Source organism: Ambystoma mexicanum, chromosome 1p (assembly GCF_040938575.1).
Source record: "Ambystoma mexicanum isolate Mex_15411 chromosome 1p, UKY_AmexF1_1, whole genome shotgun sequence".
NCBI lineage: Eukaryota > Metazoa > Chordata > Amphibia > Caudata > Ambystomatidae > Ambystoma > Ambystoma mexicanum.
Genome location: NC_090921.1, coordinates 24646213 through 24864452, shown reverse-complemented (window position 1 = coordinate 24864452; position 218240 = coordinate 24646213). Strand labels below are relative to the sequence as shown.

General features: G+C 47.2%; 1 protein-coding gene across 5 annotated transcripts; it reads right to left on the bottom strand.

Annotated features, from left to right (window-relative positions):
- Positions 1-87568: 87568 nt before the first annotated feature.
- LOC138564559 (zinc finger protein 419-like) lies at positions 87569-197593 on the bottom strand. Of its 5 annotated transcripts, none has more exons than XM_069642922.1 (8): positions 197399-197578; positions 171310-171436; positions 127194-127304; positions 121990-122058; positions 112303-112413; positions 110047-110145; positions 108229-108356; positions 87569-88777 (listed from the first exon to the last, which is right to left on the bottom strand). In XM_069642922.1, exons 1-8 carry the CDS (start codon positions 197420-197422, stop codon positions 88763-88765), a joined length of 684 nt encoding a protein of 227 aa, XP_069499023.1. In that variant the 5' UTR covers positions 197423-197578; the 3' UTR covers positions 87569-88762. The 5 variants fall into 5 exon arrangements, with proteins under 5 accessions (XP_069499023.1, XP_069499024.1, XP_069499021.1 ...); XM_069642923.1 differs by having other exon boundaries at positions 121990-122055; XM_069642920.1 differs by lacking the exon at positions 108229-108356 and having other exon boundaries at positions 121990-122055; positions 197399-197593.
- Positions 197594-218240: the final 20647 nt, after the last annotated feature.

Below are 218240 nucleotides of genomic sequence, written 5' to 3'. Positions count from 1 at the left end.
ATACAGTGCCCCATGCCAGACACTTGCTACCTCTGCTATTCTTGTGCTTTTCCTCCTACAGTGCCCCATGCCAGACACTTGCTACCTCTGCTATTCTTGTGCTTTTCCTCCTCACACTACTCATACAGTGCCCCATGCCAGACACTTGCTACCTCTGCTATTCTTGTGCTTTTCCTCCTACAGTGCCCCATGTCAGACACTTGCTACCTCTGCTATTCCTGTGCTTTTCCTCCTCACACTACCCCTACAGTGCCCCATGTCAGACACTTGCTACCTCTGCTATTCCTGTGCTTTTCCTCCTCACACTACTCCTACAGTGCCCAATGCCAGATACTTGCTACCTCTCTCTGCTATTCCTGTGCTTTTCCTCCTCACACTACTCCTACAGTGCCCCATGCCAGACACTTGCTACCTCTGCTATTCTTGTGCTTTTCCTCCTACAGTGCCCCATGTCAGACACTTCATACCTCTGCTATTCCTGTGCTTTTCCTCCTCACACTACCCCTACAGTGCCCCATGTCAGACACTTGCTACCTCTGCTATTCCTGTGCTTTTCCTCCTCACACTACTCCTACAGTGCCCCATGCCAGACACTTGCTACCTCTCTCTGCTATTCCTGTGCTTTTCCTCCTCACACTACTCCTACAGTGCCCCATGTCAGACACTTGATACCTCTGCTTTCCTTCTCACACTACTCCTACAGTGCCCCATGTCAGACACTTGCTACCTCTGCTATTCTTGTGCTTTTCCTCCTCACACTACCCCTACAGTGCCCCATGTCAGACACTTGCTACCTCTGCTATTCTTTTGCTTTTCCGCCTCACACTACTACAGTGCCCCATGCCAGACACTTGCTACCTCTGCTATTCTTGTGCTTTTCCTCCTCACACTACTCATACAGTGCCCCATGCCAGACACTTGATACCTCTGCTATTCCTGTGCTTTTCCTCCTCACACTACTCCTACAGTGCCCCATGCCAGACACTTGCTACCTCTGCTATTCTTGTGCTTTTCCTCCTCACACTACTCCTACAGTGCCCCATGTCAGACACTTGATACCTCTGCTTTCCTCCTCACACTACTCCTACAGTGCCCCATGTCAGACACTTGCTACCTCTGCTATTCCTGTGCTTTTCCTCCTCACACTACTCCTACAGTGCCCCATGTCAGACACTTGCCACCTGTGCTGTCATCCACACTACTTATCCAGTGCTCCTGTGTGGGGACTTGGTATCCCTGATATCGTTTGCACTGCTCACAAGTTGCGCTGTGCTCAGAAACGTTTATACCTTGTAGTTCCTCAGACATCAATCAACTTGATACTTCCGCTAATTCACACACTGTGTATCCAGTGTTGTGTGCAGTCACCTGATACCTCAGCTGTTACTCACGCTGCTCATCCAGTATCCCTGCTAGTCTTCACTCTGCTCTTGCAGTGCACCTCTATCCTGACAACTCTGTACCCCCTGCTTTTCTCATACTGTTCATCTGATAATTGATATCTCTGCTGTTAAGCACTCTGCTCACCCAGTGCATCCATGTCCAGACACTTGGTACTGCTGCTATCTCTTTCACTCCTCACAGGTTCCCCTGTGCCCAGAAATACCCCTGATTAGCATTGCACTGCTCACCACTGCCCCGCCTACAGCTATACACTTAAAAGCCCTGCTATTCCATGCACTTCTCATCCAGTGCCTTTGTGGCCAGACACTTGATACTCCCATGTTTTCCCACACTGCCTATCCAGTGCTGCTATGTCCAGATGCTGGATACCCCAGCTGTTACTCACACTGCTCATCCAGCGCTACTATGTCCAGATGCTGGATACCCCAGCTGTTTCTTACACTGCTCACCCAGTGCTACTATGTCCAGATGCTAGATACCCCAGCTGTTACTCACACTGTTCATCCAGTGCTACGATGTTCAGATGCTAGATACCTCAGCTGTTGCTCACACTCCTCATCCAGTGCTACTATGTCCAGACTCTGGATACCCCAGCTGTTACTCGCACTGCTCATCCAGTGCTACTATGTCCAGACTCTGGATACCCCAGCTGTTACTCGCACTGCTCATCCAGTGCTACTATGTCCAGACGCTGGATACCCCAACTGGTCATCACACTGCTCTTCCAGTGCTACTGTGTCCAGATGCTGGATACACCAGCTGTTGCTCACACTGCTCATCCGGTGCTACTATGTCCAGACGCTCACACTTCTCATCCAGTGCTACTATGTCCAGACGCTGGATACCCCAGCTGGTCATCACACTGCTTATCCAGTGCTACTATGTCCAGACTCTGGATACCCCAGCTGTTGTTCGCACTGCTAGAGTACTACTATGTCCAAATGCTGGATACCCCAGCTGTTGCTCACACTGCTTATCCAGTGCTACTATGTCCAGATGCTGGATACCCCAGCTGTTACTCGCACTGCTCGAGTACTACTATGTCCAGATGCTGGATACCCCAGCTGTTGCTCACACTGCTTATCCAGTGCTACTATGTCCAGACTCTGGATACCCCAGCTGTTACTCACACTGCTCATCCAGTGCTAATATGTCCAGATGCTGGATACCCCATCTGGTCGTCACACTGCTCATCCAGTGCTACTCTGTCCATTTGCTGGATACCCCAGCTGTTGTTCACACTGCTCATCCAGTGCTACTCTGTCCAGATGCTGGATACCCCAGGTGTTGCTCACACTGCTCATCCAGTGCTACTATGTCCAGATGCTGGATACCCCAGCTGGTCATCACACTGCTCTTCCAGTGCTATGTCCAGATGCTGGATACCCCAGCTGTTTCTCACACTGCTCATCCAGTGCTACTCTGTCCAGACACTGGATAACCCAGCTGTTGCTCACACTGCTCATCCAGTGCTACTATGTCCAGACATTGGATACCCCAGCTGTTGCTCACACTGCTCATCCAGTGCTACTATGTCCAGACGCTGGATACCCCAGCTGGTCATCACACAGCTCTTCCAGTGCTACTATGTCCAGATGCTGGATACACCAGCTGTTGCTCACACTGCTCATCCAGTGCTACTCCGTCCAGACGCTGTATACCCCAGCTGTTGCTCACACTGCTTATCCAGTGCTACTATGTCCAGACTCTGGATACCCCAGCTGTTACTTGCACTGCTCACCCAGTGCTACTATGTCCAGACGTAGATACCCCAGCTGTTACTCACACTGGTCATCCAGTGTTACTATGTCCAGATGCTGGAGACCCCAGCTGTTACTCGCACTGCTCGAGTACTACTATGTCCAGATGCTGGATACCCCAGCTGTTACTCACACTGCTCATCCAGTGCTACTATGTCCAGATGTTGGATACCCCAGCTGGTCGTCACACTGCTCATCCAGTGCTACTCTGTCCAGATGCTGTATAACCCAGCTGTTGCTCACACTGCTCATCTAGTGTTACTATGTCCAGACGTTGGATACCCCAACTGTTGCTCACACTGCTCATCCAGTGCTACCATGTCCAGACGCTGGCTACCCCAGCTGTTGCTCACACTGCTCATCCGGTGCTACCATGTCCAGATGCTGGATACCACAGCTGGTCATCACACTGCTTTTCCAGTGCTACTATGTCCCGATGCTTGCTACACCAGCTGTTGCTCACACTGCTCATCCAGTGCTACTCCGTCCAGATGCTGGATACCCCAGCTGTTACTGGCGCTGCTCGAGTACTACTATGTCCTGACGCTGGATACCCCAGCTGTTGCTCACACTGCGCAGCCAGTGCTACTATGTCCAGACGCTGGATACCCCAGCTGGTCATCACACTGCTTTTCCAGTGCTACTATGTCCAACCGCTGGATACACCACCTGGTGCTTACACTGCTCATCCAGTGCTACTCCATCCAGATGCTGGATACCCCAGCTGTTACTCGCACTGCTCGAGTACTATGTCCTGACGCCCGATACCCCAGCTGTTGCTTACACTGCTCTTCCAGTGCTACTATGTCCAGATGCTGGATACCCCACTTGCTGCTCACACTGCTCATCCAGTGCCCAGATGCTGGATACCCCACTTGGTCATCACACTGCTCATCCAGTGCTACTATGTCCAGATGCTGGATACCCCAGCTGTTGCTCACACTGCTCTTCCAGTGCTACAATGTCCAGATGCTGGACCCCAGCTGGTTGTCACACTGCTCATCCAGTTCTTCTCCGTCCAGATGCTGGATACCCCAGCTGTTACTCCACTGCTCATCCAGTGTCCAGATGCTGGATACCCCACTTGGTCATCACACTGCTCATCCAGTGCCCAGATGCTGGATACCCCACTTGGTCATCACACTGCTCATCCAGTGCCCAGATGCTGGATACCCCACTTGGTCATCACACTGCTCGTCCAGTGTCCAGATGCTGGATACCCCACTTGGTCATCACACTGCTCGTCCAGTGCCCAGATGCTGGATACCCCACTTGGTCATCACACTGCTCATCCAGTGTCCAGATGCTGGATACCCCACTTGGTCATCACACTGCTCATCCAGTGCCCAGATGCTGGATACCCCAATTGGTCATCACACTGCTCATCCAGTGTCCAGTTGCTGGATAACCCACTTGGTCATCACACTGCTCATCCAGTGCTACGCCGTCCAGACGCTGGATACCCCATTTGGTCATCACACTGCTCATCCAGTGCCCAGATGCTGGATACCCCACTTGGTCATCACACTGCTCATCCAGTGTCCAGATGCTGGATACCCCACTTGGTCATCACACTGCTCATCCAGTGCCCAGATGCTGGCTACCCCACTTGGTCATCACACTGCTCATCCAGTGTCCAGATGCTGGATACCCCACTTGGTCATCACACTGCTCATCCAGTGTCCAGTTGCTGGATACCCCACCTGGTCATCACACTGCTCATCCAGTGCTACGCCGTCCAGATGCTGGATACCCCACTTGGTCATCACACTGCTTATCCAGTGCTACGCCGTCCAGACTCTAGATACCCCACTTGGTCATCACACTGCTCATCCAGTGCTACGCCGTCCAGATGCTGGATACCCCACTTGGTCATCACACTGCTTATCCAGTGCTACGCCGTCCAGACGCTAGATACCCCACTTGGTCATCACACTGCTCATCCAGTGCTACGCCGTCCAGACGCTGGATACCCCACTTGGTCATCACACTGCTCATCCAGTGCCCAGATGCTGGATACTCCACTTGGTCATCACACTGCTCATCCAGTGCCCAGATGCTGGATACCCCACTTGGTCATCACACTGCTCATCCAGTGCCCAGATGCTGGATATCCCACTTGGTCATCACACTGCTCATCCAGTGCCCAGATGCTGGATATCCCACTTGGTCATCACACTGCTCATCCAGTGCCCAGATGCTGGATACCCCACTTGGTCATCACACTGCTCATCCAGTGCCCAGATGCTGGATACCCCACTTGGTCATCACACTGCTCATCCAGTGCCCAGATGCTGGATACCCCACTTGGTCATCACACTGCTCATCCAGTGCCCAGATGCTGGATACCCCACTTGGTCATGACACTGCTCATCCAGTGCCCAGATGCTGGATACCCCACTTGGTCATCACACTGCTCATCCAGTGTCCAGTTGCTGGATACCCCACTTGGTCATCACACTGCTCATCCAGTGCTACGCCATCCAGGTGCTGGATACCCCACTTGGTCATCACACTGCTCATCCAGTGCCCAGATGCTGGATACCCCACTTGGTCATCACACTGCTCATCCAGTGTCCAGTTGCTGGATACCCCACTTGGTCATCACACTGCTCATCCAGTGTCCAGCTGCTGGATACCCCACTTGGTCATCACACTGCTCATCCAGTGCCCAGATGCTGGATACCCCACTTGGTCATCGCACTGCTCATCCAGTGTCCAGATGCTGGATACCCCACTTGGTCATCACACTGCTCATCCAGTGCTACGCCTAGCAAGGGAAAGGAAGGAACTACGGTTGGGCTCCCAGATCATCGGGATCTTCCCCAACTTCTCCACGGAGGTGCAACAAGAGAGACGTCATGCTCGGGGAATGAAACATCCAAGATGCCATATTATTCCCGCCACGCCTTCACCGTCCTGGATGAGACAGTGATCAACCCTGCTGACGATATGATGGAAAATGACTAAACGAGGAGCACGCCCTATCTAAAATGTTCTATCGTTGAGTCCCATTATCCTACTGGCCATGAGTTGATAGTGGCATGAGCAAATGTTGACCGCACACTATACGTAACGATATGTGGTGTTACATCACAGATCCTACATTTTTTGGCTGTATGGCAGCAGCGTGTCCCTCTGCGGCTGCAATAGTTGTCCTGGAGGTGCTAGCATACACGGGCCCCAGTTGGAGCCGTGAAGCGGGTGTGCCAAGTTGGGGACGGCTCACCGGTTACAGGGCTGTGGGAGGGGGAATTTACACTCCTTGTTGGGTAGGGGCAGTGAGGGAGGGGGGTGGATTGGTTGGGGAATGCAATGTTAAAAATGGTAGAGGTGAGATGGCACTGCACATATCAGATGAGCAACATGGTGACATAGCTGGGATGTACCCTGAAAAGATGATATGGCAATAAAACGAATGACATGGAATGTTCGTGGTATAGGTAATTTCACAAAGGCCCGTAGAATCATTGCATACGCTCAGAGACATGGAGTAAAGATACTCCTGCTGCAGGAAACCCATGCCACGAGTCGTCTAGCACCCTCCTAGGGATTAAACAGATTCTACACCACCTTCTCCACACAAGCAAGGGGAGTGTTAACACTAATCCATTAGTCGGTTAAATTTACACTGAAAAAGAGCTATATAGACCCTGAGGTCAGATGCATCATTTTGCACTGCACAATAGCGAACGGGGAATACTTAGTAGTGAACACGTACAGACCCAATGTAGATACCCCAGAGTTTTACGATACAGTAGTGTCCATCCTCATGGGATATGTTGGGGTACGGATCACAGACACCAACGGACTGCGAGAGGGCAGGAGCCCCCCCCCCCCCACATTTACGTTGCGCTCCAGGAGGAATCAACTTCTGCCAAGAAGTGCCCCACTACTTGCAGCGCCATACGTTGGGTCGCTGACCCCATCCCCATCCCCATCGCCCCTCCAGCTGATCCAGTGAGCCAGTCGAGCCAGCAGCAGGAGCTTCCAATTGGCCCCCGCACAACGTTACCCTACCGCAGCGAAACCGGAAGACACAAGCCGTGTGGTCCCGCAGGAAAAGGCCCACGGGATAAGGCTCTGAGTGTGTCCTTGCCTGGCACTACTGGCCAGGTATCGCTGCCCCTTTGAACTCAAACTTTGCACCAACTGTAATTCGTCCCCAAAGAGTGCCCCTTAACTACTCTCACATCCAAATAAACAAAAGACTAACGGCCCACTCCAACCAACTCCCCCAGGACTTCAAACCACCTATGCTGCACCAGCCATCAAGGCGGTAAGACCAGACCTATAATCTGCCTACATTTTTTTTACTTATGAACCAACCCCATCCATGTATGCAATGTGAAGTAACCCGCTCAGCTTACTTTCACAACAGTAGTACTTGCTGCACCGTCTATTATTTAGTAGTACTGTGATGCGCTTCTATGCTTCATTGTTACAGTGCCCTTACCTTGCTGCATCAACATGTATTGTCTAACTACTCCTATCCTCATCTAGTCACTTCAATGCCTAATGCCTGCAACCTTATAGCAAAGCTGTGATCTTGTCCTCTTATTGCTGTACATGTTTGCCCACGCTTGCCTCAACATGCTAGTATCTGTGCTTGGGTCAATGTACTAACCGCTCCACTCTGAATGTGCCCTACAACACCTACCCTAGTGACACTACACTCCCCCCCCCCACACACACCTGCAACCCCTTTAGGCACCCTTGAACTATTAACGCCCACACCCGCCCTCACACACTAGAATGCCATAAAACATGGAGACCACCACTCCCACCAATCTCCCATACATCCCCCCCTACACCGTTCCTGCCATCATTCTACACTCCAGCCAACCCACAACACACAGCCCCCCACACAATAACTACCTTACCCCCCCCAGACCCACTGTGACCACAAGAACCGTCCTCCACAGCACCATCACATCCACCACACGCGCCAGATCACTTAACACTAGAAACAGGCTCCTCGGGTTACGCTCACGCAATGCCCACCTTACCACCCTGCCCAAGCCCACAGTCATCCCTCCTCTCCCAGCCTCGACCAACACCACCTCGCCCCACATATAGCCCACCAACAGCACCAAAATTACAACCACGCCTGCAACATTTAATACTCAACACCAACCCCGACATCCCTACACTGCAAACACCACCCCCTCACCGAAAAATAAAACTCCAAACAAGCTGAACCGCCTCACCTACAATGCGCACTCGACAATGCCAGATCCCTCCCAGCACATGCCACAGAAAACTATGACCTCATAACCAATCTCAATCTAGATATCCAGGCCATCACCGAATCCTGGCTCCATCAAGCTGCTGGTCCAGCCATCTCTATAGCACTCCCACATGGATATTCTATCTACAGACAAGACCGAGCACTAACCAAAGTCAAAGATGACCTGACCATTAGAGAATCTGTCTCAAACCTTGGGGAGAACACTGACTGCCTCACAGTTAAGATCACCACCTCATGCACCTCCTAAGTGACACCCTCAAAGCATCTACTAAAAGACTTCTCCTAGGCCCCTTAACCTGGGCCTCAACGATCCCAAAGACAAGCCAGCCAAAGCCTTATCACAAGCTATTCTTGAGCTCGGGTTTCAGCAAAGAAACCTCACACCCCCACATTGCAAAGACTGCACCTTTGACTGGGTAGCTGACCACAACTGTAAAATAGATCTTAGCTCCAACACTGCCCTCCCCTGGTCTGACCACCACCTCATCCATTTCTTCATTCCCACATGCACTGACACACCTAAACACCCTTCACCCTTCCCACAAGCATTAGCCAGAAGTGTCCGAAACCTTACCAAAGAAAACATTCTCCCTTTCCTAGACATACCGCCCCTCCAGCTCCCCACCTCTTCAGACCCTAGCATATTCGCAGTTACATACAACTCCATCATGAAATCGGCCATTGAAACCATAGCTCCCCTCCAGATCAAAAAAGCCAAAACAATAAAACACAACAACACCTGGTTCACTACTGAACTCAAGGAACTCCGAACACAAAAACGGAGAGCACTAAAGAACTGGCAAGCTTCCCCTCAAATCCATTGCCACCAGCTACAAAAAAGCCATACAAACCTCCAAATCCTCCTCCTACAACAATAGAATCACCAACGCCACATCCGAGTCCAAAGAACTCTTCACCATCTATCAAGAATTCTCCAGCCCAGCCACTTAATCCCTAGAAATCACCAAAGATGTAGCATGGTGCACCAGTGTGCAAACAGCCATAATAAGTAAAATCGAACTCTTGCAGGGCACGATCATGGAACATCACAAAAACCTCTACAAACACATCGATCTCACATCCTGCCCGGAAAGCAAGACTAATCCAAGAAAAATAAAACCATTCTCCTTCAGGGAAGTCACTATACCGGAAGTAATAGAAATAGTCAAAAAAATCAAACCCTCCAATTGCAAAGGCGATGCGTGTCCGGCTAAACTAGTCAAAGAATGCTCCGAAACTTTAACCACATTCCTCAAAACCTTCATCAATGCCTCCTTTAACTGGAACACAGTCCCCGACTGCCTAAAAGAAGCTTGGGTACGTCTGCTACTGAAGAAACCCACACTAGATCCTGAAATTGCCACCAACTACAGGCCTATCACCACCGTACCGTTTCTGATCAAGATTCTGGACAAGGTGGCTTACACACAAATACCTAGGATCTTTTTAGACAATAAGGAGTTTTTACTACAGTGGAGCTACATTGGAAATAAATGTGGCAGGGATTGGGTGATCCTAATAATTGATACCGCCAAACAGACTACAGAAAAAATAGCTATAGACCTAATAAAATTGGAGGAAGAAATTAAAAAAATTGTCCCTATTGATCAATATAAAAAACGATTGGATGAATTGTTGAGCGAGATGAAAACATTTAAAGAAGATCTAACAAAAGAACGGATTAGGCGCTTAAAAAAAGATATACAACATTTCACTCATGAGAAAGCCTTCCCGTTTGTCCAGGAGAACTACTTCACTAAAGAACAGGAGGAACAAGTACAAAAGCAGGGTAACACTAAAAGACGAGTTAGGTTCAGAGGAACCTCCTATAGCTCCAGTGAAGAGAGCACAGGGGAAGGCAATAACGCAGGAAGAAGGGGACGAGCTCCAAATAACAACAGAGGTAGGAGGGGCTTTAGGACAGGAGGCGGTATGAGAAGGATTAGCAATAGAGGAAACCCGATCGGACAACATTTTTTAGAACAGGACCAACAGGAATGGGATCCAGATCAACGAGTAATGACTCGCAGTATGAAGACATTGTGGTGAATTTATCCGATTATGAATTGACCCCAGACGAAACACAGGCTTTGAATAAAGGCCTAGGGTTTGTGACTACCAACATACATAACCAATTTAAATTCCGAGAGGAGTTCTCGGATTTTATGAGAAAGATCCATTTAAAGCAATTTTTTGATGACAAAATTGATAATAGTGAACTAGATAGTGGTCTGCACAGGAAATCTGACTTCTGCCCCCCAATACAAACACAAACGGCCGAAGCCAGAGTTTTTGAAAGCAGGGTGATGCAAGAAGTCGCTATGCTAGAAGAAAAAACTAAAAAAGAGAAAACGTTCAATAACTGTACCCGGACAGAGAAAGCCACCCTGAAGACATTGCTATTTAATGATTCCATCATTATCCGAAAAGCGGATAAAGGTGGGGCCACGGTGGTTTTGAATAAAAAAGATTATGTAGGTGAATGTATGAACCAACTGGGTGACAATAACAACTACCTAAAACTAGAAGGAAATCCAACACAAAAACTTGAAAGATTGATTCAACAGAAAGTGACAAAAGCGGAAGAAAGAAGATGGATAACAAAAAAAGAGGCGGCTTTCCTAATAGTGGATAAACCAAGGATTCCACAATTCTACATACTCCCAAAAATACATAAATCCCTGATTAGACCACCAGGGAGACCAATAGTGTCGGGGTGCGATTCAATCTTGGAGCCATTATCCAAATTTGTGGACCATTTTATGCAACCAATGGTCAGGGAAATGACTTCCTTTGTGAAAGATACCACACAGATCATAAAAGACATTGAAGGCAGACCATTTGATAATACCACCGAAATTTTGATGAGTCTAGATGTGATAGCCCTCTATACGAACATACCACAGAGAGCATCACTTGAAGTGCTAGAAGAAAGACTACTGAGAGAAACAATAAACACCAACACCCCAGTATCCTTCATCATGTGGTGTGCTGAAATGGCACTGACGGAAAGTTACTTTCATTTTAATGGTTGTTTTTATAAACAAATACAGGGTACAGCCATGGGTGCCACATTGGCACCGAGCATTGCAAACCTCTATATGGAGGCCTTTGAAATACAATGCATTTACAATGATACCAATCCATATAAAAAGAACATATTGTTATGGAAAAGATATATAGATGATGTACTGATCATTTGGAAAGGAGAAGAAAATGTTGTAAGTATGTTTTTCGATTGGATTAACTTACAAAACCAACACCTAAAGTTTACTGTAAACTCAAGTAAGGTAGAGATTAATTATCTCGATGTTACTATCAAAGTGGACCCACTGATGGGAGAACTTTATGTGAAACCTTATAAAAAATCTACTGACCGCAATGCCCTGTTACATTATACAAGTTTTCACCCAATCCACACACGCGATAACCTACCTTTCGGTCAGTTTCTACGGCTAAAAAAGAATAGCACTAACAATGCAGACTTTAGAGAGGGAGCTCAGGAACTGAGAACTAAGTTACACAAAAGAGGCTACCCGAAAAAGCTGACAAGAATGGCCATGAAACGAGCAGATAACATTAACAGGGAGGCAATTCTCGAACAAAACCCTAGAGAGAAAAATAAGGAAAACCTAGTGTTTGTTAACACTTACAGTAATCTCTCGAATAGAATCCAAAAAATCATCCATCGGAATTGGGGTATCCTAGAAAAAGGGAAAGTACCATTACAAAGACCACTGATGGCATTTCGAAAAAGTAGGACAATAAAAGATCAGATCATGCGAAACGACATCACTAAACAGATTAAACCACAACCAACTCTAACAGAAACATGGGGGATGCGAGCACCAGAGGGACACTATCCGTGTGGATCCTGTGCTTGTTGTCAACAAACCAAAATAACCATGGAAATAGACTTAGGTCTTAAAAGTCCATGGAAACAAAAAGTCCTGACAAATTGCAACTCTTGTTTCGTTGTCTATGTGATCTGGTGCCCCTGTAAAAAGATATATATAGGGAAGACGGAAAGAAAAATCAAAATCCGTATTACAGAACACAAAAGCTGCATAAAAAATAAAGTACATTCTGCCCCTCTAGTTGGACACTTTATAGAGATGATACACAAACCGGAAGATTTGAGATGGTCAATAGTCTATCTAGTGAGGCCAACGAATGATATAAATCTTGACAGAAGGAAGTTAGCCCAAAAAGAAAAAGAACTGATTTTTCTAACTAAAAGTGTAGAATTAGGCTTGAATGAGAAAACAGAATGACAACCCACTCGTTTCCAGACGAAGACATAGGATCAGGCAAGTAGCTTGAGGTATAATTGAGTAAACAACATGATGTTGATGACTTTGAAAAAAATGGCTGAAACTAGTTCTGTATAAAAATTCCATTATGGATATGTTAATTTGTATCCAAAAACCACGTCGAAATGGATGGTTCAGTTTTAGATTAACCATTTACTAAAATCTATAACTATGTGGACAAATAAAATTTAGATTAATATATAAGCATGAGAAACCTGTGAGGAGATCACGACAGACTTAGGTGTTTGTCCGCGTGGTGTTCCGCGGGGTTGTATCGTGCAGGTCTGGTCGAGTGGTGGAGCCATCAAGTAGGCTTACTGGGGGCCGAAGGCAGGAAAAGACAACTTGGGAATAAATACTAAAGAGAGTTAACGGCGTTGCGCCTTAGAATCACGTGACAATGAGGTCACATGGCAGGTCGTACAAAATAAAAAGAGATGATGGACAACACAAAAGAAAGTAGTTGAAAAACGAAGAAAGAAAGAGACGCCAACGGCGGGGCAAACAGTTGATGTGCTAAAGAGGATCCAAATTTCGAGCTCTGGAAAGAGCAAGATGAAAAAAGAGAATACGACGGTAAGAGAGGGTCAATGAATAGAACAAGTCGTATTGTACTAAATGACACGAATACTTAAAAATTAAAGTACCGTGCCCGTTGTGTTTTTCTATTTTAGAAAAATACAAGTGGATGACCTCCATCACCAGTAACGTTGAAATACTTGATCCGGTCCGGCAAACAATAATATGTGACCGGTGTACACAATCACTAGGTCAGTATGAAAAGTATGGTAACAACTCGATCTATGTGACAGTAACCACAGATAAAAATGGGTAAATATCAGATTGTTAATAATTAATTTTTCCAGAGTAGGGGCAGATTTAATTGGTCCCTGAGAGGTAGAAGCTGTTGAACATTCCCTTCGAGACATCAGACTTTTCTGGCAAAGTGGACACAGAAGTCGAGGGCAAAAAGAAATAAAAAACGAGTGAAATAAAGGTAATGCATTAAGATAGGTTTTAGACATCTAACAATGCATGATATATGTATAGTATTAGTCTACATGTAGTTATGAATGACAATACAAGATCGACCTATAATTAATTGTTTGCATGGAGCAAGCCATAAGTATAGACATTGTCAATTGATTGATCTCACTAAAGGATGTTATAGGATTTACCAACAAGTGATCACACATGTGAACCCTGCACCCAGCAAGATAGACAGATGAAGTCAGAATAGATGTGGAGATAGAGTTAGTATAAACAACTTCTCCTTTCTGCCGTTACTAAATGCAGAATGTTGTACGTATTAAAAATGTCAACCTGGATAAGTTCGAGCATTAATATTCGACTATCCCATACTTGCTTCCCATAGCGATCCGCCTGAAGGTTGGACTCTAAGAAAAGACTAAAGGGACCTCATTGACAGTTGATCCCAGAGAAATTACCAACAAGAAGACAAACATAACTGTACATGTCAATGGAATGTGGTAGAATTTTTACCCCTGAAGAATTTCCTTGTGAATAGCGTGAAAGTGTGAAAGGAATGAAACATGTCGGGTACGGTATGAATGCAGTATGAAAGTGAGCATGGGTGAATGAATACAAAGTAAAAATTTTATGGACTGGGATTCACTCCTCTATGAAAGAGGTGATTAAACTACAGATCCTAATGAAATTATCATCTTTTTAAAATGTTTAATAATTGAATACTACAGGATATTGAATGTGCATAGCCAAATTGAGATTTATTGAAAAATTGTTTGTCTAAAAATAACTTGAGAAAGTTTGCAAAAAAATACTTTTTATATTTGTAGATGTGATAAAGCAAAAAATGTAATTGATGAAATGCTATTAAAGAAATAACTATTTTTGATATAAATTGGTGTAGTACATGAGAATTTATCAACTATTAATCAGATGTATAAAAAAGAAAAATCACGAAAGGATTTGGGGAAGCAAGCGACCCGGTGAACATGGTGTATTGTGAAACTAAAGTTTTGGTAGAGGGCTGGTCACAAGTGGTCGTTAAAAATCACCTCTGGTCTCTCTAAGTTAGTTGTGTGTTACACACAAATACAACAATACCTTGAAGAAAACAAAATATTAGGCAAAAGGCAATCAGGATTCCGTCCCGGCCATGGAACAGATCGAATGCATCAGGGATGCACAAGGTACCCTGCAATGGACAGACCAGCAGGTAATTGAGGTTTTCTCCAAGTTCTACACCGACTTGTACACACCACACCAAGCACACAACATACATGACATACGTGAGCTACTCGATCACATCCCTATGACGTATATCGCCAATCAACCAGGAGTCAACTTGATATCCCAAGCACACTAGATGAAATAGTCAAATCTATAACTGACCTACCGAAGGGTAAGGCCCCTGGCCCAGACGGACTCACTTCAGAATTTTATCAAGAGCATATAGTGCTCCTTGCGCCAAAACTGCTGGAAGTTTGGACCGAATCACTTCGTGAGTCCATTCTCCCTCCTTCCCTATATGAAGCGACCATAACTGTCCTTCTAAAACCCGGTAAGCCCATCGATGAATGCGGATCCTACAGGCCCCTGTTGCTCCTGAATATAGATACAAAAATATTCACCAAAACAATAGCAAACAGATTTCTGCCAATCGTGCCGCATCTGGTACATGAGGACCAGGGAGGGTTTGTTCCTGGGAGATCGACAGCCCTCACCATCAGAAGGCTCTTTAACGTAATGTCCAGAATGGACCAAAATGTAAAGGCTGAGGCGGTCACGCTAGATGCCCAAAAAGCCTTTGACATGGTTTCATGGCAGTACATGTGGGAAGTCCTGAGGAAAATGGGTGTGGGACCAAACATGAATAAATATATCAAACTACCGTACACATGCCCCACAGCGAGAGTTCTGATCAATTCCCTAACTTCAACATCTTTGGCATTTCTCAGGGGCACCCGACAGGGCTGCCCGTTCTCCCCCATCCTTTCCGCATTGGTCATTGAACCTATGGCGGACTACATCAGAGTGCGGCATTCCCGTAGGGGAATGCGCCTAAAGGATACCCCTGAGATATTATCGCTATACGCGGATGATGTATTGCTATACATCAGAAATCTAGACACCATTTTAAGGGACGTGACTCGGATAGTCACCTTCTCCGGCTTCACAATCAACTGCTCTAAATCTGAGATATTCGCGCTCACCAGAACAACCCAACAACCCACATGCGAATATCCCCTCTGGTGGTCACCAGAGGGAATCCGGTATCTAGGGGTCCATGCTAGATCAACCTTGCTAACTGATAACCATACTGCTACTGCAATGCACATTGAATCCAAAATAATGAGAGAGCACTCCATCCCACTCTCGCTAGCCGGGAAATTGTCATTGGTGAGATGATTCTGGCCCCTAAACTTCTCCAAATGTTTGCGAACGTACCACCAATACTTTGACCGATTACATAAGGCATGCGCACAGTTTCTATGGCATGCTGGACGGTTCACAAAAAATGGGTACACATAACTCTGGCATATGAGAGAGGAGGCTTCACCGTCCTCAATCTGAAACTATATTAGATTGCAGCACAAATACGTCTGATCCACCTCACGTTAAATTGGAATAAATTGCCGTGGCCGAACTGAATACTATGTCGTTAATCCTACATCGCACCTACGTGGACGACTCCCCATCAGACCCCATTGCGACCACTTTGCTAGCATGGGATCGGCTACTACGTCCAATGTCAGATCTGTACCCTTACTATAAATGGCTTCCCATCTGGGGATTTCCTGGGCTCGAACCCACACACGACAGACTCCTCTCTCAGCACTGGCAGACGTGGGATACCAAGTGCTGACCAACTTGTTCCCCGAGGGACAGTTCATTACTCCACAAACATGGCAACCTGGACACTAAGGGTCGGCACTGGAAATGTTACAATATTTCAGACTCTGTGCTGCTGTCCGTGCCATGTGGTTGTGTTTTCCATGCCACCCCCACCCCCGATACACTTGAAATACATTACATAGCTAACTCAAGCAGTGCCCGCAGGGTGGTCTCTTCTCAGTATAAGATGCTATTAGCAAAATCCCCAGACCAGCCCTCCATAGCACGAAACGATTGGGCTAATGAGCTTGGCATCGAGATCTCAGATGACCTGTGGAAGAAAATGTGCTCTCACACACGTAAGGTTTCCCTTAACTTCAGGTTGTGCTGCATTCAATACAAACTACTGAATAGACTATACTAGACCCCCCCATAAACGTACTAAGTTCAACCGAAACCTGATACACACCTGACCAAGATGCCATGCAGAGACGGCTGACTACATACACATGTTTTGGACGTGTGGCAAACTTTCAGGCTTCTTGGGAGAGATCTTACGGGCACTCTCGGACATAGTAGGTGCCACAGTGGACCCTGACCCATCTGGTGTGCTGTTTGGGATGTGGAACAATGCCAGTGTCAAGAAAATGGCTACTTTTATGAATATACATTGTATGGTCGCTAACAAATGTATCCTTCAGTGTTGGAAACGCTCCCCCCCCTCACCGACCTTTAAAATGTGGTTGAATGCACTTACTTGGATTTAGACCTGCGAGGAGGAGTACATAAACTCCCTCTCGATGCAATCTCGCCCGTAAAATGTATGGACTGAATTCTGTAGTTATCTTATTAGGCAAAACGAAAGTGTCCTGTGCTCGCCTGTACCTGCGCACCCACAGGGTTAACCTAGAACACGTGGTGATTTTGAAATGCTGCACTATGCAACAATACACTTCAGTGTGCCTTCTACCAATGTGAAATGAGAACTGTGTCTATACAACTATATCGCAAAATGTTACTGAATGTGTGTGCTGTAATCGTCTGCCAATAAATAAAAGTAAAAAAATAAAAGAACTAAGTGGGAATAATAGGCCTATTCTCCTGCAGATGTCAAATCCAATAGAACCTTTTGTGGCTACTGTGGGGTTTTAGGCCCTACCACTTTGTTTCTGAAACCTTCCGGTTCCCTAATTAGTTTCAATTGAGTTACATCCCACTGCTGATACCATATATGAGGAAGGCATGATATCGAGCAGTAGACACAGACACAATGGATACACGTTTCAAAAACCTTTATTTACACTTTGATTGGGACGGTAGAATTCCTAACTGGCCCGAAATCTAAAATGGGAGTAATCTCAACCTTTAAACAATAGCAAATACGTCCAAGTCAGTCTGGTCAAAATGAAAAGGGCTACAGTAAGAAAACTAACCTTTCCCTACTTCATAGAATAACAAAATGTGTTAAGGGGATTACAAAATGAAAATAGTGTCTCAAAAGGAAATGTCAGAATAGCTTCAGCACCAACTCCCATCCCCAGGTTCAACCCCACAGGGTCTAGAGAGTCTCTCAAAAACCAGAGTGGATGGCACAGTTCTGTCAGTCTTGCACACTTTGGCTTACTGGTACAATTCAACAATTCAATCTTAGGCTTTCAACTTCTGGTATTTCAATCACATCTGTAGGCTATGCCGCCTTTCCATAAATACTAAGTTCATATATTGTCAATTTCTTACAGTTCTGCACAGGCTTCCATCTGCCGGGCTCGAGCCTGTCTCTCCTTCGTGGGAGTTACCTTCTCCACGTTTTATTCCATATATCTTACCACTGACCACTTTGACCTCTCTTTCAACAATCCTTCAATTCACAATTTTCTCTTGCAGCAAAAATGCCTCCTGGTACTTGTAGTTCCCATTCTCTTTCACTTGCCTTCTTTGCCTTTTTCCAAAGTTCTTTTATTTCACTTTTGCCCTCTTGACATTTTTCACAGTTGACAAATGTCACTTTCCTCTTATTCAACTTTCTTTCCTTATCATGGTTTCCTTTGATCTCCACTTGCAAGATCTTTCAAAATTCCTAACATTTCACAGAGACTTTCAAATGAGCGACTTCATATTGCAGGACTACTCTGATACTTTGTATCCTTGTCTTTCAACAATTGTTCTCTTCATCAGTGTTTTATCGGCACACGCGCAACCTTCTACTTTCAAATTATAGTCACTTTCCCTTTAACATCAACCAGACTTTTGTTTCCCTCGATAACTCACTGGCTATGTTAATTGGATTTATTTAATCTCTTTCTTGCAACTCAAGGCCGGTACCATTGCCTCTTCTGCTCCTCCCCAACTCTACCGTTCTCCCGGGAGGGCTTTCCTCTGCTCGCTCGGCTTTGCTCTTTGAACGCTCACAGCCTCCCGAAAATGGAAATCTTGCCTGGCTTTCTTTTGATCCTCTCCACTGTTGATCAGCCTGTTGGCCTTCCAACTTCCACAGCATGGCTCGCATCAGCCTCGGAAGAGCTGTTCCATCTCGTACCCAGCCTCGTTCAAAGTGTGCCTGTGCATTCCATTTCGTCTTCACAGGAAGTGCTAATAAGTGGCAGGTGTACTAGAGTTACGTGCCTGACTTTGCCTGGCTTCATTACAGAGACAGGGCCAATGCAAGTTAGCGAGGTAATCCTTCTAACCTCCTTCCCCTTCTTCCTTGTTGCAGTACTTTTGTCAAGGTAAAGTGGGGTGGAATTATGGGAGTTGTAATTTCCCATAAAATAAGCAGGTATAGGGGTTAGATGGGGTTGTGAAAAAAGGGGGATAGCATGTCTACCATTTGGTGCTTCTCTCCCCACTCCCTGAGGACCCTCCTACCCAGGTGATCCTCCCTTGAGTGTCCACCCTCAGGGTCGTGATGCAAACGCGATGGCCTTTTCCTGCCACGTGAGTACGGAATACCCAGGGACTACATTGTGAAACACCCTCTGGTTTTTTACAATACCTTAATGGTCGCCTTCCTGCACGCAACCACTGACTGTGAATTAAGGCGTTGTGTCTTACCTGGCCGTTGCTGTCGATTGGTTTCGATGCCTGATGGGGCCTCCCATGAGAGAAGGGGCAAGCAGTGGATGGGAGTTGTCCCTGAAAACCTCTCCCATTCCACTGCTGGTTGCTCAGGAAGGAGCATCCTGGACGAGCATGCCAGTGTTCTCTGGTCATGAGACTCGACTCAGGTAAAGCATTGGAGGCAGAAAGTTAGGTTGCAGGAGGGAAAATGCATTTTAGGGGCTTCCTGAAGGTGAGCTGGTCCTCTTGGAGGCTGAGGTTGAAAGGGTGGGAGTTTCAGATTGTTAGTGCTTGAACACAGAAAGATGATCCTCCTAATCTGGTGAAATTGAATGGGGGCCCTGCCCCAGTAGGTGTTCAGAGCCAGATCTGGTAGCTGGTAGCGGGAGAGTTTGTTTTGGAGGAATTCCGGGCCTTTCTTGTGGAGGGCACAGTGGGTGATGCACATGGCTTTGAAAGTGGCCCTTCTGCTGATTGGCAGCCAGTGGAGCACCCAGAGTGCAGGGGATATGTGTTGGCTTGGGGAGAGGGCAAGGACTAGGCTTGCTGCAGAGTTTTGGATCCTTTGGAGCTTTCTGTAAATCAAGAAGTCGGTGTTGCTGGGATTGAGGAAGTGGATGTTGGCCGTCATCCAGTGGTCGATATCTGTGAGGCAAGCTCTGGATGTGGGGAGGACAGGGAGTTGGGAATCTTGAAAATGATCTGAATGTTGTCGGCATAGTTGTAGCAGGTAAGGTTGTGGGAGCAGATGAGCATGGGGAGAGGGCATAGGTAGAGGTTGAAGAGGAGGGGAGAGAGATGCTTCCTGAGGGATTTCCTGGAGCCATGGCTGGAGGACGAGGAGAAGGGAGCGAGGATGGTGATTTGCAAGCGGTTAGAGAGGAGGGAGGAGATCCATCTTAAAGCAGTGTGCCTGATGCCTAGGGAGTGGAGTCTGTCTATGACAGTGGCATGGTTGATGGTATCGAATGCTGCTGAGAGGTCAAGGAGGATGAGGGCAGCACATCCTTCTGAATGTGCTGTTCTTTTCATGTCCTCCCAGATAGAGACATGGGAGGGTTCGGTTCCATGGATCGGTCTGAAGCCTAATTGGGCAGGGTCTCAGAGGCCGTGGGATTCTGTGTAAATGGAGAGTTGGGAGCATGGCTTGTGATCTTAGGGTTTGGCAATGATGTCATAGTTGCGGATTGGGAAGTAATTAGATGGGAGAAGGGGGTCAAGGGTGGGCTTTTTAAGCAAAGGTCTGACATAAGTGGTTTTGAAAGCTGGTGGGGAAACACCTGATGTTAGAGAAAAGTTGATTATTGATCTAGCGATGCAGCCTACGCAAGTGGAGGAGACAATGTTTGAGCAAAAGGGGACAGGGGTCTCCAGGGGAGACTGAGGGCCGGCAACCTGAGAGTAGCTTCAGGATTTCTGGATTAGAGATGGAGAAGTAGAGGAAGACTGAAGAGGGAGTGTAGTAGGCGGGTGGATAGGAGGGGTGGGCGAGGGAGAGGGCGAGCGGGGGAATGTTGCTTTCTAGTGCTGATAGTGAGGTTTCTTTTGATAAACTTGTGATAAATGTGGTCTGACAGGGCATCGCAGAGTGAGGGGTGGATTGGGAAGAGCTGACAGGGGCCTTGAATTTGGCGATGATCTTGTGGAGTTACCTGCTGGGGTTGAGAGCGTTGGAGATTCTGGAACCATAGAAAGATCTTTTGGCTTTCCTTACTGCGGCCCTGATCTGTCGGCATAGGTTGGCTTTCTTAATGGGGGACGGATCAGCATGCATTTACGTTCCAGGCAGTGGTTGAGGGATTTGAGGGACGTGAACCACTTTGGAGAAGGGTCTGCTCTGTGGGAGGGAGGACCTGAAAGGGGGGAGAGGGCATCAGAGAGCCATTGGTCGAAGAGGTTGATGGATGGTATCCCTCGTAGGGTAGTGATAGTGGAAAGAGAGAGAGCAGGGAATTCGCTAGCTCCGGAGAAATAATGACCTTCTTCCAGAAGTGGAAGTGTGGCGGGGCAGTGGGGGCAGTAAGAGAGAAGAAGGTGGAGTGATGTGTCTATACTAGCGGGTGGGTGGAGAGTGGTGTGATTGAATCGGTGGAGCTGAATACAGCATCAAGGTCGTGCCCTGCTATGTGGGCAGGACCGGATACCAGTTGGGTCATTTTGAGGGCTTCCAAGTTGTCGATGAGCGAACGGGTCATGGGGCTAGAGGGGGTGACAAACCAGATGTTGAGGTCTCCTAGGAGGGTAAGTGAAGGGTATGAGATCAGGATGGCCGCTAGGGAGTCACTACGGGTGTCTGCAAAGTTTCTATGTTTGCTAGGAGGTCTATAAAGGAGTGGGAAGCTGTGGGTCATGCCGGGGAAAGTTGGAATTTAACTAGCAGAGATTACACAAATATCATACAGCACACACCATTACAAGACAACTGTATTCCTTTAGAATAACTCCTCAAACATATGCAAAACCAATGTGCACAACAACTTTGATGCCTTGATAAAGTGCAGCTTTTTCTGCGATACATAAAAACACTGCTCAAATCAAAAGATTTCCATTCAGTGCATTACTTGATTAAGAAATTGACATTAAAGTCTTCATTTTTACCAGGATGGTAAATAGGTGTGCAATGCAAATTAAGGCAGAGGTGAGATTGAATTCCAGAAACACAAAACGCGACAGAGAGGTTAATGGTCCCCTATCAAGGACCAATGGATTATCAGTACTTACCATAAAGGAACATGTAACATCAACAATATATTTAGCAACAAATGCCTTGAAGTATAGATTTAAGGAAAGAGATTTTGAGAAGGTACATTAATGCTGCGTATAGAAAAATACAAAGGAAATCACTATTGACAGCAACTGATCAATCACCAAAATGCACATCATGTTTTGCCAGCGCTGGTATCTATTACAGATACACTATCATCTAAATGGGGGAGGGGGGTGCAGTTTAGGAACCAGCCAAGAGCTCTTAGCAGTGCCCACCATCATGCATCTGCTTACATAGCTACTGCCCTAGAACATGTCTTCTGAAGGGCAAATGGCCCCCCAGGAGCCATATAGGGCTGCATGCATGGTGCCTGCATATGGAAATGCCCCAAACCTATACTGCAATGGTTGTAACGTCGATAGGCTGCTACTGTGATGTATTACACCAGTCAAAACAATCACTCTGGTGGTCCCGAAAGTGGAACGGTCCACACACAACAAGGTGGTCCATGAGCTCACATTACAAAGGTCCGAAAAACCCTAGAATGCGCATGTGATTAAGTTGCAGTGGTGATCCCTGAAATTGCCAAGTGACCACATTACCACCATCTACCCACCTCCAGCATTGCCTTGTGACCACATTACCACCATCTACACATCTCTAGCATTGCCATGTGACCCCATTATCACCGTCTGCACACCTCCAGCATTGCCATGTGACCCCATTACCACCGTCTGTACACCTCCAGCATTGCCATGTGACCACATTACCACTGTCTGCACATCTCCAGCATTGCCATGTGACCACATTACCACCGTCTGCACACCTCCAGCATTGCCATGTGAACACATTACCACCGTCTGCACACCTCCAGCATTGCCTTGTGAGCACATTGCCACAATCTGCACATCTCTAGCATTGCTATGTGACCACATTACCACCGTCTGCACATCTCTAGCATTGCCATGTGACCACATTAGCACTGTCTACACATCTCCCGAATAGCCTTGTGACCACATTACCACCATCTGCACACCTCCAGCATTGCCTTGTGAGCACATTGCCGCCGTCTGCACATCTCTAGCATTGCTATGTCACCACATTACCACCATCTGCATATCTCTAGCATTGCCATGTGACCACATTACCACCGTTTGCTGCTCTCTAGCATTGCCATGTGACCACATTACTACAGTCTGCACATCTCTAGCATTCCCATGTGACCACATTACCACCACCTGCACATCTCTAGCATTGCCATGTCACCACATTACCACCATCTGCACATCTCTAGCATTGCCATGTGACCACATTACCACTGTCTACACATCTCCAGCATTGCCTTGTGAGCACATTACCGCCCTCTGCACATCCCTAGCATTGCCATGTGACCACATTACCACCATCGGCTGCTCTCTACAATTGCCATGTGACCACATTACTACAGTCTGCGCATCTCTAGCATTCCCATGTGACCACATTACCACCACCTGCACATCTATAGCATTGCCATGTCACCACATTACCACCATCTGCACATCTCTAGCATTGCCATGTGACCACATTACCACTGTCTACACATCTCCAGCATTGCCTTGTGAGCACATTACCGCCCTCTGCACATCTCTATCATTGTCATGTGGCCACATTACCACGGTCCACACATCTCTAGCATTGCCATGTGAGCACATTATCACTGTCCGCACATCTCTAGCATTGCCATGTAGCCACATTACCACCATCTGCACATATCTAGCATTGCCATGTGAGCACATTACCACCGTCCACACATCTCCAGCATTGCCCTGTGAGCACATTACCACTGTCTGCACATATCTCGCATTGCCACATGACCACATTACCACCGTCTGCCCATCTCTTGCATTGCCATGTGACCACATTACCACCGTCTGCACATATCTAGCATTGCCATGTGAGCACATTACCACGGTCCACACATCTCTAGCATTGCCATGTGAGCACATTATCACCGTCCGCACATCTCTAGCATTGACATGTAACCACATTACCACCGTTCGCACATCTCTAGCATTGCCATGTGACCACATTATCACTGTCTGCACATCTCTAGCATTCCCATGTGACCACATTACCACCATCCACACATCTCTAGCATTGCCATGTGACCACATTACCACCATTCACACATCTAGCACTGCCATGTGAGCACATAATCACCATCTGCACATATCTAGCTTTGCCATGTGAGCACATTACCACCGTCCACACATCTCCAGCATTGCCCTGTGAGCACATTACCACTGTCTGCACATATCTCTGATTGCCACATGACCACATTACCACCGTCTGCCCATCTCTTGCATTGCCATGTGACCACATTACCACCGTCTGCACATATCTAGCATTGCCATGTGAGCACATTACCACCGTCTGCACATCTCTAGCATTGCCATGTAGCCACATTACCACTGATTGCACATCTCTTGCATTGCGATGGGAACACATTACCACCGTCTGCACATATGTAGCATTGCCATGTGAACACATTACCACCGTCTGCACATATCTAGCATTGCCATGTGACCACATTACTACAGTCCGCCCATCTCTTGCACTGCCATGTGACCACATTACCACCATCTGCACATATCTAGCATTGCCCTGTGATCACATTACCACCGTCCACACATCTCCAGCATTGCCCTGTGAGCACATTACCACTGTCTGCAAATATCTTGCATTGCCACATGACCACATTACCACCGTCTGCCCATCTCTTGCATTGCCATGTGACCACATTACCACCGTCTGCACATATCTAGCATTGCCATGTGAGCACATTACCACTGTCTGCACATCTCTAGCATTGCCATGTGACCACATTACCACCGTCCACACATCTCTAGCATTGCCATGTGACCACATTACCACCATTCACACATATCTAGCACTGCCATGTGAGCACATAATCACCATCTGCACATATCTAGCTTTGCCATGTGAGCACATTACCACCGTCCACACATCTCCAGCATTGCCCTGTGAGCACATTACCACTGTCTGCACATATCTCCGATTGCCACATGACCACATTACCACCGTCTGCCCATCTCTTGCATTGCCATGCAACCACATTACCACCGTCTGCACATATCTAGCATTGCCATGTGAGCACATTACCACCGTCTGCACATCTCTAGCATTGCCATGTAGCCACATTACCACTGATTGCACATCTCTTGCATTGCGATGGGAACACATTACCACCGTCTGCACATATGTAGCATTGCCATGTGAACACATTACCACCGTCTGCACATATCTAGCATTGCCATGTGACCACATTACTACAGTCCGCCCATCTCTAGCATTGCCATGTGACCACATTACCACCATCTGCACATATCTAGCATTGTCCTGTGATCACATTACCACCGTCCACACATCTCCAGCATTGTCCTGTGAGCACATTACCACTGTCTGCAAATATCTTGCATTGCCACATGATCACATTACCACCGTCTGCCCATCTCTTGCATTGCCATGTGACCACATTACCACCGTCTGCACATATCTAGCATTGCCATGTGAGCACATTACCACCGTCCGCACATCTCTAGCATTGCCATGTAGCCACATTACCACCGATTTCACATCTCTTGCATTGCCATGTGACCACATTACCACCGTCTGCACATATCTAGCATTGCCATGTGATCACATTACCACCGTCCGCACATCTCTAGCATTGCCATGTAGCCACATTACCACCGATTGCACATCTCTTCCATTGCCATGTGACCACATTACCACCGTCTGCACATATCTAGCATTGCCATGTGATCACATTACCACCGTCCGCACATCTCTAGCATTGCCATGTAGCCACATTACCACCGATTGCACATCTCTTGCATTGCGATGTGAACACATTACCACCGTCTGCACATATGTAGCATTGCCATGTGATCACATTACCACCGTCCGCACATCTCTAGCATTGCCATGTGATCACATTACCACCGTCCGCACATCTCTAGCATTGCCATGTAGCCACATTACCACCGATTGCACATCTCTTGCATTGCCATGTGACCACATTACCACCGTCTGCACATCTCTAGCATTGCCATGTAGCCACATTACCACCGATTGCACATCTCTTGCATTGCCATGTGATCACATTACCACCGTCCGCACATCTCTAGCATTGCCATGTAGCCACATTACCACCAATTGCACATCTCTAGCATTGCCATGTGACCACATTACCACCATTCACACATATCTAGCACTGTCATGTGAGCACATAATCACTGTCTGCACGTATCTAGCATTGCCCTGTGAGCACATTACCACTGTCTGCACATATCTCGCATTGCCACATGACCACATTACCACCATCTGCCCATCTCTTGCATTGCGATGTGAACACATTACCACCGTCTGCACATATCTAGCATTGCCATGTGAGCACATTACCACTGTCTGCACATCTCTAGCGTTGCCATGTGACCACATTACCACCGTCCACACATCTCTAGCATTGCCATGTGACCACATTACCACCATTCACACATATCTAGCACTGCCATTTGAGCACATAATTACTGTCTGCACGTATCTAGCTTTGCCATGTGAGCACATTACCACCGTCCACACATCTCCAGCATTGCCCTGTGAGCACATTACCACTGTCTGCACATATCTCGCATTGCCACATGACCACATTACCACCATCTGCCCATCTCTTGCATTGCCATGTGACCACATTACCACCGTCTGCACATATCTAGCATTGCCATGTGAGCACATTACCACCGTCTGCACATATCTAGCATTGCCATGTGATCACATTACCACCGTCTGCACATCTCTAGCATTGCCATGTAGCCACATTATCACCGATTGCACATCTCTTGCATTGCGATGTGAACACATTACCACCGTCTGCACATATGTAGCATTGCCATGTGAACACATTACCACCATCTGCACATATCTAGCATTGCCATGTGACCACATTACTACAGTCCGCCCATCTCTAGCATTGCCATGTGAGCACATTACCACTGTCTGCACATCTCTAGCATTGCCATGTGACCACATTACCACCGTCCACACATCTCTAGCATTGCCATGTGACCACATTACCACCATTCACACATATCTAGCACTGCTATGTGAGCACATAATCACTGTCTGCACGTATCTAGCTTTGCCATGTGAGCACATTACCACCGTCCACACATCTCCGGCATTGCCCTGTGAGCACATTACCACTGTCTGCACATATCTCGCATTGCCACATGACCACATTACCACCGATTGCACATCTCTTGCATTGCCATGTGACCACATTACCACCGTCTGCACATCTCTAGCATTGCCATGTAGCCACATTACCACCGATTGCACATCTCTTGCATTGCAATGTGAACACATTACCACCGTCTGCACATATGTAGCATTGCCTTGTGAGCACATTGCCGCCGTCTGCACATATCTAGCATTGCCATGTGATCACATTACCACCGTCCACACATCTCCAGCATTGCCATGTGAGCACATTAACACCCTCTGCACTGTACAAAACCAATTTACAGTACAATTGAAATGAAAACAATAATACAATAAAGAAAATATCTAAATAACTAGAATGAGACTAAAATACAGTTAAGATTGAAGTAAGAATATTTTCAGGGCAGCACAGAAGGTAGAATAGGAGTGAACAGACTGCAGTGAGAGAGGAAGAGTATTCCAGTAGAGAGGAGCCAGCAAGGAAAAAGAACGGAAGCGAGAAGAGGCTCATGGAGAGCGAGGTACAGTTAAAAGAAAGTGAACAGACTTAAGAGGAGCTAAGCGAGAGATGGGGAGACCAAAGAGGAGTACAGAGCAGTAGAATAGTCGAGAAAAGATTAAGGAAGAGATTAGAAGCTTAGTGACGTTGAAAGCTAGAAGAGGTCTAACTTTACAAATGTTGAAGAGATGGAAGCAATAGGAACGTAAAGTAATTGAAATGTGATGAGCATAAGAGAGATTAATGCTAAAATGGATGCCAAGATTGCGGGCAGTACGAGAAGAAGGCAGATGGAAAGGGGAAAATAGGACAAAAGGAGGAGATACTGGCAAAGCAATAATGTTTGCTGGAAAAAAAGAGAACTTCAGTTTTAGGATTGAGGACAAGAAAGTGGTAGACACTTTATTTTATTCATTGTTCGCTTGTTAGGCCCTTATACAGGAAGAAAATACTGTTTCCAAGTGCCCACAGGTCAACAGGGAGGGGATGAAAAACAATTAAATAAATAACAAATACAGTGGGGGGGGCAAACCTACTACGCCTTGTGAGTATTCAGAACGTGCAAGTGTAGAAGGGAGGGGGAACGGGATAGGTGCTGGGGTGCTCATGCGTGAGCAACAGGTGAAGTGCAATGTAAGGTACGTGCAAGCCTCCACGGTGGAGGGTGAGCCAAGGAAAGTGCTGAGGTAGACAGAAGCTGGGAGAGATTCAGTGTGGAAGCAGGGACCCGAGGATGCATAAGGGCCCTGAACACTAAACAAGCAACTGTGAGATTAGCAGAGGAGAGTGGGGGCGGAGGGGAGGAGGTAAAGAGAATATTCTTGAGGAGCTTCCAGAATTTAAGAAAGTCCTGCTCAAAATGAAGAGGGAGGGGGAGACTGTTCCAAAAACTGGAGCCTTCTGAGGAAAGCTATCGACCTCCTACCCTCTGTTAAGTGAAACAGTTCACACCAAAGAATTGATGCCAGAGGAGCGCAAGGGTCTAGAGGGAGAGTATTTAGTAAGAAAGAGTTGCAGATAGTGTGGCCCAGCCTCTGACTGCCCTGTGGATGGTACAGAGGGATTTCAATGTAATCAGTGAAGCAACCAGGAGCCAGGGAAGACTTTTTAGGGTAAGAGAGATGCAGTCCTGAGTTTGAGGCCAAGGATAAGTCTTGCTGCCCTATTCTGGATTAGCTGGAGGGGTCGCAGAGTGCAAGAAGGTAGATTGAGGAGGAGGCTATTGCAATAGTCAAGCCTAGAGAGAACCAGTGGCATTGAGCTTCTGGGGGGGAAGGTGAGAAAAGGTAGAATTTCTTTGAGAAGGAAGAGCTGAAAGTGGGACTTCTTGGCAATGTCCTAAGTGTGAGGGAGGAAGGAAAGAGAGGAGCTGTAGATGGTTCCAAGGTTTCTGGCTTCTGGGAGCAGGGAGCCCATGGAAGGCGGCCAGAATGAACAGAAGTAGTCGGGAGCAGGGGTTCCAATAGGAAGGATCTCCGTTTTGCTGGCACTGAGATAGAGGATCATTGGAAGTGCACCAGGCTTGGATGGCAGAAAGGCAGTCAGGGATGATGGAAGGTACAAGAGGGTCAGCAGGAAGTTAAAAGAAGAGTTGTGTGTGGTCAGCCTAACACTGGATGTTGGGGGAGAAGGAGGAGATGAGGAATGCCAGCTGAGTAAGGTAGATGTTGAAGAGCCAAGGCGAGAGAATAGAGCCCTGGGGGACACCACAGGTGGAGAAGGAAGTAGGAGAGGAGAAGGTTCCAAGCATGACTTGAGAGGAGCAGTCAGTAAGGAAGGAGGCCAGCCAGTCCAGTGTCCTTTCCGAGATACCATGGGTGTCGTGGAGGTTTTGTATGAGGACGGAGTGGTTGACTGTGTCAAATACATAGAAAAGTTCAAGAAGGAGGAGGACATCAGAGGAGTTGGAATCCAGGGATGCGAGCAGTTCTTCACAGGTGTTCAGAAGATCAGTTTCCATGCCTCTGGATGTTCGGAATACAGATTGATGGTTGTGGACATCACCAGCAAGTTCAGTGTGAGAGTTGAATTGGGAAGGAAGGGGGCGATGGAGATAGGGCGGTAGTTGGCTGGACAGGATCTAGGTTTTGATAGCAGAGATGCATGCATATAGTAGGTGTGAAAGAAGAAAAAGATAGCAATAGTTGGGTGTCAACAGCATAGAAGTGATGATCCGCCTTCCGTAACACAATTCTCAAGACAGTAGAGCATCTACCTGTGCAAGCATGCTCCAACTATGATTTGCATAACCTGCAACGAACTTGTAACCCAATGCTCAATCCTAAACCTCTTGTAACTAACATCGTAAGCCTGACCAACCTGTAACCATATTCTTAAGCTTCTTGAACCTGTAACCATATTCGTAATTTATGCGCCCAGATGCCTGAGGGTTGGGGCGCAATAAAAATGTAATAATGAATAAATAAATAACCCAAAAGAAGAGATAATATTAGCCAAAGGAGAAGTATAAAGAGAGACGAGAAATGGGCTAAGAACCGACCCTTGTGGAACGCCGTGTAGAAGAGGAAGGGGATCAGAACGGACACCAGCCCTGGATACTAAGTAGGTGCGATAAGTTAGATAAGATTGAAACCATGCAAGTACAGAACCAGAAAACCCAATAGAGGAAAGGGATTGGAGAAGTAGTGAGTGATGCACTGTGTCGAAGGCAGCGGATAGGGCCAAGAGTATGCGAATAGAAAAGTGTTTAGCATAGCGAGCAAAAAGAAGAGAGTCGCAGACGAAAAGAAGAGCATTTTCCGTGGAGTGAAGGGGTCCGAAACCAGACTGGAAACAAGGTGCAATAGAATTAAGGGTGACAAAGAAATCTGGGAGTAAACAAGATGTTCCAACAGTTTGGAAAGATAAGGAAGGAGAGAGATGGGACGAATATTAGAAGAAATAGCAGGATCCAAGGAAGGTTTTTTCAAGACAGGAAGAATAATGGCCCGTTTGATTAGGAGAGTGAAGGTAGAAGTACTGAGAGTGATGTTAAGAAGGATGGTAATATAATAATTGAGAGAGGGATAGATTTTAGGAGTAAGAGTATAAGGAACCCCTATCTTTGGGAGACGCAGTAGGATGAGTCTACAAGATAAGTAAAGAAGTATCAGAGTTAGAGATAGGTGAAAGAACCATAGTAGAGGAAGATGGGGAAACAGGGCGGGAATGAGGCAGAGAAATAAGAGAAACGGCAGAACGAAGAGAATCCACTTTAGAAGTGAAATAGTTAGCAAAGTCAGATGAGAATGATAAGGGTGGGTTAATAGACAAGAAAAGGTTTGGAAAAGACAGTGGGGTTGAGATGATTGAGAGGGCAAGAGATCAGGGTAATAGAGACATTTGGAAGAAAGAAGTGCATCATCATATAGAGTATGATGAGAAGAGAAGGACACACCATCGGACATAGACTAAGATTTATGCCAGCTACGCTCAAGCGACGGAGTGCCCTTCGCATAGAGCAGAAATAAGGAGTAAGCCAAGGCTGGGAAGGTTTACGAGAGGGAAGGAATTCAGAAGGAGGATATAGGGTATTAAGAGAAGGCTGGGAAGGTTTGCGAGAGGGAAGGAATTCAGAAAGAGGATATAGGGTATCAAGAGAAGGCTGGGAAGGATTGCGATAGGGAAGGAATTCAGAAAGAGGATATAGGGTATCAAGAGAAGGCTGGGAAGGTTTGCGAGAGGGAGGGAATTCAGAAAGAGGATATAGGGTATCAAGAGAGGGAGAAAGGGAAGTGGAGAAAGCTGAAAGAATCTAAAGAGGTATGCCTGCATACCTGCTTCTGTAATCTTGCCTTGTGGTGAGACAATCTGCCTTTTTATTTTTGCTTAATTCTTGTATATGGCACAAATGCTGCTTATTACCTGGCAGCAGCAAGAATGAGAAAAGGGTGGCAATAAACCACGACCGTGTTAGGAAGACCTCTTGCTGTGCACCTTTCATAATATGTCAGTTTGCAGGCTGCAAACTTCATTTGGCTAAATCGGTGACTGGCATATGCCGGTAGCTAGGGGATGGGAGAGGGTTGAACTCGCCGGAGCCAGCAGATGTAGGCCTCTGAGGAAGTTAGAATGGTCCCTATGGCCGCCTCCGGTCTATCTGAATTAGTACCACCATAGCAGCCAGGAGTTACGTTGAATATGCAGAAGTAATGAAGCAGAGGTGGTACTGGGATCTGCCAGTCCCCTTATGCCCACAGAGAGTACCTATGGTCATAGTGGGAGGAGTCTGTGGGCACTGCTGATGGAGCAAAACCTGTACACCATTCATACCGATTAACAGGGTCCTCTTGTTATCAGGAGGAAGTCAGCAGTATAACCAGGCATAGGTGCGGCCTTCAGCGAAGATTGCCAAAGCAAGGGACGCGGACACACGGTTCCCAAGACGGCACATATACAGTTTTAAAGCGGACAAACAACGCTTCAAGCAACGCAAAACCAAAGATGTGCCGAGCTACGTAGAGCAATGACCCCCAAAGAAAACCTAAGATCAAATAACAACCACTCTGTTAAAATCACTGACCATAATAAGGATGTCGAACGACGCTAGCCATTAGGGATTGGAAACAAGTGCACTTGTGAATTCATCTCCTGGAACACTCGAGGATTTATTCACTTATTTAATAAATTTGACGTCGACTTAAAAAAAGTCTTCGTCATCTGTCTGCAAGAGACCTGGTTATGTGACCCTCCGTCACGAGATGGCTTTTTGACATTATTAAACCCAGCAAATAAAAATCTAAAGGGGCGACCATCTTCTGGCTTACTAATGATGATTAAAATAAACACCAGGTGGCGCCTTGTTGATTCCTCTAACCCCAATCCTTTTGTGCAAAGTGCACTGCTTCAGACAACAGATGTCAATTTAAACACAAGGAAACATTTGCTTGTCTTAAACGGATATTGGAATCCAAACAAAATCAGCACCAAAAATTTTATAAATGCAATAACATCTTGCATTGACAAATCACTAACTGTTTATAAGAACTTATCTATAATTTGTGCAGGTGATCTCAATTGCTCATGGTTTAAACACGATCTCGTCACGAAGACGTTTAAACGATTAACTCGAGATGAAGAAAAAAGTAGAGAGTTCAAGTGGAGACAGGCACTACGGAATCGAAACTGCTTTATGGTAAATGGTCAAACTACAGGAGATCAACCCCCTCAGTCAACATTGTCTTCTCAGAATGCGCAGTCAATAATTGACTACTTCTGGATATCTCAACATCTTTTTGAAAACGATCTGACACTGTCAATAAGAACTATGCCAAGTAGCGATCATAAGCTTCTCAGACTGGCCTGTACAGTAGAATGGTTATCTGATGAAAGAACCTATGAACCAACAATCTCTGTAAATACTGGCGGAAATCGTCTTAGAATTGACAGTCCTAAGATTGACAAACTACGCCAGCAATTTTGCCAGGACAGCGATCTGTCCGTGAACTACGCTCCCTTGCTTCAGGACTTTATTATAAGAAAAGCTGCAAATCGCATAATGGGTGCAACTCATAAACATCTTTCGTCTTCAACCCTGACTCAAGCCAAACAGATCATGCGACGCGATATTAGAGCCTTAAAGAAGTCTTATAAGGCAGCCAGTGCGATAACTGCAATTAAAGATGCAATACGTGTGCGACGCCAAGCATACCGTAACTGGTTGAAATCTCAGAAACTAATAATTGAGCAAGACAAAGCCGAGCATCTGATGAAACATCTAATTCAGAAGAATCCACAGGAAATTTGGATAATCCTGAATACTGGCAACTCGAGACATCATCAAATACCATCCCACACGATTGATGCCGATACATGGGAACAACACTTTACTAACATCTTCAATAAACCATCCTATGAAGACATAAGTACACCCACAAATGAGCTAACATCCTGGAATTTTCAAATAACTGCGGAAGAGATCAGAGCTGCAATACGGGCCCTTAAAAGGTTGCATGAAGCAGGTCCAGATCTAATATCTAACATGATGCTAAAGAAGAACGAACAACAATGGGCGAACTTTATTGAACAACTGTTTGCACGCCTGTCCAAATCAATGACGATACCTGATTCCTGGCGCGTGGCGATCATAGTACCAATCTACAAAAAGGGCAACCGGGCTGATACAACCAACTATCGCCCGATTGCCCTGTTGGACACCATAGGAAAAATCTTCGCCTCTTTTTTACGACAAAGGCTAACAGCATGGTCTATACAAGAGCAAATAATTGACATCCGGCAAACAGGCTTTACAAAAGGCGTAGGTGTGGAGGTAAACCTGCTGTTAATAAATATATTAAAACTTCAAAGCCTAAAAGCAAAGTCGAGATTATACCTGGCATTCATCGATCTGAGGGGTGCCTTTGACAGCGTCAACCGCAGTAAACTGTGGCAAAAACTAATGAATTGGAACTGTCCTAGTGACTTGGTTGCACCAATAAGAGCTCTACACACAGAGACTACCATCAAAATAAGATTAAACAATCAAGGCCTACTATCTGAGCCGATCTCAACAAACGCAGGTGTGAAACAGGGATGCCCATTAGCAGCCGAACTTTTCAAATTGTTCATTTCTGACCTCCCAGCATATCGTAAAGATGTGCGCTGCTTTCCACCGAAATTGAACAATAATGAAATTGGATGCATAATCTACGCCGACGACGTGGTTTTGTTGGACCAAACACAGATAGGTCTGCAACGCCAGTTAACAAATCTTCGCGATTACTTAAAAAAAAATGACTTGGAGCTAAACATCGAAAAATCCAAGATCGTCATCATTGGTCAACGACGCACCAACGAACAGAAAGCCTTTGTGTGGAAAATTAATGACAATCGACTAGAGGTAGTTAATTCGATCAGATATTTGGGAATAATATTTAATAACTCAGTGCACGAACACCATTGGAAGGTTGATATGGTAAACAGAATGACTCAATATAGCATTCAAGGCCAGCTGTTGAATATAAACTTTGGAAAGTTCACTCTAGCTCCAGTCCTGACCTTTTACATTCAAAAAGTGATTCCTGCAATTACCTTTGGTTAAGAGGCTGGTTGGAACATCGACGCCCTGTTTTGGCAAAAGTTAGAAGGGATCTATTGGCGGCGCGTCCTGAAGCTCCCTCCATACATCTCGATGATCCACATAAGACATGAACTCTCCTTAAATTCCCTACACACTCACGTAATGTGGAAATCACTAACGGCACTACGCAAAATGAATTTGATTCCCATAGCGCCGGCATTTGAAATTTTTGCTGGGGAAAAAACTACTGGAAATTTGAAACTGCTAGATGAGTGGAAACAAATAATGACATCAACTCTATCAAATGCTGATCTGACCTTGCATGATCTGCTGACGAGACCACAATCCATAAAAACAAAATTTGAACAATGGTGCTGGACAAAGAACAACGAGCGACGTTTACAGATGAAGACCACTTTAGACTCTGGTATCGGAGAACACAAACTAAATGTTACAAGTAGATACCTAACAAACTGTCCATCTCGTTACCACCGTGAGCAGTTTCTAAGACTTCGTCTAAATGCAATCAAAACAAAAGAAATGATGTGGGGTCGTCATTTTAAAGAAGCTGAGGATAATCTATGTCGCTTTTGTCATAGCGAAATAGAATCCTTAGAACATCTCATCACCAAATGCACGAAGACCACCTCAAAGAGAATGCAACATCTAGGAGAATATATCCCAGTAGACTGTAACACTCGAGATTGGTGGTCCTACGTTGCAGCCGGACACAGCATAAAATTAAGTTGTGCGGTAATAGACTACATAGGCGCTTTAAATCTTGATGACCCGTGAATGTTTTCATGAAATTGAATCTCTCCTTCCTTCTAGATTACCCTATGCAGCATCGTGATTTGGATTTGGCTGGATGTATTTTGATGAATGCTGTTATCTTGTAATAAAAGTCTGATGCCACATTGACTTCAATGTGGCACTTCAGGCTGACATTAAAAAAAAAAAAAAAATTACACCAGTCAAAACAATCACTCTGGTGGTCCCGAAAATGGAACGGTCCACACACAACAAGGTGGTCCATGAGCTCACATTACAAAGGTCCGAAAAACCCTAGAATGCGCATGTGATTAAGTTGCAGTGGTGATCCCTGAAATTGCCAAGTGACCACATTACCACCATCTACACACCTCCAGCATTTCCTTGTGACCACATTACCACCATCTACACATCTCTAGCATTGCCATGTGACCCCATTACCACCGTCTGCACACCTCCAGCATTGCCATGTGACCCCATTACCACCGTCTGCACACCTCCAGCATTGCCATGTGACCACATTACCACTGTCTGCACATCTCCAGCATTGCCATGTGACCACATTACCACCGTCTGCACACCTCCAGCATTGCCATGTGAACACATTACCACCGTCTGCACACCTCCAGCATTGCCTTGTGAGCACATTGCCACCATCTGCACATCTCTAGCATTGCTATGTGACCACATTACCACCGTCTGCACATCTCTAGCATTGCCATGTGACCACATTAGCACTGTCTACACCTCTCCCGAATAGCCTTGTGACCACATTACCACCATCTGCACACCTCCAGCATTGCCTTGTGAGCACATTGCCGCCGTCTGCACATCTCTAGCATTGCTATGTCACCACATTACCACCATCTGCACATCTCTAGCATTGCCATGTGACCACATTACCACCGTTTGCTGCTCTCTAGCATGGCCATGTGACCACATTACTACAGTCTGCACATCTCTAGCATTCCCATGTGACCACATTACCACCACCTGCACATCTCTAGCATTGCCATGTCACCACATTACCACCATCTGCACATCTCTAGCATTGCCATGTGACCACATTACCACTGTCTACACATCTCCAGCATTGCCTTGTGAGCACATTACCGCCCTCTGCACATCCCTAGCATTGCCATGTGACCACATTACCACCATTGGCTGCTCTCTACAATTGCCATGTGACCACATTACTACCGTCTGCACATCTCTATCATTGTCATGTGGCCACATTACCACGGTCCACACATCTCTAGCATTGCCATGTGAGCACATTATCACTGTCCGCACATCTCTAGCATTGCCATGTAGCCACATTACCACCATCTGCACATATCTAGCATTGCCATGTGAGCACATTACCACCGTCCACACATCTCCAGCATTGCCCTGTGAGCACATTACCACTGTCTGCACATATCTCGCATTGCCACATGACCACATTACCACCGTCTGCCCATCTCTTGCATTGCCATGTGACCACATTACCACTGTCTGCACATATCTAGCATTGCCATGTGAGCACATTACCACGGTCCACACATCTCTAGCATTGCCATGTGAGCACATTATCACTGTCCGCACATCTCTAGCATTGCCATGTAGCCACATTACCACCATCTGCACATATCTAGCATTGCCATGTGATCACATTACCACCGTCTGCACATCTCTAGCATTGTCATGTGAGCACATTACCACCGTCCGCACATCTCTAGCATTGACATGTAGCCACATTACCACCGTTCGCACATCTCTAGCATTGCCATGTGACCACATTACCACTGTCTGCACATCTCTAGCATTCCCATGTGACCACATTACCACCATTCACACATCTCTAGCATTGCCATGTGACCACATTACCACCATTCACACATCTAGCACAGCCATGTGAGCACATAATCACCATCTGCACATATCTAGCTTTGCCATGTGAGCACATTACCACCGTCCACACATCTCCAGCATTGCCCTGTGAGCACATTACCACTGTCTGCACATATCTCTGATTGCCACATGACCACATTACCACCGTCTGCCCATCTCTTGCATTGCCATGTGACCACATTACCACCGTCTGCACATATCTAGCATTGCCATGTGAGCACATTACCACCGTCTGCACATCTCTAGCATTGCCATGTAGCCACATTACCACTGATTGCACATCTCTTGCATTGCGATGGGAACACATTACCACTGTCTGCACATATCTGGCATTGCCATGTGACCACATTACTACAGTCCGCCCATCTCTAGCATTGCCATGTGACCACATTACCACCATCTGCACATATCTAGCATTGCCCTGTGATCACATTACCACCGTCCACACATCTCCAGCATTGCCCTGTGAGCACATTACCACTGTCTGCAAATATCTTGCATTGCCACATGACCACATTACCACCGTCTGCCCATCTCTTGCATTGCCATGTGACCACATTACCACTGTCTGCACATATCTAGCATTGCCATGTGAGCACATTACCACTGTCTGCACATCTCTAGCATTGCCATGTGACCACATTACCACCGTCCACACATCTCTAGCATTGCCATGTGACCACATTACCACCATTCACACATATCTAGCACTGCCATGTGAGCACATAATCACCATCTGCACATATCTAGCTTTGCCATGTGAGCACATTACCACCGTCCACACATCTCCAGCATTGCCCTGTGAGCACATTACCACTGTCTGCACATATCTCTGATTGCCACATGACCACATTACCACCGTCTGCCCATCTCTTGCATTGCCATGCGACCACATTACCACCGTCTGCACATATCTAGCATTGCCATGTGAGCACCTTACCACCGTCTGCACATCTCTAGCATTGCCATGTAGCCACATTACCACTGATTGCACATCTCTTGCATTGCGATGGGAACACATTACCACCGTCTGCACATATGTAGCATTGCCATGTGAACACATTACCACCGTCTGCACATATCTAGCATTTCCATGTGACCACATTACTACAGTCCACCCATCTCTAGCATTGCCATGTGACCACATTACCACCATCTGCACATATCTAGCATTGCCCTGTGATCACATTACCACCGTCCACACATCTCCAGCATTGCCCTGTGAGCACATTACCACTGTCTGCAAATATCTTGCATTGCCACATGACCACATTACCACCGTCTGCCCATCTCTTGCATTGCCATGTGACCACATTACCACCGTCTGCACATATCTAGCATTGCCATGTGAGCACATTACCACTGTCTGCAAATATCTTGCATTGCCACATGACCACATTACCACCGTCTGCCCATCTCTTGCATTGCCATGTGACCACATTACCACCGTCTGCACATATCTAGCATTGCCTTGTGAGCACATTGCCGCCGTCTGCACATCTCTAGCATTGCTATGTCACCACATTACCACCATCTGCACATCTCTAGCATTGCCATGTGACCACATTACCACCGTTTGCTGCTCTCTAGCATGGCCATGTGACCACATTACTACAGTCTGCACATCTCTAGCATTCCCATGTGACCACATTACCACCACCTGCACATCTCTAGCATTGCCATGTCACCACATTACCACCATCTGCACATCTCTAGCATTGCCATGTGACCACATTACCACTGTCTACACATCTCCAGCATTGCCTTGTGAGCACATTACCGCCCTCTGCACATCCCTAGCATTGCCATGTGACCACATTACCACCATCGGCTGCTCTCTGCAATTGCCATGTGACCACATTACTACCGTCTGCACATCTCTATCATTGTCATGTGGCCACATTACCACGGTCCACACATCTCTAGCATTGCCATGTGAGCACATTATCACTGTCCGCACATCTCTAGCATTGCCATGTAGCCACATTACCACCATCTGCACATATCTAGCATTGCCATGTGAGCACATTACCACCGTCCACACATCTCCAGCATTGCCCTGTGAGCACATTACCACTGTCTGCACATATCTCGCATTGCCACATGACCACATTACCACCGTCTGCCCATCTCTTGCATTGCCATGTGACCACATTACCACCGTCTGCACATATCTAGCATTGCCATGTGAGCACATTACCACGGTCCACACATCTCTAGCATTGCCATGTGAGCACATTATCACTGTCCGCACATCTCTAGCATTGCCATGTAGCCACATTACCACCATCTGCACATATCTAGCATTGCCATGTGATCACATTACCACCGTCTGCACATCTCTAGCATTGTCATGTGAGCACATTACCACCGTCCGCACATCTCTAGCATTGACATGTAGCCACATTACCACCGTTCGCACATCTCTAGCATTGCCATGTGACCACATTACCACTGTCTGCACATCTCTAGCATTCCCATGTGACCACATTACCACCATCCACACATCTCTAGCATTGCCATGTGACCACATTACCACCATTCACACATCTAGCACAGCCATGTGAGCACATAATCACCATCTGCACATATCTAGCTTTGCCATGTGAGCACATTACCACCGTCCACACATCTCCAGCATTGCCCTGTGAGCACATTACCACTGTCTGCACATATCTCTGATTGCCACATGACCACATTACCACCGTCTGCCCATCTCTTGCATTGCCATGTGACCACATTACCACCGTCTGCACATATCTAGCATTGCCATGTGAGCACATTACCACCGTCTGCACATCTCTAGCATTGCCATGTAGCCACATTACCACTGATTGCACATCTCTTGCATTGCGATGGGAACACATTACCACCGTCTGCACATATGTAGCATTGCCATGTGAACACATTACCACTGTCTGCACATATCTGGCATTGCCATGTGACCACATTACTACAGTCCGCCCATCTCTAGCATTGCCATGTGACCACATTACCACCATCTGCACATATCTAGCATTGCCCTGTGATCACATTACCACCGTCCACACATCTCCAGCATTGCCCTGTGAGCACATTACCACTGTCTGCAAATATCTTGCATTGCCACATGACCACATTACCACCGTCTGCCCATCTCTTGCATTGCCATGTGACCACATTACCACTGTCTGCACATATCTAGCATTGCCATGTGAGCACATTACCACCGTCCACACATCTCTAGCATTGCCATGTGACCACATTACCACCATTCACACATATCTAGCACTGCCATGTGAGCACATAATCACCATCTGCACATATCTAGCTTTGCCATGTGAGCACATTACCACCGTCCACACATCTCCAGCATTGCCCTGTGAGCACATTACCACTGTCTGCACATATCTCTGATTGCCACATGACCACATTACCACCGTCTGCCCATCTCTTGCATTGCCATGCGACCACATTACCACCGTCTGCACATATCTAGCATTGCCATGTGAGCACCTTACCACCGTCTGCACATCTCTAGCATTGCCATGTAGCCACATTACCACTGATTGCACATCTCTTGCATTGCGATGGGAACACATTACCACCGTCTGCACATATGTAGCATTGCCATGTGAACACATTACCACCGTCTGCACATATCTAGCATTTCCATGTGACCACATTACTACAGTCCACCCATCTCTAGCATTGCCATGTGACCACATTACCACCATCTGCACATATCTAGCATTGCCCTGTGATCACATTACCACCGTCCACACATCTCCAGCATTGCCCTGTGAGCACATTACCACTGTCTGCAAATATCTTGCATTGCCACATGACCACATTACCACCGTCTGCCCATCTCTTGCATTGCCATGTGACCACATTACCACCGTCTGCACATATCTAGCATTGCCATGTGAGCACATTACCACTGTCTGCACATCTCTAGCATTGCCATGTGACCACATTACCACCGTCCACACATCTCTAGCATTGCCATGTGACCACATTACCACCATTCACACATATCTAGCACTGCCATGTGAGCACATAATCACCATCTGCACATATCTAGCTTTGCCATGTGAGCACATTACCACCGTCCACACATCTCCAGCATTGCACTGTGAGCACATTACCACTTTCTGCACATATCTCACATTGCCACATGGCCACATTATCACCGTCTGCCCATCTCTTGCATTGCCATGTGACCACATTACCACCGTCTGCACATATCTAGCATTGCCATGTGATCACATTACCACCGTCCGCACATCTCTAGCATTGCCATGTAGCCACATTACCACCGATTGCACATCTCTTGCATTGCCATGTGACCACATTACCACCGTCTGCACATATCTAGCATTGCCATGTGATCACATTACCACCGTCCGCACATCTCTAGCATTGCCATGTAGCCACATTACCACCGATTGCACATCTCTTGCATTGCCATGTGACCACATTACCACCGTCTGCACATATCTAGCATTGCCATGTGATCACATTACCACTGTCCGCACATCTCTAGCATTGCCATGTAGCCACATTACCACCGATTGCACATCTCTTGCATTGCGATGTGAACACATTACCACCATCTGCACATATCTAGCATTGCCCTGTGATCACATTACCACCGTCCACACATCTCCAGCATTGCCCTGTGAGCACATTACCACTGTCTGCAAATATCTTGCATTGCCATGTAGCCACATTACCACCGATTGCACATCTCTTGCATTGCCATGTGACCACATTACCACCGTCTGCACATCTCTAGCATTGCCATGTAGCCACATTACCACCGATTGCACATCTCTTGCATTGCAATGTGATCACATTACCACCGTCCGCACATCTCTAGCATTGCCATGTGACCACATTACCACCATTCACACATATCTAGCACTGTCATGTGAGCACATAATCACTGTCTGCACGTATCTAGCTTTGCCATGTGAGCACATTACCACCGTCCACACATCTCCAGCATTGCCCTGTGAGCACATTACCACTGTCTGCACATATCTCGCATTGCCACATGACCACATTACCACCATCTGCCCATCTCTTGCATTGCGATGTGAACACATTACCACCGTCTGCACATATGTAGCATTGCCATGTGAACACATTACCACCATCTGCACATATCTAGCATTGCCATGTGACCACATTACTACAGTCCGCCCATCTCTAGCATTGCCATGTGAGCACATTACCACTGTCTGCACATCTCTAGCATTGCCATGTGACCACATTACCACCGTCCACACATCTCTAGAATTGCCATGTGACCACATTACCACCATTCACACATATCTAGCACTGCCATGTGAGCACATAATAACTGTCTGCACGTATCTAGCTTTGCCATGTGAGCACATTACCACCGTCCACACATCTCCGGCATTGCCCTGTGAGCACATTACCACTGTCTGCACATATCTCGCATTGCCACATGACCACATTACCACCATCTGCCCATCTCTTGCATTGCCATGTGACCACATTACCACTGTCTGCACATATCTAGCATTGCTATGTGAGCACATTACTACCGTCTGCACATATCTAGCATTGCCATGCGACCACATTACCACCGTCTGCACATATCTAGCATTGCCATGTGAGCACCTTACCACCGTCTGCACATCTCTAGCATTGACATGTAGCCACATTACCACCGTTCGCACATCTCTAGCATTGCCATGTGACCACATTACCACTGTCTGCACATCTCTAGCATTCCCATGTGACCACATTACCACCATTCACACATCTCTAGCATTGCCATGTGACCACATTACCACCATTCACACATCTAGCACAGCCATGTGAGCACATAATCACCATCTGCACATATCTAGCTTTGCCATGTGAGCACATTACCACCGTCCACACATCTCCAGCATTGCCCTGTGAGCACATTACCACTGTCTGCACATATCTCTGATTGCCACATGACCACATTACCACCGTCTGCCCATCTCTTGCATTGCCATGTGACCACATTACCACCGTCTGCACATCTCTAGCATTGCCATGTGAGCACATTACCACCGTCTGCACATCTCTAGCATTGCCATGTAGCCACATTACCACTGATTGCACATCTCTTGCATTGCGATGGGAACACATTACCACCGTCTGCACATATGTAGCATTGCCATGTGAACACATTACCACTGTCTGCACATATCTGGCATTGCCATGTGACCACATTACTACAGTCCGCCCATCTCTAGCATTGCCATGTGACCACATTACCACCATCTGCACATATCTAGCATTGCCCTGTGATCACATTACCACCGTCCACACATCTCCAGCATTGCCCTGTGAGCACATTACCACTGTCTGCAAATATCTTGCATTGCCACATGACCACATTACCACCGTCTGCCCATCTCTTGCATTGCCATGTGACCACATTACCACTGTCTGCACATATCTAGCATTGCCATGTGAGCACATTACCACTGTCTGCACATCTCTAGCATTGCCATGTGACCACATTACCACCGTCCACACATCTCTAGCATTGCCATGTGACCACATTACCACCATTCACACATATCTAGCACTGCCATGTGAGCACATAATCACCATCTGCACATATCTAGCTTTGCCATGTGAGCACATTACCACCGTCCACACATCTCCAGCATTGCCCTGTGAGCACATTACCACTGTCTGCACATATCTCTGATTGCCACATGACCACATTACCACCGTCTGCCCATCTCTTGCATTGCCATGCGACCACATTACCACCGTCTGCACATATCTAGCATTGCCATGTGAGCACCTTACCACCGTCTGCACATCTCTAGCATTGCCATGTAGCCACATTACCACTGATTGCACATCTCTTGCATTGCGATGGGAACACATTACCACCGTCTGCACATATGTAGCATTGCCATGTGAACACATTACCACCGTCTGCACATATCTAGCATTTCCATGTGACCACATTACTACAGTCCACCCATCTCTAGCATTGCCATGTGACCACATTACCACCATCTGCACATATCTAGCATTGCCCTGTGATCACATTACCACCGTCCACACATCTCCAGCATTGCCCTGTGAGCACATTACCACTGTCTGCAAATATCTTGCATTGCCACATGACCACATTACCACCGTCTGCCCATCTCTTGCATTGCCATGTGACCACATTACCACCGTCTGCACATATCTAGCATTGCCATGTGAGCACATTACCACTGTCTGCAAATATCTTGCATTGCCACATGACCACATTACCACCGTCTGCCCATCTCTTGCATTGCCATGTGACCACATTACCACCGTCTGCACATATCTAGCATTGCCTTGTGAGCACATTGCCGCCGTCTGCACATCTCTAGCATTGCTATGTCACCACATTACCACCATCTGCACATCTCTAGCATTGCCATGTGACCACATTACCACCGTTTGCTGCTCTCTAGCATGGCCATGTGACCACATTACTACAGTCTGCACATCTCTAGCATTCCCATGTGACCACATTACCACCACCTGCACATCTCTAGCATTGCCATGTCACCACATTACCACCGTCTGCACACCTCCAGCATTGCCATGTGAACACATTACCACCGTCTGCACATCTCCAGCATTGCCATGTGACCACATTACCACCGTCTGCACACCTCCAGCATTGCCATGTGAACACATTACCACCGTCTGCACACCTCCAGCATTGCCTTGTGAGCACATTGCCACCATCTGCACATCTCTAGCATTGCTATGTGACCACATTACCACCGTCTGCACATCTCTAGCATTGCCATGTGACCACATTAGCACTGTCTACACCTCTCCCGAATAGCCTTGTGACCACATTACCACCATCTGCACACCTCCAGCATTGCCTTGTGAGCACATTGCCGCCGTCTGCACATCTCTAGCATTGCTATGTCACCACATTACCACCATCTGCACATCTCTAGCATTGCCATGTGACCACATTACCACCGTTTGCTGCTCTCTAGCATGGCCATGTGACCACATTACTACAGTCTGCACATCTCTAGCATTCCCATGTGACCACATTACCACCACCTGCACATCTCTAGCATTGCCATGTCACCACATTACCACCATCTGCACATCTCTAGCATTGCCATGTGACCACATTACCACTGTCTACACATCTCCAGCATTGCCTTGTGAGCACATTACCGCCCTCTGCACATCCCTAGCATTGCCATGTGACCACATTACCACCATCGGCTGCTCTCTACAATTGCCATGTGACCACATTACTACCGTCTGCACATCTCTATCATTGTCATGTGGCCACATTACCACGGTCCACACATCTCTAGCATTGCCATGTGAGCACATTATCACTGTCCGCACATCTCTAGCATTGCCATGTAGCCACATTACCACCATCTGCACATATCTAGCATTGCCATGTGAGCACATTACCACCGTCCACACATCTCCAGCATTGCCCTGTGAGCACATTACCACTGTCTGCACATATCTCGCATTGCCACATGACCACATTACCACCGTCTGCCCATCTCTTGCATTGCCATGTGACCACATTACCACTGTCTGCACATATCTAGCATTGCCATGTGAGCACATTACCACGGTCCACACATCTCTAGCATTGCCATGTGAGCACATTATCACTGTCCGCACATCTCTAGCATTGCCATGTAGCCACATTACCACCATCTGCACATATCTAGCATTGCCATGTGATCACATTACCACCGTCTGCACATCTCTAGCATTGTCATGTGAGCACATTACCACCGTCCGCACATCTCTAGCATTGACATGTAGCCACATTACCACCGTTCGCACATCTCTAGCATTGCCATGTGACCACATTACCACTGTCTGCACATCTCTAGCATTCCCATGTGACCACATTACCACCATTCACACATCTCTAGCATTGCCATGTGACCACATTACCACCATTCACACATCTAGCACAGCCATGTGAGCACATAATCACCATCTGCACATATCTAGCTTTGCCATGTGAGCACATTACCACCGTCCACACATCTCCAGCATTGCCCTGTGAGCACATTACCACTGTCTGCACATATCTCTGATTGCCACATGACCACATTACCACCGTCTGCCCATCTCTTGCATTGCCATGTGACCACATTACCACCGTCTGCACATATCTAGCATTGCCATGTGAGCACATTACCACCGTCTGCACATCTCTAGCATTGCCATGTAGCCACATTACCACTGATTGCACATCTCTTGCATTGCGATGGGAACACATTACCACCGTCTGCACATATGTAGCATTGCCATGTGAACACATTACCACTGTCTGCACATATCTGGCATTGCCATGTGACCACATTACTACAGTCCGCCCATCTCTAGCATTGCCATGTGACCACATTACCACCATCTGCACATATCTAGCTTTGCCATGTGAGCACATTACCACCGTCCACACATCTCCGGCATTGCCCTGTGAGCACATTACCACTGTCTGCACATATCTCGCATTGCCACATGACCACATTACCACCATCTGCCCATCTCTTGCATTGCCATGTGACCACATTACCACTGTCTGCACATATCTAGCATTGCTATGTGAGCACATTACTACCGTCTGCACATATCTAGCATTGCCATGCGACCACATTACCACCGTCTGCACATATCTAGCATTGCCATGTGAGCACCTTACCACCGTCTGCACATCTCTAGCATTGACATGTAGCCACATTACCACCGTTCGCACATCTCTAGCATTGCCATGTGACCACATTACCACTGTCTGCACATCTCTAGCATTCCCATGTGACCACATTACCACCATTCACACATCTCTAGCATTGCCATGTGACCACATTACCACCATTCACACATCTAGCACAGCCATGTGAGCACATAATCACCATCTGCACATATCTAGCTTTGCCATGTGAGCACATTACCACCGTCCACACATCTCCAGCATTGCCCTGTGAGCACATTACCACTGTCTGCACATATCTCTGATTGCCACATGACCACATTACCACCGTCTGCCCATCTCTTGCATTGCCATGTGACCACATTACCACCGTCTGCACATCTCTAGCATTGCCATGTGAGCACATTACCACCGTCTGCACATCTCTAGCATTGCCATGTAGCCACATTACCACTGATTGCACATCTCTTGCATTGCGATGGGAACACATTACCACCGTCTGCACATATGTAGCATTGCCATGTGAACACATTACCACTGTCTGCACATATCTGGCATTGCCATGTGACCACATTACTACAGTCCGCCCATCTCTAGCATTGCCATGTGACCACATTACCACCATCTGCACATATCTAGCATTGCCCTGTGATCACATTACCACCGTCCACACATCTCCAGCATTGCCCTGTGAGCACATTACCACTGTCTGCAAATATCTTGCATTGCCACATGACCACATTACCACCGTCTGCCCATCTCTTGCATTGCCATGTGACCACATTACCACTGTCTGCACATATCTAGCATTGCCATGTGAGCACATTACCACTGTCTGCACATCTCTAGCATTGCCATGTGACCACATTACCACCGTCCACACATCTCTAGCATTGCCATGTGACCACATTACCACCATTCACACATATCTAGCACTGCCATGTGAGCACATAATCACCATCTGCACATATCTAGCTTTGCCATGTGAGCACATTACCACCGTCCACACATCTCCAGCATTGCCCTGTGAGCACATTACCACTGTCTGCACATATCTCTGATTGCCACATGACCACATTACCACCGTCTGCCCATCTCTTGCATTGCCATGCGACCACATTACCACCGTCTGCACATATCTAGCATTGCCATGTGAGCACCTTACCACCGTCTGCACATCTCTAGCATTGCCATGTAGCCACATTACCACTGATTGCACATCTCTTGCATTGCGATGGGAACACATTACCACCGTCTGCACATATGTAGCATTGCCATGTGAACACATTACCACCGTCTGCACATATCTAGCATTTCCATGTGACCACATTACTACAGTCCACCCATCTCTAGCATTGCCATGTGACCACATTACCACCATCTGCACATATCTAGCATTGCCCTGTGATCACATTACCACCGTCCACACATCTCCAGCATTGCCCTGTGAGCACATTACCACTGTCTGCAAATATCTTGCATTGCCACATGACCACATTACCACCGTCTGCCCATCTCTTGCATTGCCATGTGACCACATTACCACCGTCTGCACATATCTAGCATTGCCATGTGAGCACATTACCACTGTCTGCAAATATCTTGCATTGCCACATGACCACATTACCACCGTCTGCCCATCTCTTGCATTGCCATGTGACCACATTACCACCGTCTGCACATATCTAGCATTGCCTTGTGAGCACATTGCCGCCGTCTGCACATCTCTAGCATTGCTATGTCACCACATTACCACCATCTGCACATCTCTAGCATTGCCATGTGACCACATTACCACCGTTTGCTGCTCTCTAGCATGGCCATGTGACCACATTACTACAGTCTGCACATCTCTAGCATTCCCATGTGACCACATTACCACCACCTGCACATCTCTAGCATTGCCATGTCACCACATTACCACCATCTGCACATCTCTAGCATTGCCATGTGACCACATTACCACTGTCTACACATCTCCAGCATTGCCTTGTGAGCACATTACCGCCCTCTGCACATCCCTAGCATTGCCATGTGACCACATTACCACCATCGGCTGCTCTCTGCAATTGCCATGTGACCACATTACTACCGTCTGCACATCTCTATCATTGTCATGTGGCCACATTACCACGGTCCACACATCTCTAGCATTGCCATGTGAGCACATTATCACTGTCCGCACATCTCTAGCATTGCCATGTAGCCACATTACCACCATCTGCACATATCTAGCATTGCCATGTGAGCACATTACCACCGTCCACACATCTCCAGCATTGCCCTGTGAGCACATTACCACTGTCTGCACATATCTCGCATTGCCACATGACCACATTACCACCGTCTGCCCATCTCTTGCATTGCCATGTGACCACATTACCACCGTCTGCACATATCTAGCATTGCCATGTGAGCACATTACCACGGTCCACACATCTCTAGCATTGCCATGTGAGCACATTATCACTGTCCGCACATCTCTAGCATTGCCATGTAGCCACATTACCACCATCTGCACATATCTAGCATTGCCATGTGATCACATTACCACCGTCTGCACATCTCTAGCATTGTCATTTGAGCACATTACCACCGTCCGCACATCTCTAGCATTGACATGTAGCCACATTACCACCGTTCGCACATCTCTAGCATTGCCATGTGACCACATTACCACTGTCTGCACATCTCTAGCATTCCCATGTGACCACATTACCACCATCCACACATCTCTAGCATTGCCATGTGACCACATTACCACCATTCACACATCTAGCACAGCCATGTGAGCACATAATCACCATCTGCACATATCTAGCTTTGCCATGTGAGCACATTACCACCGTCCACACATCTCCAGCATTTCCCTGTGAGCACATTACCACTGTCTGCACATATCTCTGATTGCCACATGACCACATTACCACCGTCTGCCCATCTCTTGCATTGCCATGTGACCACATTACCACCGTCTGCACATATCTAGCATTGCCATGTGAGCACATTACCACCGTCTGCACATCTCTAGCATTGCCATGTAGCCACATTACCACTGATTGCACATCTCTTGCATTGCGATGGGAACACATTACCACCGTCTGCACATATGTAGCATTGCCATGTGAACACATTACCACTGTCTGCACATATCTGGCATTGCCATGTGACCACATTACTACAGTCCGCCCATCTCTAGCATTGCCATGTGACCACATTACCACCATCTGCACATATCTAGCATTGCCCTGTGATCACATTACCACCGTCCACACATCTCCAGCATTGCCCTGTGAGCACATTACCACTGTCTGCAAATATCTTGCATTGCCACATGACCACATTACCACCGTCTGCCCATCTCTTGCATTGCCATGTGACCACATTACCACTGTCTGCACATATCTAGCATTGCCATGTGAGCACATTACCACTGTCTGCACATCTCTAGCATTGCCATGTGACCACATTACCACCGTCCACACATCTCTAGCATTGCCATGTGACCACATTACCACCATTCACACATATCTAGCACTGCCATGTGAGCACATAATCACCATCTGCACATATCTAGCTTTGCCATGTGAGCACATTACCACCGTCCACACATCTCCAGCATTGCCCTGTGAGCACATTACCACTGTCTGCACATATCTCTGATTGCCACATGACCACATTACCACCGTCTGCCCATCTCTTGCATTGCCATGCGACCACATTACCACCGTCTGCACATATCTAGCATTGCCATGTGAGCACCTTACCACCGTCTGCACATCTCTAGCATTGCCATGTAGCCACATTACCACTGATTGCACATCTCTTGCATTGCGATGGGAACACATTACCACCGTCTGCACATATGTAGCATTGCCATGTGAACACATTACCACCGTCTGCACATATCTAGCATTTCCATGTGACCACATTACTACAGTCCACCCATCTCTAGCATTGCCATGTGACCACATTACCACCATCTGCACATATCTAGCATTGCCCTGTGATCACATTACCACCGTCCACACATCTCCAGCATTGCCCTGTGAGCACATTACCACTGTCTGCAAATATCTTGCATTGCCACATGACCACATTACCACCGTCTGCCCATCTCTTGCATTGCCATGTGACCACATTACCACCGTCTGCACATATCTAGCATTGCCATGTGAGCACATTACCACTGTCTGCACATCTCTAGCATTGCCATGTGACCACATTACCACCGTCCACACATCTCTAGCATTGCCATGTGACCACATTACCACCATTCACACATATCTAGCACTGCCATGTGAGCACATTATCACCATCTGCACATATCTAGCTTTGCCATGTGAGCACATTACCACCGTCCACACATCTCCAGCATTGCACTGTGAGCACATTACCACTTTCTGCACATATCTCACATTGCCACATGGCCACATTATCACCGTCTGCCCATCTCTTGCATTGCCATGTGACCACATTACCACCGTCTGCACATATCTAGCATTGCCATGTGATCACATTACCACCGTCCGCACATCTCTAGCATTGCCATGTAGCCACATTACCACCGATTGCACATCTCTTGCATTGCCATGTGACCACATTACCACCGTCTGCACATATCTAGCATTGCCATGTGATCACATTACCACCGTCCGCACATCTCTAGCATTGCCATGTAGCCACATTACCACCGATTGCACATCTCTTGCATTGCCATGTGACCACATTACCACCGTCTGCACATATCTAGCATTGCCATGTGATCACATTACCACTGTCCGCACATCTCTAGCATTGCCATGTAGCCACATTACCACCGATTGCACATCTCTTGCATTGCGATGTGAACACATTACCACCATCTGCACATATCTAGCATTGCCCTGTGATCACATTACCACCGTCCACACATCTCCAGCATTGCCCTGTGAGCACATTACCACTGTCTGCAAATATCTTGCATTGCCATGTAGCCACATTACCACCGATTGCACATCTCTTGCATTGCCATGTGACCACATTACCACCGTCTGCACATCTCTAGCATTGCCATGTAGCCACATTACCACCGATTGCACATCTCTTGCATTGCAATGTGATCACATTACCACCGTCCGCACATCTCTAGCATTGCCATGTGACCACATTACCACCATTCACACATATCTAGCACTGTCATGTGAGCACATAATCACTGTCTGCACGTATCTAGCTTTGCCATGTGAGCACATTACCACCGTCCACACATCTCCAGCATTGCCCTGTGAGCACATTACCACTGTCTGCACATATCTCGCATTGCCACATGACCACATTACCACCATCTGCCCATCTCTTGCATTGCGATGTGAACACATTACCACCGTCTGCACATATGTAGCATTGCCATGTGAACACATTACCACCATCTGCACATATCTAGCATTGCCATGTGACCACATTACCACCGTCTGCACATATCTAGCATTGCCATGTGAGCACATTACCACTGTCTGCACATCTCTAGCATTGCCATGTGACCACATTACCACCGTCCACACATCTCTAGCATTGCCATGTGACCACATTACCACCATTCACACATATCTAGCACTGCCATGTGAGCACATAATCACCATCTGCACATATCTAGCTTTGCCATGTGAGCACATTACCACCGTCCACACATCTCCAGCATTGCACTGTGAGCACATTACCACTTTCTGCACATATCTCACATTGCCACATGGCCACATTATCACCGTCTGCCCATCTCTTGCATTGCCATGTGACCACATTACCACCGTCTGCACATATCTAGCATTGCCATGTGATCACATTACCACCGTCCGCACATCTCTAGCATTGCCATGTAGCCACATTACCACCGATTGCACATCTCTTGCATTGCCATGTGACCACATTACCACCGTCTGCACATATCTAGCATTGCCATGTGATCACATTACCACCGTCCGCACATCTCTAGCATTGCCATGTAGCCACATTACCACCGATTGCACATCTCTTGCATTGCCATGTGACCACATTACCACCGTCTGCACATATCTAGCATTGCCATGTGATCACATTACCACTGTCCGCATCTCTAGCATTGCAATGTAGCCACATTACCACCGATTGCACATCTCTTGCATTGCGATGTGAACACATTACCACCATCTGCACATATCTAGCATTGCCCTGTGATCACATTACCACCGTCCACACATCTCCAGCATTGCCCTGTGAGCACATTACCACTGTCTGCAAATATCTTGCATTGCCATGTAGCCACATTACCACCGATTGCACATCTCTTGCATTGCCATGTGACCACATTACCACCGTCTGCACATCTCTAGCATTGCCATGTAGCCACATTACCACCGATTGCACATCTCTTGCATTGCAATGTGATCACATTACCACCGTCCGCACATCTCTAGCATTGCCATGTGACCACATTACCACCATTCACACATATCTAGCACTGTCATGTGAGCACATAATCACTGTCTGCACGTATCTAGCTTTGCCATGTGAGCACATTACCACCGTCCACACATCTCCAGCATTGCCCTGTGAGCACATTACCACTGTCTGCACATATCTCGCATTGCCACATGACCACATTACCACCATCTGCCCATCTCTTGCATTGCGATGTGAACACATTACCACCGTCTGCACATATGTAGCATTGCCATGTGAACACATTACCACCATCTGCACATATCTAGCATTGCCATGTGACCACATTACTACAGTCCGCCCATCTCTAGCATTGCCATGTGAGCACATTACCACTGTCTGCACATCTCTAGCATTGCCATGTGACCACATTACCACCGTCCACACATCTCTAGAATTGCCATGTGACCACATTACCACCATTCACACATATCTAGCACTGCCATGTGAGCACATAATAACTGTCTGCACGTATCTAGCTTTGCCATGTGAGCACATTACCACCGTCCACACATCTCCGGCATTGCCCTGTGAGCACATTACCACTGTCTGCACATATCTCGCATTGCCACATGACCACATTACCACCATCTGCCCATCTCTTGCATTGCCATGTGACCACATTACCACTGTCTGCACATATCTAGCATTGCTATGTGAGCACATTACTACCGTCTGCACATATCTAGCATTGCCATGCGACCACATTACCACCGTCTGCACATATCTAGCATTGCCATGTGAGCACCTTACCACCGTCTGCACATCTCTAGCATTGACATGTAGCCACATTACCACCGTTCGCACATCTCTAGCATTGCCATGTGACCACATTACCACTGTCTGCACATCTCTAGCATTCCCATGTGACCACATTACCACCATCCACACATCTCTAGCATTGCCATGTGACCACATTACCACCATTCACACATCTAGCACAGCCATGTGAGCACATAATCACCATCTGCACATATCTAGCTTTGCCATGTGAGCACATTACCACCGTCCACACATCTCCAGCATTGCCCTGTGAGCACATTACCACTGTCTGCACATATCTCTGATTGCCACATGACCACATTACCACCGTCTGCCCATCTCTTGCATTGCCATGTGACCACATTACCACCGTCTGCACATATCTAGCATTGCCATGTGAGCACATTACCACCGTCTGCACATCTCTAGCATTGCCATGTAGCCACATTACCACTGATTGCACATCTCTTGCATTGCGATGGGAACACATTACCACCGTCTGCACATATGTAGCATTGCCATGTGAACACATTACCACTGTCTGCACATATCTGGCATTGCCATGTGACCACATTACTACAGTCCGCCCATCTCTAGCATTGCCATGTGACCACATTACCACCATCTGCACATATCTAGCATTGCCCTGTGATCACATTACCACCGTCCACACATCTCCAGCATTGCCCTGTGAGCACATTACCACTGTCTGCAAATATCTTGCATTGCCACATGACCACATTACCACCGTCTGCCCATCTCTTGCATTGCCATGTGACCACATTACCACTGTCTGCACATATCTAGCATTGCCATGTGAGCACATTACCACTGTCTGCACATCTCTAGCATTGCCATGTGACCACATTACCACCGTCCACACATCTCTAGCATTGCCATGTGACCACATTACCACCATTCACACATATCTAGCACTGCCATGTGAGCACATAATCACCATCTGCACATATCTAGCTTTGCCATGTGAGCACATTACCACCGTCCACACATCTCCAGCATTGCCCTGTGAGCACATTACCACTGTCTGCACATATCTCTGATTGCCACATGACCACATTACCACCGTCTGCCCATCTCTTGCATTGCCATGCGACCACATTACCACCGTCTGCACATATCTAGCATTGCCATGTGAGCACCTTACCACCGTCTGCACATCTCTAGCATTGCCATGTAGCCACATTACCACTGATTGCACATCTCTTGCATTGCGATGGGAACACATTACCACCGTCTGCACATATGTAGCATTGCCATGTGAACACATTACCACCGTCTGCACATATCTAGCATTTCCATGTGACCACATTACTACAGTCCACCCATCTCTAGCATTGCCATGTGACCACATTACCACCATCTGCACATATCTAGCATTGCCCTGTGATTACATTACCACTGTCCACACATCTCCAGCATTGCCCTGTTAGCACATTACCACTGTCTGCAAATATCTTGCATTGCCACATGACCACATTACCACCGTCTGCCCATCTCTTGCATTGCCATGTGACCACATTACCACCGTCTGCACATATCTAGCATTGCCATGTGAGCACATTACCACTGTCTGCAAATATCTTGCATTGCCACATGACCACATTACCACCGTCTGCCCATCTCTTGCATTGCCATGTGACCACATTACCACCGTCTGCACATATCTAGCATTGCCTTGTGAGCACATTGCCGCCGTCTGCACATCTCTAGCATTGCTATGTCACCACATTACCACCATCTGCACATCTCTAGCATTGCCATGTGACCACATTACCACCGTTTGCTGCTCTCTAGCATGGCCATGTGACCACATTACTACAGTCTGCACATCTCTAGCATTCCCATGTGACCACATTACCACCACCTGCACATCTCTAGCATTGCCATGTCACCACATTACCACCATCTGCACATCTCTAGCATTGCCATGTGACCACATTACCACTGTCTACACATCTCCAGCATTGCCTTGTGAGCACATTACCGCCCTCTGCACATCCCTAGCATTGCCATGTGACCACATTACCACCATCGGCTGCTCTCTGCAATTGCCATGTGACCACATTACTACCGTCTGCACATCTCTATCATTGTCATGTGGCCACATTACCACGGTCCACACATCTCTAGCATTGCCATGTGAGCACATTATCACTGTCCGCACATCTCTAGCATTGCCATGTAGCCACATTACCACCATCTGCACATATCTAGCATTGCCATGTGAGCACATTACCACCGTCCACACATCTCCAGCATTGCCCTGTGAGCACATTACCACTGTCTGCACATATCTCGCATTGCCACATGACCACATTACCACCGTCTGCCCATCTCTTGCATTGCCATGTGACCACATTACCACCGTCTGCACATATCTAGCATTGCCATGTGAGCACATTACCACGGTCCACACATCTCTAGCATTGCCATGTGAGCACATTATCACTGTCCGCACATCTCTAGCATTGCCATGTAGCCACATTACCACCATCTGCACATATCTAGCATTGCCATGTGATCACATTACCACCGTCTGCACATCTCTAGCATTGTCATGTGAGCACATTACCACCGTCCGCACATCTCTAGCATTGACATGTAGCCACATTACCACCGTTCGCACATCTCTAGCATTGCCATGTGACCACATTACCACTGTCTGCACATCTCTAGCATTCCCATGTGACCACATTACCACCATCCACACATCTCTAGCATTGCCATGTGACCACATTACCACCATTCACACATCTAGCACAGCCATGTGAGCACATAATCACCATCTGCACATATCTAGCTTTGCCATGTGAGCACATTACCACCGTCCACACATCTCCAGCATTGCCCTGTGAGCACATTACCACTGTCTGCACATATCTCTGATTGCCACATGACCACATTACCACCGTCTGCCCATCTCTTGCATTGCCATGTGACCACATTACCACCGTCTGCACATATCTAGCATTGCCATGTGAGCACATTACCACCGTCTGCACATCTCTAGCATTGCCATGTAGCCACATTACCACTGATTGCACATCTCTTGCATTGCGATGGGAACACATTACCACCGTCTGCACATATGTAGCATTGCCATGTGAACACATTACCACTGTCTGCACATATCTGGCATTGCCATGTGACCACATTACTACAGTCCGCCCATCTCTAGCATTGCCATGTGACCACATTACCACCATCTGCACATATCTAGGATTGCCCTGTGATCACATTACCACCGTCCACACATCTCCAGCATTGCCCTGTGAGCACATTACCACTGTCTGCAAATATCTTGCATTGCCACATGACCACATTACCACCGTCTGCCCATCTCTTGCATTGCCATGTGACCACATTACCACTGTCTGCACATATCTAGCATTGCCATGTGAGCACATTACCACTGTCTGCACATCTCTAGCATTGCCATGTGACCACATTACCACCGTCCACACATCTCTAGCATTGCCATGTGACCACATTACCACCATTCACACATATCTAGCACTGCCATGTGAGCACATAATCACCATCTGCACATATCTAGCTTTGCCATGTGAGCACATTACCACCGTCCACACATCTCCAGCATTGCCCTGTGAGCACATTACCACTGTCTGCACATATCTCTGATTGCCACATGACCACATTACCACCGTCTGCCCATCTCTTGCATTGCCATGCGACCACATTACCACCGTCTGCACATATCTAGCATTGCCATGTGAGCACCTTACCACCGTCTGCACATCTCTAGCATTGCCATGTAGCCACATTACCACTGATTGCACATCTCTTGCATTGCGATGGGAACACATTACCACCGTCTGCACATATGTAGCATTGCCATGTGAACACATTACCACCGTCTGCACATATCTAGCATTTCCATGTGACCACATTACTACAGTCCACCCATCTCTAGCATTGCCATGTGACCACATTACCACCATCTGCACATATCTAGCATTGCCCTGTGATCACATTACCACCGTCCACACATCTCCAGCATTGCCCTGTGAGCACATTACCACTGTCTGCAAATATCTTGCATTGCCACATGACCACATTACCACCGTCTGCCCATCTCTTGCATTGCCATGTGACCACATTACCACCGTCTGCACATATCTAGCATTGCCATGTGAGCACATTACCACTGTCTGCACATCTCTAGCATTGCCATGTGACCACATTACCACCGTCCACACATCTCTAGCATTGCCATGTGACCACATTACCACCATTCACACATATCTAGCACTGCCATGTGAGCACATAATCACCATCTGCACATATCTAGCTTTGCCATGTGAGCACATTACCACCGTCCACACATCTCCAGCATTGCACTGTGAGCACATTACCACTTTCTGCACATATCTCACATTGCCACATGGCCACATTATCACCGTCTGCCCATCTCTTGCATTGCCATGTGACCACATTACCACCGTCTGCACATATCTAGCATTGCCATGTGATCACATTACCACCGTCCGCACATCTCTAGCATTGCCATGTAGCCACATTACCACCGATTGCACATCTCTTGCATTGCCATGTGACCACATTACCACCGTCTGCACATATCTAGCATTGCCATGTGATCACATTACCACCGTCCGCACATCTCTAGCATTGCCATGTAGCCACATTACCACCGATTGCACATCTCTTGCATTGCCATGTGACCACATTACCACCGTCTGCACATATCTAGCATTGCCATGTGATCACATTACCACTGTCCGCACATCTCTAGCATTGCCATGTAGCCACATTACCACCGATTGCACATCTCTTGCATTGCGATGTGAACACATTACCACCATCTGCACATATCTAGCATTGCCCTGTGATCACATTACCACCGTCCACACATCTCCAGCATTGCCCTGTGAGCACATTACCACTGTCTGCAAATATCTTGCATTGCCATGTAGCCACATTACCACCGATTGCACATCTCTTGCATTGCCATGTGACCACATTACCACCGTCTGCACATCTCTAGCATTGCCATGTAGCCACATTACCACCGATTGCACATCTCTTGCATTGCAATGTGATCACATTACCACCGTCCGCACATCTCTAGCATTGCCATGTGACCACATTACCACCATTCACACATATCTAGCACTGTCATGTGAGCACATAATCACTGTCTGCACGTATCTAGCTTTGCCATGTGAGCACATTACCACCGTCCACACATCTCCAGCATTGCCCTGTGAGCACATTACCACTGTCTGCACATATCTCGCATTGCCACATGACCACATTACCACCATCTGCCCATCTCTTGCATTGCGATGTGAACACATTACCACCGTCTGCACATATGTAGCATTACCATGTGAACACATTACCACCATCTGCACATATCTAGCATTGCCATGTGACCACATTACTACAGTCCGCCCATCTCTAGCATTGCCATGTGAGCACATTACCACTGTCTGCACATCTCTAGCATTGCCATGTGACCACATTACCACCGTCCACACATCTCTAGAATTGCCATGTGACCACATTACCACCATTCACACATATCTAGCACTGCCATGTGAGCACATAATAACTGTCTGCACGTATCTAGCTTTGCCATGTGAGCACATTACCACCGTCCACACATCTCCGGCATTGCCCTGTGAGCACATTACCACTGTCTGCACATATCTCGCATTGCCACATGACCACATTACCACCATCTGCCCATCTCTTGCATTGCCATGTGACCACATTACCACTGTCTGCACATATCTAGCATTGCTATGTGAGCACATTACTACCGTCTGCACATATCTAGCATTGCCATGTGATCACATTACCACCGTCTGCACATCTCTAGCATTGCCATGTAGCCACATTACCACCAATTGCACATCTCTTGCATAGCGATGTGAACACATTACCACCGTCTGCACATATGTAGCATTGCCTTGTGAGCACATTGCCGCCGTCTGCACATATCTAGCATTGCCTTGTGAGCACATTACCACCGTCCACACATCTCCAGCATTGCCATGTGGCCACATTAACACCCTCTGCACTGTACAAAACCAATTTACAGTACAATTGAAATGAAAACAATAATACAATAAAGAAAATATCTAAATAACTAGAATGAGACTAAAATACAGTTAAGATTGAAGTAAGAATATTTTCAGGGCAGCACAGAAGGTAGAATAGGAGTGAACAGACTGCAGTGAGAGAGGAAGAGTATTCCAGTAGAGAGGAGCCAGCAAGGAAAAAGAACGGAAGCGAGAAGAGGCTCATGGAGAGCGAGGTACAGTTAAAAGAAAGTGAACAGACTTAAGAGGAGCTAAGCGAGAGATGGGGAGACCAAAGAGGAGTACAGAGCAGTAGAATAGTCGAGAAAAGATTAAGGAAGAGATTAGAAGCTTAGTGACGTTGAAAGCTAGAAGAGGTCTAACTTTACAAATGTTGAAGAGATGGAAGCAATAGGAACGTAAAGTAATTGAAATGTGATGAGCATAAGAGAGATTAATGCTAAAATGGATGCCAAGATTGCGGGCAGTACGAGAAGAAGGCAGATGGAAAGGGGAAAATAGGACAAAAGGAGGAGATACTGGCAAAGCAATAGTGTTTGCTGGAAAAAAAGAGAACTTCAGTTTTAGGATTGAGGACAAGAAAGTGGTAGACACTTTATTTTATTCATTGTTCGCTTGTTAGGCCCTTACACAGGAAGAAAATACTGTTTCCAAGTGCCCACAGGTCAACAGGGAGGGGATGAAAAACAATTAAATAAATAACAAATACAGTGGGGGGGGGGCAAACCTACTACGCCTTGTGAGTATTCAGAACGTGCAAGTGTAGAAGGGAGGGGGAACGGGATAGGTGCTGGGGTGCTCATGCGTGAGCAACAGGTGAAGTGCAATGTAAGGTACGTGCAAGCCTCCACGGTGGAGGGTGAGCCAAGGAAAGTGCTGAGGTAGACAGAAGCTGGGAGAGATTCAGCGTGGAAGCAGGGACCCGAAGATGCATAAGGGCCCTGAACACTAAACAAGCAACTGTGAGATTAGCAGAGGAGAGTGGGGGCGGAGGGGAGGAGGTAAAGAGAATATTCTTGAGGAGCTTCCAGAATTTAAGAAAGTCCTGCTCAAAATGAAGAGGGAGGGGGAGACTGTTCCAAAGACTGGAGCCTTCTGAGGAAAGCTATCGACCTCCTACCCTCTGTTTAGTGAAACAGTTCACACCAAAGAATTGATGCCAGAGGAGCGCAAGGGTCTAGAGGGAGAGTATTTAGTAAGAAAGAGTTGCAGATAGTGTGGCCCAGCCTCTGACTGCCCTGTGGATGGTACAGAGGGATTTCAATGTAATCAGTGAAGCAACCAGGAGCCAGGGAAGACTTTTTAGGGTAAGAGAGATGCAGTCCTGAGTTTGAGGCCAAGGATAAGTCTTGCTGCCCTATTCTGGATTAGCTGGAGGGGTCGCAGAGTGCAAGAAGGTAGATTGAGGAGGAGGCTGTTGCAATAGTCAAGCCTAGAGAGAACCAGTGCATTGAGCTTCTGGGGGGGAAGGTGAGAAAAGGTAGAATTTCTTTGAGAAGGAAGAGCTGAAGTGGGACTTCTTGGCAATGTCCTAAGTGTGAGGGAGGAAGGAAAGAGAGGAGCTGTAGATGGCTCCAAGGTTTCTGGCTTCTGGGAGCAGGGAGCCCATGGAAGGCGGCCAGAATGAACAGAAGTAGTCGGGAGCAGGGGTCCCAATAGGAAGGATCTCCGTTTTGCTGGCACTGAGATAGAGGATCATTGGAAGTGCACCAGGCTTGGATGGCAGAAAGGCAGTCAGGGATGATGGAAGGTACAAGAGGGTCAGCAGGAAGTTAAAAGAAGAGTTGTGTGTGGTCAGCCTAACACTGGATGTTGGGGGAGAAGGAGGAGATGAGGAATGCCAGCTGAGTAAGGTAGATGTTGAAGAGCCAAGGCGAGAGAATAGAGCCCTGGGGGACACCACAGGTGGAGAAGGAAGTAGGAGAGGAGAAGGTTCCAAGCATGACTTGAGAGGAGCAGTCAGTAAGGAAGGAGGCCAGCCAGTCCAGTGTCCTTTCCGAGATACCATGGGTGTCGTGGAGGTTTTGTATGAGGACGGAGTGGTTGACTGTGTCAAATACATAGAAAAGTTCAAGAAGGAGGAGGACATCAGAGGAGTTGGAATCCAGGGATGCGAGCAGTTCTTCACAGGTGTTCAGAAGATCAGTTTCCATGCCTCTGGATGTTCGGAATACAGATTGATGGTTGTGGACATCACCAGCAAGTTCAGTGTGAGAGTTGAATTGGGAAGGAAGGGGGCGATGGAGATAGGGCGGTAGTTGGCTGGACAGGATCTAGGTTTTGATAGCAGAGATGCATGCATATAGTAGGTGTGAAAGAAGAAAAAGATAGCAATAGTTGGGTGTCAACAGCATAGAAGTGATGATCCGCCTTCCGTAACACAATTCTCAAGACAGTAGAGCATCTACCTGTGCAAGCATGCTCCAACTATGATTTGCATAACCTGCAACGAACTTGTAACCCAATGCTCAATCCTAAACCTCTTGTAACTAACATCGTAAGCCTGACCAACCTGTAACCATATTCTTAAGCTTCTTGAACCTGTAACCATATTCGTAATTTATGCGCCCAGATGCCTGAGGGTTGGGGCGCAATAAAAATGTAATAATGAATAAATAAATAACGCAAAAGAAGAGATAATATTAGCCAAAGGAGAAGTATAAAGAGAGACGAGAAATGGGCTAAGAACCGACCCTTGTGGAACGCCGTGTAGAAGAGGAAGGGGATCAGAACGGACACCAGCCCTGGATACTGAGTAGGTGCGATTAGTTAGATAAGATTGAAACCATGCAAGTACAGAACCAGAAAACCCAATAGAGGAAAGGGATTGGAGAAGTAGTGAGTGATGCACTGTGTCGAAGGCAGCGGATAGGGCCAAGAGTATGCGAATAGAAAAGTGTTTAGCATAGCGAGCAGAAAGAAGAGAGTCGCAGACGAAAAGAAGAGCATTTTCCGTGGAGTGAAGGGGTCCGAAACCAGACTGGAAACAAGGTGCAATAGAATTAAGGGTGACAAAGAAATCTGGGAGTAAACAAGATGTTCCAACAGTTTGGAAAGATAAGGAAGGAGAGAGATGGGACGAATATTAGAAGAAATAGCAGGATCCAAGGAAGGTTTTTTCAAGACAGGAAGAATAATGGCCCGTTTGATTAGGAGAGGGAAGATAGAAGTACTGAGAGTGATTTTAAGAAGGATGGTAATATAATAATTGAGAGAGGGATAGATTTTAGGAGTAAGAGTATAAGGAACCCCTATCTTTGGGAGACGCAGTAGGATGAGTCTACAAGATAAGTAAAGAAGTATCAGAGTTAGAGATAGGTGAAAGAACCATAGTAGAGGAAGATGGGGAAACAGGGCGGGAATGAGGCAGAGAAATAAGAGAAACGGCAGAACGAAGAGAATCCACTTTAGAAGTGAAATAGTTAGCAAAGTCAGATGAGAATGATAAGGGTGGGTTAATAGACAAGAAAAGGTTTGGAAAAGACAGTGGGGTTGAGATGATTGAGAGGGCAAGAGATCAGGGTAATAGAGACATTTGGAAGAAAGAAGTGCATCATCATATAGAGTATGATGAGAAGAGAAGGACACACCATCGGACATAGACTAAGATTTATGCCAGCTACGCTCAAGCGACGGAGTGCCCTTCGCATAGAGCAGAAATAAGGAGTAAGCCAAGGCTGGGAAGGTTTACGAGAGGGAAGGAATTCAGAAGGAGGATATAGGGTATTAAGAGAAGGCTGGGAAGGTTTGCGAGAGGGAAGGAATTCAGAAAGAGGATATAGGGTATCAAGAGAAGGCTGGGAAGGATTGCGATAGGGAAGGAATTCAGAAAGAGGATATAGGGTATCAAGAGAAGGCTGGGAAGGTTTGCGAGAGGGAGGGAATTCAGAAAGAGGATATAGGGTATCAAGAGAGGGAGAAAGGGAAGTGGAGAAAGCTGAAAGAATCTAAAGAGGTATGCCTGCATACCTGCTTCTGTAATCTTGCCTTGTGGTGAGACAATCTGCCTTTTTATTTTTGCTTAATTCTTGTATATGGCACAAATGCTGCTTATTACCTGGCAGCAGCAAGAATGAGAAAAGGGTGGCAATAAACCACGACCGTGTTAGGAAGACCTCTTGCTGTGCACCTTTCATAATATGTCAGTTTGCAGGCTGCAAACTTCATTTGGCTAAATCGGTGACTGGCATATGCCGGTAGCTAGGGGATGGGAGAGGGTTGAACTCGCCGGAGCCAGCAGATGTAGGCCTCTGAGGAAGTTAGAATGGTCCCTATGGCCGCCTCCGGTCTATCTGAATTAGTACCACCATAGCAGCCAGGAGTTACGTTGAATATGCAGAAGTAATGAAGCAGAGGTGGTACTGGGATCTGCCAGTCCCCTTATGCCCACAGAGAGTACCTATGGTCATAGTGGGAGGAGTCTGTGGGCACTGCTGATGGAGCAAAACCTGTACACCATTCATACCGATTAACAGGGTCCTCTTGTTATCAGGAGGAAGTCAGCAGTATAACCAAGCATAGGTGCGTCCTTCAGCGAAGATTGCCAAAGCAAGGGACGCGGACACACGGTTCCCAAGACGGCACATATACAGTTTTAAAGCGGACAAACAACGCTTCAAGCAACGCAAAACCAAAGATGTGCCGAGCTACGCAGAGCAATGACCCCCAAAGAAAACCTAAGATCAAATAACAACCACTCTGTTAAAATCACTGACCATAATAAGGATGTCGAACGACGCTAGCCATTAGGGATTGGAAACAAGTGCACTTGTGAATTCATCTCCTGGAACACTCGAGGATTTATTCACTTATTTAATAAATTTGACGTCGACTTAAAAAAAGTCTTCGTCATCTGTCTGCAAGAGACCTGGTTATGTGACCCTCCGTCACGAGATGGCTTTTTGACATTATTAAACCCAGCAAATAAAAATCTAAAGGGGCGACCATCTTCTGGCTTACTAATGATGATTAAAATAAACACCAGGTGGCGCCTTGTTGATTCCTCTAACCCCAATCCTTTTGTGCAAAGTGCACTGCTTCAGACAACAGATGTCAATTTAAACACAAGGAAACATTTGCTTGTCTTAAACGGATATTGGAATCCAAACAAAATCAGCACCAAAAATTTTATAAATGCAATAACATCTTGCATTGACAAATCACTAACTGTTTATAAGAACTTATCTATAATTTGTGCAGGTGATCTCAATTGCTCATGGTTTAAACACGATCTCGTCACGAAGACGTTTAAACGATTAACTCGAGATGAAGAAAAAAGTAGAGAGTTCAAGTGGAGACAGGCACTACGGAATCGAAACTGCTTTATGGTAAATGGTCAAACTACAGGAGATCAACCCCCTCAGTCAACATGGTCTTCTCAGAATGCGCAGTCAATAATTGACTACTTCTGGATATCTCAACATCTTTTTGAAAACGATCTGACACTGTCAATAAGAACTATGCCAAGTAGCGATCATAAGCTTCTCAGACTGGCCTGTACAGTAGAATGGTTATCTGATGAAAGAACCTATGAACCAACAATCTCTGTAAATACTGGCGGAAATCGTCTTAGAATTGACAGTCCTAAGATTGACAAACTACGCCAGCAATTTTGCCAGGACAGCGATCTGTCCGTGAACTACGCTCCCTTGCTTCAGGACTTTATTATAAGAAAAGCTGCAAATCACATAATGGGTGCAACTCATAAACATCTTTCGTCTTCAACCCTGACTCAAGCCAAACAGATCATGCGACGCGATATTAGAGCCTTAAAGAAGTCTTATAAGGCAGCCAGTGCGATAACTGCAATTAAAGATGCAATACGTGTGCGACGCCAAGCATACCGTAACTGGTTGAAATCTCAGAAACTAATAATTGAGCAAGACAAAGCCGAGCATCTGATGAAACATCTAATTCAGAAGAATCCACAGGAAATTTGGATAATCCTGAATACTGGCAACTCGAGACATCATCAAATACCATCCCACACGATTGATGCCGATACATGGGAACAACACTTTACTAACATCTTCAATAAACCATCCTATGAAGACATAAGTACACCCACAAATGAGCTAACATCCTGGAATTTTCAAATAACTGCGGAAGAGATCAGAGCTGCAATACGGGCCCTTAAAAGTTTGCATGAAGCAGGTCCAGATCTAATATCTAACATGATGCTAAAGAAGAACGAACAACAATGGGCGAACTTTATTGAACAACTGTTTGCACGCCTGTCCAAATCAATGACGATACCTGATTCCTGGCGCGTGGCGATCATAGTACCAATCTACAAAAAGGGCAACCGGGCTGATACAACCAACTATCGCCCGATTGCCCTGTTGGACACCATAGGAAAAATCTTCGCCTCTTTTTTACGACAAAGGCTAACAGCATGGTCTATACAAGAGCAAATAATTGACATCCGGCAAACAGGCTTTACAAAAGGCGTAGGTGTGGAGGTAAACCTGCTGTTAATAAATATATTAAAACTTCAAAGCCTAAAAGCAAAGTCGAGATTATACCTGGCATTCATCGATCTGAGGGGTGCCTTTGACAGCGTCAACCGCAGTAAACTGTGGCAAAAACTAATGAATTGGAACTGTCCTAGTGACTTGGTTGCACCAATAAGAGCTCTACACACAGAGACTACCATCAAAATAAGATTAAACAATCAAGGCCTACTATCTGAGCCGATCTCAACAAACGCAGGTGTGAAACAGGGATGCCCATTAGCAGCCGAACTTTTCAAATTGTTCATTTCTGACCTCCCAGCATATCGTAAAGATGTGCGCTGCTTTCCACCGAAATTGAACAATAATGAAATTGGATGCATAATCTACGCCGACGACGTGGTTTTGTTGGACCAAACACAGATAGGTCTGCAACGCCAGTTAACAAATCTTCGCGATTACTTAAAAAAAAATGACTTGGAGCTAAACATCGAAAAATCCAAGATCGTCATCATTGGTCAACGACGCACCAACGAACAGAAAGCCTTTGTGTGGAAAATTAATGACAATCGACTAGAGGTAGTTAATTCGATCAGATATTTGGGAATAATATTTAATAACTCAGTGCACGAACACCATTGGAAGGTTGATATGGTAAACAGAATGACTCAATATAGCATTCAAGGCCAGCTGTTGAATATAAACTTTGGAAAGTTCACTCTAGCTCCAGTCCTGACCTTTTACATTCAAAAAGTGATTCCTGCAATTACCTTTGGTTAAGAGGCTGGTTGGAACATCGACGCCCTGTTTTGGCAAAAGTTAGAAGGGATCTATTGGCGGCGCGTCCTGAAGCTCCCTCCATACATCTCGATGATCCACATAAGACATGAACTCTCCTTAAATTCCCTACACACTCACGTAATGTGGAAATCACTAACGGCACTACGCAAAATGAATTTGATTCCCATAGCGCCGGCATTTGAATTTTTTGCTGGGGAAAAAACTACTGGAAATTTGAAACTGCTAGATGAGTGGAAACAAATAATGACATCAACTCTATCAAATGCTGATCTGACCTTGCATGATCTGCTGACGAGACCACAATCCATAAAAACAAAATTTGAACAATGGTGCTGGACAAAGAACAACGAGCGACGTTTGCAGATGAAGACCACTTTAGACTCTGGTATCGGAGAACACAAACTAAATGTTACAAGTAGATACCTAACAAACTGTCCATCTCGTTACCACCGTGAGCAGTTTCTAAGACTTCGTCTAAATGCAATCAAAACAAAAGAAATGATGTGGGGTCGTCATTTTAAAGAAGCTGAGGATAATCTATGTCGCTTTTGTCATAGCGAAATAGAATCCTTAGAACATCTCATCACCAAATGCACGAAGACCACCTCAAAGAGAATGCAACATCTAGGAGAATATATCCCAGTAGACTGTAACACTCGAGATTGGTGGTCCTACGTTGCAGCCGGACACAGCATAAAATTAAGTTGTGCGGTAATAGACTACATAGGCGCTTTAAATCTTGATGACCCGTGAATGATTTCATGAAATTGAATCTCTCCTTCCTTCTAGATTACCCTATGCAGCATCGTGATTTGGATTTGGCTGGATGTATTTTGATGAATGCTGTTATCTTGTAATAAAAGTCTGATGCCACATTGACTTCAATGTGGCACTTCAGGCTGACATTAAAAAAAAAAAAAAAAATGACACCAGTCAAAACAATCACTCTGGTGGTCCCGAAAATGGAACGGTCCACACACAACAAGGTGGTCCATGAGCTCACATTACAAAGGTCCGAAAAACCCTAGAATGCGCATGTGATTAAGTTGCAGTGGTGATCCCTGAAATTGCCAAGTGACCACATTACCACCATCTACACACCTCCAGCATTTCCTTGTGACCACATTACCACCATCTACACATCTCTAGCATTGCCATGTGACCCCATTACCACCGTCTGCACACCTCCAGCATTGCCATGTGACCCCATTACCACCGTCTGCACACCTCCAGCATTGCCATGTGACCACATTACCACTGTCTGCACATCTCCAGCATTGCCATGTGACCACATTACCACCGTCTGCACACCTCCAGCATTGCCATGTGAACACATTACCACCGTCTGCACACCTCCAGCATTGCCTTGTGAGCACATTGCCACCATCTGCACATCTCTAGCATTGCTATGTGACCACATTACCACCGTCTGCACATCTCTAGCATTGCCATGTGACCACATTAGCACTGTCTACACCTCTCCCGAATAGCCTTGTGACCACATTACCACCATCTGCACACCTCCAGCATTGCCTTGTGAGCACTTTGCCGCCGTCTGCACATCTCTAGCATTGCTATGTCACCACATTACCACCATCTGCACATCTCTAGCATTGCCATGTGACCACATTACCACCGTTTGCTGCTCTCTAGCATGGCCATGTGACCACATTACTACAGTCTGCACATCTCTAGCATTCCCATGTGACCACATTACCACCACCTGCACATCTCTAGCATTGCCATGTCACCACATTACCACCATCTGCACATCTCTAGCATTGCCATGTGACCACATTACCACTGTCTACACATCTCCAGCATTGCCTTGTGAGCACATTACCGCCCTCTGCACATCCCTAGCATTGCCATGTGACCAAATTACCACCATCGGCTGCTCTCTACAATTGCCATGTGACCACATTACTACCGTCTGCACATCTCTATCATTGTCATGTGGCCACATTACCACGGTCCACACATCTCTAGCATTGCCATGTGAGCACATTATCACTGTCCGCACATCTCTAGCATTGCCATGTAGCCACATTACCACCATCTGCACATATCTAGCATTGCCATGTGAGCACATTACCACCGTCCACACATCTCCAGCATTGCCCTGTGAGCACATTACCACTGTCTGCACATATCTCGCATTGCCACATGACCACATTACCACCGTCTGCCCATCTCTTGCATTGCCATGTGACCACATTACCACCGTCTGCACATATCTAGCATTGCCATGTGAGCACATTACCACGATCCACACATCTCTAGCATTGCCATGTGAGCACATTATCACTGTCCGCACATCTCTAGCATTGCCATGTAGCCACATTACCACCATCTGCACATATCTAGCATTGCCATGTGATCACATTACCACCGTCTGCACATCTCTAGCATTGTCATGTGAGCACATTACCACCGTCCGCACATCTCTAGCATTGACATGTAGCCACATTACCACCGTTCGCACATCTCTAGCATTGCCATGTGACCACATTACCACTGTCTGCACATCTCTAGCATTCCCATGTGACCACATTACCACCATTCACACATCTCTAGCATTGCCATGTGACCACATTACCACCATTCACACATCTAGCACAGCCATGTGAGCACATAATCACCATCTGCACATATCTAGCTTTGCCATGTGAGCACATTACCACCGTCCACACATCTCCAGCATTGCCCTGTGAGCACATTACCACTGTCTGCACATATCTCTGATTGCCACATGACCACATTACCACCGTCTGCCCATCTCTTGCATTGCCATGTGACCACATTACCACCGTCTGCACATATCTAGCATTGCCATGTGAGCACATTACCACCGTCTGCACATCTCTAGCATTGCCATGTAGCCACATTACCACTGATTGCACATCTCTTGCATTGCGATGGGAACACATTACCACCGTCTGCACATATGTAGCATTGCCATGTGAACACATTACCACTGTCTGCACATATCTGGCATTGCCATGTGACCACATTACTACAGTCCGCCCATCTCTAGCATTGCCATGTGACCACATTACCACCATCTGCACATATCTAGCATTGCCCTGTGATCACATTACCACCGTCCACACATCTCCAGCATTGCCCTGTGAGCACATTACCACTGTCTGCAAATATCTTGCATTGCCACATGAGCACATTACCACCGTCTGCCCATCTCTTGCATTGCCATGTGACCACATTACCACTGTCTGCACATATCTAGCATTGCCATGTGAGCACATTACCACTGTCTGCACATCTCTAGCATTGCCATGTGACCACATTACCACCGTCCACACATCTCTAGCATTGCCATGTGACCACATTACCACCATTCACACATATCTAGCACTGCCATGTGAGCACATAATCACCATCTGCACATATCTAGCTTTGCCATGTGAGCACATTACCACCGTCCACACATCTCCAGCATTGCCCTGTGAGCACATTACCACTGTCTGCACATATCTCTGATTGCCACATGACCACATTACCACCGTCTGCCCATCTCTTGCATTGCCATGCGACCACATTACCACCGTCTGCACATATCTAGCATTGCCATGTGAGCACCTTACCACCGTCTGCACATCTCTAGCATTGCCATGTAGCCACATTACCACTGATTGCACATCTCTTGCATTGCGATGGGAACACATTACCACCGTCTGCACATATGTAGCATTGCCATGTGAACACATTACCACCATCTGCACATATCTAGCATTTCCATGTGACCACATTACTACAGTCCACCCATCTCTAGCATTGCCATGTGACCACATTACCACCATCTGCACATATCTAGCATTGCCCTGTGATCACATTACCACCGTCCACACATCTCCAGCATTGCCCTGTGAGCACATTACCACTGTCTGCAAATATCTTGCATTGCCACATGACCACATTACCACCGTCTGCCCATCTCTTGCATTGCCATGTGACCACATTACCACCGTCTGCACATATCTAGCATTGCCATGTGAGCACATTACCACTGTCTGCAAATATCTTGCATTGCCACATGACCACATTACCACCGTCTGCCCATCTCTTGCATTGCCATGTGACCACATTACCACCGTCTACACATATCTAGCATTGCCTTGTGAGCACATTGCCGCCATCTGCACATCTCTAGCATTGCTATGTCACCACATTACCACCATCTGCACATCTCTAGCATTGCCATGTGACCACATTACCACCGTTTGCTGCTCTCTAGCATGGCCATGTGACCACATTACTACAGTCTGCACATCTCTAGCATTCCCATGTGACCACATTACCACCACCTGCACATCTCTAGCATTGCCATGTCACCACATTACCACCATCTGCACATCTCTAGCATTGCCATGTGACCACATTACCACTGTCTACACATCTCCAGCATTGCCTTGTGAGCACATTACCGCCCTCTGCACATCCCTAGCATTGCCATGTGACCACATTACCACCATCGGCTGCTCTCTACAATTGCCATGTGACCACATTACTACCGTCTGCACATCTCTATCATTGTCATGTGGCCACATTACCACGGTCCACACATCTCTAGCATTGCCATGTGAGCACATTATCACTGTCCGCACATCTCTAGCATTGCCATGTAGCCACATTACCACCATCTGCACATATCTAGCATTGCCATGTGAGCACATTACCACCGTCCACACATCTCCAGCATTGCCCTGTGAGCACATTACCACTGTCTGCACATATCTCGCATTGCCACATGACCACATTACCACCGTCTGCCCATCTCTTGCATTGCCATGTGACCACATTACCACCGTCTGCACATATCTAGCATTGCCATGTGAGCACATTACCACGGTCCACACATCTCTAGCATTGCCATGTGAGCACATTATCACTGTCCGCACATCTCTAGCATTGCCATGTAGCCACATTACCACCATCTGCACATATCTAGCATTGCCATGTGATCACATTACCACCGTCTGCACATCTCTAGCATTGTCATGTGAGCACATTACCACCGTCCGCACATCTCTAGCATTGACATGTAGCCACATTACCACCGTTCGCACATCTCTAGCATTGCCATGTGACCACATTACCACTGTCTGCACATCTCTAGCATTCCCATGTGACCACATTACCACCATCCACACATCTCTAGCATTGCCATGTGACCACATTACCACCATTCACACATCTAGCACAGCCATGTGAGCACATAATCACCATCTGCACATATCTAGCTTTGCCATGTGAGCACATTACCACCGTCCACACATCTCCAGCATTGCCCTGTGAGCACATTACCACTGTCTGCACATATCTCTGATTGCCACATGACCACATTACCACCGTCTGCCCATCTCTTGCATTGCCATGTGACCACATTACCACCGTCTGCACATATCTAGCATTGCCATGTGAGCACATTACCACCGTCTGCACATCTCTAGCATTGCCATGTAGCCACATTACCACTGATTGCACATCTCTTGCATTGCGATGGGAACACATTACCACCGTCTGCACATATGTAGCATTGCCATGTGAACACATTACCACTGTCTGCACATATCTGGCATTGCCATGTGACCACATTACTACAGTCCGCCCATCTCTAGCATTGCCATGTGACCACATTACCACCATCTGCACATATCTAGCATTGCCCTGTGATCACATTACCACCATCCACACATCTCCAGCATTGCCCTGTGAGCACATTACCACTGTCTGCAAATATCTTGCATTGCCACATGACCACATTACCACCGTCTGCCCATCTCTTGCATTGCCATGTGACCACATTACCACTGTCTGCACATATCTAGCATTGCCATGTGAGCACATTACCACTGTCTGCACATCTCTAGCATTGCCATGTGACCACATTACCACCGTCCACACATCTCTAGCATTGCCATGTGACCACATTACCACCATTCACACATATCTAGCACTGCCATGTGAGCACATAATCACCATCTGCACATATCTAGCTTTGCCATGTGACCACATTACCACTGTCTGCACATATCTAGCATTGCCATGTGAGCACATTACCACTGTCTGCACATCTCTAGCATTGCCATGTGACCACATTACCACCGTCCACACATCTCTAGCATTGCCATGTGACCACATTACCACCATTCACACATATCTAGCACTGCCATGTGAGCACATAATCACCATCTGCACATATCTAGCATTGCCCTGTGAGCACATTACCACTGTCTGCACATATCTCTGATTGCCACATGACCACATTACCACCGTCTGCCCATCTCTTGCATTGCCATGCGACCACATTACCACCGTCTGCACATATCTAGCATTGCCATGTGAGCACCTTACCACCGTCTGCACATCTCTAGCATTGCCATGTAGCCACATTACCACTGATTGCACATCTCTTGCATTGCGATGGGAACACATTACCACCGTCTGCACATATGTAGCATTGCCATGTGAACACATTACCACCGTCTGCACATATCTAGCATTTCCATGTGACCACATTACTACAGTCCACCCATCTCTAGCATTGCCATGTGACCACATTACCACCATCTGCACATATCTAGCATTGCCCTGTGATCACATTACCACCGTCCACACATCTCCAGCATTGCCCTGTGAGCACATTACCACCGTCCGCACATCTCTAGCATTGCCATGTAGCCACATTACCACCGATTGCACATCTCTTGCATTGCCATGTGACCACATTACCACCGTCTGCACATATCTAGCATTGCCATGTGATCACATTACCACCGTCCGCACATCTCTAGCATTGCCATGTAGCCACATTACCACCGATTGCACATCTCTTGCATTGCCATGTGACCACATTACCACCGTCTGCACATATCTAGCATTGCCATGTGATCACATTACCACTGTCCGCACATCTCTAGCATTGCCATGTAGCCACATTACCACCGATTGCACATCTCTTGCATTGCGATGTGAACACATTACCACCATCTGCACATATCTAGCATTGCCCTGTGATCACATTACCACCGTCCACACATCTCCAGCATTGCCCTGTGAGCACATTACCACTGTCTGCAAATATCTTGCATTGCCATGTAGCCACATTACCACCGATTGCACATCTCTTGCATTGCCATGTGACCACATTACCACCGTCTGCACATCTCTAGCATTGCCATGTAGCCACATTACCACCGATTGCACATCTCTTGCATTGCAATGTGATCACATTACCACCGTCCGCACATCTCTAGCATTGCCATGTGACCACATTACCACCATTCACACATATCTAGCACTGTCATGTGAGCACATAATCACTGTCTGCACGTATCTAGCTTTGCCATGTGAGCACATTACCACCGTCCACACATCTCCAGCATTGCCCTGTGAGCACATTACCACTGTCTGCACATATCTCGCATTGCCACATGACCACATTACCACCATCTGCCCATCTCTTGCATTGCGATGTGAACACATTACCACCGTCTGCACATATGTAGCATTGCCATGTGAACACATTACCACCATCTGCACATATCTAGCATTGCCATGTGACCACATTACTACAGTCCGCCCATCTCTAGCATTGCCATGTGAGCACATTACCACTGTCTGCACATCTCTAGCATTGCCATGTGACCACATTACCACCGTCCACACATCTCTAGAATTGCCATGTGACCACATTACCACCATTCACACATATCTAGCACTGCCATGTGAGCACATAATAACTGTCTGCACGTATCTAGCTTTGCCATGTGAGCACATTACCACCGTCCACACATCTCCGGCATTGCCCTGTGAGCACATTACCACTGTCTGCACATATCTCGCATTGCCACATGACCACATTACCACCATCTGCCCATCCCTTGCATTGCCATGTGACCACATTACCACTGTCTGCACATATCTAGCATTGCTATGTGAGCACATTACTACCGTCTGCACATATCTAGCATTGCCATGCGACCACATTACCACCGTCTGCACATATCTAGCATTGCCATGTGAGCACCTTACCACCGTCTGCACATCTCTAGCATTGACATGTAGCCACATTACCACCGTTCGCACATCTCTAGCATTGCCATGTGACCACATTACCACTGTCTGCACATCTCTAGCATTCCCATGTGACCACATTACCACCATTCACACATCTCTAGCATTGCCATGTGACCACATTACCACCATTCACACATCTAGCACAGCCATGTGAGCACATAATCACCATCTGCACATATCTAGCTTTGCCATGTGAGCACATTACCACCGTCCACACATCTCCAGCATTGCCCTGTGAGCACATTACCACTGTCTGCACATATCTCTGATTGCCACATGACCACATTACCACCGTCTGCCCATCTCTTGCATTGCCATGTGACCACATTACCACCGTCTGCACATATCTAGCATTGCCATGTGAGCACATTACCACCGTCTGCACATCTCTAGCATTGCCATGTAGCCACATTACCACTGATTGCACATCTCTTGCATTGCGATGGGAACACATTACCACCGTCTGCACATATGTAGCATTGCCATGTGAACACATTACCACTGTCTGCACATATCTGGCATTGCCATGTGACCACATTACTACAGTCCGCCCATCTCTAGCATTGCCATGTGACCACATTACCACCATCTGCACATATCTAGCATTGCCCTGTGATCACATTACCACCGTCCACACATCTCCAGCATTGCCCTGTGAGCACATTACCACTGTCTGCAAATATCTTGCATTGCCACATGACCACATTACCACCGTCTGCCCATCTCTTGCATTGCCATGTGACCACATTACCACTGTCTGCACATATCTAGCATTGCCATGTGAGCACATTACCACTGTCTGCACATCTCTAGCATTGCCATGTGACCACATTACCACCGTCCACACATCTCTAGCATTGCCATGTGACCACATTACCACCATTCACACATATCTAGCACTGCCATGTGAGCACATAATCACCATCTGCACATATCTAGCTTTGCCATGTGAGCACATTACCACCGTCCACACATCTCCAGCATTGCCCTGTGAGCACATTACCACTGTCTGCACATATCTCTGATTGCCTCATGACCACATTACCACCATCTGCCCATCTCTTGCATTGCCATGCGACCACATTACCACCGTCTGCACATATCTAGCATTGCCATGTGAGCACCTTACCACCGTCTGCACATCTCTAGCATTGCCATGTAGCCACATTACCACTGATTGCACATCTCTTGCATTGCGATGGGAACACATTACCACCGTCTGCACATATGTAGCATTGCCATGTGAACACATTACCACCGTCTGCACATATCTAGCATTTCCATGTGACCACATTACTACAGTCCACCCATCTCTAGCATTGCCATGTGACCACATTACCACCATCTGCACATATCTAGCATTGCCCTGTGATCACATTACCACCGTCCACACATCTCCAGCATTGCCCTGTGAGCACATTACCACTGTCTGCAAATATCTTGCATTGCCACATGACCACATTACCACCGTCTGCCCATCTCTTGCATTGCCATGTGACCACATTACCACCGTCTGCACATATCTAGCATTGCCATGTGACCACATTACCACTGTCTGCAAATATCTTGCATTGCCACATGACCACATTACCACCGTCTGCCCATCTCTTGCATTGCCATGTGACCACATTACCACCGTCTGCACATATCTAGCATTGCCTTGTGAGCACATTGCCGCCGTCTGCACATCTCTAGCATTGCTATGTCACCACATTACCACCATCTGCACATCTCTAGCATTGCCATGTGACCACATTACCACCGTTTGCTGCTCTCTAGCATGGCCATGTGACCACATTACTACAGTCTGCACATCTCTAGCATTCCCATGTGACCACATTACCACCACCTGCACATCTCTAGCATTGCCATGTCACCACATTACCACCATCTGCACATCTCTAGCATTGCCATGTGACCACATTACCACTGTCTACACATCTCCAGCATTGCCTTGTGAGCACATTACCGCCCTCTGCACATCCCTAGCATTGCCATGTGACCACATTACCACCATCGGCTGCTCTCTACAATTGCCATGTGACCACATTACTACCGTCTGCACATCTCTATCATTGTCATGTGGCCACATTACCACGGTCCACACATCTCTAGCATTGCCATGTGAGCACATTATCACTGTCCGCACATCTCTAGCATTGCCATGTAGCCACATTACCACCATCTGCACATATCTAGCATTGCCATGTGAGCACATTACCACCGTCCACACATCTCCAGCATTGCCCTGTGAGCACATTACCACTGTCTGCACATATCTCGCATTGCCACATGACCACATTACCACCGTCTGCCCATCTCTTGCATTGCCATGTGACCACATTACCACCGTCTGCACATATCTAGCATTGCCATGTGAGCACATTACCACGGTCCACACATCTCTAGCATTGCCATGTGAGCACATTATCACTGTCCGCACATCTCTAGCATTGCCATGTAGCCACATTACCACCATCTGCACATATCTAGCATTGCCATGTGATCACATTACCACCGTCTGCACATCTCTAGCATTGTCATGTGAGCACATTACCACCGTCCGCACATCTCTAGCATTGACATGTAGCCACATTACCACCGTTCGCACATCTCTAGCATTGCCATGTGACCACATTACCACTGTCTGCACATCTCTAGCATTCCCATGTGACCACATTACCACCATCCACACATCTCTAGCATTGCCATGTGACCACATTACCACCATTCACACATCTAGCACAGCCATGTGAGCACATAATCACCATCTGCACATATCTAGCTTTGCCATGTGAGCACATTACCACCGTCCACACATCTCCAGCATTGCCCTGTGAGCACATTACCACTGTCTGCACATATCTCTGATTGCCACATGACCACATTACCACCGTCTGCCCATCTCTTGCATTGCCATGTGACCACATTACCACCGTCTGCACATATCTAGCATTGCCATGTAGCCACATTACCACTGATTGCACATCTCTTGCATTGCGATGGGAACACATTACCACCGTCTGCACATATGTAGCATTGCCATGTGAACACATTACCACTGTCTGCACATATCTGGCATTGCCATGTGACCACATTACTACAGTCCGCCCATCTCTAGCATTGCCATGTGACCACATTACCACCATCTGCACATATCTAGCATTGCCCTGTGATCACATTACCACCGTCCACACATCTCCAGCATTGCCCTGTGAGCACATTACCACTGTCTGCAAATATCTTGCATTGCCACATGACCACATTACCACCGTCTGCCCATCTCTTGCATTGCCATGTGACCACATTACCACTGTCTGCACATATCTAGCATTGCCATGTGAGCACATTACCACTGTCTGCACATCTCTAGCATTGCCATGTGACCACATTACCACCGTCCACACATCTCTAGCATTGCCATGTGACCACATTACCACCATTCACACATATCTAGCACTGCCATGTGAGCACATAATCACCATCTGCACATATCTAGCTTTGCCATGTGAGCACATTACCACCGTCCACACATCTCCAGCATTGCCCTGTGAGCACATTACCACTGTCTGCACATATCTCTGATTGCCACATGACCACATTACCACCGTCTGCCCATCTCTTGCATTGGCATGCGACCACATTACCACCGTCTGCACATATCTAGCATTGCCATGTGAGCACCTTACCACCGTCTGCACATCTCTAGCATTGCCATGTAGCCACATTACCACTGATTGCACATCTCTTGCATTGCGATGGGAACACATTACCACCGTCTGCACATATGTAGCATTGCCATGTGAACACATTACCACCGTCTGCACATATCTAGCATTTCCATGTGACCACATTACTACAGTCCACCCATCTCTAGCATTGCCATGTGACCACATTACCACCATCTGCACATATCTAGCATTGCCCTGTGATCACATTACCACCGTCCACACATCTCCAGCATTGCCCTGTGAGCACATTACCACTGTCTGCAAATATCTTGCATTGCCACATGACCACATTACCACCGTCTGCCCATCTCTTGCATTGCCATGTGACCACATTACCACCGTCTGCACATATCTAGCATTGCCATGTGAGCACATTACCACTGTCTGCACATCTCTAGCATTGCCATGTGACCACATTACCACCGTCCACACATCTCTAGCATTGCCATGTGACCACATTACCACCATTCACACATATCTAGCACTGCCATGTGAGCACATAATCACCATCTGCACATATCTAGCTTTGCCATGTGAGCACATTACCACCGTCCACACATCTCCAGCATTGCACTGTGAGCACATTACCACTTTCTGCACATATCTCACATTGCCACATGGCCACATTATCACCGTCTGCCCATCTCTTGCATTGCCATGTGACCACATTACCACCGTCTGCACATATCTAGCATTGCCATGTGATCACATTACCACCGTCCGCACATCTCTAGCATTGCCATGTAGCCACATTACCACCGATTGCACATCTCTTGCATTGCCATGTGACCACATTACCACCGTCTGCACATATCTAGCATTGCCATGTGATCACATTACCACCGTCCGCACATCTCTAGCATTGCCATGTAGCCACATTACCACCGATTGCACATCTCTTGCATTGCCATGTGACCACATTACCACCGTCTGCACATATCTAGCATTGCCATGTGATCACATTACCACTGTCCGCACATCTCTAGCATTGCCATGTAGCCACATTACCACCGATTGCACATCTCTTGCATTGCGATGTGAACACATTACCACCATCTGCACATATCTAGCATTGCCCTGTGATCACATTACCACCGTCCACACATCTCCAGCATTGCCCTGTGAGCACATTACCACTGTCTGCAAATATCTTGCATTGCCATGTAGCCACATTACCACCGATTGCACATCTCTTGCATTGCCATGTGACCACATTACCACCGTCTGCACATCTCTAGCATTGCCATGTAGCCACATTACCACCGATTGCACATCTCTTGCATTGCAATGTGATCACATTACCACCGTCCGCACATCTCTAGCATTGCCATGTGACCACATTACCACCATTCACACATATCTAGCACTGTCATGTGAGCACATAATCACTGTCTGCACGTATCTAGCTTTGCCATGTGAGCACATTACCACCGTCCACACATCTCCAGCATTGCCCTGTGAGCACATTACCACTGTCTGCACATATCTCGCATTGCCACATGATCACATTACCACCATCTGCCCATCTCTTGCATTGCGATGTGAACACATTACCACCGTCTGCACATATGTAGCATTGCCATGTGAACACATTACCACCATCTGCACATATCTAGCATTGCCATGTGACCACATTACTACAGTCCGCCCATCTCTAGCATTGCCATGTGAGCACATTACCACTGTCTGCACATCTCTAGCATTGCCATGTGACCACATTACCACCGTCCACACATCTCTAGAATTGCCATGTGACCACATTACCACCATTCACACATATCTAGCACTGCCATGTGAGCACATAATAACTGTCTGCACGTATCTAGCTTTGCATGTGAGCACATTACCACCGTCCACACATCTCCGGCATTGCCCTGTGAGCACATTACCACTGTCTGCACATATCTCGCATTGCCACATGACCACATTACCACCATCTGCCCATCTCTTGCATTGCCATGTGACCACATTACCACTGTCTGCACATATCTAGCATTGCTATGTGAGCACATTACTACCGTCTGCACATATCTAGCATTGCCATGTGATCACATTACCACCGTCTGCACATCTCTAGCATTGCCATGTAGCCACATTACCACCGATTGCACATCTCTTGCATAGCGATGTGAACACATTACCACCGTCTGCACATATGTAGCATTGCCTTGTGAGCACATTGCCGCCGTCTGCACATATCTAGCATTGCCTTGTGAGCACATTACCACCGTCCACACATCTCCAGCATTGCCATGTGGCCACATTAACACCCTCTGCACTGTACAAAACCAATTTACAGTACAATTGAAATGAAAACAATAATACAATAAAGAAAATATCTAAATAACTAGAATGAGACTAAAATACAGTTAAGATTGAAGTAAGAATATTTTCAGGGCAGCACAGAAGGTAGAATAGGAGTGAACAGACTGCAGTGAGAGAGGAAGAGTATTCCAGTAGAGAGGAGCCAGCAAGGAAAAAGAACGGAAGCGAGAAGAGGCTCATGGAGAGCGAGGTACAGTTAAAAGAAAGTGAACAGACTTAAGAGGAGCTAAGCGAGAGATGGGGAGACCAAAGAGGAGTACAGAGCAGTAGAATAGTCGAGAAAAGATTAAGGAAGAGATTAGAAGCTTAGTGACGTTGAAAGCTAGAAGAGGTCTAACTTTACAAATGTTGAAGAGATGGAAGCAATAGGAACGTAAAGTAATTGAAATGTGATGAGCATAAGAGAGATTAATGCTAAAATGGATGCCAAGATTGCGGGCAGTACGAGAAGAAGGCAGATGAAAAGGGGAAAATAGGACAAAAGGAGGAGATACTGGCAAAGCAATAGTGTTTGCTGGAAAAAAAGAGAACTTCAGTTTTAGGATTGAGGACAAGAAAGTGGTAGACACTTTATTTTATTCATTGTTCCCTTGTTAGGCCCTTACACAGGAAGAAAATACTGTTTCCAAGTGCCCACAGGTCAACAGGGAGGGGATGAAAAACAATTAAATAAATAACAAATACAGTGGGGGGGGCAAACCTACTACGCCTTGTGAGTATTCAGAACGTGCAAGTGTAGAAGGGAGGGGGAACGGGATAGGTGCTGGGGTGCTCATGCGTGAGCAACAGGTGAAGTGCAATGTAAGGTACGTGCAAGCCTCCACGGTGGAGGGTGAGCCAAGGAAAGTGCTGAGGTAGACAGAAGCTGGGAGAGATTCAGCGTGGAAGCAGGGACCCGAAGATGCATAAGGGCCCTGAACACTAAACAAGCAACTGTGAGATTATCAGAGGAGAGTGGGGGCGGAGGGGAGGAGGTAAAGAGAATATTCTTGAGGAGCTTCCAGAATTTAAGAAAGTCCTGCTCAAAATGAAGAGGGAGGGGGAGACTGTTCCAAAGACTGGAGCCTTCTGAGGAAAGCTATCGACCTCCTACCCTCTGTTTAGTGAAACAGTTCACACCAAAGAATTGATGCCAGAGGAGCGCAAGGGTCTAGAGGGAGAGTATTTAGTAAGAAAGAGTTGCAGATAGTGTGGCCCAGCCTCTGACTGCCCTGTGGATGGTACAGAGGGATTTCAATGTAATCAGTGAAGCAACCAGGAGCCAGGGACGACTTTTTAGGGTAAGAGAGATGCAGTCCTGAGTTTGAGGCCAAGGATAAGTCTTGCTGCCCTATTCTGGATTAGCTGGAGGGGTCGCAGAGTGCAAGAAGGTAGATTGAGGAGGAGGCTGTTGCAATAGTCAAGCCTAGAGAGAACCAGTGCATTGAGCTTCTGGGGGGGAAGGTGAGAAAAGGTAGAATTTCTTTGAGAAGGAAGAGCTGAAGTGGGACTTCTTGGCAATGTCCTAAGTGTGAGGGAGGAAGGAAAGAGAGGAGCTGTAGATGGCTCCAAGGTTTCTGGCTTCTGGGAGCAGGGAGCCCATGGAAGGCGGCCAGAATGAACAGAAGTAGTCGGGAGCAGGGGTCCCAATAGGAAGGATCTCCGTTTTGCTGGCACTGAGATAGAGGATCATTGGAAGTGCACCAGGCTTGGATGGCAGAAAGGCAGTCAGGGATGATGGAAGGTACAAGAGGGTCAGCAGGAAGTTAAAAGAAGAGTTGTGTGTGGTCAGCCTAACACTGGATGTTGGGGGAGAAGGAGGAGATGAGGAATGCCAGCTGAGTAAGGTAGATGTTGAAGAGCCAAGGCGAGAGAATAGAGCCCTGGGGGACACCACAGGTGGAGAAGGAAGTAGGAGAGGAGAAGGTTCCAAGCATGACTTGAGAGGAGCAGTCAGTAAGGAAGGAGGCCAGCCAGTCCAGTGTCCTTTCCGAGATACCATGGGTGTCGTGGAGGTTTTGTATGAGGACGGAGTGGTTGACTGTGTCAAATACATAGAAAAGTTCAAGAAGGAGGAGGACATCAGAGGAGTTGGAATCCAGGGATGCGAGCAGTTCTTCACAGGTGTTCAGAAGATCAGTTTCCATGCCTCTGGATGCTCGGAATACAGATTGATGGTTGTGGACATCACCAGCAAGTTCAGTGTGAGAGTTGAATTGGGAAGGAAGGGGGCGATGGAGATAGGGCGGTAGTTGGCTGGACAGGATCTAGGTTTTGATAGCAGAGATGCATGCATATAGTAGGTGTGAAAGAAGAAAAAGATAGCAATAGTTGGGTGTCAACAGCATAGAAGTGATGATCCGCCTTCCGTAACACAATTCTCAAGACAGTAGAGCATCTACCTGTGCAAGCATGCTCCAACTATGATTTGCATAACCTGCAACGAACTTGTAACCCAATGCTCAATCCTAAACCTCTTGTAACTAACATCGTAAGCCTGACAAACCTGTAACCATATTCTTAAGCTTCTTGAACCTTTAACCATATTCGTAATTTATGCGCCCAGATGCCTGAGGGTTGGGGCGCAATAAAAATGTAATAATGAATAAATAAATAACCCAAAAGAAGAGATAATATTAGCCAAAGGAGAAGTATAAAGAGAGACGAGAAATGGGCTAAGAACCGACCCTTGTGGAACGCCGTGTAGAAGAGGAAGGGGATCAGAACGGACACCAGCCCTGGATACTAAGTAGGTGCGATAAGTTAGATAAGATTGAAACCATGCAAGTACAGAACCAGAAAACCCAATAGAGGAAAGGGATTGGAGAAGTAGTGAGTGATGCACTGTGTCGAAGGCAGCGGATAGGGCCAAGAGTATGCGAATAGAAAAGTGTTTAGCATAGCGAGCAGAAAGAAGAGAGTCGCAGACGAAAAGAAGAGCATTTTCCGTGGAGTGAAGGGGTCAGAAACCAGACTGGAAACAAGGTGCAATAGAATTAAGGGTGACAAAGAAATCTGGGAGTAAACAAGATGTTCCAACAGTTTGGAAAGATAAGGAAGGAGAGAGATGGGACGAATATTAGAAGAAATAGCAGGATCCAAGGAAGGTTTTTTCAAGACAGGAAGAATAATGGCCCGTTTGATTAGGAGAGGGAAGATAGAAGTACTGAGAGTGATTTTAAGAAGGATGGTAATATAATAATTGAGAGAGGGATAGATTTTAGGAGTAAGAGTATAAGGAACCCCTATCTTTGGGAGACGCAGTAGGATGAGTCTACAAGATAAGTAAAGAAGTATCAGAGTTAGAGATAGGTGAAAGAACCATAGTAGAGGAAGATGGGGAAACAGGGCGGGAATGAGGCAGAGAAATAAGAGAAACGGCAGAACGAAGAGAATCCACTTTAGAAGTGAAATAGTTAGCAAAGTCAGATGAGAATGATAAGGGAGGGTTAATAGACAAGAAAAGGTTTGGAAAAGACAGTGGGGTTGAGATGATTGAGAGGGCAAGAGATCAGGGTAATAGAGACATTTGGAAGAAAGAAGTGCATCATCATATAGAGTATGATGAGAAGAGAAGGACACACCATCGGACATAGACTAAGATTTATGCCAGCTACGCTCAAGCGACGGAGTGCCCTTCGCATAGAGCAGAAATAAGGAGTAAGCCAAGGCTGGGAAGGTTTACGAGAGGGAAGGAATTCAGAAGGAGGATATAGGGTATTAAGAGAAGGCTGGGAAGGTTTGCGAGAGGGAAGGAATTCAGAAAGAGGATATAGGGTATCAAGAGAAGGCTGGGAAGGATTGCGATAGGGAAGGAATTCAGAAAGAGGATATAGGGTATCAAGAGAAGGCTGGGAAGGTTTGCGAGAGGGAGGGAATTCAGAAAGAGGATATAGGGTATCAAGAGAGGGAGAAAGGGAAGTGGAGAAAGAATCTAAAGAGGTATGCCTGCATACCTGCTTCTGTAATCTTGCCTTGTGGTGAGACAAGCTGCCTTTTTATTTTTGCTTAATTCTTGTATATGGCACAAATGCTGCTTATTACCTGGCAGCAGCAAGAATGAGAAAAGGGTGGCAATAAACCACGACCGTGTTAGGAAGACCTCTTGCTGTGCACCTTTCATAATATGTCAGTTTGCAGGCTGCAAACTTCATTTGGCTAAATCGGTGACTGGCATATGCCGGTAGCTAGGGGATGGGAGAGGGTTGAACTCGCCGGAGCCAGCAGATGTAGGCCTCTGAGGAAGTTAGAATGGTCCCTATGGCCGCCTCCGGTCTATCTGAATTAGTCCCACCATAGCAGCCAGGAGTTACGTTGAATATGCAGAAGTAATGACGCAGAGGTGGTACTGGGATCTGCCAGTCCCCTTATGCCCACAGAGAGTACCTATGGTCATAGTGGGAGGAGTCTGTGGGCACTGCTGATGGAGCAAAACCTGTACACCATTCATACCGATTAACAGGGTCCTCTTGTTATCAGGAGGAAGTCAGCAGTATAACCAGGCATAGGTGCGGCCTTCAGCGAAGATTGCCAAAGCATGGGACGCGGACACACGGTTCCCAAGACGGCACATATACAGTTTTAAAGCAGGGATGTCCACGTACCACATGGCCAATACAATCAGCTGACTTGCTCGCACTTCACACACATGATCCCAATCACACAATTACATGGCCTGGTCCCAGCCCTGCAGAGAAGGAGTGCAGAGACCATGCAAGAACGGTACTGAGGTAGACTGAATGGTGGAGGTGGAAGAATGGAGGCGATAAGAGAAAGGTAGTACTAGAGACACAGGGGAGAAACCCGAGAGGAAAAAAAAAAGAGGTGGGAGAGAATGAAGAGAGAGACATCAACTCTAGAACTTTGGCCCTGAGAAATATTATACAGACTTTTGGGGCCCACAGGACAGGTTTACTTATTCCCACCAGGGGGGAGGGGCGAGAGCTTGGCAACCCTGAGATCTACTTATCAGTGCATTTATCCAACAGCCAACCCCTGTAGGAAGACCTAAGGGTTCCGCGCGAGCATGCATTGTAGAAGCAGCGTTGTGGACCAGTGCAAGATCCAGTGGGCTTCTGTGATGGCCAAGACCGATGTGAGGGATCTATAAATCACAGGTCTAGGGGGTAGAGGGAAAGGGCAGACTGAATGGTGAAACCATAAACCGATCCCTGGGACCTTACTCAAAATCTAATCTCTGTGTTGTTGGTGCATAATTAAATGGAAAAGTGCATATGTACATGGGTCAAAGTTGTCCGTTGATCCCTTTGACGTGGCAGGTCACTAACGCCTCTTGACCCTTGTGAATTAGGGTTACCTGGCATTTCCCATTGGACGATTAACACAATTAAGCCACTTCTATTTTGTTTTACAAAGTATTGTTTTTAAAACATGTATTGCATTCTTTTGCCTGACAATTTTAACTCTTAAATCATAATCATTTATTGTTTGCTGTGGTTAGTAGCGTTTGGCAAACAGTATATTCTCAGGCAGGTCTGTCTTCCCATGAAATGGGTCACAGAATATGAGGAGTTCCCGCCTTGGCGTAACCATGGTAATCAATCCTGTGATAGTAAAACATGTGCAGCGTTCCTTAAGGATCACCTTTTCTAGCTCGTTGGGTCGTTCTGTTTACAGTCTCTTGACAATGAGCCCATCCCAGACACAAGGTGTAAAACGGTCTGTCAAGCTCTATGCAAGACACAGCCGTGCATATCCTTTCTCTGCATGCAGTGAACCAGTTTGTACACAGCCGTTGTCCTGGGCTAACGCAACCAACGTCGCATGTAGTTTGCAAGTTATGTTTTCATAACTCATCGTTGGAAAATAGCCAATCGACGCAGGGCTAGTCGTGTTTAGGAATTCCATGGTGGTGACGTCAGGTCACATGGATCTCAAGTGTGCTTTCTTAAATGCTCATTCAGGTGATGTTTCTGAATGAAGGTCTTCTCACACTTGGAACACTTATACGGTCGCTCGCCGGTGTGTATTCGGATGTGCTCATCCAGATAGTCTTTGCGGTTGAATCTTTTTTGACAGAAAGTGCACATGTAGGGCTTCTCCCCTGAATGTATTCTGTGGTGTGTGATGAGATGGCTCTTGTAAATGAAGCTTTTCTCACATTCAGTGCATGCGTATGGCCTCATTCTGGAGCTAGGTTTCACATTCCTAGTTAACTTTCCCTTGAGACTGTAGCTTTTTCCGCCTCTGTTTGATGGCAGTGTCCTCTGGTTTTGCTGCGTGTTTGGACGAGCTACAGGAAACGGCACATTCCTTAGAGTACTCTCCAGCTCATTAAAGGTGTCTGTTCTTGCTATCATAGGACTTTCCTGATGTAGAGTGAAGTGGAATGGATTGTTGAAAGTAGCGTCACACTCAGAATATTTCTCTCCTCTTAGTTCTGGGTAACATCCTGACCACATCTGGCTGTTAAGGTTTGCTTCATTGTTAGTGCTTTCTAGACAAACCGTATTTATTTTCTCTGAAAAAGCTTTACGCTGTAGAGTCCTTTCCGAACATTTTGCTGAATTTCCAACTTTCCTTTTTCTGTTCATGCTCTCATCCACTATTGGAAAGAAACAAGAGAGTCATTAGCAATCTACTCATATATCTAAAGAGAGAAAACATGTTATTCTGAACAGGGAAGACTTAAAAAGGTAAGACTGCAGTAATATACATTCAGTGGTTCAAAAGGAAACCCAAGATATATTGCAGTGCATATTTTATTCCCAAAACAATTTTCATTATAAATCTTCAAAAAGGATTTTGTGCCATTAACTTACCTGAAAAGGACTTAACCAACTGTCTAGTTACTGTGACGAATTGCAGGTATGTGTCACTTTTCCCCAATGGGCCTCCCCACCCCCCTGTGAGGCTAGGGAGGAGAGTCCGCTCGTCCAGACCCTTCCTAGGGGTCGAGGCAAGTAGGGCCTCATTGGGAGAGACTACCCCTTTGGGGACAAGGACTCCCTTTTCTGTGATGAACTCCCGATGCCATCTACCATCGCAGCATGCATGGAACTACATGCTGGGAAGGAATCATGTGGCATCTTTACCGTTGGCTGAAGGCAATGCAAAAAGAAATCTATTTGTAAAAGAAAAGGAAGATGCCTCTTTAACAAGAGATGTATATTTAACTGGAACAAGTAGGAGAGAAGAACAAGTTACTTACCAACTGTAACGTTCTTTCGATTGGATGTTCCTCCCACGTATTCCTCATCTTAGATATATACTTACATTAAGTTTTGCCTCTGAATTTTTTTCCTCTCTCCAGCAGAGGGCGCTCACTCGAGGCAGCGACGTCGATGTCCCTCGGCGGCCTCCGTCGAGCACCGACGTCATCTGTTGTATAAAGGCCTCGAGCGCGCCCGTTGGCTTCAGTTCTCTTTTTTCCGTATATCAGAGTCCATGACCATTGTTAAAGGTGTGCTTCTTTTGACCTCAGCCTCAAAAGAAATCAGAGTGTAAACCACATAAACTGTACTGTGGGGTAGGTTGGGAGGGTCGATGAGGAATACGTGGGAGGAACATCCAATCGAAAGAACCTTATAGTTGGTAAGTAACTTGTTCTTCGAATGGATTGTGTCCTCCCACGCATTCTTCATTTTAGATAGACTCCCAAAGCAGTTTTCTATTGGAGGCGGGAGTACAGATATCTTTTTAGTCATGTACTGAATGTAGCAGAGATTTGGCAAATAGACCTCCTTGAGAGGTAGTTGAGTCCAAAGCATAATGTTTTATGAAAGTATGCATGGATGACCATGTGGCTGCTGCACAAATATCTTGTACAGGGACACCCCTTTTAAGTGCTGTTGAAGTTGCCAAGCCCCTAGTTGAATGAGCTCTTAAACCCTCAGGGGGATCTTTTCCAGCGAGCCTATAACACTCTGTTATGGCTAAGATTATCCATCTTGATAATGTTTGTTTAGTTACAGGTAGTCCTAACTTACGACCAGTGTATCCCACAAACAGTTGGTCACACTGACGTATTTTTGACAATCTTGAGATATAAAAGCTAAGTGCCCTTCTAGGATCTAGCCTATGTAGTCTCTCCTCTTCCTTGCTTGTGTGAGGAGGAGGGTAGAACGTAGGTAGAATTATTTTCTGTGACAGGTGAAAGTCAAACTATTTTTGGCAGAAAAGAGGGCTTTACTCGAAGGACAACTTTATCTTTATGAAAGATGGTGTGAGGAGGACCACTCGAAAGTGCCTGCAACTCACTTACTCTGCGGGCTGATGTCAATGCAATTAGAAGTATAGTTTTTAGAGTAAGAAGCCTTAACGGGCAAGAATGTAAAGGCTCAAAGGGTGCACATGTCAGAAATTTCAGCACCAAATTTAAATCCTACACAGAAACTTGAAAAGGTATTGGTGGAAAAACAATGGGCCTTATTACATGGAATGCGGTAAGGGTTTACCGGTACCGGTAAGGGCACCGGTACCGGTAAACCCTTACCGCCTTACTACGAGGTCCCTTTGCGGGACCTGACCTCAACGGCTGGTTTTACTAGCCGTTAAGGAACGGGCCCGCAAAGGGACCTTGGTGCTAATTATGGTACCGCAATTTGCGGTACCGTAATTAGCTCCTCCATTCCCATTGAGCCCTATGGGGGCAGAAATGGGAATGGGGAAGTGCCTTGGTGAATGGGGAATTACCACCCCCGCTCACCTTGGAGTAGGGCGGTAATTCCGCCATCCACCAAGGCGGGTTACCGCATTCCGTGTAATGTGGCCCATTGTTTAAACTTTTTAGAAATTGTATTATTAAAGGTATCTTAAAATAAGACTTTTCTCCTGACGAGCGCTTGAAGATAGACATCGCTGCTACGTATCCTTTTATCGTGCTAACATGGAGCCCCAGATTAGCTAAATGTAACAGGAAAGATAATACCATTGGAATGTCACATTCAAAGGGATCCACATTCTTATCCCTGCACCAGTTACTGAACTTGTTCCAACGACACCGGTACAAAGATTTTGTTGCTGGCCTTCTGGCCAAAAGCAAGATCTCCATAACATCATCCGGAAGGTCCCAATCCTTGTATCTCAACCTCTCAGAAGCCATGCGTGAAGGTTGAGTATGTTGACCTCTGGATGGAGAACATGAACTCCCTCTTGCGAGAGAAGATCCTCTCTTTTTGGAAGACGTATTGGAGGGTAGATGGACATGTCTAGAAGGTCCGGGTACCACGTTCTCCTGGCCCAATCCGGGGCAATTAAAATCATGGTTTTCCCGAACTTCCTCAACCTCCTGATTACTTGAGGGATCACAGGGACTGGAGGAAATGCGTTTAGCAGTGGAAACTCCCAGTCCACTACGAATGTGTCTCCTAGAGCTCCTCTCGGGGGAAATTCCCTTGAGCAATACAGTTCGCATTTCCTGTTGACACTGGTCGCGAAGAGATCCACTTGAGGGGTTCCCCAAAGGGTGAAGATCTCCAGAAGGACTTCATGAGCTAACTCCCACTCGTGGGAGACTGTGCTCTGCCTGCTCAGAGCATCCACCGCTATGTTTTGCTCTCCTGCTAGGTGAATGGCAGATAGAGAGATCCCTTCTCGTATTGCCCAGAACCAGAGCTGCATTGCCTCTCTGCACAGTGGTAGTGACCCTACACCTCCTCTGTTGTTGAGGTAGTACATAGCCACTGGTTTGTCCATCATTATCGGGACATTCTTTCCCCGTACAGATGGCAGGAAGGCCTTCAGTCCTAGTCTGATTGCCCTCAGCTCCAATAGGTTGATATGTAGTTTGGACTCCGATGGAGACCAACGACTGCTGATCATCAACTCGTTGGTGTGAGCTCCCCATCCCGTAAGGGAGGCGTCCATCACTACTGTTATCTCCGGACATGGTTGCTGTCTGCAAGCCCACCATTGTAGATCCTGTGCCACCCTGGTTGGAACTTGCAAAAGGTCTGACATTTCCCCTGAGAACTGGGACCATTCAGTCCTGAGAGCCCATTGAAGAGATCTTATTCTCAATCTGGCCTCTGGCACCAGAAAAAATGCAGGATGCCATGAGACTGAACAACCTGAGAAAGTCGAAGGGTGGTAGATACTGGGCATTCTGGAATTTTGTTACCATCTGCAGAATGTGGTGAGCTCTCTCTTCGGGAGGCGAGGCTTTGCCCGAACAAGTATCCAAGACTGCTCCTATAAACTGGAGTTTCTGTGATGGTATCACGTTTGACTTTTTTAAATTCAGAGAAAACCCTAGTTTGTGAAGAAAGTGGCAAGTCTTGGATAGATGATCCCGGGCTTGTTCTGGGGAACGTGCCCTGATCATCCAGTCATCCAAATAGGGGTAGACATGAATCCCCCCTCTTCTGAGACTCGCTGCCACTACCGCCATCAACTTGGTGAAAACTCTTGGGGCGGAGGTCAACCCGATTGGCTGAACTCGAAACTGATAGTGAGACTTGCCAATCGCGAACCTCAGGTACTTTCTGTGCTTGAGATGGATCGGCACATGAAAGTAAGCATCCTGAAGGTCCAATGATACCAACCAGTCTTGAAGTTGGAGAGCCTGAAGGATCTGAGAAAGGGTCACCATCTTGAACTTGTCCTTCCTGAGGCACTTGTTCAAGTTTCTCAAGTCCAAGATGGGTCTCAGTCCTCCGTCCTTTGTTGGAATGAGGAAATATGGGGAATACCAACCCTTGTTCCTTTCCGCTACATGTACATGTTCTATTGCACCTTTCTGTAGCAGGGTAAAAACTTCCTGCAACAGGAGCAGGTCTGGATTTTTGGTAGAGTTGTATTCCGGTGGGTGATTCTGAGGTTTCTTTAGAAAGGGAAGGAAGTAACCATGGGATACTGTTTCCAGCGCCCAAGCATCTGAAGTGATGCTGCGCAATTCTTTCAGATGCTGTGAGATCCTGCGTCAAACCTCAGAGTGGTTTTGCGGCAGCTCCAGCAGCGGCTGAAGGGACAGATGCCGCTGCCGGGGAAGATCTAGCACCTCTTCCTCGCCCCCGAGGAAATTTCCTTTGCCCTCTTTGACTGGCCTTTCCCCTTCCTCTCCCAAATAAGGAGTAAAAACGAGAGGGATGACCCCTCCAGGAAGATGAGCCTGTGTAGGGGCGTTGCTGAGGTTGTCTTATAGCGGCACTGAGTGACTTTGCTGCTGCCTTGGAGGTCTGCAGCTTCTCCAAACTTCATCTGCCTTGCTGCCAAACAACCTCGAGCCATCAAATGGCATATTAAGAAGTCTAGATTGAACATCTGGTGCAAAACCTGACTTCCTAAGCCACGCAAATCTGCGTAGCACTGCGCTAGACGCCATGGATCTGCTGATACTGTCAGCAGTGTCCAAACCTGCTTTAAGACATTTTTCCGAAGCCTCCTTGCCATCCTTTATTATGGACAGGAAACCATCACGTTCCTCTCCTTCCGGGATGTGTTGAGCTGCCGCTGACATGCAGTCCCACAGAGTATAAGTGAATCTCGCCAGAGTGCAAGATACATTTGTGGATTTTAGAGCCATGCTCCCTGATGTAAAAACCTTTTTCGATCATGCATCGATCTTTTTGTCATCCCTATCAGGGGGAATTGTAGGGTATGCATCATTTTTTGTTGATGTGGCTGCCTGAACTACCAGACTCTCAGGAGATGGATGTTTACTCAAATACTCTGGGTCAGAGTTACAAGGTCTGTATTTTGCCACATATTTTTTATTCACTGCTGGAATGGATTCAGGTTTTTCCCAAGCAGCATTTACTCTCCTTTGCAGGGAAATATGAAAGGGAGTTATGGGATCTGGTTGAGGACCTCCTGACAAAATATCTGTCGTATCATCATCCTGGTATACAGGTGAGTTCCTACCCCATCCCATAAACTCTGTTACTTTGTTCATAAGTTTTCTGTAACCCAGATCAGCATGTTCTGCTGGATCTGGTTTTTCAAATTTGTATTCAGGGGACGTATCTAGTCCACTTGCAGACTGTAAACATTCATACAGGTCTTGCATTTTTGAGTGAGGATCGATTAATTCCCCAGGGACCTCCCTTGCACCATATTTTACTCCTGCTGATGAAACCTCAGGTTCATCATCTTCTTCATCCTCCTCATTTCCTGAGGACATTTCTCCATATATGGATGACATAGTTTGGAAAAAATCATGTCTGCTTTCTGGGTGAAATACTTTCTCAGGAATAGGTTTCACTCCTGTAATTGGTGTCGACATCGACAGAAGCGTCGATGGCTTCGAAGTCGTGGCCGTTACCTTTGATTTTATCAAGGCATTCTTCAATGTTTTCGAAGGCGCTACGAATGCTGTCAAAGGAATCTTCGAGGCAATCAATGTCGTCGAAGGAGCCTTCGAGGTCGTCGATAAAGTACTCGATTTAACTTTTTTCAGCTGGGTCATCGACCCCTTATACTCGACAGCCTTCGACGGAGGCTTCAAAGATGTTTTCGTCAAGGTTCTTAATGACGTATCAACGTCTAAAGTCTTTTTCTTAAGGTCTGCCTCCTGTTTATGCACTGGAAGGCTTTTCTTTTTAGGTGTTTGGGAAGAGTCCCTAGAAGACACCCTCGACATTTTCTTGTCGGATTTCCTAGTTTTAGACCTTCCCCTGTAACTTTTTTTGTGCGTAGAGGCATGATCTTCAACAGACATTTTTGAGGGGGTCTGGGCCACATTCTCAAAAATGTTCTTCATTGATGCTCTAAATGCTTCCCACTTTTTAGGGGAGTCATATTTTGTTGGACAAGTAATAACTTCCTCCGATGTAGTTGTGGAAGAAGAGGGAGATCGGTGTCGTCTTTTCTTCGCTTTTTTGGACGAAGAAGAAGAGGACTTCCTTGATCTACTCCTCGATCAGGATTTTTTATGGCATTTCGCCAAAGACTCAGCCGAGTCTTTCTTCCCTCTTGAAGAAAACTTTGAGGATTCCTCCCCCACCGCCAGTTTACCTAGTCTTTCTTTCAAGGCCTTATGGGTCATAGATTGACAAGAACCTCAGTTGTCGATCCAATGTTCGGACCAGAGGCACCAGAGGCAGTTACGATGAGGGTCGGTCAGCGACATTTTTCTTCCACACATTAGGCATTTCTTAAAACCTGTTTTCGGAGTAGACGGGTTCGAAGAAGACAACATAATTCACTGTGACTGAAGCGCCATTTTATCTCGATCCGAAGCGAAGCTAATGGAAAAACGGAACTGAAGCCAACGGGTGCGCTCGAGGCCTTTATACAACGGATGGCATCGGTGCTCGACCGAGGCCGCTGAGGGACATCGGCGTCGCCGCCTCGAGTGGAGCGCCCTCTGCTGGAGAGAGGAAAACATTTCTGAGGCAAAACTAAAGGTAAGTATATATCTAAGATGAGGAATACGTGGGAGGACACAATCCATTCGAAGGAAGAGAGCCTGGTGCGCAGCGGAAGCCCCTTGACATCATTACCCCTTGTGGAGGTGGAGCGAAGGCAAGTCACAGAGCCTGTGGCTTTCAACGAGGCAGAGAACGCCAGTACGAGACACCGGGGGCCTGGAGAGTGCAGATACGAGAAAGGCATCGCGGGGAAAGAGGGAGAAATTAGCTATCACCCGTACGGGAAGCGTGGAAAGCTTCCGATCACCAGCTCGAGTGCAGAGCAGTAACCCGGCGAGGGACCAGGAACGAGAATCCGATGAGTGAGAGGAACGAGAAAGCACACCCGATCAGGACCCGAGCCCACCACCACAGAGCAAAGTACCGGGTAAACCGTGAGAAGAGGGAGGCTGCCAAGACTGTATATTGCAGTTGTAAAGAAGTAACAAATGACCCGGTCAGGGAAGAGTGTTATTATATGACGAAAGACACTCATCCCAGTTCTAAGGATGAGATACCAAGATATATGATATGGCATTTATAACGCACCTATACTCAAGTGTTTCAAGGCGTGACGAGGCAAGGGAGGGGTTAAAGGGGGAAGACAGACAACGATCCTACTAGGCCAGGTGTCATTCAGATCGTGCAAGGGAAGGGGGGAGGGGGAATGTGCAGTACATTGGATAATAGAATAAATAGCAATAGGTAAAAGTACGGCCATCAGGTGGCAAGTGCAAGGGTAAGTGCAGACATCAGATGTCAAGTGCTGGTAGTGGGACTGTAGGGATACAGAAAACAGTCTCCTAATTCGGGGGTTGCTAGGAAGGCAGTGCAGGTGTGTGTGACTGGAAGGGGAGGGACCTGGGCCAGAGATCAGAGTGTGGCCAGGTAACCAGTGCAGTTACAGCCAGGAGGTCAGCAGGGGAGAGGAAGAGAAAAAGCAGAAGCAAAGAGAAAGGTTTTAAGGTGCTTACGGGACCAGAGATGGTTCTCCTCAAGTTTCAGGGGGGCTGTTCTAGAGGGAGGCTCCTGCCAAAGAAAGAGATCTACCACCAACACGTTGCTTAGAGAAGCGACTGACCCTGAGGGAGTTGGAGGCGGAAGAGCGAAGAGCTTGAGAAGGAAGATATTTAGGAAGAGAGAGTTGAAGATATTGAGGCCCCAGGCCTCAAAATACCTTGTGGACAATGCAGAGAGTTTTGTACTTAATCCTTGCAGCCACAGGGAGCCAGTGCAGGGATCCCAGTCCTGGAGAGATACAATCCCTGGGCTTGAGGCCAAGGACAAGTCTCGCAGTCCTGTTCTGGATGAGTTGCAGAGGGCGGAGAGTAGACGCAGGCAGATTTAAAAAGAGGCTGTTCCAATAGTCCAGCCTAGAGAGAACCAGAGCTCTGGAGACAGTGAGCTTCTGGGGGGAAGGAGAGGAAAGGAAGAATACCTCTGAGGAGGGGCAGCTGGTAGTGTGACTTCTTAGAGACGTCAGAGATGTGAGGAGAGAAGGAGAGTGTGGAGTTGAAGATGACCTGAGGTTTTTAGCCTTACAGGTGGGAGCAGGAAGTGGGCCGAGAGAGGCCGACCAGAGAGTGACAGGAAGAGACAAACCAGATAAGAAGAGAAGTCAGAAGCCAGCAAAAGAGGGGTTTAAGCAGCCCGGGTGGGGAACAAACAGAGATTGGAAACAAGTTCCCTGAGAGGAAGGGAATAAACCATTTGACCTCAGAATTTCAGGCTGGAACAAATCTAACATAAGAATATTTAATGGCAAACAGGATCTAAAAATCTCAAATGAACAAGATAAAAGAGACTACGGGCCTCATTATGAGGTTGCCACTCTGGTAACAACGGTACCGTTAAGCATGCCGGTACCATTGTTACCGGACCGGCAAACTACGAGGTTTGCTCGCGGGTGCCTTTTCGCCAACCAGGTCTGACCTGTCGGGCGGACCGGCACCCACAAGCCAATCATGTCGGATGCACCGACCTCCCCATTCCCATTGAGACCTATGGGGCTCGAATGGGAATGGGGAGCATTTTTTTCTGGTGCCTGGGAATGGGCAATTACCAGGTACGCCGGGGCTGTAATGCCCTGGTAATTGCCCATTCCCGGGCTCCAGAAATAAAATGACTTGGCTACCACCGGAGTCATAATGAAGCCCAATGTAAGACAGAGAAGTAATGATGAAGAAAGAATAAAAAGGGGTTTAGGATAAACCCACCTCAGGGAAGCGTCTACCATCCCCTGCAGAACTCCTGGCTGAAACTACACTGGTCACCTGGATAACCTCTGATCTCGAGCCCAGGTCACCTCCCCCACCAGTTGCACACCTGCACTGCCTCCCTGGCAACCCCCGCACTTGGGGACTGTTTTCTGTATCCCTACAGCCCCCCACCAGCACTTGACACCTGATGTCTGCACTTACCCCTGCATTTGCCACCAGCTGCCGTACTTTTACTTATTGCTCATTTAGCTGGACAGCAGCTCCAAGTTGGGTAAACAAGTTCAATATTAGTGCCAACATCTTTCCTGCGAGAAGCCAAATGAGTGTTTGTTTTAAGAACAAGGACCATGTACTGCACTGCCCTCTCCCCCCACATTTTTCACTTCCCCGTTCCCCTGCACTTGCGCGATCTCAATGTCACCTGGCCTAGTAAGATCATTGTCTCTGTCTTCACTCTGTTCCCCGTTCCTTGCCCCGTCGTTCCTTGAAACACTTGTTTATAGGCACGTTATAAATGCCATATCATATCATACAAGTGATGACAAGAGTGTGAAAACGTACCTGAAGGGAAGTTATTGTAAATATAGTCCCACAGAAAATACGAAAACCCAAGACTATTGATGTGATTATTATCACCCCTATCTCCAGAGCCCCTCCTCCAGCCCCAGGGGAGTGTCCAAGAAACCCCTCCCCAGCAGGGGCTGTGGTAGGAATAGAGATGGGGCAGAGCATAGACCTGTCACTATGCATCAATAAAGAGTCGGCAACAACCCCCTGCAGTCAGCGACTACTCTCATTAATCTGCCCAGGAGAGGATTGCCAATGTCACAAATATTTCATTGATAGTCCACTGCTCACACCATCTAGTAACCCTCCATAAGTCAATTAAAAGACATGGACCATATAGAACACATCAATACATCTACTTAGATGTTCATGTTCAAACGCTTCTGACAAGACACTCAGTAGTGAGCACTCAATGAATGCTTCTTACATTAATGCATGAAGTAAATCTTTAGTAATGAGAAATAATTAATAAAGAAACATCACTGCCACAATGGTCACTATGCACAACACACTTAAAATGCAAAAAGCCATTAATGAAAAAGCAGCAATCGTTGTCATTGCCCCTACATCTACTCCAGACTATAAACTGATCAACCTTCTCCAAGATATCACAGTCACCTAAAAACAAAACTACCTGTCTCACCAGGTCTTGCTAGGCAAGCTCGCCAAATCTGGCTAGGCAATCTCCAGAGAAGAGCCTAAAAGCACCTCCCCTTTCCATACCCTCTCTATATTTCTCAATGTGAGATCAGTGAAGGGTAAAGAACCTTCCACACTCACTATCGGTCACAGGCAGGCGGGTGGGAGCTGGAGGAGCCAGAAGTGACTTACACAGTCCAAGCAATACCACAAATCATCAATATAAATCAGCATGGTCGTCATCGAAAAGCATAAGAATGGAGGAAAAATGCTCCAAAGAGTGTTAGTCCATTGAGACTGACCATGGTGCCAGCATGTAGCCAATTAGAATTGAGGTTTTGAGCTGTCTTGCCTTGGGTGGAGAAGTATAAAATATTCCCCATTCAGCTCAATCAAAAATACAACCTCTGCTCAAAGGTCAGTCGACAGAGTCCCTTATGGACTCAAAATGGCTCTGAAAAGCCCACAATTCTATTTAGTGGCTTTACGGTCCAGCAAGGCAAAAAGAGGGCCATCACCCATCCCCTCTGCTCCAGTGCTGCCCCCTCTCCAGTCTTCTGTCTGCCTCTTTACCTTCTTGCCAACTCCTGCTCTGTCAACAGCAAAATCTCTTTGGAGGACTCAAATGCAGCCCTTTTTAAATTCTCTGGGCTCTCACTGTTAACACCTACTATAGCTCGAAGCTGGGCAGCAGCTCCAAGTTGGGTAAATTAGTTCAATATCAGTGCCCAACATCTTTTCTGCGAGAAGTCAAAAGAGTGTTTGTGCTGAGAACAAGGCTAATGCACTTTTCACCCACTTTAAAAAGCTTGCAACAGCATAAGGCTCCACAGGAAGTTCTGTAGTCTTTTTGCAATTTTGTAGTTCTTTCATATTGTTATCTCAGTCTTTGTTTACTATTTATCAGAACAATTGGTGATCATCCCAGAAAGCCAGGAGAGCAGTCAACAGGTTGTTTACACTAAGTGTGGCACAGTGTTATAATGACAAGGTTGCTCGTCTCAGACTCTCAAATGAAAAGGCTTCGGCCCATGGCTCAAATAGGCCGCTTAATGAACGGTTAGACATGAAATTGCATGTCACTATTCAAGAAGAACTACAAGAATGTATCTCAAAGACTATCCAAGAAGTTTATGCCAAGAAATATCTCTACTACAGAGAAAGCATGTAAATGAAAAGCCCAATGGAAGATCAAGAAAAGACAAGTCCTTCTCTTGGCCTATATTTACTCTAGTTATGTTTAGTGGTAGCGTCAGATAGAGTTCGTTTGGATGGAGGGCATTTTTACTTTGGAATTGATGATGACTGACGGGCACCTTTAGGTTCCGTAAATAGGTAGGGTATTCTCTTTAGAAATCGGGAAAGTTAGGCCTTTTACTTATAAAGTTTAATATAGGTATTGTATAGGAAAATCCTAGATCCACCTAGATGCTCCTTATTCGAGGATCTTAAGAATACACTGGAACCTACTCTTTGTAAGCCCCTTGCAGAATTTAGTATGGAGTGTGTGACTATTCTTGAGAATGATGGGCTGAGTATAAGCTGTCTTATTGAGAATCCAGGAAGGGTAGTTAAGAAAATGAAGTTAGATCAGTGGTATAGTGGCCAAGAACAATTAAGAGTATATAATAAATTGCATAATGGGTTGGTCAAACAATATAGATCATATTTGAGTCTTCTGGAATATATATTAACATTTCCAAACTGTAACTTTCGGAGAGTATATATGAGGTTCCAATTTTAACCTTCTTGGAACACTGCATAGATGCAGTCGGATGACAGACAATACTAACCATAATCGTATTTCCAGTGCTTGCATCTCCTTAGATTCACATGCTGTGCATATAGTCTGACCTCTAGTGGTAATATCAGAGAATTGCATCTTTTTTTCGAAGGTCGTGGTGGGATGTGTGGAGGAACGGTAGCAAAGAGATGTCTTTAAACCACCTGACCCGCTTGAAAATCAGTCTTACAATGAGTGCCTTAGCAGTAATGTTGAATGAAAGTGTGAACAGAAGTCCAGGTAGCCACGTTGCAAAAAGAAACAAGAGGAACATTTGCAATAAAAGCTATATAGTAGCTCCTGTGCCTCGAGTAGAATGTGCTCTAGACGTAAAAGGTAAAACTCTCTTAGCTAGAGAGTAACACATTTGAATGCATTGAACAATCCATCTAGAGATTGCCGGCTTAGAGACCGAGCCTGCTTCTCTACCAGTGGCAACAGAGACAAATAATTGCTCTGTCTTTCTAAATGTTTAATCTTATCAAGGTAATATACATTACTGCTCTCCTAAGAGCCAGTGTATGGAGGCTACTTTCAGCTGTTAGTCGGATTATGAAAGAAAGTTGGAAGTTCGATGGATTGTTTCACACAGAACTTGGAGATGCATGTGGGTGCACCGCGTGGGTGTGTGCGTAGCACCACTTTGTCCTTATGCATGGTAACAAATGGGTATGAAACTGGCAGAGCCTACAGTTCACTGACTAGCCTAATAGAGATCATAGCCACCAAAACAGCTGTCTAATAGGTGAGAGCCTTAAGAATAGCTTTGTGCATTGGCTCAAAAAGAGCACCCATTAGTCTTGTAAGAACAACATTCAAGTCCCATCCAGGAGTTGGATTAGAAATAGGAGAGTGAAATCTTTTACCCCCTTCCATAAATGCTTTAATCACTGGGATTTTCCACCAGGGAATTTTGCTCTGAGATGTAGTGTAAGCAGACAGGGCAGCAAGGTGGATCTTTAGTGAGCTAAAAACAAGTCCTGTGTCTAAAAGGCGTGTTAGATAAAGGACTGTGTGTATGTGTGAACAGTCAATAGGGTTGATGTTCCTAGTACTGCACCAAATGGCAAAGCACTTCCATTTACTGGAATAACAGAGTCTAGTATTAGGTTTCCGTGCCTCTTTAAGACTGTCCATACACCTTCGAGGTAGCTTGAGATACCCAAACTCCATGCTGCCAAGTTGAGCGTTTGAGGGACTATGTGCAGTGTTGTTCCGTGGTCTTGGGGCAGCATGTTGTTCAGGCAAGGCGGCTTCATCGGAGGAGAAAATGACTTCTCATGAGATGTGAGAACTACAGCTGATGAGCCCTCAATGATGCTATCGGGATTAGTGTAACTTGTTCCTGGTGCACCTTGGGCACTATCCTGTTGAGAAGGGGAACTGGGGAAAAGTGTAAACAAATTGTCCTGACCACGTTATCCAGAGACCGTTCCCCTTGGACTTTCTCTGGGGGTATCTGGAGGCGTAATGTGGGCAATGCACGTTCTCTAGTGTTGCAAAATGTTTGATGCCTGGATGACTCCATTCTTCAAAAGACATGCACCACTAGTGTTCAATGAGCACCTGCAAGTCTCTGCTGAGCACGCTTTCCGTACGGTTCCCTGACGACTGGCCACATATTGAGGTATCTGGAACATGTTTTGAACCCTCTCATTGGAGGGGAAGACAAGCCTGTCTTCTGTCCGAATAAGGGCCCCAGAAATTGTTTGATATGCCTGGAGACCAAACTTGACTTTTTCTCATTGATGGAGAACCCCAGGCTGAAAAGAAGATTTATTGATTTTTAGGAGTTAACTAGAGACCCCTGGTGCGAGTCTTCACTTATGAGCCAGTCATCGAGATAAGGGTATACTGGAATGGACTGCCTGCACAGGTTTGGTGCCGCCACTGCCAGAACCCGAGTAAACACCCTCGGGGCTGAGACAATGCAGAAGGGGAGCCCTTTGAATTGATAGTGAATGTTCTCCAGTGTGATGCTGGAAGCAGCTCAGAACTTTGTGTTGACATCCCTGCACATTGTTTAGCTAGGATCTATGTGATCACTGCAACCCCCATAATTATGACGTCCGAAAAATGGTGACTTTTTAATTTTTTTTATTTAACCCCCTTTACACCACATAGATATGCGGGGGGAGAACCCCACGCAGCACCCCTCCCCATTCCCATATTACTATAATATCACATACCCCCCCCACCACACATATATAGGTTGTGTAAGGCGCGTGTTAATTTAAAAAAATAAGTGGACATTTCGGCCGTTGTAATTATGAGGGTGACATTTTGGGCCATTACCGTTTAGCTTTAGTTGGGAGTGCAAGCATAGGTTTTGGATACAGACATTTTAGTTGAACTCTTTGAAGCAGACGTTCGTTAGTTTTGTTCAGGTAGGGAAATCCCGCCTTAGCAGAGGGCAAGTTAGGTCTTCAACCATCCTGATATTTGATTTAATAAAGTATTCTATTTTAGACTTCAAGTCTGTTGTCTGTGTCTTGCTTCATGATGCCTTCACACAGTGCACACCGTGGCCTACATGAGATGCTCTACGATGCCAGAGACTGTTAAACCCCAAGACTGGGATGAAGAAAATCTGGATATACATCATTATCACATATTAAAGGAACATGTCCCTTCAAATCAAGATACCAATCCACTTGGACGAGTTTGTTGAATAGTGTGTGCTTGGCGAGACCTGGAGAGGGAGGGGAAAGCATATGCATGCAAGGGAAGACTCAGAGCCACGTAACACCTGAAGAAGGCAGAGTGAGCATAAGCCAGAATGTCAGCATGTTTCAAACTCTCCCGATACTGAAGAGCGGGATGCCAGAGCTATGGCAAGCCCTGTGATGAATCCTGCAGAGCCAACACTTATCCCCAGCCTAATGTCGCCTCCCATGTGGCCAGGGGAAGGCATCTGCTACCTGATCCTGACCTTGGGGGTGGTATTCTAAGGGTGGATCACATGGGAGGACATGGCTGTCAGGGGAGAGTGGTGACTCCAGCAGGAGAGAAGCAGTGTTCTTTTCTTTCTGGCGAAGAAGATCCTTTAATGCCAGAGTTTTTGAAGGCCTGATGTCTTTATACAGAACCATTTAATTATAAAACTCTGAAAACTACTTTGGTCAAACAAAACCCTATTCAGTCTTCATGTGTGCATGATGCACCTAGAAGATATCTAACATCTAATGTTCATGTTAATTATTGTTTACATAAAACTGTCCAACACTGTTACTTGAAATCATTTAGAACTTCTTTGGAGTCAAAGTCCCAGAAAGCCTCAAGTACTGAGACGAGGAAGAGGAGCAAGGAGTCAATGTGGAGGGAATGGGACACCAAGTGTAAAGCTCAGTCTAATTGTCAGGGTCCAAGTCAGCTGTGTGGGACGTTTAAATGTGAGATCACCTGCAGCTGACAGATCGGAGAGGGAGAGAGGAGAAAGGCTGCAGAGTGTGCAGAGTGCAAAGTGAGTCAGGAGACAGAAGAAAGCCCACAGGGAAGAGCCGTGCAGAGAACATGTCTGTCAGTAGCAGACTGGGGGCTTTTCGGGACCAGAGAAGAGGAACTTCGGTGAAGTAATGGTGAATGGTGTGCAGCAGGGTCCAGGGAGGCGCCATCCAGAGGAGCTGTGCTGGTTCTGTCAGCAAGGGACTCAGGAGCCGAAACGGCAACCAAAGGAGACTCTGCAGAGACAAGGAAGCTGGCCATGCGAAAGCATCTCACAGCAGCCACGCAGTGTACCACTGAGTCAGCCTAAACAAATAGGGAGCCCCAGGACGTGTGAACATGTTAAAGAAGAACATTTGGGAAGACGTTTGAATACCGACCAAATAGAATTGAAACGAAAAGGCAAATAGGGCTCAATTCTCCCGATATAACATGTCAGCTGGAGGAACCCTTGAACCAGCATTGCCTAAGCCAAAAGACATTACCGAAAGAAACAAAGCAGCACAAGTTGTACGTTTCTCCCGACACAAGATGTCAGTTGGGGGCAACCTGGAATAAGCATTGCCAAGAGTAAAACAAAAGACTGAAAGAAAGGTTGACAAGCAGAGCTTGAACAAACCATAATATATGGAATGTCAGTATGGGGGGAAATTGGTACAAGTAATAATTTAAGTCAACAAATCTGTGCTAATGAAGAAGCGAAATTGTGTGATACCAAAGAAGAATGTGAATGTTGCACAGAGGCCTGATAAGAGCATCAGCTAGTGAACCTTTTTGGAAAGAGATACCTGGCAGGAGAGTACACCAGGGGATGTGTGTGAGCCAAAATGGGAGATATTCCTGGCAGGAGAGTACACCAGGATTTCAAGAGTTTTGGTTGCACATTTTCCTGGCAAGAGATTGTACCAGGAAACTCACTTTGAACTGGTGTGGTGAAGAGAAACTTTGTCATGTGAAGTTGTTGTTTTAATGAACATTTTATCAATCAGACAACTTTAAAAAGACTTGTATTTTGCCTTACTTTAATTCATATGGAAGAACGACATTTGTTTAACCATTCTGAAAAGTAGGAAAGACTTTCCTTTGCCATATTTCAAACAGTGCTGCGGAAAAGGCATTCTGTTTTGCCATCATGAAAGAGTACGAGAGACTTATTTATTCTATTCCAACCAGGTTTGTGGAAGAGACATTTGGTTTTGCCATCCTGAGGAAAGTATTAGGAAAAAGAGACATTTACAGTGCCTTTAAGAGACTGTTCTTAAAACAGAACACTGTGAACAATTTTCCTTAAAAAATCCAGGGAAAGGGAACCAACCCATGGACAAAAGGATTATTTGTTTTTTGCAAATTGTTATTAAATTGAGATTGGAAACTTTTATCTTGCATATTTTGTTTGTTTGTACTAGTGTGATGGTCAGATTGACTGGTCAGCCTGCTTTAGTTTTAGTTTCCTAGGAAGGGACACTCGCTTTAGGTTAGGGAAAGTTAGGCCTTTACCCAAACCCCTTTCTCTTAATAAAATGTTGAGAATAGTACCACTTTATGTATACCTCTCATTTCTGACCCCTCACAGTCCACAGTGAGAGAAGCAGGACGGACAGGAGCCCGGATCCATGGTGGACAGCTGGTCCACAAACCATTGCCGATACCACGGCAGGTGTATCGCAGCAGGGTATCCGGCCAGTTCTTGGAACACCAAGCCCCGATGAAGAGAAAAGAAAATCAGAGGGGGAGAAAGCCGACAGAGACAAGCTGAGTCTGCGAAATCGGAGAGTAGATACCAGAGGTATCAGGCTGGCGAAGACGTTCCCGTTCACACGAGAAGGTAACAGGGTGAACGAGAATAACCGGAGGCCCGAGGGAATCATTATGCTGTGCAAACCACTCACCTCAGTGGAGGTCATGAGGCAAAGTTAAATCTGAAACTGATGAACTTAAAGGGTTGTGGTACAAGATAAAGGATTACTCAAGAGTTGACTAATGAGAGAAAAGAACAGTGGATAACCATACCCTGGGAAAAGGGGAAAGAAGCTCTACATTCGGTGCATGAAGCACATAATATAACAGAGAGAACTTTATGAACCAATGTTCATTGGAACTATTCAACTAAATCAAATAGCAAAGCAAGTAGAGCAGCAACCCAGAAAATAGTGCTTATAAAAGATCCCCAAAAGGGATTCCCAAATAGGAGGAAAAAGGCAATTATCCTTTTGAAGAGTAACAGAGACTGATCCAAGAAATCACAAGAGACTATTTGGGGATTATGTATTAATCAAGAATTCTACAGAATGATACTAGAGTCCTTCTCCTGACTTAAGTTAGTTTTCACAGTGGTAGGATAAGCTAGGTTAGCTTTGGACAGTGGCCACATTCCTTTGGACATTCACACATGACTGACAAGCACCTTAGTTAGTAATATAGGCAGGAACCCCCCATAGTGATAGGGAAAGGCGGGCCTTATAATTTTACTATAGTATAAGTTAGTCAACATAATGTCCTCTGAGAGTCTCAATCATTCTTCTGGCTCGCCACAGTACCTCACAGAGATTTTAAAGACTCAAATGTGATCCTCGCAGGGGAGAGGTACCCGGCACTGGACAAGATGCCCTGAACCCCTCTAGAATTGAGAAACCAAGTTATATTGTATTCCTTGCTTATTATTTTGCCCCATCCTGTATAAGATTACCCCAAAAACCAAATGAAAGTTATTTCACTTTTTTCTTGGCATACTTCTTGATCCTGACAGCTCCCCCTCCCCCCCAGCCCTCCGCAAGACACTGGCTGCACTTATTTGCTAGTATTTTTAACCTCATGCAATACTTCAATACATTGTAACATATTTCACTATATTAAGTGTATTGTAGGGTGTGTGTGCGTGTGCCTACTTGTACCTTGTTGCTGGTCTCCACCCATCTACATGCAAAGCCCGACCGCTCAGCCAAACTACTAGTTATGAGAGTTAGGACTAACTTGATGGACACCTGGCTATTTTGCTACTCCCCTCACCACTGGACTCTGTAAGAGCACCCCTAACGTGTGTGGAAGGAGTAGGGAGACGTACAAGCAATGAAAAGGAAGCTTTGTTGTGTTTACACTTCTATTCCTTTAGCCTTGTTCCTATGTACGACTTCTGCACTGTTAGGAAAGATTGTCCTTAGGTGCAATTTTCCCTCCATTTGTGAACCCCCCAAACCTTTTGTTTGGCTTACCTATCCTGACTTTTTCCAGTGGATGCAACTGTCTTCAGTTGGACTCCTTTGGGCTTTGCTCATCTGTTATGGGGAAACTGACACGTCCTTCAGGTTGTCAGTACTGGGAAACTAAGTTTCCCTTAGTCTTCCACTATGTTGCCATTTCTTGGTAACTATTTAATCTATGTGCCAAGTACATTACAGTACCGCGCGTAGGGATCATTTTGTTTTATGGCCCAAGCTCCCTCTAAGGATTTGTTGGTGTTCGTACAAGTGTACCTAGGACGAACTGGTGGCAGCAGTTTACATAAAGTATTTTTACTTTGTTTTTAATGGACCATACAGTGTTTACCACGTTTGGCCCAAGATATGATATGGCATTTTTAACACGCCTATGCACCAGTGCCGGAAATGGCCGGCCACAAAGTCACACCGAACCTCATAAGGAGCTAAGTATCCTTAAGAAGAAAGCAGACTCGAGGAACTGCCGGTGACGTGCTTGGAAGGTTTGGCACCCCGCTGTTGTACCGTCGGACCCCTGTTTCTTCATCAAAACAAGCAGGTCTGCAAGGGCACTTCTCCCCTTTGGAGTAGTGGGAACAACTACTCTTGGCTTCTCCTACTTACCCTCGCAGAGAGCCTGTTCGGAAGTGTTCCTGGGCCATCCAGTGAACTGACCAGCTCAAACCCAGAGTATCGCACAGGAACGCTGCCGTGTCGAGTTGTGAATAGCTAGCTTGCGGTCCTGGTCCCTCTCCTGCCAAAACTCGTTGTCCTAGCTCCTCTGGGTCACGATTTATGAGAGTGTGCCATGCTGCGAGCATTTGTGGTACCTGCATTGCCCCGCTATGGTCCTTTCCTACCGTGTCCTGAGATGAGAAGCACCAGAACAATCCTCCTTCTTCCTTCAAGGGCTGCTGAGAAAACGCAAACATCCTGTCACGGACGATCGTCCTGTACCACAACTGCTGAGAGCTGGAGCGTCCGGAAACTGCAGGGGTAAGAACAAAAGGCAAAGTGGGCTAGACTGCCAAAGTTTGGTTTGGACTGTGTCACGGGTCAGTGAGTACTTTCCTAACTTACCGTTGTCCCCCTGGCACATCCATTCACTTCTACGCACAAGTGTCCCTCAAAAGATACTCACCTTGGCTGGGATAGCCTGCAGCCCCCAGCTATTCCCGAACTCTGAAAGCCGCTCTATCTGCAAGGGTAGACCCTCTTCTCTTCTAGGAATAGGAACGTATTCTTCATCGCCTCAAGCACCTTCCGGAGCATCTACAGCCCCCTGAAGAGAACCAGCTGTCTTTGTTGACGTACAACCGCGCGTTGTGAACGCACAACTGCACTTTGAGCGCTAGGCTCCTCACTTCGTAGGGCTGGACTACGTAAGTTAGGGATTGTTAATGAAGGACTGCCTAAACTGTTATCTGTGTTGATTTAACCCCTTTGCTGTTACAGGGCGTGGTTATTTTCTCTCCCATCATCAGCATTAGGCTAATCACATTATTGTATATATGATAGATATTATATATGAACGTGTGTGGTATTGTTTTTGTTTCATAACTGTGGTTTAATCCTGTTTTGTTATAAAGGTCTATAATACATTTATTTTTGATATACACCTGTCTGAGTGTATTCTGAGGAGTTTTACTGTGTGTGCCCATTGGCCTTCCGATCACTCTCACCCCTCCTGAGACTTTGGGCCTGATTACGAGTATGGAGGTAGCCCTGGTGCTATTAGCGCCATGGCTACCCCATACCGCATACCAGGTCCGGGTTCCCTGAATGGGGACATACCGGGTCATTCCAACCTTGGAGTACCTGGTATTTCCCCATTCAGGAAACCCATCCCCATTCCCATTCCCATTCGAGCCCCCATAGGGCTCAATGGGAATGAGGAGGGAGCTAACAACGGGCACGTTAATAACGGGCCCATTGTTAGCTCCCTGCTCCTTTAGCGGCTCCCGCTAAGGGACCTTGTAATGCGGCGGTAAGGGGTTAACGGCACCGGCATCCTTACGGCGCTGTTAACCCCTTACTGCCGACCTCCTAATGAGGCCCTGAGTCTTGAACGCCTGCCAAGCTACCATAGATTGGTCTGGTTTGTCCAGAAGGTTCCCCTGTTCCACCAAACTAGGGTGGCCTCCTAAACTTCTGCCCACCAGGTCAGAGTTTAGAAATCCATCTTAACATGCACCATCACTGAAACGTGAACTGAACTTTGGCATTTTAATATAATTCCACCTGGAGAGAAATACCCCTGAATGGAGACGGATGGGGGAGGGGAGATCTGTCTGGCACCAGCAAAGTGGACATGAAAAAAGCCAGGCATGAGCTTGGACTTCAACGGTTGCACAAGAAAAACACTTCAGTGCCCCTCTGTACTAGGGAGGACATGCTGTGGGTATGAAGGAAGGGGCAGGGGCTGAAAGTGTTAGTTATTACTCTTCAGGTTGATGTGTTATGTTCTGGGCGATCGGTTCACGGTCACTAGGGAGGACTTCTTGCTATCATTCTTGGAGCCCTACAAATAAAGACAAGTTCTTCTCCACACACATGAAACATTTCAGAGAACAGGTTCCTGCTGAGAGCAGAGAGGTTGATTTCATGGGTGTAGAAAGATTTTAGGTATAACATACGGCGTGTCGATCCACAGAAGTGAAATATGACAATTGACTGACCTGGGGGGGTCTGGATGCCGTCCATTCTGCTGCTCGCCGGATGGTCCATGCAGTAGGCATCCGTCTCATCTTTTATTTGGAATGCAATTGTCTCATATCCTGTTGTAGACAAACGAAAAGTAAGGCCAGGTAAGAGATGCGCTTGGTTTTCTCTGCTTCACACTAGTGTAGGGGTTGGATACGATGAGGATTGTGGTTGTTCTCCCTGGGCTGTGGAGCACTCGGCTGAGCAGCAACTTTGGCAGCCAGTATTGCACCGCAGCAGTTATGCCCAAGGCCCACCATGGAGCCAGCAGGGACAGCCGATGGCTCTTGCCAGTATGCTTAACACTTGGAGGATTTGAGTGTCGCCAAGTGAGTGAATAACTATTCATCCTGTTGAGCCGTAATTCATGGTTTTATCGAAGTTAATTACTCTGTGGTCATTTTTGGACAGGTTAACTACTATGGGAAAGTAAATCAATGTCTTTAAGGGTAATGCAGTACACAGCGGGTGTAGGGGTGGGGGTGGGAGTGCGAGTACGGGGGAATCGCCCATTAAAAACTAAATGAAAGAAAGAAATACTAAGTAACTGTTGAAGTTGCCACAGAGTAATTTACTATTTGGATAAAACCACGTGAACCCCACAGAACGTGATGTAAGTGTGTCTGACTGTATGTGCATTGGTCTCTGGCAGCGGAAAAGAAGTCTGTGTACACGCAAAAGCGGCTCCTCTAAGGAATGGTCTCATTATGTGAAACGCCAGTAGGAAAAGGGAGAGGTTGGACAGAACATGGCTTTATAAGAAAGAAACCTACAGAATCCGCCTAGCCACAACATGTGAGAAATGGAGCACAATCTGTGTAGGTTTCCTGCCTGAGAAAAGAATAGGCAGAGACTCCAAGGAACCACTTGTTGGGGTCCCCTCTCTTTGCCAAGAAACACTTGAAACTCACGGCCATGCCTTTATGGTCAGTTTGAGATAAGTGTGCTCCTTTGCCCCGTGGTGTGTTAATGTGCAGTAGTGGGGACAACGCTATAATATAGATTCCAGAAAACACAGAACTCCCAGGATTGGAGTACCACAAGGGGACCAGTCACAGTTAAAAGATAAGTATCAGGTTTATTAGGTCACAAAGGTAAAAACTATTTAAATAATGCGGCCCACAGTACAAACGATTTATAACAAAGAACAAACTCGAACAGAAGTTACGTGACAAGCTTGGCTAGCTAGTTAACAGTGTATCAAAATAAACACACAAAACACAGAACGGTACATATCAAATCAAGGGTGTAGTACCCTACAATAGTTAGAGTCAATGTGTCATAAATTTGTATCTCTGGTTAAAATACAGAGAGATATCTCGACATGTTTCTGTTCCTAGAATTAGTATGGAACATTCATCCCTGACGGTACCGTCCCTGACTTACACAGAGCTTTCTCACTCCAGCGGACTGTTTACAGCATTAGCGCTGATCGAAGGATTTCCTCCAGTATTTGCCGCCCGACGTGTAGGATCGACGGCCTCCGATTGACCCCCGGTCTTCTACCTCCTACTACCTTCCAGTAGAGAGCACCCACAGGCATCATTGGAGATGCTATGAAATCTTCATTGTTAATATTTGTCTTTCACTGTTAACTTGGTTACGTTGTCATCTATGTACCTCCTGATGAATGTTCCATACTAATTCTAGGAACAGAAACATGTCGAGATATCTCTCTGTATTTTAACCAGAGATACAAATTTATGACACATTGACTCTAACTATTGTAGGGTACTACACCCTTGATTTGATATGTACCGTTCTGTGTTTTGTGTGTTTATTTTGATACACTGTTAACTAGCTAGCCAAGCTTGTCACGTAACTTCTGTTCGAGTTTGTTCTTTGTTATAAATCGTTTGTACTGTGGACCGCATTATTTAATTAGTTTTTACCTTTGTGACCTAATAAACCTGATACTTATCTTTTAACTGTGACTGGTCCCCTTGTGGTACTCCAATCCTGGGAGTTCTGTGTTTTCTGGCATCTATATTATAGCTTTGTCTCATTCTATAAATATGGATCATTGTCCTCCCGGGCACAGACAAAATATACATTGCTAACTACCCTTAGTCTTTTGTATACCGGGCTTCCTCCTTCTATAAGTTGTAGTGGGGACAACGCAAGAAAAACCTTGTAGCATATATGAACTGAGAATCGATCACTGCAAAGAAATGCAAAAGGCGGAGTGGGCATCGTGGCCTTCTTGGAAATCGGAAGTGTTGGTAACTCACCAGAGCCGCAGTCGGTGCCGCTTTCCCCGGTTACTGCGCCCAGGTGATCAATGAAGAGGGCGCCTGGCTCTTCTTTCTTCAAGCAAAGGTCTGCGCTGAGAAAGGGGAGTCCTGTGCAATGAATAAAACAGGATACTAACCAGTCTGACGCTGCACACAGGGAAAGAAGCATAAAAAGCAGGCTATGCAGATCTGACATCTGTGGGAAGCGCTCATCAGACAGAACATCAGTGCATACATGCGTCTAAGAGTCTGTGTGCCCCTGGTTCCTCACTCTGGCTAACCATATCAATCAGTGCAGAGTTAATCAGCATTGAACTATGTGTGGCTTCTGTCCGTTAAACACCATCTTGTAAATGAGCTTCTGTCTTCCTGACCAGAAGCCGGGCAATGGGGGGATGCCTCCAGCATGTTTCCATGTTCTAACACATGCAAAGGAACACCAGGGGGTTCTGCACTTGACGCCCTACATCATCTTCGGGAAGGCAGGCAAGCATGATCTGTATTCAGAGTGCACACGGCATGGCATACACTGTGGGGCTAGGCTGCATACAGTGGCAACAGAAGTCTCCAGAAGCATGCCCAAATAAAAAGGAATATGCTGCACCAGGCAGCAGAACGCAGAATCCCAGGCAACGAAGGACCACATGCAGCCTGTGCTGTACACCGGTAAGCCCTCAGCTACAGTGTCCATATGGTGTGCATGCTTCGCCCCTTCCCACACGAGCAGTGTACTGTTCCCAGGCACTGCTACGACTCATCTTTCCACGTCACACATCATCCCATGAAGAGTAGCCTTTACTGTCTGCCACATGCCTGTAACCACTCCTCTGACCCCCGAGAAGAGTAGCCTTTACTGTCTGCCACATGACTGTAACCACTCCTCTGACCCCCGAGAAGAGTAGCCTTTACTGTCTGCCACATGCCTGTAACCACTCCTCTGACCCCCAAGAAGAGTAGCCTATACTGTCTGCCACATGCCTGTAACCACTCCTCTGACCCCCATGAAGAGTAGCCTATACTGTCTGCCACATGCCTGTAACCACTCCCCTGACCCCCATGAAGAGTAGCCTATACTGTCTGCCACATGCCCGTAACCACTCCTCTGACCTCCAAGAAGAGTAGCCTATACAGTCTGCCACATGCCCGTAACCACTCCTCTGACCCCCAAGAAGAATAGCCTATACTGTCTGCCACATGCCTGTAACCACTCCTCTGACCCCCAAGAAGAGTAGCCTATACTGTCTGCCACATGCCTGTAACCACTCCTCTGACCCCCAAGAAGAGTAGCCTATACTGTCTGCCACATGCCTGTAACCACTCCTCTGACCCCCATGAAGAGTAGCCTATACTGTTATACTGTCTGCCACATGCCTGTAACCACTCCTCTGACCCCCATGAAGAGTAGCCGATACTGTCTGCCACATGCCTGTAACCACTCCTCTGACCTCCAAGAAGAGTAGCCTATACTGCCTGCCACATGCCTGCAACCACTCCTCTGACCCCCAAGAAGAGTAGCCTATACTGTCTGTCACATGCCTGTAGCCACTCCTCTGACCCCCAAGAAGAGCAGCCTATACTGTCTGCCACATGCCTGTAGCCACTCATCTGACCCCCAAGAAGAGCAGCCTTTACTGTCTGCCACATGCCTGTAACCACTCCTCTGACCCCCAAGAAGAGCAGCCTATACTGTCTGCCACATGCCTGTAACCACTCCTCTGACCCCCAAGAGTAACCTTTACTGTCTGCCACATGCCTGTAGCCTCTCCTCTGACCCCCAAGAAGAGCAGCCTATACTGTCTGCCACATGCCTGTGACCACTCCTCTGACCCCCAAGAAGAGCAGCCTATACTGTCTGCCACATGCCTGTAACCACTCCTCTGACCCCCAAGAAGAGCGGCCTATACTGTCTGCCACATGCCTGTAACCACTCCTCTGACCCCCAAGAAGAGCGGCCTATACTGTCTGCCAGATGCCTGTAACCACTCGTCTGACCCCCAAGAAGAGCGGCCTATACTGTCTGCCACATGCCTGTAACCACTCCTCTGACCCCCAAGAAGAGCGGCCTACACTGTCTGCCACATGCCTGTAACCACTCCTCTGACCCCCAAGAAGAGCGTCCTTTACTGTCTGCCACATGCCTGTAACCACTCCTCTGACCCCCAAGAAGAGCAGCCTATACTGTCTGCCACATGCCTGTAACCACTCCTCTGACCCCCAAGAAGAGCAGCCTTTGCTGTCTGCCACATGCCTGTAACCACTCCTCTGACCCCCAAGAAGAGCAGCCTTTGCTGTCTGCCACATGCCTGTAACCACTCCTCTGACCCCCAAGAAGAGCAGCCTATGCTGTCTGCCACATGCCTGTAACCACTCGTCTGACCCCCAAGAAGAGCAGCCTATACGGTCTGCCACATGCCTGTAACCACTCCTCTGACCCCCAAGAAGAGCAGCCTATACTGTCTGCCACATGCCTGTAACCACTCCTCTGACCCACAAGAAGAGCAGCCTATACTGTCTGCCACATGCCTGTAACCACTCCTCTGACCCACAAGAAGAGCAGCCTATACTGTCTGCCACATGCCTGTAACCACTCCTCTGACCCCCATGAAGAGCAGCCTATACTGTCTGCCACATGCCTGTAACCACTCCTCTGACCCCCATGAAGAGCAGCCTATACTGTCTGCCACATGCCTGTAACCACTCCTCTGACCCCCATGAAGAGCAGCCGATACCGTCTGCCACATGCCTGTAACCACTCCTCTGACCTCCAAGAAGAGCAGCCTATACTGTCTGCCACATGCCTGTAACCACTCCTCTGACCCCCATGAAGAGCAGCCTATACCGTCTGCCACATGCCTGTAACCACTCCTCTGACCTCCAAGAAGAGCAGCCTATACTGTCTGCCACATGCCTGTAACCACTCCTCTGACCCCCAAGAAGAGTAGCCTATACTGTCTGCCACATGCCTGTAACCACTCCTCTGACCCACAAGAGGAGCAGCCTATACTGTCTGCCACATGCCTGTAACCACTCCTCTGACCCCCAAGAGGAGCAGCCTATACTGTCTGCCACATGCCTGTAACCACTCCTCTGACCCACACGAAGAGCAGCCTATACTGTCTGCCACATGCCTGTAACCACTCCTCTGACCCCCATGAAGAGCAGCCGATACTGTCTGCCACATGCCTGTAACCACTCCTCTGACCTCCAAGAAGAGCAGCCTATACTGTCTGCCACATGCCTGTAACCACTCCCCTTACCCCCAAGAAGAGTAGCCTATACTGTCTGCCACATGCCTGTAACCACTCCTCTGACCCACAAGAGGAGCAGCCTATACTGTCTGCCACATGCCTGTAACCACTCCTCTGACCCCCAAGAGGAGCAGCCTATACTGTCTGCCACATGCCTGTAGCCACTCCTCTGACCCCCAAGAAGAGCAGCCTATACTGTCTGCCACATGCCTGTAGCCACTCATCAGACCCCCAAGAAGAGCAGCCTTTACTGTCTGCCACATGCCTGTAACCACTCATCTGACCCCCAAGAAGAGCAGCCTATACTGTCTGCCACATGCCTGTAACCACTCCTCTGACCCCCAAGAAGAGCAGCCTATACTGTCTGCCACATGCCTGTAACCACTCCTCTGACCCCCAAGAAGAGCAGTCTATACTGTCTGCCACATGCCTGTAACCACTCGACTGACCCCCAAGAGGAGCAGCCTATACTGTCTACCACATGCCTGTAAGCACTCCTCTGGCCCCCAAGAGGAGCAGCCTATACTGTCTGCCACATGCCTGTAACCACTCCTCTGACCCCCAAGAGGAGCAGCTTTTGCTGTCTGCCACATGCCTGTAACCACTCCTCTGACCCCCAAGAAGAGCAGCCTATGCTGTCTGCCACATGCCTGTAACCACTCGTCTGACCCCCAAGAAGAGCAGCCTATACTGTCTGCCACATGCCTGTAACCACTCCTCTGACCCCCAAGAAGAGCAGCCTATACTGTCTGCCACATGCCTGTAACCACTCCTCTGACCCACACGAAGAGCAGCCTATACTGTCTGCCACATGCCTGTAACAACTCCTCTGACCCCCAAGAAGAGCAGCCTATACTGTCTGCCACATGCCTGTAGCCACTCCTCTGACCCACACGAAGAGCAGCCTATACTGTCTGCCACATGCCTGTAACCACTCCTCTGACCCCCATGAAGAGTAGCCTATACTGTCTGCCACATGCCTGTAACCACTCCTCTGACCTCCAAGAAGAGTAGCCTATACTGTCTGCCACATGCCTATAACCACTCCTGACCCCCATGAAGAGTAGCTTTTACTGTCTGCCACATGCCTGTAACCACTCCTCTGACCCCCATGAAGAGTACCTATACTGTCTGCCACATGCCTGTAACCACTCCTCTGACCCCCATGAAGAGTAGCATATACTGTCTGCCACATGCCTGTAACCACTCCTCTGACCCCCATGAAGAGTAGCCTATACTGTCTGCCACATGCCTGTAACCACTCCTCTGACCTCCAAGAAGAGTAGCCTATACTGTCTGCCACATGCCTGTAACCACTCCTCTGACCCCCAAGAAGAGTAGCCTATACTGTCTGCCATGAAGAGTAGCCTTTACTGTCTGCCACATGCCTGTAACCACTCCTCTGACCCCCAAGAGGAGTAGCATATACTGTCTGCCACATGCCTGTAACCACTCCTCTGACCCCCATGAAGAGTAGCCTATACTGTCTGCCACATGCCTGTAACCACTCCTCTGACCCCCATGAAGAGTAGCCGATACTGTCTGCCACATGCCTGTAACCACTCCTCTGACCTCCAAGAAGAGTAACCTATACTGTCTGCCACATTCCTGTAACCACTCCTCTGACCCCCAAGAAGAGTAGCCTATACTGTCTGCCACATGCCTGTAACCACTCCTCTGACCCCCAAGAAGAGCAGCCTATACTGTCTGCCACATGCTTGTAACCAATCCTCTGACCCCCAAGAAGAGCAGCCTATACTGTCTGCCACATGCCTGTTACCACTCCTCTGACCCCCAAGAAGAGCAGCCTATACTGTCTGCCACATGCCTGTAACCACTCCTCTGACCCCCAAGAGCAGCCTATACTGTCTGCCACATGCATGTAACCACTCCTCTGACCCCCAAGAAGAGCAGCCTATACTGTCTGCCACATGCCCGTAACCACTCCTCTGACCCCCAGGAAGAGTAGCCTTTACTGTCTGCCATATGCCCGTAACCACTCCTCTGACCCCCCAAGAAGAGTAGCCTTTACTGTCTGCCACATGCCTGTAACCACTCCTCTGACCCCCATGAAGAGTACCTATACTGTCTGCCACATGCCTGTAACCACTCCTCTGACCCCAATGAAGAGTAGCCTATACTGTCTGCCACATGCCTGTAACCACTCCTCTGACCCCCAAGAAGAGCAGCCTATACTGTCTGCCACATGCATGTAACCACTCCTCTGACCCCCCAAGAAGAGCAGCCTATACTGTCTGCCACATGCCTGTAATCACTCCTCTGACCCCCATGAAGAGTAGCCTTTACTGTCTGCCACATGCCTGTAACCACTCCTCTGACCCCCAAGAAGAGTAGCCTTTACTGTCTGCCACATGCCTGTAACCACTCCTCTGACCCCCATGAAGAGGACCTATACTGTCTGCCACATGCCTGTAACCACTCCTCTGACCCCCATGAAGAGTAGCCTATACTGTCTGCCACATGCCTGTAACCACTCCTCTGACCTCCAAGAAGAATAGCCTATACTGTCTGCCACATGCCTGTAACCACTCCTCTGACCCCCAAGAAGAGTAGCCTATACTGTCTGCCATGAAGAGTAGCCTTTACTGTCTGCCACATGCCTGTAACCACTCCTCTGACCCCCAAGAAGAGTAGCATATACTGTCTGCCACATGCCTGTAACCACTCCTCTGACCCCCAAGAAGAGTAGCCTATACTGTCTGCCACATGCCTGTAACCACTCCTCTGACCCCCAGGAAGAGTAGCCTATACTGTCTGCCATGAAGTGTAGCCTTTACTGCCTGCCACATGCCTGTAACCACTCCTCTGACCCCCAAGAAGAGTAGCATATACTGTCTGCCACATGCCTGTAACCACTCCTCTGACCCCCATGAAGAGTAGCCTATACTGTCTGCCACATGCCTGTAACCACTCCTCTGACCCCCATGAAGAGTAGACGATACTGTTTGCCACATGCCTGTAACCACTCCTCTGACCCCCAAGAAGAGTAGCCTATACTGTCTGCCACATGCCTGTAACCACACCTCTGACTCCCAAGAAGAGTAGCCTATACTGTCTGCCACATGCCTGTAACCGCTCCTCTGACCCCCAAGAAGAGTAGCCTTTACTGTCTGCCACATGCCTGTAACCACTCCTCTGACCGTAGCCTCATCTCTACCACCAGCCAAATGCCTCCCGCCTCATCTTCTTGAATAACCCATCCATGATGCAAAGACCTGCCGCCTAACCACTGGGCACCCCCTTCTTTCAGCAGGGGGTAACTCTCCTGCTCTGGGGTGGCATTCATAGTTTCCCGGAGTTGAACGGAGCGGGCACAGCAAGCAAACCTAGACCATGTAGGCAGGTTTTGTTGCGGCTCTTCGAATATTTAAACAATGGTCTGAAATAGTGCATTTTATAGCACACATTAAAAAAAATATGCAATTTTACAACACATTTTGCTGCTTGCTGTACCCAATACAAGCCAGTACTGCCTCTGTCTGAACTTATTGCCATGCCGACTGTGCTTCATTGCCACTGTAAATTATCTTTCATGCTTGCTGTACCCAATACATGACAGTACTGCCCCTGTCTGAACCTATTGCCATGCCGACTGTGCTTCATTGCCACTGTAAATTATCTTTCATGCTTGCTGTACCCAATACAAGCCAGTACTGCCTCTGTCTGAACTTATTGCCATGCCGACTGTGCTTCATTGCCACTGTAAATTATCTTTCATGCTTGCTGTACCCAATACATGACGTACTGCCCCTGTCTGAACCTATTGCCATGCCGACTGTGCTTCATTGCCACTGTAAATTATCTTTCATGCTTGCTGTACCCAATACAAGCCAGTACTGCCTCTGTCTGAACTTATTGCCATGCCGACTGTGCTTCATTGCCACTGTAAATTATCTTTCATGCTTGCTGTACCCAATACATGACAGTACTGCCCCTGTCTGAACCTATTGCCATGCCGACTGTGCTTCATTGCCACTGTAAATTATCTTTCATGCTTGCTGTACCCAATACAAGCCAGTACTGCCTCTGTCTGAACTTATTGCCATGCCGACTGTGCTTCATTGCCACTGTAAATTATCTTTCATGCTTGCTGTACCCAATACATGACAGTACTGCCCCTGTCTGAACCTATTGCCATGCCGACTGTGCTTCATTGCCACTGTAAATTATCTTTCATGCTTGCTGTACCCAATACAAGCCAGTACTGCCTCTGTCTGAACTTATTGCCATGCCGACTGTGCTTCATTGCCACTGTAAATTATCTTTCATGCTTGCTGTACCCAATACATGACAGTACTGCCCCTGTCTGAACCTATTGCCATGCCGACTGTGCTTCATTGCCACTGTAAATTATCTTTCATGCTTGCTGTACCCAATACAAGCCAGTACTGCCTCTGTCTGAACTTATTGCCATGCCGACTGTGCTTCATTGCCACTGTAAATTATCTTTCATGCTTGCTGTACCCAATACATGACAGTACTGCCCCTGTCTGAACCTATTGCCATGCCGACTGTGCTTCATTGCCACTGTACATTATCTTTCATGCTTGCTGTACCCAAAACATGACAGTACTGCCCCTGTCTGAACATATTGCCATGCCGACTGTGCTTCATTGCCACTGTACATTATCTTTCATGCTTGCTGTACCCAAAACATGACAGTACTGCCCCTGTCTGAAGATATTGCCATGCCGACTGTGCTTCATTGCCACTGTAAATTATCTTTCATGCTTGCTGTACCCAATACATGACAGTACTGCCCCTGTCTGAACCTATTGCCATGCCGACTGTGCTTGATTGCATCTGTAAAATATCATTCATGCTTGCTGTACCCAATACATGATAGTACTGCCCGTGACTGAACATATTGCCATGCCGACTGTGCTTCATTGCCACTGTAAATTATCTTTCATGCTTGCTGTACCCAATACATGACAGTACTGCCCCTGTCTGAATATATTTCCATGCCGACTGTGCTTGTTTGCCTCTATAAATTATCTTCCATGCTTGCTGTACCCAATACATGACAATACTGCCCTGTCTGAAAATAGTGCCATGCCGACTGTGCTTGATTGCCTCTGTAAAATATCGTTCATGCTTGATGTACCCAATACATGACAGTACTGCCCCTGTCTGTAAATAGTGCCATGCCGACTGTGCTTGATTGCCTCTGTAAAATATCGTTCATGCTTGCTGTACCCAATACATGACAGTACTGCCCCTGTCTGTACATATTGCCATGCTGACTGTGCTTGATTGCCTCTGTAAAATATCGTTCATGCTTGCTGTACCCAATACATGACAATACTGCCCTGTCTGAAAATAGTGCCATGCCGACTGTGCTTGATTGCCTCTGTAAAATATCGTTCATGCTTGCTGTACCCAATACATGACAGTACTGCCCCTGTCTGTACATAGTGCCATGCCGACTGTGCTTGATTGCCTCTGTAAAATATCGTTCATGCTTGCTGTACCCAATACATGACAGTACTGCCCCTGTCTGTACATATTGCCATGCTGACTGTGCTTGATTGCCTCTGTAAAATATCGTTCATGCTTGCTGTACCCAATACATGACAGTACTGCCCCTGTCTGTACATAGTGCCATGCCGACTGTGCTTGATTGCCTCTGTAAAATATCGTTCATGCTTGCTGTACCCAATACATGACAGTACTGCCCCTGTCTGTACATATTGCCATGCTGACTGTGCTTGATTGCCTCTGTAAAATATCGTTCATGCTTTTTCTACCAAATATATGCTATAATGTATTGGGCACAACAATGTAAATAAAACCATGTAGAAACATTGCAATGCTGCGGGTGCTCTCTATAACCTTTGCGAGCGTGGCTCCAATCTACAGCGCGGCGTGGCCCATCCCCCAGACCATCACTGATTCCTCTAGAAACACATGTAGCTATAGAAGATTGTGCTCCTTGCCCACAAACCCATCCACGCTGGAATGCCGGGTTGCCTTGTCCTGAAGCTGGCTGTGTCCAGGGATATTTGAGAAACTAGGCGAAGTAGCCTTGTAGGGTCAGAAACTCCTAGTAGCAGCCTTTCCTGGACTAGATACGCATGCTTGGAACATTGTAACTGGAGATTAACCCCTGCAAACACCCTTTATACTTTTCCTAGAGGTCTTAAGGCCTGGTTGTTTAACTCCTGCCTTGGGGTAATACCGTCTTTGTGCAAACCATAGGAATGTGTGCTTTTGCTGTATTTGCATCTCTCATTTTATTTTTTTGTATTTTTCTGTTCTGTTGTCGTCTTTTTTGGTGCATGATCTGTGCCTTTTCTCTTTATTCTTTGATTACGTTCTTAGATATGTGTGCAGTTCTGCAATGTCCATGTGTTATGAGGTGCTATAGAAAACACTTAATAAGTATATCAGTAAAATATCCCTTCTTCCTCACCTGTGGGGAGACGATCATCTCTTCCTCTTCCGCCTGACAGCGGAGGAGGCGGAGTCACTGTATCTGCTGCTGGAGGAAGACAGAGGTTCACGGTTATGCCACTTGAATCAATTTCCCATTTGCTTTTATTCCTCTATATCCTGTCTAGCTCTTGGTCTTTGCCTGCTCCCTCTCACCTGGACTGAGTAGCCACATGTAGCTCTGTTACACGTTGGAAAGATTGGCATGACATAACAAGTAAACTAAAACAATTGTGTAATTGACGCTGTGTAACTGTTGTGTAACGTGATGAATTGATGCTTCTTTTTTTGACTGTGTATAAGGTTTTAACCATTTTTACCCAAATGCACAATAACATTGATTGATAAAGTAAAACAATGTATATCCACCCTTCCCCGGACGTCCATTTCTTTTGAAGCTGATGATGTCACCATTTCCATGAACTATCATTCCCCCTCGAAGCCTGCCCATTCACCGCACTGTGAATGCCCTTCAGTTCTTGCTCCCCTCTTGAACTTGGCAAACATTAGAGTTTTATTGGTAAGAGCAAATTGGGCTCCCCAAGATCCTTGACCTGCAGGGAAACTTCCTGGCCCCAGAGGCAGAAGACGAAGTACCCCACAGGACCTCCTTCCCACCCTCAGCTTCATGTCTTACCCCAAGGACAGGCAGAGCGCCAACTGCGGCTGGGCCATAATTGTATATAAACAGGCTCTATGTGCCCTGCTTTAGCCAAAGCGCTTTATAAATAAATGCTTATCATTTAACACCCCAGACATATACGACTCTACGGGCACAACTTGCACAACCCTGAACGTGGGGGTCCACAGCAGACGTGCAGCTGTACTGGAAGGTCCATCTGACTCCAAGTTTCCTAGGGCCACAGAGCAACAAACCTCTCTCAACAGCACAAGAGGAGACACCAGTCAGCCATGCTCCCGAATGAGCCACAGCTGTGACTGGTCCATTCCTTGCCCCAGGCAGGATAGAACTGGTAGCCCATTCCCAAGGAATGTGTGGGGGTGTGCAGAAATGTTATTTTGGGATATTCTGTGCATCCCCGTGACTTTTTAATATTGTCCCCCCTTTTTATTTTTGGATCACTGACCTATTCTTGGTGGTCAGAAGAACATCTACTGAAGTCCCTCTGCAATCCCAACCCCTTAAGAGTCCTGGTCGTTCGTATGACTGCCAGGTTAGGGTTTATTTTTATAAGTGCCCCATTTATACACTAGGGTGTTTATATCACACTACGTTGTTTTTAGGGTAAGCAGGTGACGACAGCTGTAATTTAGACTTGAGCTTCACCAGAGATGCCAGACGATTTAATGCAGTGGTAGCCATTTGCCAAAGTCCTACTCTCCGCCATTTTGGTTTAGGAGCTTCCTTTGTAGGATACACTAGAGAGACAGCAAAAGAAAATCTGTGAGAGGGTGAGGAGACGAGAAGGTCAGGGGAGGTTGTATGATATACTAGAGAGACAGCAAGAGAACATCTGTGAGAAGGTAGGGAGACGAGAAGGTCAGGGGAGGTTGCAGGATATACTACAGAGACAGATAGAGAACATCTGGGAGAAGGTAAGGAACCAGGAAGGTCAGGGGAGGTTGCAGGATCTACTAGAGAGATCGAAAGAGAACATCTGGGAAAAGGTGAGGAAACAGGGTCAGGGGAGGTTGCAGGATATACTAGAGAGACCGCAAGAGAACATCTGTGAGAAGGTAAGGAGACGAGAAGGTCAGGGGAGGTTGCAGGATATACTACAGAGAGAGATAGAGAACATCTGGGAGAAGGTAAGGAACCAGGAAGGTCAGGGGAGGTTGCAGGATCTACTAGAGAGATCGAAAGAGAACATCTGGGAGAAGGTGAGGAAACAGGATCAGGGGAGGGTGCTGGATATACTAGAGAGACAGCAAGAGAACATCTGTGAGAAGGTAAGGAGACGAGAAGGTCAGGGGAGGTTGCAGGATATTCTAGAGAGACACCAAGAGAACATCTGTGAGAAGGTAAGAAGACGAGAGGGTCAGGGGAGGTTGCAGGATATACTAGAGAGACCGCAAGAGAACATCTGTGAGAAGGTGAGGAGACGAGAAGGTCAGGGGAGGTTGTATGATATACTAGAGAGACAGCAAGAGAACATCTGTGAGAAGGTAAGGAGACGAGAAGGTCAGGGGAGGTTGCAGGATATACTACAGAGACAGATAGAGAACATCTGGGAGAAGGTAAGGAACCAGGAAGGTCAGGGGAGGTTGCAGGATCTACTAGAGAGATCGAAAGAGAACATCTGGGAAAAGGTGAGGAAACAGGGTCAGGGGAGGTTGCAGGATATACTAGAGAGACCGCAAGAGAACATCTGTGAGAAGGTAAGGAGACGAGAAGGTCAGGGGAGGTTGCAGGATATACTACAGAGAGAGATAGAGAACATCTGGGAGAAGGTAAGGAACCAGGAAGGTCAGGGGAGGTTGCAGGATCTACTAGAGAGATCGAAAGAGAACATCTGGGAGAAGGTGAGGAAACAGGATCAGGGGAGGGTGCTGGATATACTAGAGAGACAGCAAGAGAACATCTGTGAGAAGGTAAGGAGACGAGAAGGTCAGGGGAGGTTGCAGGATATTCTAGAGAGACACCAAGAGAACATCTGTGAGAAGGTAAGAAGACGAGAGGGTCAGGGGAGGTTGCAGGATATACTAGAGAGACCGCAAGAGAACATCTGTGAGAAGGTAAGGAGACGAGAAGGTCAGGGGAGGTTGCAGAATATACTACAGAGAGAGATAGAGAACATCTGGGAGAAGGTAAGGAACCAGGAAGGTCAGGGGAGGTTGCAGGATCTACTAGGGAGATCGAAAGAGAACTGGGAGAAGGTGAGGAAACAGGATCAGGGGAGGGTGCTGGATATACTAGAGAGACAGCAAGAGAACATCTGTGAGAAGGTAAGGAGACGAGAAGGTCAGGGGAGGTTGCAGGATATTCTAGAGAGACAGCAAGAGAACATCTGTGAGAAGGTAAGAAGACGAGAAGGTCAGGGGAGGTTGTAGGATATACTAGAGAGACAGCAAGAGAACATCTGTGAGAAGGTAAGGAGACGAGAAGGTCAGGGGAGGTTGCAGGATATACTCCAGAGACAGATAGAGAACATCTGGGAGAAGGTACGGAACCTGGAAGGTCAGGGGAGGTTGCAGGATCTACTAGAGAGATCGAAAAAGAACATCTGGGAGAGGGTAAGGAGACGAGAAGGTCAGGGGAGGTTATAGGATATACTAGAGAGACAGCAAGAGAACATCTGGGAGAGGGTAATGAGAAGGTAAGGGGAGGTTGTAGGATATACTAGAGAGAATGAAAGAGAACATCTGGGAGACGGTAAGGAGACCAGAAGGTCAGGGATGGTCGTAGGATACACTAGAGAGACAGACAATCTAGGAGAAGGTAAGGAAACAAGAAGGTCAGAGAAGGTTGTAGGATATACTAGAGAGACAGCAAGAGAACATCTGGGAGAGGGTAAGCAGACCAGAAGGTCAGGGGAGGTCATAGGATACACCAGAGAGACAATCTGGGAGAAGGGAAGGAAACAAGAAGGTCAGAGAAGGTTGTAGGATATACTAGAGAGACAGCGAGAGAACATATGTGAGGGTAAGGAAACAAGGTGGTCAGGGGAGGTTGCAGGATATACTACAAAGACAGAGAGAACATCTGGGAGAAGGTAAGGAAACAAGGTCAGGGGAAGTTACAGGAAATCCTAGAGAGACAGCAAGAGAACGTCTGGGAGAGGGTAATGAGACGTGCCGGTCAGGGGTGGTTGTAGGATACACTAGAGAGATAGAAAGAGAACCTCTAGGAGAAGGAAACAAGAAGGTCAGGAGGGTTGCAGGATATACTAGAAAGACAGTATATCTTGGGAACATCTGGGCAAAGGAAACAAAGTCAGTGGAGGTTGTAGGATATACTAGAAAGACCGAAAGAGAACATCTGGGAGAAGGTAAGGAAACAAGAAGGTCAGAGAAGGTTGTAGGATATACTAGAGAGACAGCAAGAGAACATCTGGGAGAGGGTAAGGAGACAAGAAGGTCAGGGGAGGCCGTAGGATACACTGGAGAGACAGAGACAATCTGGGAGAAGGTAAGGAGACAAGGTCAGGGGAGGTTGCAGGATATACTAGAGAGACAGCAAGAGAACATCTGGTAGAGGTTAAGGAGACCAGAAGGTCAGGGGAGGTTGTAGGATATACTACAGAGACCGAAAGAGAACATCTGGGAGAAGGTAAGGAAACAGGGTCAGGGGAGGTTGCAGGATATACTAGAGGGACAGCAAGAGAACATCTGGGAGAGGTTAAGGAGACAAGGTCAGGGGAGGTTGCAGGATATACTAGAGAGACAGCAAGAGAACATCTGTGAGAGGGTAAGGAGACGAGAAGGTCAGGGGAGGTTGCAGGATATACTAGGGAGATTGAAAGAAAACATCTAGTAAGGAAACAAGGTCAGGGGAGGTTGCAGGATAAACTAGAGAGACAGAAAGAACATCTGGGAGAAGGTAAGGAAACAAGGTGGTCAGGGGAGGTTGTAGGATATACTAGGGAGATTGAAAGAGAACATCTGGTAAGGAAACGAGGTCAGGGGAGGTTGCAGGATATACTAGAGAGACAGAAGGAACATCTGGGAGAAGGTAAAAAGACAAGGTCAGGGGAGGTTGTAGAATATTTTAGAGGAGTAGCAAGAGAACATCTGTGAGAGGGTAAGGCAACAAGAAGGTCAGGGGAGGTTGTATGATGCACTAGAGAGATAAAGAAAGAAGATGCGAGAGAAGGTAAGGAGATGAGAAGGCCAGAGCAAATGCTAAGGAAGAAGAACGGGGGTAGGTTGGGAGAACCATTAGAGTGTGTTTGGGAGTCAGATGAAGAAGAGACTATAAAAGAGGAGGAAGGTGAAGATAGGAGAGGATTGGTTCAGAGAGAAGTTCACGAGTATCAGAAGCCTAAGAAAGGGGGCCCTGTGAAGGGGATGGTATAAGCAATGGCACAGCATCAGAGGCGTCCAGGAGGGGAGACAGAATATAAAGGGCCAATGCTGTATTGCTATGTTTTAAGCACAATAATCATATTCTGTGTTCTTTCCTGTATCCTGAAAACATAGTTATAATGAACGTGGTAGACCCGTAGTAGACCCGTAGAGCATTTCGTGCGGGCGTGTGTTAACAGCAATGCACATCTTACTCACTTTGGGAGCAATCCATCCGGTGTCTGCCATTGGGGTGCTGGCTGTCCAGCTGATATAGTTCTTCCTTTTCTTTTGCTCTTAGAGAACAGATGGTGGTGGCAATAAGAGGACCTGTTATGAAAAGTAAACAGAAACAATGGTATTGTCACAGGCACATGTACAATGGCAAGGAAAGGTGTGCATTTCACAGTGTGGAAAGCTAGGGTAACACAAATTGAACTCACTCCAACCCAACTCATTTCATGAAGAAACCAAATACTAAGCGAACGATCATACAGCACCAAATCCACAGCGGTTCAGTCTTGGCTCGTAGAAGCCCTTTAATTCCTGGAGGCTATTAAAACCGGTACGTTACCGTTGTGAACTCCAGTAACCAAGTTTGCTGCCCTGGTGTGATTGAGTGGAGACTGGGAATGGCCATCTGTAGGCTCATTACTTTGACGCGAGCTCAAAGGGAATGTGTGGGTGTGCTTGTGTGTGCATTAGGGGGATGAAGGTCTGGTGTTCCTATACAAATGCCAATGAAGGCTGGTGTGCAGTCCCAGCACTGATTGGCTGGCCTCCACGCACCACCTTACTAGGGTCACCATCTACCTTCCAGTTTGGGCATAAAAGCCGACACTTCGTCTCCGGCTGCGACTTGATCTTGAAGTAGCCAGAGAGATGCCTGACCCAAGGACAATGAGCAAAGTGCTGCATCAGCATCTTTTGGGAGCCAAGAAACCAGACAGTCACGCTCTCCATCTATGATGACTGATAGTAAGTTGTACGGCGCTCCTTTCCCTTGATCTAGTGGGGAGAGCTGGTTCTGTTGCTTCCTCGCCCAGACCTCCCTTATATAGTTGAAACAGATGCCTCTAGCATGGCTATGGGAGCTGTTCTCTCACAAAGGGACCCAGGAACTGGCTAGTTACACCCTGTGGCCTTCTGGTCACGAAAATTCTCACCTCCTGAACTCAACTATGCTATCACAGACCAAGAACTCTTGGCTATAAAATCAGCTTTCAGGGCATGGCGACACTATCTCCTTGACGCTAGACATACTGTCACGGTCATAACTGATCATCGAAACCTGTAATACCTAAAAACAGCAAAGGCTCAATCATCCCGTCAAATGTGGTGGGCTCTTTTCTTCGCTGATGTGATCACCTACCGGCCAGGAGTCCGAAACGGAAAGGCTGACGCCTTGTCCCACATGGGTGTTGATGAAAAGGTATACATAACTCCAGATCCAGTAGCCATCATTCCAGAAGACACACTCCTGGGTTTTACGACAACATTGACACAGGGTGAATGCCAAAACAAGATCCAACTCTTAATGGATCCCACTTTCTCACAAGAGTGGTGTACTCAAGGAGAACATTACACCATTAAAGACCAGTTACCATATTTTAGGAACCGTCTATACTTGTCAAGTAAAGATTTACAAGAGCAGGTTATTTCGGGTTATCACGACTCCCTGATTGAAGGTCATCCTGGAATTGCCAAAACTCTAGCTAAAGTAAAACGAAACTATTGGTGGCCCACATGGCGTAAAGACATCATACAATTTATCCAATCTTGCGGTGTGTGTGTGCACAAAAGAAGTCCCAAAAGCAGAAACCAGCTGGTCTTCTCCAACCATTGGAAATTCCTCCCGCACCATGGCACATACTGTCCCTTGATTTCATTACAGATCTACCTCCCAGTCAAGGATTCAACACCATCTTAGTAGTTGTAGACTTGTTCTCTAAAATGGCATACTTTATTCCTTTTAAGGGTCTTCCAAATGCATCCAATTAAGCAAAAGTATTTCTGGAGGAAATCATACGGCTACATGGCTTTCCATTGGTCTTGATCTCAGATCGAGGTAGTCAGTTTGTATCCAACTTCTGGAGGAAATGCTGTTCAATGGCCCAAATTGACATTCGACTATCCACAAGTCACCATCCTCAAACAGATGGCCAAACAGAAAGAACAAACAAAACCCTCGAGCAATACTTACATTGCATGTTACATCAAGTGGAAAGAAATTGGAAGGACTTGTTATGGATAGCTGAATATGCCTATAATAATTAATTACACACCAGCACTGGACAAACCCCTTTCTACACTATATATGGTAGACATCCACATACTTCAGAATTGGATCTCCCAACCCCTTTGGAAATGCCAGCGGTTAAAACCCTACATACAACTATTGTCACGACTCGCTCCCTTCGCTCCCGTTCCCGCCACTTGGGGGCATGTTTTGGGGTTTATTCCCTACTGGACATTTCCTCCGAACCTAATTCTACAGTGCTGTGATGAATTGGGAGCGCTAAAACCTTATTTTTCAAGTTACTTCCGTTCCGGATCCATTCCAGGTTTTTGGCAGCCAGCATGCTACTTTGATCAAATGACTATGCTTCCCAGAATGCCTGACTCACTGCTTCACCTTCTCCCTTGCAGGACACGGTTGGGTGGAGGATAGGCAACACCTGTGGCTGCAGGTGCAGCAGGCGGCACACCTGAGGGGTGTGCTCGTTAAGCAGCTTTAAAAGCCTCAGTTTACTTCAGTCCAGCGCTGGTCATCGTTGCAGTGTTCCTGTTGTGACTAGTCCCTTGTTCCTTGTTCCTAGCTTTGTGCCTAGTTCCTAGTTCCTGTTTCTTGTTCCTCCGCCCTGGATTTCGGATTCATGTGCTAAATTGATTTCTGCTCCCTAGATTCCCTTTTTGTCTTCCTCTGTTTGCAGGCAGCATTTCTCAGTGCTTTCCCCTTTTAGATGCAGCCCAGTTTGTCTGTGTTCTATATTTCTTTGACTTTGTCCTTTGCTGCTGTAAACCTTTATGCCTTAGGGGGAAGTTTGCCTTGGTAATTTCGTTTTTCCCTGCTCCTGATCCTCACTTTCTATTGGGATCCATTCCATGTTTTCCATTGCACTTATGCATTTATTTCACATTTGATTATTAGGTGTGGTGTGCTGTTGTAGCTAGCTCCTGTGTGAATGCCTATGTTTTCCTCACTATTCTGTAATCACTATTCCAACTTAGGTATTTAGTTATCCTCCCATTGCTGTTATAGCCTTTCTGGGTCCCAGTTTGATCAACAGGGTTCGTGGGCTTGCTGACATTCCAGAGGTTTTTCTCGTCCTCGTGAGTACTGTTTTTTTAGTTCCCTTATTTAATACCATAAAGAGTGTTAGTTCACAGATCCTGTCATTGCTTGCCCTCTACGTGGGTTTAGCGCTGTCAGTACCTGTAACAGCAATTGGGGGTAAGGCACTTGCCGACTTTCCTCGCGGTCAGGTGCTTACCCCACATCCCTTTTCATATATTGGTTTTGTTGTCATACTCTATTTGCACCACTGGGTTTAGCATACATGAGTCTTGGTTCCTGTGTGCACGTAGTTTAATTCAAGGCTATTCACTGCGTGATTTAGTGCACATTTCCCTTGCCATATTCGCTGCCTTTGTACTCGCCTAACTAATCCTGACAACTATTTCCTAGGCCTTCAAAGAAGCAGCAGAACATTTACTCCAAGCCAAGAACAGACAAAAGACATTCGCTGACCAACATCGTAGTAAAGCCCCCGACTATCAAATTGGAGACAGGGTCTGGTTAGCATCGAAATATGTGCCCATAAAAGGGACACAGACCTTTCGTCCCCGATATCTGGGACCTTATTCTATTGAATCCATAATAAATCCAGTGGCAGTTAAATTAGCACTACCACCAACTATGCAGATTCATCCTGTGTTTCACGTATCACTCCTGACACCGGTACAACCCGGTACTCGGGTTACAACACCACCAAACCCAGTATTAGTTGACGGAGAACCCGAGTTGGAAGTAAAGGATATCCTAGACTCAAAATACACCAGATCCAAACTACTACATAGTTGATTAGAAGGGATACAGCTCTCAAGACAGATCATGGTAGCCTAGTGAATACATCCATGCACCTCGCTTAATTAAAAAGTTCCATCAGAATTACCCAGCCAAACCAGGACCAGGCAGAAGTGCCACCGTGAGAGGGGCCTTGGGGGGGGGGGAGTGCTGTCATGACCCTTGCCCCTGGCCGTCACTGGCAAGTCAGCCTTCCAGTTAGGGCCCGGTCAAAGGCCTTAAAACCTCATCCAAGACTCTCTTGGAGTCAGTCCTGGAGCCTTTGGCGCCAGGCTCATAACCATCATGAAGACCAACATTAGAATGGAACTATTTACTTGGGACTATTTAACTTGGGGGGTTGGGGGGTACAGCCAACATGGAGGCACACACATGGCTCAGTTACAAGGAACTGAGCTATGCGGTCTAGTCTTTTGGGTGTGGCAGGCCTGGGACTTTTTTACCTGGACTACTTTGGGTGTGGCAGGCCTGGGACTACTTCACCTGGACTACTTTACCTGAGACTATTTAAACCACACCCAAACAGCAGAACATGCTTTGCGTTATTCTGCTGTGGGTAGCGTAACGCTCACCGTGTCCAGTTCTTTGATGCCAGTTTACCTGAAACCAAGGACCTGCAGAGAGAGAAAGAACACTACGAAACTTACCTGGAACAGCATCCTGTCTTCAATCCATCGCTGACTTCAGTTCCACTCACCTGAAGGTACGAACACCATCATCCGGCACCGCATGCATCCTGGAATACCATAACCTGGAAAGAGGAGAAAGAAAAACAGCATTAGTAAGTGTTTACTCGCGTTTCCTCTCGAATGAAGAAAGCCACACAGTGCTTTTGCCTACCGGCCCATGCTCATCTTCAAACTGCATGACAACACCAAAATACCTTTCTACGGAGTCGAAGCAGGCCTGGATTCCCACAGGGGGGCTGTAACGCTCACCTGACTCCCACGGAGGCGCTGGCCTGGTTCGCGCTGCTGTGACCTCTTCTAAGGTGATGCGCAGGGTTCGGAAGACGGGCTGGACCGGGCCCCCAAATCTGGCTTGTCGGGCTCGCAGAAGTATCCTTCTGTAGGCGAAAATAAGGGATTAACTGTCTGCGGGGTAATGCAATCAGCCTCCCAATTTCCCCTCTCACCCTCCTCGAAACCCTTCTGTGATTCCTCGTAGCGTCTCACCTTAGGGTCTGGGAGGACGAGCTCTCCATCCTGCTTCTGATGCAGGGGCGCGTTGGTATCCAGTTACTTCACTGGATTTTCGGATTGGTGAGAACCAAACTTGCTTGGCTTCCAGGTAAGTTTTTTGATAAGAGGTTCCCCTTGTGTCCATGCATTAATGCACTAATGCTAGTGTCTTTTTCCCCATAGGGGCCGGGGTACGGAATGCCGGGGAACAGGCACCGACCCGAGATGAGAGGTGAAATCCTTGTAGAAATCAGGTAAGTCTTTAATGAGCGTTTTTTGGTAATGTCTGTTCATTCGCTCATTAACGCTGATGTCTCTTTTTCCCCTTAGGGGCCAGGGTCCGGAAATGCCAGGATGCGGCGCGGACCCGAAATGAAGAGGGAATGAATCAACAGGTAAGTCTTAACACGGAGATTTAGCTTTCCTTATTCCCTTCTCTCTCTCACCTTTTGTTCTGGTCTTTTTCTCCCTAGGCGCTGGGGCGTGACTGCGAATCCGGATGATCGCTGCTGAACATGGAGGCGCCCTGTAAAGGTAAGTGGAATGCGGCGCTGCAGCGATCGACGCGATGAGCTTTTAAATAAAAGTCTTCCTTTTCAGGATTGTCGGCGAGATGTCTCCGGGATGCGGATTTAGCAGGTAAGGACTTTTCCTTCTTCTGTTCTCTTCTTCTCTTCCTTTGCAGGTGATCCAGGATGCTGGCAGGCATGGCAGAAGTCAGGATGCAGGAGCAGACACGGTGAGCGACCAGCTGCTAGATGCAGAACAACGCGAAGCACGTGTGGCTGTTCGGGTGGGGCTTAAATAGCCTTGGAAGAAGTTCCAGATGTGTCCTTCCTCCAATCAGGTATGTATCCTTCCCCGACCACGCCCGGATGGTAAATTAGTCGCACAGGTAAAGTAGTTCCTTTCAGGCCTCAAGGAGGCCGGGATCCTGCAGCATGGTCTGCATCAGGTAAGTGCACCCAAGCACTTCCATAATGAGCCTAGCGCCTATGGCGCCAGGACTGATGTCTTTTATGAGCCTGGCGCCATAGGCGCCAGGACACTGTCCAAAGGGCCCCTATATGGTGTTGCTGGGTCCTTCCTTGGGGACTGGATGTCCGCTTTCGGGGACACAGGGCTTGAACCGGCTCCCCGGGAGCGGGCATAATGACAACACCCCCCCCCAAGGCCCCTCCCAAAGTTGTTCCCTCCGGAGGTTTTGGTTTGTCTGGGAAGAGTCGGTGGAATTTCCTGACTAATCTAGGTGCATGCACATGGTCGCTGGGTTCCCACGACCTCTCCTGAGGTCCGTACCCCTTCCAATCAATTAGGTAGAACAGTTTTGACCTAAACATTTTTGAGTCTAAAATGTTCTTCACTTCGAATTCGGGCTCACCATCTATTAGAATAGGTTCTGGAGGTTTGAGTAGTCGGGTTCCGGGTACCACTGGTTTCAGAAGTGACACATGAAAAACAGGGTGAATTCGCATACTAGCTGGTAAATCAAGTTTAACAGCCACTGGGTTAATTATTGCCGTAATAGAATAAGGTCCCAGATATTTTGGGTTAAAAGTTCGAGGCCCTTTGAGTGGTAAATGTCTGGTAGCTAACTACACTTGATCCCCAATCTGATACGGAGGTGCTTCACTCCGATGTAGATCAGCATTCTCCTTGTATTTTCTCTTGGCTTGTTGTAAATGCGTAGTTGCCTCTTTGAAGGCTTGGGTAATTGTAGAATGCAGATGTTCTACTGCAGGCATTCCGAGGTTCTGAGGTGAGTCAAGGTTTGAGGTTCGAGGGTGATGCCCAAACAAAGTATAAAAAGGACTGTGGCCAGTTCCAGAGTGTACCGAATTATTATATGCGTATTCGGCTATCCAAAGAATGTCTTTCCAGTTGCTTTCAGATTGCTGTAACATACACCGTAAGTATTGCTCAAGGGTCTGATTTGTCCTCTCGGTCTGACCATCGGTCTGAGGGTGGTGACTGGTCGATAATCTTACGTTGATCTGCGCCATTTGACATTTGCGCCAGAAGTGGGAAATGAATTGGCTTCCCCGGTCAGAGATTAGTATAGATGAGAATCCATGTAGCCGAACAATATTTTTGAGGAATTCTTTGGCTAGGACAGAAGCTGAAGGTAAACCTTTCAAATGAATAAAGTGGGCCATTTTAGAAAACAAATCCACAATTACCAGAATAGTATTGTACCCCGAACAAGGAGGCAGGTCCGTAATAAAATCCATTGATAGGGTGTGCCAGGGTGCTGGCGGTATGTCTAGAGGTTGAAGGAGACCGGCTGGTCTTTTCTTTTGACTTTTATTTTGGGCGCAAACACCACAGGACATCACAAAAGATTTAACATCTTTTCGCCAAGAGGGCCACCAAAATTGTCGTTTCACCTTTTCCTCTGTCTTGGCAATACCGGGGTGTCCCTCTATTAATGCATCATGATAACCGGAAATAACTAGTTCGTGTAATTCCTTATGTGGCAGGAATAAGCGTCCTTGGAAATAAGGTAAACCATTATCTATGGTAAAGTCTGATCCCTTTTGTATCCAATTCTGTAAGGTTGTAGGGTCCAGGAGTTGTTTCACTCTGGCTTGAATGTCTTCAAGCGTCTGTAACAAAGTCATGCCTAGAATCCTCTGTTCGGGAATTATTGGTACTGGTTCTGAGTTTGTATCAGATTCTCCCATTCCAATTCGGGATAAGGCGTCTGCTTTGCCATTCTTGCAGCCAGGTCGATAGGTAATCACGAAATCAAATTCAGCGAAAAACAAAGCCCATCGGAGCTGCCGTGATGACTGAGCCTTGGCGGTTTTCAAATACTGTAAATTCCGGTGATCAGTGATCACTGTGATGGTATGTCGAGCGCCAAGCGGATAATGCCGCCAGGCTTTAAAAGCGGACTTAATAGCTAACAGTTCTTTGTCCGTGATTGCATAATTAACCTCGGGTGCTGAGAATTTTCTGGACCAAAATGCTACGGGATGCAGTTGGTTGGTTTCGGGATCTCTTTGGGACAGGACAGCTCCCATGGCTAGGCTGGATGCGTCAGTCTCGACGACATAAGGGAGATCTGGACGCGGGTGTTTCAATAGAGGTGCGGAGGTAAACTTAGCTTTTAAATCCTGAAAGGCCTGCTCGGCTTCTTCAGACCATTCAAAACGTTTATTTTTCCTCAAGAGTGCAGTAATGGGTTGTACCACGCGTGAAAATTCCGGGATAAACCTGCGATAGAAATTGGCAAAGCAGAGCATGCTTTGAACCCCTTTTACAGAGTTAGGTGATGGCCATTTGAGGATGGCATCCACTTTTCTTGAGTCCATTCGGACTCCTTTGGGTGTCAGGATGAAACCTAGAAACTCGACTTCTGTGGTATGGAAAACACATTTCTACAATTTAGCAAATAGTTTGTGTTGGCGCAGTTTTTCAAGTACTGCCCTGACGTGTTTTCTGTGATCAGATTCCGAAGAGGAGTACACCAGAATGTCATCGATATATACGACAACACAAACATCGATGAGCTCCCGAAGGACATCATTCATGAAGTATTGGAAGGCAGCCGGCGCGTTACACAATCCGAAAGGCATCACCTGGTACTCGAATAATCCGTATTTAGTACGGAAGGCAGTTTTCCATTCGTCGCCTTCTTTAACTCGTACCAGATGATAAGCCCCCCAGAGATCTAACTTGGTGTATATGCAAGCGTCCTTCACCTGGTCAAGGAGTTCAGGGATCAGAGGCAGAGGATAACGGTTTTTAACCGTTATCTGGTTCAATGCACGGTAATCGATACAAGTTCTAAGGTCGCCTTCTTTTTTGGGCACGAAGAACAAAGCCGAGGATGCCGGGGACTTTGACGGACAAATAAAACCATTAGCTAGGTATTGATCCAAATATTGTCTCAAAAGCAGATTCTCTGGTTCGGTAAGGGCATAAATCCTGCTACAAGGGGGTTGTGCACCGGGCACCAGATCGATTTGGCAATCGTACGATCTGTGAGGAGGTAACGTGTTGGCCTGTTCCTTTTGGAAGACGTCCTGAAAGTCTTGGTATTCCGGAGGTAGTTGCATGGAGGCAGAGGTTACAGATGCTAGATTAACCTTCAGGTTTTCTGGGTAGCAGGTTTGTGTACAACCCGGGAAGGTTATTCTCTTAGCTCGCCAATCAATTCGAGGATTATGTGTCTCTAACCAAGGGATTCCAAGAATAACCTGAAACTGTGGAGCCTTGATTACATCAAACACAACACCCTCCCGATGGCCGTCGGGACCAATAAGAGTCACCTCAGTAGTGGAATGTGTTACCGGCCCAGAGGCAATTTCAGTTCCATCGACTGTGGTGATGACATCTTTGCTGGTTTTAGGACGGAGAGGGAGGTTAATCCTAGAGACGAATTCACGATCCACATAGTTTCCAATAGCCCCACTATCGATGTATGCTTATATTGCATGCAGCTGCTTAGGCTTTTCTGGATCTACGAGAACCATTGGCACAATGAAATGCGAGGTCTGAGAGTTAGTTTTCAAGCTCGGCAAGCGGACCCCTACACTTGTCGGGCGGAGTCGTTTCCCGAAACAGAGTCTTCATGGTTTTTATCAGTGGCTCCTACTGCCTTTCGGGGCGGTTTTGCCGGGCAATCTCATAGAAAGTGTCCAGAATTCCCACAATAAAGACATAATTTTAACTGCCGCCTCCTTTCACGTTCCTTTTGAGTTAAGGGTCCTTTAACCCCTCCAATTTGCATAGGCTCAGAGACATCAACTCCCTTGGGATTAGCATTGGTCTTGACCAACACCCAGGTCTCAAACCTGGACCGATCTGCTTTTCTGTTTTGAAGTCTGTGATCCAATTGGACCACTAAGTCTATATACTCTGTGCATTCTTGAGGCGGATTTACAACTTGGGCCAAGACATCTTTAAGTTCTCCGCGTAGGCCTCGATAAAACAACGTGACTCTTTTATCCTCTGGCCATCCCGTTTCCACAATTAGCCTATTAAAGGTTGCAATATAGGATAGGAGGTCCTGATTGCCCTGTCGCAGGGATAGAAGTTCGTCATCCAGAGCCTGTCCCTGAGAGTGTTGAGCAAATAACCTTTCCATGCTTGCTTGAAACCTTTGAAAATCACGGAGAATCGGGTCATCTTGAGTAACCAGTGGAACTGACCAATCGGCAGCGCAGCCGCTGAGATATGACAATACAAAGGCTACCTTGGTCTGATCAATAGGGAAGGCCCAGGTCTGTATAGGAAGTGCAAACGACACTGATTCATGAATACGGCGAATCGTTTGGGGTCCCCAGCAAAGTGTTCGGGTGGGGCCAGCGGCATGTTTCCAGGTAGATTAATCTGCACAGGGTTACTGGAAACCACAGGAGCGGGGTTCCCTCCGGAACCGGGTAGAGGAGTTTGCCCAGCTTGACCTTGCAAAAGCTGTCTGGCCAGGTCATCAGTTCTTTCCTTTGATATTATTAATTCCCTCCTGAGGGCATTAGTCTCTTGACGAGTGGCATGTACTTCGGCCCGTAATTCCCCCAGTAATTGGGCCAACTGATCAGTCTCAGAACTTTCCATAGCGCCTGGGTGGGAATTTGTAGAAAGGCTTCGCGTTCTGTAACGCTCACCTGACTCCCACGGAGGCGCTGGCCTGGTTTGCGCTGCTGTGACCTCTTCTAAGGTGATGCGCAGGGTTCGGAAGACGGGCTGGACCGGGCCCCCAAATCTGGCCTGTCTGGCTCGCAGAAGTATCCTTCTGTAGGCGAAAATAGGGGATTAACTGTCTGTGGGGTAATGCAATCAGCCTCCCACTTTCCCCTCTCACCCTCCTCGAAACCCTTCTGTGATTCCTCGTAGCGTCTCACCTTAGGGTCTGGAAGGACGAGCTCTCCATCCTGCTTCTGATGCAGGGGCGCGTTGGTATCCAGTTACTTCACTGGATTTTCGGATTGGTGAGAACCAAACTTGCTTGGCATCCAGGTAAGTTTTTTGATAAGAGGTTCCCCTTGTGTCCATGCATTAATGTACTAATGCTAGTGTCTTTTTCCCCATAGGAGCCGGGGTACGGAATGCCGGGCAACAGGCACTGACCCGAGATGAGAGATGAAATCCTTGTAGAAATCAGGTAAGTCTTTAATGAGCGTTTTTTGGTAATGTCTTTTCATTCGCTCATTAACGATGATGTCTCTTTTTCCCCTTAGGGGCCGGGGTCTGGAAATGCCAGGATGCGGCGCAGACCCGAAATGAAGAGGGAATGAATCAACAGGTAAGTCTTAACATGGAGATTTAGCTTTCCTTATTCCCTTCTCTCTCTCACCTTTTGTTCTGGTCTTTTTCTCCCTAGGCGCTGGGGCGTGACTGCGAATCCGGATGATCGCTGCTGAACATGGAGGCGCCCTGTAAAGGTGAGTGGAATGCGGCGCTGCAGCGATCGACGCGATGAGCTTTTAAATAAAAGTCTTCCTTTTCAGGATTGTCGGCGAGATGTCTCCGGGATGCGGATTTAGCAGGTAAGGACTTTTCCTTCTTTTGTTCTCTTCTTCTCTTCCTTTGCAGGTGATCCAGGATGCTGGCAGGCGTGGCAGAAGTCAGGATGCAGGAGCAGACACGGTGAGCGTCCAGCTGCTAGATGCAGAACAACGCGAAGCACGTGTGGCTGTTCGGGTGGGGTTTAAATAGCCTTGGAAGAAGTTCCAGGTATGTATCCTTCCTCCAATCAGGTATGTATCCTTCCCCGACCACGCCCGGCTGGTAAATTAGTCCCACAGGTAAAGTAGTTCCTTACAGGCCTCAAGGAGGCCGGGATCCTGCAGCATGGTCTGCATCAGGTAAGTGCACCCAAGCACTTCCATAATGAGCCTGGTGCCTATGGCGCCAGGACTGATGTCTTTCATGAGCCTGGCGCCATAGGCGCCAGGACACTGTCCAAAGGGCCCCTATATGGGGTTGCTGGGTCCTTCCTTGGGGACTGGATGTCCGCTTTCGGGGACGCAGGGCTTGAACCGGCTCCCCGGGAGCGGGTATCATGACAGGAGCTTACACCAGTGAAGTAACTTGGTCGCTGCTTGCCCCCCCACATCTACACGCCCCTGCCACGAGGAGCAGGACGGAGAATCCACCTCTTACAATATTAAGGTGAGGAGAATGCCCAGGGGAAGGAAGGAGTTGAGGCCAAGGGAGGTGGGAAAACAAAGACAATCATGTATTGAATCCAGCTCTCCTATATTGCAGACCCATCTTTAACCAGAGGCCTTACCAAGGGACCGGGAGAGGGTTTGAGAGTGCAAATCATCCAACAATGGCTGGGTGGCATCCCGGTGGATACCAGGTGAGCGTAACACAACGCGCTGATCTTGGAAGCAAGACCACGCAGAACCACAGAGGTTCAAATACCGGATCTGCGCTTAGTGTGAGAAACCTGAGGGTGCTCTCCCAAGTGGATCCCGGGAATCCCTTATTCAGGTGGCCATGGAAGAACGAGCCCTCGTTTATCCCAACCCTAAGGGTGAACAAGCGAGAGAGGATCACCTGGTTAAGGGAACCCAGGGTTATGCTTAGGGCAATGCCCCAGGTGAGACGCGGTACTAAGCAAGGAAGAAGGGGAGTCAACTGATGTCCTCGAGGTCTTTATAGGCTATAATACCTCTGCTCTGTTTTCTCTCTTTCAATCTATCCTTCCAATGTTCCCTCTGTGCCGAACCAATCCCCTAGGGTCCAACATCCTGTTACATCCAAATCCCCTGTTTTCCAGTGAATACTCACGGTCATTCTTTTCCACACTCCTCTAGTCACTATTTCTCATACTCCCCATCTGATCAGACAAAACATTATTGTGCCCACAATTCCTCCCGTTTTCTCCATACTAATAATTCTGGTCACTCCCGTTTGCCTCACAAACCCTCGTACTCATTTCAAAAACCCCCCAAAACCCATCCTTCCGAGATCACTAAAAACCCTTCTAAAATGAGGATGATAACTCCATATAGGACCATTTCCCATCCTATCCCGTAGGACAATCTGACACTCCAACCCCTCCCCTTTCCGACATGAATATGCAACCTGTTTACCTGCCATGTCCCAACTATAGCGTCAGGCAAAGTCAGGCAATTGACCACAAACGCACACACCTGGCAGCCCTTTCCTTTCCCCAAAGGGATACATGATGGAGCAAGAGAGCACAGTATGAGCATGGCACATCGCACGATGAGTCAGCTGTCCAGGCCTGTCAGTTCAAGAGGAGGAGAAAGGCGGCAAATATGGAGAGGCTGATGATGAGAGAAACAACCTTGCCCTTTTCGACAAAACCCTGCGAAACCTCTGCAGAAGGAATCGTAAGACCGAGGACAATAGCCCAAGTGTGTTGCTGTAGATGTCAATGGTACACGAAGCGTATTGACGCTGATGAGCCTTAGCGAGGGGGACTCCTGCTACTGTGGTAACTGCCTTGACTCCAGTTACAAGATAAGCCAAGCAGTTCCTCACAGCCAGTGAGTCGAGGAGAGAACTGATAAGAACCGGGCTTTGATGAATGAAAGTCGCAAAGTAAGAGAAAGAACAGTAAACTACAAATACCAGAAGGCCATAGGAGAGCCGCCAATATAGGTCAAAGTGGTCATACAGGAGGTCAAGTAAAATCCCTGTACAGTCGAAAGCCTTTGACCTAAGAACTATAAAGAAAGCAAGGGAAGTGAATCCCGACACAGCGAATTCCGCAAACATTAAGAGCAAAAGTAAATGTGAAGTTGGCAAGAGTGAACCCGAACGACGGATGCTGACGAAGAGGGGGCAAAGTCTTAAGTCCCAAGAAACAGTGTGTTGACAAATGTGAACCCGGCCGAGGGATGTCCACTGGAACTGTTTAAAAAGACATTAAGATTTGTGAGTGAAAGGATAAGCCATAGTGAACCCAGTGGAGGGTGGCTGAAAATAAAGAGGGGTCAGTGCCCGGAAGAGGGGGACCAGGGGTGAAGAATCCTCACCCTAAGCAAGACGTATTGCAAGACAAGGGAAAGGGAAGTGTCCACTTGTCATTTGGGATCCGAGCCTGGCCTAGGGAGATCTGGGCTGAAGCCATCACCCAAAAGTGTTATGAAGGTTCAGCGCCTGGAAGAGGGGGACCCAGGGGTGAAGCCATCACCCAACGTGAACTGTGGAAAAGGTCTTTGTGTTTGTTTGTTGAGAGTATCATGCCTTGAAGGCAAGAGATTTTTTAATGAAAAGAGACTTTCCCATTGAAGAACCTGATAGCTGGAACGGAACTGTCGGCTCGCGCTGGGAAGGCCCGAGCGTGTGCTGTGCTTCAAGGTCCCACCTTGTCCTGTGCTGAAAACGTGGGGAAGGGAGACCCCTGGCAATCACATCCTGACTTATTATTTTGAACACTTCTTTCTTTAATGAAAGGCTATCCCACACTTTTTCTATAATTAGTTGTAAGGAATTGGCAATAGGTTTTCTTTAGTACAGGCCCTTTTATTTTGACACAACGCCACTAGGATTGCCTTATTTTCATTTGATGGTCAACGCTTGCTCCGATCTTAGATTTAGGTTTAGATTAGGCATTTTTCCAACCTGCATACAGTTTAATAAACACCCTTGAACTGTGATGACTTGTGTCTGTCTTCACTGTTGCCACCATAAGTTCCTTACATAAGAAACCAAACTCGAATACGATGAGGCACGATATATAAAACCAATTAAATTAAGGGAAAGCCTGACTGGAGGCTGAGACCCAGACTTCGGTACGGGGAGAACCTAAGGGGTCTTGAATGACTTTCTTTTGAACTGTGTTATTTCCGCAAATGTGTACCCGATTGAGGGATGTCTTCGAAGTAAAGTGAACAGTAATACGCCTGTGAACATTGCAACGACAAGTGTGAACCCGACTGAGGGATGTCCACAGTGAGTGGTTGATCTGAGCCCGACTGAGGGAGGCTTAAGTTGAGAGAAGGATCGGAGCCCGGCTGAGGGGGATCCAGGGTGAAGAACAATCACCTGATGTGAAGAGAAGCAGAAGGAACTTTTGGTTTGTTATTTTATGATACATGATACATCAGGCCCTTTGAAGCCAGAGACTTTGCATGAAAGAGACTTGGGCACAGAAGGCCCTGATATTGAGAGAAGGAACTGTAACCTCGTGCTAGAGAAGCCCAGGAGTGTGCTGTGCTGAAGAGTCCCACCTTGTACAGTGCTAAAAACGTGGGGAAAGGAGACCACGGCCATAACATCCTGACTTATTATTTTGTGAACACTTCTTTCTCTTCTTGTGAATACTATCCCACACCATTTTATAGCATAGCAGTAAAGATTGCCAATAATTTCTTTTATCATAGACCCTTTTGTATTTGACTAGACTCCACTAGGCCTGTATAATTATTATTTGATGGTCGTAGCTTGCTCCCATCTTAGATTTAGGTTTAGATTTGGCATTTTTCTGACCCATTTTACAGTTTAATAAACACCCTTGAACTGTGATCACTTGTGTCCGTCTTACTTTGATACCATGCCTTCCTTACAGCATACAAAGAGGAGGAGGAACGGGGAAATATAGCCGATATTACCTATTAACTGGGCTATTCCTTTAAATATAGTTATAGTTTCTATATGTATTATAGCCACGTATAAGGTGAAGCAAAGAACGGGAAGGGCAACTGTTGCAGCGGGAGCCCTTCCTCTACAAAGGCAGGAAGATGCAGCCAGGCATAGAAAATTGCTGCGTTGATCCACCGTGGGTGTACGATGCATAAGGGTAACAAACACATTTCTGCTCATTAATTCACAATGATAATGCTGGTTAGGGGGTAAAGTTGCCATCATAATAATAGGAAAGGGTACAGGTGTAGATTTTATCGACAGGGGCAAATACATATCGCATAATACAAAAGCGCCAAGCATGATCCAAAAACAAGAAAAAAGAAGGCACAATCTTGAGTGATATCATTTCCTGTCAGTGTGTAATACTTCATATTTGTAGGGCAATTGTCTTTTGTCATGAGAAAAAGAATGGAGAGACATGGTCAGTGTATCTGTGGAGGCAGAAAATATATTTGTTGGAGTGTCCAAAATACCTCACCCCCAAATAGCCCTTTAAAGTTGCTGGTCTTGACCACCGGGGTGGCTGCTCTCGCCGAAGTGTTTTCCCAAATAATCATTTTTCATTGACTGTATCATTGAAGTTTTCTTGGTCTCAGATTATAGCGTGGCCCTTCGGTTGGTCCTGCAATGTCTGCACACTGTAGCTTGAGAAAGCAATCCAAGTTCCTTTTTCCCAGTGGACGTTTATGCAGAAGAAATAACCAGTGGTGCAGCAGCACAGTCGCCCTTAGATTGCAGGAAGGGTAGCAGTGCTTTTTCCACATGACTGGCATGTGTTACACTTCACTGCAATCTGGGTTGCCAGGAGCACCTGCACCAGCCCTTTCCACTTGGGGTACAGACCAGAGGTATGTTGAACGTTTTTAGTAAAATTCCAGTCTCCTGGGAAAATGGAGTGTTCCGGCCCCTCCAGGGGCTGGGCCAGGCAGTCCTTGACCGGTTTATGAATAATGGACAAAGTACGCTCCTTACAATAATCAATCAACATAGGATCAGGCACATTTATTTATTTACATTTATAAAGCGCTCACACAGCCCGCAGGCATTGAGGCGCTGTTACAGGAATTGTTAGTTTTTCTTAGTTGTGCAATTGTGTTTTTTTTTTCTTTGTCTTAGTTACGTATTTATAACGCGCTTAAACACTCAGAGGTTTTTAAGCGCGGACCCGGGGATCGAACCTGTTGTTGCTTTGTGTCGTCTTGCTTCCAAGACGCGCACGCTGCCGCTGTGCTATCCTCCCGGGACATCAGACAGTTTCTTTTGGTGAGGCAAGCCCCAAACATTGGCTGGGCGGCCGATAACCTCATAGGGGGACGGAACCTCTCCAGAATGTGCAACAGTCCTCATAGAGGGTAAAGCTGAAGGTAAGGCGTCCATCCAGCTTAAGTTGCTACTTGCACACATTTTGGCCTGTTTTGTTTTTTAGTGTGGCATTACAGCATTCTACTAAACCTGCCGCCTTTTGGTGATATATTGCATGAAACCTTTGCCTATTCACACAATCATCCCCGTTAACGCTCCATATTGAGGGACCCCACCCTTACAATCTGGCTTAGAGATTCAGGTTTTCGCCTCCCTCTTTCAACAAGAAAATTCCCCACTCGGTCAAGAAACTTTCCATCTTGTGTAGTAAGATGAAAGGGGGGAGAGATGGTGCCATTCACTGCCACTATTGCAGTGGGGCCGTTGTATAAAGCTGAGATCCACTGCCTAAAGTTCCTCCCGAACCCCATCTTCTGCAAGACCTTACCTATATACTTCCACTCGACTCGGTCAAAGGCCTTTTCTGAATCTATGGATATTAAGTGTGCTTCTAGGCCCTTCCGTCTTGTCTCGTGTATTGGGTTTATTGATTTTCTATTATCCGCTCCCTGCAGACCCGGGATAAATCCCACTTGATCTCCATGAACCAGTTAAGTCCTCGGGTGACTGAGTCGGTTGGCCAACAATTTTGCCATTATTTTAACGTTGGTGTTCAGCAGGGAGATGGGTCTATACGATTGACATTGGGCAGGGACTTTCCCTTCCTTTGGAATCACTACTATCAAAGCCGCAAGCATAGACTGTGGGAGGGAGCCCGTCTCCATTGCGTTGTTGAACAGTTTGGCCATGAATGGAGCCAGGGTGGAGCGAAATCTTTTATATAAGAATACCGTAAAGCCATCTTTGTTATGGAGAATTCTCATAAATGTGCTAATTCCCTTCACCATAGAGACCCCCAGCAACTTTGCTGGATTTTTGAGGACTTGGTTTTCTTACCTGGAAAGAGTGTGAGCCTTTTTTCCCACTCTTTCATGTGTTTTGATGTGTGTTTTAGCTTTGTGTTCTTTGATTATGGAGTTTTAGATAACTCCATAGGCATCATCTTTTCATTTGTGTCACACAGCACCCTCAGTTCAGTGGCACAAGGAAGCCTTTTAGGCTTTCCCAAGGCTTAAATACCTTCTCTGGGATAAACTACTGTTTCCCAGAGAAAGTAAAGTGAAAATGACTTTACTAGACTTTCCAAATTCCTAGACCCAGCACACCCCATCTTACAATGGAGTGCTGGAGGGGTTACATAGTACCCCCTGTGTCTGAATCCTCATATAGCAGTCAAATGCTACCCTTTCCTATCGAAATGGCTGGTGGCAGTGGTTTTACAATGAACTACCATGATTTTTCCCGATGGCGAACATCGGTAGCTAAAAATCACAGGAGCCATGTTTTTCAATATGGCGCTTTAAGCCCCTTTGTATAAACGGGTCCCGGTCTTCTTTTTTCGCCATTTCTTTTTGGAAAGGTCCTTCTAGTATTTGTCTCTGTGCGCCAAACCAGGTTTGGTCCCTTTGTTTGTGTGCCTTTGGCGGGCTTCAGGACTGAAGACCGCCTCTGGCGTCTGAGTGTCTGGGGTGGGCAGGAAGTGAGGGAGGTGCCCAAAGCTCCCTTTGCTTAGTCTCCTAGGAGACCCAAATGCACTCTGGCATGATTGGCTGGCGGACTTTCTGGCAAGGACAGCCACCCTACTGGGTGAGTGACAGCCACACTGGAATGAAAGGGAGAAAACTGTTTAAAAGGCGAGTCTCTAGGAAGAACTGGAAGAGGACGGCTGCTGCAATTCCTGGACCGTTGGTTTGCACGGTGAGCCCTGCTGCAGGTCCAAATTGCCAAACTCCATTCGACAGAGAAGCTCCTTCAAGGACGGCTTCTTCCTTTGAGTTGGTGGGACCAATCAACTCGTAAGACACCTGGATATCATTCTCAAGGCTGGTTAGGATTAACCAGGGAGAGGGGCAACAGTTTGTGTTCTTGAATCTACATCTACTGGCACTGAAGTGACTACATCTTGTTTGCTTTCTTCAACGATCCTGTGCAGTGCAGGAGGGCCTCAATGTCCTCCCTCTTGTTCCCACGACTGAGGCTCAGGAACAGCGAGATCTGCAGGACCTGCCAGGAACCACGACTTCAACAACATTTGTTTCTTCATACAAAGGTACTGAGTCAATCTGATTGAGAGAACGCCACTCTTGCTGTGAAAGTTTGTGAAACTTTCCCAACTTGCAGGCCTAATCAGCTTGTGACCCAACAACTGATTCTTTTTCATCTAAACTACTTCTGAGAACTTTTGCAAAGACTTTAGCGTTTGATACCAGAACTGCTCTTTCCTATCCAGAACACTAGCCCATTGACTTTGGCCTGGCCTATTGACTTGAATTGAACTCTTCTGGTGAACTGTAACTATTTGCACTGCCTCGAAAGTATATGTGATCTATTCTACTTACTTTTGTCCTTTTTGCTCACTGCTAAGTAACTGAACTGCCATTTGGATCCTATTTCAGGGAAGCTCAAACTGTCTCTAAAGTTTATAGTTTTGTGTTGAAGTGTATTGGAATATAATTCTATGTTTCCTCCTTCTAGTAAAATGTTTTCTTAATGATTGTGTAATAAATTACTAAGTGTTTTTACCAAGAAACCTTGAGTATAACTTTCTACTTGAGCCAATGTGATTGAAAGTCCTCTGTGTAACTACTTGTACTGCTAAGTTTCACTCTTGAGATAAGCCTGGCTGCTCAGCTCGCTACCAAAAACTGTGTGCTACAGACTTATACCAAAGGTTGGTTTGGTTAAAACATGTAGTCCTAATTGTGTGTAGTGGTCCCAGAGGGTACTGCCTGCAATTCTGCCTAACGCTGGTGTACAGCGGTGAGGAAAAAGTATAGTTATTACATTGAGAGTGCTGCTCTTACTTTTGTTAAAATAACCTTCACAAGGATAAGCACCACTAGAAAAACTATTGTTATATAATGCCAGATATGGATAACTTCAAACAGGAAGCCCTGATCATTCTAACAGTAGATCAACGGAACGATATGGGTAAAGTCAGGTCTCTCTCTGTTAAAGGTGAGAAAAATGAGTTGATGAGAAATTGTTGAATCATCAAAGACTGGGAGGAAGAGCCATAACCCCTATTCCCCTTAGGAAATGTGGATAATGTTGATGAGGATGATAATGATTCAGAGTCAGTCTCTAATGTTATTGATGAATTAGAAGAGTCTCAGGATGTGAGCCCCACTGCACCTCTACTTGCTTTAGGTCCTCAAGCTATAACCATAGGGACCCTACCAGGTCTCTCTTGAAAAAATGAGACTTGAGTTAGAATTTAAAATGCAAACTGAAAGCAAACATCAAGAACCCGGGCTCAGAGAAATGGAATTGAATCATGAACTTGAAATGAAGAAATTGTCTCTTGAAAATGGTTCTCTCCCAGAGTCTTCTAGGTCTTCCAGTCCTAAGAGGCCTTGCATGCCTAAAGAAGCTGTGAGTATGTATGAGGTGAGACTTGATATGTTAGATTGGTTGGCTGCTTTTGAATATAACTATGGGATTCAGGGTTCCACAGGGAATCAGTTGATTCCTTGTCTTTTGTCTAGGCTCCCTCAGATTGTAACTGATGCTGTAATGGGGTTTTGGGGAACTTGAAAGATTGGAGTATGAAAATGTAAAGCTAGCTTTGATAGCTAGATTTGGGAAAACTCCTTCCCAGTACCTTAAGAGGTTTAGGACCCTCAAAATGCATGATGGTACCCCTTGTGCTACCTGGGTGTGTGAATGTGTGAAAAACTTAGATGGTTGGATAAAGGGTTACAGAGTGAACACTTTTTAAGGAATGAGAAATCTATTTTTGTTGGAATCTACTTTTTGATGTCCGCTCTCCGGAGCTGAGACAGCACTTGGCGGACTCTAAGGAAATGGATCCAAAGACGTTAGCAAAGGCTGCTGACTTGTGGGTTGCCAACAGGGCCACTCACAGGGCTTCTGGGACAACTCAGAAAAGGGATGATGGGAAGCAGCAAAAGAAAGTTGTTGTTCAGTCAATAAATGTCCATCAGTCAATGTCAGTCAATCAGTCAAGAGGTTGATCAGTCCCCGATACTGAGATTTGAACTGCACCCTCATGCTAGAGAAGCCAGAGACTGTGCTAAGCTCGAGTATGCCACCTTGTCCCGTGCTGAAAACATGAGGAAGGGAAGGCAACAGCTTGAATATCCTGACATATCATTTCTTGAACACTTTTCTTTTGCATAACATTGTTTCCCACACTGATTGTATTTAGAAGTAAGGATTGGAAATAGGTTTATTAGTATAGGCCCTCTTATTTTGACAGACTCAACTAGGACTGCGTTATTATGATTATTTGATGGTCGTAGCTTGCTCCCATCTTTAGATTTAGGTTTAGATAGGTGTTTTTCAAACCCAATTGAAGTTCAATAAACACCTTTAAGGGCAGGTGACAGAAAACTATATCAGGTCACGCCCCTGTGAAGGCAGTTTTCAATTTATACGAAAGCAGGAAGGGTGTGTGGAAATGGTCCATAGCGACGTAACTTCTAGTGACCCAGTATATCTGAGACAATAAAAGACAAGATAGCATACTTTAAAACAAATCTTTACAGCTAACCCACCGGGACTGAGACCGATACGTTGTGGAATACTTTCAAGGCTGTGCTTCAGGGAAACTTAATATCACTAAAATATTACAGCGAGAAGCAATTTAAGATAATAGAGCAAACACTGGAGGGAGAACTGATTGACTTGCAGGAGATGCTAGGGCGCAACCCCTCAAGGGGTAATCTTACGGCCTATAGAGGGAATGCGGGTCACTTAGAGATTATATGGTCCAGAAAGGCAGAGAAGGGATTATCGCGCATGTGGCAACACACGCTCTATGATTTAAGCATGCTCATTGAAAGCTCAAATACAGACATCACCGAAACCTGGGCACATAGCGCCGCGCGTCCCTCGCTCAATTTGGCTATTCCAGAAGGCTACTCAATGCTGAGAATGGATAGGACCAAGGGGAGAGAAGGTGGGGCTGGGAAAAATCTGGGAGCATCATGGAAGGCATTGAGTCCATTCAGGTTAATATCAGCATCATTGCCGAGGCCACGCTGAACCTCCTAGTAATTTACAAGCCCCCATCAAACTCAGAGGATTTAGCTCAGCTTTATCCAATCATATGGTGGCTTGTCTTAAATCCTGCTCCAGCTTTATCGTCATGGGCGATTGACATTTTTGGCTGGGGCTCCAGGATGACCACAGAGGTTTACAACTTGAGTCATCTCTGAAGAACTTGGGACTGACCCAAATTAATCGATACCCCACACATCAGCTAGGACTCACCCTCGATTGGGTTGCAGCTACTAATGTACTCATTAAGGACCTTATGGTCACCCCCTGCCCGGGGTCGGACAATTATTTTGTTAACTTTGTTATCCTCTCAGCTTTTCCGGTAAAGACCAGAAGTAAACCATTGACGGCCACTAAGAGTAGAAACCCTAGACTACTTACATTAGAACAAGTCAATCCTCTGATAATAATCTCCCACCCACAGGCTCCGTGTCCAGTATGTCCAAAGCCCTAATGGCCATACTCATGGACATTACACATTCTTTAGCCCCTGAGAAATTGAGGAAGAATAGATCTGTCCCTAAAAATAAGCCATGAATTACTCTTGTTTTACGTAAGCTGAAATCTCTCACACTTAAGCATTACTACAGCTGGAAAGGGAAGCCCTCCTCTAACCTTCTCATTGCCTATCAAGTGGCGGTTAAAACATATAAAGTTGCATTATTGGAAGCAAAAAAGAACTCGCTTAATAATAGGATTGTTTCAGGCAAATCAGCAACCAAAGAGCTCTTCAAAATTCTTAAGGAGCATGAGACCACATCTGGTCCAGATGTGGGTGCGGTGGTAAAAGACATGGTCTGGTGCCAGCTTTTCCAAGATGCCATGGGCAAAAAACTCCAGGGCATTAAGTCTAATATACTTAGGAAAAAAGCTGCCTCCTCTACTGAGGTTACCGCCATAAACTGTAAAGAATTTACAAGATGCCCAACAATCCCCGATTTTTCCTTTCCCCCCCATCACTCTGGAAGAATTGACGGACGTCGTGGTCCATCTCAAGATGACCAGCTGTAAGGGGGATCCATTTTGTGCTGTTATAATCAAAACCTGTCCTGCCTATTCTGCTGTATGCTATTCTCTAGTTTGTAAATGTATCTTTTAGAGAGGGCATAGTGCCCGACAATTTGAAACGATCTTGGGTGACCCCGCTATTAAAAAAAAACTGATCTACCCAAGGATGACCCCTTGAACTATAAGCCCATTACTAATTCAGCATTCTTGCTGAAGGTACTGGATTGGGTCGCTTATAAGCAGATAGCTCATCACCTTGAAAGCTTCCCCATATTAAACTGTCGACAATCGTGCTTTAGAGTCGGGTTTATCACCAAAACGACTCTTCTGGAACTCAAATCCAGGCTCCTGGCCTATATAGACAAAGGACAGGCTTCTATGCTTATGGTTCTGGATCTATCTGATGCTTTCGACCTGGTAGACCACACTTTGTTGGTCTCCAGGCTGGAAAAAGTGTCCCCATTCTCTACAGAGGCCGGCCGGTGGGTAGTGTCCTGTCTTCAGAATAGGGCAAGTTGTGTCTGCTCGGAAATTGCTGAAGCAGCCATGGTGCAGATTGAATACGGAGTTCCACAAGGAGCTAGTCTTTCCCCGTGTTTTTCTAACATCTTTACAGCCCCGTTCTTTGCCATGCTCGAACAAGAAGGTGTCTGGTTTACCACCTTTGCGGATGATAAGCAATGTATCATCCCGCTGACCGGCTCCACGCACAAGATGAAGCCAGGATAAATAGAGCCTACACATGCATCGAAAACTGGATGGTCATGAATGGATTGGCCCTGAATAGAGCCAAGACGTAGCTCATGATTGTGAGATATCCAAGCACAATCTCCAAGCTGGATCCCACGTATGAAAACGTCCAACTCAGTAACGTCAAGATTAATACTCTGAAGAAAGTTAAATATCTTGGGGTTATCCTAGACCAGCACCTCTCCATGAAGGCCCACGTAGGGAGTGTGGTTTCTGGGGCAGCCTACTACTTGAGACTCTTTGCACACCCGCGGCCTTTAATTTCCCAGACCAACGCAGAAACTCTAGCAAGAGCCATAGTGGGTGCAAAAATTTACTATTGTTGTAGTCTTTTGACAGGCACTATCAATACAGAGATTAACCGCCTCTAGGTGATACAAAATGGGGCTGTGAGTGTAGTAATGGGCCTAGCCAGACGTGATCACGTCTCGGCAGCCAGAAGAACCCTGCACTGGCTCCATGTGGAGGCGAGAATTCGATATTGCATACTAATGCTTACTTTTAAGAGCCTATTAGAAATCATGCTCCGTTATCTGAACAGGCTCATTACGACTAAGACTTCTCTTCGAATACTTAGATCTAATGAGTCGAAATTGTTAGTTCTTCCCCGTAGCAAATCTAAAAAGGCAGAAAAGGGAGCCTATGCATTTGCAGCTCCGGCGGCTTTGAACAGCCTTCCTCTAAATCTTAGGCTGGAATTGAAACTCGAGCCCTTTAAGAAAAAATTAAAAACGTGGTTGTTTGACTAAATCTGTGCTCATCTCATTATCTGATTTCCCCCCCTCCGCCCATGCCCTGATATTTGTACATGTGTTCTAAGCTGTTTTTACATTATGTCTGCGCCATCATGCCTCTGGGTCGATTGCCGCCCCATATAAGTTTATTAAAGTAAAGTAAAGTGGCAAACATAGTACACCAAGGCGCGGAAGGCAGACAAGCTATTCGCTAGGGTCTTACAAGGGCAGTGCAGTTCAAAGGTGTTTAAGGCAATAAGAGATGACCAGGGAAGGAGGACCACAGAGACTGAGAGAATATCTAAGGAATGTGTTAAATATTACACAAATGTATATGCATCTGAGTCTCCACCCTCGCCCCCCAAGCAAGTCCCAAGACAAACATTTAGCCGAATTGGCCTTGCCACGCATACCTTCCTGGTAAACAAATCGCTAGATGCTGAAATAACACAGGAAGGGGTAGCCATTGTGACAAAGTATCTACTGATGAACAAGTTGCTGGGACCAGACAGTTTCCCAGCAATTCTCATAAAGCTTTAATCCATGTAGACGCTAAGATATACACAAAGGTATTAGCAAATCCCCTGTCATATATCCTTCCAGGCTTAATAACTGAAAAGCAAACAGGATTTGTAAAGGGTCGACAAACCTTGGATAATGTTAGGGCTGTTTCAGTTCCATGTAATGGACGGAAGCCAGATAGTCTAGCTCCCAGAAGCTTGTGAAGTTCAAGGTGTTTTTGAATTTGTGTGTAGGCCACTTTGTCCAGTATTTTCAATAGAAATGGTACCATGGTAATAGGACGGTAGTTGATAGGGATGAGAGGGTCTAGTGTCTGCTTCTTGAGAAGCGGGAGCACCCAGGATTGTTTTAGGTTGGCGGGGATATTACCTGTGGAGAAGGAGGCATTAATAAGTTTGGAGATGAAAGGAGATAAATCTCTGGCAGCATCTTTTATTAACTGTGCTGGGCAAATATCGCCTTTACAATTAGAGAAAATCATCCTATCCCTCAAACCCTCTATCTATATTGTGGTCGTTTTGCTAAAAGATAATTTGTATGTTTGTTCATTAGGGGTAGCAGAAGGTAGTGGCTGAGTCTGTTTAGGAAGGTTAAGCAAGTCTTTTTTTTGGATTTTGTTTTGGAGGGTATTTATTTTATTTGCTAATGCGTGTTGAATCTCAGCACACCAGGCCTGATCCTTGATACAGGTGTCTGGTATGGCAATGGGTGACTCCAGTTCTTTCAATATAGAGAAAAGTTCCTTCATACTTGAATTGGAGTTGGCAATACGATCATTGTAAGAATTTTGCTTTGCCAGGCAGACTTCTTGTTTATAGTGGCGGGAAATAGTGGTTAGGTTGGACTTATTCTCATCAGTTGGGCACAGTTTCCAGGTGGATTCACTTTTTCTTTTAGTAAGACGTAGGGCCTTACGTTCGGGCGTGAACCATTTGTTTAAGTGGGTCTTAGGCTTACTTGTTCGCATATTTAGCGGGGCAATTTTATCCGTGGTATCGAGCATAATTTTATTATATTCATAGACTAGTACAGTAGGGTCTAGGTTGTTCGGTAGTGCATTTAGAGTTGGGAGGATAGCAGGAATGACGTTGTCCGTTGTCATGTTTTTTTTATTTCTGATAAGGCCTGAAGGTGCCATAGGTAAGGCTGAAGTAGATGATCGGGAGGTTAGGAGGTTAAAGGACACCATTGAGTGGTCACTCCAAGGTAATGGGGAGATGGAAGAGATGGCAACTGAGCAGTTGGAGTCGGCGACCCAGTCTAGAGTTTTGCCCTTTACGTGGGTAGGGGTGTTGACTTTTTGTGAGAGTCCTAGTGAGTCGAGAGTATTGGCAATAGTTAAGGCGTGTATGTCTGCTTGGACATTGAATCCTAGGTTAAAGTCCCCTAGTAGTAGCAGTTGTGAGGTAGGTTTGGCGTTGTTGGATAGCAGACTGTGCAGATCCTCCTCAAATGTCCCAAGTGGGCCCGGTGGTCTGTAGACCAAGTGAATAGTTAGCGATTGGGTATGGTTTATAGGAAGTTTGGTAGTCAAGGTTTCACAAAATTGTAAAGTTTGGGTGGGGGTTAGCCGTATTGATACATTTATTTTGGATATAATGGCAATGCCACCACCACGGGAACCCTCTCGGTCTTGCCTAATTGTAGTATAGCCGTCCGGGATGACCAGCATAAGAGACGGCCCTGCCGCGTTATGTAGCCATGTCTCGGTTATAGCAATAAAGTCTAGGTCAGCTTCAGTGATTAAGTCAGATATATCGAGGGCATGGGCGACTAAAGATCTTACGTTAAGGAGCGCCCCTTTGTAACACTACGCTTCTGTTTCCACTTTGATTTGAGTGACGTTAGGTAGAGTTCTAGAGTCAGACTTGTGTTTGCGTTTAATGATTCAGGACTTTGGTGTGGCTAGTGGAGCAGGAGGGAGATTAGGATCAAAGCATTCCCTCGTGTGTTGCGAGTTCATTTCCCGTTTGGTAGATGGGAGCAATCTTCTAGGCAGCTCGTGAAGTCTGTTAAGTCTGGCACGTAATTTGTTATTTCTGTCAAGCGTAGAGCTAGGCTGGGAGGTGTAGGCTCCTAGTTCTGGTACAACCTGGTGCTTAGAGCTAGCATGATCCGAGTTGATTCTTAGATTAGACATATTTGCTGTGGTGTATACTGCCATATTCAGGTGAATAGGAGTTGACTTGGATGTAAATCCACTATAGAAATCCTGATGGTTGTTGACAAGGAGTGTGTGTGTGGATAAGGCTATTATGCAGAGGAGAATACGTGGTCTTGACATTATGTGAAGCTTTTACTTTGAATATAACAGGTTCTTAGGTGGATGCTAGTGTGTTGTTAAAGTTGGGAGCTGGTAAGCGTAATCTGGGTCCAATTTATAGGATAGTCAAAGAGACTAGTTAGATAGTATAGTTAACTAAGTTCGCTTTATCAGGTTGGTCCAAAATGGTGCAGGCATTAGGCGCACTGGATACAGTTTTACAATAGTGGCCAAAAATCATTGACCAAGTTTCCTAACAGTCCAGATAAGGTTTGCTAGGACCGTTCGGTGATCTAAATGCAGTATTCTAAATCAGTCCATAGAAAGCAAATAAACCTTGGATACTCTAAATGCGAATTGCTGGTGTAGCACAGTCCAGTTACTAATAGTTTAGATGTAATTTGCTAAGAGAGGCAGTCTAGATGGGAATTTTAGAGCAGTTCAAGTTAGAGCAAAATATTGGGCACTCTAAAGAAGGATTCTTATGTGCTCTATATGCAATTTACTGATATAACCAATAGTCAAGTTTACATGCCATCTAAATACTATATGTTATGGGGAGCAGGCAATCTAGGTACAGTTTTTCTGATATGGCCAGAGAGTGGCAAGTTTTCAAGAGGCAACATGTATACAAACATGTTCATAAGGTGGGGAAAACAGGGTTCTAGGTAATCTGAGTGCACCTAAGCACTGTGTGTAGGGCTGGTGCTAGAATGTCTGGTCAGTCTGACTTGATGTAAAGGTGGAGCAGAAGCAGAGAGACTGGAGGTAACACGCTGAGTATTGTAAACAAAGAATACGCAGTAAATAAGAGGGTAGTTAGCTTTCCCTATCATACATGTCTGAACATTTTATAAGTTAGATCTAATCTCAAGTAGATGCATTTAAATTATACAGCAGATAGGAGCGACTTAACAAGTCTGCAAGGGCTGGTCTTAAACATACAGCTGCCCGTGTAGTGGTAGCTAGGTGCATACAAATAACAGAGAGCACACACGCGAAGCAGATATAGTGTGCGTATACATGCATAAAACCCTAATGTAAATTTAGGCAGGCATGAGGGAGAAGGAACATATGTATGAAGCAAGCCAAAAGTAGATGCCCCTGTTATAATGTAATGCAATTGATCACCATCATCATAGTATACCCGTGGCATGCAACGTTGTGATGGCTGTGCCGATCACATCGTGTAATAGGTATGCGTAGCCTAATAGGAGACAGTAATGATATCTAGCAATCATGGTGGGAGTTCAGAATGCGCCAATGTTAACAGGAGTCAGGCACTTACCTTAGCTCAATGTTCAGTGTAGCAGGCAACATTTTGGTTACCGGAGTTGCAGGGTTACGTTCTGCTCTCTCGCAGCTTGCAGCGGACAGCAGCAGACAGGTCCTTATAGCGAGGTCCTTTGGGCGTAGGTCCACAGCCGGCTCACGCCTTCCGGCAGTGCAGGCTTTGTGTTAGAGGGACCGGCAGCCAATCGGGAGGCTGTCTGGTTCTTCAGATGTGGATTGCGTTGCTTAGCAACCACATGTAAACATGCTCACAGCCATTTTGAAAGAGGCAGCACGTTGATATTTACGGCCGGTGCTTCACAGGTATCGGGCTCGGGGATCGTAGCTTCTTTTATGCGGCCATTTGAGAACAGGATTTATAGGCGCTTCTATATTGAGGAAGACTCTTGGGCAAGTGGCGTCGAAGCGTGGTGGAAAACTCGAACCTCGTAGAAAGATATTTGTAGATTGGACCGGACATCTGTTCCCTTCTAGATGAATGTCGTGGCAAGTAGGTGCGGGCTCCTGCCCTCCGCACGCAGGGGATGGCTGCAATGAGGATTACAGCAGCAGACAGGTTAATGGTATGGGTTCTGAAATGGTGTATGGTAATACAGGGAATGTCGGGTAGGGAGGTATTAATCCATTGTCGCTCACAGTGAGTTTTCTAGTTACCCTACTGGGTAAGATGGGGAAAAGGTGTCATAAGGAAGGGGGGTACCGCATCTCACCTGGGGTATTCCCCAGAACATACACAAATGATCCTCCCTCGCACGTCCACCCCCAGGGTTGGGATCTAAGTGTGCCAGCCCTTCCCTTGCCACCTGAATAAGGGATTCTTGGGTCTACTTGGGAGAATACCCTCAGGTTTCTCACAATGCAAGTGCAGCCCAAAGGAGCCTGTGAATGTGTTACTCTCCCAAATGCTACTTTCCCTTTGTCAGATAGGTTCACTCCTTTTTTCTCCTGGGCTGGCCTCATGACTCCGGCAGCCCTGGTTCTACCTACTATACAGCTATTGGAGAATAACACTCATTCATTTATCCTCCCTTCCCTTCCCTGCATCTCTGGGCCTCCCACATAACAGGGGCTGTTTGTATTGAGAACAACAGGTCTACATTCATAGCATATAGCGCCAACTGCAACATAACATTAACCATTCCTAGAGATGACACAAATGTCCCCTTTTATGTTGGTGACTCATTATATTTCATTTGTGGGCTTAACCCTTACACTTGGCTATATCCACATTGGAGTGGCCGTTGCCATTTAGGATTTGTATTTCCAGCTGTATCTAGTGGATTTGTATTTCCAGCTGTATCTAGTAGAGCCCCTGGTGTTGACAACCCTACTGTGCATCGCAGAACTGCTCTTCAGGGCGATACTGAAGCAACAATATTTGCTGATCTCCTTAAGGCCATTTTCCCCTGGTATGGCCCAGCAGTGAACTCTGGAGACATCCGCCGTCTCGCTAGATTTTTAGAAACCACCTTTAAGAACACCACTGAAATATTGATGAACATCACTGTAGAATTATATGCGGTACGCCTTGTGGTCCTGCAAAATAGGTTGGTTTTAGAAAAGGGAGCTGTATGCAAAATCCTAGGGGTAAATTGCTGTGTCTATGTGCCCGATACCTCCACTTCTGTTTGCGAAGCAATAAAGAAGCTGCATGGTATTGCTAAACAAGCCCACATGCCCATTGGCACATGGGACCTTACGAGCTCCTTTTGGATCATCATCAGCTCTCTTGGCTGGACCATTGGTGCCTTCCAAATAATTGACCTCTTCATTTTCTTAGGGGCTTGTTTCCTTCTACATTGTCTGCCTGTTTGCTGCCAGGCACTTGCCCAGTTGCTCAAACCTCCTGTTTCATCTATATCTGTTAATAATGCAAGATGTAGAAATACAGGAAATAATGGCTATTGACATTAGTATCGAGTCTCCTTTCTCTTCTTAATCTGTATATCAGAACTTGCCCTTATATGATACCACATAGTAGAACAGATGTTCAAAGGGCTGCTTGTGGAAATATACATTAAATCAACACCAGTTCTTTTTGCTCTGTTAGAAACGTTACATGACAGTTTTGCTGTGGTCCAAACACTGCGAAATCCCAAAAGATTGTTGTGTGCCAAACTGCAGGCACTGCTCTTTACCATTGAAAGTTGGCAGCAAGGAAATGTAACGGTTTATTCAGAAGCCACCCTCAACACATGGAGTTCCTTCCCTCCCCACTCAAATGGTTATTTAACAAACAGTTTAATAGATTATTTTTTAGCCCTATCTGAGACATATAAGATCCGTCGCCCCTAAGCGGACAATGAGCCAAGAACCAGGCCGGTGTACAGGAACTATATATGGGTATTTATTGAAATTAAAAGGTAATAGGAATTAGCACAAAATTGTTAAACACTACTTTACCTGTTGCACAAACCTATCAACTTCTCTCAGCATAAATAAATCACAAACGTGAGTCAAGAAGAACACAGTCGCAATTCTTAACTTTCTGCAAATTTCACTTCACAAAATAATTACACTGATAATTAGCATAGGCCCTCATGTAATGTTGTGCGATTTAGATTTTTCTGCAGGCTTAAAAGGGTAGCAGTAGGATTTCAAGATTGGTAAAACTACATGTGGCAATTATAATTTTCGCCCACACACTTGGTTTAAAATAAACACAGGGTGATTTATTGGTTTGTTTTTCAGATCCCCCCCCTTGCTTTGGTCTATGTTGGGAAGTCAGGCAGAAAATTTGGAATGCTTTGGGTAATTCTGGATTTCAGACCCCCTTACTGAAAGGCCTGTGTTGGGGAAGCTGGATAAAAAGGTTGGACTGATTTAGGAAAAAGACAGTCCTCTTCCTTAAAGAAGTCGGGGTCAGCTGGACAAAAAGGATTACCCAATTAATATATAGGCTATAGTTTTCAGCACACACTGGGAAGTGAGCTTTGTTAATTTGGAATTTTATCAGAATTCACCACGTAGTGTTCTGCTTAATGGGGAATTAATTAAATTAATATTTTTGGTTATATAGGCTAAGGATCTAAACAGTTTTGCCCATGCGCCCACTATAAAGGGAAAGGATTCAAGGCAAGAAGACTCCCCCACCTTTTGGTTTCCCAGGTTTCTGTTCTACTTACATATCAAGCCTCTCTTTAAGGTTCCGGAAAGCCAGCTGCATCTCAGGACCCTCTGGTAAGATAGAGCAGGGGTCTGGTCACTCCACTCTCAAAGATTGCCTCTCGCTCTCCACCATAGGACCCAGTCAGCCTTCGTAGAGATAGACAACTCCACCCAGATGAACTCTCAGCAATCTCCTCTGGTGTCTCCTTACAGCTGTCAGATGGTAAGTTTCAGCAGCCTTCCCGATGGTTTGTCTCTTCTCTCTGTCCTCCTGTTTTTCTCCTTTTTCTGTTTCCTGTCCTAGTGCCGTCCCCCTTATATAGCAGCAATGGCACCAAAAATTTTACAATCTTGGGGAGGTACCCTGCAATAATTCCTGCTACTAGTATTGGACAGTTACCCTTCTCTCTCCTGCCAACCCAGCCTCCAAGTCAGGATTGGTTTAGGGGTCTGGAGCAAACTATGGCAATGGCCATTTATAATCACCCCTTTGTTCACCTTTCAACTTGGCAAAAACTAATTATGTATCACAACTTCATAATTTTACTAGCAACTGCCATACTAAACATATTTTCGGTTTCCGCTAATCATGGGGAATTAGATAAGCCGACCACCAAATCCATATCATGTAGCGCGGCCATGTGGCACCTTTATGCTGTTTCCATAAAAAGCATACCAGTTATGAATATGCAAGTTATTAAGCATATCCCTAATTTCATTTGCCACCCACTCACCAACTCTCACATTTGGAACATGTTCAGATCAGCCAGAATCAGATTACAGTTCCATGAGTTGCACGTGGATGAATTTTATATCCCAGAATTTGCATGGAAATTACATTTAAAACAAATGGTACATAGATGAAATCCATCTGTCTCAGGATGGCTGAGGAAAAGGCCTAAATAATTATAGTCCATGTACATTCATTGTGACTCTTCATGTGGGCCAAATGGCCCTTTTATACCTTCCAGCCATTTGTTTTCACTGGGACAGCCTGTGCCTTTATCAGTCTCCTTCGTGTTGGAAGCTTGCTCTTTGAAGAAGGTGCCCCCATTTTCAGACATTTTAGTCATGCTCCAGCCAAGCGGTAACTTTTTTTGGAGTCAATGCTTTCAGAGCCGGTAGGTCTGGACAACACTGAATTTCGATGCCTTTTAGCAGGACATTTTATCGCGGTTTGTCATTAGATGGGAGATGTGAAAGCAAAAGCGTCTCCCTTGAGACAAAGTGACTCTTCAAATGTCAGTAGAGTTTTGTTGGTGAAACATAATATACATTTCTCTTTGTCAACCCACACATCATGTTTTGTTTCCCTGTGAGCAGGGATATCTTTTTCATTGTAACTTTTTTTTTAAAACAGTTTTTATTTGCACACACATGTGCAGGCCATTTTTGTTTACAATGTTTAAAAATCCTATTTCCATGTGACAGGGATCTTTGATTCTCCTTCCTTTGTAAATTAAAATGCTGCTTATCACTTGGTAATGACAGGTTACCATGTTTTTGGCCCCTTTCCACATGGCTCTTTAATTTTACTTGAAAAACAACAAGTCCAGGATGTTTTTGTTTCAGTGTTTAAAATGCCTGCCATTCATGAGAAAGGCACTTTTGTTTGGAGACTTTAAATGCACCGCACAGAAATAGCTTGCGGTCGAAATACACGCACAAATGCCAGCAGGTGGTGACCCTCCCCCCTGCCCTGACCTCAGGCTAAGGATAGAAAGGAACACGTGTTGGGTCTCCCCCTGCATGTCTTTATTTGTTCTTAACTATGATTACTTACTGAGCTTTCTATTCACCCTGCTAGAGATTTATCTTCCAAGGACCCTGTCTTATTTATGTGTCATGCTAATGCAGCAGAAAAAAAATGTATTTAAAGAACTAAAGATTGTGAGTAAGGCAGAGAGCACAAGTGAGACATATGTTGCTGCCTCTCTCCGATCGAGTGCTTTGTTTGATGCTAACAAATGTATTTATGTGACTATGTTATTCTGTGAAGGTGTCTCATTCTTGGTTTATATTCCAGGTAGGAAGAACCATTGAGGAGGGGCTCACAGCGTTACTCCGATTTATACCTTTTAGCAGCAACAAATAATTATTTTACAAAAGTAACTGGACTGAAATTACAGATAGCTTTAGTTTTGGTCTATAATAAACTGAGTTATTATGGACATTTTCTTCGACTGTGTGAGAAACCTGAAGGTGTCTAACGTGCTAGTCCCCAGAGATCTGTCATCCACGTAGCCAGGACACAGCCATCCCTATTGGATCCAGTTCCTGGGGGTGGACCAGTGGGGAAGGATCACCTGGATGAGGGGTTTGCGGGGAGTGGAAGTGGGACACAGACGGGTGAGACACGGTACCCCATTCCCTATAACACCATTTCCCACTTCTACCCTGTAGGGTATTTAGAAGCTCTACCCCCTTTTTGGACACAAACACTTTCTTACACTGTGACAGACAACAGATTAACACCAGGGCTGTTTACCCGACATGTCCCAACACAAGGCTCAGGAGGAGTCAGGCAATTGACAATGACCACACACACCGGATGGCCCTTTACCTTCCCCACAGCGATAAAAGGCAGAGCACGAGAACACACTATGACCAAGGCCAATCGCATGAGGAGACAGCTATTCCAGACAGGCAGTTCAAACGTAGAAGAAAGATGACGAGACCTGAAAGGACAAGGAGGGAAGTGCCTATGCCCTTTTCAACCGAGACCAGCAAAGTCTCCGGGAAAGAAATTATAAGACCGGGATTTACAGCTGGCATATGATGTAGCAGATGTCAACGGTGTATGGTCGCCTCCCGCATTGATAACGCAGGTGGGGAGGCATGCTTGCTACCGTGGTACCGTCCTTGACTGCGGAAGCAAGACAAGCCAGAAGGTTCAGCACAGCCGGTGAGTTGGAGAAAGCGGATAACAAACCGAACTGTGTTGAGCCCAAAGGTTGCAATAGGCAACATTATAAGAACGCAAGGAACTTGTGAACAAAGAACTTGTGTGTGTTTGAACTTTTGGGGAAAGCACAGAGACGGGTCAGCTGCAGAGTGGTCAGGTGCCACAGGAGTGCTCATTCGAAGGACTGGCTGGGCCCCTTGTTTCTGTGTTGAAACTACAAGGCCCGAGGAGAGGGCAGCATGAGGTGTCAGCGTGGTCCTACAAGGGTTATGTCAAATCAACAGTACAATCGAAAGTCTCTGCCCCATTTCCAAGAGAAAGCTCGGGCAGGGAACCCCCGCTTTCTGATGAGATGAGACAAATCATGAACTATGTTAGAAACTCATGAACTGTGTTAAAGATGGCTATGTGAACCCGGCGGAGGGATGCCAAGAGAAAAGCTAAGAGAAGGGAAATCCTGCATTGTGATAAAGCAAGTGAACTGTGAAATTAGCAAATGGGAACCCGGTAGAGGGATGCCGGTGAATCGGGGTGAAGTATGATACACCAAAGAACATCGTGTTGATATTAAGCGTAAAAGGCTGGAGTGAACCTGACCGTGGGAGGCCTACGTTGCAAGAAGGATCCTAGCCCGACGGAGGGAGATCCAAGCGGTGAAGAGCAATCGGCCAATGTGCAAGATCACTGAAGGAACTTTTGTTTGTTGGTTTGGTCCAGTGCCTTCTAAGGCAAGAGACTTTGTAGAAAAGAGACTTGTCCCCTGAAGGTCTTGGTATCGTTGAATGGAACTGTGATCCTCGTGCTGGCGAGGGCCAGGAGTGTGCCATGCTCAGGAGTCCCGCCTTGTCCCATGCTTAAAACGTGCGGACGGGAGACCCCAGCCATGCCATCCTGACTTATCATTTTGTGAACACTTCTTTCTTTTCTGATGAACAGTACCCCCACACTATTTTGTAACTTAGAGGTAAGGACTAGCAATAGGTTTTTCTTAGTATAGGCCCTTTTATTTGACAAGACGCCACTAGGACTGCCTTATTATTATTTGATGGTCGTAGGTTGCTCCTATCTTAGACTTAGATTAGCCGTTTTTCTCACCCATTTATACAGTTTAATAAACACCCTTGAACTGTGATCACTTGTGTCTGTGTTTACTGTTGCCACCATGAGTTCCTTACAACTGTTTCCATATGTTAAAAATATAACGAGCCATGAAATGGATCTTAAAACACAGTCCCATAATCTTCACTTAGTTCTGCGTCAGATAAGGGATCAGCCATGCTGCTCGGGATTGCCTCTGGCTGACAACCCCGTTACCAAGTGTGGCGACCTTCTGTTTGCAACTCCTCCTTTTCCTTTCACATTTTGCATTTTCCATGGGCCCCAGGTCACATTGGTTCTCATTTGCAGATTGGATGTAATCGGGTGGGGCCGAGGATAAAGGGTTGCACTTTCTGCTGCCCTTTGGTCGCTTTTTTCTTTTCACAAACATTCACTTTTTATCGTTATTCCGGTTGTTGAGCTCATTGTTAAATACAGAAATACTGCCATTTCCTTCATTTTCTTGGCTATTCAACTCTCCATCCACTGGGATATTCACTCCAGCACAATACTTTCCAATATGCCCTTCAGGTCTGCTTTCCTCCGTAGAGAGTGTATGTTTAGCTCTACCGAGCATCCGTCATTAAACTCCTTCTAGAATGGCCTCATTTCCCTGCATTTCTTTTTGCGCATGTGAAGCGCTGTCATGGTTTAAAGCGCAAAGTGTAAAGTAGAGTGCTTGATGTTGTACCCGTGAGACCACTAACCTCTCCCGTACATGTACTACTTATAGGGCAGATACGAATAGCTTCCAGTAAAATAAAAAATACCAAAAGTACAGCTTCAAGTGGCAACGTTTCCACTGCTTACCTGGATCTGCAGCACCAACCACAAATACAGCCTGCAGTTTGCCCACTGCACTTCGCCACAATTCCCAGCTCAGCCTTGCACCAAACATCATTATTCATGTGGAGTTCCTGACCAAGATCTCACTGCAGATGTTCATGTTTTTTTCTCAACAAAACGCAGGGAGAGAACCCCACCATTCTCTTCACTCCAGCCCCTTTGCCTTCCAACCTTTCGCCATTAAATATTGCCCCCTCCAAAGCAACCATTTACTTTTTGCAGGAAAAAAGCCCATAAAACATCTGCAGTAAAAAAACAAAAAACAAAAAAACCCACCAGCTGTGAATATTAGCCAGTAGAAATACTGCAGAGCTTATTTTTAAACTTTTTTTTTAACCATGACTTTAAATTGCCTTTCTGGCTTTGCTTTTTGATGCATTTCCATTTGTTGGAATAGCGTCAGGCGACTAATGGTGCGCCCTTTGAAACAGCGCTCATGGGAGAATGCTTGTACTGTGCCATACTCTAGGAGGCTACACAGGGGCTTTACCATAGGAGATGGGGATCTGGATGTTAGGATTGTATTCAAGTATACACGTGCTTGTATTTGCAATTGATAGTTCTTTAACTGCTATTTGTAACGCTCATGTGCTATTTTACATAAGAGTACATTTATATAACTTCTCAATAGAAGTGCAAGAGAATGCTCTGATTACTTACCGGTAATCTTCATTACTCCTAGTCCTACTCTTCCTCGTCACAGTACTTACTTCATGAGGCCCCTGCCTCCGACACAGGACCTTCTTCTATTTCTTTAAATTCCTATAACTCCTCCCCCACATCCGCATCACTCAGTTTCATATTACCAAGCCGGAGCATGGGACCTTCCCCAGAGGGAGGGTGAGGAGGGTCGTCAGTACTGTGACGAGGAAGAGTAGGACTAGGAGTAATGAAGATTACCGGTAAGTAATCAGAGCATTACCTCCACGTCCACTCTTCCTCGTCCCAGTACTTACTTCATGAGGTATACCAAAGCAGCAACGGGGAAAAGGTCCCAATGTGAGACAGAGCCAAAAACAGTGCAGCAAAACACACCCACAATAACTCTTAAATCACATCCCCACAGACAAAACTCCAACCACGAAGGAACCAAGCCCCGAGTGGGAGAAACTCAACCCATAGCGGTTGATGAAAATGCCTAGACCAGCCAAGGCGGCAGCCATACAAATCTCTTGCAGAGAAAAACCCTCCTTGCATCGGCCCAGGAAGCCGCCAAACCCCTGGCAGACCGCCCCCAATTGTGCGCAGGCACAGGCAGGCCAGAAGCCACATAGGCCCTAGAGATCACAACCCGGAACCACCGGAAAATGGAAACCACAGATGCGTTATGCCCAGCCCCAGCCGGACCACAAGCAATCAGAAGACTATCAGATTGGTGGAAAAAGCAAACCAAGCCAAATACTCCAACGCGTCCCGTTGAACATCAATGTTAAGCCGAGCCACCTCCTCATGCATTCTTGGATCATGAAAGAAGTCAGGGAGAACCAGACCCTGAGAGGTGTGAAAACCGAGAGACAACTGAAGGGAGAAACATCGGACCACACCCCGGCACCACCGAGTCTGGCAGCACCCTCAGGAAAGGAGGGTGACATAAGAGCCCCAATCCCCCCAAGCCTACGGGCAGAAGTGAGGGCAATAAGAAAAGCAGATTTCAGTGTAAGATGTTTGATATCAATCTCGGAAATGGGCTCAAAAGGAGGCCCGTGAAGGAACCGTAATACAAGAGGGAGATCCCAAGAGGAAAGCCCTTTATCAGCACAAGGACGGGAAGAAGAAAAACCCTGGATCAATTTCCCCACCAACACCTCCCCATCCAAGTGACCGTCAGAGTCCCCCAAAAGTAATTTCATGGAGGCCTACTGAGAGTGAAGCCTGGAAAAACTGCCAGGCCCCTGTCAAAACCCCTCCTGGAGGAACTGAAGGATAGCAGAGGCCAGAACGCAGGGGAGGGATCCCAGACCGCCCATACCAGTCTCGGAAATGGCCCCAGTGTCTGCCTTACACCTTCAGAGTGGAGGGTCTAAGAGCATCCATTTGGACCCAACTACAGGATCTGAGAACCCCCGAGATATCAACCTAGACTGAGCAATAGCCACACCGCCCATTGCATCTGGTGGAATTCCAACCGCAGATCCCCTTGAAGGGGACACGGCCACCTCGGAACCAGCCAAGGTTCCTAGGACCGAAGCTCCAACAGAGAGGGGAGCCAACTCCGGCGGGACCAGAACAGAGCTAACAACAACACAGTCACCCTGGACACTCTGATGCGCCAAACCACCCGGGGCAGAAGGGGAATAGGCGGAAAGGCATAAAGGAAAACCCCAAGGCCACTGTACAGAGAGGGCGTCCATCCCCCAATCCCCTCAGCCTGAAACCTAGAGCAGAAGAGGGGAACTTCTGCTGAGGCCGGGGATGCAAACAGGTCTAGAACCAGGGACCCTAATCTGACACAGGTCACCGCAAAGACCTGGGCCAACAGGACCAGTTCCGCAGAGGAGTGAAAACCGGCGTCTGAGAAGATCCACTTGAACATTGTCCACCCTTCTGATACGTGAGGCCACCAGAGACACCAAATGAGAGTCCTCCCAGGTGCCTATCAGCGCTGCCAGAGCATTCAAGGAGTGGCCGGAACCCCTTTTGCAGTTGACAAATGCCAAGGCCATCGTATTGTCCGATCGGACCAAAAACCGCCGACCGTCCAGCAACTCCTCGAAGTACACCAGAGGTTGGACAATGGCACAACTCCTGCCAATTGGATGATCGCTGGCTCTCCCCAGATCTCACAACCCTTGAGCTGAGGGGACCCCCAATGTAGACCCTTTCTGCTGGTGTTGGTAGTAGGAGAGGCCACAGGAGGAAGGACCATGCACACCTCAGCCTGTAGACCTGAAACCCCCCGCCACCATAGCAGGGACACTCGCAGCGCTGGGGACACTGAAAACAAAACTACGAAAGCTGAGATGTCGGGAGCCAGTGGGAGAGAGTATAAGACACCAGGAGACGTAACCGAAGATGGGCTCAAGGAACTGGAAAACATGCAAGACGCCACGTGCCCCGTAACTTCAGCAACAGGCGAGCCGAGACATACTGCCTTCTGAGAACCCAGCCCAGAACAGCCAGCAAGCGCCCCCCCTGCACAACATCCAGAGTACGCTCTCCCCAGACGTCCGGACAAGCAGTGCAGGGTCTTGAGACCCATAAGCAGGTGACACATCCTAGAAGGCATAGGGACCAGGAACACCCGCAAGTAGAAAACTTGACCCCGAACAGGGAGAGGAACGGGCAAGACGGTAACCCACAACAACCGTTCGGAGAGAACGGATCCCATGGCCAACTACTTGGACCGTGAGCTGGGTACCAAAGTCCTAACCATGCAAACCTGGACAGGAGGAGACAGGAACGGCAACTGATACCCCCTCCAGAAGGAGCCCATTACCCAGGAAGCCAAACCCCACCGGTCCCATACACCTCCGAGAAGATAGAGACGAGGAGCCAGGGAAAACCGCCAGTCACTGCACTTGCACCAGAGGGAAATCACAGGACGTTGAAACAGGCCTGCGCCACTATATAACAGCATGCTTGTCAGCCCACAAAAAGATCTGACCTATCAAAAGGAAGATACTGGACAGCCCAGAAGTCCAGCAGACTATGGCCCCCTCAGCTGACAGAGGAGCCACCAGGCTGGCGTCAAAAGGGCAGAGTACTGTCACAAAGCGGGGCAAAGCAATCCATCCCGGATAGCTGACATCAAAGGCAACCCCCTACCTGTGGTATTCCTACACTGGAAAAACCCACTGAAGTGACATCCCCCTCCACCGGCACCAGGGGCTCTGAGAACCCCTCTAAGCACAGACATGTGCCACCATGTGCCCTATCACTTCCCACAAGTCTGAGAGGAGGCGTGAAAGCAACACGTCGGCACCGGAGGACCTAGGCCCTAAAAGAAGAGACACTGGGAACCGTCTGAATGGCCATTACTTCCATGATGCATTTTGTATAATTCCATGCCGGACAAGGGAAAAGAAAATCATCTCCTTGGACTTTCCCTCGCGCAGTTTAGAGGAAGAGAACAGGACAAGGAGTCTGCGTCCATAGCTAGCACAGACCCAAACACACCACTAACACGCCACATGACTGAGAGGTGGCTTGAGCCCTGTATCCAGTAGCTGGTAGCCCCAAGCTCTAAATCGTTCCAATGCATCCGTCTAGGAAGGATGAAATGCCGAGTCAGCACCGCAGAGACTCGAACCCGAAGTGTAGACTATGCCAGGCCGGTACCCTTCCGGCCGCTTGCAGACGCGTCCAAATATGCACCGTTTTCACAGGCTGCACACAAAGAATGCAGCCAACATCCGGTGCATCCTGGGCTGCGTGTGTCTGAGGAGCGGGTAGTATGTGACATGCCTGTGACAGAACAGAGCCCCCGCACTTTCAAAGACTCTGTCATAGTCACCCCACGACAAGAAGCAGGGAGGCCTCACAAAAAAATGAAGGCTAGGCCATACTGCCAAGTGCTTGCCATCATTTTCAATAAAGATGTGTACACAGAGCACGAGGTAACGGCCTTTCGAAGGAGTCAAGATGGCCATACCAGCAAGAGAGGGGAAAACATCAAGCACAGTCCTCCCCTCTCCTTACCTTCCCCCAGAGAATGCAGCTAACATCCGGTGCATCCTGGGCCGTGTGTCTCTGAGGAGCGGGTGGTATGTGACATGCCCGCGACAGAACAGAGCCCCCGCACTCCCAAAGACTCTCTGCCACTGTCACCCCACGACAAGAAGCAGAGAGGCCTCACAACAAAAAGGGAAGGCTAGCCCATACTGCCAAGTGCTTGCCATCATTTCCAATAAAGATGTGTACACAGAGCACGAGGTAACGGCCTTTCGAAGGAGTCAAGATGGCCATACCAGCAAGAGAGGGGAAAACATCAAGCACAGTCCTCCCCTCTCCTTACCTTCCCCCAGAGAATGCAGCTAACATCCGGTGCATCCTGGGCCGTGTGTCTCTGAGGAGCGGGTGGTATGTGACATGCTTGCGACAGAACAGAGCCCCCGCACTTTCAAATACTCTGTCATAGTCACCCCACGACAAGAAGCAGAGAGGCCTCACAACAAAAGGGAAGGCTTAGCCCATACTGCCAAGTGCTTGCCATCATTTCCAATAAAGATGTGCACACAAGGCACGAGGAAAACGGCATGTTGAAGGAGTCAAGATGGCCATACCAGCAGGAGAGGGGAAAAATATCAAGCACAGTCCTCCCCTCTCCTTACCTTCCCCCAGATAATGCAGCTAACATCCGGTGCATCCTGGGCCGTGTGTCTGAGGAGCAGGTGGTATGTGACATGCCTGCGACAGAACAGAGCCCCCGCACTCCCAAAGACTCTCTGCCACTGTCACCCCACGACAAGAAGCAGAGAGGCCTCACAACAAAAGGGAAGGCTAGCCCATACTGCCAAGTCGAATCAAGACGGCCAAAACAGGAGGAGAGGGGAAAAACATCAAGCCCAGTCCTCCCCTCTCCTTACCTTCCCGGGGCCGTGCAGGACCCGGGACACAATGCTCACGCTGCAGTCCGGAGCCCAGCAAAGAACCGAGCGAGGCAATCCAGCTCAACTGTGACCCCAAGCCCCGCAGGGGGCCCAGGAGCAGCGCCGCACCTGAGGGAGCCGAGGGCCCCGCCACACAGCCCCCCCCAGGGGGCCAGCAATCGGTGCTCCCTGGTGCCCCGCACCGGGAAGAAAAAGTCCAACCTGCCAGAGGCAGGAAAAATTAAACTGAGTGACATGGATGTGGGGGAGGAGTTATAGAGAAATAGAAGAAGGTCCTGTGTCGGAGGCAGGTGCCTCATGAAGTAAGTACTGGGACGAGGAAGAGTGGACGTGGAGGTAATGTTCTAGGTGTATATACACGTTTAATGAGTACCAGAGACACTATATAGCACGTCGGAACGTGTGTTGTTTTACTGAGAAATCATTGTAGGTGCATTCAATGGGCCTCATTACACGGTAGGCGGTAAGCATGGCGCTAATTTGCCGCCGGTATTTTACCGTGTCCGCCTTGGTGGATGGCGGAATTACGGCCCTACTCCAAGGTGAGCGGGGGCGGTAATTCCCCATTCACCATTGCCCTTCCCCATTCCCATTTTTGCCCCATAGGGCTCAATGGGAATGGGGAAGGCGCTAATTACGCTACCACAAATTGCAGTACCGTAATTAGCACCAAGGTCCCTTTGCGGGTTCGTTTTTTAACGCCTGCTTAAAGTACCAACCCGCAAAGGGACCTCGTAATAAGGCGGTAAGGGTTAACGGTCACCGGTACCCTTACCGCCTACTGTGTAATGAGGCCCAATGACTTTGTATTAGTAGGTCTAGCACCGTCAGTGAATGAGCCGCAGGACCCGCCCATTAATCAGGTGCGTTCCATGTCAGGAAAGCCCACCCAAAACCACTGCTAGGCCCTTGTATACCTCATGCAGGGGCTTTAATGAGTCACCAAGATTTCAATTGCGGCTTCTTACATTTTAAGGCAGTGCTTTCAGTAGCAGACGTGCTGCCGCTTGATGCCTCTGGACCCAATTCGCCTTTCGACATCAACTCCGGACTCAAGATCTTGTCACTGCAAATGCAAACTTCCATTTTGCTCAAATTCGCATGCTACTGAACAAGTTGGACAAGGAACTAGAGGTGGTGATTGACAGAGGGCTTTATCTTAACTCTTGAACTTCTAGCTGAATTCATGACCTATTCTGGAGTTGTGCCAGACTCAGTGTTATGCTTCCACTTTGAATCAGTGCAAACTCAGTGTTATTCTGCCCCTCTGAATCAGTGCAGACTCAGTGTTATCCTGCCCCTTTGAATCAGTGCAGACTCAGTGTTATCCTGCCCCTTTGAATCAGTGCAGACTCAGTGTTATCCTGCCGCCCTGTGAATCGGTGCAGACTCCGTGTTATCCTGCCCCTCTGAATCAGTGCAGACTCAGTGTTATCCTGCCCCTCTGAATCAGTGCAGACTCAGTGCAGACTCAGTGTTATGCTGCCCCTCTGAATCAGTGCAGACTCAGTGCAGACTCAGTGTTATGCTGCCCCTCTGAATCAGTGCAGACTACCCGGTACCAGAATGTCGGACTTAGTTTTAAGTCAATGATTTCTTTGCTTTCTTGGCTCTGATAATAGTCCACTGCGTGGATTCGACTTTATGTTCTTTCCATATAAATCCTCTCAGTACCACTGCGCCAACATCTGCAGAACTGCCCTTTGCCACAGCGGCGAGCAGCTCTGACACGCCTTTACTTTTATTCCTAATATTTTAACACATCTCCCATACTACTAGCAAATAATCACATAAAAGTCATTATACCAAAGAGAATAAGTATAACACACAATAAAAACGCAGACACAATTCTTTGTACAAAATGAGGGACAGAAAATAGAAATTATGTTGTGTAGGTAATGTGTGATGCATTCTATTGATTGTTAATCACATAGATGAATAAAAACCAAGTCAGATCAATCTTTACCCAGTGAGATCAAAGCCTGGTGGATTTCGTTCATCACGTTCCTGTAAAGTTCCTTCTGCCAATCCTGTAAAAGCTTCCACTCCTCTTCAGAGAAATAGACAGCAGCATCTTGGAATGCAACGTGTGCCTGGAACAGACAATAATGTCACTTAACTTTCCACTCAAATCCATTCCCTCAAATACCTCTTATGAAGAAATGAAAGTCGCTTACAATTGATAACCACTTCCATGACACTCATTTGCGCCTCACCTGCACCTTCCTCTTCCTAATAGGGTTTGGATAGTGCCTACTGCTGAATTCATCTCCTGTGAGAGCTATAGCCGATGCCAACAATGGTATGTATGCATTACTCCAATCGTTAATATGCATATCACACACAGAGCACTGCAAACTATAGTCCTGTGCCACCTGGCCTGAATGCACAGCCTGTGTCGCCTTTCCCCAGCACTGAATGCACAGCCCGTGTCGCCTTTCCCCAGCACTGAATGCACAGCCCGTGTCGCCTTTCCCCAGCACTGAATGCACAGCCTGTGTCGCCTTTCCCCAGCACTGAATGTACAGGGTGTGTCGCCTTTCCCCAGCACTGAATGCACAGCCCGTGTCGCCTTTCCCCAGCACTGAATGCACAGGGTGTGTCGCCTTTCCCCAGCACTGAATGCACAGGCCGTGTCGCTTTTCCCCAGCACTGAATGCACAGCCTGTGTTGCCTTTCCCCAGCACTGAATGCACAGGGTGTGTCGCCTTTCCCCAGCCCTAAATGCACAGGACGTGTCGCTTTTCCCCAGCACTGAATGCACAGCCCGTGTCGCCTTTCCGCAGCACTGAATGCACAGCCCGTGTCGCCTTTCCCCAGCACTGAATGCACAGGGTGTGTCGCCTTTCCCCAGCACTGAATGCACAGGCCGTGTCGCTTTTCCCCAGCACTGAATGCACAGCCCGTGTCGCCTTTCCCCAGCACTGAATGCACAGCCCGTGTCGCCTTTCCCCAGCACTGAATGCACAGGGTGTGTCGCCTTTCCCCAGCACTGAATGCACAGCCCGTGTTGCCTTTCCCCAGCACTGAATGCACAGGGTGTGTCGCCTTTCCCCAGCACTGAATGCACAGCTCGTGTCACCTTTCCCCAGCACTGAATGCACAGCTCATGTCGCCTTTCCCCAGCACTGAATGCACAGGGTGTGTCGTCTTTCCCCAGCACTAAATGCACAGGGTGTGTCACCTTTGCCCAGCACTGAATGCACAGCCCGTGTCGCTTTTCCCCAGCACTGAATGCACAGCCCGTTTCACTTTTCCCCAGCACTGAATGCACAGCCCGTGTCGCCTTTCCCCAGCACTGAATGGACAGGGTGTGTCGCCTTTCCCCAGCACTGAATGCACAGCCCGTGTCGCCTTTCCCCAGCACTGAATGCACAGCCCGTGTCGCCTTTCCCCAGCACTGAATGCACAGCCCGTGTCGCCTTTCCCCAGCACTGAATGCAAAGCCCGTGTCGCCTTTCCCCAGCACTGAATGCATTGTCCGTGTCGCCTTTTCCCAGCACTGAATGCACAGCCCGTGTCGCCTTTCCCCAGCACTGAATGCACAGGGTGTGTCACCTTTCCCCAGCACTGAATGCACAGCTCGTGTCGCCTTTCCCCGGCACTGAATGCACAGGGTGTGTCGCCTTTCCCCAGCACTGAATGCACAGGGTGTGTCGCCTTTCCCCAGCACTGAATGCACAGCCCGTGTCGCCTTTCCCCAGCACTGAATGCACAGGCTGTGTCGCTTTTCCCCAGCACTGAATGTACAGGGTGTGTCGCCTTTCCCCAGCACTGAATGCACAGCCCGTGTCGCCTTTCCCCAGCACTGAATGCACAGGGTGTGTCGCCTTTCCCCAGCACTGAATGCACAGGCCGTGTCGCTTTTCCCCAGCACTGAATGCACAGCCTGTGTTGCCTTTCCCCAGCACTGAATGCACAGGGTGTGTCGCCTTTCCCCAGCCCTAAATGCACAGGCCGTGTCGCTTTTCCCCAGCACTGAATGCACAGCCCGTGTCGCCTTTCCGGAGCACTGAATGCACAGCCCGTGTCGCCTTTCCCCAGCACTGAATGCACAGGGTGTGTCGCCTTTCCCCAGCACTGAATGCACAGGCCGTGTCGCCTTTCCCCAGCACTGAATGCACAGCCCGTGTCGCCTTTCCCCAGCACTGAATGCACAGCCCGTGTCGCCTTTCCCCAGCACTGAATGCACAGCCCGTGTCGCCTTTCCCCAGCACTGAATGCACAGGGTGTGTCGCCTTTCCCCAGCACTGAATGCACACCCCGTGTTGCCTTTCCCCAGCACTGAATGCACAGGGTGTGTCGCCTTTCCCCAGCACTGAATGCACAGCTCGTGTCACCTTTCCCCAGCACTGAATGCACAGCTCATGTCGCCTTTCCCCAGCACTGAATGCACAGGGTGTGTCGTCTTTCCCCAGCACTAAATGCACAGGGTGTGTCACCTTTGCCCAGCACTGAATGCACAGCCCGTGTCGCTTTTCCCCAGCACTGAATGCACAGCCCGTTTTGCTTTTCCCCAGCACTGAATGCACAGCCCGTGTCGCCTTTCCCCAGCACTGAATGGACAGGGTGTGTCGCCTTTCCCCAGCACTGAATGCACAGCCCGTGTCGCCTTTCCCCAGCACTGAATACACAGCCCGTGTCGCCTTTCCCCAGCACTGAATGCACAGCCCGTGTCGCCTTTCCCCAGCACTGAATGCAAAGCCCGTGTCGCCTTTCCCCAGCACTGAATGCATTGTCCGTGTCGCCTTTTCCCAGCACTGAATGCACAGCCCGTGTCGCCTTTCCCCAGCACTGAATGCACAGGGTGTGTCACCTTTCCCCAGCACTGAATGCACAGCTCGTGTCGCCTTTCCCCAGCACTGAATGCACAGGGTGTGTCGCCTTTCACCAGCACTGAATGCACAGGGTGTGTCGCCTTTCCCCGGCACTGAATGCACAGCCCGTGTCGCCTTTCCCCAGCACTGAATGCACAGGCTGTGTCGCCTTTCCCCAGCATTGAATGCACAACCCGTGTCACCTTTCCCCAGCACTGAATGCACAGCTCGTGTCGCCTTTCCCCAGCACTGAATGCACAGGGTGTGTCGCTTTTCCCCAGCACTGAATGCACAGGATGTGTCGCCTTTCCCCAGCACTGAATGCACAGCCCGTGTCGCCTTTCCCCAGCACTGAATGCACAGGGTGTGTCGCCTTTCCCCAGCACTGAATGCACAGCCCGTGTCGCCTTTCCCCAGCACTGAATGCACAGGGTGTGTCGCCTTTCCCCAGCACTGAATGCACAGCCCGTGTCGCCTTTCCCCAGCACTGAATGCACAGCCCTTGTCACCTTTCCCCAGCACTGAATGCACAGCCCGTGTCGCCTTTCCCCAGCACTGAATGCACAGGATTGTGTTGCCTCTCCCCAGCACCGAATGCAGGGTGTTGCACATGTGCAGCCTTTCTGCAGAGCGCTATTCAACCTGTTCTTAATGCACAGATTCTGCTGCCTGGGCTTAACACACAATGAGACACAAAGCTCTGCATGCCATTGGACCGAGGGGTGGGAACCCGCGTCATCTCTCCATAACACAGACTGTGCAGCCTGCCCTTAATACATAGCATGTGTGATCATACCCAGATAGCCTCCATCTAGGCCCACCCAAAAAGGTGTAATTTGTTACAAAAGGGCCACCGTGCCACTTGGGAAAGTGAGACTTGTCTCTGAGTTTATCTGATAGTTTTCATAGTACGATGGACATTGTGATGAATCGTGATAATGATATGATAGGTTATTTATAACGCACGGACCCGGGGATCGAACCTGTGTTGCTCTGTGTCATCTTGCTTCCAAGGCGAGTACGTTGCCCCTGAGCTATCCACCCGAGACTCATTGATACCTTCGCCAAAAGTGTCTGGAATGGGCATGCAATTGTATGGAAAGTGTTGCTGGGACGTCAACTGTAGATAATCGCCCTTGGGATTGATAGTCACGGTCCCATATTATTGCTTCCCACTCCACCTTTATCACTGAACCCAATAAATTCCCACAAGGCCCATGATAAATGTGGCCCAGCTGTCACACTCATTCACACGGCAATCTACCTGTGCCCAAACACTATGCACTGGCGCTTCTATACCCCTTCCACACTGCTCAGCTCTGCTGATCTAGAACACTATGCACTGGCGCTTCTATACCGCCTCCACACTGCTCAGCTCTGCCGATCTAGAACACTATGCACTGGCGCTTCTATACCGCCTCCACACTGCTCAGCTCTGCTAATCCAGAACACTATGCACTGGCGCTTCTATACCGCCTTCACTGCTCACCTCTGCTAATCCAGAGCACTATGCACTGGCGCTCCTATACCGCCTCCACACTGCTCACCTCTGCCAATCTAGAACACTATGCACTGGCGCTTCTATACCGCCTCCACACTGCTCACCTCTGCCGATCTAGAACACTATGCACTGGCGCTTCTATATCGCCTTCACACTGCTCAGCTCTCCCGATCTAGAACACTATGCACTGGCGCTTCTATACCGCCTCCACACTGCTCAGCTCTGCTGATCTAGAACACTATGCACTGGCGCTTCTATACCGCCTCCACACTGCTCACCTCTGCCGATCTAGAACACTATGCACTGGCGCTTCTATACCGCCTCCACACTGCTCACCTCTGCCGATCTAGAACACTATGCACTGGCGCTTCTATACCGCCACGACACTGCTCACCTCTGCTGATCTAGAACACTATGCACTGTCGCTTCGATACCGCCTCCACACTGCTCACCTCTGCTGATCTAGAACACTATGCACTGGCGCTTCTATACCGCCTCCACACTGCTCACCTCTGCCGATCTAGAACACTATGCACTGGCGCTTCTATACCGCCTCCACACTGCTCAGCTCTGCCGATCTAGAACACTATGCACTGGCGCTTCTATACCGCCTCCACACTGCTCAGCTCTGCTGATCTAGAACACTATGCACTGGCGCTTCTATACCGCCTCCACACTGCTCAGCTCTGCCAATCTAGAACACTATGCACTGGCACTTCGATACCGCCTCCACACTGCTCAGCTCTGCCAATCTAGAACACTATGCACTGGCGCTTCGATACCGCCTCCACACTGCTCAGCTCTGCTAATCTAGAACACTATGCACTGGCGCTTCGATACCGCCTCCACACTGCTCACCTCTGCTAATCTAGAACACTATGCACTGGCGCTTCTATACCGCCTCCACACTGCTCACCTCTGCTAATCTAGAACACTATGCACTGGCGCTTCGATACCGCCTCCACACTGCTCACCTCTGCTAATCTAGAGCACTATGCACTGGCGCTTCGATACCGCCTCCACACTGCTCACCTCTGCTAATCTAGAGCACTATGCACTGGCGCTTCGATACCGCCTCCACACTGCTCACCTCTGCTAATCTAGAGCACTATGCACTGGCGCTTCGATACCGCCTCCACACTGCTCACCTCTGCCAATCTAGAACACTATGCACTGGCGCTTCGATACCGCCACCACACTGCTCACCTCTGCCAATCTAGAACACTATGCACTGGTGCTTCTATACCGCCTCCACACTGCTCACCTCTGCCAATCTAGAACACTATGCACTGGCGCTTCTATACCGCCTCCACACTGCTCACCTCTGCCAATCTAGAACACTATGCACTGTTGCTTCGATACCGCCTCCACACTGCTCACCTCTGCTAATCTAGAACACTATGCACTGGCGCTTCAATACCGCCTCCACACTGCTCACCTCTGCCAATCTAGAAAACTATGCACTGGCGCTTCTATACCGCCTCCACACTGCTCACCTCTGCCAATCTAGAGCACTATGCACTGGCGCTTCGATACCGCCTCCACACTGCTCACCTCTGCCAATCTAGAGCACTATGCACTGGCGCTTCGATACCGCCTCCACACTGCTCACCTCTGCTAATCTAGAGCACTATGCACTGGCGCTTCGATACCGCCTCCACACTGCTCACCTCTGCTAATCTAGAACACTATGCACTGGCGCTTCGATACCGCCTCCACACTGCTCACCTCTGCTAATCTAGAACACTATGCACTGGCGCTTCGATACCGCCTCCACACTGCTCACCTCTGCTAATCTAGAACACTATGCACTGGCGCTTCGATACCGCCTCCACACTGCTCACCTCTGCTAATCTAGAACACTATGCACTGGCGCTTCTATACCGCCACCACACTGCTCACCTCTGCTAATCTAGAACACTATGCACTGGCGCTTCGATACCGCCTCCACACTGCTCAGCTCTGCTAATCTAGAACACTATGCACTGGCGCTTCGATACCTCCTCCACACTGCTCACCTCTGCTAATCTAGAACACTAGGCACTGGCGCTTCGATACCGCCTCCACACTGCTCACCTCTGCTAATCTAGAACACTAGGCACTGGCGCTTCTATACCGCCTCCACACTGCTCACCTCTGCCAATCTAGAACACTATGCACTGGCGCTTCTATACCGCCTCCACACTGCTCACCTCTGCCAATCTAGAGCACTATGCACTGTCGCTTCGATACCGCCTCCACACTGCTCACCTCTGCCAATCTAGAGCACTATGCACTGGCGCTTCTATACCGCCTCCACACTGCTCACCTCTGCCAATCTAGAGCACTATGCACTGGCGCTTCGATACCGCCTCCACACTGCTCACCTCTGCTAATCTAGAGCACTATGCACTGGCGCTTCGATACCGCCTCCACACTGCTCACCTCTGCTAATCTAGAGCACTATGCACTGGCGCTTCTATACCGCCTCCACACTGCTCACCTCTGCTAATCTAGAGCACTATGCACTGGCGCTTCGATACCGCCTCCACACTGCTCAGCTCTGCTAATCTAGAACACTATGCACTGTCGCTTCGATACCGCCTCCACACTGCTCACCTCTGCTAATCTAGAACACTAGGCACTGGCGCTTCGATACCGCCTCCACACTGCTCACCTCTGCTAATCTAGAACACTAGGCACTGGCGCTTCTATACCGCCTCCACACTGCTCACCTCTGCCAATCTAGAACACTAGGCACTGGCGCTTCTATACCGCCTCCACACTGCTCACCTCTGCCAATCTAGAACACTATGCACTGGCGCTTCGATACCGCCTCCACACTGCTCACCTCTGCCAATCTAGAGCACTATGCACTGGCGCTTCGATACCGCCTCCACACTGCACAGCTCTGCCAATCTAGAACACTATGCACTGGCGCTTCTATACCGCCTCCACACTGCTCACCTCTGCCAATCTAGAACACTATGCACTGTTGCTTCGATACCGCCTCCACACTGCTCACCTCTGCTAATCTAGAACACTATGCACTGGCGCTTCGATACCGCCTCCACACTGCTCACCTCTGCTAATCTAGAACACTAGGCACTGGCGCTTCGATACCGCCTCCACACTGCTCACCTCTGCTAATCTAGAACACTATGCACTGGCGCTTCTATACCGCCTCCACACTGCTCACCTCTGCCAATCTAGAACACTATGCACTGGCGCTTCGATACCGCCTCCACACTGCTCAGCTCTGCCAATCTAGAACACTATGCACTGGCGCTTCGATACCGCCTCCACACTGCTCAGCTCTGCTAATCTAGAACACTATGCACTGGCGCTTCGATACCGCCTCCACACTGCTCACCTCTGCTAATCTAGAACACTATGCACTGGCGCTTCGATACCGCCTCCACACTGCTCACCTCTGCCAATCTAGAGCACTATGCACTGGCGCTTCTATACCGCCTCCACACTGCTCACCTCTGCTAATCTAGAGCACTATGCACTGGCGCTTCGATACCGCCTCCACACTGCTCACCTCTGCTAATCTAGAGCACTATGCACTGGCGCTTCTATACCGCCTCCACACTGCTCACCTCTGCTAATCTAGAGCACTATGCACTGGCGCTTCGATACCGCCTCCACACTGCTCACCTCTGCTAATCTAGAGCACTATGCACTGGCGCTTCTATACCGCCACGACACTGCTCACCTCTGCTAATCTAGAACACTATGCACTGGCGCTTCGATACCGCCTCCACACTGCTAAGCTCTGCTAATCTAGAACACTATGCACTGCCGCTTCGATACCGCCTCCACACTGCTCAGCTCTGCTAATCTAGAACACTAGGCACTGGCGCTTCGATACCCCCTCCACACTGCTCAGCTCTGCTAATCTAGAACACTAGGCACTGGCGCTTCTATACCACCTCCACACTGCTCACCTCTGCCAATCTAGAACACTATGCACTGGCGCTTCGATACCGCCTCCACACTGCTCACCTCTGCCAATCTAGAACACTATGCACTGGCGCTTCGATACCGCCTCCACACTGCTCACCTCTGCTAATCTAGAACACTATGCACTGGCGCTCCTATACCGCCTCCACACTGCTCACCTCTGCCGATCTAGAACACTATGCACTGGCGCTTCTATACCGCCTCCACACTGCTCACCTCTGCCGATCTAGAACACTATGCACTGGCGCTTCTATACCGCCTCCACACTGCTCAGCTCTGCTGATCTAGAACACTATGCACTGGCGCTTCTATACCGCCTCCACACTGCTCACCTCTGCCGATCTAGAACACTATGCACTGGCGCTTCGATACCGCCTCCACACTGCTCACCTCTGCTAATCTAGAGCACTATGCACTGGCGCTTCTATACCGCCACGACACTGCTCACCTCTGCTGATCTAGAACACTATGCACTGGCGCTTCGATACCGCCTCCACACTGCGCACCTCTGCTGATCTAGAACACTATGCACTGGCGCTTCTATACCGCCTCCACACTGCTCACCTCTGCCGATCTAGAACACTATGCACTGGCGCTTCTATACCGCCTCCACACTTCTCAGCTCTGCTGATCTAGAACACTATGCACTGGCGCTTCTATACCGCCTCCACACTGCTCAGCTCTGCTAATCTAGAACACTATGCACTGGCGCTTCGATACCGCCTCCACACTGCTCAGCTCTGCCAATCTAGAACACTATGCACTGGCGCTTCGATACCGCCTCCACACTGCTCACCTCTGCCAATCTAGAACACTATGCACTGGCGCTTCGATACCGCCTCCACACTGCTCACCTCTGCTAATCTAGAACACTATGCACTGGCGCTTCGATACCGCCTCCACACTGCTCACCTCTGCTAATCTAGAGCACTATGCACTGGCGCTTCGATACCGCCTCCACACTGCTCACCTCTGCTAATCTAGAGCACTATGCACTGGCGCTTCGATACCGCCTCCACACTGCTCACCTCTGCTAATCTAGAGCACTATGCACTGGCGCTTCGATACCGCCTCCACACTGCTCACCTCTGCTAATCTAGAGCACTATGCACTGGCGCTTCGATACCGCCTCCACACTGCTCACCTCTGCTAATCTAGAGCACTATGCACTGGCGCTTCGATACCGCCTCCACACTGCTCACCTCTGCTAATCTAGAGCACTATGCACTGGCGCTTCTATACCGCCACCACACTGCTCACCTCTGCTAATCTAGAACACTATGCACTGTCGCTTCGATACCGCCTCCACACTGCTCAGCTCTGCTAATCTAGAACACTATGCACTGTCGCTTCGATACCGCCTCCACACTGCTCAGCTCTGCTAATCTAGAACACTATGCACTGGCGCTTCGATACCGCCTCCACACTGCTCACCTCTGCTAATCTAGAACACTATGCACTGGCGCTTCTATACCGCCTCCACACTGCTCACCTCTGCTAATCTAGAGCACTATGCACTGGCGCTTCGATACCGCCTCCACACTGCTCACCTCTGCTAATCTAGAGCACTATGCACTGGCGCTTCGATACCGCCTCCACACTGCTCACCTCTGCTAATCTAGAGCACTATGCACTGGCGCTTCTATACCGCCTCCACACTGCTCACCTCTGCTAATCTAGAGCACTATGCACTGGCGCTTCGATACCGCCTCCACACTGCTCACCTCTGCCAATCTAGAACACTATGCACTGGCGCTTCGATACCGCCACCACACTGCTCACCTCTGCCAATCTAGAACACTATGCACTGGTGCTTCTATACCGCCTCCACACTGCTCACCTCTGCCAATCTAGAACACTATGCACTGGCGCTTCTATACCGCCTCCACACTGCTCACCTCTGCCAATCTAGAACACTATGCACTGTTGCTTCGATACCGCCTCCACACTGCTCACCTCTGCTAATCTAGAACACTATGCACTGGCGCTTCGATACCGCCTCCACACTGCTCACCTCTGCCAATCTAGAAAACTATGCACTGGCGCTTCTATACCGCCTCCACACTGCTCACCTCTGCCAATCTAGAGCACTATGCACTGGCGCTTCGATACCGCCTCCACACTGCTCACCTCTGCCAATCTAGAGCACTATGCACTGGCGCTTCGATACCGCCTCCACACTGCTCACCTCTGCCAATCTAGAGCACTATGCACTGGCGCTTCGATACCGCCTCCACACTGCTCACCTCTGCTAATCTAGAACACTATCCACTGGCGCTTCGATACCGCCTCCACACTGCTCACCTCTGCTAATCTAGAACACTATGCACTGGCGCTTCGATACCGCCTCCACACTGCTCACCTCTGCTAATCTAGAACACTATGCACTGGCGCTTCGATACCGCCTCCACACTGCTCACCTCTGCTAATCTAGAACACTATGCACTGGCGCTTCGATACCGCCTCCACACTGCTCACCTCTGCTAATCTAGAACACTATGCACTGGCGCTTCGATACCGCCTCCACACTGCTCACCTCTGCTAATCTAGAACACTATGCACTGGCGCTTCGATACCGCCTCCACACTGCTCACCTCTGCTAATCTAGAGCACTATGCACTGGCGCTTCTATACCGCCACCACACTGCTCACCTCTGCTAATCTAGAACACTATGCACTGTCGCTTCGATACCGCCTCCACACTGCTCAGCTCTGCTAATCTAGAACACTAAGCACTGTCGCTTCGATACCTCCTCCACACTGCTCACCTCTGCTAATCTAGAACACTAGGCACTGGCGCTTCGATACCGCCTCCACACTGCTCACCTCTGCTAATCTAGAACACTATGCACTGGCGCTTCTATACCGCCTCCACACTGCTCACCTCTGCCAATCTAGAACACTATGCACTGGCGCTTCGATACCGCCTCCACACTGCTCACCTCTGCCAATCTAGAGCACTATGCACTGTCGCTTCGATACCGCCTCCACACTGCTCACCTCTGCCAATCTAGAGCACTATGCACTGGCGCTTCGATACCGCCTCCACACTGCTCACCTCTGCCAATCTAGAGCACTATGCACTGGCGCTTCGATACCGCCTCCACACTGCTCACCTCTGCCAATCTAGAGCACTATGCACTGGCGCTTCGATACCGCCTCCACACTGCTCACCTCTGCTAATCTAGAGCACTATGCACTGGCGCTTCTATACCGCCTCCACACTGCTCACCTCTGCTAATCTAGAGCACTATGCACTGGCGCTTCGATACCGCCTCCACACTGCTCAGCTCTGCTAATCTAGAACACTAGGCACTGGCGCTTCGATACCGCCTCCACACTGCTCACCTCTGCTAATCTAGAACACTAGGCACTGGCGCTTCTATACCGCCTCCACACTGCTCACCTCTGCCAATCTAGAACACTAGGCACTGGCGCTTCTATACCGCCTCCACACTGCTCACCTCTGCCAATCTAGAGCACTATGCACTGGCGCTTCGATACCGCCTCCACACTGCTCACCTCTGCCAATCTAGAGCACTATGCACTGGCGCTTCGATACCGCCTCCACACTGCACAGCTCTGCCAATCTAGAACACTATGCACTGGCGCTTCTATACCGCCTCCACACTGCTCACCTCTGCCAATCTAGAACACTATGCACTGTTGCTTCGATACCGCCTCCACACTGCTCACCTCTGCTAATCTAGAACACTATGCACTGGCGCTTCGATACCGCCTCCACACTGCTCACCTCTGCTAATCTAGAACACTAGGCACTGGCGCTTCGATACCGCCTCCACACTGCTCACCTCTGCTAATCTAGAACACTATGCACTGGCGCTTCTATACCGCCTCCACACTGCTCACCTCTGCCAATCTAGAACACTATGCACTGGCGCTTCTATACCGCCTCCACACTGCTCACCTCTGCCAATCTAGAACACTATGCACTGGCGCTTCTATACCGCCTCCACACTGCTCACCTCTGCCAATCTAGAACACTATGCACTGGCGCTTCGATACCGCCTCCACACTGCTCAGCTCTGCTAATCTAGAACACTATGCACTGGCGCTTCGATACCGCCTCCACACTGCTCACCTCTGCCAATCTAGAGCACTATGCACTGGCGCTTCTATACCGCCTCCACACTGCTCACCTCTGCTAATCTAGAGCACTATGCACTGGCGCTTCGATACCGCCTCCACACTGCTCACCTCTGCTAATCTAGAGCACTATGCACTGGCGCTTCTATACCGCCTCCACACTGCTCACCTCTGCTAATCTAGAACACTATGCACTGGCGCTTCGATACCGCCTCCACACTGCTCACCTCTGCTAATCTAGAACACTATGCACTGGCGCTTCGATACCGCCTCCACACTGCTCAGCTCTGCTAATCTAGAACACTATGCACTGGCGCTTCGATACCGCCTCCACACTGCTCACCTCTGCTAATCTAGAACACTAGGCACTGGCGCTTCGATACCCCCTCCACACTGCTCAGCTCTGCTAATCTAGAACACTAGGCACTGGCGCTTCTATACCACCTCCACACTGCTCACCTCTGCCAATCTAGAACACTATGCACTGGCGCTTCGATACCGCCTCCACACTGCTCACCTCTGCCAATCTAGAACACTATGCACTGGCGCTTCGATACCGCCTCCACACTGCTCACCTCTGCTAATCTAGAACACTATGCACTGGCGCTTCGATACCGCCTCCACACTGCTCACCTCTGCCAATCTAGAGCACTATGCACTGGCGCTTCGATACCGCCTCCACACTGCTCACCTCTGCTAATCTAGAACACTATGCACTGGCGCTTCGATACCGCCTCCACACTGCTCACCTCTGCTAATCTAGAGCACTATGCACTGGCGCTTCTATACCGCCACCACACTGCTCACCTCTGCTAATCTAGAACACTATGCACTGTCGCTTCGATACCGCCTCCACACTGCTCAGCTCTGCTAATCTAGAACACTATGCACTGGCGCTTCGATTCCGCCTCCACACTGCTCACCTCTGCTAATCTAGAACACTAGGCACTGGCGCTTCGATACCGCCTCCACACTGCTCACCTCTGCTAATCTAGAACACTAGGCACTGGCGCTTCAATACCGCCTCCACACTGCTCACCTCTGCCAATCTAGAACACTAGGCACTGGCGCTTCTATACCGCCTCCACACTGCTCACCTCTGCCAATCTAGAACACTAGGCACTGTCGCTTCGATACCGCCTCCACACTGCTCACCTCTGCCAATCTAGAACACTATGCACTGTCGCTTCTATACCGCCTCCACACTGCTCACCTCTGCTAATCTAGAGCACTCCATACCGCCTCCACACTGCTCACCTCTGCTAATCTAGAGCACTATGCACTGGCGCTTCGATACCGCCTCCACACTGCTCACCTCTGCTAATCTAGAGCACTATGCGCTGGCGCTTCTATACCGCCACCACACTGCTCACCTCTGCTAATCTAGAACACTATGCACTGGCTCTTCGATACCGCCTCCACACTGCTCACCTCTGCTAATCTAGAGCACTATGCACTGTCGCTTTGATACCGCCTCCACACTGCTCACCTCTGCCAATCTAGAGCACTATGCACTGGCGCTTCGATACCGCCTCCACACTGCTCACCTCTGCCAATCTAGAGCACTATGCACTGGCGCTTCGATACCGCCTCCACACTGCTCACCTCTGCTAATCTAGAACACTAAGCACTGGCGCTTCGATACCGCCTCCACACTGCTCACCTCTGCTTATCTAGAACACTATGCACTGGCTCTTCGATACCGCCTCCACACTGCTCACCTCTGCTAATCTAGAGCACTATGCACTGTCGCTTCGATACCACCTCCCACTGCTCACCTCTGCTAATCTAGAACACTAGGCACTGTCGCTTCGATACCGCCTCCACACTGCTCACCTCTGCTAATCTAGAACACTAGGCACTGTCGCTTCTATACCACCTCCACACTGCTCACCTCTGCTAATCTAGAACACTATGCACTGGCGCTTCTATACCGCCTCCACACTGCTCAGCTCTGCTAATCTAGAACACTATGCACTGTCGCTTCGATACCGCCTCCACACTGCTCACCACTGCCAATCTAGAACACTATGCACTGGCGCTTCGATACCGCCTCCACACTGCTCACCTCTGCTAATCTAGAGCACTATGCACTGGCGCTTCTATACCGCCTCCACACTGCTCAGCTCTGCTAATCTAGAACACTATGCACTGTTGCTTCGATACCGCCTCCACACTGCTCACCACTGCTAATCTAGAACACTATGCACTGGCGCTTCGATACCGCCTCCACACTGCTCACCTCTGCTGATCTAGAACACTATGCACTGGCGCTTCGATACCGCCTCCACACTGCTCACCTCTGCTGATCTAGAGCACTATGCACTGGCGCTTCGATACCGCCTCCACACTGCTCACCTCTGCTGATCTAGAGCACTATGCACTGGCGCTTCGATACCGCCTCCACACTGCTCACCTCTGCCAATCTAGAACACTATGCACTGGCGCTTCTATACCGCCTCCACACTGCTCACCTCTGCCAATCTAGAGCACTATGCACTGGCGCTTCGATACCGCCTCCACACTGCTCACCTCTGCCAATCTAGAGCACTATGCACTGGCGCTTCGATACCGCCTCCACACTGCTCACCTCTGCTAATCTAGAACACTAAGCACTGGCGCTTCGATACCGCCTCCACACTGCTCACCTATGCTAATCTAGAGCACTATGCACTGTCGCTTCGATACCACCTCCCACTGCTCACCTCTGCTAATCTAGAACACTAGGCACTGTCGCTTCGATACCGCCTCCACACTGCTCACCTCTGCTAATCTAGAACACTAGGCACTGGCGCTTCTATACCGCCTCCACACTGCTCACCTCTGCCAATCTAGAACACTATGCACTGGCGCTTCTATACCGCCTCCACACTGCTCACCTCTGCTAATCTAGAACACTATGCACTGTCGCTTCGATACCGCCTCCACACTGCTCACCACTGCTAATCTAGAACACTATGCACTGGCGCTTCGATACCGCCTCCACACTGCTCACCTCTGCTAATCTAGAGCACTATGCACTGGCGCTTCTATACCGCCTCCACACTGCTCAGCTCTGCTAATCTAGAACACTATGCACTGTCGCTTCGATACCGCCTCCACACTGCTCACCACTGCTAATCTAGAACACTATGCACTGGCGCTTCGATACCGCCTCCACACTGCTCACCTCTGCTGATCTAGAACACTATGCACTGGCGCTTCTATACCGCCTCCACACCGCTCACCTCTGCCGATCTAGAACACTATGCACTGGCGCTTCGATACCGTCTCCACACTGCTCGCCTCTGCCGATCTAGAACACTATGCACTGGCGCTTCGATACCGCCTCCACACTGCTCGCCTCTGCCGATCTAGAGCACTATGCACTGGCGCTTCTATACCGCCTCCACACTGCTCGCCTCGGCCGATCTAGAGCACTATGCACTGGCGCTTCTATACCGCCTCCACACTGCTCACCTCTGCCGATCTAGAACACTATGCACTGGCGCTTCACTGGCGCTTCTATACCGCCTCCACACTGCTCACCTCTGCTAATCTAGAACACTATGCAGTGGCGCTTCTATACCGCCTCCACACTGCTCACCTCTGCTAATCTAGAACACTATGCACTGGCGCTTCTATACCGCCTCCACACTGCTCACCTCTGCTAATCTAGAACACTATGCACTGGCGCTTCTATACCGCCTCCACACTGCTCACCTCTGCTAATCTAGAACACTATGCACTGGCGCTTCTATACCGCCACCACACTGCTCACCTCTGCTAATCTAGAACACTATGCACTGTCGCTTCGATACCGCCTCCACACTGCAGAACACTATGCACTGGCGCTTCGATAACGCCTCCACACTGCTCACCTCTGCCAATCTAGAACACTATGCACTGGCGCTTCTATACCGCCTCCACACTGCTCACCTCTGCCAATCTAGAACACTATGCACTGTCGCTTCGATACCGCCTCCACACTGCTCACCTCTGCTAATCTAGAACACTATGCACTGGCGCTTCGATACCGCCTCCACACTGCTCACCTCTGCCAATCTAGAACACTATGCACTGGCGCTTCTATACCGCCTCCACACTGCTCACCTCTGCTAATCTAGAGCACTATGCACTGGTGCTTCGATACCGCCTCCACACTGCTCACCTCTGCTAATCTAGAACACTATGCACTGGCACTTCGATACCGCCTCCACACTGCTCACCTCTGCCAATCTAGAACACTATGCACTGGCGCTTCTATACCGCCTCCACACTGCTCACCTCTGCCAATCTAGAGCACTATGCACTGGCGCTTCGATACCGCCTCCACACTGCTCACCTCTGCTAATCTAGAGCACTATGCACTGGCGCTTCGATACCGCCTCCACACTGCTCACCTCTGCTAATCTAGAACACTATGCACTGGCGCTTCTATACCGCCTCCACACTGCTCACCTCTGCCAATCTAGAACACTATGCACTGGCGCTTCTATACCGCCTCCACACTGCTAATCTAGAACACTATGTACTGGAGCTAATATACCACCTTCACACTGCTCACTTCTGCTAATAATTGGGCATGTGCCTGTAATTGTACAGTCTATAGTAGTATGCGATGTAACTGCTCTGTTTATTTGCAAACTCTCGTATGCTAGAGGCCACACCCCCCAAATTGGTTGAAAGCCATAACAATGGCAGTAAAGCACTATACAAACATCATGTAGGATAACATGTGTATAGCACGCCTTCATATGCACTGGTGCTGTCCTTATATGCCCAGTACAGATGCAGCTAGCAGAGTAGTACCTGTTAATGTCCAGTATGCACAGTTTAGTTTATTGCTTGCTTGCTAGGTGCTTATACAGCACATACATTCCATTTCAAAGCACCCCAAGGCATTATGGAGGGAACATGGGATTATGATACAATGTAACATATACACACATAAACACAGTGTATGAGTATTTAGAACGTGCAAGTGCAGCAAGGAAGAGGCCACTGGGGTAGGTGGTGGAGGGTCTGAGTTTGAGGGAATGGATGAAGTGCCAGGTATGGGACGTGCTAAGCGCCCAGGAGCTACCTTGGGTGGAAGTGCAAGTCACCAGTGCAGAGGGTGTGCCGAGGCAAGTGCTGAAGTAGACAGAAACTGGGGAGATTGGGTGTGGGAGGCCAGGGGCCTGGAAAATGCATAAGGGTCCAAGACACCAATCACAGCAACTGCGAGATTAGCTGCAGAGGGAAGGAGGAGGCAAAGAGGACGGTCTTGAAGTGCTTTCGGGTCTTAATAAAGATGCTGCTCAATACGCAGAGGGAGGGGGAGAAGGAGATTATTTTGTAAGAGAGTTGCAGAGTTCCAGACAGCCTCGTGGATGAAGCCCAGTATTGTGCCCATGTGAGGAACATGATATGATATTTTATTTATATCGTGCTCATACACAAGTGTTTCAGAGCGCAACCAAGCAAAGGGAGGGGAACAGGGAGAATAAAAACGACAATCTTACTAGGCCCAGTGACATTAAGAGCGCGCAAGTGCATGGAAAAGGGGAAGGGGGAAGTGCATGGAAGGAGGGGGGAGTGGAAAGTGTGGCACAAAGGAGAGAACAGAATAAATAATAAGTGCAGTAAATAAATAAAAGCAATAATTAAATAAAAAAATACAAAAAGGCAAGTGCGTAATTTTTCAGATAAGGTAAGGTTTGCTGCTTGCCGCTAGGTCTAAGAGATCTACCTTCTACAAGGGAAAACCTATTTTTGTGTTCCCGGACTACCCTAAAGAAGTCATGGCAGCTAGGAAGAGCTTTAAGGGTGTAAAAGACTTGGCAAAGTCCCTGAAGGTGAAGTCCTTATTGAATAGATAGAACTCCATGACTTTGATGTTGCCAGAGGGAGAGAGAATTACTTCTGATCCAAAGGAAGCTTTCTCTTGGCATTACGGGATAAAACTAGTACAATTACTGATTGAAGTAGCATTGTATTATTGGCCTTCCCCCATCCTTCTCGTATTTTTGTTTTGTTGTGTGTTTTTTTTTTAACATTGGATTTCATATGAGAAAATGGCGCCGGGTGCTAGATTCAGTTGCAAGTCTCAAATTCACCTGCAATCGTTACTGGAACGCGGCTCTTTGATTCCTTTCTGAAGGCGGCACTTCTGAAGGATACGTGACGTACGGCGTTGCGTTACATCACACGCCGCATCACGTGTCTGTATTACGGACGGCGGATTGTGGAAAGGGGCGCTGCATTTGGGAGGAGGAAGAACATGCAATCCAGATTTCGGCAGCGCTCCCTCCTTCCGTGGCGGTTCGTGATGCGGCTCAGCGCATGGAGATCGGGGCTGTTTGTGATGCGGCTCAGCGCATGGAGATCGGGGCTTTGGGACCAGCTGATCTCGCCGCTTGATGGAATGTTGTTGTGACTATATCAAGGAACGTTCTGGAGCTTTTAAAGACTGGAGGGCGGCTGTCATGGTGTGCTGCAGGGCCGGAACTTTTGCAGACTTGGAGTGGTTGGTGGTTGTGTGGTGGCCTTACTGTGCCTTGGTCCCCGACCTGCTGGTGATGCGTGCGTCAGCTGTGGAACTCGGGCTTTTGATGGTCGCTTTGTCTGACATAATGGGCGGGCGGCCTCAGACGCAGATGCTAATGCGTTGATTGGACTATGGCTGGCTCCCAGACACGTGCATCTAGTTGATTGCGGTGTCTGCATTGTTCACATCCACTCCATACCGGAAGCCTCAATGTGAATGCTGAGTCAAAATTTTGATATCATTGGAGTCAACTTTGTCGCACAGCTGCTGGGGATTTATCTCAAGTCTTTGCATTGGCTTCATGTGAAGTTGCCTTCCTGGAATGATCCCGGAGTCGTCGTGGAGTAGTCATTTCTACTGCTCCTCCACCTGCTTCTAAGTCTGAGTGGGGGAATGGGGATGTGCACGTGACTGAGGCATAAAGATATGTGGTACTTTTCATTCCGGCACTGTGAAAGGTTTTGTCTCACAAGATGATGGCAGAATTGAAGGAGATAGTACGGGATGGGATGTGGGCCATTTTCACTCACTGTACTTTTGGTCCATGTATACTCTCGTGATGGCTATGCATAACATGTATATGATGTTACAGCTGGGCATGGACAGGGGCGGAGATTTACACCATGATTGTCTGCTATATAATTTGCTGCACTGTCATTTGTTTTACTCTATTGCTGTTTTTATTTATTTATTTATTTTGGGGGAGGCATCTCTCTAGTGATCTTTTGATTGTTACTGGAGTGGTCTGAAGGGTGTTGGGTATACTCATTTTGTTTTAGATATATTTGCTGTTGCAAACCTTTTTTTTCCTCACCAGTTACATCAATATTTGGGACGTTTTTGAAGTGATTCAGGTTGTGTTACGCTGACATGTTACTTGAAGTCTGCATGGGCTCTTTTTAATTTTGGTGTTTTCTGGTTGGGGATGTTTATATATGATTGGGAGGGGTACTGAGGGTGGCTTGGGGTTTGTTAGTTCTTGTTGACGTTGGATTCATACTTCTGCAGGTGGGGGTGGGGGTGGGTTTTTGATTCTTATAAGTACTGAATTTTTTATCTGGTTTTTCGTTGTCTTCTTCTTTCCCTTGCAATGGCATCTGGGAGGGGTGACCAGTTGTCTGTTTCCTCTTGGAATATAAATGGTCTAAACAATCCGCTCAAAAGGCAAACGATTTCTAATTGTTTGAAGGATATGCGCAGTGATGTTTATTTCCTTCAGGAGACCCATTTATTGCTGGATGAAGTTAATATGTTACGCAAAGGATGGATTGGGGAATTTTTTGTCTCGTGCTATTCGTCCAGGAGTAGAGGGGTTGCTATTCTGATTCGGAAGAATTCCCCGATTAAGGTCTTAAGCTCTAGCTCTGATAAGGAGGGTAGGGTCATTGCACTTTTGGTGGATGTTCAGGGAATTCAGATTATTCTTTGCAATGTTTACGCTCCCTCACTGGATGATGGTTCATTCTTTGGAAAAGTTGCCAAATGCTGCAGGATTTTGCTTGCCGGAATGTTATTCTGGGGGGTGATTTTAATTTGGTTATTGATACTGTCAAAGATCGGAGCGGATCCAGTGCTGTTTGCAGGAGGGATCCGACATTTTGTTCTTTTAGCTCACTTATTTCTGAATTTGCCTTAGAAGACTGTTGGAGATTGCTTCATGCTGATTTGAGAGAATACACTTTTTATTCTAGCTCTCATGATTCACATTCTCGTATAGATATGTTTCTCACGGCTGGATCAGCAACCTTGAATCTGGTAAGCTGTGAGATTGGCTGTATTGCTGTCACTGACCATGCACCTGTGTTTATGAATATGGGTTTGCAGTTTGATACTTCCAGATCTTTTTGTTGGAAAATAAACACCTCAATTCTTCAGGATGAGAAGATAGTAGATAAAATCAGGTCTGAGGCTGATCAATTTGTTGTGGAAAATAGGACAGAAGGAATTGGTGTTGGGACAGTCTGGGAGGCATTTAAATGTACGATGCGGGGATTGATCCTGGGTTTGTCCAGTAGCAAGAGGAAATGTATAGAGAGGAAAAGTTTGGATTTGGAACAAAATATTAAGCAGCTTTCAAAGGATTTGATAAATGACTCAGTTAATCTGGAGAAAAGGAGAAAACTTAGGGAACTGCAGAGGGAGCTGAATGAGACTTTGAAAGCAAGGTCTGAAAAGGATTTGTTTAGATTGAAATGTTCTTATTTTGATTATGGTGAAAAGTGCGATCGCTGGCTTGCCTATAGATTAAGACAACAGCAATCAGAAAGATCTATCACTTCTATCAAAAGAGAGAATGGTCAGGTGACTTGTGACCCGAAATTGATTAATGAGACCTTTAAGGAGTATTATATGAAACTCTATCAAATTGAGTTGGGCGTCAATGGATTGAATGATTCCTTTTTTAATTGATTGGAGATACCTAGAGTGATTGATTTGGAGAATGCAATGCTGAGTGAGGCTTTGACTGTGGATGAATTGAAAAATGCGATTGGGAAATTGAACTCGGGCAAGTCTCCGGGTCCGGATGGTCTGCCTGCTGAATTTTATAAAATCTTACCTGATTCAGTGGTAGAACTTATGCGGGATATGTTCATAGAATCCAGGGTGGGAGGTTTACTTCCTGCTTCTACTAGTCATGCCATTATATCGGTTTTTCTAAAAAAGGGTAAAGATCGTTGTTTGACTTCGAATTACCGTCCGATCAGTTTGATTAATACGGATAATAAGATCCTTGCGAAACTATTGGCCCTTCGTTTGCAGAATCTTCTTGTGAAGTTAGTGCACACTAATCAGTCCGGCTTTGTTCATGGCCGGAGGACATCTAGCAATATTAGGAACTTATTGTTGTTGATGACACATGCACAGGATATGGATGATGATGTTGCGGTGCTTTCCTTGGACGCAGAGAAAGCGTTTGATCGTGTTGATTGGAACTATCTTTTTTCAGTATTGCGTGCCATGAATTTGGGAGAGGAATTTATTTCATGGATCGTCTTGCTTTATGCTTGTCCGACTGCCGCTGTCAGAACTAATGGCCAATTGTCAGATTCCTTTGTGCTACGGAGGGGTACGAGACAGGGATGTCCTTTATCCCCCCTGATATTTGTTTTGGCCATGGAACCATTGGCGATTGCCTTAAGGAGTGACGTGGGGATACAGGGTCTGAGTTTTCATGGTGCTGACCAAAAGTTGTGGTTTTATGCGGATGACCTACTTTTGTTGTTACGGAATTTAACAGTGTCCCTTCCGGCCTTGCTGAATGTTTTGGATAGATTTCATGCGGTGGCTGGATTTAAGGTTAACTGGTCTAAATCTGAGGTGTTGCCAATTTCAGGATATTGTGACAAGAACTTGATTACTGGGATTGGGTTTCAATGGTGTGAAAGGAAACTGAAATACCTGGGTATATGGCTAATCCCACTGGTGGATGAGATGGTTGTGGTAAACATGAATGAGGTATGTACTGATTTGTAAATGAGCATCTTGAGGTGGTCTTTGCTTCATTTGTCCCTATGGGGCAAGGTGAACGCTATCAAAATGAATGCAGCTCCAAAGATTAATTATGTTCTAGGTATGCTTCCGATGAAAATTGGTCAACATTACTGGAAAAAAATTGATGGTTTGTTGCAGTCATTCCTGTGGGATAATAAGCCGCCTAGGCTTAAATTGTGGAAACTTCAGTTGCCAGTAGAAAAAGGTGGTCTGGGAGTACCGAACTTCAGGGCATATCATTTAGCCTTTTCAAGTCTTTTTATTGTGCCTTTTTTGATGGATTTGCCTGATAAATGGGTAATTGCAGAGGCTAGTATGTTGGGTCCGCTCCCTCCAAGGGCAATTCTCACGGCGACAAACAAGTCATGTAATAAATCGCCTTTGACGGTTTTTCTGAGAGAGACGTGGAGACAGGTTCATGAATTGTTGGGCTCGGTTGCTTCAAGGACCATTCACTCATCCATTTGGTTGAACCCATTGATTGCTATCGGGGGCAGGTCTTTATTCTGGCCGGATTGGTTTCTAGGCGGGGTGCTCTGGATTGATGATGTTCTGGTGGATGGAGGGTGGATTGGGGAACGTGAGTTACGAGCAAAGTTTCACATTGATAATTTCAGATCTGAAGACTTCAGGAAATTGAAAAGATGTATCGGTGATGTGGCAGAGCTAGGAAGCTCAATGGTGAATCTCTATCTAATGGAGAGGGAGCCAGGTGGTTGTTCCATTGCTAGCAGGATATATAATTGTATTGTGTCTGCTTATAAGGAAAATTCTGATTTGAGAGATGAATGGGGAAGGAGGTTGGGGTGTGAGATTTCGCCTGAGATGTGGCTGGATATGTGTGCGAATGTTAAACTCTGTGCAATTGATATGGTGGAACGGTCAAGACAGATAAAGATCCTCAATAGAGTGTTTTGGAGCCCGGAGCGAATGTTTAAGAGGGGGCTGATGGACTCAGATGAATGCTGGTGTTGTGGGAGTGGACAGGGAAGTCTGGAACATCTGTTGTGGGGATGTGTGCGTGTACGGGGATTTTGGCACGATGTTTGTGGTGCCTGTCTGCGTGTTTTGAATTTGGATGTTGAATTGGATTTTATGACAATGATTTTGGGAGGTGGAGAATTGCTGGATGATCTCTCTGTGTCACGGAAAAGGTTTTTACTCCGTGGAGCTTGTCTGGGCAAAAAGTTGGTCCTCAGGGGCTGGAAGTCGCGGAATGCGCCTTCTCTTGATGATTGGGTTGAGGGGATGTCTGGCCTTGCATCCATGGAAAGGGTGGTTTACAAGAGGCAAGGGAAGTTGAGGTTGTACGGAAAGGTGTGGGATGACTTTCTGAGTATTTACTGATTTATTGCAAGTTATGTATATATAATATTCTGTTATTCTGTGTATTTTTTCTGGGTATTTATTGTTCCGATTGTTTGATTGATTATCTATGTGTAAACTTTATAAATAAACAAATTAAAAAATGTTTTTAAAAAAGATAGATAAGGTATATCTGATAAGTGCAGAGATTTGGTAAACTACACATGCATTGACTAGGGCATGGTACAGCAGACTTTGGGGTATTGCCAGCCTCTCCCTATCTGCAGTACTCAATTGCCTTGTTTCCTTGGGTTGGGGAGATCCGCCGCTCTTATACTCTAGGAGTAAGGGGAGTGGTGGCCTGCAAATAAAGAGATAATGGAGGGAATTCTTTGGGAGAATATTTGGAGGCGGTTGGCAGACCACTTTCAGCCGTACAGACTGTGGCGATGAAGAGAATTGACAATGTAATGAGTATTACTGTTAGGTAAATACTCATAAATCAACAAAGCGTTGTTCTGGTGTGTGTCTCAGGTGGAACTTAGATTCGCGGCATGCCAGCTTGATGTTCCACAGAGGTGGTTCTGGTGTGTGTCTCAGGTGGAACTTAGATTTGTGGCATGCCGGTACGATGTTCTGCAGAGGAGGTGCCTGCTCACTCAGTGATGTTTGCTACTCAGGAGCCGTTTTTGCTCCTGCTCAGCACATCCGTATTTTGGACCCTGCATTACTGAGTCTGACTCGGTTGTGGATGGCTGCAATCTGGCAGGACTCCTGCCGCTTTCCTTCACACTGATAACTGGTGCTTCCTTTGGAGCTTCGATGGCAGCGTAACGGAGGCCCCACAACACACTAACGACTCCAGCTTCACCACTGTCTGCACCTTCCATCGCTGAACTCGACTGGCTTCAACCTCCCCACTCCTTATGTTAACATTTTTTTTTGTAAATTGGTAGAAGTATTCCACGGTGCTGTCGAGTAGGCTAATAAAATTACTGTCACTAAAATAGATGAAATACAAACATTTCCAGGAAAAAGGATATACGTTTTATACCACAGGTGGGGCGGGGGTCATTTCTAATTCCCTGGATTGCTAAAGTACAGCGTTAAAGCAAGGCGCATGCACTTTACTTTAACGATCAGGGAGACTGTCATTCCATTTAAAGGTGAAGTATGGAACAGGAGTACATTTCCGTATTGCTCTCACAATCCACCTTCAAATTGCACCATGGCTTTCCGCCAGGAAGTGGAATATCAAAGTATTCTTATGGAATCCTGCTGACTTTTCCACCTGGGAAAAACAGGCAGCTTCTTTAGGAATGCAAACTTGCCTATGGTCTACACTTACCATTGCCACATCCTTTTGAAAAAGTCCATAATTTCACAGATTGAGACCTTTTCCACCTAAGTGCAGATGGACACGTCCCCCTCAGTGCAAAAGAGGGGTATTATAAAATTACCTCAAAGATCATTGCGATTTCATATACTTCTGAGCCTAACTTCGGAACACAGAAAGCAGTAAGACTGCACTATGCAGACAGCAAGCTACCAGAAAGGCATATAGATTCATTCTCACTGCTTGGCAAAGATAAGTTCAACTTGATAAGGAGGTAATTTGCCTCCTGGTTTTTACGTAGGCGGCTTGCCTCCGGCAAATGCTCATCATTTGCACTACTGCGTGTAAATGTGCAGGGCAAAAGGTAGCATACAAGTGTGCATGCTGCCTTTTGCCCTTCACTTTTGCACTGCACAGTGCAAAGTGAGCAAAGGCTGGCTGGCATGCTTCCATGACAGCCAGCTTTTACTTTTAATTGTGCGCGCCGCTTGCATTTGCTCGAATGGCAGGCGCTGCTCACAATTGAAACTGAATGCTGTCTTACATGTATGCATGTCAGACAACATTTAATTTGCGTGGTGGCAACTGCTTACCATGCGTGCATCAGTCTTCACAGCGAACATGCCAGACAGCATTTAATTTCAATTGTAAACGCTGACTGCCATGCAAGAATGGCAGTTCGCATTTACAATGGATCCCTATGGGGTCTGCAAGCTTTTTGCTGGTACATGAAGCTGCAGATCCCATTAGGGTCACCAGCATTTGCGCCGCATGAAAATGCACGCCAGCGCAAATGCTGGCGCAATTGTTTGGCGGAGATGAATGGAGGCAGCGAAAACAAAATTTGTGTTCTGTCCCTCCTCTCCACCATACAAATGTTTGAAAATGGGATGTGACATTAATGGAAGGCATTAAAGCCTTAGTCAAGGCTGTTACGCCCCATGAAAAGAGCCGCAAAGTGTAGCCTGTCTCACACCTGAGGCAAGAGCACAACCAGCTGAGCTATCCTGGCGGCAAAAGACAAAGGGCTAAACTCACCAGATCTGCATCAGGCTGGGACATTTCTCCCCAATGTCTTCCAATGGATCTTTCACCGAGGATCTCTGGAAATGCTCCAGTTTAAAGGGCTGCTGCTGAGCAAGAATCAATGGGGACAAGGGAGGGCTTTAAATTCCCAAGTAGCCGAATGCAGCTTCTGGATAAACCTTGTCCAATGCGAGCCTGTGCCGTTCTACTGCACATGCGCGGCTTGCCTGACACTTATCAAAAGCGCATGCGCAGAAATGACACCAAACCGCAGCAATGGCGGGAGACGGCGGTCAGAAATGAGCATGCGTAGACATGTGCGCGTAGGTCACTACTGAGCATGCTCAGGAAAGAGTAGACGCGCGCATGCTCAGCAGGAGCCGAGAAGAGCCTCGCACTGCGCATGTCTGCGCTGAGCAGCGTCTCTCTGACTGCGCCTGCTCTGTCCCGTGCGATTATGTTCCAATGTCAGAATGCATTTAGAAAAATAATTGCTCCTCGCATTGTGTTATCAAAACCAGGCTGTGCAGATCTAAAGCGCACCTTCCATGAAGCCTGCTCAGTACAGTTTTAAAAATCCATCCACTTGATTTACATAAAGCAGCTTGTTGAGGTGGATCTATCTATCTATCTTTTATTATATATATATTTAGGTTAAGGAGTAATGGAATTATGAGCTGTGTGATGCTATGAACTCCATGCATTGTGATGTTTTGAGGTTCTGCATGGAGTGTTATGATTCTTGTTGTGTTCCTTGAGGGTCACTTGGAGCCTGCCTCTAGACTAAATAAACACCATGAAGTATCTGTTCATGCCCGGCCTCATTATTTAACACAGCTGCGCTCCGTGCCTCGTCATTGTTTATTTATAAAGCGCTTTCACAGAGGTGAAGTGCTTCAAAGCACAATCATTGAACAGAAATAGAAAAAAACCCAGACAGTGCTATCACTTTTATTTTGTTTTTGAAGATGGATAACAAGGCCAGAGGATGCCCTCCTAGTGAGAGGCCTCCACATCATTTAGATAATAAATAAGGAAATGTGTTCCCCAACCCACACACATTAGGGAGCCCCTCTTCAAGTGTTCTTTAACATAGGGGGAGAAAAATTGCTGTTCACTTTGTGTTCCGGTGGTAACAGCATTCCAGGGCCTGTTGCAGGTGGCTGGTGTGCCATACATGCCAACAATCTGTGACCAAAAATCTGTAGGAGTCTTAACATTTCAAACATAGTAATTAGCATAATAATGACATCACAGGAAATGATGTCATAACTTGATCCGATTACATGACAGGACCACATCACAGTAAATGAGAACTTTGACCTTATGAGATCACAGGAAGCGAGTCCACTTGGCATATGGCCTTGAAGTGATCGCTGGAAAGGACTGCCTGTCTTCTGACCCATCATGAGAAAGAAATGTACCACATGAGTGACCTGTGAGAACTGTGACCAGCTTCTTCCTCATTAACACATATTTTCCTCTTCAAACATACAATGAAGTGATATCACTTCTGTATACCCCAAGGGAAGAAATGGCTGCAACGACTCCCGCAAATGCAGGTGAGGCGAGCAAATGCAGCTTGTGAGGCGAGCACTGCAAAGCGCACATTTAAAGCCCCAGAACGAAAGTAACATAGAGAGAAATATATGGGTGTAGGAGTGTTGGGAATGAACATTTAGTTCTGTGCCCTTGCTCTGCCTGTCAAATACCTGAAAATCTCCTGGGCCGTTAAAGGAGGTGGTAAATCATCCATTAGCTCATGCGCAAGTGGCATCTGAGGAGTTAGTACGCAGCTGTTCCCTAAAACATCTGAAAAATAAATGCATCTGTGCCGCTGTACCCACAAACATCTGAAGAGGAAATGCAGCTGTGCCATAAAACATCAGAAGGTTGTGTGTATCTGCATCCTAACACATCTGGAGCAGGTGCAACAGTGCCTTAAACTGTGTCCATAGCAGGTGCAGAGAAGGAGTGCCCTAGAGCATTTTGCTTTGCGTGTGCACTGAAACCAGGAATGGTCTGCACACAGCCAGCAAAGGAAACCCAGTGTGGCCCCAAAACTTAGCATGCAGCAGCAGCAGTCACCCCAACCTTCCAGAGAGCAAGTGCAGTGTCCCCTTACGAACTATTGCAGTAGTTGCAAACAGTGGGTTGAGTAAATGCACTGCTGCCCCCCGCCCCAAATGAGGAAATGACAGGGCTCGAACATGAGTTGGCTGTGCCGTTAAAAGCAGAATTCTTTGTGCAGTTGGAGGCTGGTGACTTCGTCAGGGATTAGGAATAATTGGGTAAATGGTGCTCTGTGTTACAATGCTATTCACGTAGAATTGCTTTTTCATTGTATAGGAACCTTGCAAAAGCATCATGGTAACTGGCACTGCTACACTTCCTGTTCAAAACTAAAGTTGCACACGACTTTGAGGACAAACTCTGTTTCAACATCAATTCGTCAAGCATATTGTGAAAGATATGAGCGCCAACCCAACTGTTTTGTAGTGTTTACAACGAAAACGTTCCCCTGAGAATGAACACGTCCCAATAAAGTGCTCGCTTTTCCTGGCCCCTTGCTCAAGAGCTGCACATGTCCTGCACCAAAAGAGCTTGGGTGATGGCATCAGCGCTTAGGGATGGCTTCAGGGAGCTGTACATTCTGCACACCAAAGTAAGTTTATTCTGCTTGCTTGCAAATGCGTGTGTTTATGTTACAAAATCAACCCACGCGGCCACGCTACTACCTTTAAACCTGCTGCTGATATGCTTTGCAGTCCGGAGCTTCTGCCATTTACTTAGCTGTCCGTAGGTTTAGTGGTATTATACTCCACAGCACTGAGCGCAGCAGCCCACATGCTGAGTGATGCGATGTCTGCAAGGAGCAAGTGCACTGGGGCGAGGATGGGTCCATGATTAGTGCATGCCGCTGCGGGGGCTGAAGACATTGGCTTGGTGGTGGGCACATCATTTTTTGGGGTGTTCTGTAGGGAACACTGCTCCTTGTTTTTGACATAGGGAAGGCTAGTGAGCTTGGACTGTTGATGGCAAGTTCATGAAGAAAGCGAGCAGCCTAAAAATGCTTCTGCGATAGTTCAGGTAAGACCCTTTGTGGTGCCGTAACAAAAAGACTGGAGCTTTTGTTAAATCACATGGGTATTCCTTTCAGCTGAGCTCCCTCAATGCACACACTGACTGTTACTACTCCTGATTGCAAGATTTAAACCTTGGAAATGAAATGTGCATTTCCTTTTATTTAGGTGTCTCCGAAAATAAGGGCTTCTGGAAATTCCAAGCAATATCAAAATGGGTATGGGCCTCGTGCCATGCACTTCAGGATTACAGGAAGATGGTTTTGTTTCTTACCTAACCTCTCAAAGTAGAGCTGTGTCAAACGAAACCACATTGATGTAAACCGAATAACCAGAACAAGAAGGTTTTTTATTCACCGTTGGCAACACTTGCACCACAATATGCATACGATCAGATGCCACAGGCAACTGGGCACACGTTTATTCACCATAATTACAAGGCTTTAATGAAACTAAGCATAGACTAATTCTTTCAAGATGGGATACTTTAGAGCTGAAAGCTGACACATGAAGTCAAGTGCACACAACCCTGGCCTGCCCTCAAACAAGTGAAAGTAATTTTACATGCATAGATTGGTGACAACCTGTGTTTGGTTTGGTGTACAGGCCCATGGGATACCTTATGGCACCCATGGGTGGGGGTGCAACCCTGTGCCCCTAGTGTATGTCTTTGGGCATCTGTGTGTGACCCACAGAGCAGGGTATGGGCTGGTGGCAGCTCCATGATGAATTTGACCGGTGCTCTGAGTATCCTCCATTTTGGAATACCCAGGCCCTGCCATTGGAATCAGTTGATTCCTGATAGGAAACAAGATGGCCCCTGTAGCCTCTTGCTTCCTATTGCCTGTTACCTTGTTTTCCCAAAGTCCAAGGAAGCCCTGACTCTGTCCCTTCCCCCCTGACTGGCTGTTGGGTGGAAGTTCCATATATGGTGTTGTTGTGAAGTCCAGGCCAGACTGGCTGGAGCCTTCCCAGTGACTGTATGTTGTGGGTACACCCTGTGGGTGGGACCTGGGTGAATGGAGTGTGTGACCAATATGTACTTCTTGTTGTGCATGTCTGGTTTCTGGTGTTTGACACAATAACTGAGGCAGCCCTGCCGAAACTAGTATGAATGTAGTGTGTAGTGTTGAATGGCTGGGTACTTGTCCCAATCCACATTCCTTGTTGTGAGTGTCTGATAGGGAGGAGAATGGCCTGAATGCACTGTATGCCTGATTGGCTGACTGACTGCTGAATGCCCTTCTGAGTGATTGGTTGCCTGAGTCTGACCCAGAAGAATGAATGGGAGATCAACTAGTATATCTGGGGGCCTCTCACTGCTAGAAATCGTTCAGAAGCTGGAGTTGAAACTAACATTGAAACTGAAGCTGAATCTCGAAGCCGAGCCTGAAGAAGAAGGTTGACTGCTGTCTCCCTTCGCCAGAATCCGAAAGCCGAAAGCCGTCAAGACTGATCCAAGAGAGGACCTGGATAGGCTCCCTCTTCCCATGCTCTGAGGGACCATCGAGCAGTGCTAAACTTTGCGGAAGCGCCCTGGAAGTCTGCCGACTGGAGACGGGGACCGCCGAGGAGAACGAAGATAAGCACCAGACATTCCGTCCACCGTCGTCGACCAGGGTTCGCAGGCCTGCTGTGACCGCTGGAGGCCCGTCGAAGCTGTGTTGCCTAGAAGCAGGGAGCGCTTGACGTCGTGCCGCCGACGACAAAAGCTGCACGCTCCTTTGCCTAAGACTTTAGATTCACGGATGTGCTCGTCCGCACCACCGCCCACCTTATCCCTCCAGAGAAGGCCAGGACGTTGACGCGCCGAGGAGCATCTGCCGGTGGGTTTCCGGCCACCCAAAGACCGTAGAGACGCTGGACAACTCAACGCCCTTGCTGGGCTACAGTTCTTCACAAACTCTTTGTGGTCCTGAACTATCGACATCGAGGTGCCCCGCATGCCTCATCCTTGCAGGACGGCTTCGACTCGTCATCGACGAGCACCGTCAAGATCGAAACTGCTGCCTCGACGCCGCCGAACTTCCATCGAGGATTCTGAACGCCAAGTTCACTTTCGGAAGGCTCCTGCTTTAAAGAGAGTCACTCAAGAAGGATCCCTCAACGCCTCCTTGAGGAACACTGCTATTCCAGGTACTTTGGGGTGGTAGAAACATTATAGAAGGAAATAAGACTCTTTGAACAATATATGGACTGGGCTTGTGATATATCTTTATTTTACAGGTTGCCCAGGTGGGGGGATCTCCACACAGAATTGTGTCTAGGTAACGGGCCATGTATTCTACCAATTGTTCTAACCAACTGCTTTCCTCCTATGTCTATTGTTGGTTACCTTTATTAAGTGATTTGTGTGACATTTAACCAGAGTACAGATGAAGCACTTCAATGAAATCTAATAATAATTGTGGTACCACTTAGAACTGTATATGTTTGCCATTGTAGATTTACTGAGCACAAAGTGAGTTATTGTGATTGTGTATATACCCTTGAACCTTAATTATATAAAGACTGTGTTTTAACTAATACAGTGTGTGGACATTCCTTTGTGGGGGCCTGGGGACTACACTGTACTTAAGAACCATCCTGCATCACCTCCTGAGAAGCTAGGCCTTGATTGCTCGACCTGCGCTACCCTATAGAGAATCTTGGTTGGGGTCCTCTGTGCCTCTCCTCTGCCATACAGAGAGCAGAAGTACAGACACCCCCCTCCATTCTTTACACTCACTCCCTCACTTCAGGTATTAAACCCCTCAGACACTGCCAAAACATTGCTTCCACAGGTGCCACTCCAGTCAACGCATGAGGGGGTGGCACTATACTCCCTCAAGAACTGATATAGCGCCCGTTGCAGGCAGTAACCCTGGCCATGAACGATGCAGAACACCTTGTTAATCGTCCTCATAAACCTCTCGGCCTCGCCGCTGGCATGGGGTCAGACCGGTATAATTTTCCTGTGTTGTATGCCATACTCCTCCATCAACTGTGCAAAGCTGGCCCCTTGGAATGGCGGTCCATTGTCAGAGCACAGGGTCTGAGGCAGCCCATGAGTGGCAAAGATCTTCTCCAGGGCGACGGCCACCTTGTCAAATGACACTGATTCCATGAATTCGACATCGGGGTACCGTGACCACTCATCCATCACCACCAAGAAGTGAGTGTCTCTGTCCGTGGACCCAAAGTCAGCATTCACGTTCTCCCAGGGCCTTGTTCCTCGGGGCATCGTCTCAATGAGGGGCTCTCTCTGTGCTGGGGCAGCTGTCTGGCACCACACACAGGCCGAAACAAATTCTTCCACCCGTCTCTCAAGTTCAGGAACTGTACTGTCTGGCGTAATCTTGCTTTCGTCTTGGCAGTCCCTTGATGACCCTGGTGCACCAGTTCAATTACTTGGGGGATTTTACACATTGGTATCATTATGCAGTCTCCCCTAAACTACATTCCAGACTCGACAAATGTCAGCTCCTCCTTCACTCTCCACAGCTGTTGCAGCGCCAACCGTGCCTCTTGGGTCCTTTGTGCCAATGTGTCCACCACCGACTTACACGACCCTTGCTGAAGAGCCGCCTTCAGTATCAGGAAGCACTCATCCTCGGCTGCCGCCCTTTTGAGCTCTTCGAGTGGCACTGAGTTTGGGGTTGCCGACTCCAAAATTAGACGTACATTCTAGTCAGCCTCCTCACCACTGATGTCTTCACGTCCCTCCACCCGCCTCTGGGATAACTTGTCAGGTAGTCCACCGCGTTGTTATTTCCTGGCTGATACAGCAGTGAGACCCCATATTCCAGGAGCACCAGCATCCACCTTTCAATCCGGGCTGGAGGTTTGAATGACGAACCAGCCATAATCGGCAGCAGGAGCTTGTGGTCCGTCACCACCATCCCAGCATGTACAGTCGAAAATGCCAACACCCCCCCACAAGACCACCAGAGCCTCCCTCTCGATCTGTGAGTAGCGCTGCTCCATTTCCGACAGTACCTGGCTCGCATAGGCAATCGGACTGACCTCTCTTTGTGGGTCCGTTTGAGTGAGGACCAAACCCAGATGAAACTGGCTGGCGTCCACTACGATCTTTGATGTCAAGGAAGGATCGAAAAATGCCATGATGTTTTCTGCCGTAAGCACCCCCTTCACATCTTTGAACATGGCCTGTTCTAGCGGACTCCACTGCCAGGTTGCATCTTTCTTGGTGAGAATTCTCACGGGTTCCGACCTGGAGGCTAGGTTCCTGATGAAACGGCCATGGTATGTGACCATCCCCAGGAAGCTCCAGACTTCAGTTACATTCTCTGGGGGCATTGCTTCCACAATGTCCTTGACCTTCCGGGGGTCGAGTGAAACACAAAACTGAAAAACTTGATATTTCTATTGAGGAACTCAACCTTTTCTTTGTGCAAGGTCAGCCCCAACACCTGCAGCCGTTCCAGAGTCTTCACCAGCCATTCCATGGGTTCTGCCTCCATCTTTGCAAACACATGGCTGTCATCACTGATGATGAGGACACCCACTAGATCCACCAGGGCCCCACGGATGATGTTTTGGAACACCTCTGCCGCCAATGACACTCCAAAGCTTAGGCCCTTGTATCTGTACAGGCCCCGGTGCGAGGTGAAGATGCTAATGTATCTTGAGTCCGGGTGCAACACTGCCTGATGATAGCCCGCCCGCATGTCAAGCTTCGAAAAGAAACAAGCCTCTTGGAGTGCCGCGATTATGTCGTCGATCGTGGGTGTGAGGTGTCGCTCTCGCTTGATGGCCTTGTTCGGGAGCCTCATTTCCACACAGATCCTCACCGAGTTCGGTTGCTTTGGATTCCGTGCGATGAGTATGGGTGTCACCAACGGGGTAGGTCCATCCACCTTCTCAATGATGTCCAGCACCACCAAATTGTCCAATTCTTTGTCCACAAGGTCCCGCAGATGGAATGGAACCCTGCGGTACTTGAGTACAATCGGCTGTATGTACTCATTGATATGCAACCTCACAGGTTTGTCAGCCATACAGCCTATTCCTTCAAAAAGCTGACTGTACTTTGTGAGCAGTCCCTGTACATCTTCCACATACACTGCATAGGCAAAACTTAAGATGCGCAATGCTACTGCCGCTGCACAGCTCAGGAGCGTGTTGCTACTGACACTCGTCACATAGAATCGAGCTTTGATGGAGGACCCTCCGTGTTCAACTTTTGCCACAAATGCTCCAGCCAATGGAATGGGCTGCTCACTGCCAAAAGTGAATATCCGCGCCCTCGGCTTCTGCAATGTGGGCGGCGCCACCATGGCATCATAGCGCACCCTTGCCATTATGTTGACTGATGCCCCTGTGTCCACCAGCACAGGAACCATCGACTCATTGACCTTCATGAGACACTGTGGCTGCCTCCTGGTGGTGGCATATAGCGCACTGATGCTATATATATAGAAAATGTTCTCCTCCTCATTCTCTTCATCCTCTTCATGAGTCAGGCCATCCTCCCCTTGATTTACTTGGGAGACATTGGGCCGGGCTGTTGTCTAAAAAAGCCTGCCCTTACCGGCCCCCTCAGCACCACGACAGGCAACGGTGGCCTGCACATCTGGGCATAATTGTCGAGCGTCCCACAATGTCCACACGCTTTCCCCTGCGCGGGGCATTCCATTGGGTGCAGAATATCATACACGCACTTGAGGCAGGATTCGAGGGATCTGGCTCCTCAGTCACGCTGACCACCACTTGGTCGTCGGGCCCCTCTCCCTTCTTGACCTCGGCCCATGGCACACAACTCCTCCGTTTTCCCTGGCCGAATTGCTGCATCCATTGTTGACGCCCGCACCTCAGACACCTCATGGCACCGGCCTAGCTCCAGTATGTGGGGCAGCACGAGTCACAGTTCCCGCAGCACCTGCCTTCTCAGCTTTCCAGATGTACAGCCCTGTATGAGCTGGTTTCTGAAAATGGTCTGGGGGTTTTCCCAGGCACAGAACAATGCCATCCGGCGCAGACGTCCATAGAACGTGTCCAGCGACTCGTCATCTTTCTGTCTGGCGCTACACACGACGAAGCACTCATAGTCCGCATTGGCTAATGGCATTGCATTCTTGGCTGCCGTGTATTATGCATCCACTGGCTGTAGTGACTGAAAATCCTTGTGCACTACTGGTCCTGTCAAGTATAGAAGTGTGGCCACGTTGCTACCCTCATCTGTCTCACCGGTGGCCCGGAAGTATATGTCCAGCTGATCTATCCAGAGCCTCCACCTTGGTCCAAGGCTCGATGGGGCCCCAGAAATATAAAACTCAGGCATTCGGTGTAAGCGCCCCTTGATCTCTTGGCGCACACGCACCCGCTGGGGCCACTTGTCCTGCCGGCGCCTAGGCTCCTGCACCGTTTTCCTGGTCACCCATGGTGTTGAGCGCACGAGCACCCAGCGTGGAAACTTGGGCTGCAACTCACAATTACCCTCCTCCAGACAGAATGCACCACCAAATGGAGTGGGCCGATGCTAGCCAACACTCCTCCTCAGGCTAGTTATAGTGATTGTCCTTTCACCAAGTGTACACAGCCAGAATATGTGTTTTCCAGCACGCAGTCCACAATGCCCAAAAATTGAGCGTGCAAATAATTGCAACCACTTCACCCTCGGGCCTACTTTAGTGATTACCCCTCCACTAATGTCCAAACAGCCAGGAATATGGAATAACCACCATAGAATACAGGCCAGAGCACCCAAAAAGTTAGTTGTGTGGGACAAAGGGGAAGAAGAGAAAGAAAAAAAACCTCCACGCCTCCCATTCTCCTTACTCAAACTCGACGAGAAAAAGTATCCAAAAGCACTCCAGAATGCTTTCCAGAAATATAAATGTTGCCCCCTGCATTAGGGGCCAAACAATTCATGTGGGTAATGCACAAGCACTCCCAACGGTAGCTGCAACCCTCACCACCACGTGTTAACAAAATGGCAGTAGACCGCATCAACCTCGCTGACTCTGCGGAATGGTAATTCGGGGAAAAATGCCCCCAAAGTTCTCATCGCGTTGCCCCTGCCTGCCTGCGTTGGAATGACCATGCAACCTCGTTGACACTGTAACAGGTCGCAGGTGTGCCCATCCGCCCCTGTGTGCCAGCCCCTGCATACAGAGCACACAGGACGCAATGCTCTCTGTCCGGGCGCGACAGTCGCACTACTGCAGCCGTGGCACACCCCGTTTATTATGAGCACACGCGGCAGAGTTGCGTCACTCTGCCGTGTGTGTGCCCTTAAAGGGTCTAGCACCACAGGGGCTATCATAGGTAGTGCCCTACTCACTCTTCTAGAGGGACAAATCCCCAAATTCCATAGCCTAAAGCTCAGTGTACAGTACTAGCCCCTCGGTTACCAAAATCCTCCATCCCAACATGTGCAGCACTCGTCATCTTTCCCTATCCCCAGATATTTCCCCAACCTCGAACCTTGACCAGCCAACAACTACTGATTAAATAATGAACCCCCTCACCTCTGCACAACCTAATACGAGTGAATACACACCACATCAGAGACAGCTCCCAAAGTTCCCACAATGATCAACATTTTAACCTCAGTTCTTCACAGACCTTCTTCCTTTCTCTACGGATGTAGCATTAGCTTCAGGGACCAGTTTCAAAAGCTCTTATGCCTTCTTTGCGTCTCAAAAGATATACTCCTTGTCCTTCCACGTGACCCTGAGCTTCACTGGCCTAAGAAGGCCTGCTTTGGCCCCTGTGACAAAAATAATTCCTGAGGATTTTGAGCTCCATCCGCTTCTCGGTTGCAGGTGCCAGGCCCGACAAGAGGGGAACTGTGTGGTCTTAATATATCAGCTGGGTCTTTGCTGCTGATGCTTATAAAAGTCTCTCTCTGTCTCAAGCAACTGACACTTTGACAATAAGCATTGGTCCAATCATCAATCCCACATTCTTCTTCACGGCCAGAGTCTTAATTCTATAGTACGTGTCTACATGGATGGGATCTTCTTCCTCCTCAATGCCCAGCAAGACTGGCAGCCACTTTGAAGCAAAGGTTATCGGCTTCTCCCCCTCAACACTAACTGGGAGACCTATCAACCTTATCTGCCTGGGTCTCACTGTATTTTCAAGGTATTTCAGCCAAGATTCCATCAGTGCATTACCCTGAATTAGTGCCTTCACTTCAATCCCCATTTGCTGTACCAACAGAGACAATTGGTCTTTTTGTTGGTCCAGTTCTGTGGTTCTCTGTTCAAGCGTAGAGGTTCTTGTTTACAGATGCGCCACTTTTTCATTAAGTTTGTCAAATTTGTTTTCCATCCACGCTATCAATCTCTCAATGCACCCCAATGCGGCCATTACTAGGTCCAGAGAAAGAGATGCAGGCCGGGCCTCTTCACAACTCAGTTGCTTGCTCCACAGTGCAAAGAAGTTGGCATCTGCCCTTTTTTCTTTTTTGTAATATGACCGGTGGCCATTACACAGTCTGCTTTTTGTGCTGGCCACGCCGTGAATCATGGCACAGGGGAGATAGGGCGACAGGGCATGCCGGGCTGAGAGCAATAATCAAGAAAAAGCCCCTACTGGGAGATTTCGCTTACTGCTGCCAGAGAGCAGAGCTTAACATGAAGAGAGGAGCCGCCACAGCACAGAAAATGTACAATTAAAAGCACAGCAATTATATATACTTCACCGGCCGCCGGCAGAGTTTTCATAATTGCTTTAACTTTCTTTTCTAGTTTCCCGAGCATGGGAAACTGAAAAGTAAAGTTGCAGCAATTATGAATACTGTGACGGTGAAGTATTCATAAATGCCTGGACTTTCTTTTTAATTCTCCTGGGTTCCCGCAATCTCGGGGCAGCCCGGGAAACTTAAAACAAAAGGCGCTGCAATTATAAATGCAACTCTGTTGTATTTATGATTGCCGTGCATTTCTTTTTAAGTCTCCCGGGCTCCACGGCTCGGGGGAGCTCGGTAGACTTGAAACGAAAGGCACAGCAATCATAAATACAACAAGGTTGTATTTATAATTTCCAGCACTTTTGCTTTAAGTCTCCCGGGGCTCCCCCAAGCCAGGGGAGTCCCGGGAGACAGGCAAAAAGAAAGCCACGGCAATCATAAATACAACAACGTGGTATTTATAATTGCTAGCACTTTCGATTTAAGTCTCTGGGGGCTCCCCTGACCTAGGGGAGCTTTGGAGACTTGAAACAAAAGGCACAGCAATCATAAATACAATGCTGTTTTATTTATAATTGCCTGGACTTTCGCTTTAAGTTTCCCGGGCTCCACGAGCTCGGGGATGTCGGGAGACTTGAAACAAAAGGCACAGCTATCATAAATACAACGTTGTTGTATTTATAATTGCCAGTACTTTTGCTTTAAGTCTCACAGGCTCCCCCGGCCCAGAGGAGCTTGGGAGACTTGAAACAAAAGGCACGGCAATCATAAATACAACGTTGTTGTATTATTAATTGCCGGGCGGCACGAGGGACGCGCTAGTGCCAGGATGGTGCACAGAAGGGTGGCTGCAGAGCGGCTCGAATGTGCACTAACAGTGTAGACGTGGATTCAACAACGGGCCGGGAGGGAATTCAGTAAAGTCCTGGAAAGAGTGCTGGCATAACAGCAGGCAATCCGTAGCAGGATATTGCAGATGAATGGAATCTTGAATCAAGATCCAGTCTGTATTGGTTTATGAGGTAGAAGGTATCAGAAACACTGTGGCGTGACTCGGTGTAGAAGCAAAAAGAAGTATGTGTGACAGGCGCGGGTTGGCAACAGCAGAGCAGATTTAGTACAAGGACCGGAGGCAAAGGGAATCCGTAAAGCAGGCACGGGTTGGCAACAGCAGAGCAGATTAAATATAATTCGGCAGGCAGAAGCAGTCCAGTAAGCGAATGAAGGTCGGATAGAAAAGACAGGAAACCGGAACAATAGCAATCACAGAGATGGAGAGCTAACTGCAATCACAGGGATGGAGAGCTAACTGAAATCACAGGGATGGAGGGATGGAGAGCTACCTGCAATCACAGGGATGGAGAGCTAACTGCAATCACAGGGATGGAGAGCTAACTGAAATCACAGGGATGGAGGGATGGAGAGCTAACTGCAATCACAGGGATGGAGAGCTAACTGCAATCACAGGGATAGAGGGATGGCGAGCTAACTGCAATCACAGGGATAGAGGGATGGAGAGCTAACTGCAATCACAGGGATGGAGAGCTAACTGCAATCACAGGGATGGAGAGCTAACTGCAATCACAGGGATGGAGAGCTAACTGCAATTACAGGGATGGAGGGATGGAGAGCTAACTGCAATCACAGGGATGGAGGGATGGAGAGCTAACTGCAATCACAGGGATGGAGGGATGGAGAGCTAACTGCAATCACAGGGATGGAGAGCTAACTGCAATCACAGGGATAGAGGGATGGAGAGCTAACTGCAATCATAGGGATGGAGAGCTAACTGCAATCACAGGGATGGAGAGCTAACTGCAATCACAGGGATGGAGGGATGGAGAGCTAACTGCAATCACAGGGATGGAGGGATGGAGAGCTAACTGCAATCACAGGGATGGAGAGCTAACTGCAATCATAGGGATGGAGAGCTAACTGCAATCACAGGGATGGAGAGCTAACTGCAATCACAGGGATGGAGGGATGGAGAGCTAACTGCAATCACAGGGATAGAGGGATGGAGAGCTAACTGCAATCACAGGGATGGAGAGCTAACTGCAATCACAGGGATGGAGAGCTAACTGCAATCACATGGATAGAGGGATGGAGAGCTAACTGCAATCACAGGGATGGAGAGCTAACTGCAATTACAGGGATGGAGAGCTAACTGCAATCACAGGGATGGAGGGATGGAGAGCTAACTGTAATCACAGGGATGGAGAGCTAACTGCAATTACAGGGATGGAGAGCTAACTGCAATCACAGGGATGGGGAGCTAACTGCAATCACAGGGATGGAGGGATGGAGAGCTAACTGCAATCACAGGGATGGAGAGCTAACTGCAATCACAGGGATAGAGGGATGGAGAGCTAACTGCAATCATAGGGATGGAGAGCTAACTGCAATCACAGGGATGGAGAGCTAACTGCAATCACAGGGATAGAGGGATGGCGAGCTAACTGCAATCATAGGGATGGAGAGCTAACTGCAATCACAGGGATGGAGGGAGAGCTAACTGCAATCACAGGGATGGAGAGCTAACTGCAATCACAGGGATGGAGAGGTAACTGCAATCACAGGGATAGAGGGATGGAGAGCTAACTGCAATCATAGGGATGGAGAGCTAACTGCAATCACAGGGATGGAGAGCTAACTGCAATCACAGGGATGGAGGGATGGAGAGCTAACTGCAATCACAGGGATGGAGGGATGGAGAGCTAACTGCAATCACAGGGATGGAGAGCTAACTGCAATCATAGGGATGGAGAGCTAACTGCAATCACAGGGATGGAGAGCTAACTGCAATCACAGGGATGGAGGGATGGAGAGCTAACTGCAATCACAGGGATAGAGGGATGGAGAGCTAACTGCAATCACAGGGATGGAGAGCTAACTGCAATCACAGGGATGGAGAGCTAACTGCAATCACATGGATAGAGGGATGGAGAGCTAACTGCAATCACAGGGATGGAGAGCTAACTGCAATTACAGGGATGGAGAGCTAACTGCAATCACAGGGATGGAGGGATGGAGAGCTAACTGTAATCACAGGGATGGAGAGCTAACTGCAATTACAGGGATGGAGAGCTAACTGCAATCACAGGGATGGAGAGCTAACTGCAATCACAGGGATGGAGGGATGGAGAGCTAACTGCAATCACAGGGATGGAGAGCTAACTGCAATCACAGGGATAGAGGGATGGAGAGCTAACTGCAATCATAGGGATGGAGAGCTAACTGCAATCACAGGGATGGAGAGCTAACTGCAATCACAGGGATAGAGGGATGGCGAGCTAACTGCAATCATAGGGATGGAGAGCTAACTGCAATCACAGGGATGGAGGGAGAGCTAACTGCAATCACAGGGATGGAGAGCTAACTGCAATCACAGGGATGGAGAGGTAACTGCAATCACAGGGATGGAGGGATGGAGAGCTACCTGCAATCACAGGGATGGAGAGCTAACTGCAATCACAGGGATGGAGAGCTAACTGCAATCACAGGGATGGAGGGATGGAGAGCTAACTCCAATCACAGGGATGGAGAGCTAACTGCAGTCACAGAAATGGAGAGGTAACTGCAATCACAGGGATGGAGAGCTAACTGCAATCACAGGGATGGAGAGGTAACTGCAATCACAGGGATGGAGGGATGGAGAGCTACCTGCAATCACAGGGATGGAGAGCTAACTGCAATCAGAAGCAGTGAAATGCCGCAATTGCAATACTATTATGCGGAAGCAGGGGGTGGACCCTTCGGCCATCCGGCTGATCCGATCACCTGACCGTGATCACGTGAGCTAGGAGACACGGGCGCTATGGTAACTGTTTCAGACACAGCACGTTGCCTCAGCTCGTTTCCATGGCAATTTCCAACTCTGAAGGAACAGAGCAGTCACACGCTGAGTCCCATGTGAGGCGAACCATTGCCTGTAGCAATACAGAGCAGCTGTGAACCAAGTTGCCTGTAAGGAGTTGAGCTGTTACTCTCAATACCCAGCAGTGTGGTGCATATACAAGAGGCTGCAGCAGTGACACACAACACAGCCAGGATCGGCACAGAGTGGGGGAGGGCATGGCACAGCAGGGCCAGCTTGTCTCCAGAAGCAGCTGGCCACTCTGCCTTTCCTTGCTGTTACTTCCAATGCTGGAATGTGACATTCTTTAAAATCTCTGCTGTAAACAGGACTATAAGTGGGCAGGTGCTTGCCTGGGCAGATACCCTGTAACTGCTTGCCAGTCAGATCTGCCAGGCTCCCGTGGGTACCCTCTCTCTATAGAGAGTTTCTGAAAATTATATTTTACCAATCTTCCATTACCTACAAGTGGCTAAAAGGTGAAGTTACGCCTAGGCCATCATGTCGCCGCTCTCCTCCATGCCACCTGGTACAGCTATACCCATCCTACCCCCCACTGTATATATGTTCTGTTGTTACCACTGAAAAGCACTCCATTATGCATCTGTAATCCTGTACACCTCTGTAAACTGCTCCGTTATGCATCTGTATTGTTGTATACCTCTGTAAAGTGCTCTGTTGTGCATCTGTGTTGGCGTAAAGCACTCTGTTATGTATCTGTATTAGTGTATACCTCTGTAAAGCACTCTGTTATGTATCTGTATTGGTGTAAAGCACTCTGTTATGTATCTGTATTGGTGTATACCTCTGTAAAGCACTCTGTTATGTATCTGTTATGTATCTGTATGTATGTAGCCGGTCAAGTGGCTCGCTTTGACATCCGTGCAGAGCCTGCTAACGCAGCGGTGGGGCCAAACTCAGCCTTTCATCCTTCCGTGGTCGATAAATGAGCACCACATACCGTGGGTAATAATAAGCAGCGTTCAGATACCCGAGGGTTCGTAGCGCTATATAAGTGCCAAATTATTATTATTATTATTATCTGTATTGGTGTAAAGCACTCTGTTATGTATCTGTATTGGTGTATACCTCTGTAAAGCACTCTGTTATGTATCTGTATTGGTGTAAAGCACTCTGTTATGTATCTGTATTGGTGTATACCTCTGTAAAGGACTCCGTTATGTATCTGTATTGGTGTACACCTCTGTAAAGCACTCTATTATGTATCTGTATTGGTGTATACCTCTGTAAAGCACTAAGTTATGTATCTGTATTGATGTACACCTCTGTAAACCGCTCGTTATGTATCTGTATTGGTGTAAAGCACTCTGTTATGTATCTGTATTGGTGTATACCTCTGTAAAGCACTCTGTTATGTATCTGTATTGGTGTATACCTCTGTAAAGCACTCTGTTATGTATCTGTAATGGTGTAAAGCACTCTGTTATGTATCGGTATTGGTGTATACCTCTGTAAAGCACTCCGTTATGTATCTGTATTGGTGTAAAGCACTCTGTTATGTATCTGTATTGGTGTATACCTCTGTAAAGCACTCCGTTATGTATCTGTATTGGTGTAAAGCACTCTGTTATGTATCTGTATTGGTGTATACCTCTGTAAAGCACTCTGCTATGTATCTGTATTGGTGTATACCTCTGTAAAGCGCTCCGTTATGTATCTGTATTGGTGTAAAGCACTCTGTTATGTATCTGTATTGGTGTATACCTCTGTAAAGGACTCCGTTATGTATCTGTATTGGTGTACGCCACTGTAAAGCACTCTGTTATGTATCTGTATTGGTGTATACCTCTGTAAAGTGCTCTGTTATGTATCTGTATTGGTGTAAAGCACTCTTTTATGTATCTGTATTGGTGTATACCTCTGTAAAGGACTCCGTTATGTATCTGTATTGGTGTATACCTCTGTAAAGCACTCCATTATGCATCTGCAATTCTGTACACCTCTGTAAAACACTATGTTATGTATATGTATTGTGTAAAGCACTCTGTTATGTGTCTGTATTGGTGTATACCTCTGTAAAGCACTCTGTTATGTATCTGTAATGGTGTAAAGCACTCTGGTATGTATCTGTATTGGTGTATACCTCTGTAAAGCACTCCGTTATGTATCTGTATTGGTGTAAAGCACTCTGTTATGTATCTGCATTGGTGTATACCTCTGTAATGCACTCTGTTATGTATCTGTATTGATGTAAAGCACTCTGTTATGTATCTGTATTGGTGTATACCTCTGTAAAGCACTCTGCTATGTATCTGTATTGGTGTATACCTCCGTAAAGCACTCCGTTATGTATCTGTATTGGTGTAAAGCACTCTGTTATGTATCTGTATTGGTGTATACCACTGTAAAGGACTCCGTTACGTATCTGTATTGGTGTACACCTCTGTAAAGCACTCTGTTATGTATCTGTATTGGTGTATACCTCTGTAAAGGACTCCGTTATGTATCTGTATTGGTGTACGCCTCTGTAAAGCACTCTGTTATGTATCTGTATTGGTGTATACCTTTGTAAAGCGCTCTGTTATGTATCTGTATTGGTGTAAAGCACTCTGTTATGTATCTGTATTGGTCTATACCTCTGTAAAGGACTCCGTTATGTATCTGTATTGGTGTATACCTCTGTAAAGCACTCCATTATGCATCTGCAATCCTGTACACCTCTGTAAAGCACTACGTTATGTATATGTATTGGTGTAAAGCACTCTGTTATGTATCTGTATTGGTGTATACCTCTGTAAAGCACTCTGTTATGTATCTGTAATGGTGTAAAGCACTCTGATATGTATCTGTATTGGTGTATACCTCTGTAAAGCACTCTGTTGTGTATCTGTATTGGTGTAAAGCACTCTGTTATGTATCTACATTGGTGTATACCTCTGTAAAGCAGTCTGTTATGTATCTGTATTGATGTAAAGCACTCTGTTATGTATCTGTATTGGTGTATACCTCTGTAAAGGACTCTGTTATGTATCTGTATTGGTGTAAAGCACTCTGTTATGTATCTGCATTGGTGTATACCTCTGTAAAGCAGTCTGTTATGTATCTGTATTGATGTAAAGCACTCTGATATGTATCTGTATTGGTGTATACCTCTGTAAAGCACTCCGTTATGTATCTGTATTGGTGTAAAGCACTCTGTTATGTATCTGCATTGGTGTATACCTCTGTAAAGCAGTCTGTTATGTATCTGTATTGATGTAAAGCACTCTGTTATGTATCTGTATTGGTGTATACCTCTGTAAAGCACTCTGCTATGTATCTGTATTGATGTATACCTCTGTAAAGCGCTCCGTTATGTATCTGTATTGGTGTAAAGCACTGTTATGTATCTGTATTGGTGTATACCTCTGTAAAGGACTCCGTTATGTATCTGTATTGGTGTACACCTCTGTAAAGCACTCTGTTATGTATCTGTATTGGTGTATACCTCTGTAAAGCGCTCCGTTATGTATCTGTATTGGTGTAAAGCACTGTGTTATGTATCTGTATTGGTGTATACCTCTGTAAAGCGCTCCATTATGCATCTGTATTGGTGTAAAGCACTTTGTTATATATCTGTATTGGTGTATACCTCTGTAAAGCGCTATGTTATGTACCTGTAGTGGTGTACACCTCTGTAAAGCGCTCGTTATGTATCTGTATTGGTATATACCTCTGTAAAAGGACTCCGTTATGTATGCGTATTGGTGTACGCCTCTGTAACGCACTCTGTTATGTATCTGTATTGGTGTATACCTCTGTAAAGCGCTCCGTTATGTATCTGTATTGGTGTAAAGCACTCTGTTATGTATCTGTATTGGTGTATACCTCTGTAAAGCACTCTGTTATGTATTTGTATTGGTGTATACTTCTGTAAAGGACTCCGTTATGTATCTGTATTGGTGTTTACCTCTGTAATGCACTCCATTATGCATCTGCAATCCTGTACACCTCTGTAAAGCACTACGTTATGTATCTGTATTGGTGTAAAGCACTCTGTTATGTATCTGTATTGGTGTATACCTCTGTAAAGCACTCTATTATCTATCTGTAATGGTGTAAAGCACTCTGTTATGTATCTGTATTGGTGTATACCTCTGTAAAGCACTCTGCTATGTATCTGTATTGGTGTATACCTCTGTAAAGCGCTCCGTTATGTATCTGTATTGGTGTAAAGCACTCTGTTATGTATCTGTATTGGTGTATACCTCTGTAAAGGACTCCGTTATGCATCTGTATTGGTGTACGCCTCTGTAAAGCACTCTATTATCTATCTGTAATGGTGTAAAGCACTCTGTTATGTATCTGTATTGGTGTATACCTCTGTAAAGCACTCTGCTATGTATCTGTATTGGTGTATACCTCTGTAAAGCGCTCCGTTATGTATCTGTATTGGTGTAAAGCACTCTGTTATGTATCTGTATTGGTGTATACCTCTGTAAAGGACTCCGTTATGCATCTGTATTGGTGTACGCCTCTGTAAAGCACTCTGTTATGTATCTGTATTGGTGTATACCTCTGTAAAGCGCTCCGTTATGTATCTGTATTGGTGTACAGCACTCTGTTATGTACCTGTATTGGTGTATACCTCTGTAAAGGACTCCGTTATGTATCTGTATTGGTGTTTACCTCTGTAAAGCACTCCATTATGCATCTGCAATCCTGTACACCTCTGTAAAGCACTCTGTTATGTATCTGTATTGGTGTAAAGCACTCTGTTATGTATCTGTATTGGTGTATACCTCTGTAAAGCACTCTGTTATGTATCTGTAATGGTGTAAAGCACTCTGTTATGTATCTGTATTGGTGTAAAGCACTCTGTTATGTATCTGTATTGGTGTATACCTCTGTAAAGCACTCCGTTATGTATCTGTATTGGTGTAAAGCACTTTGTTATATATCTGTATTGGTGTATACCTCTGTAAAGCACTCTGGTATGTATCTGTATTGGTGTATACCTCTGTAAAGCACTCCGTTATGTATCTGTATTGGTGTAAAGCACTCTGGTATGTATCTGCATTGGTGTATACCTCTGTAATGCACTCTGTTATGTATCTGTATTGATGTAAAGCACTCTGTTATGTATCTGTATTGGTGTATACCTCTGTAAAGCACTCTGCTATGTATCTGTATTGGTGTATACCTCCGTAAAGCACTCCGTTATGTATCTGTATTGGTGTAAAGCACTCTGTTATGTATCTGTATTGGTGTATACCTCTGTAAAGGACTCCGTTACGTATCTGTATTGGTGTACACCTCTGTAAAGCACTCTGT

Bases quoted from the DNA above. Each gene is read 5' to 3' on its own strand.
- LOC138564559 (XM_069642919.1), bottom strand. From the start codon at position 197,422: ATGTCCCAGCCTGATGCAGATCTG. The intron at 127,305-171,309 runs GTAAAGATTGAT...TTTTCATAACAG, and splicing joins CCAGGCTTTGATCTCACTGG to GTCCTCTTATTGCCACCACC. The intron at 122,059-127,193 runs GTGAGTAAGATG...GTCTTCCTCCAG, and splicing joins CCGGATGGATTGCTCCCAAA to CAGCAGATACAGTGACTCCG.